The sequence below is a fragment of the Loxodonta africana genome, chromosome 1 (genome assembly GCF_030014295.1).
Source record: "Loxodonta africana isolate mLoxAfr1 chromosome 1, mLoxAfr1.hap2, whole genome shotgun sequence".
Lineage (NCBI taxonomy): Eukaryota > Metazoa > Chordata > Mammalia > Proboscidea > Elephantidae > Loxodonta > Loxodonta africana.
This window is the reverse complement of record NC_087342.1, coordinates 94,782,148-95,064,633: the sequence shown is the minus strand read 5'-3', so window position 1 is coordinate 95,064,633 and position 282,486 is coordinate 94,782,148. Positions and strand designations below refer to the sequence as shown.

Genomic DNA, 282,486 nt, shown 5'->3' with positions numbered 1-282,486 from the left:
CCCACTAATGCCAAGTTGTGTTTCTGGAAGTCTCCAAGCCCTTATTTATTAAGGCCATAATCAAGCATCTGGAGACTCGGAAGCAATCAGCCAAGCCCCTGCCCACTGCTGCCCCCACTGTGGTGACACAGAAGAGGCAGGGCAGGAGGGGGGCTGCTGCCGGGGGCTGTGAGTATGCAGCTGTGGCCCAGGCTGACCCATCACCCTGTAGCCTGTACGCACAGGTGAGACTGACTGAGAGGAATACAGTTCCCCCTCCTGGAGGCAAGACTAGCAGATGTGGACTGAGGTCCCCTGAAAGCACTCCAGCACACGCTCTTCTGTGCTCACGAATCATTTGGAGGATATTGTTAACATGCTGGATCTGAAAAGGGGCCTAAGATTCTGCATTTCTACCCAGTTCCCAGGTGATGCTGATGCTACTGGTCTACAGAGCAAGGATCTAATCTAGCCAGACCTGTGGCCTCCCAGGTGGACGCCCTTGGGGACTGCAACGCACATAATCTGGGTGGACAGACCACTGGCAACCGCCTTGTACTCCAGATTCAATACCCATAGCATATTGAGCACCTATAAAGCCAAGGTTAAAAGCCTCTGGAGCCAGATGCCCAGGCAGATGAGCTCTGTGACCTTGGGTAGGTTCCTTCATTGCTCTGGGTCTCTCTCCGTCTGCACATCTGCAAAATGAGAGCAAGGCCTGGAAAGTAGGAGAGAGAAGGAAAGATGGAGGGAGAGAAGAGATTTGGGAAGAGTTTCCTAGAGGAGGGGGGGAAGCACAGAAAAGTAGAAGAGGTGGGGGGAGGGGGAGAAGGAAAATGAGGGGAGGAAGACGAGGCAAGGTGAATGAGAGGTAGTCAAGGAACCTTGAAGACAAAGGGATTTAGGGGGAGTTGGTAACTGGGAGAGGGCACCAAGGAAGAGAGTGTGAGGAGGGGGATGGACTAGGGGGTGGGTGTGAGGAGGGGGATGGACTAGGGTGTGTGTGTGAGGAGAGGCCAGGGTGTAAGACAGAGCAGGGGTGCAGGGGAGCGTGGGCCCAGGGGTCAGCAGCATCTCTCATCTCCTCTAAGCTCTGAGGCACTTGGGAGAAATGAGATTCTAGCTGCAGCCCTTCTGGGAAACGTCCTGCCTTTTCATTTACAGGGAATAAGTAGAAAAATGGCCAAGGGAGGCGCCACTACTGTTTTTTTAAGCAATCACAGGGAAAATGTCACCACTGGGAATGTAAAGCCCATCAGGATGGTTAAGTAATGGCCTGGCCACCTTCATCAGGCAACTGCCCACCCCGCAAGCCTCCCCTTCCCGGGCCATATTTCATCCCAAGGGCCCTGTGGCCCAGACTTGTCTATAATTCCATGATGAGCTCCAGGACGGATGTAAAACCCCACCATCGGTCACCTCACTGGCAAGCCTGGCCCTTCTGATGCAGGACCCAGAACTCGCAAGGCCTTGACTGTCCCACCCCGGCTCCACAATGCAGCCCAAAATAGGGAAACCGAGGCACTGTTCCAGACCCTTTTTGGACGACCAGGCCTGTTAATTTGTACTGGCTTTCCCCACCCACTCTCAGGGGCCTGCAGGAGATCCAGGCCTGCCCCCTCGGCTCTTGATAGTTTCAGGACCTTCTTGGGGAAAAGAAAAATGGATATCTATGCTTTCCTGTAGCCCACCCCCCCAAATGGAAACTTTCTTTTTTCATTTTTGCAGGAAATAGTTCTTTGTTGGACAAGACTGGCAGTGAGGAGGGGCCGGAGCAGCCATAGAGGAAACAAAGGAATGGCATCAATGCACTGCCAAGAGTAGAGGTTGACATCATGGACCTTTAAAAGTGTCAGGGCCATAAGGGCTCTGCATTTGTTCAGGGTATAATTAATAAAGACTCAGAACAGGGCAATGCCTACCATGCTCAGGCTGGGGTCTGAGCTTTGAGCGGAAGGGGAAGGGTTGGGGCAGCCCATCCCCTCTTCCATGCAGGCTGGAGTAAGTTGAGGAACATGTTGGGGAAGGAGAGAACCCCCTGCCACATGTTGGTTCACAGTGTGCCTTGGCCTGGAGTGCCTTCTTCCTCCTCTGCAGTTATGAACTCACTAAGCCTCCAAGGCTCAGCCCAGACACTACCACTTCTAGGAAGCCTGCTCTGAACCCACCAATCTACAGTCTCCCACCTTACCTGGCCCCTGTCTGAAGTCACCACATGCATGAAATTGTGCCTGTGGGAGAAGCTCACAGTGCACTGTGGCACAATCTGTCTCTCTTTCTCTAAACACAGGAGAGGTCCCTTAAGAGTGAAGCCTGATCCTCAGTAGTCTCTGTCCTCAGCCCTGGTTGACTTACCACCCTGTACAAAATACAATTCAAGGGTCTGCGATGGGGTCACCACCTGTGGGTCTACGCAGGTGGGACTGCCTGGGGAGGAATACAGCTCACTCTCCCGGAGGCAAAAGCAGTGGATGTGAACTCTCCCTGAGGGGCCCCTGGTCTGTGCTTAGAGTCACTCCCACCTGACCCACCCGACCCTGATTTATTTCTCTCCATACTCCTTGTCCCGATTGGACACAGTATATGTTTTAGTTTTTTATTTATTATCTATTCCTCTTGACTAGACTGTAAATTCCATGGCATTGGTTGGTTTTGCCTGTTTTCTTTACTGCTATTTTCTTTACCAAAAAATCAGTTGCCATTGAGTGGATTCTAACTCGTGGAGACCCCATGTGTTTCACAGTAGAACCGTACTCCATAGGGTTTTTAATGGCTGATTTCTCAGAAGTAGATCTCCAGGCCTTTCTTCAAAGGTGCGCCTGGGTGGACTCCAATCTTTTGATTAACAACTGAGCGTGTTTACCTTTTGGACCACCCAGGGACTCTACCTGACACATAGTAGGTACTTAATATTTATTATATCCAGTTCTTTTCAAAAAATGATTTTATCTTAACTGTCATATGTAGAACGCTCCACCCAAAACTGCACAATATACATTCTACTCCAGTGTACCTGGATCATTGTCCAGGATAGACCACATGTTATGGCACAAAGCAAGTCTTGATAAAGGCTAACTTTCAAATACTTTGAAATTATACAAGGTATTTTCTCTAATCCCAGTGGAGTGAAGCTAGAAATTAGTAACAGGAAAAAAAAAAAAAACTGAAAAATTCACAAACATATGGAAATTAAACAACACACTATTAAATTACTAGTGGGTCAAGAAAGAAATCAAAAGAGAAATTACAAAATTTTTAGAGTCAAATGAAAACACGACATACCAAAACTTACAGGATGCAGTGAAGGCAGTACTTAGAGTAAAACTTATAGCAATAAATGCCTACATGAAAGAAGAAGAAAGATCTCAAATTAACAGCCTAACTCAACAACTCCAGGAACCAGAAAGAGAAGAGCGAACTAAGCCTAAACTTACCAGAAGAAAGGAAATAACAAAGATCAGAACAGAAGTAAATAAAGTTGGAAACAGAAAAACAATAAAGAGAACTTATAAAGCTAGAAGTTGGTTCTTCGAAAATATCAATAAAATTGACAAACCTTTAGCTAGACTGACAAAGAAAAAAAGAGAAAAGATGCAAATAACCAAAATAAGAAATGAAAGAGGGAATATTACAACTGACCCAATAGAAGTAAAGACAATTATGACAGACTACTATAAAAAATTCTACAGCAAAAACTGGATAACCTAGATGAAATAGAAAAATTCTTAGAAGCACACAGCCTACCCAAACTGACTCAAGAGGAAGTAGAAAGTCTCAACAGACTCGTAATAAATGAAGAGATAGAATCAGTGCTCAAAAATCTCCCAACAACAACAAAAAAGTCCTGAACTAGATGGCTTCACTGAAGAATTCTACCAAACATTTAGAGAAGAATTGACACCAATCCTGTTTAAACTCTTCCAAAAGATAGAGAAGGAAGGCATACTCCCTAATTCATTCTATAAAACAAACATAACCCTGATACCAAAATCAAAGACAGCGCAAGAAGGGAAAACTATAACCCAATATCTCTTATGAACATAGATGCAAAAATCCCCCACCAAATACTGGCCAAAAGAATCCGACAGCATATTAAAAGAGCCATACACCACGACCATGTGGAATTTGTTCCAGGAATGCAGGATGGTTCAACATTAGAAACTCAATCAATGTAATACACCACATCAATAGAACAAAGAGAAGAACCACATGATCATCTCTATCAATGCAGAAAAAGCATTTGATAAAATCCAACACCCTTTCTTGATGAAAACTCTAAAGAAGGTTGGAATAGAAGGGAAATCCCTCAATATGATTCAGGGCATATATGGAAAGCCAACAGCCAATGTTATACTTAATGGAGAAAGACTGAGAACTTTCCCCTTGAAATCGGGAACAAGAAAAGAAATCGGGAATAAGACAAGGGTGCCTGCTCTCGGCACTTCTGTTCAATATTGTATTAGAAGTCCTAGCCAGGGCAATAAGACAAGAAAAAGAAATACAAGGTATCCAGATTGGAAAAGAAGTAAAATTATCTCTATTTGCAGATGATACCATCCTATATATAGAAAATACCAAAGAGTCTACAAGAAAACTTCTAGAGCTAATAGAGGAATTTAGCAAAGTTGCAGGATACTAGGTCAACAAACAAAAATCAGTTGGGTTTCTATACACTGGCAATGAGAAATCTGAAAGGGAAAATAGGAAAATGATGCCATTTACAATAGCATCTAAGAGAATAAAATACCTAGGAATAAATCTAACCAGGGACATGAAGGACTTATACAACGAAAATTATAAAACACTGCTGAAAGAGATTAAAGACTTAAATAAATGGAAAGAAGTTCTATGTTCATGGATTGGAAGACTTAATGTTGTTAAGATCTCAATACTACCCAAAGCAATCTATAGATTCAATGTAATCCCGATCAAAATTCCAACAGTCTTCTTTACAGAAATAGAAGACCAATCCCCAGCTTTATATGGAATGGCAAAAGGCCCTGAATAGCTAAAGCAATGTTGAAAGAGAAGAACAAAGTAGGAGGGCTTACACTTCCTGGTTTTAAAACCTACTGAATGGGTTTTTTGGGTATAGCCACAGTAATCCAAACAGACTGGTACTAGTATAACAATAGACACATAGACCAACGGAATAAAATTGAGAGTCCAGAAATAAACCTACACATCTATGGTCAACTGATTTTTGACAAAGGGTGCTAAGTCCATTCGATGGGGAAAGAACAGTCTCTTCAATAAATGGTGCTGGGAAAATTGGATTTTTGCACACAGAAAAATGAAACAGTATACACAGAAACCTCACAGTATACACACACACAAAAAAAAATTCGAAATGGATTAAGGACCTAAATGTGCAAACTAAAACCATAAAATTCTTAAAAGAAAAAGCAGGGGCGATGCTATCAGGCCTAGCTTTTAACAATGGATTATCTAATGTTAGGGATTGAATTGTGTCCCCCAAAATTGTGTATCAACTTGGCTAGGCCATGATTCTCAGTATTGTGTGGCTGTCTACCATTTAGCGAGCTGATATGATTATTCTATGTGTTGTAAATCCTAACCTCTATGATGTTAATGAGGCAAGATTAGAAGCAGTTATGTTAATGAAGCAGGACTCAATCTACAAGATTAGCTTGTATCTTGAGCCAATTTCTCCTGAGATATAAAAGAGAAGGTGAAGCAGATAGGAGAGGGACCTCATGCCACCAAGAAGCACTGGGACCCAGAGATCCCTGCACTAAGAAGCTCCTAGGCCAGGGGAAGATGGATAACAAGGACTTTTCCCCAGAACCAGCAGGCAGAGAAAGCATTCCCCAGGAGCTGGCACTCTGAATTCGGACTTGTAGCTTCCTAGACTGTGAGAAAATAAATTTGTTTGTTAAAGCTCTCCACTTGTGGTATTTCTGTCACAGCAGCACTAGATAACTAGGACCTCTAATATAATAACAAAAGCACAAACAGCAAAAGACAAAATAAATAAATGGGACCTCATAAAAATTTAAAACTTTTCTTCATCAAAAGACTTTACCAAAACTCCTGAGGTTCACCCTTCAGCCAAAGATTAGACGGGCCCATAAAACAAAATGAGACTAAAGGAGCACACCAGCCTAGGGGCAAGGATGAGAAGGCAGGAGGGAACAGGAAAGCTGGTAATAGGGAATCCCAGATCAAGAGGGGGAGAGTGTTGATATGTCGTGGGTTGGCAACCAATGTTACAAAACAGTATGTGTACTTATTGCTTAATGAGAAGCTAGTTTGTTCTGTAAACCTTCGTTCATCTAAAGTACAAAGAAAAAAAAAAGGATCCTGAATGATTCTACAGTGCAGGACTAAGGTCATTTATAAAACTGTGAAAATAAATCCTGTTATTAAAATAAAATAAAAAAAGACTTTTACCAAAAAAGTGAAAAGACAAGCTACCAACTGGGAGAATATCTTCAGAAACCATGTATCCGACGATATACGTATAAAACTTCTACAACTTAACAACAAAAAGACAAATAATCCAATCATAAGTTGGGCAAAGGACTTGAATAGACATTTCACCATAGAAGACATTCAAATGGCCACCAAACATATGAAAAGACACTCAACATCATTAGCCATCAGAGAATTGCAAATCAAAATGACAGTGTGATACCATTTCACTCGTACTAGAATGGCTAAGATTAAAAAAAAAGAAAATAACAATTGGTGAGGATGTGGGGAAATTGGAACACTTATGCATTGCTGATAAGAGTGCAAAATGGTATAGCCATTGCGGAAAACAGTGTGGTGGTTCCTCAGAAAACTAAAAATAGAACTACCATATGACCCAGCAATTCTACTCATCGGTATATACCCAAAAGAATTGAAAGCACATACATACAATGGAATACTACTCAGCCAATAGGAGAAATGAAGTCTTGATACACACTGCAATGTGGATGGAGCTGGAAGACATTAGGCTGAGTGAAAATAAGTCAATTACAAAAGGACAAATGCTGTAAGACCTCACTCATATAAAAAGAAAAGAAAAGGCAAATGTATAGAGAACAAAGTTTTTTAATGGCTACCAGGGGTGGGAGGGAGGGAAAAGAGGGATTAACAGTGATGGAAATATCACATTGATTAAGGGTAGGATTGCACAGTTGATTATTCTAATTGCTGTCAATAAGTTGTACACCTGTAAAAAGTTGATTTGGTGAAAGTTGTGTGATAGATGTATTTATAACGCCAAAAAAAAAAAAAAAGCAGTTGCTAAGGCTGCTTACGTATAACAAAAAACCTCATGGGATTTGGTTCCTGGGTTTGGAGGTTTAGGGTCATGATGTCATCCCAGTAAATTGGCCTAATAACATGTTTAGTGCTTCTGTTCTATCTCTTAGTTTGTTGTGTAGAGCCTGCGGTCTTAAAAGCTTGCACGTGACCATCCAAGGCACAACAATTGGTCTCCATTTGCCTGGAGCAACAGAGGAAGAAGAGTCAGGAGTAGGAGGAGGATATGGAATGTGTGGCTGATTGCCTCCATGAACAAATGCCTCCTTTGCCATGAGACTAGAAGAACGGGATAGTGCCTTGGCCACCATTACTGAACATTTTGAGCAAAGATTCTATAGCAGAATCCTGATCAAAAGGGGGAAAATGTAGAACAGAATTTCAAATGCTCATGAACTCCAGATTTCCCAGGGACATTACGTTTGGATGAACCCCTGATGCTATTTATTGCCCTGAGATAATCTTTAAACCTTAAACCAAAAATATCCCCTGAAGTCTTCTTAAAACCAAACAATAGTTTAGCTTAACTAGTAAAAAAAATGTCTGCCTGAGCATTATGCTCTTTTAAGAACTATCTGTATGGGATCAAATTGACAACAGCAACTGGAAAGATCAGACAGGGACCTTAGGGGCAGTGAATGTATTATGTTAATGGGGGAGGAACAACTCAGAAAAAGAAACGAGAATAGTTGCACAACTCGAAGAATGTAATCAATGTCACTAACTTGTACATGTAGAAACTGCCGAATTGGTGTACATTTTGCTGTGTATATTCTCAACAACGACAACAAATAAAATTTTTTTTTCTTAAAAGTGAATTTATGCAATGGAATTTTTCCTTACCTTTGTCCAGAAACACAGGTCACATGGGCAGCTGGTAGGAAGTGGTTTGTTCTGCCTTGCAAATGTACAGGGGGGAGTTAAGTCTTTTTATACCATATCGGGGACTCATAGTTTCCCCTTGAAAATCTGGAAACTGGCTGCGTCTCCTCGTGAAATCCCCTTTATCCCCAACACAAGCCCTCAGAGAGCTCAAAGCACAAATGTTTTTGCTTCGTGTATTTTGCACCAAGGGCTTGACACATTGAAGAACATCTAGAGAACAACCCACTTTTTTGAGATGAGAGAAGTACAGAGACTTGTGTGGTGATTGGCGATTGAGCCAGAGCCCCGCCACCGATCCCAGGCAGAGGGCCCTTGTCACCCGTCCACACTGCCTTTCTTCTGCCGACCACTTAGGCCTAAAAGAGGCAAAGTCTAGGAAATGACCTGACTTGGAGTTTTGTTCCAAAATACAGTCCTAGGGTCTGTGGTGGGGTCAGTGCCTGCCTCACCTCCACTCCTGTCTGGGACATGGGTTTGGGGAGGCCCTGGGCCTGTGAGCTCTTCAGCACTAATCATGCTGATTCTGAGGCTGAGAACTTGAATGCTCCAGATGGCCCATATCAGTGGTTCTCCCCTAATCCAAAAACCAAACCAGTTGCCATCAACTCCAACTCATGGCAACCCCATGTGTGTCAGAGTAAAACTGTGCTCCATAGGGTTTTCAGTGGCTCATTTTTTGGAAGTAGATCGCCAGCCCTTTCTTCCAAGGCACCTCTGGAGGTGAATTTGCACCATCAGCCTTTCAGTGAGTAGCCAAGCAAGGACTTACCCTTTGTGACACCTAGGTGGCTCTCCTAGAGGGCTGGTTAATGCAGATTGCTGGGCCCCACCCACAGAGCTGCTGATTCAGTAGGTCTGAAGTGGGCCTCAAGAATCTGCATTTCTAACAAATGCTGAGGCTGCTCCTTCAGGGACCAGCTTTGAGATCCACTGTCCTAGAGAATATGCCCCCAACCTTCCATAGGCTCAGACTGGGGATTTAGACTGGGAAAAGGAGAAGTATGTGGGTGGGAGGGAGCTGTCACTTTTTATTTATCCACTTCGGTATTGTTATGAACCTTTTAAAAATGTAGGGATTACTTTCTTAATAATAATTATTAAGGTTTTAAAAGAAAACAAGCAATTCATGCACAATCTGAATGGCTATTATCTATTCAACCTAACAGGCATCTAGTGTGTGCCTACTGTGTAGTGTAGTGGTTAAGTGTTATAGCTGCTAACCAAAAGGTTGGCAGTTCAAATCTACCAGGTGCTTCTTGGAAACTCTATGGGGCAGTTCTATTCTGTCCTACAGGGTTGCTATGAGTTGGAATTGACTCAAAGGCAACAAGCTTTTTTTTTTTTTTTTTTTAGTACTGTGTGCAGAGCAAAATTTTAAATAAAACACAGTGCCCATTGTCTGGATACTAAAGAGTCAAGGTGGAGGTGAGACGGATAAAGCAGCATTAATAGAAAGAAGGAGGACTACCACTGGAAGTGTTTATGGGTACAAAGGGAACACAGGTGGCAATTAATTCCACCTGAGGAGTCAAGAAAAGCTGCCAGAGTGAAGGCGGCATTTTTGCTCAGCCTTGAAGGACCCTAGCCAAGGGGAACGGCATAAACAGAGCCTGCAGAAATGCCGTAGCTGCATTTTTAAGGAATTAGACTAAGAGCCTGGGGTGTTGGGTGGCCTCCAGAATGGTGAGAAGGCACTGGAGGCAGGCCAGGAAAAGCAGGTGGCAGACCAGTGGTGACAGTCCCTGTCTATAGAGTTAAGTAACTGTGACTTCTCAGACAGCCCTCAAAGTTCTGAAACAGGAAGATGACCCCTCACGTGTACACTTCAGAAGCACAACCCAGTGGCCGTGAATGTGGATTGGATGGGACAAGGCCGAGGAGGGAGACTGGAGACCTGGGAGGAGGTGGGTGCAGATGTCCCGGAGAAGGGTGTGATGGGGCCTTGGATTAGGAGGCCCTAAGGGTGGGGACACAGAGAATGAGCAGAGCTGAAGCCGTGCCTGGGGAAGGGACCGGAAAGGGCAGATATGCACTGAAGTTCCCAGCTTGACCACAGGGTAGGGTTCCACAGGATCAGTGTCATGTGACCTCACCCTATTTCCTCAGCCACAGCTGATTGTCACGCGATCCAATCAGATGGAGGTGCTTCCAAGCTGAGATTCTACCTGGAACCTGCCCTGGAGGATTCTTTGCAAAAATATGTATGATTAAGGGTTCACCCCTGATAACACTCCACCCTCCTCATCTCAGCCCAGGGCTGGACTCTTAGCCTGGTGTTCAGAGAAAAGGAGGTCAGAAAGGGCTGGTGCAATCAGGGAGGGCTTCCTGGAGGAGACAGTGGGCTTTGGATGGGCAGATTGAAGGGCAGTCGCAGATGGCAGGAGCTCAGAACCAGGCAAATCCTTGAGGGCCATCTCCCCCTCGCCAGCCCTCTTTTGGGGGAAGTCCCAGTGCAGCCCTGAACCTCTGAGAAGAGGCTCTGGTACTCCCCCGCTCCCTGGCCTGGATACCCTGAGCCTGGCAGATGAGGAAATGAGCTGACGGAGGAGCAGCGATCGACCTGAGGCCACGCAACCAGCTGCAAGACCCCAAATCCTGGCAATGTTTCCCCAGGGAGGTGGCCGTGGCTGGCCAGACCTCCACGTGGCAAGCTCTCCCAGCCTGTATGGGACACCAGGGCTGGGTGAAGTGCTGAGTCAGGGGCCTCAAGCTGAGCGCTGACTTCTGTGGAACTTGAATCTCCGAAGCTGCAGAGACCTGGTGTGAACCAGCCCAGAACCTCTTCCAGCTCCTTCGGTGGAGGAGGCTGGGCCTAGGGGCAAGGAAGGGGGGGGCTGGACAAAAGGCTTTGGGGGTCAAGAGGCTCAGTAACCTCAGACTGTTGCCTCCCTGCCCCCCGCCCCATTCTAGGCACCACCCACCGGGCATGAGGGAAGGGGTCTCTAAACCCTTCTTCCAGAGCTTCAACCACAAACTTCCAGGTCCTGGCGGAAAGTGCTGAGCGGGGAGGAAAAGAGGCCCTGCTGGTGCCAGACCAGGTGCCTGTAGACATTCTGGCGGCCGAGATCCAAGTAGAAGTGACAACATTGACAGTGCCAGGTGTCAGACCTGCAGACCAATCCACCAGGGGATCAGATGGATGTCAGTGTGTGCTGCAGCAGAAGTAGGATGTGAATACGTTTACAACTGCGGTCTCCTCCAATCAGGATTAACCCCACTCTGGTAAGTGCTCCCGGCCCAGTGACAGCAGGAAACATTGCCAGCTCCTCCGCTGCCACCTCCCTCCCTACCAAACTCTGTTCTCTCCCCCCCACCCCACTCCCTCATGCCTTCTTTCCCATCCCTCGGCCTCCCTTTTTCCTACCTCCCCTCCCTCCTCCTCCATGAATGTTATTCCTTTGGGTTAAGCATTGCCCTCTTCCTGTGTTCTCTTTTTAAATACCTCCAGGAAGGTTTCAGAGTATATGAGTGACTGACCCTTTAATGACTAAATGACTAGAAAGAAGAAAATGAGAACAAAAAGGGGTAGGTGAAGAGCACCCCCCACCCCCCACCTCCAGTCCTCAGCAGGTGGGTAGGAGACCAAGTGGCTCCTTGGAACCTGCCTTGGGAACTGCAGTGACTGGAAGAGAAGCTGGACAAAGAAAGGGAAGGCTGGGAAGCTGAGAAAGTGTGAGCTCCTGCCAACGGGAGAGTTTGGATAGGCAGGGAGAAAACTCGGCTGATCCAAAGGCTTACCCCCGGAAGTGCTCCAGGCAGGGCCAGGAAGCCAGGAGAGCTGTCTTCCTCCCCATCCCTGGCTCTCCCCTGAAGCCTGAAAGAATACTTGCCGCCTGCCTAGTGTGATGCAGCAGGTGGAATTAGGTTACAAGGTGCAAATGGGGCCATTTCCCATCACACACCATGCACAGTAACCAGATGTGGCAGGCCTGCAGCAGGGGCCGGCCCACCGCCCCTCCAGCCCAGGCTCCAGGGGAGGCCCCTAAGCCCTCTGGGTCCCTGCCCCCTCCTGGGGAGCCTCAGGTCACCAACATCCATCCCCAAAGCCTGTCCCCAACCTGCACACCCCGAGCTCCAGACAGCTTTAGAATTATGTCAAAGATGCCCCGCATCACATACCAACCAAACACAGTCTACACACTGAACATATTGTCCCACGTGCTGGCGCTGACATTTTTCAAATGTCTCAAGATACTATCGTGATTACTAAAATGCAAACTCACCAAAGTGTCCCAGAATCCATAGTAGACACTGTAAATTTCCTACACAGTGACAGACACTAAACGTGCAGCCGAAATTTTTTGTTTGTTTGTTTTCAAACAAAGTGGTGCTGTTTATTATTATTATTATTTAACATTTTCATTATGGAGAATTGCAAAACTCCACAAAAGTAGAGAGAATTGTCTAATGAACCACCAGGGGCCCATCACCCATTCAACCATGGTCAACTCATGGCCAGCCTTGTCCCTTCCACACCCCTAGCCACACCACTGTCCCATTATTCTGAAGCAATTCCCAGTTGTCACATCATTTCATCTGACAATATTTCACTATCTCTAAAAGATAAAAACTCTTTGTTTTTAAACAGAGTCAAAATACCATTACCATGCTTCAAAAAAAGCTTAAAGGTAATTTCTTAATATCCAGCCTGACAGTGTTCAAAGCTGTTGAAAGTTTTTTTTTTTTTTAAATGTCAAACATGAACCCTTATATTTGAAAAGGCAGGAACCATTGCCTTCGTGTTTTCCTCACATTTGATTGTACCAGTTTGGGCATGTGTCTTAGTCCCCACCCCAAGTCCTATCCTAACACAACAGGTAGGAAAAATCTCAGGACAGAGATGGGGCCAGCATCCTCTTTCTTCCCCAAACCTCCGCAGCTGGAGAAGCGAGTCATGACCGCTACTTGTGGGCTCCGTGGTGGATGTTTCATAAACCTTCGTTCAGTTAAATCGAGCCGCATTTTTATGCCAGGGCTGCAGGTGTAGGCTGAAGACCTCAAAGCCTGAAGGGTAGTGAAAAGTAGTGAGCAATCACGCCCAGCAAAAGCAGACCCACCAAGAAAGGGTCCGGGTCTGGACATGGAGCAGGGCAGCTGGCTCTACCCTTTAGCTGCCCAGAGAAGAGTCCCCATCCCTGGCCACACCCCTGCAGGGCCATACTTGCCTAACATCTTCCCAACTACATCAGGCTCTGTGAGAAGCACCCTACTCTTCACTCTGTGTCTAAATGCCACCTCCTCCAAGAAGCCCTCCTGGAGCTCACCCCCCATTGAAGGCTCATCTTTGCCTTCCCTGTCCTCTGAACTTTGCCTGGTCTACCCTCTACTGGGGCTGTGGATCATTTGCCTCCCTTTAATGTAGCTTTGAGGTCCTCAAGAGCAGGGACATATCCATCTTTGTATCTCCCCACTGTAAGCTCTCAGTAACTGTTTGCAGATGAACAAATAGCAGAACATTTTTCTATCCTGAGATCCCTTCTCCCTCCCACCCTCACCTTCCTTTTTAAACTTTTTGCTCACAAACCCAAAACTTATTTCACAAAAACTTATTAAGTGTCACTGTGTGCCAGGTACAGGGCTAAACATTTGGGGGATAGAGAGAGGATAGGGTGAGCGGGGTCTCAGGTCATAAGGACAGTGCCAGGCATCTGTACGTACATGTGCAGGCAGCTTCTCCAAGCCCTCCACACAAAGATTGGGCCCTACGACCTCTCAGTCCACACAGCTAACAAGGCCTGGCTCTGCCCCTTGTCTGTTGTTGTTGTTAGGTGCCGTTGAGTCAGTTCCGACTCATAGCAACCCTAGGCACAATAAAACGAAACACTGCCCGGTCCTGAGCCATCCTTACAATCGTTGTTATGCTTGAGCTCATTGTTGCGGTCACTGTGTCAATCCACCTCGTTGAGGGTCTTCCTCTTTTCTGCTGACCATGTACTCTTCCACGCATGATGTCCTTCTCCAGGGACTGATCCGTCCGGACAACATGTCCAAAGTATGTAAGATGCAGTCTCGCCATCCTTGCTTCTAAAGAACATTCTGGCTGTACTTCTTCTAAGACAGATTTGTTCGTTCTTTGGCAGTCCGTGGTATATTCAATATTCTTCACCAACACCACAATTCAAAGGCGTCAACTCTTCTTCGGTCTTCCTTATTCGTTGTCCAGCTTTCACAGGCATACGATGTGATTGAAAATACCATGGCTTGGGTCAGGTGCACCTTAGTCTTCAGGGTGACATCTTTGCTCTTCAACACTTTCAAGAGGTTCTTTGCAGCAGATTTGCCCACTGCAATGCATCTTTTTATTTCTTGACTGCTGCTTCCATGGCTGTTGACTGTGGATCCAAGTAAAATGAAATCCTTGACAACTTCAATCTTTTCTCCTTTTATCATGATGTTGCTCACTGGTCCAGTTGTGAGGATTTTTGTTTTCTTTATGTTGAGGTGCAACCCATACTGAAGGCTGTGGTCTTTGATCTTCATTAGTAAGTGCTTCAAGTCCTCTTCACTTTCAGCAAGCAAGCTTGTATCATCTGCATAACACAGGTTGTTATCATTAACACCAATCCTGATGCCTTGTTCTTCTTCATATAGTCCAGCTTCTCAGATTATTTGCTCAGCATACAGATTGAATAGGTATGGTGAAAGAATACAACTCTGACGCACAGCTTTCCTAACTTTAAACCAATCAGTATCCCCTTGTTCTGCCCGAACAACTGCCTCTTGATCTATGTAAAGGCTCCTCATGAGCACTATTAAGCGTTCTGGAATTCCCATTCTTCACAATGTTATCCATAATTTGTTATGATCCACACAGTCGAATGCCTTTGCGTACTCAATCAAACCCAGGTAAACATCCTTCTGGTATTCTCTGCTTTCGGCCAGGCTCCATCTGACATCAGCAATGATATCCCTGGTTCCACGTCCTCTTCTGAAACCGGCCTGAATTTCGGGCAGTTCCCTGTTGATATACTGCTGCAGCCGTTTTTGAATGATCTTCAGCAAAATTTTGCTTGCATGTGATATTAATGATATTGTTCTATAATTTCCACATTCGATTGGGTCACCTTTCTTGGGAATAGGCATAAATATGGATCTCTTCCAGTCAGTTGGCCAGGAAGCTGTCTTCCATATTTCTTGGCATAGATGAGTGAGCACCTCCAGCACTGCATCTGTTTGTTGAAACATCTCAATTGATATTCCATCAATTCCTGGAGCCTTGTTTTTCGCCAATGCCTTCAGAGCAGCTTGGACTTCTTCCTTCAGTACCATCGGTTCCTGATCATATGCCTCCTCTTGAAATGGTTGAATATCGACTAATTCTTTTTGGTATAATGACTCTGTGTATTCCTTCCATCTTCTTTTGATGCTTCCTGCATCATTTAATATTTTCCCCATAGAATCCTTCACTGTTGGAACTCGAGGCTTGAATTTTTTCTTCAGTTCTTTCAGCTTGAGAAACGCTGAGTGTGTTCTTCCCTTTTGGTTTTCCATCTCCAGCTCTTTGCACATGTCATTAAAATAATTTACTTTGTCTTCTCAAGAGGCCCTTTGAAATCTTCTGTTCAGTTCTTTTACTTCATGAATTCTTCCTTTTGCTTTAGCTGCTCAATGCTCAAGGGCAAGTTTCAGAGTCTCCTGTGACATCTATCTTGGTCTTTTCTTTCTTTCCTTTTCTTTTCAATGACCTCTTGCTTTCTTCATAGATGATGTCCTTGATGTCATTCCACAACTCGTCTGGTCTTTGGTCACTAGTGTTCAATGTGTCAAATTTATTCCTCAGGTGGTCTCTAAATTCAGGTGGGATATACTCAAGGTCATATTTTGTCTCTCGTGGACTTGCTCTGATTTTCTTCACTTTCAGCTTGAACTTGCATACGAGCAATTGATGGTCTGTTCCACAGTCGGCCCCTGGCCTTGTTCTGACTGACGATATTAAGCTTTTCCATCATCTCTTTCCACAGATGTAGCCGATTTGATTTCTGCATGTTCCATCTGGCGAGGTCCATGTGTATGGTCGCTGTTTATGTTGGTGAAAGAAGGTATTTGCAATGAAGAAGTCGTTGGTCTTGCAAAATTCTGTCATTCGATCTCCGGCATTGTTTCTATCACCAAGGCCATATTTTCCAACTATTGATCCTTCTTCTTTGTTTCCAACTTTCACATTCCAATCGCCAGTAATTATCAATGCATCTTGATTACGTTCGATCAATTTCAGACCCCAACAGCTGATGAAAATCTTCTATTCCTTCATCTTTGGCCCTAGTGGTTGGTGCGTATATTTGAATAATAGTCATATTAACTGGTCTTCCTTGTAGGCGTATGGATATTATCCTATCACTGACAGCGTTGCACTTCAGGATAGATCTTGAAACGTTCTTTTTGACAATGAATGCAACACCATTCGTCTTCAAGTTGTCATTCCCAGCATAGTAGACTGTATGATCGATCGTCTGATTCAAAATGGCCAATACCAGTCCATTTCAGCTCACTAATGCCTAGGATATTGATGTTTATGCATTCCATTTCATTTTTGATGATTTCCAATTTTCCTAGATTCATACTTCATACATCCCAGGTTCCGATTATTAATGGATGTTTGCAACTGTTTCTTTTCATTTTGAGTCCTGCCACATCAGCAAATGAAGGTCCCGAAAGCTTTACTCCATCCACGTCATTAAGGTCAACTCTGTTTTGAGGAGGCAGCTCCTCCTCAGTCATCTTTTGAGTGCCTTCCAATCTGGGGGGTTCCCCTTCCAGCACTATATCAGACAATGTTCTGCTGCTATTCATAAGGTTTTCACTGGCTAATGCTTTTCAGAAGAAGACTGCTGGGTCATTCTTCCTAGTCTGTCTTAGTCTGGAAGCTCAGCTGAAACCTGTCCTCCGTGGGTGACATTGCTGGTATCTAAATACCAGTGGCATAGCTCCCAGCATCACAGCAACACACAAGCCCCCACAGCACGACAAACTGACAGGTACTTGGCCCATGTCTAGGCATTGGCAACTGAAACCCAAGTCAGATACTCAGGCCCATCTTCGGTGGAGACAACATTTAAGTTGGTAAAATATTTTCAGATCCACATCTCATTAAAGTCTCCGACTAACCCAGGGCAGGAGGGCACAGGGATGGGGTTGAATGTGATTAACATGCCCAGTTGTCAGTTGGTGGAAGTGAGACACAGGGAGGTTGGGCCTTACCAATGGCACACAGCTAGGCGGGGAGGGAGAGAGTCTGGACCTGAGTCCAGCTGTGTATGGCTTTGTGGCCCACAGAGCCAACCTCCAGGGACTTGCACTGAGCAAAGACCAAGCCCCACATTCGCAATGCTTGCTCTGGACCCTTTCCAAGTACCCGTGTCATCACCCAGGAAACGTCTTCCTCCTCCTGGGTCTAGTACACAGAGCTGGGAGAAACTAAACCAAAAACAAACCAAAGCAGTTGTCATCAAGTTATTTCCAACTCATGACGATTCCACGTGTGCAGAGTAGAACTGTGCTCCATAGGGTTTTCAATGGCTGGTTTTTCAGAAGTAGGTGGCCAGGACTTTCATCCAAGGCACCTCTGGCTTGGTTCAAAACTCCAACCTTTTTGTTAGCAGCTGATTGTGTTAACTGTTTGCACCACCCAAACTCCCCGACACCTCCTAGTATAACTTTCCCCATCCTACCCTTACATTACAGTTGAAATAACTGAGCCAAAATGAGGAAAATGCCTCATCATTTGAGGACTTACTGTATACACAAGACCCTTTAAAGCCATGATCTCATTTAATGCCCATAGTGCCCAAGCAGGGGCAGGCTTTACGAGTCCCACTATTCACATGAAAAGGGGCTCCAACCCAGCTGCCCCAATACATTTGCAATCTCAATGGCTAGAAGTGGGAGCAAACTTCCACATCAAAGCTGTCAGCAATTCTGTGATTCATGGTGTGCAAAGACATCTCTTTTGTTCTAGGGAAAATAATTTAGCAGGCTTTTTGTGAAAAAGCGCAGCCAAACTCTTCTGGACTGGAGCGGATGGATCTGATGAAAAGCACATGATTTTGTAGGCAGTGAGTGAGGCGTTGCTGAGAATTGTAGGGTTCATCTCTCTCTTTCTTCCTCCTCCCTCCCCCATCTTTCTCAGCCCAGCAGAGATTGGGGGTCTAGACTCTAGGTCAGAGGGTCATGGCCAGAGGCGCTCTCATTAGAGAGAGGAACTGAGTCCCTTGGCGTCAAGTCCAAGTTCAGGTGAGAGCAGCGGGGGGGGAGGGGTGCGGGAGGGGGATAGACGCACAGGGCCTTCAGACCCCAGGAGGCTAGCACCTACTAACCAATTTTACTTTTCTGTTGGGTAACCCCTAAGTAAAGCTTGCTTAAACCCCAGAGCCTGGTCTTAGCCAGGCTTTGAGAATGAAGGGAATTAGGCCTGTGTCCAAGCTGGGAGGGAAGGGGTTTGAGGAGGATGGGATTGGCCTGAAGATGCTTGCAGTGAGGAGGTGGCCCACAGAGTGTGGGAACAGCTGCCATCTGGAGCAAGAGCACTGGCTGAGCTGCCATCATTGATTTAAGGATGGCAAGAATTCCTTGGAGATCCCCAGAACAACTTTGGAGGGGAACCTGAAAAAGACTGGACTTCCTGCACCCACAGAAAGCACTCAGAGTACTGTGTGTGGGCATGGAGGGGAGCCCAGCCCCTAGCCTGGAGAAGCTGAAGCCAACTGGGCCACTACAGATGAGAAAGCAGAGGCCCAGAGAGGCAAGGTGGGTTGCCCAAGGCTCCCCCAAGTCCCTGTTCTCCCAGCGGACACAAGAATGCAGCTCTCCTGCCTCAGCCTCCCCATGTCTCATTGCAACAAGAGTTTCTCCTTGGGGCTGATGCTGATTGATTGATTGAGTTCCCTTTGGTCCCCATCTCCTTGTCTCTCCATCCTGAAGTTCCTCCACTTGCAAAAGGACCCAGAGTTCCCAGCACGGGGGAGCCCGCACTGACACATTCATCTGCCCTCTGCCTCAGCTCTGATTGACTTTTCACTTCCCTGCCTGTCCAAGCAATGATTAGGATCCTTTTCTCCATATTAAGAAGCTGCTGTCATCACCACTTCATGGCACCCCTAACTACACTTCTCCCCTCTTTATCCTGGAGGCAGCTTTGTGAAAAGTTCGCTGTTTCCATTTCCCTGCAAAAAAGGCAGACGGATGTTGGAGACTAATGCTGGGGTGGGAGAGGGGTGGTGGTGACTTCCTTAGAATATGAATAAGATCAGTTCCAACTTCGGGGGTGGACCCCCCCAGATGGAACAGAAGGTCACATCTAGTCTCTCTGCAGGGGACTGTGTAGGAAAGACCTTCATGACCCCATGCCACCACCCCCCCCACTCACCTGTCCGTGATGCCAGACCCTTCCACATTAGAGATATATCCCTTAGGATTAGGACATTGTCCCATGTTAAAAGTGTAAGTGATCCTGGAGGAAGCTGTTACAGTGGTTCTCATCTAGTAGACCTCCAGGATGACCCCTGCCTGCTTCTCTGACCTTTCCCTACTCTGTTCTGTATCACAGTGGCTTCCCTCTGCAAACTTCATTTCCCAGGCTCCTTGCCTACTGGCTTCCTGTCAGGTTCAGCCAATGGGAGCCACTGGCTGGAGACTGGTGGGAGGGAGAAGAAGAGAAGCCAGGGTATTTCTTCCTCTCTCTCTGTCTCTGTTTTAGATAGTATCACTGGCAGAGGCTATTTATCTGGCAGTGGCCACATCTCTGCTGTGGCCTCAGCTCCCGCAGGGATTGTTCATCCTCCAGAGTTTCAGTTTTCAGGTGGGCAGTTGGCCACATAACCCCTTGGGCAGCCCCCTCTCCATATCCCAGGTCCCATTGAGCTGCCCAGCTTCTGGGCTCTGATAACACTGCCTCTTTCCTTTATAGCTCCATCCTAGCGTGAGAGGAAATTCCTGCCACTGGCAATTTCTGAATTGTTTCTCCATCTCCTGTTTTAGCTCCTCCAGGCCCTCCCTAGCTGGGTTCTATGTGTTATATTCCTTCTGTTGAACCACCTGGCAAAAGTTCTGTTTTTCTGCTCAGACCCTGTCTTAGTCATCTAGTGCTGCTATAACAGAAATACCAGAAGTGGATGGCTTTAACAAAGAGAAATTTATTTCTTCACAGTAAAGTAGGCTAAAAGTCCAAATTCAGGGTGTCAGCTCCAGGGGAAGACTTTCTCTCTCTGTTGGCCTTCTCATCAGTCTTCCCCCAGGCTAGGAGCTTCTCTGCACAGGGACCCCAGGTCCAAAGGACCTCTGCTCCTGGGACTGCTTTCTTGGTGGTATGAGCTCCCTCTGTCTCTCTGCTCACTTTTTTCTTTTATATCTCAAGAGGTTGCCTCAAAACATAATCCAATCTTGTAGACTGAGTCCTGCCTCATTAACACAACTGCTGCCTATCCTCCCTCATTAACATCATAGAGGCAGGATCACACAATACTGAGAATCATGGCCCAATCAAATTGATACACACATTTGGAGGGGGGAGATAATTCAATCCATGACAGACCCTCACTGATACAACAGTTCACATTTTAAAATGCCAAAAATTGAACTGTCGGTTCTATCTCCTTCGATATATACCAGGAGCCCTGGTGGTACGGTGGTTAAGCCCTCAGCTGCTAACCAAAAGGTTGGCGGTTCAAACTCACCAGCTGCTCCACAGGAGAAGGATGCGGCAGTCTGCTGCTGTAAAGATTTACAGCCTTGGAAACCCTACCGGGCAGTTCTACTCTGTCGTTTTGGGTCGCTATGAGTCAGAATCGACTTGACGGCAATGGGTTCAGCATATACCTGTCCCTTCCTCTGTCTTCTCCAGCTCAGTACATACCCTCACTGTCCACACACACAGTGCCCAAGCCAGAAACCCAAGCACCATCTTGATGTGTTTTTCCATACGTCCAATTTATCACCAAGCCCATTTCCAAGAGTATACCTTGGATCCTCGCTTTCCATTGCCACCATCATCTCTCATCTTGCTAATGGCCTCCCAACTGGTGTCCCTGCTTCTTTTCTTGGTTTCCCACAATCCACTGTCCACACAGCACTCTGAGCAATCTTTTAAAAACATAATTCAGCTCATGCCCTTTTCTGCCTTGAAGGCTTCAATGACATTCCTTCAGTATCCAAAAATCCTTCCCAGGGTTAATCAGAATGCACTAGTTTGTGTGTAGAGCATCTGCTTCTGGCTGTCTTGAACAAAAGAGGGCTCTGCTAGAGGATGCTGAGGCCCTCAGAATTGATGGCAGGGAACACGAGGCTTGGAAAACAGGCAAGAAGTGTCTTTCAGCAGGAACATCCTGGGCAGGAGATGCCAAGGCTGCTAGACCCCGCACCTCTCATTGCCACTGAGGTTGAGCCTGATGTTCTTTCCATCTTTGACCCCTTGAGATTCAAAATCCAGGGTGGGAGTGAGCAATCAGTCAAGCCAGGTCATGTGCCATACCCTAGCCAAGGCAGAAGGAGGGAAAGGGGATCTGGGCCCCACTTGGGAGCAAGTGTGAATGCTGGGCAGCCAAAAGCATGATAAATATCCTCACATGGCCTTCAGAGCCTTGTGTTATTCAGCTCCCTTCTCCTTTTCAACCTTACCTCCTCCACTGGCCTTCTTTACCTTCTGTGCCCACTGCTCATTCCATACCATGCTGACTTGTCAGTTTCTAGAACATGGCCAAACTCTTTCCTGCCTCTGTAGTCTCCCATTGGGTAGTGCCTCTCAAAGAGGACCAGTGCACCCTGAACCTAGCTGGCCATAATCTTTCTGCTCCATCCACTTTCCCTGAGGGAGGGGCGAGAGGAGGTGAGGGTGGCCACTCACATATGGCCACTGCCTGGATCATGCTCCTGTTAGCCAAGGTGGGTGACCCCAACCCAGGCTCTGGGCCAGGACATCCACGGAGCCCCAGATGTTATCGGAGGGGCTTGGGGTGAGGATGTTCCCACCTTAGGGAGCACCCTTCCCCAGGCTTAGCATCTGTGAAGGAGGGGTTCTCCCAGAGGCAGGACTCATCCTCACAGGCACAGGAACCCTATTCCTCTGTGTCCCATCTCCCAAACGCACCTCTGTGCTCCTCCTCTACCTCCTTCACCACCAACAGCTGCAAAATTACAGCCAAGAGCATAAAAGACAGGTGCCTGTCTTTGGCTTTATTCTTTCAAGAAGAAAAACAATGAAGAGACAAAACCTAGGAAACCATGTTGGGGGTGGGGGGGACCAATCCTGCATTGTGGGGAAATGTTAAATCAGCAAATTGAAATGCCGGAGATGAAATCAGGAGGGCCGGGTGGAGCTTGTCACACCTGCTCTGACAATGGCATTGTAGTGATGGGCCCCCCCAGCCAGACCCCACTTTCCTGGAACAGGGAGCAGGTCCCTCACAGCAATGCCGGGCTGTGAGTTTTACCATCAGCACTCCCATTCTTCTGGCTCCTAAGTTTCTATCCCCCGCATGGCTCCCTCTGAACCCTCCTCTGGCCCCTGGGCTCCCATAGTCTCTCCCCCTCCAGCTTATACGGTATGGCTCGGGAGGAAACTCTGTTGTCTCAACACCCCCCCCCACCATCAAAATTGCACTTACTTCCCCAACCCCACCCACCATTCAATAAGACCTCTAGTGGTGGTCTCAGGGAATTTGTCAACGAGATGTGGCCTTCTGGAGGGGAAGTGGCCCTCCTGCCCTACTTTCCCTAGAGAGACTTTAGCCCTCCAGGATGTGGACTATATTTTTGTGCCCCAAGGCACCATCACTCAGTCCCCTGGTCGTTGACTTATGACCGTGGATCTGCAAGACAAAGGAGGAACCCAAGGGGACTAAGTACCCAGGAGAAAGAAAGAGGTGGCTGACGTCTGGGGAGAGGGGCCCATCTGATGCACCTACTCAATGCTAGGCTGTGAGATGAGGTCTGAGCAAAGGCTCTTTAGAGAGGCTGGTAGAAACCTGGAGAGGCAGCCAGCCAGGTGGAGCTAAGTAGTGGCAGGAAAGGCGAGGCAGTGGTGCCCCTCTGGTACCTGAGCCAGACACAGGCCTGAAGGAGTCTTGCAGGACCTCGGGAAGGCAGCTTGTGCACTGGAGGACAAAGGAAGCCCTTGATAACCACCTGCCTGGCTAACACGTACCCAGGCTGTTTCATCCTTCAGTGAGTTCTCTTCCCACCACAGTGTTTGCCCTTGTAGCTTCCCGTGTGAAGCTTTTATCTGGGGGAGTCTGGCCTCACTGAGCCAGCGTTGAGATTCTTTTAGGACAAAGTGCAAACCTGGGCCTTCTCCTTGGCACAGTGCTGGGCCCACCATCATAAGCTTTGAGGTAAAATGCTGGCCAAGTGGATTGAACATCGCCTCCCCCATATAGGCCTGAGAAGGTCAGAGGCTTAGAGGAGGAGGAGAAGGGCTGGGAGTAGCTGCTAGGCCTGAATCCTTCTTTTCAGGACTCCCTCTGTTGAGGGCTAATAGAAGCCCACCCACTGCAGAGTCGGCCCCACTCTCCTTCCATCTTCCCAAATGCCTTGTCCTCCCAGATCTCAGCAGGACTGCCCAACCCCAAGAAGCTGAGTACCCTTGAATGAGGGGCAATCATTCCAGAGACGCAGCAGGGGATGCTTTGCTAACCTGAGAGGAAAGGGAGATATGTCCAAGTCTATTCGTTTAAATTATTCAGCCCTCCAAATTCCAAAGCTGCAGGAATGAGCTCCCAAGGTGGCCAGGGAGCCTGGTTAACCAGAGCGGCCGGCAGCCTTCAGCACCGCGGACAGCGCACACTGGCTCAAAGAACACCATGCGCCTGCAGGCTGGAAGCTGGAGAGCAGTGTGCCCAGCCTAAGAAAACCTCGCTCTACAGGGCCAAAGGACACGTCCCTTTTACTGCAGTTTGAAGAGGCATGGGAAAAGGAATGTCACTGCCAGGCCCAGTTGCCTGGTAATCAACCATTCTCAGTGCCCTGCATGGAAAGGCAAAAAAATTTTTTTTTTTTTTAAGCTGGCCTGAAATGTGTCCTCAGTCTCTGGGAAGGGCAGAGGAGGGGCGTGGGGAGGTGCTGAGGAAAAAGGGACGTGGCACCAAAGGAAGAGAAAGAGGAAGAAAGGGAGAAGGGGGCGCTGAGGGGTGGAGAAAGTTTCTGAGGCTTTCATGCCTTCCCACCACGTAGCCAAATTCTGCTTATCCATGCGCCTCTCGGAAGCCCTGCCTGATGACTCTGAACTGAAGGATGTTCTCTTCTCTGGAGTCCTCCAGAGCATGGTATTCAGCCTTGATTCCTGGCTGTTCATCCTTCATTCTCAACCAGAGCATGTGCTCCAGCCAGGATGGATCAGCCTTATAACATCAGTGTCTACCCTGCCTCCTGCCCACCGTCTAGCACAGAGCTGAACACTGAGTAAACAAACAAACAAAAAAAAAAAACCATTGCCATTGAGTCTATTTCAACTCAGGGCAGCCCCACATGCATGTGTTACAGACTGGAACTGCTCCATAGGGTTTTCTTGGCTGTAATCTTTATGGAAGCAGATCGCCAGGCCTTTCTTCTGCAACACTGCTGGCTGGATTTGAACCACCAACCTTTAGGTGAATAGTCAAGCACAAATTATTTGTGCCACCCAGGCACCTTGAACACTGGGTAAAAAAAAATGGGTAGGTGATCATTAATTAGTCATTGATTGGTTCATTGGATGTTGCTTCTACACACTGACCTGAACTAAACATAGTCAGTCCTACCTGCCCCCCAACCCATTACCTTCCTACAACCCAGCAAAACCATCCCCAAAATGAGAACAATAAAACTCACGTGGAAGCCAGTTGTGTTCAACACAAAGCAAATCTGGCCATTTTTGTTTCCAGTGTTTCAAAAGGGTTCGTGCACATTCCTTCATGTGAAATCCCCAGATTTGCTTCCCACTCCTAAGAGATCCAAAGAAATTCTAATCTGCTAAAATGACGTTAACCCTTTGTACATCAAATAAAGCCCTCCTGCAGGTAATCTTCCTGTCACAAGCTGACTGCTTTGATGTGACTTGGAAGTGAGTGGGGAGACTCAGTTCCCTTTCCTTTTTCATCCTCCTTAGTAAAATCCTAAACCAGGAGGATTCAAGTTTGATTGGAGCTGTTCTTGCAGTTTATGCCTCCTGTCCCTTGGGAGCTTACATGTGTCTATCTTAAACAAATTCCCCTTTTTTCTCTCCTTATTACAAAGAGCAACTGCAAATCTTCTCTGAAGAGAGCTTTTCTTTGGGGTGGGATTCCATTCTGACAGTGAAACATTCATGAGATGGGGCCCAGGTGAATAATGATTAAACGAATTATCTCTTTGATTGGGTCTTGCCTGAGAGCTGGGGATATTCTCTCAAAGTCCTGCAGTGTTTTTTGGCTGCAGTTTCCAAATAACGTGTTTGCTCTTTCAAGAAAAACCTCATTCTAAGAAGCAAAGAAGAAAAAAACAGGGATGAATGCTGCCAAGGGAGGCGAGGGTGAGCTCTAGTGCCCCCTGTCTTCAGAGCTGCTCTGGGCAGTTCTTCCTTGGGTTTTTGTTTGTTTGTTTGTTTGCTTTGGGTAGTTGTTTTTTTTTTTTTTTTAAGTTACCATGGAGTGGATTTCCATGCATGGCAACCCCATGTGTGTCAGAGTAAAACTATGCTCCACGGGGTTTTCAGTGGCCGATTTTTCTGAAGTAGATCTCCAGGCCTTTCTTCAGAGGTACATCTGGGTGGACTTGAACCTCCAAACTTTCAGTTAGCAGTCGAGCACTTTAATCATTTGCACCACCACAAGGCTCCCCCTTGTTTTGGTTCTAGGTAAGAGTAAGCCGAGGCTTGCCACTATCTAAACCACTCTCTTCAAATCCACCCTGCCCACGTCCTTGATTCTGTGGTGTGAACAAGATCATGCCTCCTGTTCACCCTACTGTCTTACCTGAGACCTGGTTATTGTTGTGAATTGCTGTTGAATTGGCTCTGACTCATGGTGGGCCTCCCCATTTGCCACATATTTCACTTAATGTGGCACATGAAGGACCACAAGGATTCAGGAAATGAGGGACATGTTCACTTATGGTAGCAGACCAGGCATCTATAAAGGAGTTGGGGTCTGAGCTTCCCAGGGAGCTGGAGCTATAGATGGCCCCCGAACACCAGACTAGTAGCAAATAATCCAGTTCAATTCATGGGTGGACTCGCCTTCCTCCCTCCACCAGCCCTCACATTTCCCCAGACCCACCCGGCACTCAGTCCTAGCCTTGGACCACTGGTGGGAGGAGGCCTGTGTAACTGCCACAGCCCCAGAGGCTGCATACAGCCAGATGACCCCATTAGCAGCTGCTGGCGGCCTCCCAAATCCAAAGCCTTCATCCCAGGAGATGTAGGGAAGTCAACGAGAGAGGCTCACTGATGCAATGGAAGAGAAAAGTTTGGACAGCTAGCGTCCTTTACCTGAATCTATTCTGGGTTGGGCTGACATTTGAAATGACTTTGGCTCCCATCCACACGGCGTAAAACTTCTACCAAGACTTCTCTCCTTCTTAAACATGAAAGGCCAAACTTTTTTCAACTGCAGACTTCCTTCATCATTTATGAAAATGCGTCAGCTGTCCCTGCCTCCTTGTTCTAGCGCCTCATGCCCTCATGTCCAGGACCTGGAGCTGCCTGCCCTGAAGGGGTAGAAGAGGAAGGAGATACTCTGGCTTGTGAGATGCCAACATTTCCTTATAATTAACTTGTCACTTCCAAAGCCACCTGCTTCCTCTTCACACACATCCATCATCACCACAAAAATATAAATATATATCTTTAAAACTTAATTAAAAGGAGACCTAGTGTCACCAACCCAGCTCACAGAAGGAACAGTGAACACAGAAGATGAACACATAAACCCTGCTCTTAGCACCGGCACCTGGTCCCTGGAAGAAAAGTTATGTGGCCTCTTCTTGAAGTTTTATAGCAGCAGCTTTTGTGATAAACCCCCATAAATAGAAAGGGAACCCAGAAACAAGTCGGTGCCTGGGACATTTCTAGGAGTATTTGAACCGCCCAGAGAAATATCGACCAGGAAGTCGGCAGGGATGCGATTATAAAACTCAGCGGAGCCCCCAAATTGCATGTGCACTGTCAATAGTCTATGAGGCTGAAATGAAAAGGAAAGCATTTTATCGGATTGTTTCAGGTCCAGGTTGCTGCACTCACTGAGTGGGCTCAACAGGAGATTGGAGATGTGGGAACGTTAATTTGAGGAGCAGATATAACACAAAAACAAGAAGCTCAACAAACTGGAAATTAATTCTGGATGGGCCCCGTCTTAGTCACCTACTGCTGCTCTAACAGAAACACCACAAGTGGATGGCTTTAACAAACAGAAGTTTATTCTCTCACAGTCCAGTAGGCTAGAAGTCTGAATTCAGGGCACCAGCTCCAGGGGAAGGCTTTCTCTCTCTGTCGGCTCTGGAGAAAGGTCCTTGTGATGCATCAGTCTTCCCTTGGTCTGGGAGCATCTCAGCACAGGAACCTCAGGTCCAAAGGACGTGCTCTGCTCCCGGCACTGCTTTCTTGGTGGTATGAGATCTCTATGTCTCTCTGCTCACTTCTCTCTTTTATAACTCAAAAGAGATTGGCTTAAGACACTACCTAATCTTGTAGGTCTCATCATGTAACTGCCATTAGTCCATCTCATTACATCATAGTAATAGGATTTGCAACACATAGGGAAATCTCATCAAATGACAAAATGGTAGACCATCACTCGATACCGGGAATCATGGTGTAACCAAGTTGACACATATTTTGGGGGGACACAATTCAACCCATGACAGACCCTGTGTCTCTCTGTGTTTTCCTCTCCACTTGTGCTATTTCTACATCTTGGGGCTCTGGGTGTATGACTTCTGCTGTGTATCACTTTTCCCTGAATCATTTGTGAGTTAAAAAAAAGACCCTGAGCCATAGAAGGAAAAGAATAAAAATACCTCGTGGGTCAACAAAGCTTGTGTCCCCAGGGCCAGGGCACAATTGTTGCCTAAAATACCTTTCTCAGTGCTCCGCTTGACCTACTTTTAAATGTCATCATCATCAACTGGTATTTTTGATCACGAGCCCAGCCACACACCTCCAGCTCAGTGACAGACGTCAGGGACCTTAAACATGAAGGCCTAGCAACAACTATCCCCGCCCCCCACACTTGAGAAGCTGGGCTCTTTGCCTCTCCTTGGCCTTTGCTTAACATGAGTGATGTACGTTTCATCCTTACCAGCGTTCTGGGCAAGTCAACCTTTTGAAACCTTTCATTTTTCATTTTTCTACCTTCGGCTTTGGCATCCCCAGCAATCCTTGGGCTATTTTGGCTCATCTGAACTCTGCCTTTCTTTAGCCCCCATCCTCCTCCTCTTTGTGGAATCATCTGGAAAACAAGGCAGTGTCTGAGCTGCCATGCCTCCCCCAGGTGCACAGTGCCCCCAGCTGCAGCTTTCCTTCTTCATGGCCCCCTCCTTCCCACCCACATCCTCCACCCTGTGTCCTCAGGGCCTCAGTGACACGTGTCCAGGAGCTTCACCTGCCCATTTCCAGCTGGTAGTTCTAACCTCCCCATGTCTTCTAAGTGTTAGGTCTCTGTCCTCTCTGATGTTGGCTACATCTCCCAATTTAGTATCATCTGCAAATTTAATTAACACGCCGTTGCCTCCCTGTTCCAGGCCATTAATGAAGACGTTATGGCAGTGCCCCAGCAAACAATATTTTCAAGGTCGCAAGGAAAAGAGAGCTAAACCGCTAATACCTCTGCCCAACACGGGGGAAAGAGGCAATCAAGTGCCTACGTGTGGTTTGAGCCATTTCCTCTGGGTTTTGTGAACTACTCCCAGACTTCGGTGAGGTGTTTATTCCTCTCTTCTGCCTCAGCCGCCGCACATCCGTGGCAATTCTCATTCGGAAAATAAAGAACATTAGGGCAGGCCTTCCTTTTATTTTTATCCAGTTTCTAGCAGGAGAAGCAGCCACTAATTGAGCATTTGTAGGGATAGACAAAGTACATGGTAAAGACAAAGCAGTTGTTATTAGGCTTGTTATCCACCTATCTCCCCATTTCTGAAGTACGGACAGTGACTATGGCAAACGCACATCGAGGACCAAAGCAGCCTGACGAAAATGGAAGAGAAGATATGTTCCTGGCAGGAGGTTTCCTAAATGGCCAACCTACAAGACCTGTAGCCAAGAGGGGACGAAGGGGATGCCTTTCCATCCTAGTGGTTTGGGCTGCTACCATCTGATGAATCGCTTTTATATGGACTTCCTTGCCATGGTCTTGTAACTCCCACCAAGTGACTTGATGAGACCATACAAATAAGGTGTATGGAACCCTAATGAAGGGATTGGTCAGTTTTACCATTCTGCTAGGCTTAAAATGAGTCATCCCAGAGGCAGAAAGGGGGGATATAACTACCACCAAGAAGAAGAAATGGGAGTTGAGCACGTCCTTTGGACCCAGGATCCCTGAGCTAAGAGCCTCCTAGACCCAGGAGATGGTGAGAAGCAGCAGTAGCAGAACCAGTAGATAGGCACAAGATGACGCAGTGGACTTCCCGGCCCACAGAGCAAGGTAGTTACAGTGGGTGTGTCAGTGGACCCACAAAAAAGAGAAAGCTGAGCACCTTCTGGCCAGGACTTACAGGCAGAGTGAGGTGCCTCTGAGCGCTTATCAGTGGAGTTAAAGAGCTTTGTAACACCTGCCCGAGCAGGGCAGAGGCCAGGCCAACCCAAGAGACCCGAGGGGCTGAGGGGCCAAGGGCCAGAGAAGGGGCTGAGAAGAGGTTGTCCTAATTGAAGAACTGTATCCTGAGTCCTTCCTGATCCTGAATTGTAAGCTGGTACTTCACTAATAAACCCCATAACTGTGAGCATGGTCTGTGAGTTCTGCGTGGCCACTGCAACAAATTTTCAAACACAGCAGAGATGTAGAGAGTGTCGTGGATGGAGTGGCTAGTGTCAGAACTGGTAAAAAGGTTGGAGAGAGGAGGCATGTCTGATTTCCACCTCATAGGAATCAGCTTTGGGCTGTTGATCTTGATTCTCCTTCCTCTCGTGAAGAGAGAGGAGGTCAGACACCCCCGCCACACCATTTTTACAGTGGCTAAGCTGTTTGTTTTCCCAACAGCAGGCCTGGCAGCCCCCACTGGTCTAAATTCCCCTCATTACAAGGAATAGCTCATTGTGAACTCTGATTTGCCTTCTTTCCACACCAAACTGCAGATATGAGACTCCAATACTGTAAATTGCTTGGATCAGAAATACAGAATCATGGGAGAGACTCAGGATAATGTTATTCACGCCCAGAAAATTGATCCCGGGTTATTTACTGTTTCCAGCACTTCCTGTCTCCTCATCCCTCACTGCAGCCTGTCTTGGGTTCAGAGACTCCTAATCATTTCTCAGACGGAATGTCTTGAAGGCGTCTCTGGACCAGAGCCCAGGCTAGCCCATCAGAGGCAGGGCACGGAGCTCAGAGCCCTGATGTGGAAGGGGCCCTGGGGACCAGGGAGCAGCTTGGCATTTCCTCTTGTGCTCAGATAGAGCTGGTCCGCCATCTGCAGTCCTCCTCTCAGTCCAGGCCTGGCTTCTCCAAACCTAAGAACACACGAGACAAACTGCAGTTACCCCAACTGGTCAGCTCAGACTGTGGCATGCTCAGACAACTCACCTAGCAATGGCTTAGGGGCAGAAAGGCTGCTCTGTAGAATCTGTACCTTTCCCAGCTGCAGACATCCATATGTTCACACATCAAATGTTGAGAGACCAAAAAAAAAAAAAAGGGTAGTAGTTAAAAGCTTGGATTCTGAAGCCAGGCTGCCTGAGTTTGATCTGGGTATTTTAATAGTTGTGTGGCCTTGAACCAGTTGTTTCACCTCTCTGGGCCTCAGTTTTACCACATGTAAAATGGGGTAATAACTATACTGAATTCGTAGGGTTGTTGTGAGATTTAAAGAAGCTGATGTGTGTGGCGTCTGACTGTCATTTATTACATATTGAGTACCTACCATGCTCTAGACACTGTCAATGTCAGGAGTCAGCAAACTTTTTCTATAAAAGTTCAGATAATATTTTTGGCTTTATAGGCTATCAAGTCTCTGTCACAACTACCACAACTACTCAGCTCTGCCATTGTAGCCTGAAAGCAGCCATAGATAATATGTAAATGAATGAGCATGGTTGTGTGCTGATACAACTTTATTTATAGACACAAAAATTCGAATTTCATATAAATCCATATCACTAAATATTCTTCTTTTGATTTTTTTTCATCCATTAAAAAATATAAAAACTTGTTCTTTACTCATGGGCCATACAAAAACAGACGGCGTTCTGAATTTGGTCTACAGGCCATGTTTTGCGTGCCCTGGTCTTGGTGTTGAAGATGCAGATGTTAACCACGCAGGCTGTACTAGTCCACGGTGTGGATGGAGCCTCACAGGAGCCTTGGAAGCCAGTGGGCTGCTTCACGACCCTCGCACTATTTTGCCCCTGCTAAGAGAGCCCTGGTGGCACAGTGGTTAAAAACTATGGTGAGGTATGGCTGCTAACCAAAAGGTCAGCAGTTCAAATCCACCAGCCACTCCTTGGAAACCCTATGGGGCAGCTCTACTCTGTCCTATGAGGTTGTTATGAGTTGGAATCGACTCGACAGCAATGAGTATATGGTAGTATAAGGTCTATGACCTCGCCTCAAAATCCCTTCTTGAAACTGGGGCAATGAGACTCCAAGATGTTGAGTGACTCAGGCCCAAGGTTATTGTTAGTCACAATCAAGTCGGCTCTGACTCATGGTGACCTTATGTGCAACAGAGCAAAACATTGCCTGTTCCTACACCATCTTCATGATCTTTGGTATGGTTGAGCCCATTGTTGCAGCTATGGTGTCAGTCCATCTGAGGGATGGATTCCCTCATTTTTGCTAACCCTCTACTTTACCTAACTTGTTGTCCTTTTCTAGGCCTGTAACTGGGGCAATGAGACTCCAAGATGTTGAGTGAATCCAGCCCAAGGTTAAGGGAAGGCAATGAGCTCCAAACCCTGGCTTTTCAAGCTCTAATTCCTCTGAGATAGATCTCGAGGACCGCAGAGACACAACATGCATATCTAAATAGCAGTCACTGACCCAGTCTCCTGGAAGTGTTCCAACCTCGGGATCGGAGAGTGGAGAGTTGAGCATAGAGACCCTGCTGGTAGGAAGTGAGGACACTGAGCAGCCGGCTGTTGCCCTTACGCCTTGCTGAGTAGGGACCTGAGAGGTTATTTGTGTTTGGTTTGAAACACTGCAAGCATTTGTTTCTTTCTGAGGGAAAAAGCCAGGGAAGACCAATCGACTGACAAGGAAGGGGTTCATGGGCAAGATACAGTCCCCATCTGGATGTTTGGGGCCACTTTTGTGGAAGGCAGTATTGGTCAACATGGTTGACCTGGGGAAATGGCCGCTACACAGCCCAGACCCTACTGACTCCACACTTGGACTGCCCCAGCTGCCTTCTCACTGATTTCCCAGCCCCCAGCCTCTCCCTGCCCCAGTGCCTGCACCCTGCCATTGAGGGACCTTTCAGGCTAGCACTTTCATCATATTATTCCCTTCAAGGTACCATGAAGACCCTCGATTTCCTCCCACATGAAATGTAATCGTCCTGCTTGATTTCTAAGGGCTCCCACACTTAGGTCACAGACTCACTCTTATGGATTGAATCATTGTTGCTGTGAGCTACTGTTGAGTCAGCCCCTGACTCATGGCAACCCCATGCACAACAGGATGAAACCTGAGCCATCCTCATGATCGGTTGTAGATTGGACCATCGTGATCCATCGGGTTTTCATTGGTTGATTTTTGGAAGTAGATGACCAGGCCTTCCTTCCTAGTCCGTCTTAGTCTGGAAGCTCTGCTGACACCTATTCAGCATCATAGCAACACCCAGCCTCCACTGACAGACAGGTGGCAGCTGTGTGTTAGGTGCATTGGCCAGGAATAGAATCCAGATCTCCCACACGGAAGGCAAGAATTCTACCACTGCCTCTTTTATAGATTGAATTGTGTCCCACAAAAAGGTATATTGAAGTCCTAATCCCTGTACCTGTGAATGTGACCCTGCTTGGAGATAGGGCCTTTGAAGACGTTATCAGTTAGGTTAACACGAAGGTTATACAAGAGTAGGGTAAGTCCTAATCCTATACGACTGGTGTTTTGGACTGAATTGTGCCCTCCAAAAATGTGTGTCAACTTAGCTAGGCCATGATTCCCAGTATTGTGTGATTGTCCACCATTTTGTCATCTGATGTGATTTTCCTATGTGTTGTAAATCCTACCTCTATGATGTTAATGAGGCAGGATTAAAGGCAGTTATGTTAATGAGGCAGGACTCAACCTACAAGATTAGACTGTATTTTAAGTCAATCTCTTTTGAGATATAAAACAGAGAAGCAAGCAGAGAGTCAAGAGGACCTCACACCACCAAGAAAGTAGCACCGGGAGCAGAGTGCATCCTTTGGACCCAGGGTTCCTGCAAGGAAAATCCCCTAGACAAGAGGAAGACTGATGACAAGGACCTTCCTCCAGATCCAACAGAGAGAGAAAGCCTTCCCCTGGAGCTGATGCCCTGAATTCGGACTTCCAGCCTACTAGACTGTGAGAAAATAAACTTATGTTTATTGAAGCCATCCACTTGTGGTATTTCTGTTACAGCAGCACTAGGTGACTAAGACAACTGGTGTCCTTATAAACGAGAAGAGACAGAGAGACAGAGGAAGGACTTCAAGCGGCACTGCAACTGCAAGTCCAGGAATTCCAGGGGCCAAAAGAAGCTGAGAGAGAGGCATGGAACAGATTCTCCCTCAAAGCCCCAGAAGCAATCAACCCAGCCAACACCTGGATCTTAGACTCCCAGCCTCTAGAACTATGGAACAATACATTCCTGTTCCTAGAATCCACCCATTCTGTGGCATTTTGTCACAGCAGCTCTAGGAGACTAGGATGCTGGCCAGCTCCCATCCCACGCAGGTGGCCTTCTGTGGCATCTCACATCCTCTGTGCCATTCTCTGCAAACCTGGCAACATCCCCACTCTCCACCACACCTGACCATGTCCAACCTTGACCCTCATATGAAGAAGCCTTCCTGTAGAGCCACACCTCAATTTCCTTAACTGAAAAATGGGGGAAGGACAGTACCATCCTCATGGTGTTGCTGAGATTGGATTAGACCATGTGCACCAAGCATCTGGGTGATATCTGAGACACGGACAAGCACCCTGAACAGCAGCCACCAGCAGTAGCAGCAAGCCATTAGACTCCAGGTCACAGCCACCTCTTCAGATCTTTTAAATGTACTGTTTAAATCACACAATTACCATGAAATGGTTCCTGGATAACTGTCCCGTCAGCTATTTAGGACCTTATACACCGCCACACCTGGTGTACTTCCTTGGCTCCCTCCCTCCAGAGTTGCACAGCTCTGGGTCTGGACTCACTCATCTTTTCATTAAACAATTGAAACACTGCCACACTCCTGAGCCTTTTTTGCGAGGGGCTTCAGGGGGAAGGCTGAAGAGAAGTTATCTTCCTAACACAGCGCTCTGACAGGCTGACAGAGAATTTGATCACTGAAGAGTTGGCCTCAGAGACACTCAACAACATCATATATTTAAGTAACAAAAAAGAAAAGTGTTTTGTTAAAAAGATCCTCTGAGAAAGCAAAAAGGGACAGGAGCTGGTTCCACGGAAAATTCAGGGTGGAAAGGAGTGTGCTGTCATAGGGAGAGCAACTAGGGTGACATGACAATGTGTATATAAATTTTTGCATGAGAAACTAACTTGAATTGTAAACTTTAACTTAAAGCACAATGAAAATAGTATTAATAATAAAGTACAATAAAAAATTTTTTTAAAAAAAGATCTTCTGAGCAGCAGCGGGGTTTTAAGTGGACAAGAAGGTGCTCTCTGAGTGGGGTCTGGCTTCCACCGAAACCTGGCTGTCGCACATGGAGGCCTTCCAGGAAAGCCCTAGAAGCCCACAGCTTGGTCCACAGCTGTTTCCATGAGCTCCAAGAATCCAAGCTCCCCCACCCAGAGCCCACAAAGGTGCGGCCAAAGGTTAATGGGCTCCAAAGTGAGGATGGGAGATATATAAGGGCCCATTAGACTAGCCAGATACCAGCAGAGAAGCAGAGAGAGAATATTCTCCAGGCCCTCTCAAACCACGCTTACACTGTAAGTAGCTGAAGAAGGGGGCGGGGGGGGGGATTGTTAGCATAACCCCGGAAGCAGAACAAGGGTGCAAGCCTGAGCACTGGGGTCCAGAGATCTCCGGGGTGAGTTGGCCTGCTCCTGTCCCCCTCTGCCACTTGCAAATACATGGCTGGGCCCAGACTGATAGCCCCAAGTTGATTCCAGAGGAGTAGGTTAAAACTGGGATCCCTGGGTGGTCCAAACCATTTGGCCTTGACTACTGCCTAAAGGTTTGTGGTTTCAAACTCAGCCAGTAGCACCACAGAAGAAAGGTCTGGCAATGTGCTTCTGTAAAGGTTACAGCCAAGAAAACCCTGTGGAGCTGTTCTACTCTGTAACACATGGGGTCACCATGAGTCTGAAGCTACTCTACAGGAACAGGTTTTTTAGGTTAAAGCTGGAGTCTGTGGGTGGTGCAAATGGCTAACACCTGGGAAGAAAGGCCTGGCAACCTGCTTCCAAAAAATCAGCCACTGGAAAGCCTATGGAACACACAAGGGGGCAACATGAGTCAGAATCAGCTATCGGTGGTGGTAGGTTAAAACCAAAGCCGTCGCTGTCAAGTCATTTCTAACTCATGGCGACCCCATATGTTACGGAGTAGAACTGCTCCATACAGTTTTCTCTGCTGTAATCTTTTACAGAAGGAGATCACCAGGCCTAATGGTCTGTGGTGCCTCTGGGTGAGTTCTTACTGCCAACCTTCAGGTTAATAGTGCAGTGGAAGCTGCCTATTCTAAAGCTGTATGTATTCAGCAAAGCAGGGCTGCCCTGAGGCATGGAGGCTGCAGAGAGGAGGAGGCGGGTGTAGTTCCTGGCAAAGGGGAGGCTATTTGGGGTGGGTCTGGTGCTGTGGACTGCAGGCCAGGAACCCAAGCCAGGGTTCAGTATCCATGCAGGACCCCCGCAGGCATGATGGCTTTGCTCCAGAAAGTTAAGAAGAAAAACCTGGTCCCTAGAGACATACATGGCGAAGAAGGACAGAGAGATGGCACCTTATCCAGAGCTGAGCACTTGAGGGCTGTAGCCCCATCCCTGATAATGAAAGAGGGAGGGTAGTGCCTCCTCGCACGATGAAAAGCCCCTCTCCCACTCCGAGCTCACCAGACACAAATGTGTGTAGGTGATACACCAACTGCCAGTCGGATCAAGAAAATGAGCTGCAATTGGATTTTGCCCTTTTTTATTTAAAGTTTTTATTGATTCTTGTGGAGTGAATTAAACGTGAACCCCAGAATGAAAAGAGATCTATAGCATCTCCGTGAAGGAAATGGGACACCGTAAATATGACATATCCGCCGCCGCTGAGAGGGAAAGTGGGGCCCCAAATACTGCTGGGGAGAGATGGGAGCAAGAGGGGAGGCACGGGGATTCGGGGCTCACCCACCCCATCCTCTGTTCAGCTCAAGATCCTCCCAGGGGCCTGTACAGGTCCTAGGCTTCCTGGGAGGTGGTCTTCGGTGGGCGGGTTATCCTTCCAGGCCTGCTGGAGCTTTGGCTGTCTAAGCTGTTGTGCTCTTGTCCATGGAGATGGAGAGAGAAAGCAGGAAGAGAGGAGGAAGAGAGAGTGGGTGAGAGAGAGAGAACAAGAGCAGCAAGAAGGCAGAGTGAGCATCCTGCCTGGCTGAGGTGGTTTCTGAGGAAGGCAGAGGTGGCCGAGGAAGCAGGCCTGGCAGAGAGGCAGAACACAAGCACACAGCCCTAGAAGATTCGTTCCAAAGCAGGGGCTGGGGCTGGGCCTGCAGAGAAACTAGGGTGCCAGGCCAGAACAGGACCCTTTCTCACCAACAACATCCAGGCCGCCTGAGGGAAGCTCTTTATCTGAAGACCCTGTAATCACCCCTAGCCCCAGGCAGCAGAGGCCACCCCTGGCCTCTCCTCCCCGCTCAGGGGTCCAGGCCCCTGTGCTCAGAAGTCCGCCCAGTGTGATGCAGGAATGTTGGTGCCCCTGCTACACCCTCCTCCATCTTGGGAGGGGAGGTGGGCAGATGCAACATAGTGTGGGGTACTGGGAAAGCACCTCAGAAGGCCAGGGTTCCAGACCCCAGTTCCTTCAATGAGTCCCTTCCCTGCCTCAGGTTTCTCCTCTCCCCAGATGTCACTTGCTCCCAGGTGGGCATGAGAATGGCATGGGAGAGGACCTAGGAATAGAATGTCCTACAGCAATGTAAGGGATTAACCAAGGCTAGCACCTAGCCAGGCTATGACCCCCCACAGAGCCATCCCGATCCTGTCCCAAAGCCCACCCAACTGACCCCCTCTTCAAGTCTCTGCCTCCCTGCAGTCACCATGCCCACCTGGTCCCTCGCAGGACCTGAGCCCCAAAAGCCCTCTGTAGCCCACCTTCCTGCTGGCCTTTTCAGAGACACCACACTTCTCAGGATGCAGGAGAGCCCCACGTACGCTGGCTCCCTGCCAGCACTTACAGTATTCCCAGGTCTCATGGGCTGGTAGGGAAGATGCACCATCCCAGTTATTTCTGAAAGGCAGCCAACAGGCAGGTAGACATGCTGGAGCTTGGGGGGGGGGGGGAGGCGGGGCTTGTTCCAGGGCCAGTGAGCCCCCTCCCCAGGGGTGGGACCCCGCTATCAGCTCTTGGATGCTGCTCCAAGCTGAGTTTTTCCACTGGATCTGCCTCCAAATGGGCAGAGTCTCAGCCTTTTCCTCTATACTCCCAGGGTCTTGGCCTGATGCTCCCAGGTAGAACTGGGGGTCACCTGGGCCTGGCCCACTCCCTTTCAATGTCCTAATTGGCTCAGGGAGCAGGGAGGGTTCCCTAGCTCTTGGGTCAAGATTCTGCTAATAATCTAGGAGTTCTTTGAGAAATGAGGTCCCTGCAGCCTCATGAGTCCATCTGACCCCAGAAAACCTCACCTATAACAAAGAGAAGGACCGACAAGTAGAACAATCCTCCTCTGGTGTGTGGCAGAGTGCTGGGTGGCCTGCCCAGGCTAGCGACCCACTGTCACAGTTCAGGGCAGAGGGTACGTGGCGTTTACCTGGGAAAGCCCAACACCAGGCTCAAGTCAGAGAGGCTCGGTGGCTTGATCAAGACCACACAGCTTCAGGTGGGGCGTGGACCAGAACTGAGGGCTCCTTCCTGCCTCTGAGTGCATCGCTGTCCATCTCGGCACCCTAAACTTGGTGACAGGGCCCCTTGTCATTGTCCAGCTCCAGGATGGTGTCCCAAAAGGCTGTGGCTGCCCTGCTGGTGGTGCACGTGGCTGCCATGCTCGCCTCCCAGATGGAAGCCTTTGTTCCTATCTTCACCTACAGCGAAATCCGGAGGATGCAGGTAAGAAACCACCCCGGCTGTCCACCTTCCCAGACATGGCAGATGTGACTCACAGCCCTGCTCAGCACTGACGTGGTGCTGGTCTCACTCAAGCAAAAGGGTTATCTCAGTAAAACCACATTTAATTAATGGTGCCAGCAACACCAAGGGCAGCATGAAAAAGCCAGGGCCCAGGGTAACCCTGAGCTCCAGCCATCTCTGTAGCCACCTCCACTCCTTCCCTAGCACCACTCAAAGATGTCAGTGGCTCCCATTAAGTGTCAGCTTTTCCCCACCCCTGCCCATCCTTTGGAGGAAATTTTCAATTAACAAGCACATAAATATTTATTACTGAGAATTTCTGCTGTAGAAGGTGCCACCCTGGGCCACAGCATACACAGAAATCTAAGACCCTCCTCTTGCGTTCAGCGAGCAGACACAAACATTGGAAGAATTAACCAACAATAGGAGACAAAAGAAAGACGTCACAAGGCAGGACATGATTAATTGCCCAATAAGTTTTTTTAAGGGATGCCGATCATAAGCTCTGGGCTCAGAGGAGGAGTAAATCATTGTGAGCTGGAGCTTGTTTAGAAGCCCTCAGGGAAAAGGTGAAACTTGAGCTGGGGGCCTCAAGGGACAAGGTGGGAGGAAGTGATGGGAGCAAACCCTGCGAAGTGGGAAAGAAAGTGGTTTTCACACAGTAGTGGCATAGCCACCCTCTTTTGAGACCGAAAGGAAATAAGATGGGCCTAAGGTGGCATAGTGGTTCAGAGCTACGGCTGCCAACCGAAAGGATGGCAGTTCTAACTCACCAAGGTGCTCCTTGGAAACCCCATAGGGCAGTTCTACTCTGTCCTATCGAGTCACCTTGAGTCGGAACTGACTTGATGGCAATAGGTTTGGTGTGGGTTTAGAAGGTCCCTAGAGGTTCTTAGGCAACACTAAGAGTTTGAACTGGACTGTTAACTGAAAGGTTGTTGGTTCGAACCCACCCAGCAGTACCTCAGAAGAAAAGGCCTGGCAATTTGCTTCTGTTAAGGTTACAGGCAAAAAAAAAAAAAAAACCCTCAGAGCAGTTCTGCTCTGTCACACATGGGATCGCCACGAGTTGAAATTGATTAGGCAGCAACTAACAACAACAACAAAGGTCCCTGGGTGGCACAAACGGTTTGCGCTCAACTACTAACCTAAAGGTTGGTGGTTGGAACTTACCCAGCTGCTCCACAGAAGAAAGCCCTGGCAATTTGCTTCATAAACATTATAGTCAAGAAAACTCTACGGAGCAGTTCTCCTCTGTAACACATGCGGTCATCATGAGTTGGAATGACTTGACGGCAACAGGTTTAATGGAACTCAGGCAGTGGGGCCTAGCTAAAACTGGACTACCAGATCTGCCTTTCTGGTGCCTTTAATGCTGGACTTCAAGGGATTCGGAGAGTCTGTGCAGACATTCAGTTCTCTCTAACACAAGGCAATGAGGAAACAGGACTTTCCTGATCTATCTGAGACCAAGGCTCCAGTAGGGACAAATACACTAAATTGGCTCTGCTGGGAGGCTCTACCGTGGCCCCTGGGTAGAGCCTCTCCCTATCTGCCCACTCTATGCACAGGGAAGGTTTCCAGATACCCAGGAACAGAACCCTTAGCAGAGGCCAGGATGAACCCAGCTTGCCTTCTTCAGGGGCAGAAATGGAAACTGATAGAGGTGATGCTGCAGCAGGCCTTCTAGATGTACCCCCACCCTACGTTCTTCCAAGGAGATGACCGATTGTTCTAGAATCACCATGTATCGGGGCCTGCCAAGAGCCCAATCCCAAGAGTGTCGTTGAGAAACCAAAGACATTGGGTGTGTGTGATCGCAGGAGACCTGCAAGCAGGATACCAGGCGAGTTTCAGGGCTGGACAGCAACAGTCAAACTCAGTAGAATGTAAACTAACAAAACAGCAACCAGAGGACACTTTGCATTAATCTGCTGTAAGCTTTTTCTCCTCATAATTGCCAGGCACCAGGATTTTTACAAAGCTGCAAACTCCTTCCTCCATAATTCATCTCCCTGTCTCACCTGTTATAAATCACCTCCTGGGGACTCCGAGTTCCTGGGCCACCCCATGGCGCCCTCACAGGCTATGCTGTCTTGCCACCTTTTTTATAGGCTCTCTGCTAAGAAAAACACATTTTCATACTTTATATGCATGAAGGGCGGCCGTTATTTTTAGCATTTTAACTTAATTAACAGTAACGATCTGAGTGTGATGTTTTAACTACAGAGGAATGGATTCCTCTTCAAGTTGACCTCTTGGTGGACAATTCCAAGGGCCACTCCTAAGCCACCAGGGCTCTGAGCCTCCTCATGGAAGAGGCAGCTGGGGAGGAGGGGCTGTTTTGGTCTGTGAGATGCTCAGATACTTAACACCCCTGGTAGAGATGGACTGGAGCCAACTGGGCAGGTCGAGGGAAGGTAGGTTTTGTGCAGTTTTATTGGTTTGCACTCAACTAAGATTGGCAGTTAGAACCCATCTAGTGGTGCCACGGAAAGCAGGTCTGGCAATCAGCTTCTGTAAGGATTATAGCCAAGAAAACACTATGGAGCTCAGTTCTGCTGTATAACACATGGGCGTAATATGAGTTGGAATGAACTTGATGGCAACAAGTTTGTTTTTTTCTTTTGTTGTGGTGTTTTGTTTGTTTTGGTTTTGGTTTTGGTTTTGGTTTTGGTTTTATGATACACCCCTAGGAAAGGGAGCGGAACAATGGGCAAAAGAAATTGCTGAGTGTGCAGCAGAGGTCTGAGAAGGCGAGGTCTCTGGACCCGGCAGAGTCCATGCAGGAAGAAGAAAGCAAAGTTATCAAGGTAAGCAGCCATCCTGGGAACAGTGCAGAAAAACTCGGTGGAAGGTTGGTTCTCCCTACCAAGCAAGGAGGCAGGGCCTGCCAACTGCAGCCATGGAATGTTCTAGAATATAGCAATGAACAAGGCATTCAGGCAACGAGCTTTATCCTAGAAGGGAGAGATGAGCACCAATGAGAAGACAAGTAGATTATTGCAGGCCCCAAGTAGGGCAGTCAATAGAGAGTGATTGTTGGGGGGGGGGGCGGGTGCCACTTTGGCTGGGGAGGGGTCAGGGAAGGCCTCTAGGAAGAGGTGATATTGGATTTGAAACCTGATGGTGAGAAGGAGCCATCCATGCAAGTGCTGGAGGAAAGAAGGAGAGCAAACCAAAGGGCCTGCCCAGGATGCACCTGGGGGTTTGAGGCCCTAGTGGCTAGGGTGTATTGAGAAAGGGTGAGGGGAGGTCAGCAGGCCCACTTCAGGCAGGGCCGGGGGGTTAGGCAAGACATCTGGAAAGTGACCTGATCTGACTTAGAACAATCTCAAGCAGCACAAAGTGGAGGCAGACCAATCAGGAGGCAGCTGCAGCCCTCCAGGAGAGAGAGCTGCCAGTTCCTCTCCTCCAAAATAGGAACCCAGGGAGACACCTACAGGTGTCAAGACTCAGGGAATGGGTCATCCACTGAGGGTTAGGAGGCATAGATTGTCAGCTCTGGAGGGAGGTTGAGGTCATCCAATCCAGCCCTTTAATTTCACAGACTCATTTATCCACACCGAATATTTATTGAGCTCCTACCATGTGCAAAGGAGTCCCTGAGTATGCAGATGATTAGCATGCTCAGCTGCTAACTCAAAGGCTGGAGGTTTGAGTCCACCCAGAGGCATCTCAGAAGAAAAGCCTGGAGATCCACTTCCGAAAAATCAGCCTTTGAAAGCCCTACGGAGCACAGTTCTACTCTGACACATGTGGGGCTGCCATGAGTCAGAATTGACTAGATGGCAACTGATTACTGCGTGCAAGGCACTGGGGATAGAGCAGTGAACAAAAAAAAACTCCTGCTCACACTCTGGTGGGAGAGACAGATCGCAAATAAGGTCAATAAGCAAACTCTGTATATATATATATATTTAAAAAAAAAAAAAAAATATATATATATATATATATGAAACCCTGGTGGTGTAGCAGTTAAGTGCTACGGCTACTAACCAAAAGGTCGGCAGTTCAAATCCATCAGGTGCTCTTTGGAAACTCTATGGCACATTTCTCCTCTGTCCTATACGGTCGCTACGAGTTGGAATCGACTTGACAGCAACAGCCACGGGGTATATATATGATAGAGGTTATGGAGGAAAATAAAGCAAGGAAAGGAGATGGGATTGATCAGAATTTTAAATAGGGTTATCGGAGAGTCATTATAAGAAAACAGTATTCACACAAAGACCTAAAGAGAGAGAAGGAGTGACCACAGGGTGTCTGGGGAAGACAGTCCCAGGGGAAAGAACTGCCAGTACGAAGGCCCTGAGGCAGAAGAGGCCTTGTATATTCAGTGAACAGTGCAGGGGCTGGAGTGGCTGGAGCAGAGGATACCACAGGGAAAGAGTGGGGGGTGGGGGGTTGAGACCAGACTATGGACTTCATAGGTCACTGCCAAGACTTTACTTCCACTCTGCTGAGGTGGGAGCCTTTGGAGGCTTTTGAAAAGGAGAAACATGATCTGATTCACATTTTAAAGGGAGTTCCCCAGCTGCTGTATCTAGAACAGATTGAAAAGGCAAAGGCAGGGTTAGGGGGACCCCTGAGGAGACTGCTGCATCATCCAAGACAGAGAGACAGTGGCTTGGCCCAGGGTTGTCATGGTGGAGGCGGGCGAAGCGGTCAGAATCTGAAACTCTTTTTAGAAATAGAGAAGCCCACAGAATTTGTGGAAAGATTGGGTGTAGAGAAAAGTGAAAAATGACTTTAGGATTTTTGGCTGGAACACCTGCCGGGATGAATTTTCTCTTCACTGAGACAGTGAAGACTGCAGTGGGAGCAGATCAGTGGGAAGACGATCGGGAGGTCAGACTGGACCCATGAACTGGGAGATGCCTATTGGGCACCCACATGAAGACATTGCACAGGCAGGCAAATACACAAATCTGGAGTTAAGAGAGGTTGGGGCCAGGGACATAAGTGTGGGAGTCACCAGTGATTAGATGGAATTTAAAGACAAGACTGGGTGAGATCCCTGGGGGGGGGTGGGTGTGGGTGTATAAGAGGAGAGGCCCCAGGACTGAGAGCAGACACTTCCACGTCAAGGGCAGGGGAGGTAAGGAGACTGACATCAGAGAGGGCCAGGGCCTTGCCCAAGGTCACACAGTAGTCACAGCAGAACCGAGCCTGGATTCCATGATTCCCACCTGCCATCTACACCCAGGCCAGAGATCTTCCCCCACCCTCTTCAGGTGGCTACTGCTGTCTATAAATATAGCAAGGTCAGAGGTCAGGTGTACAGCCCAGAGGGTAACCTTAGCAGTGTGGGGTTCTTTTTCTTCCTCACTTCCACTAAGGCCTCCTCAGGCTCACCAGGAGAGAGCTGGTAGTGAGTCATACAGTTGGCAAGAGTGGCGCTTACTCAGAACTACCCTCTAGATGTACCAGAGATACGAGTTTGCGTCACTAATGCCAAGGTCTCAATGGCACATGATACAGCATCCGTCTCCGGGAAGCTTGGACCTCCCCAGGACCATGAACCTAGAACAGGGCTGGGAGGTCCCTTAGGGGCCATCCAGTGACGCAGCCTCATTTCAAAGTGAGGAGACTGAGGCATTGCCACACCAAGGGAATGGCACAGCCAGGACTCGAACCAGCCACAACATCCAGCTGAGAACACCTCTGCAGCTGCTTGCTCTTCAGGCATCCCTAGCCCCTTCAGGTCTAGTGTACAGGCCCAGGCCCATTTCCCACGTGCAGGGAACTGGTGGGAGGTGGAGGAGTGGGAGCTGGGGCTCCTCTGACACAGTCAGCCATCCGTATTGTACAGCAAGACATTTGCCCTGGGAGGCTCTGGGGGGTGACTGCAACACCAGTCAGCCCCACCTGGCTCTGCCTCAAGGCTGCAGCAAACTCCCTTGGTGTGGAGCATCCAGACAGCTCAGCTCCTCTAGGGTCTCGACAGCGTCCCCTCAGTGCAAGAGATAGTATAGCCTGATGGTCGTCAGCACAGACCCTGGGGTCAAGCCCTCTGGGTTTAGCATCTACTCCCTCTTCTACTTACTACCAGTGTGACCTTGAGCAAGTTACTTGATCTCGTTGTGCCTCAGTTTCCTTATCTGCAAAATGGGGACACTAATTGTCCCTACCACGTAGGGTCATTGAGAGGCTTCATATATGTAAAGCACTTAGAAGGATGCCTGGCACGTAATAAGGCTCCACAACGTTAGCTGATATTGTGGTGAGCGCACCCCTTCAGACACAGCTTCCTCCACAGGAGAGGCTTGTTTATCCTCCCAGCAGGTCTCAGAGGCTCCCTCTGGATGGCCAAGGTCTGGCCTTCTGGTTAGAACTGAGGGGAGGTGCCAGGATCCCCGGAGGAGCCAGAAGAGTGGGGTAGGCAGGGTAGTGTGGCCAGCGGGCCCCTTTTGCCACCAGGGGTTAAAAGCCCTCTCTGTGCCTCTCCCTTCTTCTTTAACTCTGCCTTATTTCACAGCTGACTGCTCCTGTGGAAATTGGAATGAGGATGGACTCCAGGCAGCTGGAAAAGTACCAGGCCGCCCTGGAAGGGCTGCTGAGTGAGATGCTGCTGTCTACCCAAATGGTATGGGGGTGGGGTGTCCTCTGCCCACCCTGGTATTGATATTCGAGGAGCGCCATCTGAGCAGGGTTTAGGGACAGCGATTTGTTTTTCTGCTTTACATTTGAGAACATTAAGCCGTCTTCTCCAGTGGGGCACCCTTCCCTCCTCTGAGGGGAGCCTAGTCACAGAGCACCGCTGGCTCTAATGGCCAGCAACGGGTGTCTCATAAGTCCCTGCCTCAATGGCTCACGTCTGACCCCCAAATGCCTCTGGCAGAGGGCCACAACAAAATCAATGACTACCCTCCAGCCTCCCTCCCTCCAAGCTCCAGATATTTCCATCCCTCCCTAAGCATCACCATGACTGAGTGGTTGCCTTTACTGCAATCCAGCCACAAAAGCCTCTGTTCTTCCATCCCATCCTGCAGACCAAAGTCCTGAGCCCCAGCTGGCCTTGCCCCGTTCAAGGTCTGCCCGAATTACTGTGCAAAGCTAGATCTTGTCTGACAAACAGCCACTAATTACTTCTCACAGTCCCAGGAGGAGAGGAGAGAGACACAGAGAGAGTGTTGGAGATGGAGGAACCGGGAGGTTAAATGACTTGCCCCAGGCTACAGAGAAAGCCAGAGGTAGAGCTTCTAGAAGCCTAACAGAAACTCCTGCCTTCCCCACCCCACAGCCTGCCCTGCGTGCCCCCTCCTCCCTCGGATCCGCGGGCAGGTTTTAGGGGGAGGTTTTTTTTTTTTTTTTCATAAGCGGGCAGCTGACACCACTGATCTCCAAACCTTTGCTTTTTCTTCCCCAGCAGCTGAGTGACGAACCCTGCTCCAGGAAGAAGGTGGACTGAACTGGGAGCCCCTGCCCAGATATCTGCACAGCCCATCAGCTCAACTGGGAAGGAAAACACCCTCTCCAAAGCCAATCCCCCTGCAGTAAATAAAGCACGAAATGTACAGAAAGGATTCTTTCATTTAATATGTTAATTTCCCAAGAGTAAGCTCTGGTCACAAGAAAAAGGGAAAAAAAGCACAGAGGGAGCTGGTCATCAATGGTGCATATATTAACCAAACGAGAGCCTTTTGTAAGTTCTAAGTTCAAATATTACATTGTTGTCATTGTCGGGTGCCGTCAGGTCGATTCCAACTTGTAGCGACCCCATGTGACAGAATAGAACTGCCCCAAAGAGTTTTCTTGGCTGTAATCTTTACAGAAGCAGATTGCCAGATCTTTCTGGGTAGGTTCAAACTGCCAACCTTTAGGTTAGCAGCCGAGCACTTAACCACTGCACCACCAGGGCACCTATAAGTACTATGTTAGACCCATCGAATTGGAAGAGTTCTCACTGCAGGTGAGAAAACAGAGGACCAGAGTGATGGATTTTTTTTTCCACACTCTGAGTCAGAGGTAGAGTAAGGACTGAAATTCAGGTCTCCTGCATCCTGGTCCATTCTCTGTCTACTGAGAAGCTCTAGGTCCAACGGGCCAGAGGATTTTTAAGGCCTCTGCACTCAGCCCCTTACTGAGTAACTTCCAACCAGCCCTTTAACCTCAATGAGCCTTTGCAAAAGCAAGGTGGTAATATCCGCCTGGAGAGCTGGGGACAGTGGCACCAGCAAAGATTAAATTACAATTATCATTATCACCTTGTGACTACATGCTCCAGCATCCGCAGCAAAATTACCTAGCCAACCCACTTATTTCTGCCTTCTAAACAAAACTGGATGGGAGATTTCATTCTAATTTAATTTAACATTAATGAATGTTTATTTATTTATAAACTGCAGCCATATAGGAACCATGGCTTCCTCCATCCATAGGTTACTAACAATTAGACACCATGGCCATTTTGTCTTTCCACCCACCCCAACCACTGTGAGGACTTAGTCACAGGAAAGAGTTATCGGGACAAGACCCTAACCCTTAGTAAGAACCCCCTTTTGGGGTGCTGTGGCTGCTCCTGAGGAACACCCAGCCTGATCCGCTGCACGGTCACATGTGTTCCCCATGCACATACCGATAAGCCCAAGCACAGCTGCAGGTTCTTGGGAAACACTGCCAAGACGCCGGGTAATAAATGGAGAGGGCTGCAGCGAGGCACCTGGGGAGCCAAAGAGGCAAAAACAGAATCTATAACGTGTGCGATTGGGAGGCCCTGAATCCAAGACTTCTCCTCACCCTTGTAAGTTCTACCATGCCAGTCCATTCCACTCTCTGTAACACACACCAAGGAGCAGAAAAACAGCCCCTTTCCACGTGGCAAATACAGATTTTGTGTCCTCCTCTCACCCTTGGCCCAATGTTCCCTCATAGTGTGACTACCTTCCCCTATCAGCAGCAGGGGGTGCGTATATCTGAGGCTTGCGCCCTGGCACTGTCTGGGGAATTTGCCCTAAGATCCTGGGAGCCGAGTTGGCCCCTGACTAATGGAGACCCCATGCACAAAATGAAATGCTATTTGATCCTGTGCTATCCCCACGATCATTTGCAGATCAGACTGCTGTGATCCACGGGGTTTCTGTTGGTTGATTTTCGGAAGTAGATCGCCAGGCCTTTCTTCCTAGTCTGCTTTAGTCTGGAAGCTCCACTGAAATCTATTCAGCATCGTAACAACATGCAAGCCTCCGCTAATAGACAGGTGGTAGCTGTGCACGAGGTGTATTGGTCAGGGATGGAACCCAGCTCTCCCGCAGGGAAGGCGAGGATTCCACCACTGAACCACCACTGCCCTCTTACCAGTTGCTGTTGCGTCTACCCAACTACCCCCGTGTGTGCCAGAATAGAATTGTGCCCCACAGAGTTTTCAATAGCTAATTTTTGGGAAGTAGATCTCCAAATCTTTCTTCTGAGGTACCTCGGGGTAGACTTGAACCTCCAATCTTTCAGGTAGCAGCCAAGAGCATTAACCGTTTGCACAAGCCAGGAACTCCAGGAGTTAAATACCAGCATTGAAAGAGGTGGCATGGAGGGAACTAGGACCCCTAGGAGGTTTCATCCCAGGTGACATGCATTTCTTAAAATGGGAGTTGGTTCAGCGACTACAGTGCCTGGGAAGGGTGAGGGCGCTGTCCGTTCTGCAGAGAACACCTATTCAAAGCCCACACTGCAGCCCAGCTTCCCCTGCCCTCACCCCGCAGCCTCTGATGTGCTCCTCCGTAATGAGTTGCAACAGGGCCCCAGCTACCACCTACATCTGTATGCACAGTGTCCCCGCTGGGTGTTTAGATATGTCGGCTCCTTTCTTTGGTTTTCCTCCTTCTGCCACTGTTCGATTTCTCACAGTCAGTTCAAATAATTCTTTTTCACCAATGAGCTTCTCTAGTTTCCCGGACTGTGGCCTCAATTGCTTACAGGACATGCACAGACTTGGAAGAAATTAAAATCAGGGGGTTGGGAGGACTCTGTGAAGTGAGCCAAGAGGAAAAGTCCAAGTTTTCATAAAGCAGAAGAAAAGAGAGATACGATCCTGGTTAAAGCTCTAGAATGACCTGAGCAGAAACCAACCGGAATCAGAGACCTGGAGTAGCCAGCAGGGCGAGGACACCATGCCTCCTCACTTCTTGCTGAGGTTTATCTAGTAAAACCTGCAAGGCTCTCTCCAGATACCTGGCAATTAGGGAGACTTACAGATTACGCTGTCTTCATCTGGAATGTACTTTGCACTTAACAGGACCACAGGTAAATTATAGGGCAACCTGAACTTAGCTTCAGAAGATAGAGATGATGAGGTATTTTCTCAGTAACCACATCCGTGTGATTTTATAATTACTGAGCTACGTGGATTTGCCGTGAAATTGAATAGTTAAAAGCAAAGAGTAATTGCTTGATACCCGTACTCTATAATTTAGTATAATCTAATCATGGACAAAGCCAAAAGAAAATGTTCTGAAAGCATTCCATTTTTCTTTATATACAATTTGTTATTGACATCATATAATGTATTCCGTGCCTGTAAAGGAACGCTTGCCCACAGATATCAAAGTGTGAGAGTGGCCAGAAAAATGCGAGCTTCATTTAATTCTCAGCAGATTATGAAAAACAGGTGACACAGCTGCCTGTTAAACCCACTCTGGCATTTCTCTGTGACTCTTTATTTACCCCTCATTGATACACCGCGAAACCTAGATGAAAAGAGTAAGCTTCCTCTTCCACGGAGGATGAGATGTGGCAACAAAAAGTTGGGTGGTCCTTGAGTGGGAATGGGGGACCATTCCAGTCCAAATCTGAGCCCCAAATGACACCCATCTCCCCTCCCATTTCAACCACACGCTTTTGTGCCCCGCGCACACTCTGCCATGTGATGCCACTGGTGACATGATTCGAAGGAAGCCCAGGATAGCTAAGCGGGATGCCCAAGGCCCATGATGGGGTGGATCAAGGACAAGTCCATGGTCCCTGAGCATCTTTAAGGACCTGATAAATGTGTGCAGGGCTTTTTGCAGAAAGAGATGGAGGATGGAGCCCACTTAAAGATTTATGGCCATCGTTATTATAAGGCTCTGCTGAGACAGAGAGAGGTCAGCAGGACAGGGCCGGCATGACATCCCTGCAGGAATTCAGCACATCCTCCTGGCTGCCCCTCACCTCCGCTAACTGTGTGGATGTGGTTAGTAAGTAGATTTAGACACTGGAGCTTGTTTTCCCTCTTTGGTCTTTAATAAATCAGGAAGATCGGCTGCAGTCCGAGCTGCTCACCTAAAAAAACCCACAATAGAGTCATGAGAAGGTGGGCGTGCAGGGTAGCCATTGACTTTGCAAGATTGCTCCCATCCTCAACAGGCCCAGCTTAAGAATCACGTAGAAGACTCAGAAAGGCACCCTCTGAGAGTCCCCAGAAGGGCCTCGTGGGCAACTTCTGACAAGAGGCAGCAGTGGCAAAGATGCGCTGAAGTCAAGCCCTTCAGAAGAAAAGCTAAAAGGGTCAGTGGAAGAAGTGTGGGTTGATAGTCGTGTGGAGGGAAGTAAAAAGCAACGAGCTGACTTCACTAAAATGGGTAAAAGGGCCGTGGGGGTAGAGATTGTTGATGGAGGACCAAACAGGTATTATAGATCCAGGGAAGGGGCCGGACTGGAGCTAGGAGTTCATGAGAAAATGGAAAGGCCTGAGACCTGGGAGGAAAAATTGATTCGTGAGATTTCTTTTATGAATGGTCAACAGTCAATGCAGGGTAAGGGGACCAAAAGCCATTGCCATCGAGTCCATTCTGACTCATAGCAACCCTATAGGACAGAGTAGAACTGCCCCATAGGGCTTCCAAGGAGCAGCTGGTGGATTTGAACTGTCGACCTTTTGGTTAACAGCAAGTTCTTAACCACTGTACCACCAGGGAAGCATTAATCGGCAAATTCACCGAACTAGTTGACATTGCCTGGGTGCCTGTTAGCATGCTACACCAAAAAGCCTGTAAGGCCCAGCTACACAGGGCCATCAACTGCCAAAAGCCACAGTGGAGACTAGAAGGTGGCTCTGGGTAACTTGGGTAGCAAAAGGCTGCAAACATTATGGGTTTCAGGTTAGAGCGGAAGGAGCCCTGGTGGTACAACTGTGAAGGGCTTGGCTGCTAACCAAAAAGTTGGCAGTTCAAGCTTAGCCAGCAGCTCCGTGGGAGAAAGACCTGGCAATCTGGTCCTGTAAAGATTACAGCCTAGAAAACCATATGGGGCAGTTCTGCTCTGTCACATGGGTTCACTATGAGTTAGAATCTACTCAACGGCCACAATACATTAAAGGAAAGATAGCAGGGTTCAGAGGAGAAAAGGCTGTGGGTCATTTGGTCGCGGGTCTGTGGAGCATCGGCAGCGCCCCCAAACACAAAGAAGGCTGACAAAGCCCTCACTGTGGACCACCGCTGGGGGTGGCTCCAGTTCAGTACATATTTCTAAATTGCCCTGAGATCCATTGTGATGAAATAGACCATAACTCTGTGAAATGCTGTAGCGTTAACTTTGTTTAAGCATCAGTTTCAAGCCCTCTTAGAATACACAGGGCTAGTATTGATGCTGGAAGGCTCATTTTTTATATATTGAACTGCACAGCTGCAAGGAGTTGCACAAATGTTACCAACTCATTTGTCATGCAAACAGTGCTTCAGAAAGAAATAAAATACTATTATGTGGTATATGTGTTAGGCAATCACTATATCAAATTCATGGCATTCCGTGCAAACACAGGCAGAGAAAAGGAAAACAACACTTGGTGAGAAAAATCGCACCACATGGGAGCAGCGAAGCCAGGGAGACGGGGAGGCTGACAACGAAGCTGGACCAAGCCGAGGCTGTCATTTTCCCAGCAATTGTGGCCAGTGTTGAATACTCCCGTGGTAGAGCGAGTGGCAGGAATGCAAAACATGGGCAGAGGGTCCCTGCCCAGGCACCCAGGTGGAGGAGAAGGGACAGGTGGGGAGGGCATTTTGGGGGTAGAGCTACAGGGAGATGCCAGGAAGGAGGGAGAACTGAATGTGGTGGATAGAAACAGACTGGAACCTACAACAAATGTTTGAGAAAGGGAGTTGATGAGGGACGTGCCAGGAATACTGAGGGGATGAGGGGAAGAGGGAGGTTTTGGAAGGAAGACTATGAACTATGGTCCTATTCCCATTTGCTGTCACTCCCCATGCTTCCATTAGGGATTTCCTGGTTAAAAGCCTTCATGTAAGGAAATGGGGTGCCCTGTGGGAGGCTCCACACAGCCCTACGGCTGTAAAGACATAGGTTAAGTATAAGCAGTTATGAGCATGTGCTTGGCACCGGTCTAAGCACCTTACACAAATTACTTCTTCTAATCCTCCCAACAACCCTGTGAGGTTTACTGGAAACAAACTAGAAAAGTTCATTGGATGTGACTGCACATCCTAAAACAGGAGTGACGGCAACAGGATGTGTGACTCAGGGGTCTTCCCCTACCCATTTATCCTGACGAAAAGCCCACTGTCCAGCCACACGGCTTCCTTCGAGAGGACTTAACAGCCCACTGGAGCCCAAAGGCAGTTGGCCCTTCTGCCTCCACCTTGTGTGTATGGATGCACAGTACTCCTCCAGGCTGGGGCTCCTTGAGAGACAGTGTCTATCCTTGTGCAGGGCCAACACCCACTTGATGCTCAATGCCGGGCGGCTGCACCTCAAAGTTGGGACAGAGCCTCGGATCATGCCTGGGGTCTACTCCATGAACCAAACAAAGCACTTTCCTGGGTGCAGAAGGGATCACACATCGGTGCCCAAGCACAGAGACGGAGGAGAATGATCCCGTCACCCCACTCTTACCAGTGGCTTGTCTTTCACCATTAAGTAATTCATCCATTAAATTGACACTTTACTGAGTGCCTACCACGCGCCGGGGATCGCGCTAGTGGCCAGGGAAATCAGCAAAAAACAGCGCGTGGGGGGGGGGGTTCCAGACGCGGCAGAGGGAGGAGCAAGAGTAGGGCGGGGGGAGGCGTGGAAATCCTTTCCGACCTCCCCAACATGGCGGGTCCCGGAAACCGCCTTGGACCTTCTCATCATGGCCAGCTTCGACCTTCCCAACATGGCGGCCACCTGACCTTCCCATCATGGCGCGGGGCCCCGCCCGCTCCGCCGCGGCCGTCGGCTGGAGCAGTTCCGGGTGCGGTGAGCGCCAGGGGCGAGCGCGGGGCGGCATTCTAGTCATGGCCGGCCTGTCGGACGTGGAGCTGCGGCGGGAGCTGCAGGCCCTGGGCTTCCAGCCAGGACCCATCACCGACACCACCCGCGACGTATACCGCAACAAGCTGCGCCGCCTGCGGGGCGAGGCCCGGCAGCGCGGCGAGGAGCGGCTGAGGGGGGAGGCCCGGCCGCGGGGCGAGGAGTGCCTGCGGGAGGAGGCCTGGCTGCGCGAGGAGGCGCCGCTGCGTGCCCGGCCCTCTGCGTCTGCTCCGCGGACGGAGCCCTGGCTCTCCTCGCCCGCCTCGGGCTCGGCCTACACGATCTCTGGGGCCTACGGCGATCTCGGGGCCTCCACGTTTCCCTGGTCCGGAAGCCGCGGCCTCGCCTACCCCGCCCGCCCCGCGCCGCTAAGGCGCCGCGCCTCGGCCCGGGGCAGTTCCGAGGAGGACGAGGATGCCAGGCTGCCCAACAGGGCTGCGCCGGGCCCAGGCCTCGGGGTCCGCCGCTGGTGGCCCGCGCCCCCGGTCTCGGCGCGGCTGCCCGCCGCCCCCTTCGGACCCGACCCGCGCCCGGGCCTGCGGGCGACGCGAGCGGTTCCTGCGGGCTCGGCGCGGGCCCGGCCCGAGATGGGGCGACGACTGGAGCGCTGCCTGTCCAGGCTTCTGCTTTGGGCCAGCCTGGGGCTGCTGCTCGTCTTCCTGGGCATCCTCTGGGTGAAGATGGGCAAGCCCTCGGCACCGCAGGAGGCGGAGGACAACAGTACGTCCCGGGCCGGCACACGGGAGGGCCCTGGGGACACGTGTTTGTCTGAACGACCACCGTTCCTCCCGGCGCCAGGCCGCCTACTCTCCGGCCCTGCCAGCTGCCACCGGCCATCCTGGCACCTCCTCACCTCCTGACCCTCACTTTTCTTACTCCAGCTGTGGGAGGAGAGGGCCGAGGTTCCCGCATCTGCAGTAATTTCTGCCTGCACTTCCCTCTACTCTAGATTTCTGCCCTAACCTCCCTTCTAATCAATCTTCCTTTCAACTACGTGCTGGGAGCATTCTTCATTAGTAGGCACTTTACCCTAACGGCTAGTTTTCCATCTTGGAGAGAAAGCCACACCCCCCTAACAGTTCCATCTCCATCCTTTTTTAAGTCTCTTTCCTTTTGGTCTCTTGCTCACTCACACATTAGTGCCTACTTGAAGGGACCCCAAATTTCACCCCTCACAGATGGGATCTGGTTCCCAGTTTTGTAGCACAAAAAAGGCCACTCACTCAACTTCTTTAAACCACCAGGCCTCATTTGTCAATAGCCCTTCGTAGGAGACAGGTGTGGAATAATCTTTTAAAGAGTTTAAACTGATATAAATTGGAAGTATTATTGTCTGCAGCACTCTTACAGCATGTGTTAAAAGCGTCCTGTGATTCAAGGATATCCCCCAGCCATGCTTCTGTCCCCACTCAGTGCCATGATTAGACATGCAAATGAGAAGTGTGCCTCTTGTTTGGCTGAGGATTTGTGTGTTTCCTCTCTAAAAGAGAAATTTGCCTCTGGGTTAATTCCGGCCTTTAGCAGAAAATAACATTGAGAGCGTTTCCTTGTAAATTTAGGTATAAAGTGATACTGTACTTCACCAACTTTTAATATTCTCTGCAGAGCATGTGAGCAATTCAGTGATTAACACTGACTGTTCCCAGTCTCCAGCCAAGGCCACATCCTTCCAGCCTAACAGCTGAAATACAGCAAAAAGTTAAATTGTTTCAGCTGTTGTGGCAGATGGATGTTGGGGTGTATGAACAAGTCTGGGGGTAACAGGTTCACAGACTTGTGCAGACACCTAAGTAATTCTTTACTCAAAGCAGTTTATCAACCACATGACTAGTTTATCAACCTGCTGGAGAAGTTCAGGGGAACTCAGGCCGTTTGCTGTCAATAGTATTGTACTAGCAATGTAACTACACTGATGATAGCAAACGATATCACCGTTGTACTCACTGTTGAGAGTCTTTAAGCCAACAGCTCTTGGATATTTACTGGGATTCCTCTGCAGTTCCCTTCCCGTGATGGTGTTAATCCCTGTTTAACATGTAATTTTTTGCAGCCTAGAGAACTGTCATGTATATTGTCTGGCTTGAGCCTCGCTCCTTGAGTTAAGCAAGGAAAGCTTTATTGGCCCCTTTTACGGATGAAGAAACAAGTTCAGAGTGGTTGAGTGAGTCGCCCAAGGTCCCATAACTAGTAATTTTCAATTGGGATTAGGACCCAGATATTCAAATTCCTAATCCAGAACTGAAAAACCCTTAAATTTTGCTGCCTGCATTTTTAAAGTGTACACTTTAGATGCCATCTTTCCAGTCCCTACCCTTGTGTCATTAATGTTTGACTTCCCCTAAGTTTTGAGAGGGGTCTATTTTTTATTCCTTGACTCAACCCACATTTTTAATTTCCTGTGTTTCTTTTCTTGGTCTCAGTGAAGTTATTGCCAGTGGACTGTGAGAGCAAAACAGATGAGGTGAGTTTGACTTTCTCTACCTTTTTTTATTTCTCTCAAGGATGTTAATCTCCAACAGGAGGTAAACTTCCCCAGAAAAGATCATAATAGGCTCATTCTCAGGAAGTGCTTCCTGTAATGTACCCAAATCACATCGTGTTCTGTGATGTTTGTGTCAGACTCAATCGCGGCAGTGAAGGAGTACTTGAAATACAGAGGATTGAGCTCCCAAGATCCAACCCTGGGCTTGTTAGAAGAGCTGCCCCATCAGTCGCAGCAGCAGAGACTGATCTTCTGCCTAAGTCGATCCAGAGGGATATGATAGGTGGTTGTTGAAGGACCTCTCAAACTGGCTTCAGGAGGAAGGGCTGACAGTTTTTAAGCATCACTACCAGGTTCTCAATTCCACATTCTCCTCTCTGGAGCCAGGTAGTACATCTTTGGCTCTGAAAATGCTGTTCTGATTTGAAACATCACAGGGGGGTTGTTTTAAACACACCTTAAGTGGAATTAGTCCTCTTTGCCTATGTTTAGGTTTGTTTAACGAAGTGCTAACGTTCCCTACAAATAATATTTGGGGAAGGCCAGCAGCCCCATCCATTTATGAGTCATGAAAGATGAATTAGCAGGGAGATGGGATGCTGGGTACACAGTGATCGTCTGGGAAAGATACGAGGCAATAAATTTTCAGGTCATAAATTCTACCAGGAGGCGTTTTGTGCTGCCAGAGGGCATGACTTAGTAGTCTAATTATTAAGTGCACAATGCCAGGCCTCCCCAAGCCCTCAGTTCACATCCATGGCAGCCTGGAGGCTGGGAAAGAACCAGCCTGAGGTCACTGTGGGCCCCTTGCGATGGCTCGCATCCCCAAATTAATGCAGGGGCATCTTGGTGCAGCCAGCTGGCTTTATTTCTCCTTGGCTTCTGGTGTGTCATATTTGGGGGTGTTTTATATCTCGTTCATTGGTTGCATTCATCCTCCAGATATCTTTGCTTCCCAATTGTTTTGTAGAAACAGATTCATGATAAATTTAATCTGCCCTTCGTCATAAAAACCTCAGTTGGTGATTAGAGGAAGTGGCAGCTGAAGACGAAACTAGAATTTTGACAGCTGAAAAGAAAAACAAAGGGAAAAAATCATTTTTATCCAAGACTTCTCTGGCGGTGTTAATTTTGCTTGTCTTTTAATTAGAAAAGGAGCCCTGGTTCTTTTTTCTGGTCTTTCGTGTCTCTCAGTGTATCCGACTCCTACCAAATGACAGATGTTCTCCCTGGCCTTCCTCTGAGCTGGACATCCGGAGTCACAGCCCTAAGGACAGAGCCCTGGCAGGCACAGTCCAGGGACTTGCCAAAGATGTGCTTGAGGATCCAGGCTTAACCGATGGGCTTTAGGTGCCCGATAGTCGAGGAACTTCATGGACGAGTGAACCCTCAAACCCATGTCAGAGCATCGAAAGGCAGGATCTGGGCCATATTACTATAGCCTTTGTTGAGCTGTGATTGATTCCATAGGGTGACCCCAGCCATTGTGGAGGTGAACATGAGTGGGCAGGTCTAGAGGCGTTTCTTTACTTTAGTGAGGTCCTTCCTGAAAGTCTCATCTTTCTCTGGCTCCAGGCACACCCAGAACCCAGATGGTCATGGAGTTTCCAGATGTGTGTTCTTTTTTGGGTCAGTGCTAAAGACTCTGTGATACTTGGTGTTTTTGTTTCTGCCTTTGTGCTGCCAAAGAATGGGGACAGGCTGGGGGTGGGTGCGTTGTCTCCATCAGGCTGGCTCAGTTGTATGGGACCTTCTGCCCTCCTGTTGCCTGTAGCTGGTGTCAGCCCTGCTTTGCCTAAATGTTGACAGGTTTGCAGCAGTATTAGTTGTTACTCCTTTTTTCTGGTTGTGACAGTAGTAGATATTTATTGTAGAAAATTTGAAAAATGTGACAAAGGAAAGAAAAATCACAACATGTTGAGGGCATTTCCTTCCCATCTTATTTTTCTGCTTATGGATGTTTATAGAACTGGGATCTCAATGCATTTTCAGTTACACCTAACATTTGGTATCAACATTTCACATATCATTAACACTTCTCTAAAAAGTAGCTTGGGTATCTAACTATACTATTAGACATGGGAGTTGTTTCTGAATGTTTATTTTATAGTTATGTATGTAAATCTTGATGACGTTACAGTGTACCCTATAAAGGCCCTTGGGTCTTTTGGCAACACGAGGGGACAAAGCTTGGCCTCAGACTGTTAGGAGCCAAGTCCCTCCCTTTTGAGATGAGGGTGACAAGTGAGACCCAGAAGGAAAGGGTCTTTGCATCCTTACCTGTCTGCGGACCCAGCTTAGCACACCCAGGCCCTCAACTTCCAGTCCAGGCTTTCTCCCAGTGACTCCAGTGGAGTCCCAGCTGTGTGTGGGGTGGGCTTGCAGTCTCTGGTTGGACTGTTGACTCTGGCTGCACTACTAATGGGTGGCTTACCTAAGGCCTCTAAGCCTCAGGGTGCTCATCTGAGAGATTGGGGTGCAGTAAGGATTGCGGTGAGGGTTCCATGCAAATTCATTTGTAAACCACTCAGTACAGCACCTGCAGCACTGTCCACTTTCAACAAAGAGCAAACTTTCTTTTTCTAATTTTACTTATTTTGTTGTTGTAGAGAATATACATAGCAAAACATACACACCAATTCAGTAGTTCCCACGTATACCACTAAGTGACACTGATTACATTCTTCAAGTTGTGCAGCCATTCTCACTCTCTTTTTCTGAGTTGTTCCTCCCCCATTAACGTAAACTCACAGTGCCCTAAGGTTCCTGTCTAATCTTTCGAGTTGCTGTTGTCAGTTTGATCCCATGTAGGTAGTTCTTAAAAGAGCGTAATGCTCTAAGGCAGACATTTTTTAGTACTTAAAACTTGTTTGGTTCTAAGAAGAGTTCAGGGGATATTTTTGGTTTAAAGTATTATCTCAAGGCAGTAGTTTCAGGGGTTCATCCAACCTTCATGGCTCCAGGAAATCTGGAATCCATGAGAATTTGAAATTCTGTTCTGCATTTTTCCCCCTTTTGACCAGTATTCTTCTGTAGATTCTTCATGACACTCTGCCCTGTACCCTCCAAGTTTGGCAAGCTCCAACAGCGTTTGCTTCCCGTCCCAGGAAGCTGGGTCCCCACACAACCACATGGCATCTGCTCCTCGACCCCACTTGATGGCCTTTTATTCTAAGAGGTGCTGTGGGGCAGAGGCCAGGGAGCCTTCCAGCTGGCAGACCCTTAGTTTTGTGTCTGCTTTCAGGTCTGCCTGAGCCCAGCACTTTGAAAACTTTGTTTCTATTTTTTAAAAGTATGAGGTGTTCTTGCTTCCTAGTACTTGACAGTGTGGCTGGAGATACAAAACTGACTCACAAAACAGACAGACACCCCACCACGCCCTTGCTGACTGGTTGTCCTGTGCCTTTTCAGTTCTGTCAGGCCAAGCAGAAGGCAGCCTTGTTGGATCTGCTGCATGAGCTGTACAACTTCCTGGCCATCCAAGCTGGTGAGTAGATTGCCTGAGGCCCAGGACTCTGAGTGGGCTAAGAGCTGCTGCCCTACGTCAGTGAGGCTGAGGCTGGCTGGCAGGTGGCTGAGACTCTCCGTGGTTGTCTCCCCAAAGACATGCCCAGAAACCGAATCTCACCTTCTCTGCTTTCCCCTTCAGATACGTCTTTTTTTTTTTTTTTTAAAGCCTTGCATTTGGCTAAACACATCTGGCTTTTGCGTCCTCATTAAGAGCCCTGGGGGATTGGCATGTGCACAGGCCTTTCAGCAGATGCGCCCACTTCTTTGGGATGCCTACCAGCTAATGCTTTGGGGCTCCCATGCAGGCATTAGAAAAGGCCATGCCTTCTCAAGTCTGTGTCCTCAGACCTGGAGTGCCTCCTTGAACCAGACAATTGGCCAAGTCAGGTGGAAAGCCCTGGGGAGGTGGCAGGCAGCCTGCATGGTGGGGAGGGCACACTCAGGCCTGTCTAGCCTGCCAGGGCCCTGGTATCACGTAGGGACTGGGTTATTGGCCTGAGCACAGGGCAGAGGGGACACTGCCCAGGCCAGTGTCCACATGGGAGGGTTATATTGGTGTTAACCCACAGGGCCATATTGCCCTGGGCTTCCCTGGCTTCTCGTCCTAATCTCATTCATCTGGTTGTGGGATCGCAGACAAGTCCCTGATCCTCTCAAGGCCTTGTATTCCCCGTCTGGCAAGTAGAACCAGTGATCTTAGGTTCTTTTGTCTTTATAAAATCAAATCAAATGCTGTGCTCTAGAGGAGCACATTCTCAGACCCTTTCCATAAAATACACCCTGAGAATGTGCCCATCCTGAAGGGTCCCCTGCGATTTCATTTTGTCACCGCATTGTTGTGTCTCTTCCACACCTGCATCTAGGAGGCTCTCAGAAGCACTTGCCGGTGGCACAGGTGAATATGCAGGGCCTGGGCCCCATGTTGGATATACTTGGCATGAGAACCAGACAGTTGTTAAGTATTATTGGATGTTTCCTGCGGGGCTGTAGGTCCGGCCTTGGGTTTCCAGGGCCAGCCTCTGTTTAAGGTTGTTATTGGTAAGGCAAGGTCAGGTAAACCTTGAGTCCCCAGCATTGGTTTTTGTGGGGACTTCTTCTGCCATCGCCTCCCTCCTGACTTTTGGGAGACTGTAGATGGTCAGGGAGCATCCATGAGTGCTGCGGAGGAGAGGCATCACAGCATCACAGTCATTGTGGGTATTTCTCTGTCTGCTTGAGATTTAAGTTCTGGCCTGAGAGGGTGTTCCAAACCTTTCTTACTGAGAGTGTGGTCCAAGGACCAGCAGCATCAGCATCACTTGGGAGCTTACTGGAAATGCAGACTCTTGGGTCTCACCCCAAGCCTATGGAATGGGAAGCTACATTTTAATAAGATCCCCGGGGAATTCTTGGGCACCCTAAAGTTTGAGAAGCTCTGCTCTAAACTGTGGGTCCCAGTAGACATTTCTCCTCATCCCACCTGGCTTATGCCATCAAGGACCCTGGGACCTGCTGCCCTCTGACCAGCCTGGCAGGGGCAGCCTGAGGTACCGGGCCACACTGAGACAGGCCCAGGGTGGGCATGAGCCCTCCTCTAAGCCACACTCCTCCCTAGGCCAGGAATCAGCTGTGGGCAGGGCACTGTGCCTACCTGTGGAGGATACGAGATGGCTCAGCAAATGTCCTTCCCACAGGCTGCTTGTGGTCTAGTAGAAGAGGCAGACTCCCACCTCCCTGATCACAGGTGGGTCATGCAGATGCGACTGGATGAGAACTGAGAGGCCAGAAGTGTCAGGACTGACCACCATGCCTTTCATTATTTTCTTTCTTTTTTTTCATAGTAACTAGCATAAAAAACCAAACCTGTTGAGTCGATTCTGACTCATAGCAACCCTGTATCTAAATTCCCTGTATTTAAATTGAAACAGTAATGTATGCACATAGTGAAACATTTGAAGCATACAAGAGTATCATAGAAAGTCAGCAGCCACTGCAGCTCAAACCCTGGGCCCTTTTTCGAAAAGAACCCTTGTCTGTCATTTCAGAAATGCTCTGTGTCTTGCAGACATTTTTTTTAATACATAGAGCAATTTTATTTAACAAAATATTCCACAGTTTATTTATCTGTAAGTAAGATAGCACATTTAATGAATGACTTGCAGTATCTAAAGAGTGTCAATCAGAAGTGTCCAAGTAAAAGTCTCTACATGTAGTGAACAAGGTAAACCCACATTTATATCAGGTTTTTCAACGTAATAAACAACTTTCAGAGAAAATAAATTTATTAAATTTCACATGAGCTAAATCGTGGAATATATAGCTAATAATAATAACAATAACAATATTCATATATTTAGCCCTGACTGTGTTCTAAGCAAGGAGCCCTGGTGGTGCAGTGGTTAAAAGCACTCAGCTGCAGAAGAAAGATGTGGCAGCCTGCTTCTGTAAAGATTTATAGCTGTGGAAACCCTATGGGGCAGTTCTGCTTTGTCCTACAGGGTGGCTGTGAGTCTGAACTGACTCGACGGCAGTGCGTATGTTCTAAGCATATTAATGCAAGTAAAGTTCTAAGAACATAAAAACCTATTGCTGTCAAGTCAGTTCTGACTCATAGCAACCCTATAAGACACAGTAGAACTGCCCCGTAGGGTTTCCAAGGAGCATCTGGTAGATTTGAATTGCCGACCTTTCCGTTAGCAGCCGAACGCTTAACCACTGTGCCACCAGGGCTCCTCCAAGCACATAATTAGTGCTAAATACATGAAAGAATTGTTCTTATTAGCTTATTATTAGCTATATCTATGTTCTTACAACCCTGTGCTCATCCTGCCTCATTAACATAACAAAGACAACCCATTCCCAAATGGTATTACAACCACAGGCATAGAAATTAGGATTTACAATTTGTATTTTTGGGAAACACGATTCAGTCCATAACATGCCACCTTTTGGTCCCCCAAAATTCATGACCTTGGCACATACAAAATACATTTACCGCGTTACGTCATCCCAAAAGTCTTAAATCCACTCCAAGTCCAAAATCTCTTCTGAATCATGTAAATAAAATATGGGTGAAACTTTAGGCATATTCCCTCTTGGAACAAAATTCCTCTAAATCTGTGAACCTGTGAAATCTAGAATACAAATTATCTGCTTCCAAAGTACAATGGTGGAACAGGCACAGGGTAGACATTTCCATTACAAATGGGAGAAAAGGGAGGGAAAGAAGGGATAATGAGCACCAAGCAAGTCCAAAACCCAGCAGAACAATTTACATTAGCTCTTAAGCCTTGAAAATAACTCTCTGTTCTTTTGGGACCATCTGGGCAATGGCCTGCCCTCCAGACTCTGGGTGTTGGCCACACCCTCTGGATTCTGGGTGGCAGCCCCTGGGCCCTGGGCTTCAGTGCTGCCTTCTAAGCCCACTGGGATTGGCAGCTCTGCTCCCTCAGCTTTGGGTGGCCCCATTCTCCTAGTCCATCTGAGTGGCCTCATCCCCCTGGCACTAGTAAACAGCAGCCCCACACTCCAGAACTGAGTTGGTGAAGATCTGTCTTTTTGAAACCTAGGGGGCGGTGACCCCACCTTTTTAAACCTAGCAGGCCACGGTTCCATCCTTTGAAATCAAGTCAGTGCTGCTTTCTGTACACCTTCAGCTGTTCTGCTGATCTCTGAATTGCTCCAGGGATGGACCTTTTCTTTTTCTTGGAAGACAATGAATGTAGCTCCCTTTGGCTTGTTTCCTGCCTGTAGAATTCCAAGAGTCAGACAGCGTTCTTTCCTTTTGTTCTTTCTCTGTCCCCTTCAGTCCAAGCTGGTGGGTTTTCTGCTGTGGTATCTGGTTAGATCTGTCAGTCACAGGCGTAATCTCTTTAACAAAAGATTCTGTAGCCACATCCTTGGTGAACAATCTAGGACATGTGTCCTTAGTTTATACAACAGAATTTTCCAGATCTTTTAAGTTTTGTGTTCATTTTGTACAGTCCATTTTTAAGGCCATCTCTTTCCTCTCGCATTTTACTATAAGCGGCAAGGAGAAACCACGGGACCCTGTTAAGATCTTGCTTAGAAATCCCCTCAACCAGATAGCCAAGTTCCTCACTTACAAGTTCTACCTTCCACCAAACATTTGCACATATTTCAGACAAGTTCTTCGCCACAGCATAAAAACCATCGTCCTTCCTCCATTGTCCAGTCATATATTCATCATTTTCTTCTAAAGCCTCACCAGAAGCAAGTTTAACATCCACGTTTCTAGCTACATTCTGTTGCTGGCGCCATGTGTATTCACTGAGACAACAGACTTTTTCTATAGCTCTCCTCACTCTCTTCTGAGCCCTCACCAGAATTGCCTCTGATGTTCATAATTCTACCAGGTATGTCTTCAGGACAATGTAGGCTTTTACTGTTAGGCACTTTAAATGTCTTCCAGCCTCTTCCCATTACCCGATTCCAAAACCACTTCCCCATTGTAGGTATCTGTTAGAGAAGAACCCCACTCTTCCAGTACCAAATTCTGTTTTAGTCATCTAGCACTGCTATAACAGAAATACCACAAAGGGATGGCTTTACCAAACAAATCTATTTTCTCACAGTTTACCCATTGCCGTTGAGTCAATTCCGACTCATAGCAACCCTATAGGACAGAGTAGAACTGCCCATAGGGTTTCCAAGGAGCGGTTGGTAGATTCAAACTGCCAACCTTTTGGTTAGCAGCCGAGCTCGAAATCCGAGTTCAGGGTGCTGGCTCTAGGGTAAGGCTCTGTCATCTCTGGAGGAAGAACCTTGTCTCTTTGAGCTTCTGCTCCTGGGCAGTCTCCATGTAGCTTGGCATCTCTCTGCCCCCATCTCTGCTTCCTAGCTTGCTTGTTTAATCTCTTTTATATCTCAAAGGCAGTTGACTCAAGATAACACCCTACACTAATCCTGTTCATTAACTTAACAAAGACAACCCATTCCCAAATGGGATTATAACCACAGGCATAGAGGTTAGGATTTACAACACATATTTTGGGGGACACAATTCAATCCATAGCAGGGACAAATGTGAAGTCTCACTCTAAAAAAAGGCTCCCAAAAATCAAATGTTACAAAGATAGCCTGGATTTTGGCACCTCATGTATTGACTTCTGTAGGATTAAAGAGTCGTAATCAGTGCATGACAACATCAGTTTCTTCCGTTCCTAGCCTTGCTCAGCTGGTGCCCGGGTATGAGCCAGTGCTGAAGAGGTTAGTGCTTATGTTAGCAGCCCCATGCACACCAACAGAGCAGGGTTTGGAATCATCTCTTTTGTATGAATGTGTGTGGTAAAGTAGGTGTAATATATATTTAACCATTTTTTAAGCATACGATTCAGTAACACTGATTGTATTCACAGTGTTACACAGCCATCACCACTATCCAGAACCTTTTCATCACCTCAAGCAGTAACTCCCCATTCTCCCTTCTCCTTAGCCTCTGGAAACCTCTCATCTACCTTCTCTCTCTTTGCAATTGCTGTTATTATTTGCAGTTGCAGATACCTCAATGTAAGCGGGATCATACAATATTTGTCTTTTTGTGTTTGACTTATTTCACTCAGCATGTTTTTGGGGTTCATCCCTGTCGTAACATGTATCAGAACTTCATTTCTCTTATGGCTAAATAATATTCCATTGTATATATGTACCACATTTTGTTTATTCATTCTTCTGTTGATGGTCATTTAGATTGCTTCCACTCTTTGGCTGTTGTGAACAGTGCTGCAGTGAACACGGGTGTATAGGTTTTTGTTTACGTTCCTGCTTTCTGTTCTTTTGGGTGTATACCTAGAAATGAAACTGCTGGGTTGTGTGGTGGTTTTACGTTTGACTTTTTGAGGAGCCACCTGACTGTTCTCCATAGCAGCTGCACCATTTGACTTCCCCACCGGCAGTGGATGAGGGTTCCAGTTTCTCCACGACGTCACCAACACTTGTTATTTTCCATTTTGTTTTGTCTTTTTATAACAACCATTCAAGTGGGTGAAGTGGTATCACTGTAGTTGGCACAATGTCTTTTAGCTGGAGCAGTCAGAAAGCATATGGGGGAGGTGGCCTCTAAGCCAGGCCCTGATGACCAGGTAGGATTGGTCATGTGTGTGACGGGGGTATGGCAGGGGCCAAAAGAAATCCTAGGGTCAAGGCTGGGAAGCAGCTGGCTTCATCAGGGAAGGAAGGGAAGAGGAAAGTAAGTTTGGAAAGATCAGTTGGACGTCCCAGGGAAGGTCACGGGTGCAGGGCATCCCAGGGCTGATCCTGCAGGTAGTGATGTGATGGGAGCCATGTGGCAGGAAGGTGAATGTGGCAGCACCCTGAGTGGCAGAGTGTCATTTAAGTAGTTATTTTAAAGGTTTGTTGACAACATGTAGATTGGAAAGGGGAGAGGAAACCAATTAGGGGGCTTCTTGGTGGTCTGGGCCAGCCTAACGAGGGCAGGGCAGGAGCTGGAGGTCGGGGAAGACCAGCTGGGTCTCAGGAACCCAGAGGGTCAAGGCCAACTTTGAAGTAGGAAGATTTGAGCATGGGCGGAGGGGGAGTCAGTTCATTCTCAAGATTTTTTAGTATTACTTCAGCTACTCCCTCCCCAGCACACACACACACAGACTGACCATCCAAAACCTTTCAGCTTGCGCCAGGTCAAGGCCAGTCAGGCCACGTGTTAGCGTTAGGATGCCGTGTGTGCCGTCCATGCTCTCCAAGGGTCTAGTTGACTCCCGGGAAACAGTACCCGGCTGGTGAACCACAGTGTGTGATCGAGAGCCGAGGGCTGTGGCTGGTCACTAAGGCTGGAGCATTTTGGCTGAAGGAGAGGCCCGCATGGGCTGGGGTCTTCTCAGAGGAGGTGGCCTGTGGGCTGGGCCTGGAAGGCTGGGCAGGACTAAGAGGGAAGCTCCCAGATACAGACACCCCCTTCCTTCCTTCCTTCCTTCCTTCATGGGAGCCATTTTAGACAGCCTCCCCCAGGACCCTCCAAAACGATGGGCCGGGATTCCAGATCACCTGCCTGTGTCACAGTCATAATCCCTGCATCACCACAGCCACCCTGCCATTCTTTTTTCCAGGCTGTGTTTATTTATAGTGCCATTCCCGTACCTTCCAAAGCTGGCTGTCTGATTCTTTTAGGGATCAATTGCAAACAGACCTGGGTATTGGGCAGGTTTTTAGTCATCGAATGCAAATGGCAGCACTGCTTTGCAGGTCAGGTTTTAATGATCTGGAATTGATCCAAGCTAAGTGGCTTTTGATCTTGCTGCAGAGGGAAGATGCCCCACAGAAGCTAGGGAGCCGCCGGACCACATGCTCCTTAGTAGAGCTGATGGCTTGATTCTTGCTGCATTTTGAGTCCATTTCAGAGTAAATTTTTTTTTCACCTCTTTGTGTTTGAATGTGTGTGTGGGTTTTTTTTCCCCCTCTCCTAGGTAATTTTGAGTGTGGAAATCCAGAGAAGCTAAAAAGCAAATGCATCCCTGTTCTGGAAGCCCGGGAATACATAGCAGTAAGTAGGCTGCAGTGTTTGTCTGCTCCTAGGAGGTCCCAGTGCTTTTATATTGATCTTTCTAGCCCTGTGTTGTTTTTTATTTTTTGTTTTCCCTCCTCTTCCTTTTTGTGTTTGCTTTTTGGCTTTCTTTTTTTTTTTTTTTTTTAATGTAGTTGAGTGGTCAGCTACCTTAAGCTAAGGCGGCCACGGGAGTGACTGAGACGAAGGCACACTGTGACCCAGAGCCAGGCCTGATGTGTGCAGGCGGTGAGCTCACTGCCGATCCTTAACCAGCTGATGGTGTCCCTGCCGGCTGCCTGTTCCTTGAAGTTGCCCCACTTGTCTCTTGCTCCTGCTTCGCTTCATTTTTCTCACCTTCTTGCAGCTTTAAGAATACACACTTAACCTGGTCCTCTGTCTGCCCTTACGGTGTCTGCACACTGCTCAGGGTCCTTTTGATTTTTTCTCATGGCCTCAGGATGGTAGACTTACAGAAGTTTGGAGCTGGCAGAGACCTTAGGGGTCATCTGGTTCAGTGTTCATTTCACAGATGAGGAAACTGAAGCCGAGAGAGAGGAAGGGACTTGCCCAAGGGCATGCAGCTGATAATGGCTGAGCCCCCTTGCCCCCGCCCCAGTGCTCTTTTTCATTTTGTCCCAAGACGACCTGCCAGCTCTCTGTCTAACGCTTTAATCCTCGAGAAAATTATATTCTTCTGGCCACCTCCGACCTGCTCTGTTTTCCTGTGCACATCACCTCCCCCAGTTACAGCCTCTTCCTTGGCTTTCGTCAGCCCCCGACTTCCTTCCTGCCAGTTTGCTGTACATTTAGCGGAATGGGGCTTCGGGCCTGCTGAGGACACGGAAGAGGGACACCTTAATCACACCTTAATCCAGCAGCCAAGTAACGTTGTTCCAGCCGCTCCACCCAGATGCAGGACTGATCTTCTCCTGACCCCTCCCACAGAATGTGACCGGCAGCACTGTGACCAAGTTTGAAGCCGCGCTGACCTGGATCCTGAGCAGTAACAAGGATGTGGGCATCTGGTGAGTGCAGACGGGCATCATGAGGTGGCGGACAGTGGCGAGCACGTGCGTGCAGCCTGCTTTTCAGCTGTCTGCTGATTTTCATGCTCCACGGACAGTATCTCAGGTCTGAAGCTAGAGGGCGGGTCTCCCGGCCCAGTCGCTGTGGCTAGATTTGAAGCCACCTGGCCAAGGAAGGAAGCAGCGTTCAAATGCAGCCTGTGGAGTAGTTTGAAGATGAGACACACAAAATCCAGGTGTTAGGATGTACGCCTGGTGTCTTACCTAAATCCTGTGTCAAGTAACTCTATCGGGGCCTTATAATTCACCAGCCCTGCATGGTTTGCCGGAGGAGGCATTTTTCTGCACGTCCTCACCTCCAGTGCTAGTTTTCATTTGTAGATGAAGTGACTGTCTGTGTTGGTTTTGCTCAGTGTGAAAATTGCAGAAGGAAATACCGGATTTCGTTCTGACCAGGCAGTTCTGCCTCATTTTTGTCACTGGCGAGCACTGTTAGCCGAGATAGCGAGCCCTTCACCTTCCTGAAAGGCCTCATCTGGCTGCTCAGCACAGGGGTGGGGGGCCCCAGCTCGCAGGCAGGACACCCAGTAGCCCTCCTACTGGGAAAGGAGTCATCATGGATCCCCTTCCATTTCCCAAGGTGTGTCAGGACCCCTGTTCAGGCCGCAGCATCTGACATGAAAACACGCCCTGGGGGTTTGTTCTCTTCCTCTCCAATCTACCCAAATTACTAATTCCATGAGCGGTGCAGCCAGTAGAAGCCCTTCGGGCAGCTCAACCTAAAGCTTGATAACTGGATGCATGGCACAGTTAAAATTCATTGGCTTAAAAAAAAGAAAGCTGCTCTGAACGGCTGAGCGATTTTCCTGGGTGTTCGAAAAGGCGCTGGGTGGGGGGATACGGATTTTCCCTTGCGCCGTGCTCACTGAAGCTGCTGACGTGGTCGGAAGAACGATGACACCTGCCTTTTCATATTCATGAAGGCAGTCTGGGTGGAGGCTGAGCCCAGCTCAGATGACCACTGCTAAAGTGGGTTGTTAGAAACTGGGACACTTCAGACACCAGCCATACCAGGGTGCAGCTTCCAGAGGTGGGTAATTGCCGCCCCAGGTCACCTCGCTGGAAGAAGGTGCCTGCGTTCTCATCCCCGTGTGTCCTGGCACCTCCTCATGGGGGGCCAGGGTGGCGGCACTGTGGCGGGGGGCTGGCCATGGAGAGTCTGGCAGTTTCCACTCCTCGCCAGCTCCACGGGTGCCCCCAGTCTTTTCACTTAAACAGCTTGTATACCTCCTTGTCACGGAGGGAAGGCGCAGCCTCCCTAGTTCTGTCTTTCAGCTCTGCCATGCAATTGCAGAGCCAGTGATTCCGTAAACATTTCCATTTCTCTGTGCCGGGAGGTGGGAATCCAATTTACGGTTTAATCTTCTGCACGCTGAGAGGGGCTGTCAAAGACCCGACAGAGGGGGACGTCACTTTAGCGGCAGGGGTTCAAGGCTGCTGCCGTCTTTAAAGCTTTATTCTTTCTAAGTAGCCAACGTGGGAAATTTCTGGAAAGAGTGCAGCCGAGATACTAAGCCTATTTTATAAGCACAGAGGCCTCGAAGCCCCTCCTTCCTTCGCCGCCTCCTGTTTAAAGCAGGGCTTATGCTGCAGCTTCTCAGAGATTTTGAACATGTTTAGAACCCTGTGTTCTGGTTTCAGGTTGAAAGGGGAAGACCCGTCGGAATTGGTGACAACCGTGGACAAAGTGGTCTGCCTGGAGTCTGCCCGCCCCCGCATGGGTGTTGGCTGTCGCCTGAGCCGCGCCTTGCTCACTGCTGTCACCCACGTGCTTATCTTCTTCTGGGGTAAATCTCCGCCTCCCTCTGCAGCCCTCCTCTGCTGCACACGGCACCCCCCCTCTGCCAGGAGCCCTGCTCAGCGACACCCGGAGGCATGAGTGATGAGTTATAGAAATCCCAGGCCCAGAGAGTTGATTTCTTTCTAGTGAACCTGAGGTCTGTCTAATAAAACAGAGGAGATGAACAAGTCAGCCTCTGCCCTGGATTGTCTTTACCTTTGGCGATTGGTGGCAGGCTTGAGGATAACTAGAAAATGTCCTTGATTCAGGGCAGGGGACCTTCAGCTTCCCCAAGAGGGGGCTGGACTGGGGCTGGGCCAGGCATCATCCCTTCCAGCAGCTCACTCTGCTGGGATCTGGCGGTATGTAAGGCCCAGGCCCAGGACGAGGCACAGTGCGGGGGCTTGGCCTAATTTTACTCCCCATACAACATAAACATCTCCTGGGGAGCTACAGCTAGCCTGATGAAAGCAGGAAGGACCCAGAGTGCCGAGCTGAAAAGGAGAGCACCGTCTTGTCTCCTGACATCAGGCCAGCCTTTGAGCAGAGACCTCAGGGTGTCTCTGAAGGCGAAAGGCCAAGTTGCAGAAACCACCAGCTCTCCAGAGAGGGCAGGAATTAGAAATTACAGGCCACCTCGACGTGTATACGGCCCCTCACCCTCCCATCGAGCACAGAGATCATTATCAGCAGCAGCATCTCCAAATACAGAGGGCCTCACATCTGTATATGTATGAAACACAGAGTTCTGGCGCACGAGGGAGATGAAAGCCCCAGAATGCGGCAGGGCGGAGCCAAGATCCGGATGGCTGGAGACGCCTCTGTGGTGACAGCCGGTGGAGGAAAATAATCACTTAATACCGCGTCCTCCCTGTGTGTGTCTGCATCTTTTTTCCTGCACGCCAACCCTGTGCCTCACACATACTCAGAACACACTTGGTGGGGGGGGGGTGGTCACTCACAGCCTCCCGCACACTGACATGCCCAGAGTGAAGGCCCCTGAGTGTCTGAACGACCGAAGAAGAGACGATAGATTGATGGTGTTCTCTTCCCTCTCAGGCTTGGCTTTCTTATGGGGACTCCTGATTCTCCTGAAATATCGGTGGCGGAAGTTGGAAGAGGAGGAACAGGCCATGTATGAGATGGTGAAGAAGATTATCGGTGCGTGCCCCCTGGTGAAAGGGCTGCTGACGCCTGGCAGCGTGGGTCCTTGTCTAAACAGCGTCCTCCTTCCTGCAGATGTGGTCCAGGACCATTATGTGGACTGGGAGCAGGACATGGAGCGCTACCCCTACGTGGGCATCCTGCACGTGCGAGACACCCTGATTCCTCCTCAGAGCCGGTGAGTCCTCCCATCACTGGGGCTGCTGGGGACGGGCGAGGGGAGACTGACCCTGCTGAGCTCCACGGAAGGATTCCCAAAGCCTTGCATCGGGCATCAGCCCCCAGAGTCACAAGTGGGGGCACTGTTCACAGCCTGCTGCTCCTTCAGAGCACACTTGGCTCTTCATGGCAGAGTGAGCCAGACAAGATGGATGAAATCATAGTTCCAGTGGGCAGAGTGGTCAGTCTGTTAGTTTGTATCCGCTGGGATGCTTTGGGCTACAAGTAACAGAGCCTCCTTGCCCCAGCTGGCTCAAGCAGAAAAGGATCTCATGGAGTCACACAAGCAGAAGTCCAGAATAGTTAGGCCCCAGGCACAGATCAGTCAGGTCTCTGGCTTTATCCTCTGTGATTCTCGTGGTCCTGTCCCCCCTCCCCAGATGCTGGAAGGCTAGAGTCCCTGGTAGTCACAAAGTAGTAGCCAACAGCAGCTACAGCAGTGTCTGTCTTGCCATAGCCAGCAGGGGAGAAGTGGACTTCTGTTCTTTCTTCTGAGCAAGAGAAAACATTCCCAGAAGCCTCTGGTGACACTCTCTTTGAGGCTGCGTTGACCATAATCGGATACTTGTCTATTTGTGAATCAATCAATGGCAGTAGAGAGGGGATTATCCTTCAGACTTTTTTAACCCTAATCCATAATCAGAAACTCATCTTTCTGGTGCAGCACGCACGGGTGCGCACGCACACACCCCCACACATCCACCCACACACACACAACCACACACACACATAAATAGAAAGCAGAGTTTCACAGTGGTGAATGGGTCCGGTTCCAGGGCACATGGCTGTGTAGAGGTGGGTGGCAGGCCGTGGCCATGCACAGCTCCAGGGACGCCTTGCACATGGGTTAGGAATGGTGGAGTTGGCACTGGGGTGGACTCCTAACCAAACTGGGGTTGGAGGTGGGGTGGGGAACAAAGTCCCAGTCGGCAGCAGGCAGGGCCCACAGTATTGTCGGCTCAGACTGGTTCCTTCACGGTAGACTTTGCTGGGGGCCATGGTAGATGACGCTGAGCACTCACTGTGAGCTGAGCACTGCTCTGAGCGCTCCACAGGTCCAAACTCACTGGATCCTCACCCTGGCCCTGTGAGGTGAGAACTGGGAGTGGCCCCATTTCACGGATGAGGAGAGTGAGGCCTGGGGAGGTTAAGGAACTTGCTCAGAGTCCCATGCTGGCATCATTTCCCTGCTCCCACCACCAGGCTCTACTGTCACCTCCACCCATTTCTGTGCAACCCAAGAGGATTTGGAAGAGTAAGACGTTTAAGGGCCCATTTTAAGTATGAAGATACCCAGTAGCTTTCGTACCCACCCCAGGCCCAGAGAGGTGGCCGGCAGGAAGCTTAGAGAGTGCAGGCTGACAGTGGTGTGGGGTTGGGCTTGCTCTGAGAAGTGTTTGCTGTTGATCCCCAGCATGAGATGTTCACACAGCCCTCCAGCCCCAGTGTACACAAACGCCTAGCCACCTCCTGGCCCTGCCTCTCGGTTGCTGTGTGACCACAGGCAACTCGCTCAGCCTCTCTGAGCTGCAGTCCCCTCATCCATGTAACAGCAGTAATACCACTCCTTTTAGACAGCTGTGAAGGGAGACTGTAATGCTTTCATTCATCCATTTGTTTACTCAGTAAATGTTTGTTGAGTACCTACTGTATACCAGACACTGTACTGGGCCATGGGGAGACAGTGGGAAAGGGAACAAGCAAAAATCCCTGCCCTGCTGGAACATTTGTTCTAAGAGAGACAGATGACAAAATGCATAGAGAAAATGTGTAATATTAGGTAGTGACAAGTCCTGAGAGAAGGGGGGACAGGGAGTGTTGGGGAGGTGGCCTCAGTGCCTAGCACTTTAGCACACATCAGAAGGTAGCCATTATTATTTGGGCTTAAATTATATCCGACATATACACTCACTTAAAAAAGAATGTGAAATGGCGTTGCAGCTTATCTGCGGGCCTGAGTCACCTTGCCCTCCCTCCCGGCTCCTGCGTGTTAGCACAGGCAGCGAGGGCTGTATGGCTCCGCAGGCAGGGGTGGCTGTGCAAGGGTCTGGCCCCTCCCTGTCGGTGAACCCCAGGAGGCTCGTGTGCTGTTCCTGGTGCCAACCTGCTCAGCCCTCAGCCTCTTGATTCATCTCCCAAGCCACCCAGCCTGGCTATGCCAAGCTCTCGACACAACACTTAAAGATACATCAACTACGTTGCTGGCCCTGCCTGGGTACGCTCGGATCTGCAGATGAAGCCCTGTTTGTGAGAGATTTGAAAGAGATTCAAAGAGCTTGTTTCCTGGGAAAAGCAGGGGAGCTGATGAGAGCAGCTGGCTTGGGGCGGCTTGTTCATTACCTGTTAATGGGCAGCCTGGGAAGAAGGGGCTGGGGTGAGGAGCCTGGTGGCCCCCACACCACACTGGCTGCCTCCTCGGGGACCTCCCTGCAGGTGGTTGTCCTTGGAGCTCAGTCCCCAGGGAGTGTGTGGCCTTGGTCACACCAGCCAAGTGGGGGCTGCTAGGTAGGCCATGGGGTTTGGTTGGTGACAGGCCTGAGCCAGGGGAAGAAAGCCCCTCCACCCCGCTCTGCTCCTGGCTCAGGGGCACGGCCGCCATTTTGCCTTCCCTGTTGAACCCTCCTGCTCCCACGTGTACTCAGGTCCACACTCTTCCCACCCATGGGGTTGTGGGGATGTGGTCTGCAAGGCTGAGGAAAGGCTGGGGCCTACATGACACAGAGGCTCATAAAGGGGAGACATCAAGGCGACCCTCCCTGACTGCTGTGCAGTCATCCTGTCTAGTCTTAAAGGGGGGACATGTCCAAGGGGATGCAAGGCTCTGGGGACCCAGCAGAGCAGGAACTCTGGCTTGTGACCTGAGACCCAGCACTGACCAACAGGGAGGGCCCTACCTGGTGGCTTTGATTCTGCAGAGCAGCTCCCACTTCTTGGCCTCTGCGGTCAAGATGGTTAGCTCATCCCCACCCTGAAGCGCTGTGGAGTTTGGACTCTACAGCCCAGTGGTCACTCTTTAATTAGCCCACTTGAGGCATTAAAATGCAGCCAGCACCATTAGCAGGTGAGGGCAAGAGCCTGCAAACCCCAGCAAGGCCCCTCACGCTTAGGGACCTGGAGGTGCTCCAGACAACCTAGCCTGTTTCTGGTCCCCTTAATTGAAGGCTTTTGAAACAAGAAGGTTGAGGAATCATTTCTCCCTGGCCCAAGAAACTTCTCTCCTCTGCAGGAGCCCTTTTAGTTCCTGACAAGCTTTCCGTCCCCTAAATAAATTCTGTGCTGGATCTTGGAGCTTTATTCTCCCCTTGTACAAAGGGCGTCCACAGCCCTGCTTGCCTCTGTCTGCGGTGCCAGCAGGGCTGTTAAGGGTGTGACACCCTGCTGAGCCGGCCTCTGAGCCTGCCTCTATTGTTGCAGGCGGCGCATGAAGCGAGTCTGGGACCGAGCCGTGGAGTTCCTGGCCTCCAACGAGTCCCGGATCCAGACGGAGTCCCATCGTGTGGCGGGAGAGGATATGCTGGTGTGGAGATGGACTAAGCCCTCTTCCTTCTCTGACTCAGAGCGATAAACCCAGGCAGGGACCTGTTCCCAGTCAGCCTGTCCCCGGGACAGCCCGCTCCAGGGCACAAGAGGGCCACCAGACCTGCCGGTGCTGAATTCACAGTCGCCTTGACTTTTCACCCTCCTCCGGACACGGATTCCAAAGGTCTCTCTGAAAGACCAGCAGAGACTAGCTCATTAGGAAAATGTGGGCTTTCCCTAAGGGCGGAGGGGAGAAGCCAGTGCTAGGCAGGCAGCTTCTCCACATTGGGCCGATCCTCTCTGCCCTGCTTTGCTGGCAGAAAAGGGGAGAAGGGTTGGTTTGTCACAAACAGAAAAGATAAAGGAGCAGCAGCTGTAAAACTGCAGAGGAAGTGTGAGGCTGGGTGAGCCGGAGCTCGCCCACTGCCAGCATGCCCACACAGCCTGTGAGGCGGGCAGTGCCTGTGGGAGGTGGGTCGGGGATAGTGGGTCAGGGCAAGCGAGGGTAGGGGAGCAGCTTGGTTTATGTGCCTTCATGGGGTGTTACCTGGGGGTTCTAGGGTGAGGGGAGAAACCCTGTCCTCTGGCTGGGTCAGGCCCCTTTCGTCCTGAAGGGAGAAGATGCTAGAACTGAGTGTAGGAGAACTGTATAGAAACACTGGGCCCTGACACCCAGCGCCCTCAGGTTGGGAGTGAGCTGCTGGTGTGGCCTCCTGGGAGGAGCCAGGGGTGGGGACCGGCCTGAAACCAAACAGGGCCCAGGCTGCCACACAGCCACCACCTCCACGCCCCCTTTATGGTGCTTCTCATAAACATCGTCAGCATAATTTTAGGCCAGACCTGCCGGCACTGGCATTGCATCAGGTCGAGAATGCTGAATCTCAGACCTCGGACGCCTCATGCCAGGGCTGAGAACCTCGCACTTCCTGTGCACGAAGACCAGCTTGTTTTACAGCGGCCACAACTTCCCCAGCACAAGAGATACTACAGGGCCCACCTCCCGCTGCTGGCGGCTCCCAGGGCCCGGACGAGGCGCTAAAGGCTGCAGCGGTGCTCCCTGCTGGTCGCACGGGAGCGGTGCGGGTGCGCAGCCCTTCATTAGGGCCCTCCCACCGGCACATCAACCAGCATCCGCGCAGACGGCCCTCTCCAGAAACAAAGCGGCGGGGGACCTTATTAAGTGCGAGAGAACCTCTCCAGCAGAGCCTCGTCTCCGTATGTTCTCATCTGCGGCAGGAGCGGGGGAGCAAACCGAGGAGACGCAACAGCTGCCTCCAGAAGACATTAACCTCTCCTTTCTGGTCTTACTGGTATTTTTTGGTTTCCTTAATAAAGCTCCGGTCTTCCTCATTTTAGCAATACTCTCTCGTTTCCTCTGATGTCTGGATGATCGGCAAGGCTGGACTCAACGTCGGCCCTGTGGCGATGAAATGTTCTCATAATCAGGCTCCAGCCAGAAGAATAAGAAACACCAAAACAGGTTTCAGTATCGGTGTGGAAACTGCTGGATGAATAAACTATTTATTAAAAATGGATGTGTTTCTTGTCCGTGGTTCTTCCCCTTTTCCCCTAAAGCAACGTATAAGGAATGGCAGTGTGTGGAGTCCTTAAGCACTGGCTCCGGAGAGGTCAGCTGGGAGAGCAGGCTGGAGAGGGCTCTGGCGTCCTACCTTTGGGGCTCAACCTCTTCATTGCAGAGTCTTCCAGCAAACTACTTGACCACTGGAGCCTCGGTTTCCACATCTACAACATGGTGTGATGAGCCTACACCGTGGCGCCACTGTGCTAGGATGGGCGGCCAACAGCGCCTCTTCCCTGTGGCCTCATTTCTGCCTCCTGGTGAGGCCCCAGAAGCTCCCCATGGTGCCCAGGACCCAGCCTTCAAAGGGGTGACAGATTGGGTGGGGCTTTTGGGCAGCTACTAGTCCTGTTGTGTCCCTTAAGGTGCAGGAGGGTGATGTTGCCGCCAACTTCTCGTTTCATCTAGCCCTGCAACCACAGAATATAATACACAGAAAGGACTGAAACCACCAGGTTCCCCAGGGTCCAGTCCCCAGCACATGGAGGTCCCTTGCCTGCAAGGACAGGCACTTTAGAGTGGGCAAGGTTGGATGAGTGCTGCAGGCATCTTATTGACCACCAGCACCACCTCTGCCCTGCAGGTGTGTCAGGAAGCTGCTGGCATGTGGGATTGGCACCAAGGTCCAGCCTGGGCCTTCCTCTTACAGGAGCCCCAAGGTCTCAGCCACTCCAGGGAGAAGGCAGCCTCGGCTGTGCCCTATGGGTTTTGCGGCCTGTACACAAAGGGCCCCACCTGTGGGTGGTGACAGGTGCTGAGCTGAAAACTTGGTGGGTAAACTGACAAAGGACCCAGGAACACAACCCAGAAAAGAATGAACCCAGCTTCCCTTTTTCTGGTTTTTAATGAAAGCTTTTCCCTCCGCCATGTTTGCCAAGAAGGGAGTAAGTGCAAGGCTCTATTTCTGAGATGCTGTTTGGAGAGCGGGCACAAGATCAAAACACTGTAAACTCAGTGACAAAAGGCCCCAGGCGGCGGCTCCTGCCTCGGTACAGAGGCCCCAGGCGCTTCCTCAGCCCCATTGGATTGGCTCACTGCGTGCTGCAGAAGGTTCAGATCTGCGTTCTGCAGTTCCCTCAGCTTTGAAGCGCCGAGTCTCACTTTTAAGCAGCTTTTATTTCACAAGGGACCTTGCGGGGTGGTGGGATCTGCCCAGGGATGGGGTCTGAGAGTGTTTTTGGACGGAAGCCATTGTTGGGGAGTTTCGGATGCTCTGCCCGAATCCCTTTCAAGTGCTCCCTGGTGCCGCAGATCTGTCTCTCTTCGATGACAAACAGCCCTCTCGGTCTCGGACCTCAGTGGGCGCCCATAAAGCAGCTCTGGTGGGCAAGGGAGGGAGAGGCTCTACCCCACAAGTCTCAGCCACGGACATCCATCCAGGAGCTCCAGGCCACCTTCCGGAGTCTCTGCTCAGGAAAAAGGTAAACACGGCCATTTGTCACTGACTTATCATAAGAACTGTGGTGGCAGCTGTTCCCCCTTAATTAATACACCATTGACTTTGAGCCTCCAAAAAAAAATCCCTTCATTGAGGCAGGAGCCTGGACTCAAATCCATTATCCTGTCGGCCTCCCGCAAAGGAAAGGGGCAGGGGAGCAGTTATGCGGTAAGTCGACCCAACTGTTCCCGAACAGCCAGCGCCTCCGTCCCCATCTCCGGAGAAAGTTCTAAAGACAAGGATTTTAGAGAATCTGGACAGAGGGCCCTGGGAGAGGAGAGATGGAAAGGGAATCAGTGAGGGGCAACTGGACCCCTCAAGGGGCCCATGCTCCTGGGGTTGCTGCTACCCCTGGGCAGAGTGGAGGTTCTGAGCTCTGCATCCTCAGGCCTGGTTCTGCCCTTTATTGGCTGGGGACCTTGGCAAATCACAGCATCTCCAGAGCAGCGGGGTTATTAAGAAAGAAGTGAAAAAAATTAGCCAACACGTGATAGCATTGTGACATGCTGGACTCTCTCCTAAGTGCTGTAGCTTATTAAGTCCTTGCAGCAACCCTATGAGGTAGATGCTAATGTTATTCCCTTTACACAGGTGAGGAAACTGAGGCACAGGAGGTCAGGTAGGTAGTAGAGCCATGGTTTGAACCCAGATAGAACTGCACCATAAGGGAACCCTGGTGGTGCAGTGGTTAAGAGCTACAGCTGCTAACCAAAAGGCTGGCAGTTCAAATCCACCAGCCACTCCATGGAAACCCTATGGGGCAATTCTGCTCTGTACTATAAGGTCACTATGAGTCAGAATCGAATTGATGGCAATGGGTTTATGTAAATAAGGTGTCTGTGGCCCACCAAGGGGACAGGGCAGCTTGCTAATAATACAAATAAGGTGCATGGAACTCCTGTGGGGGTAGGACCATGCAAATAAGGTATATGGGACCCTAACAAGGGGATTGATGAGTTTTGCCATTCTGCTAAGCTTAAAAGAAAGCCAATCCCAGAGCAGAAGGGGTCCTCACTACCACAAAGAAAAAAGAGCCAGGAGCGGAGTGCATCCTTTGGACCCAGGGTCCCTGCACTGAGAACCTCCTAGGCTCAGGAGACAGGCAGAGAGCTGAAACAATGAAGATGGCAAGAATCAGCGGCAAACATAGCAGAAGCCAGTGGCAGAGAAGCAGCAGCAACAGAACCAGGAGACTGGCAGGAAACAGCTTGGTGAGCTTCCCAACCCACAGAGCAAGAGAGCTGAGTGCCTTCGGGCAGGAGGCTTCCTGGGGGAGTGGGGTGCCTCTGAGCATTTATTGGTGGAGCTAAAGAGCTTTGTTTCACTTGCTTGAGCAGGGCAGAGGTTGGGCTGGCCCAAGAGGCCAAGAGAAGCCTGCCTACATGCACAGCCAAGAAGCTGTTCTGACTGAAGAAATGTATCCTGGCATTCCTGATCCTGAATTATAGCCTGTTACTTCACTAATAAACCCCGTAACTGTGAGTATGGTCTGTGAGGTCTGTGTGGCCATTGCAATGAATTGCCAAACCCTGAAGAGAAATAGAGAATGCCGTGGGAGGGACAGGTAGTGTCAGGTTGATAAAAAGTTTACAGGGTAGAGGTGTGCTTGACCTCTACTTCACAGGGACCTGCTTTGGGCTGATGCTGACCTTGCTTCTCCTCCTTCTGCCTTGTGAATTAGAGGAGGTCAGACACCCCCACCACACAATTTTTACAGTTGGTGCTGTTTTTACACTCTATCACCCTGGCACATCCTCTGTGGCCCAGCCCTGTATTTCTACATATTTTACCTGTTGGTGTGGTCTTGCTCATGGGGATGTGAATCTTTGCTTTGTTCACTGCTGTCTTCCAGCACTTAGAACAGTGCCTGGCATGTCGTAGGTTCTCAATAAAATTTGGCAAATAGATGAATGGAAATGCCCAACCCAGAAGGAGGAGAGCCCGGCATTTGAGTTGCTGAAGTCTGAACACCTCCAGACCCCTCTTCAGACTAGTTTTGTTTGGTCAGCATGTTTTATTTTTTTTCCTCTTTTTAATTTGAGTGCCTTGAAGTGCAGCACCCACTCTGATTGGCCATGGCCTAACACTCCCCACTGCCTTGCCATGTGCAGCTTCCCCCATGGGTACTGACCTGTTACCTGTCTCCCCTCAAGGGGCCCTATCCCCCACCCCCAGGCCAACAACTTCCACACTGGCCACAGAGAGAATGTCTGGACTGTCTGAGGTAGGTGGGGCTCTCAGGCCTGGCAGAGAAGGGGGCAGGGAGCCAGCTTCTCCAGATAGGAGCCAATGTGTTTGCTGGGTTTTCTCACATGGGATACCCAACCACCTTGAGGTCCTGCCCAGCCCACAGCATCAGGCACCAGAAGGAGCCATGGTTAGGATGGTTCAGGGACCAGGCCTTTTCCCCTTCTACCAGCACAAACCAGATAAGCCTAGGATTTGTGCAGGACGCTGGTCAGGGAGGCCATCTGCCTCTCAGTGACCCAAATGTGATTTCTCACCAGCCTTGACGAGTGAGGGCTGGCAGCCAACTAGCCTGATTTCTAAAGAATGTGATAGGATGTTTCTTCCTCCCAAAAGAAGGGCCAGCTCATCACTGTGGCCCCTCTATGCCGTTGAAGGTGACCATCTCAACATGGTGGTGGTAAGGGGATACAATCCATGAAAGGGCTGCCCACCAACTGAAAGGGCCATGACTGGGCTGCTGGGGCCAACAGGGGACAGAGTCCAGAGGAGGGTCTTGGGAGTAGAAAAGAACTCAACGAGAAGCACTGAGAAGAAGAAAGGGTAGAGGAGGTATCATTGGTGATTATAGCCCAATTTCTAAGCTGCTTCTGTTTAGTAAGGAGACAGGAGAAAGTACAGTAATTTTCTTCAACGAAAACAGGCAACAGAATTCCCTTTGCCTCGTTCCCCTTGCAATTAAACCCTTCTCTGCAAATGAAATGATTTGGTTTTCATGGGACTAATTTAAGCACACTGGAAGGACTGCTGAACTTTTTGATTGCAAACACCAGCATGTGCAAAGCAGAACAGAAAGGCACAGTGCTGCACTAACCAGGCGGCCCTGTGGCAGAGCCAGGGCCTCCAATGGGTGAGGCTGGATGAGCCCTGGGCTGGGAGTCCAGCTCTGGCCCTAAATCCATACCTCTCCGTGTGGCCAGCCCTCTTTCCCTCTCCAGCCTCCCTCTCTTCATCCCAAGTAAGGAGGTGAGGCTAGATCCAGGGTGGCACACTCCAGAGCCTCTGACACATTTAGGTGTGGTCATGGACTCAAGACGCTATCCCTTGCATCAAGAGGTGGGGTCTATTTCTTCTTCCTGGAATTTGGGCTGGCTTTGCAACTGCTGTGACCAATGGAGTGTGGTGAAAGCAATGCTGTCCAGTTCCAGTCCTAGGCCTTAAGAGGCCTTGTCACTTCTATCTTCACGGTCTTGGACCCCAAGCTGCTGTGTAAAGAGGTCCAGCTGCCCTGCTGGAGAGACCATGTGGAGAAAGAGATGCCGAGCCAGCCCCCCCACTGTCACACCAGACATGTAAGGGGAGCCACTCTGTATGTTCCAGCCTCAGCAGAGCTCCCAGAGAACAGAGAGGAGCTGTCCCCACCAAGCCCTGCCAAAATGATAGAATCAGGAGTAAACACTCTAAGCCACTAAGTTTTTGTTACTATTATTGTCATGGATCAAACTATGTCCCCCCAAAAAATGTATCAACTGGGCTGGGCCATGATTCCTGGCATTGTGTTATTTTCATGTATGTTGTAAATCCTGCCTCTATGATGTTAATAAGGGAGGATGGGTGGCAGCTGTGTTAGTGAGTCGGGACTCAACCTACAGGATTGGACTGTGTCTTGAGGTAATCTCTTGAGATATAAAAGATAGAAGCAAGCAGAGAGACAGGAGGACCTCAAAGCACCAAGAAAGCAGCACCAAGAGCAGAGCACATCCTTTGGCCCTGGGGTCCCTGCGCCTGAGAAGCTCCTCGGCCAAGGGAAGCCTTCCTCCAGAGCTAAGACAGTTATTATTATAACCTTTTGTTTTGAAATAGTTTAAAACTCATAAGAAGTTCCAAAAATAGTACAGAGTTCCTGTGTACCCTTCATCCAGCTTCCCCCAACAATAATATCACACATAACTGCAGCTTGTTGTCAGAACCAGGAAACTGACATCGATACAATACTATTAACTCAGGTACAGACCTTATTTAGATTTCAGCAATTTTATATGCAGTGTGCGCGTGTTGTGTGTGTGTAGTTCTATGAAAGTTTATCACATGAAGCCACAGTTTTGGGTGGTTTGTTACACACAGTAGATAACTGATACTGGCATGAAGATGCCCTAGGAGCGTGTATCAGTCCACATTCTTCTATTCAAAATGGCAGAAACAGAACTCAAACTAAAGCTCGAGATGAACTGATTGGCTCACATACACCAATCCACTGACAGGCAGGGGCAGATGGGCCTCCAGGCAGCTGAATCCAGGGCAGGGGCAGCTCAAGGCCTGGGTGAGAGCCACATTCTCTCAGAGGACTACTCCACATGACTGCCACCCCTCTGAGGACACATTCGAAAGGAAGGTGAGAAGGAAAGGACTCAGCTGGCCTGGCTTGAGTCCAGGGCCCACCTCAAGAGTCCAGGCCTCTCAGTGGGGAGGGAGCACTTTGGCAGGTGAGAAGTGAACCCATGCCTTTCCCGGGTCAGGCACATGACATACTGTGATTGGCGGCCCGATCGCGGTTGGAACAGTAAGGAGCAATTCTCAAAGGCAGGTGCACAATGCTGTGACCAGAAGAGGAAAGCTGTCTACCACAGAGTGAAGAAGGGGAGCGCTGAGGACACAACCCTGCAGCACACAAACCCTGAGGGTGGGACGTGGAAGAACATTCCCCATTGCACTCCGAGAATGAGCATCGAGGTGGTATAATGGAAACTCACTGGCTCTGAGAGATAGGAACAGCTAGCAGATGGAGAAGAATATGGCAGTCACTGAGGCCATTTGCCAAAATTCCTGATCTCCTCCTTCTAGGCACAAGGAAAGATTAGACTTACCTACAAACCCAGTGCTGTTACCTACTCCCCTTGAAATTAGGCACCGCCATATGACTTTCTTTGCAAGAAAAGTGGTAGTTCAATGGTAGAATTCTCACCTTCCATGCAGGAGTCCTGGGTTCGCTTTCTGGCCCACGCACTTCACTTGCAGCCATGTGAGGCTTGAATGCTGCTATATGCCAAACAGGGTCCAGCAAAGCTTCCAGACAGGATGGACTAACAAGAAAGGCCTGACAATCTACTCTCAAAGATCAGCTAATGAAAACCCCGTGGGTCCCAACGGTTTGACCCGCAGTCCCTCATGGGGACGGTGCAGGGCGGGGCAGCACTTCACTCCATTGTGCACAGGGTACCACGAGTCGGGGGGTGACTCAGTTTGACTATGACTTTCTTTAGCCATTTCATGTGAATGGAAGTGACAAATGGCACTTTGAAGCAGAAAGTTTAAGAGTTAATGAGCAATTTTCCTCTTCTTTCCCTCTGCCATGGTAACCAGGGTACCGGAGTGAGGAAGATGTGGAGCAGAGCCCCCAGCTAACCCATGATACATATGCATTTGTGTGGGCAAGAAACCAACCTATGTTGTTATAAGCCACTGAGAATCCAGGTCTCCTTATTACTGCAGCATTAGCTAGCCCATGCTGACTGATACAGCTAACTGGCTATTGCCATCTTCCCTGAGGAGAGAACAAACCACTGATATTGCAGTAGGAGAGGCAATAAGAACAAGCCTGAGCCTTCTACACACCACTATCCAACGCTTGGAGGCTGGAGAATAGACTAGAAGGCTCTGGAAGGTCCATCCAGGCCCTGGGTCTTTTTGTTCTGCTAAGTCTTACTGCGGAGGCCAGGGCAGTGTCTGGTTCCCTAGTGAGAGGCCACAGCTGGATCTTTCTGAGCCGATTGCCCCTGCTGTGCAATTACAGAAAGACAAGGTGCAGGGTCAGAGAAATGGCGTGTAACAGGTGTGTAGACAAGGAGTCCTCACCCTACACAGTCGAGCTGGCTCCAGCACCAGCAGCCACAGCAAAGAGGAGGCTGAGGATGTGGATTAGGGCATGTCTGCGGTAGAGGGAGGGGCACACAGCAGGCCCAGGAGACCAGGAGCCCCTGCTGGCTGGTCAGCCTTCCCCAAGCTTGATGGAAGAGGCAGGAGGGCACAGCCAGGTCACACAGTCTGTTTAAATGGCAGCCAATGGAGGCGAGGCGGGTGTAGACATTCCCAGAGCGTCCTAGCCCCCACAGGGACACATCTGCATGCCCCGTGTGGCTGCTGAGCGCCACCAGGCCCTCTGTGAGGGCAGGTATCCAGGATCCCCACCAGATCAGGAAGGTGGCTGGAGAGGGTGATGCGCCCAGGGTGGAGAGGGGGAAGTGTGGGTGTGTGCTCGCACATGCTCGAGCCAGTGGCGGGAGGGGCTTCCTCTGAGACAACACGCTCCACGTACTTTATCACATTTGCAGATGCTACACAGCTGGGGGGGACGATGGCACATAAGCCAGATGACAGAGCTGGGATCTAAAGAGAAGTTGACAGGCCGGAGCGATGGGGCGGATCTAACGAGATGAAACTTAACAGGGACAAACGTGTTTGTTTTGTTTTATTTATTTATTTGTGCCCTGCTTCCACTTGAGGGATGGCGGCCAAATGGTGGCTCACAGGAGGAAGGAATAACGTGGGCCACAGTCCTGGCTGCAAAGACCTTGGGGGTGGGGAGGGGCCGGGGCTGAGCTCCAGCACGGGCATGAGGTTATCGAGGTCAGTGGGGATTGGGCTGTGGCTGGGTCAGTAAAGACATAGTATCCAGGCTGAGGAGGGTAGCAGGGACTCTAGAGTCAGGCTGGCTAGAGTCAAGCCGACCAACTGGGCAGGGACCCTTCAGATAGCTCAAGCCTGGCTCCCATCCATACTGCCCACCTGGCCGTGGGATATAGGCCCCCATGCCCCATCTCACCTTCTCTGCTGCTGGGGCACCCCCATCCAGCCACTCCCTGTAAACATGTCCCACAAGAGTCGAGTCTGGGCCTCTGAGACCCGTCCCTCAAAAGTGCAGGAGACACAGGTTTGAGTTGTGCCAAGAACTCTCTCCACTCTCCACCCCAGAAGCTGACAGGGCTGGGTTCAGATGGGAGTGGGAGTTAGATGCCTCTGTCTCACCTAGGGGCACCTCCCAGTTTCTCTGAGGGGGTCTTACTGGCCTCCACTCTTGACTTTGGCTTGGGAGGAGATTCAGTAGGAAAATAGTCAAATTTTGTCCAAACATCATAAGGGGGAGAGTTCAGCTGGTTCTGAGGACTCCCAAGGGGGCGGGGCTGAGCCCTGTGAGTGGAAGCCTCCAGGAGACAAACCTCAGCTCTGTAGGAGAAAGAAGGCCCTCATCATTTTAAGCCTTGGGCTGCCTCAGTAGGTAGTGAGCCTGCCGTCACTGGAGGTATGTAAGCAAAGGCTGCATGGCCACTCAGCAGGGATGATAGCTCTGAATGGATACACAGAACTAGGTGAGTTTTAAGGTCTTGCCCTACACTGAGATGGTACAATTCTAGGCAAGCTTTTGGCTGAGTTTCTTGCCCATGAAATCCTCCTGAATGTGAAGCATCTCAGTGGGGGAGCTGTTTGCCTAACCTCAATAGTTGGATCAAGAAATATAAGGAGTTTGAGATGGCAGCCAGGAGTGAGGGTGCCAGAGCATGACTGGGGGCATGTAGCCATGGAGTGTAGCTAGGGGTCATCAAAGGAAGGGGGGAGGCTCCCACCCCAGCAGCCAGACCTGCCCAGTGCCCTTCTCCTCGTCCACCCCACTTCTCGCCTACATGTGGCCTTGTGCACCAGGAGGAGGCTGAGAGGAGCCAGGAACCCTTCCCTGCTCCTTGTCCTTTGAGGGACGGTGAAGTCTGCAGCCCTAGCCCTGCCCTCTTGGGGCATCTGAGACCCCAAAAGAACCTGAGGTAAGCCGGGCAGACCTACAGGAAGAGGTCACCCACACTGCTGCAGGCCCTGACCCCCCGCCCAGAGTGACTGTGAGATCAGAGAGAGCAGTCTCCCAAATCCTTACCACTTATGCCTGCCAGGCACCAAAACTCTCAGGTCTGGAGGGGAAGGGAGCAGTGTGAACAGACCCTCCTCACTGTGTCCTCATAGACCCACACACACCCCCTCCTTTCCTCTCTCCGTTGGTTGTGAATTCCTGTTTGTTTCAAGCGGACAAGTCCCATGGCAAAGGACAAATGTTAGAAGAATCCCGGGGAAGAAGGCTCCCTCGCCTCCCCTTGGCTGTCCCTGAGGGTTTCCAGGAGGAGGAGTATAGGGGTTGTTCTGACTGCAGGGTTTAGGGGAGAAGATGTGAGTTTGTGTGAGGCCTCAGGATCTGGTGGAAAGGTGGGAATAAGCCAGAGAACGGAGCTGAACTGATGGTGGGGGGGCCTGGGGTGAGGGATGGGCAGTGAAAGTCACAAGGGCATGCACTCTGGGTTTGAATCTGTGGCTCAGTGGATCACTTTTGTGTGGCCTTTCTTGCCTTGGTCTTGTAAATCCCACTAAATGACTAAGTAGGACCATACTAATAAGGTCTAAACCCACTAACCCACTGCCCTTGAGTCGATTCCGACTCATAGCAACCCTGTAGGATGGAGTAGAACTGCCCCGTAGAGTCTATGGAACGCTAATGAGGGGATTGGTCAGTTTCACCATCTCGCTAGGCATAAAATGAGCCATCTGGAGGGTGGGAAGGGGAGGATCCTTTGGACCCAGGATCCCTGCACTGAGAAGCTCCTGGAACCAGGAGGCCGGGAGAGAGAGCGCTGTAACACTGAAGACGGCAAGAAGCAGTGGCAGAGAAAGGGTGGCTGGAGAGACTGGCAGGAGACAGCGCATTGTGCTTCCTGGCCCACAGAGTGAGAAAGCTGAGTACCTTTGGGCTGAGACTTACTGGCAGAGTGGGGTGCCTTGGGGCACTTGCTGGCAGAACTAAAAGTGCTTTGTAACACTTGTAGGAGCAGGGCAGGGGCCAAGGGGCTAGAAAGAGTCCTGCCTGCGAGCACTGCTGGGAAGAGGCTGTCCTGATGGAAGAACTGTATCCTGAGTGTTCCTCAACTTGAATTGTAACTTGTTACCAAAAACTAAACCAAACCCACTGCCATCGAGTCAATTCCAGTTCATAGCAATCCTATAGGACAGAGTAGAACTGCCCCATAGGGTTTCCAAGGAGTGCCTGGTGGATTCGAACTGCCCACCTTTTGGTTAGCAGCCATAGCACTTAACCACTACACCACCAGGATTTCCTATAACTTGGTACTTCCCTAATAAACCCCATAGTCTTGAATATTGTCTGTGAGTTTTGTGTTACCATTGCAGCAAATTATCGAACCTAGCAGAGAAGTAGAGAGTGCCATGGAAGGGATGGTTGGTGTCAGAATTGGTAAATATGGAGGAGGGAAGAGGCATGGCTGACCTCCACCTCATAGGAATCAGCCTTGGGCTGTTGATCATGATCCTCCTTCCCCCTCCTGAAGTTAGAGGAGGTCAGACACTGCCCCCACACCATTTTTACAGAATTCCAGGCTCTGCAACTTCCTGGCTATGTGACCTTGGGCAACACACTTTCTCTGGGCCTCAGATTTCCCATCTGTATCATGGGATTGACATGGGTATCAATTCTTTGTTGAAAGGATTAAATGATACGTGAACTGTGCCTGGTACATAGTAAGTATTATTATTATGGAAATGTGTGAGTCCTGAGGGTATGACTAAGAACAAATGGGTGTAAGTAACCAGTATTCAGACTTCAACTAATTACAAAGAACTTCTCTAAGAGGCAAAAGCATCTCTGCATGGAGCAGGTTGCTACCTAGGTGGTAAGCCTCCTGTCCCCAGAAATATCAAAGCACCGAGGCACAGTGGAGGGATTCCTGTTGTGGGGGAGGATAGGGAGAAGGCCCCCAAAGGTGTGAGGATGGCCAGCAGAGGTCAGCAGCACAGCAACCTCCCTCCAGCCCTGGGACAGGATTGACACAGGTCAGGCTGTTGCTGGCCTCGCAGAATCCCCGGTCACAGGCTCTGGGCCCAGTTCAGGAGATTTTGACAAGGGGTGTCTCACTGGGCCAGTCCACAGAGTACTGCCATCCAGCTAGAAAGCTGGGATGACAGACACACAGAGTTGGTCTGACAGGGTCTCTGGGAAGACAGGGAGGCCAGAGCAAGGGTGGCATCCCAGAAGACAAAGTTCTAGGTACAGGCCCCCAAAAGGGTCACTCAGGCAGCTAGAGATGAGTCCTGCTGACCCGATGTCTGTGCCTGAGTCTCCCAGCCCTCTGCCCAAGTGTGAGGCCTTCTTGCCCTTCTGATCTCCACAAATGGGACTTGCAGGGTCCTCCCCACCACTCCCCCAGCACTGAGCCCTCTCTCAGCCCCAATGGGAGCCTCCTGGGACCAGGAGGCTCAGGATGAAGAGACTGGGTACAGGGAGGGCCAGGCCTCAACCATGTCCAAGGGCCCCTGTCCCAGCTGTCACAGCCAAAGAGAGCCCCAGAAGAAGATGCTTCTCCTTCTTCACCCTCCAGGGCTAGAGGGCAGAGGCCCAATGCGGGGTGTAGGGCTGCTTCAGGAAAGAAGTGCAGTGGGGCCGGGGGCTGGGGGGAGCTGAGGATGAAGCTGTCCCCCAGCTCTGGCTAAGAGGGGAGAGCCCGACTGTCCCCTGCAGCCACCCTGCTGTGCAAAGCCCCAGAGCTGGCTGTTGGGGGCACCACACTGGGGCTGAGAGTGCATGAGGGGCTTCTTCCTTATTTGGCCCTCGGAGGCCTCCTTCTCAGAGAGGGCAGAGGGAGACGTGGAGACTGAGATTGTTGCTGTCGCTAGCTGCTGTCAAATTGGCCCCACTCACGGCCACCCCATGCACAATGGGATCCGATCATTGGGATCCACGGGGTTTTCACTGGCTGATTTTGGGAAGTAGATCACCAGATTCCTAGTCTCTTTTAGTCTGGAAGCTTCACTGAAAACCGTTCTTCATCATAGTAACACACAAGGCTTCAATGGCAGACGAGTGGTGGTTGTACGTGAGGAGCATTGGAGGGTCTCCCACATGGAAGGCAAGAGTTCTGCCACTGAATCACCTCTGCCCTCCGGAGTCTGAGATTAGGGGGTAGTGTAGTGCAGTGGTTAAGAGCTTGGCTGCTAACCAAAAGGTCAGCAATTTGAATCCACCAGCCAATCCCTGGAGACTCCATGGGACAGTCCTACTCTGTCCTATACCGTCGCTGAGTCGGAATCGACTCAACAGTGCCGGGTTTTTAATTCCGGGTAGGAGCTGACATTTTATCATAGCTGTCAAACCAGACTTGGATATAGCTAGGGTACCCTCCGCACACCAAGGGCCTGGACCAGCCCCCAGCCTCCTAGGATGGACAGTGGGTCACTCCTGGTCCCTGGAGTGCCCCCACCTCTCTCTGGGGAAGGGTATACCAGAGCAGGAGGGAAGCGGGCAGGCTGAAGGCTGAGCAGAGGGATAACCCCTCCCTGACCCATTCTGGAGCCAGAGAAGCTTATGTTCCCCACCCCCAGCCCAGGAAATGCTTCTGGCAACTTCTGGGGAGCATGACCTGGCCAGCAGCATCCAAGAGGGAGCTTGGGGCTGCAGGGTGGCTGCAGGGACACTGGGAAGATTCCCTGCCAAAACCAAACCAAGGCCAAAGCAAATAAATAACACCTCTCCTTAGAGAAAAAAAATTAGAGAAAGAGGCCCGAAATTCCACCACTGAAGATTTATTTCTTTAGCTTAACACTTTGTCCTTTTTAAAAATGCAGACCTATCATTTTTTTAGAAAACCTATCAATTCATTCTGGTGAAGAAAAATGTGACGAAGCCTGGGGGGAGCAAGCAGGATCGCCAGGACTGACTTTGCTGACCTCACAGTTTTGGCTAACAGCCAGTTCTAAAGACACCTTCAGGGAAAGAAAGATCCCAGTCTTTCAGTTCCTACGTGCAGAGGGTGGGACTGGACAGGACAGACCCACACCTCTCTACCCGTAGACACCTGTTCACATACACACATGCCCCCACCTACATGTAAACACAGACGTGCCCATGCATATGCATGTATATGAGAAACTTCACATGACATGCATCTGGGCCCAGATGGCCCATGGAGGAAGGGAGAGAAGGAGAGGTCCCCACTGTTCCCTCCTAACATCTCTGGGGGTGGGGGTAGGGGGTTGTTAGGAGCTACATCCCACTCAGGAGTTGCTTTCTGATTTAAAGCCAATCCTCCCAGCCCGTGAGTCTTTACAGAGTGGCAGGAAGCCACTGAAGTACCCTTCTGATACCGGAAAGGCAGAGCAATTAACCCACTAGCCAGGATTCCATTCACATTAACGTCTGCCTCTGACCTCCCCCAGTGCTTGGGCCCTCTGAGTACTGAGTTCTGTCCACCTGCACGGTCCACCCCCGCTGTTTCACCTGCACTGAGACTGGTTCTCTGTGAGTTTCAGCAGATGGAACAGGGGTTTACTTCTGTGCATTGGCCCATATGTTGTGGGCCTCTTTTCCTTTCCTTCCCTTTTTTTTAAGTTTCATTTTAATCAAAGAGCGTGGACATTATTTGAAAACTCAAAATAGTACTTTGCAGCTTACGAAGAAAAAGCAGCAGCCTCCTGCCCCACCCCCAGGTCTACTCTCACTTCTGCTGGCCAGTTTCTTCCACTCGATGTCTCATTTCCACATAAACATGCATATACTACAAATTCCCAGTGTTTCCATTTTAGGCTTTATCTCTTGACTTCTTCTTATGGAAATTTAGCATTTAACTTCTACCCTACCACTTCACTTCTCTTGCCCCATCCTGCCCCTACTGTATTTATATTATAATTTTTTATTAAATCAGTATCCCATCTTTAAAAACCCGTTAACCCATTGCCATCAAGTCGATTCCAACTCATAGCAACCCCATAGGACAGAGTAGAACTGCCCCATAGGATTTCCAAGGCTGTAGTTTTTTTTTCAGTCTTTACAAAAGCAGACCGCCACATCTGTTTCCCAAGGAGCAGCTGATGCTTCCAAACTGCTGACCTTTTGGTTAGCAGCCAAGCACTTAACCACTGGCATCACCAGGGCTCCTGTCCTTGTTATTACTGTAAACATGGGATACTGATGCTGAGTCATACAGTGCACTAAGATTACATTGCCTTTCCTGTAAAACTCTTCCCTGAAGTGAATTTATTTGCCTTTTGGTCACTGTTGTTTGTTATCTGGGATTCCTATGTACCTGTCATCTACATATCTCCAAACCCAGACCAGGCTTTAAACTACAACCTCTGGTGATCTGACCAGTCAGTTATCATCTTGGCAACGTCCTCCCTGCAGGGCTCTCCAGGCCTGCTGACCCCTGAGGTCCTGGAGCTCCCCGCCCAACTACCACCAACCCCATCCTCCAGGGAACTCCCTTCATCTCTCTCCAGCATTGGATTTCTTGCTTCCTTGGAGCCCTGGTGGTGCAGTAGTTAAGAGCTCTGCTGCTAACCAAAAGGTCAGCAGTTTGAATCCACCAGCTGCTCTTCGGAAACCCTATGGGGCAGTTCTACTTGGTTCTATAGGGTCGCTATGAGTCTGAATCGACTTGATGGCAATGGTTTTTTTTTTTTTTTTTTTTTTTTTTTAGGGCCCATGTCATCCTCTTGTTTCTTGTTGGATTCTCTGACTGCAGGCCCTCCCCAGTGTGGAGAAAGCTGGAGGTTTAATTTATTACCACTCATCCATCTCTTTCCACCTCCCAAAGTTAGGGTGGGGTCTCTTGTCCACAGTTCTTGCTCATTCATTCTCTTGTCCATGTGGACATCTGCCCTTTTCCTTTGCTGTCACTTGGCTATTTCAGACACAGGGTTCAATCCACCGTGTTTAACTAGAAGTGCATTTCTAATTTATTTTAATAAAACCCATGAAACCCAGCACAAAGCCTGGTGCATAGCAGGTACTGCATGGATGGATGGATGGACAGATAAATGAAAGGCAAAGAGACACTGTCTTAGGCTGGATTCTCTAGAGAAGCAAAACCAGTAAAGAGTATAAATATATATATAGACAGATTTATATCAAGGAAATGGCTCACGCAGTTGTACAGACTGGAATGTCCTAAGTCCATGGGTCAGGCTGGAGGCTTCTCCTGATTCACGTAGCCACAGGGCTTGGCAAACCCAAGATCAGCAGGTCATAGAGCAGGGCTCTTGCTCACAGGCTGCGAAGATCAATGCATCCCAAGATTGGCAGGCAAGGCCACAGGTAAACTGCTAGCTCAAGTCCCAAGAACCAGAGGTCAGATGAACAGGAGCCAGCTGAAGGATCCAGAGTGACCAAAAGCCCATGAGCCTTACAAGAATGTCCACTTATATTTGATGCAGGCCACACACCCAAGAAAACTCCCTTCCAACTGATTGGCTACTCACAGCAGATCCTATGATGGGAGTGATCACATTATATCAAATCTCAACACGGAAGTGATCGCAACATCATATGACTGCCAAACCACTGAAAATCATGGCCCAGCCAAGTTGACACACAACCTTAACCATCACAGACACAATCCTCTACCCTCAAAAAGCTCACAGTCCAGTTGGGTGAAGAGTGCAGGTTGGAGGAAAGAGAAGGCAAATATACAAGTTACTCATCAGAACTCAGTATGGGATGGATACTAAAGGCAGCTGTGCCACCAACATGCTATGAAAATTCAGCAGCAAGGGTGAGCACACCTAAGACTTAGTGTCTTCTGCTATAAAGTAGAGGATAATCTGGCCGTTAATCACCCTGTCACCTCTAGCTCGTCAACCGCAACAGCCTCCTTGTGGTCCTTCTGCTTCTGCCCTCAACCCCAGGGCTAGCTTCAGAGGTACCTAACCTGTGCATTCGCCCACAGCCCCACACTGAGAAGAGTCCTGGGCTTTTTCTCATCTTCTGCTGTCGCTATCTTGAAATTCTTTTTAATTTTTTAATAAAGAGCCCACATTTTCATTTTGCACTGGCCTCTGCAAATTATGTAGTTGGTCCTGCCCCAATAGCTAGTTCTCCACCCAGTGACCAGAGCAATCTTGTTAAAACCTACATCAAATCATAGCTCTTCTCTGCTCAGAGACCTGGAATTGGTTCCCATCCCACTCAAAAAAGAAGCCAAAGACAGACAGACATACACACACCTCTGACCTCCTTTCCCACCACTCTTCCCTTACTCCCTCTACTCCAGACATACTGACCTCCTCACTCCTGCCTCAGGGCCTGTGCATGCTCTATGCCTCTTCCTGGCATCCCTTTCCCGATATCTACACACTACGCAATTTCACTACCTTGAAGTCTCTGCTCAAATGCCATCTTTTCATTGAGGCCTCCCCTGACTCTCCTGCTTAAAATTGAGCCCCCCAATACACCCCACTTCTTCTCTGCTTTATTTTTCTCCCTAGCACTTAGTAAGGAGCCCTGGTGGCACAACAGATAATCACTCAGCTGCTAACTGAGTTGGCCATTCAAACCCACCCAGCAGCTCCATGGGAGAAAAGACCTGATGATCTGCTCTCGTAAAGACTACTGCCTAGGAAACCCTATGGGGCAGTTCTACTCTGTCCCGTGGGGTAGCTCTGAGTCAGAATTTACTCGATGGCTATCTGAAAACAACAAGAACAGCACTTACTACCATCTGACTTGTTTTACTTATTTATTTTGTTTACTGTCTCTCCCACTAGAGTGTCAGCTCCTCGGGGCAGGGATCTTGATCAGTTTACAAGACACCCAGCTCTGTGCCTGGCACAGAGAGGGAGCTCAGTGAATTTGTGTGGAATGGAGGACTGATCCTACAATACCAATCCCATTGGTTTCTTGCGAGGCTTATATGAGATGCCAGATGCCAAGCACCTAGCTCAGTAGGTGCTCGGGAAAGAGGAGCCCCTCTGTATGTCTCTTCAGATTCTCATGTTGGCGCCCAGTATAGCAGGGAAGCATGAACATAGTGCTGGACAGCTGAGAAAACCAAGGCTCAGAGCGGCAGGTAGGGTTACAACAACATACAAGACACCCACTTAAATTTGAGTTTTGGGTGTCACATGGGACATGTTGTTATTGTTAGCTGCTACCAAGTCACCCCCAACTCATGGTGACCCCATGCACAATGGAATGAAACACTGCTTGGGCCTTCATCATCCCCAGGATCGGTTACAGATTGGATCATTGAGATCCATAGGGCTTTCATCGACTGATTTGCAGAAGCAGATAACCAGGCCTTTCTTCCTAGTCTGTCTTAGTCTGGAAGCGCTGCTGAAACCTGTTCAGCATCACAGCAATACACGAGCCCCCAGTGACAGAGAGGTGGTGGCTGCGTATAAGGTGCGTTGGCCAGGAATCAAACCCAGGTCTTCTGGATGAAAGGCGAAAATTCTACCACTGCACCACCACGGCCCTCACATGGGGCATACAAAAAAATCATTCCTTGTTGTTCTGGAATTCAAATGTAGCTGGGCATGCTGTATTTTACAGGTTAGGTCCTGCCTGAGGTCACTCACAGTTTGGTCTGGACCCAGTCTCCCTCTCCTGCCCTGGCCCCTCCCCACCAGCCCAGGGCTGCCCTTCCCAGCATTGCCCTGGGGCCACTACAGCTGCCCCAGCAGGAAATGGGACTGGATTCTCACATTCCAGGCCTAATTTTATCCCCTTCTTCAGAGGGTTGGATAAGGACCCAGAGGAGCCAAGACCACAGAAGCAGAGCTTTGGGGACTAAGCTGGCCCAGCCTGCAGGGGGCATCATCTCCCTCAGAACTGGGGGTCAGGCCTTCTGCCTCGGCCTTGCCCTGGAAGTGCAGGCAGTGGCTGGGCAACTAGGCTAAAATAAGACAGGAGGAGAGAGAAAGCAAGCTCCCAAGAGCCCCCCATCCAACAGTTACCCAGCCTTGTGGAGTCCCAGCGCTGTAGGGACCTGTGTCCTTGTGGGACCCTTGAGCCAGGTCCTCACTAAGTCTCATCTGGATTGCTGCTGCAGCCCCTACCAGCCCTCCAGAATCTCAGAGCCTCCCAGGGGCCTCTCAATCCAGTGCAGGGAGGCAGGAGCTGGGCGCCCTCTGGCTCTGCCCTGACCCATCTCTAACCCAAGGGCTGGAGTCCCAGATCCCATAAACTGGGGGTGGAAGCCAAAGACCTGGGTTCAAATTCCACTTACAGGACTTGTTAGCAGTGGGACACTGTGCCAGCCATTTCATTCCCCTGTGCCTCAGTTTCCCCACCTGTAAATTCTGGGGATAATAATAGTACCTCTCTCACCAGCTTATTGGAGGATTAAATGAGTTGCTACATAGTAGTGGTTAGAATAATGCCTGGTGCATTATAAGGGCTTTATATGAGTCTGCTGATGGTGCTGTTACAAACGTCAGGATTTGAACTCCTGCTACCAGGCCCCAAGCATCACCCACCTTCCTGTATCCTCGCAGGGCCTCCACTGGGGCTGGGCAGACAAGGGGACATGGGGAGTGGGCTGCCCCGAGAACGAACTCCCTGGCCACCAACCTCACAGGCTCTGCCGGCATGAGCATGGCACCACGGCAGGGGTGACGGTGAGGATGGATGGCCACTGCAGCCCCACATGCCCAGCTCAGCAGAAACCCGGGCTGGCAGTAGCGGTCTGGTGGCCCCAGCCGCAACCAACTTCATTTTCTGCCACAATTATCACCCGTGTTTGCTCACGCTCACTTATTCAATTACCTTAGTGGCCCTGAAGGGCCCCCAGAGAAACGGCCATAAATAACACACATCAGCCACCCCCCAGGCTGTCATCCCTGCCCATCACTCTCACAGCCCAGCCCTGCACCCGCCTGTAGGCAGGGACCGCACCCTCGCGCACCACAGCCCCCCAGCTCCCACCACCCACGTCTGGAAGTGTCCAACCCCTCAGCCTGAGAGTCAGCAGATCCAGGTCCACACCTGGCTCTACCCCCGACCAGATGTGGGTTTCTGGGGCCCACCCCCTCTTCAGGTCTCCATTTCCTCTTCTGTGAAATGGTAGCAAACGTCCATGTGAGCTGTAAAGTGTTTTCCTCACAAGGAGCTGTGGTCCTGGCTTCACTGTGATAACAATACCCAGGGCTTCACAGCTGAAATGCTGGCCCCCCTGGGATGGAGGACACCTCATCTTCTTCCACCTGCCCCCACCCTCAACACACTCTATCCATCCTCAAGGCTTCTCCGCCTCTGTGCTTTGTGGATGCTGTTCCCCTTGCTGTTCCCTTCCTTCACTTTTCTGCCTGGGGACTCCTATGCATCCTTCAAGGCCCAGCGTGTATGCTGCCTCCCCTGAGAGTCCTCACCCTCCTCCCAACCCCATGGTAAGCAGATTAACCTCTCCCTCCTCCTGCTCTCATTGCACCTTATACATGCCTACAGCACCCACAGGTCCTGAATTTGGGAGAGGGTCCCAAGTTCAAATTCTGAGCCACTGTCCCCACAACTATATTAGACCATGAATCTTAACTCAAGGTTGGAAGGTGTGGCTGCTGTGGCTCCCCTTCCCAACTGAGACATATCCACATGAAACCTTGCTCATTATTTATAGCTATAATAATAACAAGAGTCAATGTTTTGGGGACCTTGTGTCAGACACAAAAAAAGGCTCTTTGTTTGCATTGTTACTGAAACATCACAGTAACACTAAGAAAATTATCCTCGCTTTACAGATGAGAAAACTGAGGCTCAGCGAGGTTAAGATGCTTGTCCAAGGTACCATCACGAGGAAATGGCAGAGCCAGGACTTGGGCCCAGGTATATCCACATTCGAAGTCTTTGCCAGCCCTTGAGTCTGCACAGAAAGAAGAACTGGTGGTCAGAGAACTTGGATCCCAGTCCTGGCTCCTCCACTAGTTGCAGTGCACCCTGGGCAGGCCCTCTCACCTCTTTGTGGCTCTACTTTGTCACTCCTCGCATGTGAGATGAAAGGATGGTAAAAGGTGGCCTCTGTGGCCCCTCTAGGTCCAATATCCTGGGGCTTCATTTCTTTCTGTAAAGCACTGCTCCAGTAAGCAGGACCCACAATGCTGTTAAAACTGGAGGCAAGAACGGTGGCCGGTCAGGCACCCCCGAGGAGGTGCTCTGGGGCAGGGCTGTCCCAGGGCCCCTTCCATCTGTCCAGAAGGCGTGTGGCAGCCTGTTGTTACGACCCTAGTCCTCCCAAAAAAAAACAAACCCATTGCCATTGAGTCGATTCCAACTCATAGCAACCCTAGAGGACAGAGTGGAACTGCCCCATGGGGTTTCCAAGGAGTAGCTGGTAGATTCAAACTGCCCACATTTGGGTTAGCAGCCACTGCGCCACCAGCATTCCACAACCCTAGAAGTGGTGGTAAAATTCCCAGGGAATGGTGAGTGGGGCAGCAGGGTCCCTCCAGGTCGCCTGTCTCAGTGGCCTTTGATGTCACCACCACAGGGGCCTCATAACTCTTACACCAAGATTGTTTAAGGGGCAAAGGAAACACATGCTGCAATATTGATTGTGGGTAATTGGGTTCTTGGTGCCACATACTGGCTCTTCTATGGATTAAAAACCCACAAGATTCTTATCCTGAGAGCGGTCTTGGAAGCTCTGCCACTTGTTTTGGTATGGGCAGTAAAGGGCGCCAACTGGGAAGCCTCAGGCTCTGGCCCTCAGCATCCTAGCTTATATGTGGCCCACCACAGGGCATTCTTTCTCAGGGCCTCAGCCAGATGTGAGCACAGCTGGAAGAAGCAGCCCAGTGCCCCAGTCCTCAGCCTGTATCCAAATGCGGAATGAGAATGGGGAGCCAACACCTCCCCTCCAGCCAGGCTTCCCAAGGGTGTGGTGATGGATGAACAGCTGGGGCAGGCAGCAGTGAAGGGGGAGGTCCAGAAAGGTCAGCCCAAAGGCAGGGCAGTGGGCCAAGAAGGGGCCAGCTCACCCCTTTGGCTTGAGAGGCCGCCTATGAGCCATGGCATTTTCTGCCCTCTACTTTTTTTTTTTTAATGGTAGCATCTGAGAGCTAGCCTGGGACGCCCTGGCCCACACTCCATCATCAAATGGAAGTGCTATATAGGAGATGGGGCTGGAGCAGGCCCTGAAGGTACAAGTTACACAGGGCAGTAGCTGAAATGCTCATGGTCCCCACTCCTGCTCTGCTTCTCTCTCCTGGCCTGCACCTACACCCTATGATCGGTTGACTGAGGAAGACAAAACTCGCCTGGTTTACAGCCAGTTTTGCACGATATGCAGGCACCACTCAAAAGTGGACAGTGGCAACACTGCAGCCTCTTTCTGGGACCTCCCTGAAGGACAGTGGGGAAGGGAAATCCCCCCAGGGGGGCAGAACTTCGAGCAGTGCACCTGGTTGTTCACTTTGCATGGAAGGAGAAATGGCCAGATTGTGATTGTATAGGATTCAAGGGCTGTGGCCACTGGTTTGGCTGGAGTTGTTGTCCAGGCAGAGCGGCTCCAGACATGGCTCTGGGAAGAGGATTAACAGCAGGCATCTCGGAGAGGAAGCTGAGTTTTGGAAAAAATGACCGTTACGAGAACTTGGCAGCAGTCGGAAAACAGAAATAAAGCACCATATTTGATTGTGAAACAGAGTACGCCAAGTTGCCCACTCCACGCAACAGGGCCTGGCGGTTTTGTTTACTGTCTCGTGCCACATATTAGGGGCTCAAACATTTTTTTGAATAGATGGGAGAATGAGAAGTCAGTATAGAACTTTGTTTGGTAAAATAACAACAAAACAAGGGGTGGGTCCCAGTCCAGGCTCAGCTACTCACTGGCCATCTTGCTCAGGGCGGAAAGTCCTTCCCCTTTGGATCTCTAAGGGCCTTTCCAGGTCAGTCATGAGGTGGTTCTAGAGTTCCCAGAAAAGGGGCGGGGGGCAGAGAAAGGAGGTCCCACCCTCTTTCCCAGACCCAGGTAATAGGAGCCGCCACAGGACTGGTCAGAGAGAGGGTGAGCGGGTTTAGCAGCACAGCCTGGCCATTTGCCCTCCCTAGTGAAATGTGATCAGCAGCCTGGGCTGGGATACACCCCACCCTCACTTTAAACCAGGGCTCAGGTGGCTGTGGAATGTCCCGTCATGCCTGCAGGGCTCTGCTCCAACCAAAGCAGAAGACTCACTGCTGCAGACATGGAAAGAGAGGTCAGCGACAGGGTGGGCAGAGGGCAAGCAGGAGGCCCCCAAGCTTTCGGGGGCCTCCCCTTCACAGCTGTTCCTGCCTGCATTCACCCTCACACATCTGTTGAGCAGCTCAAGCTATGCCAGAGCCCTGGGTGGGTATGGAGGGCCCTGTGTGGACAATGCCAGTTCTGCGCCACTGCCCACCACCGTCCTTGCTTCAGTGCACCCCCTAGTGCTCCCTGATAGACCCCCTTCTATAGGCTGACTATGAGGGCTTCAGGCGCCCACCCTCTCCAGTCAAAACTCACCAGCCTGTGTGCCCCCCTGACTCTTACCTTTTGGGGCCCAAAGAGCCCAATCTGGTGGCTGCTCTCACGCATGTACCTTTTCAGGTACCTCCTGGGGACAAAGTCAAGCCCTAAGCTGTGGATCTAATGGAGGAATCTTAGGCATTATGGTGGACTGGTGGGAGGGGCACTAGGAGCAGGAAAGAAGTGTTTTGCAGACATCCCTAAAACACACCCAAGAGAGGGAAGCTCTTCTACCTCATGGAGGGCTGGCCCTGGTCACTTGCAAGACACACAGCATCTCCTGCTTCTGCTCTGGCCCTCAGCCCTGCCCCTCCTGCCCCCTCCCAGCCAGCATGGGGTTCAAGGACTTCCCAGGGATGGCACAGGAAGTGGAGGAGAGCTCACAGGAGAGCCACAGAGAGGACAGAATGACAGGGAAATGAGGAACTTAGGAATTCGGAACGTTTGATGTGCCCAGTCGGCGTGGTAAGTCTGAAACGCTGCCCCAGACCTATATGGCTGCTTCCTCCAAGAAGCCCAGGCAGGGATGAGGGCCTGGAAACCCAGGTTCTAGTCCTGCCTCATCTCCCATTTCGTCTCTGTCAAAATTCAGGGCTCTTTCTGCTCCATGAGTGAGCGGTGAGGAAGAAGAGGCTGTCTGGTATAGGATGTTCTCCACAGACACATGTGGAAATGGGGAAAGGGAGAGAGGGAAAAGCTGGCAGACCTCAGTGCTGAGCTACCAAGTCTCAGGGGACCCTGTTAGGGCTAGGCATGGTCTTCCTTAGGAAATATATGTGAAAGGACCATGGAGGCAGGAAGGACATGGGGGTGAGGCCCAGAGTCAGGGAGAAGCTGGGCCAGAGCAGGGGCAAGTTAGGCCTGAGAGGGACGGGCAGAGGAGGCTGGGCAGTGGGCTATTGCTGAGCCTCTGGAGGTGATTCCCACACTGCAGAGAAGCCAGGAAGGGACAGGCTAGGGCCAGGGGCAGGTGGGGCACCCAGAGCCCCAGGAAACTTTGGCCAGAGTCCAGGATAGCTTAAGCCACCTGAAGGACAGACTCTGGACCTTTCTAATACCTGGTCTAGGGTCCCTCAGACCTGGAGCCTGTCCCTTGACCCCTGTCCATTGCCCACCCTCACCCCTGGCTCACTCAGTCATGGACCTCATCAAGCTGTCTCCTTAATATCCCTGAACTGATCCACTCTTTCCACCCCACTGCCCCCTCCCCCCGCCCCCAGGCTTGGACTCACCTGGAGGCCAGCACCTGGAGGCCTCGGAACCGTCTGCTGAACTCACTTCTCTCCAGTCCATCTCCTCAAAGCAGAGTGCTGAGTTGCTCCCAGAAGCTAAGGATAACAGGCAAGCCCTCCACCTAGCCATGAGGCCTATGGACACTCCCCTCAGCCTTGTCTCTCATCACTCCCCACTGCCCGGCACTCCAGCCACTCTGAGTGCTTCCCTATCCCCAGTACAGTCACTCACCCACCTCTTGGTCTTTGTGTGTGCTCTTTCCTTCTCACCACCCTCCCCCAACACAACCTGACAACCCCTATTTCCCCTGAGGCCTCATTTGGTCACCTCCTCCACAACACCTTCCCTGCCCCCCTCAGGCTGGGTTGGGGGCCCCTTCTGTGCCCCAGGTTCTTCCCCAACCAGGCACTTACACTGGAATTGCCCCCTGACTTGCTGAACCTCCCCTCCCTCCCCCAGACTAATCCCCTGATCACAGGGACTTGTCTAGTGGAGTTTTTGGTCAGCCCTAGCAGAGTGCCCAGCACACACCAGACTTCAAAAAATACTTGTCGGTGGAATGAATGTCTTCAGTCTGACTGATTGTTGATTGTAGGAGCTGGGAGACCAGGGGAAGGAAAAACACAACCCATCACGATAGTCTTACCTCCATGAACAATTGGCCCTTGGTGACAGGGCCTGCCACCCACTTGGACAGCTGAGCTGAGCTCTCCTCCTCTTTAGATGACTCCTCTTCTTCCTCCTGCCCCCCTTCTCTCTCCTCCTCCTCCTTATCCTCCCTGCCCCCCAGAGCAGCTGCACACCCTACAGACAGCCGGACATGCCAGCCCTGTTAGCCCATACCCAGAGGGTCAGATGACCCTCCCTGCCCAGGCCACTGGCAGCCAGGCCTTTCCGGGCAGACCTCTCCACCCCAGTGCTATTCCAGACAGTGAGTGCTTCACATTGGGAAGGGCCTCTGCCCGATACCTAGCTGGCCTCGGGCACTGAGAAAGAAGATTATTTTCCGCTGGACCCATCCGTTCCACACACGCCCCACACACGACCCCACTGGGAAGAAGGCCCTGGTGAGTGCTCCCCAGGGGCCATGTGCCCCATGGGGCAGGGATAGGCAGGGAGGGTCTTGCTGAGCCCATGATGCTGCTGAGTGAGGGGAGAGAGGGTCTCATGGCCATAAGGCCCATTCATACCACAGGGTCTACAGGGATAGGCATGGGTCAGCCTCATCTCCATCTAGGGCTGACTAGGCGTCTGCCCTGTGGAGGTGCCAGTGTGTATGTGTTTGTATGACTGTGAGTGTGTGTGTGTGCGGGGAGGGGGGAGGTTGGCACAGTTCAGGGGTACAGAAATTCAGTCGTTGCTCCTCTTTCACTCTCTCCCCCTCCCCCTATTGCAATGACAACCCTCCCCTTCCTAGTGTGTCCTGGAGTCCTCGTGAAGGCAGAGAAGGTTGGGGTGAGCTAGGACTGCAGAGGAAGTGGTGGGGTCACGTGCAGGGGTTAGAGCTAACAATTTCCACTCCAGGTCAGGTTTAATCCTTAACAGAGGAGCTGTCCCCAGGAAAAGTGGGCAGCACTTGGGGCCGCTGAACGGCATGTCCTGTCCCAACAGCCCCACCCTTCCCTTCCGGGGTGCTATCAGTGCCTGTGGGCAGTAGCCTGGGTCCTGGATGCAGGGCAGTCCCCATGGAGTGGGTAGTATGGACCATGAGGGGGTTTCATGGGCACTGAAGGTATGTCACCACCAGGCCCAGTGGGGCCCAGACAGTGGCAGAGTCTTTGGAGCCCCACCTCCCCATGGCCTCTTCTAAACCCCACAGTGAACTTGAAATCCTAAATCCAATGATTGGAGAGGCCTCTGCCCAGGGGTCTCAGAGCCCCAGAGTTTTTTTTAAAAATCCATGCCAGATTCCTTCCCAGACCTTTCTCCAGAGATTCAGATCCCACTGGGCGGGGGGGCCCGGGGGCTCAGGCCTCTCTATTTTTAAAGAGCTATCCGATTATTAGGGTCGCTATGAGTCGGAATAGACTTGATGGCAGTGGGTTTGGTTTTTTTGGTTTTAGTATCTGATTTTTTTTTAACCTTTTTGTTTGGAAAAGCTTCAAGCCTACAGGACAAATAGAGGGAGCGATATAATGAACACTTGCATATCCTGCACCTTGACTTAAACAATTATTTAAGTTTTGCCATATTTGCTTCATCTACTTGCTGAAGTATTTTGAAGTAATTTATGGACATCACAGCATTCCCCCTGAAGTATTTCAGCCTATTCTTACATAACTCCAATACTTTTTTCCCTGGACAAAATTAACAATTCCTAAACAGCATCTACATTCAGTCTATGTTGAAACGACTCCAATAGTCCCCTAAATGTCTTTTAATGCTTTGTTTACACCAGAATCCAGGCAAGCTACATTTGGTCAGTATGTCTCTTAAAAAAAAAAAAAAAAAAAGCCTCTTTTAATCTAGAAGAGTCTTTGCCAATTTTTTTCCCCCATAGCATTGACTTACTATATTGAAGGGCCAGTCATCCCATAAGTGGGTAAGAACATGGCTGGGTCAGACAGCTCTCTGTACAGATGCAGAAACTGAGGCCTGGACAGGGACAGGGAGTCTGAAGCAGAACCAGGTCTCCTGGGTCGCCTCTGGGCCCTTTCTCTGTGTCCCTGCCCCAGGTGCTCCCACAGAGCCAGCCCCTTACCAGGGACCTGACAAGAACTCCCCTCTGCAAAGGGCCATGGCCCTGGGACCCGCCCTGTCCTCTGCCCCAGTGCATCGAGGAGCTGCAGGCCAGGCTTCATACCCACCCCAGGCCAGCGGCAGCCCCCGCTTCCCCCTGCTCTGAGCAGGGCACTTGAACAAATCCTTCCCATGCAGAAGTCTGTATGGTTGCTAACCGTTCACCAGCAGCTGCAGGGAACGGTGATAAACTTTATGAGCATTGGTTGTTCCAGGAAGGAAACCCAAGTGCTGAATGGGGGAGGCGGGGAGTGGGAGCAAGAGGAGAGTGTGGGGCAGGAGGCGTTCCCAGGGTGGATGGGGGATGGCACCCACACCAAGCTGCTTGTGCCTTTCTTGCCTCATACTACACTCACTTCCTCCTCCACCGGCTGGGGAGGCCAGGAAAGCCAGATTTGAAGCTTATAGGGAAAGAACATGGGTCCACCTGCACCTGGGCAGAGGGGTTGTGGGCAGAGTAGGGGACAGGGCCTGGAGGGGGTGGGACTGGGCCCCCTCTGCCCCAAACACGGGGATGGGGTGCTTGAGTGAGAACCACTTAAGACCCCAGCCTGCTCTGCTCAAATGCCTCTCAAGTGCCTGGCCCCCCCTTCCCCCTGGCAGGCCCCATCCCTCTTTTTGGGGTCCTTCCCTCTGCGAACTGACCCAGGCCAGACCTAAAGCCTCCCCTAAGGCCTCCCACCTCAGGAGGTAGTTCACCCAAGGCAGCTGAGTGGCTCTGGCCCACCAGGAAAGCCCTCTATCCTGCCATCCCACCCCCACCCCCTAACTCCCTCATTCCTCCAACCCCTCCCCACCTGTGCCACCCAGCCACCCCTCTCTGCCAGCCAGACAACCTTTAAAAGTGTTTGTGTGACTGTGGAGTCGGGGGAGGGGGGTGGTTTGTGAGAAATCTAACCTTGATGATGAATTCTAAGCTTTTTAAAAAGTCTGCCTGGTAAAGGCAGGAAAACTTCAGCTGCCGTTCTAGGCTCTCTGAGGATAGGCCTGGGAAAACCCACAGTGATTATAAGAATGTCCCCTGGTCGCTAGGGCAAGGAGGTGGTTGCTGGCCTGGAGTTTTCAAACTGAGTTAATCCCTCCCTGTGCATTTCTGGCAATGACAATGTCTGCTGCTGCCCTCTGCTGGGAAAAGGCCTCGCTTGCGGTCTCCCTGAAGAGCTGGCCAATTCAGCGGTAGGGTCTGAAGGCCAGTAACACACACACACTTATACACACAAAAACAAGTTTGATCACCATTATTGTGCTTTGACCCTAACAAGCTGTTGCTTCTTGCAGCCATAGACTACCATGCTAACCACTGGCAAACCCTCACAGCTCTGGCCTCACAGGCCCCTTGCATAAGACGGGTGGCTGATCGTATTACTTAGAGGCAGAAAGGCGTAGGGAGGTGTGCTGGAGTTGGGAAATGTGTAGGTCTGGGTGTTTAGTAATATCTGAGATCCTGGGTGCACCTTCAAAGGCGTAAGGTCTGAAGAAGCCAAGAATGTCTGGCAGGGGGCTGTTAAAGGTGTTACTAAGGAGCCCAAGAACCCGCCCATGCTGTATATGAAGTCAGGAAATATTAGGGATCTTGTGGGGTGGGGGGAAGTCTCACTCTACAGGGTCACTATGAGTCGGTATCGACTCAACAGCAATTGGTTGGTTTGGTGGGGGGAAGAAGCCCTCCCAGCCTCTGTCCCCCACCCCAAGGTGCAGCCCTTCTAGAAGGTTCAGCTTTTTGAGTCATCTTCCCCCCATGTTTCTCTCGCCCTGACAGCAAGATCAGAACATTGCTGGTGCTGCTAAGTACATCTGTAAGTGGCTGAAGGCTTCTAAACTAATAATCGCTGTATTAATATCGTATCTGATCCACAAGCTGGAGAAATTTTGGGAGATTTTAAATGTTAAGAAAAAAGGAGAAAAAAAAAATCTCCCCTCAAAGGATAAAATCGGCCCCGAAATAAGTTTCCGCGATGGAAGAATATGAAGTACTGTGTTGGAATTCTGGAAATCAAGCCTTCCCCGGGAAACGGATGCTCTCCAAAGCCACATATTTCAGCCTCGCCTGGGCAGTTGATGTGTGAAGTTCCCAAGTGTGTGTATTAATCCCACTGAGCCGGGAGCCCCGGGCTGGGGGAGCCAACAGGCAGAGGCTGCACCCTCCTACGGCCCTGGAGTCATTTTCAGAATGGATTCTGAAACTTGACTTTTTTTTTCCTGGAAAATAATTTTGTGTCTTTGCAGCCTGGATGGCCCCAGATTATACACAGCCCTCCACCCCGTGAGAACCTCCACAACTCTCCTGCCCATTACCACCTAAGCGTTTTTAAATGGTTTTCTGATCCTCTCATCTCTAATAGATTAAAAAATGCTCCCTTGGGCGTTGCAAAGACATTGACTGGTACTTGTAGGGAACCTCTGGCTCCGAGAGGCCTGTGACATGTACATCAGAGCTTCGGAGGCAAGAGGGCAGGCCATAAACCACGCTGCTTTGGCCGCTGCGGCCTGACACATTCCGTGTTGCAGGCTGCTTCCGCTACCAGCGCCTTATCTGCTCCCAGAACTTCCATCCCACCACCTCAGATTTACTGGGATGTTGGGATGTGGTCCCGGAGGCTTCAGCACCTCAGTGATCTCAGGGGACTACCTCACCCCTAGGAGTAAGCTCAGGACCAGACACACAGCCCCACCCCCGCCACTTTGTGGTGGGGGCGGAGCGCAGAGGCGGCAGCTGCAGTGCAGGGGAGGGGCGTTAAACTGGGCAAAACCAACCCCAGCACCTCCACTCCACTGTCCTCACACAACCCTCCCGCCACCAAGTCACTATGTCTTGGCCTGTCCTTGCTTGTCCACATTGCTCCCTGTAAACAAACTCTCCGAAGCAGGCGGTCCCCTCAAGCGCCCCAAGGCCGAGCCAACATCTCCCCTCCCTCCGGACCTCTCAAACCACTGCCACCCCAATCTCAGCCGAAAGCAATATATCTCATTTTTCAGCTTAATTTTTTCCTAGCAGTCCCCATGCGACACTCATTATACTTTTAGTATCTGTTGATGGAGAAAATGATGACAAAAATGACCAGGAATTCAATAATGCCTTTAAATCAATTTGTATTTTGGTAATCACCAAGCGCTTACATCCATTTGAGAAATAATCATGCTCCTTGGGTATCGCTTTTCTAGCCTGCAAATACTGTTTGTAGGGGTGTGGATTTGGGTAAGGTCTTGACCCACGCACAGCTGGGGAATGCCTCCCCGGCGGCACTGTGAATCCACACTGCACAGTGCTTTGTCAAACAGTGTCCCTGGAAGACCCTGGAAGGCTCCCATTTCTGATGTAAGTCCTGGGCAGGACCCTGGCCCTGTGAGCCTGACTCAGGTCTTGGGACTCCCAGAGGAAGCCACTCCTCCTCCAGGGAGGCTGCACACCGAGTAGGGCAGCGTGGACATCGACTTTAGAAGGAGGCGCACTTGCTGCTTCTGAGTCCCAGCTCTGGTGCTCACTATCTCTGACTCCCGAGAAAAGCCTCCAGCTTTTCTGACCCTCAGTTTCTCCATCTGAAAATTATGTTGAGAAACAGAGGATGACTGTAATGCCAGTGGTCCACAGTAGATACTTCGTCGTTATTGTTAGCTGCCGTTGAGTTGGATAGGACTCATGGAGACCCCATGTGCAATGTTGCCCAGTCCTGTGCTATATTCACAACCATTGCTATGCTTGTCTATTTTTGCAGCCACTGTGTATTCTGAGTGCCTTCCAATCTAGGAAGCTTGTCTTCCAGCACTATATCAGACAATATTCTGTGTGATCCATAGGGCTTTTATTGGCTAATTTTTAGAAGTAGAACTCCAGGCCTTTCTTCCTAGTCTTAGTCTGAAAGCTCCATTGAAACCCATCCAACATTGGGTGACCCTGCTGGTATTTGAAATTCTGGTGACATACTTTCCATCATAATAGCAACACACAAGCCACCACAATATGACAAACTGACAGGTGGTGGGACGCTTCATAAGAGTGGCTATTATTATACAGGATATATTTGTGCAATGAAATATTTGAGTGCCTGACTCAAGTGAAGTCTCTTTCAACTTAAGGGCCCCACATTGGGTATTTAGCTGTGAGTTGATAAATTAGTCAGGATGGGCTAGGTTGTGCTGCATAACACACAATTCCCAAATCTCAGAGGCCCAATATAGTAAAGACTTATTTCTACCTCATGCTGTGTATCGAACAAGTATAGTCACTCAGGGACCCAGGCTGACAGAGGCTCCATCTCAACACTTGCTTCCAAGATCACCATGGCGGGGGGAAGGAGATGTGGGGAACTGCTCTTAAAGCTTCCACCCCAAGTGACACATGTCACACTCATCCACATTATATTGGCCAAAGCAACTCATATGGCCACACTTACCTTCAAAGGGGAAGGGAAGTGCAATTGTACCACACACCCGTAGGGAAAATCACAGTCTTTGTGAATAGCCTTGACAACAACCACAGTGGGCCAGTTTGTTTCCAGTCATGAGGAGCTAACAGGCTTTGGTAAGATAGAGTCCCTGACTAATTTATTTCAAGTTTGAATCTTTACAAGTTTGATTTATGGTTTCATCTGTCATTTATTCCTAAGATGGGAGTGGCAAGTTCTAAAAGAGGTGTATCATCTATAATTTTTAATGGACTCAGATTTAGCATGCGGATAGAGGTTACATATACAACGGCTCTCAGGAAATAAAATGTGCCGACTCGGAAGGACAGACAAGTTACTTTGCCCTCATCCACCTCCACTTGATGGTTGGCATCTGTCACTCTGTTTGGCATAGCGAGGTCTAGGGTTCTTAGAATCACTGGTATTGTCATCTGTCCCCACTCTGGAAGCCAAATACAACTGCAGGCCCTGTTATCTGTGTCACCTCTTCCAGACCAGGGATTGTCTTGCAACCCTGAGGCAGACTGGCTGTCATTCAGGCCCCCGGGGCTGCAGAGAGGATGTGTTCTGACACAGACAACCTATGGCCTCGCTTAACAGCCAGGCTCCATGGCCAGGCCCCATCAGCAGCAATTAGCCCTTGAGTCTCCTGGAGCGGGGCCTGGAGTGGTTTCATTCAGGACACGACCCAGTGATAGGGCAGGAGGATGCAGGGCCTGGGGCCAGTTGTCCACTCTTGCTGGGACTCTAAGCAGAGCTTTCCTGGCTGGGTATCTTGCCCCCTTCCCTCCTCCTTGCCTCCTCCTTACCCCCTCCTGTGCCTCCCCAAGGAGTGCTAGAAAAGGATGCTGGGCAGGGGCCTGGGCCATGGGGCTGTGGGAGGCGTAGGCTGCAGAAAGGGACATCTGCTTCCCTTGAAAGCACTAAGGGGAGCCCAGGGTATTAGGCAAGTACATCAGGATGGAGGCATGAGCCCTGTCTCAGGCAAGCACCTCACCTGCCTTCCCAGCCCCCAGGCTGACTCATGGGAGTCAGTCCTTCAGTCCTGAGAATAACCTACGCAGTGACAAAAGCCTCACATGGTGGAGATGCTTGGTGGCGGACTCTACAAAGGATCCTGGGCATGTTTTCACTTGAGCATGGTGACAAGGCTGCAGCGGTGGGCGGCAAACCAAGGCTCAGAGCGGTGGTGACCCAGTTCATCCCAGGTGCCTCAGTGAGCAGGTGGGGATGTCTGGGACAGACCCTGGGCTCCTGACTCCTTGCCCAGTGCTCTTAGGAAACAGAACACGGCACAAGAGACTGGTTGAAGGCCAAGGCTATGCTGATGACAGAAGGTCTGGGCTCAGAAATGTCCTGTCAACTTGAATTATTTATGGAAGGAACGGGAAAAATGGAGGCCTTCCCCACCCCGCCCCCACAGAGCTGGAGACCACATGTAAAGACAGTGACAGAAACCTCCGGCTTCCTTAGGGGTCCAAGGTCAGCATCAATGCCAAGGGGAGGCCGCATGCAAAGCCCACGCTGCCCAGCTCAGGCCCACGTTCAGCTGCTGAGGCCACCCTCCCTACCAGCCTTTGTCAGAATCGCAGACCACACACCTCAGGAGCTGGAAGGCCCTCAGACACCACCTAATCTACCCCTTCAGATGACCCTTGAGAGAAAGGGCCTCAGTTTGCCCAGTTGCCAAGCCCAGATTTTTAAATACTACAGGCTGGCTGCCCAGCCGACACCCAATTACTGCCAATCCACCCCAAGTCTAGGGGCAGGAGAGTTTGCATTGCTGTGGGCTGTCTTGGAGGCCCAGGGGTCTTCCTAACTTGCTTTGTGCTGAGAAGATACAGCTGGGGCTTCTGAGAATGTCCAATGGTGGAGGTGGGGAGAACATCACAAGGTTGCAGAGGAACCAAGTTGGTGCTGGGAATGACAGCATCCCTCAGGTCTGGCTGACGTCCCTGCCAGAAAGCCTAGGGCAGGTCAATACCAAGCCCCAGCTCTAGGTAGGCCTCCCTCGAGACCCCTGGAGATGGCTTCCACAGAGGTGTGGGAGTGATGCTCTCCCCACTCTAGCCCGACCGCCACCAGGATGCACACTTACTGTCATCGGATGGGGAGGGGAGGCCAGGCGGTTGTTAGGGTAGGAGTGGACAGGCCTAGAAAACTTGAGTCCCTGTCCCAATGCTGCAAGTGACTTGCAGGTGGCTTTGACCAAGTCCCAGCCTCCTTGGGGTCAATTCTCCTGACCTTCATAGTAGATAACAGCCCTCAGCAACCCTGCAGTACGGCAGGTGAACACACAGACTCTGGAGCTCACGTGCCTGAGTTCAAGTCCCTGCTCTCCTCAAACTAGCTGGGTGAACATAGGCAAGTTATTTAACCTCTCTGTGCCTCAGTTTCCTCATTTGTAAATGGGGTTGATATCCCATCTCACAGGGTAATTGCAAGGCTTAAATGGGTTAATCTGTATATTTAGAATATTGCCAGGCATGCCGCAAGCACTGTGTGTTTGCTACTACTTATTATTTCTTCCCCATGCTGCCACTGTGAGGCGATACCCACATCCTTAGAGCTCCCTGGGGGGACAGGAGCGTGCAGGAAGAAGAGGCAGCATGAGGACCTGCCTGGGACACCACGTGGACCAGTCTGCACAGCTGAGCTTGCATCTGGGAGGCCAGGTCTGGTTAGTGCTGGACCAGCCCTGGGGAGACATGTGAGGGATGAGGGCCTGGGTTCCTTCCAGGAGTGGCTGTAAATGAATTTTACAGACTGGTTAACAGATGTGCCTCTGCCTCCCTCCCCCCAGGGACAGGTCACTGGCAAAGGGCGGCATGCAAGTGAAGCCAGAGACAGAAGTGTCAGGCTGCTGTCTTGGTTTTTCTCTTCTCTCTTCCTTTATATTGTCTCCAAATTTGCAATTAGGATTGGGTTTGCCAAGCAACTATATCTTGCCCATAACCGAAGGAGACTTAAGATATCGACTCATCTCTAGATAGCGACTCATCTCTAGGTTTCTCTCCACCTCTAGATACCTCCCACCAACTTCTTTCCTCAGCTCCGGGAGCAGGCTCCCAGGGGGGCTCACTCTGCTGCGCTGGAGAAGAGCTGGGGGAAGGCCAAGGTTCTCCTCTCAGGCACAGCCACTCATCATTAGACCTCAGTCCTCCCCACCCAGGGCCTCACCCCAGCAACCTCAATCTCCGCCATCACATTCCAGCCATGCAGGCCCCTTCTAGAAGACTTCACCCTACATCCTGCCCTTCGCCTTCCTATAAGGGGCACTGTGGGCCTGCAGGACAGGAGCTGACGCAGGAGAGGCCCCACGTGCTGGGGAATGACAGGGCCGGGCTGCGGCTTTCAACGCTACAGCAGGCTGAGGCCCAGGCAGGTGAGCCTGAGCACACTGATGGACACCGCTGCAGGTGGAGCCAGCCGGCTGTGCCCGGGGCCCGGAGGCCCGGACTAAAGGTCAGAGGGTTAATCAAGCCTAGTGATCCCCCAGCCTGGTGGAATACTTGGCTGAGAGTCCAACAGAGAGAGAGAGAATTAATAACTTGGTGGTGATGGGCACTGCTGTGGGGGCATCCTTTTGGGCAGGATCATCTGAGCAAGAAAAGTCTCCTGGGTACTCTCCCGACAAAAGTCAGGACGTCCATAGGGGCTGCATTTCCAGCCCAGGGTCCCTCTATAAGCCTGAGATCTGGTAAAGCCACCATGAGGAGGGTAACGGGAGCAGCAGGTAGAAGAAGAGGACCCAGCCTGGAGGGCGAAGCGACCCCCGCTTCACTTTTGGATCTCCTCTGGAATAGCCAAGGACCCTGAGCAAGTCATCTCAGGCCTCAGCTTCCTCACATGCAAAGTAGTGGTGCTGAAGCCTGCCTTTTCTGTGGCCCAGAGCTGTTGTGAGAACCTGGCCACAATGACAATAATGCTAGCCCAACCCACCACCATTGAGTCGATTCTGAATCACAGCAACTCTATAGGACAGAGCAGAACTGCCCCATAGAGTTTCCAAGGAGCACCCGGCAGATTTGAACTGCTGACCTCTTGGTTAGCAGCCGTGGCACTTAACCACTACATCACCAGGGTTTCCAATAATGCTAGAAATAATGATCGAGTCCTTTGTTCTGGACACTGGGCTGACTGCTTTACAGGCCTCATCTCAATTTTGTCTGCAATAATTCCATTAGGTAGGTATCATTATTATCCTGTTTCACAGATGGGGAAACTGAGGCACAGAGAGGTTTAGTCATTTGCCCAAGGTCACACAGCAACTATGCAGAGGAGCTATGAAGCAAACAGATGCTGCCCAGCTGTGCTGCATGACAATAAAGCATTCCTATCCCCCAGTCTCCCTCAAGACAGTCAGTGCCCCAAAGGCAGGGACTGCTTTCTTCTTGTTGGGCCTGGGCTGGATGTTCCCAAATGGAAGAAGCAAAAAGGACAAGAGCAATTAACACACAGCCTCTGCACTCCAGGAACTTAAAGCCGTGTGTATGCTTTGATTTTTTAAAATGTTTTAATATTTAAATTCAAAAGGTACAAGATGCTATTTCGTGAAAACCCTCTCTCACACCCCTGCTCCCCAGAGGCAACCACTGTTACCAGTTTCTTGTAACAGATTATTCCAGAAGTAATCCATGTGTATGTACAGTCGTGTTTAACTACCGCTCCGGGCAGTGGCTGCAGTTGTGTGGGCCCTTCCACATCTGCCTCCCCAGCACACCACCTGCCTCATATGATTTCCACCCTCCTCCTCTGCTTTCCAGAGGCCACCAGTGAGAGCCTGCAGATGGGAAACCACTGTGCTTTGACAGGGATAAAGGCCAAGAAGGAGAAAGTTGAGGACCGCTGACAGCCCCGAGTTGTGTCCAAGAGCTTCTACTTCCCTTCGTGCCTTCCTCACGCAGACTGTGCCAGGTGCCCCACTCCCTGTGCCTCACCATGGTCATACAGGACAGCACTGATGCAGGGGATGGAAGAGTAGGCGTGCGACTGGAGCCCTTCCTGCACCAGGTCGGAGGCCACCTGAGTGTGATGCAGTATGACGAACACACCGTGTGCAAGCCCCTCATCTCCCAGGAGCAGAAGTTCTATGAGTCCCTGCCACTAGCCATGAAGCGGTTCACTCCCCAGTACAAAGGTGAGTGTCCTGGAGCCAGGCCGAGGGGGTGCGCCACACGGGGCAGGGCTTGTCGGCACACACCCACTGCTTTCTCACTGCTCTGTGCGTGTGTAGGGTTGCCATGGAGACGTGCCCCTCTCCTGCAGCAGCGATGGATGGCCTTAATTGCCCTCGCTGCTCTTAACTCCTCAACCCTCCAGGTCTGGAGTTGAATGCCATTTGGCTTCCTTGCAATTAGCTCAAGCTGCCAGGTTTTGAGGAATTCAGAGTGGAATAGAATGATACCCCAGCCTGAGCCCATCCCATGAGTTTTCTGGTCTGTGCCCTGGGGGTGTCATGGCCAGGTCACCTGACCACGGCTGGTAAACACAGGACAGGTGGAGGGCCCCTTAATCTCCCTCAGGAGGCCCAGGCCTGGGACAGGATATGAAGGAGATGAGAGCAGCTGGTTCAGGGAAACAGAATCCCCACTCTCAAGCAGGAAGGGCAAAGCTGGTGGAATGGGCTGCCCTCCAGGTATAGCTGGGGCAACTTCTGTTTGCACTGTGTGTGGTCCACATCTGGGCACAAGATGAGCTCTGGGGACAGGGGGCTTCATTAAAGCCTCCTACTTGAGCATCACCCCAGCCATGAGCTCTGCCTCACCCTCACCACAGGTAGTGTAGATGATCAGCTATGCAGGCTCATCTGAGGGTGCCATGAGGGGCCCTGACCCAGTTTTCTCCCTCCTGGCATAGAAACACCACCTCCTGTGTGAAGCCCCGAAGGTAGGTGGTGGAGCACCCCGCTAAGTGGTGGTACTTTAATTATGACGCCTTGGCTCAAATTTATCAAGTTAGCAGAGCCCCCAGGGTTGGTCAGTTAGACGGTTAATCAAGGGTTCATCAAGCATGGCATTGCCCCAGCCTGGTCACACCTTTGGCTGCTTCACCCACACCCAGCCTCAGTACGTGAGGCTCACCAGGTTCAGGGTGTGGCTGCCAGGAGGCCAGCCCCAGAGATGGGATGAGGGCTCAGGGGAAAGGCCTTCTTTAAAGGATTTTAGACTTCATGGCTGCGAGCTTCTGCCCTCATGGTCCAAGTATCTGTGGCGCAGTTAATGATAATATCAAAATAAGTCTGTCAGAAACTTACTCAGTGCTAACTGGGAAGCACGGGACTTATCTATACCAGTGTTTCTCAAAGTGTGATCTGGAGGTCATTGACTCTGCCAGAACCACTGATCACTGGCAGGTGTAGGGGCCATGCAGGCTCCCAGCCTGTACTCCAGACCTTCTGAATCAAAACCCCTGGGGGCAGGGCTCAGGAACCTGTATTTGGTATGCCCCAGATTGGGAACCACTGGTAGAGGTGGCCAAGGCCTTGAGTCCCAGGCCTTGCTTCCAAGCACTGTTCCACACATGCCTGAACCTCAGTCCTGCCTGCAAGGACCTCTGGAGCGTCTGAGACAAGATCTATCAGCACCATACACAGGTCTAAGGCTCTCCTCCTTTCTCAAGAGATGGGGGGACAGTCAGTGTGCTGCCTGTGCAGGCCTCCTCCATCCCCCAGCTCTGATCTCCCCTGTGGCCCTTGGGGTCCACAGGCTGAGTATTGCCCAGCTGGTTGTGGGTCACTGCCCATCTTGTCAGAGCACCCACTGGAATTAATGCCTGTCCTTTCGTGGCTGAACTCAACCCAGCAAAGGGGTGGCAGGACCTCATGTGGGGCGGCATTTCACACTTGTTAGACACAGCTCTGTAGCTGAGATGGCCAGGGCAGCCTCAGGCAAAGCAGGCAAGTCAGGGAGGCTTGGCCAGTCTTCTAGGGACCCCAGCCCTGTTCCCTGTCTCCTTAGAGCCCATGTCCCTCTGGGGGTGAGGGGTGCCACTCTCAGGTACTGGTCTACTGTCCAGACCTCTGCTTCTCTGCCCTCTTCTTCCCTGTCCGAGGTGCTACCCCCTCAGGGCTCCGCTAACTCGATAAATGAATTTGAGCCAAGGTGTCATAACTAAAGCATCACTTCCTACAGCAACGCTCCACCACCTGCCTTCACATGCAGAGGCTTCATACAGGAGGTGGCGTTTCTACACCAGGAGGGAAGGAACTGGGTCAGGGCCCCTCATGGCACCCTTATATGAGCCTACATAGCTGACCACATACCCCACCTGTGGTGAGGATGAGGCAGAGCCCACGGGCTGGGATGATGCCCAAGTGGGAGGTTTCAATGAAGCAGAGATGCGGATTCACTGACCAGAACACAATTCATGTGGTACCATTGTCCAGGGACCAACTAACGAAATATGCACGTTAAGGGGACTAGAGAAAGAAGCCCTGGTGGCACAATGGTTAAGCCCTTGGCTGCTAACCAAAAGGTCATCGGTTTGAACCCACCAGCCACCCCACAGGAGAAAGATGCAGCAGTCTGCTTTTGAAAAGATTTACAGCCTTGGAAAACCTATGGGACAGTTCTACCCTGTCCTATAGGATTGCTAAGAGTCTGAACTGACTTGACAAAAATGGGTTTTTTTTTAAATGGGTTAGAGAAAGGCCTAGAACCAGTATCCTCACACTCCCAGACACTTGTGGAGAGGCAGGAGAGAGGTACTGGGGTCAGGTTTCAGACAGGAAAGAGAAAGCGTCCCCAAAGGGCTCTCAGGCTCTTCAGGCTTCTTGTTTCGCCTAGTGAGAATATCCTCAGCTAACCCCTAGTCCTTACTGTGTCAGATACTACTGTTAATAGTTAAAAAAAAAAGAAAGGTTCTTTACCATGTACTAATTCACGTAATCCTCACAACAACCCTCTGAGGTAGGTACAATTATTAGCCTCTTCTCATTGATGAGGGAAGTGAGACACAGAGAGGTTACCTGACTTACCTGAGGCCACAACCAGTGAGAGGTGGAGCCAGGTTTCTGAGTAGGGGCTTTCGGACACACGGGCTCCCAGCTACACAGTTACTGAAGAGACATACTCCTGGGACGTCAGTGCTCAGGGGGTCATTTAGCCCAACGAGGAAGGAGATGTGACTTTCCCAGGGTCACCTGGTTAATAACCTTAGGTCAGGGAGATGAGAATGCTCAGGAGGCTGCCCTTTCCTTCCTAATAGGGATAGTCCCCCAGAGAGAAGAGCAGTTTCTGAAGGGACCACGGCATGCAACAGGGCACACCCTCTCCCACCTCACCGCCCTGCACACAACGGCGGAGAACACTGGGCAGGGACGCCATTCCATTATCAGAATCTCACCCTGGGCCTTTCGCCAGGCTCCTCAGAAAGGACAGCATCTGGGGGCTGTGTCCCTCTGCTTCCCAGTTGACCTGGGAGCATGAGGACATACTCCTAGGTCCAGTTGGTTAACGGCTGAGCCAGATTCATATTACAGATGGTGGCAAGTAAAGGCTCTCTCAAGTTTAAAAATAAATACATGACAGAATATTAACGGAGGCTGGGGAAGTTGCTCAGCCAAACCGAAATTGCTGAGATGTTCTGGGCATGCCAACCATGGCAGTAAGCACTCTTGTCTGGATTGAGGTGTTGAGGGGGAGGGCTGGTGAGTAGGCAAATGGGGGCCCCGGCTGGGCCTCTACTCTACTGATCAGTTAGCAGCAAGTGCCAGGAGCACATGGGCCTTGAGGCCCCTTCCTCACGGACCCTGGGACACACATGGTAGGCTGGAGGCCAGGCTGGAGACAACATCACTCTTGGTTAAAAGAATAATCCAAGCACCAAGGCTGTCTGGATCCCACTGACATGTGGCTCTTATCAAGGGTGGGTAACTTGAGACTATTTGTAGGGGGTGGTCTGCCCTGGGTCCCATACAGCGAGTCCCAGGCTTTGGGGCAAAGGACTGAGCTGAGCCATAGAGGGGGTGTATATGTGAGAGAGAGAGACAGACACAGGAACAGTCAGAGGTACAGAGAGAGACAGAGACAAGGCAGACACAGAGTCTGGCTGGGCAGCTCTGACTATATGAGAAATAGAAATGACTTTTGGATTTTATTGGTTTTGGGTTATTTGCACCTCTGCTCTCCTCTGTTCATTCAGACACAGAACTGATAAGATTAGACAAGAGCTGGAGCTGGGAGATGCTGAAGAAGGTCACATCTCTTGTCCCTCCAGGGAGGCCTCCTGTGTCTGGGGCGCCCTGACACCATGGTTTCGGGTGGGCCTGTCGCCATAACCTCACAGTAATTGTACAAGTGGAAAAGCCACGGGGCTTGAACTCTAAAGATCTGAAGAGGCCCTGCCCTTGGCCAACACACCTTCCGGGCTCCCCAGGCAGCCGGGAGGCCTCGGAGCTCCCCAAAGACAAGCATGGGGGCCAGCGAGCCCTCCCCTTCTTGCCTCTGGAGGGATTGGCTCTGGGACCTGGTTTAAGTTTCCAGAAGGTCAGTCCTCCTCCCTGGAACAAGCACAGCAACTCTCCTGTCTGAGGAAACGGCTGGAAACGTAAACACCTTGTCCTCTAGTTCCTGATGCTCCCAGCACTCTGTGCTGATGACTCCCTTGTGAGAGGGGGAATTATGGCTCCTCTGTTTCCCTCCCCTGGAACAGAATGACCTAGAACAAATGTGACGGGGGATGCAGCAGGAGCGTTCCTCAACCACTCACAGCGTAAACACGAGTGTGACACTAGGCTCTCCCAAAAAGCCCTTGGTCAAGGGTTCCCTGTAACAGCTTGTTCCTTCTCATGTCCACGCTACCAACTGAGTGGCCTTGGGCAAGTTATTCAATCTCTTTGGTTCTCAGTGTTTACATTCAATTAGCTTACAGGTTTGTTCAAATTTAGAAATAACAAATGAAGAGCCCCTAGAATAGTGCTGGTGCACAGTAGGCGTAAGGGACACAGTAGTTACCATTACTGTTGTTTCCCAAACTTGCTGTCAGCCCCTTGGTCTCATGAGCAGAACAGCTATGGTGGGCCTGGCGGAGGTATGAAAGCCGGTGTTCAGGTAAACTGTAAAATGCCAGGCTGGTGTACAGCACTGGTGTAATTACCATTATTACTTCACAGGACACAGAAACCTGGGGTGGGGTGAGGAAAAGTGAAGTTATTTAGGAGCTGGGGAGAACTAAATGTCACTCTCAGGCTGCAAAACTAGGCCACTGGGAATCTGAGACGACAGGACTGGCCCAGGGAGACTGCTGTGCGAGGCACGGCTGGCTCTGAAAAGCAGCTTGCTGAATTATAGAGCAGCCCCGAAAATGAGTGTCTGCACTGACCAACCCAGGAGGCCTGGGCAGGGACGTGAGCAGGGAAATCAGCTACCTTGACTGGTTGCTCAGCAGAAATGACCACTTACTCTGAGAAGGTGACCAAGTGGCCATCCCAGAGACTTCCAGGGTAGTTTTAAGAAGCTGCTAGGGGCCTGGGCACCCTGAGCCCTGGGTGGGAAGGGGAGAAAAATACCCTGGAGAACATGGTCACACGCAGAACCCCCTCTCCCCAGGATCCCAGCGGGAAATGAATGGTGCATTCCAAGGGGTTTAAGTGAAGAGAGTTTCAAGGGAGTGTCTGCAGAAATGCATGCAGGATTAAGGGAACAAGGGATGGTATGACACCCAGGGACTAGCGACACTTGGAAGCTGTTATCACCCCTAGGCCTGAGCCCAGTAAGAGTTGAGGTTGTAGGGGAACACAGCCATGACCAGAACCACAGCAAACAGAGAAGAACCAGTGGAATAAATACCCCAATGTTTCTCCCCACAGCCTCCCATCTCCTGCCAGTGCCTCCCATTGTGAAACTAGAGAGCAAGGAAGCCCACTGGTACACGGAGTCAGCCTCTCAGACGTGGAGCAAGGGGGAGAGTGGATTATGGGTTGGGTGAGGAAGGAAGAAAACAGAATACACGCAGCAACAGTTGCAGGACAAAAAGGGAACCAAGTGCTCTAGAGACATGGGTTCTCACAAAATCATTTGTGTAGCTGTGTCCCGTGTCACTACCAAGAGTATGGTTCCCTCTCCAGCAAAACTCTGCAGAGGCCGCCACCCACTGAGTACCACATCCCATGGAGGAAGGTCTGGGCTCTGCCACTGGAGCACAAAGTCTAAGGAGAGTGACCACAGAAGCAGTGATGTAGATGCCAGAGCTAATTGCCAATCTGGCCAATGCTCCAGAGGAGACCAATTAGCATGTTTGTTACATGGGTTTCCGTGTACTCTCCACTTTCACAACCAGTGATTGGAGTAGGATATTGTGCCTTGATTTCAAACATTGATGGTTAGGAGGTAACATCTGTTGGAAATTTCATAAGTCTTTGCTTCATTTCGAAGAACCACCTTCACGTGCTGAGGTGTCTAACCAAAGGAAATGGCGAGTATTAGTGTTAAGGCCAGACACAGCACGGAGGTAAACGAAGGGGCAACTGAAAGGCCTGATCCCCAAAAGGCTGTATGAGGAAGGCTCCCTGGAAGAAGCTGGTCAGTAAAGATAAATCGAGGGGGCAGAAAGAATGATGGAGGAGGTAAATGGGAAGGGGATGGGCCTCAACTTCCTTGACTGCCACTCTGCAGCACACCCCTCACCCTTCCTGCCCTGACGCTCACCAGTGCACCAGATGGTGCCTCTCCTCACAGAGGACCAGCAGCCCTGACGCTCCAAGGTTGGGCATGGTTTGGTGGGCTGTGGCATGCCTAGGAAGGTGTGACTGTGCAGCAGGAACAAAATGTACAGGACTGGCTTTGTTTAAAGTACAAACGGGCAGGGAAGTGGGATAAAGCCAAGGCAGTGCAAAGACTAGCCCAAGGCTGTTTTCTGTAGATTTCTTGAGTTGGCTCTGGGCTCATTCTGGAACAGGATGGAGTTCAGGTCAAACCAGGTTAGTCTCCATAGCTCTTCCTGGAGAGAGAAGCTGGGGGAGGAAGGGAGGTTGGCAGTACCATTAAACTACAACTCACAGTGATGTCACCCACTGCTTAGTGTCACTTGGAAGTAAATCCCCCCGTCTCTCCCCTTCCCCTCTCTTTGTGTTTTGCAGGCACCATCACAGTGCACCTCCGGAGAGACAGCATGGGTCACCTCAGCCTGGTTGCCAACCCACTGAAGGAGAACCAGGGGCCCTTCAAGGTCTCCACTGAGTCGGCAGCAGTAGCAATATGGCAGACGCTCCAGCAGACCACCAGTGGCATCGGCAGTGGCACCCACCCCCTCACCCAGTGGCAGCACGCCCAGCTGGCACACTCGCTCAAGGAGAGGTAAGGGTCCCTCAGCAGGCTGACAGGTACCTGCACAGCTCCCACCTGTGCCCAGGGCCGGCGGCTCCCCATTAGGGCTGGAGCCGAGAAAATGAGAAATTCAGATGAAGGTTCTGTTTAGAATAACCAATGTGACCCAAGAAAGGAATGAGTTTTCTTTTATGCCACTTCTAGAGGGAGGGATTACAACGTATTTTATCTCCGAAGTTGATGTGAAGGCAGGTATTGGGCGTACATTTGTTTAATTAAATACCTGTTTCACTGAGACCGTGAAGTGCCTCCGGAGGAAAAATGCACAGAGCAGGAAGCTTAGGATAGTTTACATAAAGGAAGAAGCGGGCTTATTTCTCTCAGAAGCCGCCTTTCTCCTTCGCCCTTGGGACAGGCCCAGGAGAGTGGTTAATAAGGCGCTTGGTGGGCTCTGGAAGAGCAGGAGGCTCAGGGCACCGGAGGTCCTTGGAGAGGTCGCCAAAAACTCTGAAAATGCGAGCTGACCTTTCTTATACGAAAAGCCTCCCTGGGGATTTTTAAAGCATTTATGGGAAACAAAAGGGAGATAATACAACGAAAATTCCTTTCCCTAAGGAGCACTGCGGATCTAACTAAGCCTCTTGGCTCCAAGTCAGGAAGCAGGTGTGCATTATCTCCATTTCACAGATAGGGAAGCCAAGATGCCGAGAGGGCAGATAGGGCAGGAGAGGAAGGGTGGATGAAGGCTCCATGACTCCCACAGTCCCCATGCACCACCTCCCCCCCGCCCTGTGCCATTTGGAGGTCTCAAAGAGGTGTTACAACCATTGATTTACATGGTCCTCACAGTAATCCTTTGGGGGAGGGGGAAGGGGAAGGTAGATCAGGCCTTGCTACTCCATTTCACAGATGAGGGTACTGAGGTACAGAGAAGATAACCACATGACAGAGTAACAGATCCTAAAACCCCAGGCTACTGATTCCTAGGGGTGGCGGGTGGAGTGGTGGCCAGCCCCATACTGTGTCGCCTCAAGAGTAAGATAATTAATCCAGATCACTTAAAAGTGAATTTAAACTACCTCAGCCCTCTGAGGGGGTGACATCTAACAAATTATTCTGAGGTTTAGAGAACCACCACCCCCCACACCCCCCCCACCCCCCACCCCCGCCCCAGAGAGCTGCAGTGTGGTGTGTCTGGCTCGGGGGTCTTGAGTTGGGTAGAGAGGGCCCTCCAAGGTCCTGCAGGCATCTCCGGCAGCCTGGTAAAAGCCCTCAGGAGAGCAACCCTCAGGTCAGCCTGAGTCAGAAGCCATCCCAGGAGAGCCCGGTCAGTCACCTCTGACCTACGGCTTCCCTGATTGATGGCACTGTGCTTCCCTCACCAGCCCAGCCAAGGCACTTCTGAGGTCCGAGTTCCACTTCAATGCTGAAGTCTCCTCACCAGTGGAAGACACCAGTGGGGACCAGGCCGCGAGAAGGAGCTTCAATCCGTGGGGCCTGCACTGCCACCAGGCCCACCTGACCCGGCTGTGCTCCGAGCACCCAGAGAACAAGCGGCACCGTATCCTTGCCCGTCCTCCCCACTGCATGTGGCCTGAGGGACAAAAGGCCCACCCAGTGGGGGGCAGGAAGGGTGAAGGGCGAGACAGAGAAATTGAAAGAGACAGACAAATGTGGGGGAGACAGACAGACAGACAGACACACACATACAGGGCTGCAGGAAGAGGGGACAGGGCGAGAGAGATTTGAAGGGAAGTCTGAACAAGCCCTCAAACCTGAGACCTATAATAAATCAATCCCTCCAAAAGAAAAATCAGAGTATGGGTGTCACAATGGGAGTTGAGCTGAACACAGGGCCCCTGGTAGGGCCACTGGCTGTGTCTCTGCTACGTGGGCAGTAAGGCTGGGCTGGGGATCTCTGCAGGCACACAGGAATGATTGTTGCCACCCTGGATGGGGGCAGCAGGGGCCCAGAGGGCTCGCTGGGTCCCCCACCCCCACGTTGGCCTCCCTTCTATCCTTCTGAACTCGCCCTGCAGACATCTTCCCGAGAGGATGGTTCCTCCTTCGGGGTGCACTATGCAGGGAGGTAGACCCCTCATCTTCCGGCTGCCATGTTCTCAATGTAGGCTTGAAATGCCCCTTTATTACCGCCGGGCTCTTTCCTGCAAATCGGTGGCTGGTTTCACAGTATTTACTAAGATACATCTGCAACCCTAATCCCTAAGAAGCTTTTACAGGATAACTACTCTGCTGAAATTAATATTCCTGCAACTTATCTTCAAAGCTAACATCAACCTACTTCTCCCAAAAGGTACTGGCCCATTCAGTGACTTTAGGTGTTAGCCTTATGATTTTCTGCCATAAAATATAAATTGGACACGGCCTGCCAGGGATTTCATGCCTGCATTTGATTCCAACCTAAGAGCAAAAAGGAAAAGGGAAAAAACCTTGTGTACTCATAACTCCCCATAAATAAATGAACTTATTAAAGCAGCCTGCAAAGTTAATACTGTACCTTGAATTCTCAATAGCAGCAACGGGCTTGTCTGTAATAGAAGAAATGGGAGTGAAGGGAAGATGCTCTGAGCAGGGAATTTCCAGAGCATCTTCCCAGGCATGATGGCTGCCTCCTGGGAGGCAGCGGCCTCTATGTCCTTGGAACTTTCCTTAACTTAGCGTGACGAGGGTTCTTGTTGCTGGAAAACGTGGTGTCACAGTATAAGCATCCCTGCATCTTGGACCTGAAGATGGGGACACGACAGCATGGGGACGACGCGTCAGAGGAGAAAAAGGCCCGCCACATGAGGAAGTGCGCACAGAGCACTTCCGCCTGCCTGGGCGTACGCATCTGTGGCATGCAGGTGGGTGGCAGAGGGCTGGCTGCAGGAGTAGCATCCTGGCATGTCCACTGGGGGGCAAGTGTGTCTCCCACTCAGACACCACAGCCCCCGACAAATCCTTCACTTTGGGGAGTAACAGAGGAGGGGCCCAGGCGCTGCTCTATCAACAAGAAAATGCATATTCTGGAATATGTTACATTGTGGTTTTTTAAGAGCAGGATAAGCCAGTACCATTTGCCATCGAGTGTCAGAGTAGAATCGTGCTCCATAGGGTTTTCAATGGCTGACTTTTTCGGAAGTAAATGGCCAGGACTTTCTTCCAAGGCACCTCTGGGTAGGTTCAAACTGCCAACCTCTCCGGTAGCAGCTGAAGGCATTAACCATTTTCATCACCCAGGGACTCTTCTGTCAGGACAAACAAAACAAAAAAAACCAAACCCACTGCCATTGAGTCAATTCTGACTCATGGAGACACCATGCGTTGCAGAGTAGAACCAAGCTCCACAGGATTTTCTTGGCTGCAATCTTTATGGGAGCAGATCACCCGGTCTTTCTTCTGTGGTGCCACTGGGTGTGTCTGAACCAACAACCCTTCAGTTAGCAGCTGAGCAGTGTAGAAAACACACCATTTTTTAATTCTGTCTCAGTCTTTGGCAGGTGAAACTTTCCACAGTGGCTGTGTGGGTCTTGCCCATGTTGAGAGCTGCCCTTTGATGCCAGTGTGTGAGCAGAGGCTGGGAAGAGAACTAAGAGAAACAGACTCTCTGTGCACGCCGTGGCTTCCTGCTTTCCCATTCTCTTGAATGATAAAGCTGAATCCTCTTCTCAGAGGCTGTAAGGCAGTGTGCTCTCTGAATTCTTATTAGCCATTCCCCCTTCTTAATCCACCTTTTCTGCTGCTTTTTGCTATCTGTTCTGGTTAACAAAGTGGGAAGGTTGTAACTTGCTAAAGCCACGCAAACAAACAAAAAAAAAAACCAAACCCACTGCTGTTGAGTTGACTCCGACTCATAGTGACCCCACAGAACAGTGCAGAACTGCCCCATAGTGTTTCCAAGGAGCGGCTGGTGGGTTCAAACTACCGACCTTCTGGTTAGTAGCCAAGCTCTTAACCACTGCGCCACCAGGGCTCCAAATCCAGGCAAAAAAAAGGGCAAAGGAGCAGTTAATTTTTTTATTCGCCAGGCTCCATGCTTCATTTTTGCTGCTCTTATGTGGCTTATGGCAGGGGCTGCAGGAGAACAGAAGGAAATCAATGGCCTCCACTCGCTCACCCTCATAGGCTGTCTGCTCAGAGCAAAACCAGACACCCGTCTGATGGTGAACGTTATGGCTTTCTGTAATCGAAACTGCCACCTCTTGAAGCTGGAAGTGGAGTCTATAAAGTTGCTGCACAGATGTCCCTTGCGAGACTTGGCATGCAGTCCTCAAGAGGATGGGGTGTGATGATTTGTGGGGTAGATGGAATCTCTCTCTGGACTTCAACCTCCGGAAATGGATCTGATCTATTTAGAAAGTGAGGCCTGTCATGTATTTATGACAGCTAATTCAGCAGCTGATCTCCAGCCCTCCAAAAGATAACACCAAGTTTATCATATCTTGCTGATTTTCTTCAACTTTGGCTTTCCGTAAACATATCATGTAATCTGAAGGTAGGAGGGTCCTACAGAACTGTCTTGGCCAGGTATGGGCAGCCCTTGCCAGGTGTGCCAGGTGGAGGTGTGCCAAGTCACCCTCTGGCCATGCCCGCCACTGGCCTTGGTTCAGCCTCATTGGAATGAAATGGGGGCGGTTGCTGCTGTCCCTCCATCAGCATCTCTCTTCCATCTGCTCCCTTCTGGTGGCCAAGACGTGGCAGGGGAGGGGAGAGGGGATGGTGCCAAGGAGGGAGCCACCAGCACCACAGAGTTGTGAGCTTCCTTCTTCCACCCAGGCCCCCTCAGCTATATGAGGTTGCCTAGAAACTCCATCCACATCTGATCTAGCCTGTCTTTTTATCTTCCTGCAATTCACCCCACTCTACCCCCAAGAGCCATTAGTTTCCTTCAAATCTGCAGAGAAAGGACTTCATAAACTTTGTTGGGGAAAAGGTAATCTAGTTGGCTTTCTAAGGCCATTGACTGTGATTTCAGATTCCTAGTAAAGCTTTCTAGCTTGGGTTTGCTAATATTTGAATTGAACAGGGCCAGATGCCGGGTCTTAAATCATGATTTGGAGGTTGACATTGGAAATTCACAAGAGAGGAGATCCAAGCCTTTTCATCAAGGGTGGAGGGTCACCTCTTTAGGGTGAGGGATCTCGAGACCTTGGATTACTATTAAAGGCTTGAACAGGAAGCACTTTAAAATGGAAAAGCTATCTACATTGCTGCTTGATGGAAGATCATCTTGCCATTCATTTCAGCCACCCTCGGAGCCATGGTGGCACAGCGGTTAAGAGCTCAGCTGCTCACCAAAAGGTCGGCAGTTCAAATCCACCAGCTGCTCCTTGGAAACCCTACAGGGCAGTTCTATTCTGTCCTATAGGCTTGCTATGAGTCAGAATCAACTCAACAGCAATGGGTTTGGTTTTTGGTTTTGCCTTACTTCTCCTGGAAATCTGTTTTATACATCACGTTAGCTTGTGATGCTGCAGCTGTAGCTGATATAAGGTTTTTCCAAGTTTGCAACTGTTCACATTTTCTCTTTCTTTTTTTTAATGTAAGGTTTATCAAACTGATAAGAAGTACTTTCTCTGCAAAGACAAATACTATGGAAGAAAACTCTCAGTCGAGGGGTTCAGACAAGCCCTCCATCAGTTCCTGCATGATGGGACCCGCCTCCGCACAGAGCTCCTGGATCCCATTCTGCACCAGCTCCGGGCCCTCCTCTTGGTCATTAGGAGCCAAAGCTCATACCGGTTCTACTCCAGCTCTCTCCTTATCATCTATGATGGGCAGGAGCCCCCAGAAAGAACCCTAGGCGGCCTGCATCCTCAAGAGGCTCCACAGACGGCCCTCACCAAAGTTGACATCCGGATGATCGACTTTGCTCATACGACATACAAAGGCTCCAGGAATGAGCTCACCACCTATGATGGACCAGACCCTGGCTATATTTTTGGCCTGGAAAACCTTATCCAGATCCTGCAGGATATCGAAGCAGGAGAATGAGACTCACTGGGCCCATGTGGATTTTTCTAGGGTACAGATCTCAAAAGGGACTTACTGGTAGCTAGGGCAGCCTAGACAGCCCTCAGCTTTGTGATAATCACATCTACCTTCGAAAGCCACCTCTATACATGTTTATATATATAAACAGCAGCTAAAGAAACCAGCTCTGGTGGTAATTCCCCATACCCTGGCATCTTGTAGAATGGACGATCAGTACCAAGTAGAGCCATTTTGAAGAACGTTGGACAGGCGCAGCATGAGTTAGAGGCCAGTATTACAACGAGGTTCTGGAGTATTTGCATCTAAAAACGCTGTCTTGTCATGCTGCAATCCTCGCAAGCTGTGAAGCAAAAAACCTTACCTGAAGAAGCCTTGATGCTCATGAGTTTTCTGCTCATATGGGCTACCTGCTCCGAGAGCAGGTAGAGCTAATGAATGCTTCTTACCTCCCTGAGAGGCATTTTAGGTGGAACAGGATGAAGTGGGACAAATCTGCGCACTGCCTCACCTTGCTTTGTCCCCAGGTTCTGAATGGATAAGAACAATCCCAGACCAGAGCCCTGGCAAACCAAGACCCCAGGTACTCCATTTCTGCCTGTGGAGAAGGGGTCTCCTTACAGACTTCTGAGTGCCTATTGGAGGTAATGATCCTGCCAGATTCTGACCATGGAGAGGCTCCCACCATAAAAACGCAGCTTCCAGTGAGGGTGGAATGCACGTGAGGAGGAGACACAAGCATTAAACTACATTCTTTGCTATTTATTTATCTTGGGGGGTGGGCTGGGAGAGTCAGAGAGAGGAGCCCTGGAAGACCAAAGAATCCAGGGCAATGTTTACAAGACTGGTGGACAAGTGTAAATATGCAATGAACAGCAAACAGTTCTAATTAATTCCTTCTTCTGCAGTGTGGAAACCTATTACAATGGCCTTGAGTCAAGCACTGAAATATGTTACCCAATTAGGGAAATAAATTTGTTAATAAAATTGCTGAGGTCACCAGTAATTATTTGGTGCACCTTATCGCCTTTTCTGTTTGTTTATTCTAATCATCACACTGTATGGTGGTTGGAATTTATGGGAGACTAAAAAAAAAAAAAAAAATTATTATTTTTTTTTTTTAGAGTATACAGCAAGAATAGTTCACCAATTTCCTGCAATCCTTCGGGGAACCCGAGTGGCAAATGGTAGCTAATAAAATATTTGCATGTATCCGCAAGGTAGGCAGGCACCAGGCTTGAGAAGTAAGTGGTCCTTTTGTGTGAACCTTATAAAATGTAAGATTAAATCACAATTTTTGGATTCTCAGAGGTAATTACCATCAACTTTCCAAAATCCACACTACTAGAAGCAAAGAGTGGCCTGGATAATTAAAAAAAAAAAATTTTTTTTTTTTTTAAATTTTAGAATACATTAAATGGAATTGAAAACAGGTTAACTTGCCTAATTGTGTTTGGCCTGGGTAATGATACAATTAATTTGCATGCTCTGTGCTCATGGTGGGAGAAATGAGTCAAAGCATGTTGGGTAGTGTTATGGATTGAATTGTGTTCCCCCAAGTGCGTGTCAACTTGCCTATGCCATGATTCCCGATATTGTGTGATTGTCCATCATTTTGTCATCTGATGTGATTTTCCTATGTGCTGTAAATCCTACCTATATGATGTTAATGAGGCAGGATTAGAGGCAGTTATGTTAATGAGCCAGGACTTAATCTACGAGATTAGGTTGTGTCCTGAGTCAATCTCTTTTGAGATATAAAAGAAAGAAACAAGCAGAGAGATGGGGGACCTTCCACCACCAAGAATGAAGAACCAGGAGGGGAGCATGTCCTTTGGTCCCAGGGTCCCTGTGCTGAGGAGCTCCTAGAGTAGGGGAAGACTGATGACAAGGACCTTCACCTAGAGCTGACAGAGACAGAAAGCCTTCCCCTGGAACTGGCCCCCTGAATTCAGACTTCTAGCTTCCTAGACTGTGAGAGAATAAATTTCTTTGTTAAAGCCATCCACTTGTGGTATTTCTGTTATAGCAGCACTACATAACAAAGACAGGTGGCAAAAGGAAGTTAGACTAAAACTAAATATTTGCTAATGACAAAAAAGAGCCCTAAATACTGCTTGTCATGGGCCACTTCCTTGCCTGAGAAGCTTGCACCTCACGACCAAGTCCAAAGTTGCCTGGCTTAGCTTCTGATTCCTCTACCACTTCTCAGCCCTGGATATGTGGGCCTTAGCCGAGGGTGGGGGTGGTGAGGGAATGATCAGCTGAGATCTAAGTCTTTGAGGGCTGGTCCATCCCATGTCACTAAATGTGCCACAACTGCTCTCCATGGGCTGTGCCTTTATCCTGTCCCTGCCCACATGATGCTCCCTGCCTGCACCATTCCTTTACCCCATGATGCCCTCCGCGTATGAGGCCCTCTTCCTCCTCTCCACATCATTTGAGGCCTGGCCCAAGTTCCCACCTCTCCCTGAAGAGGTGCCAGCCAAAATACAGTTTGTTGCAAAGAAAGAGACAAAGCTGGTTACTGGTGTTACATCCTTTTTACAGGGCTGCTGGACTCAGTAAGTCTGGAATCTCGTGTACAGTTTTGTGGATTGAGAAATTCAGCTGAATAAAGACCACCTAGTTGATCACAATCTGGAAGAGGGAGAAGAACAGAAAGGTATGGAAAGAAGAGAAGATGATGGGGTATGAATGTCTCCAATCCTCACTTGAAAATGGCAGGAGTGAGGGAGCTCTAGATAATCCAGCAATCAGCAAGTGTACACTGCACAGCTATCCCAGTGAATCTCTTTGCTAAGTGTTGTAGAAGGCTCAGCTCTTGGGGAGCTTAGATTCCAGTTAAGGAGGCAAGAATAACACACATGAACTGACAATAAACTACACAAGCTAGTACCTAATCATACAGGAGATTAAACTGTGTGGTGCAGATGATCAAGCCTATAATTTAAAGTTGAAGATGCAACTGAGGGCAGACTCATCACGGAAACTGTTGGAGGACGTGGGACCTCATCTGGGTCCTGAAGGACGACAGGAGTGGGGAAGGGGGCTGGGTGATCAGTTGTGGGGGAGGGGGAGAGAGATAAAGTCCAGCATGCTCATGGGTCTGTGAACAGACCAAGCCATTCGGAATGGGGGTTCTGTGGTTGCGAGGAGTGGAAATGAAGAAAGGGTAGAGGTAGAGTGAGGCCAGATGGTGGAGACACTTGAAAACCTGGCTGAGTAGCTCATTCATTTGTTTGTGATTTCATTAATCTGTCCTTCCTTTCTTCCTTTTTTCTTTCCTTCCACCCATCTATCTAGCCATCCAACAAATATTTACCAAGTATCTGGTACATATGGCACAGTGCTAGGGCCTATACAGTAAACAAGGGAAATGTCAAGATAGTGACTTTATCTTTAAGAACCTTATAATTGAACAACAGACTTAAGACCCCCATATGAAAATACAATGGGTGCTTTACTAGGAGATGAGGGCCATGTGCTCACCTGTGCACAGTGCGACCCGGGGTGCAGAAGCAGTGAGGTCCCACTGCCACACAGGGTGGTAACAGAGGTAGTGTTTGAGCTATACTTTGAAAGTGAGTCGAGTCTGACAGGTGATATAGAAGGGGCAGATGTTTTAAGAAAGGACAGACAAGCATGGAAATGGGAAATCAATCATTCTTTTCAGGGAACAGCAAGTGGTCTTTGTTGGCTGCAAGGGGTCGATGTACAGAGGAGCACAGAGAGAGAAGACAGAAATGGAGAAACTCTAGAACCTGAGAACTAGAAAGAACTTCTGACCTTTCATCTCTGCTGTTCCCTATTGCCTGGAACACTGTAAGAGGCTCTTGGTTGGCCTCCCTTCCCCACACTAGGTAGCTTTCTTCTTTGTATGAATTAACAAACACACAGGTATTAGTCAGGATAGGCTAACTGCTCTAATAATGCCCAACTCTCAGAAGCTTAACACATTACCATCCAATGTGGGCAACAGAGAGCTTCTGTTCCACACAGTCATCCAGGGACCTAGGCTCCTTCTATCATGACACTACCATCTTCAACACATAGCCACAAGGTCCTGCTGATAGGTAAGAGTTAGACAGCATGGAGAAGGGAGACCACAGTCCATGGACTAGAATTAATCATGTGGCCCTACCCAGATGCCAGGGGACTGAAATATAGTTTAACTGTGTGCCTAGGAAGAGGAAATGAGTTTAATGAGAACTCAGCCAACCTCTGCCAACTCCCCTTCTCCATAAGCCTATGTCAAGATGGTACCTCACTTAAGGAGGGAGAAATAGAGAGATAAAGAATAAGTGGAGAGTGGGAGGGGAGATCCAGGCCTGGCAGTGCCAGGGCTACGGGTTCTGATCCAGATCCTTCCCTAGCTGTGTCCTCACATACCACTAGTGTGCTAGGACCCTGGGTTAGCATCTCCCTCTCCCTCAGTTTCCTCCTCCTCATAGGGACTGTGGCTTGGTTCTCGAGAAAGGTGATATGGAAGAACAGTCGTGGACAGGGAAGAGCAGATGCGGGTCATTACCACGTCAGTAGAGCAGCCTCCCCGTGACCTCCCCGCCAGGAGCAAGGACAACTAGGAGACAGACATCCACCGTCCCCCTGGTGCCCCCTGTGTGATTAAAGAGGTGCCTAAAGAGCAGAATGTTATTACAGCTTCTCCATAATGGAGTGTCATCAGGAAGCCCTGGGCTCTGGGCAGTACCCTGGCAGCTGCATCACTCTTCCCAGCTGCACGGAGCCTCTTAGACCACGCCAGGAAGGGTAGGAAGCAGTCTCAGAAAACAAATGGCAAGGCAAGACCGCTCATCAGCAGCTTTTCAAAATGATCTAAACTTTGGACTTTTGATTTAAATCCACATCCTCAGTGGCCAAAAACATAAAGCAGAAGATGAGGGAAGGAAATCAAATGAAAGCATGGATGCCAAGAACTAGAGGGTAGGGAGAGAGGAGGAGTAGCTGCCTCGGGACAAAATAGCACCGGGCGAGAGCCAGGTTTGGGTCTTTTTTATTACGCATCTCTCAGTCACCCTCTCTTCTTTATGAAGCTGTCCCGAAATGGGACAGAAAGTTTGAGAGCTAATCCAAGATCAAAATCTGGAAAGACACCTGCCTGATTTATTCTTAGCCTTTCTCCCTCAGTCCTCCAAAGAGGAATATCTTAATGGGGCAGCCAAGGTGGGGTGGGGACAGATAGGCAAGGAAACCCAGACCTATATTCTAACGTTATTCTCTTCAGAGTCATTTATTCGACAAATATTTATTGGAAGACTCCTGTGTGTCAGGCCCTGTTGTTAAATAGTGACCAGTACTCTGAGGCAAAAGAGAACAGAGGGTGATACGAGGAGAGGGGGCTGGGAAGGCCTCCCTAAGGTGACATTTGAGCTGAGAGCAGAGTGAAGGGAGGGAGGCAGATACCTGGACAGATGACAAGATGTCTCAACAGCTGAGGAGCTCTGAGTGTATCAGGACGGCTTTAGGGCCCAGCTGAGGCCCATCCCAGCACACCTCAAACAGCAGCTGTCTTGAAAGAAAGGGAAAAAATGCTCACCTCCAGAATAAGCCAGCAATCTACTGCCGGCCTGACCCTTTCCACGGGGCTACCTTCATGTGGGGAGATACAAGGCTAGGTGCTCTCACGCAAGTCCAGACCCACTTTCTGCTGTAACCTATCTGGGTATTCAAAAATATTGCAACCAATCATTTTCTCCCGCTGAACAAGCTGAAAGAGGAAAAATCAGGCAATTGGGCCCTGCCATGCAGCTAAGTATTTAATTCCTTTTTAATGTTTACATTATTAACACCAGCTTTACAAAACGATATTTTTACTTTCAAGCGATTTAAATAGGCAATTCGGTGTCTAGATCACTGGAATCATTATAGTGTGAAAAACTAAAGCGGTGCTCCCTCCCTCCCTGCTCTTTCCCCTGATGGTGCCTTGTTTCTATAGAGAGCAAATGGGGCCTCATAAAGCCCAAATACCCACTCCAAACTACTCAGAGGTGCGGGGTGGGCGGGGGGGGGGCGGTGTTCAATGAGCCAGGGGTGGCAGCATTAGGGTTTGGGGTTTGGAATGAGTGACAGCCAGCAGGTGGGTGTTAAAATGGTCATCGACTCCCTGAGGGGCTGGCACCATGAAGCCACATTCCAAGCAGTGCCTATTAATGTGCCCAGAATGGCGCCGGGTGATTGACAAGCCAGTGAGCCCAGACTCTGGCTCAAACCACCCACAGGTACAGGGGGAGGGGAAAGAGGCTGAAATAAAACAAGGCGGGAGGAGGCCCTGGAGCCCCCTGGAAAATACTAAAAGCTACTACGGTCTGCTGGTCTACTCTGTGCCAGCACTGGCCAAGCGCTATAAAACTCAAAACCAAACTCATTGCCCTCAAGTTGATTCCAACTCATAGCGACCCTATAAAGCACACATAAATACACCATGTGGTTTCCAAGGACAATGCCGCACACTGGCCTGAAGAGGCTTCCTGATGGAGCGGTGAAGAGAGGGGCTCTGGAGCCATTCAGCCCAGGGTTCAAGTCCCAGCTCTGCCACTTACTAGCTGGTGTTCTTGGGCAAATCCTTACCCTCTCTGAGCCTCAGTTTCCACCTCTGTAAAATGGGGATGATATTGACACTTATCTCTGAGGGCCACTGTGACTAAATGAGTCAATATGTGTAAGGCACTTAGTGCCTGGCACATGCCCTGGTGGCGGAACAGTTATGCACTCAACTGCTAACAGAAAGGTTGGCAGTTCAAAACCACCTAATGGCTCTGTAGGAAAAAGACCTGGCAATCTGCTCTAGTAAATATTACAGCCTAGAAAACCCTATGGGTCAGTTCTACTCTGTCACATGGGGTCGCTATGAATCAAAAATCGATTAGACAGCACCAAACAACAACATAGCATATACTCCGGGTCATTGAAATGCCCGTTTTAAGATGAAGAAACCAAAGCTTAGGGCAGTTAACCCACCCAAGGTTGGCTGCTCCAAAGGCCTTTGCCTTTGTTGCCCCTCTGTCTGGAAACCGCTCTTGCTACCTTCATGTGGCTGCCCCCGGGATGACTCAGACCTCTGCCAAACATCAGCTCCTCTGAGATGGTCACTGAGACCACTCAGACCCCACCCCAGCCCCAATCACTGTGGGCCTGGCACCCTATCTTGATATCTCCCTGGCACTTAATCACATCGGAAATAATCTTGTTCACTTATTAAATAAAACAAATAAAGCACTTAGAACAGTGCCTGGCACAGAGTAAGCATTCAGTAAATAGTGTCAATGACCGTCATCATTATTATTGTATGTTTGCATGATTGTTGACTGCCTCCTCCCACTTAAATGTAAAATCCAGGGGAGCAGGGCCCTCATCCCTCTCATCCCCCATTCCATCCCCAGTTGCTAGAGAAAGCGTCACCACATGAAGGAGCTCAGGGCTGGCTTCGAGCATGAGTGGCTGGGGCAGTCACACAGGGCCCTGCAAGCACAAGGGCCCTACCAAAACAAAACCAAACCCAGTGCCATCAAGTCGATTCCGACTCATAGCAACCCTGTAGGTCAGAGTAGAACTGCCCCCATAGAGTTTCCAAGGAGTGCCTGGTGGATTTGAACTGCTGACCCTTTGCTTAGCAGCTGTAGCATTTAACCACTACGCCACCGGGGTTTCCTACAAGGGCCCTACACTTGGTTTAATGCTCTGCTGTTGCTGTCCTGAAATCCTTAACGCTTTTTAAACAAGGCCTCACATTTCCATTTCGCACTAGGCCCCTGCAAGTTACATGGATGGTCCTGGATGAATGAATGAATGAGCAAGCCCAGATTCCAACCCAGGTCTGCCTAACTCCAAGATCTCGATACTTAACCATCAAGCCAAACAAGCCTCCAGATGGGGGAAAGGAGGGTGGGAGCCTTAGAAGGAGGCATTTGTCTGAGTTTCCCCTGGCGTCCAGCTGTTCTTCTCAACTTTCCATAGCACTTGTGCCTCATGTGGAGTGAAAACCATCTGCTGTCACTTAGTGTCACTCTTCCTCTTGGTGAGGACAGGGGAACCTCAGTTCTGGCCTCCCAGGATGCTGCCTGTTGTGGGGGGGGGGGTGGTTCTCTTAAACCCCCAGCCACAGTGGGGCCTCAGGGCACCCAGCACAGCCCTAGGCGCCTGGAGTTTGCTAGTAAAGGGATACAACCCTTGCCCTTTGGGCTTCAGGGCAGCCATAAAAACCATGTGGCCATGAATACAGCTGTTGCAGAGAATGGAGCAGGGGGGTATTACTGGGCTGGGAAGGGGGCGGGGTTCACCAGAGACACTTTCTGGAGGTGTCCTGCCCTTGAGTGGATTTTCTACTCCCCTTGCACTTTCCCTACACCTCAGGGTGGGCACCAAACTCCCTGGGTCCCCAGAGGATCTCATTCACTAAGACTTTACTTTTAAGCCTTCAGAACAGTTTCTTGTGGCACCCTGCTGAAACCACTGTTGATCTTTGCTCCAGTTAAACTCCTCCCTCTTCCTCTAGCTCCCATTCCTGCCCCAGGCCTGGCTCTTGCTGCTCTGTGTCCTTCTATTCCCACACATCCAAATTCTAACCATCCCTCCAGCCCAAATGCCATTCTCCAGGAAGCCCTCCCCGATTGTTCTCCTCCTACTCCTTCCTTTCTCCAAAGGACCTCGCATTCTCTAATACTTCAATTAAAGCCCTTGTCACTTTGAACTTTGTGTTTTTGTTAGGCAGCCACGCCCCAATCCCACAGTTAACTCCTTGAAGGCAGGAGTCTCCTGGGATTCCCCTTTACCAAGTATGTGCATCGAGAAGGAAGAGGTAGGTGGAAGCTAAAGCAACGGATGGCACTGGCTGAATGCAGGGCCCGGAAGACATCGAAGTGGGGTGGAGGCTTTCTTGCGGAAAATCTGGAAGGTGGGGCAAGATTCTGAAAAGAAAAATCAGGATACTCCTCATCATGGTGCAGCTGGGGATGTATAAGAGGAGGTTCGGTAAAAACGGGTTTTTCCAAACTGAGTCAATCCAGCTGACATTGCTCACACTAGGAAACGGGAAAAGTGCCCGGTTGCGGGGGGTGGTGGTGGGTGGCAGGCACTAGAGGCCAAGGAGAGATAAAAAATAGAGGCTGGGGAGAGAGGGACAAAAGCTGAGGAGCTCTAAAGAACGAATTGTGGCGGAGTGCCAAGTGATAGTGACAGTGACAGGAACAGTGGCCATGAGGAGAAAGAATGAGAAAGGGGGCTCGAACAATGTGTGCAGGCTACGTGATTAAGTTCAAACACATCTCCATCGAATAACAACCTGTATTTACATGCAAATGTGTTCACTTATGCAAATTGGCAGAGATCTCGGAGGAAGGTTTTTTAGTCTCGAGTTTATGCAGTCATTGAAAAAGAGAAGCAAAGCTGTCCCTGGGGTGCTCCACGTCTGACTCGCCCCTGGGAAATGGGCCTGTTCCAGGAGAACGCAGACTCAATAGCTCAGCTTGCAGAGACAGGTGAGCAGCGCCCCTAACCGGAGAGCGGCTGGCGCCCGCGAAGACGCGCATACTCACTCCTCCCTCCCGCCCCACCCCGGGAAGGGTGGTGAACCTTAGTGCGCACGCGCTGTGCCCGCGCCAGCTCCACCTCTGGGGCGGTGACAAGCGGGGCGCAAAATGGCGGCTAGCCGGTACCGGCGTTTTCTTAAGCTCTGTGAGGAATGGCCCGTGGACGAGACCAAACGGGGCCGGGACTTGGGTGCTTACCTGCGGCAGCGGGTAGCACAGGCCTTTCGGGAGGGAGAGAACACGCAGGTGACCGACCGGACTGTGGCGGTTGGGGAGAGGGGAGGTGCGGAAAGGACGAGGCAGGGCGGGGCTGACGCACGGCCCGATGGCGGCGCGTGCGCATGCGCGCCTTCCCTTGCAGCCCACGTGTGCGCGCAGATCCTTCCCTCCCAGTGCTAGAGAGCGGCAGGGCCCTTCAGTGGTCTCACCTGGCTGCACCTTGGCATCACCGAAGAAGGTTTTTTAAAATCTAGGTGCTCCAGACCCACCACACCATATTGAATCAGAATCGCTGGAAGTAGGTATTTTTAAAAGCTCCCAAGCGATTCAAGGTGCAGCCAGGGTTGAGACCCACAATACCAATCGCAAGGTGGTGACCGTCGCAGATTTGATCTTCCCATGACACGGTGCCATTTACCTGGACTGTTGTGCATTGATGGAGGTGAACCCCAAGAGCCCCAGCAGGGCCCCCGCTAAGCCTTTGTGTTTTTCCTGGGCCCGTAATGTAAGTCCGTGCAGCAGGTTTAGGTTCTAGATTGATGCCCCCGCGTGTGACTGGTAATGCTCTGAGATTTCTTCATTTAGCACAGCACCCACCATATGCCAGGAACTGTGCTAGATGCTGGGAACATAGCTATAAATTAGATCAGGTCCTCTGTCATGAAGTTTACATTCTAGTTCAGGACACATGAAACAAATATAAAACAGTCCAGATAAGTACTACCATGAATATAAAAGAGTACCATGATAAAGGAGTAGCAGTTATGGCAGTCATGAGGCCGTTCTGAGGAGGAAATGCATAGGTGAGATTAAAGAAAGTGGATGAGCTAGCAATGTACACTTGACTGGAAGGGCATTCCAGGCAGAGGGAACAGGTAATACAAAGGTCCTGAGGCAGGAAGCAGATTGGCATGTTAGAGAAAGCCAGAGTGGTAGAGGGTAGTGACTGAGGTGGAGTTTGGTGATAAGAGTTGAGGCAGACAGAGAACGGCAGGAGCCAGGCACAGTAGAGCGTTATAGGCCATGTTTAGGAGTTGGATTTTATCATAAGCGCTGTGGGAAGCCATTGGGGAGGTTTAGTCAAGATACCAATATGACCTGATTTAATTTTTTTTAAAGATCCCTTTGGTTGTATGGAGCCCTGGTGGTGAAGTTGTTAAGAGCTATGGCTGCTAGCAAAAAGGTCGGCGGTTCAAATCTACCACCTGCTTCTTAAAAACCCTATGGGGCAGTTCAGCTCTATCTTAGAGGGTTGCTATGAGTTGGAATCAACTCGATGGCAACAGGTTTTGGTGGTATGGAAGTCCCTGAGTGGTGCAAACAGGTAATGCATTTGGCTGTTAACTGAAAGGTTGGCGGTTTGAGTCCACCCAGAGATGCCTTGGAAGAAAGGCCTGGCGATTTACTTCCAAAAAATCAGCAGTCGAAACCCTGTGGAGCACAATTCTACTCTGACACAAGTGGGGTCATCAGTTGGAATCTACTTGAAGGCAACTTGTTTTTGGTTGTATGTGGTGTATGGATTATAGGGGACAGGAATAGAGGATGGAGAGAAGGCTACTATGGTAACCCAGGCAAGAGGTGGCAGTGGCTTGGATGAAAATGGCAGCACAGAAGGTGGAAGTAGCTGGAATCAGGTTGTAATTTGAAGTTCAAGTCAGCAGGACTTGCCAGTGTATTGGATGTGGTGCAAAGGGTAAGAGAGGAACCAAACGTAACACCTAGATTTTCTTTTTTGTCCTGGTGAAAGACGGTGCCATTTACTGAGATAGGAAAGACTAGATCAGGTGGGGTTCTGGGAAGACCGTCTTGAGCCTGGTGTTAGACATATTAAACTTTAGACGTCAAGTGGACTTACTTCCAAGTGGAAATATCGAGTAAGCAGTGGGATATTTGAGCCTGGGGCTGAGGCAAGAGGTCTGAGATGTGACATAAGATACGTACACACACTCTAAGGAAATGACTTTTAGGAAACTTGGCCAGGACCTGTCAAAGTGAGAACATGTTCGTTTGCAACTTAGCCCAACACAGAGCCCAGACCAGCCCTGATGAAGCAAGAACATGCCTGATGGCATCATTGTAACCGTATTACTGACTGGGTGGCAGGAGTGGAAGGTGTCTGGCCCAGGGCCTCTGTATGTGTGCGGTCGCATTACACTCGGGGCCCTCATGTCTGTTACGGTGGCCTTCACTGGGCCAAACTATAAAGATCTTGAAGGCAGAAATCATATCTAGTTCCAGCTCTGCAAACTGTAGACTTTAGAGCTGAGCTCCCTACGAATCTTTAGTGTGAGCTTCTTGAGAATAGAGATGATGCCATTTTCATCTTTCTCTCTCCAGTGTCTACAGTAGCTCATAAGACACTCAGTAAATGTCTGAACAGAAGTTAAATGAATGATTGGTTATGGCTGATGAGGTAGGAATCATTTGAATATAGTTGCAGATGTAGCAGAACTAGATGGAAGTATTTCTGTGTCTTGAGTGGTGAGAATGAATTTGAGGGCTTACTGTGTTTGGGGAGTGCAGGAACCACAGAAGGGGCACATAACCTGGTCCTTACCACCAAGGAGCTTATACAGGCCTATGAACAATATTCAAGTAGCTAACCCAGCTGGCAGAAGACACGGAGGCTAGATCCTTGTCTGCAGGCTGCTTCCTTGGTGAGGTGAGAAAGCACAACATTCACCTACTTGATCATTAGAGGAGAGCTTTCTCTTTGGGAGTTGTCATCCTTTGTCATCACCTGGGGAGATGGTTCAGGATCAGCCAAAGGCTCACACAGGTTTGAGTCATAGCTGCAGCTGATGAACACATTCCGGGTAGGGGGAGCCAGTGCATCATGGTGCAGCAGGCACATTACTCAGGACCATTGTCATGCTGCTTCATCCTGGTGTCACCTGAGAACGCACCTGGGCTTAGGAAATCACACCTGGGCTTAGGAAATCGGTGCTATGATATTCGGAGGGAGCAGTTCTTTGCTGGAAAGGAAAACACCTGGTGAATCACTCCCTCTCATACCCCTGGAACATTTACAGAGACCTTGAGAAAGAAAGGTGGTCTCGGAGGCTCCTTACTAAACTGCAGCAGGCGGCAGTGGCTAGACCCGTTGGCTGACCGGTATGGAGCTCCCTCCTTGGCTATGCCAGTTTCCAGAAAGGTGGAACTGGGGGTGGGGGAGTTCGGTGCAGTTCTGCTCCTGTAGATTTTTTTGTTTCTTTGTGGGGGAGAGATAGGCAGTTTTCCCCTCAGCCTCTTGGCTTCCTACATCTTAACAGTAACATCAAATGGGCATACTTTGGCATGCATGATCTCATTAATTTACTCCTTAGAGCAGCCAAGTGAGGTAGCTATTCCCATTTTACAGACAAGGAAACAAAATCAGAAAAATAAAACTACTACTTCCGGGTCCCATGGGAGTAAGAGACAAGATTGGGTCAAGCTCAGCCACCCTGGCCCTGGTCTGGCATTGTCTCCATGGTGCCTGACCTGCCCTCAGCTGCCATTTCTCCCGAGTTATTTCTCCTTGTTACAACTGCCTCCTGTTCCACAAACATCAAGCCACTGTCTTGCCCTCTTTTCTTGCTCAAACCTTTTTGGACCATGGACAGTTTGAGCAAAGAATAAAACACCTCCCCATGGTGACCTTAGCTGCTTACCTTGCCCCAGCCATGACCTCCCGGTATGGATGGGAAGAAAGATGGTTCTCAGGTGGGTTACCAATGCAGAAAGACCAGATTCACTAGAAAGCAATTTAATAATTCAGACTGTAATACAGAGTACGAAAACCACTGCCTCGATTTATTCCACCTCACATTGCCCTTTGAGGAGTCGTCATGTTCCACCCTGAACCCACCAAGAGGGGAGGAGATGGTGGGAAGCAGGAACACGCATACCACCTCTCACACCCTACATCCTATTGTAAGGTTTTTTCAAGTTAGTGTTTATGGGTCTGTCCCCTTTGAATACAGCTTCCTTAAGAGAACACGTGTTCCCTACAGCACTGAGAGCTTAATCAAAGAGAATCACAACATGGGGGAAGGTGGCACAAACAACTGTAATTGTTGACTTAACTACAGGGAAAGGAGCACATCCCCGTAATGAGTTTATTAGGTGCCCAAACAGCCTTCCAAAAGATCTCGACTGCACACCAGCACCCACTCACCTAGCGGGGGCGCAGCTCTGAGGAAGGGATCTGGAGGGGCTGCCACCCGGCAGGGGCTTGCCCACCGGTGAAGTCTTATGATGGCAGTGTATCCAGGTTTAAATAAAATTGGCCCAGTTTGAAAGGATTTAAACTTTGTCTTGGGTTTATAGTAATGTAAATGATATTTCTAACTTCTCAGAGGAGAATGCAAAGGTTTTATCTAATCGTGTTTTCTTAGTCATCCATTGGAGGACTGGCCGTTGGCATTCCTTGACGTAACAGGGAGCTCCCCAGCTGTCTGGCACATGCTGGCAGCGGTAAAGACATCTCAATATGACCCCTCCCCTGACACATCTTTGTACTTATAACATTGAACCCACTCCAAAACGAGTTGGGAGGAGAATCATCTCTAAGAAGGAATGCAAACATCTCCATCTTTCTGTTGTTTTTTGTTTTTGTTTTTGTTTTTGTCCCTGCTTTTGAGAATGGGTTAAGGTGATGTTTAGACAAGGGCTGGCGTTTACTTGTACATATTTAAAGATCTAGGTGCCCCTCCATGAAAGGTAAATGAGTGAACATTTTCAGTGGGTCACCAGCTATTCACAGGTCTTTGGAGGCTGCCCATTCCCTCTTAGACAAGTCGCAGGCAGCTTTGTGAGGCCATCATTGCCCTCTGATCTTTGTCCCAGCCTGTTTCCAAGTTCGCTTTTCAACACCCCAACATGAGCCCCAGCTTCAGTGAGGATGTCTTTTCATTGCCTCCCAAATTGCCTGTAGTGTACCCAGAAAAAACCCCAGTGCGCCTGTAGTATAAGTAGTGCTTAACCTTTGAGAGTTGAGAGCAAGTTCTGAACTTCCACACCACTGCCATCACCACCAAAAAAAGAAAAGCCCAATCACACAGAGCTTGCCAAAAATTTGGTGGCTTCCCAGGCCCTTGAGGCCCTACCTGGGCTCAGCTTAAGCCTGAAACATCCTTGTCCCCATGCCTTTGTCATACCTTCTAACTCCCAGTCACTCCTTGGATCCTCACCGCAGCCATCCTGAGGTCCAGCTCAGAAGTCTGCACAGGACTCTGGCTTCCCCTCACTCTCAGGAGGCCCTCCATGGACTGTCTCTGCAGTAACACTCAGGTCGTCCTTCCCCGCCATGCCTGCCCTGTTAGCACAGCCTGGTGACAATCTCCTGCCTTTGATCCCTGCAGCATCCCAGCGTTCCATGACTGGCAGTTCATTACAGGCTGCCTGTGGCATGTTTAGTTGTTAACATGAGCATGTCTTGTCTCCTCAGCTTGATTGCCAGCTTCTCCAGTGCCAGGACTGGGTCTTCCTCTTTATGTCCCCCACAGCCCCCTGGCAGAGCACTCTGTATAGTAGGTGCTCAAGAAATACATTTTCAATCAAATTGAAGGGAATAGGCTCCCATAACAGAATGAACTCATTTCAGAAGTTCATCACCAAGTCATGAAAACCTTTTTTCATAGATCCCCCTGGACCGAATCCAGCTCTACCTTAATTAGCAAAGCAATTTGCAACACCCTTTCCCAAAAGTGCTTATACGTCCCTTTGTGTAACTAGAATAGGGGCCGCTGTACCAACTGCTGTCACCACCCAAAATTCAATTTTGAAAATCGAAATCAGTGCCTGCGGCACTGATGGAGATTTGTATGTATAAAAGTTTAATATGGCAAAGAGAAATTTACTGATGACTGAGCAGGGGAAATGCAAAAAGAGCACAAACAGAGCTGTAGAGGACACTTTGTCAGCCGAACATCTATTTTATCTACATTTAGGGAGCAGCGCTGAATTTTTTATAATGTCCCTACTGCTGCCATTTTCAAACCCAGCACTGCTATTAGTCCTAAAATGTCCGTAATCTCATTAGGTGTGAATGCAAAATCAGGTAATTTAAAGCTCATATGTAGGAATCTTTCTAAAAATACACAGTACATTTCATCAGGAAAACTGTATATTTCAAAATACAGGAATGTTTGTGCTGGAGTCTGTGAATAAAGTGTAGGGCCTAGGTGTGTGGCAAGGCTTCTGGAATTAGACGAGTGTCTCAGCTCATGTCCTTTAAAGTACTAAACCAGACTGTTTTCATTGCTGAGCCTGGGTTGAGTGTGACTGTTGTTAGCTGCCATCAAGTTGGCCCCCAACTCATGGTGACCTCATGTACAATGGGACAGAATGGCTGAATGGATCTGACCATTGCGATCCGTGGGGTTTTTCATTAATTTTCGAAAGTAGATCGCCAGGTCTCTTCCTAATACATCTTACTCTGGAAGCTCCGCTAAAACCTGTTTAGCATGATAGCAGCATGCGAGCCTCCACTGACAGATGGGTGGTGGCTGCGCAGGAGGTGCCTTGCCTGGGAATTGAACTTGGGTCTCCTGCATGGAAGGTGAGAATTCTGCCACTGACCACCACTGCCCTCTTGAACCCAGAATTGGCCATGGTGCCATCTCTCCTTAGACAGTAAGAACTTGGCTAGAAAGTTGGCAGACTTCAAACTCCCGTCACCTCTACTACGCTACTTCTACAGCCTCATGTAGACACATTCCTGACTTCAAACGGGAAATTAGATGACGAGTCCATTTTTAGGACTTACAGGTGTTTGGTTCCTTCTTACGTTATTAATTAAGCTCTAGGCATTATGTAAAATATCCAAGAGACTGTCTCTTTGACACTGGAAATTTTAAGAGGTTAAAGGAGCCCAGAGAGTCACAGTTTTTATACTTGGACCCTGCGACCACTCATATAGAAACGTTCTGCAAGGGTGACCCCATCCTCCCTCTCTGCCCCTCCTCTCTGCCCAGCTGCCCTGTCAGAGACAGGAAAAGACGGAAAGAAAGAATGACACCCTTGTCATCCACTTGAGGTTGTGGTAAGAGGTAACTGAGCAGACCTCTAGCAAATTCTCACTGTTAGAGAAGTTGGAGGAGACGCAAGAGGGAAACTTTGGCAAGATTTCTGAAGGCGAAGATCTGGCTGAGATGTGGGTTTGGTAGGAGGCAGTCTTAGAAGACTTTCCCAAGCTCTGTCTTGGTGGTCTGACAGCAATGTGGGGAGCCAGGAGAGAGGCGCCTAGAGGAAGGCAAATTGGTGGCATGAACTTTCCTCAGAGGTTGGCTGGGAAAAGGAAGAGATGGTGGAAATAGTGGTGAAAGGGGAAGGTCCAGGTGACAGGTGAGTGGTCATTAGGTAAAAAGCGGCGTGGCAGACATCTCCTCACCCGCTGCCAGGCAATGTTGTTCCACCAAGGGCAGACCATGGAGCGCTCAGTGATCACAGAGAGCCACGAGAGACAGGTATGGAAGCCTAGTCAGGTACACTGATCCACTGATAATGTCCTTACCACCATTCCTTGGACACGGGCTTAAGGAGCTCCCCCCACTTCCTTCTTGGTGGCTGTCCGTCCAGCAGTTCTTCCCTGGCTCCCCAAGCAGGGTCAGGTGTCCACCTCCACCAGCCCACAGCACTCTGGACACACCTCCTTCACTGCGCTTATCCCCAGAATGACCGTGACCTGCTTCTTTCCCTTTTTAGTGTATGAGGTGGAGAGTTGGATCTGTGTTTACTACCATGACTACCATCATTACCACTAATAATAATATTTTTGTTGGGTAGGTGCCGTCAAATCAGTTCCGACTCACAGTAACCGTATGTACAACAGAACGAAACACTGCCCAGTCCTGCGCCATCCTCACAGTCGTTGCTATGCTCGAGCCCATTGTCGCAGCCACTGTCAGTCCATCTCGTTGAAGGTCTTCCTCTTTTTCGCTGGCTCTCTACTTTACCAAGCATGATGTCCTTCTCCAGGGACTGATCCCCCCTGATAACATGTCCAAAGTATACGATACGTAATCTTGCCATCCTTGCTTTTAAGGAACATTCTAGTTGTACTGCTTCCAAGACAGATATGTTCGTTCCTTTGGCAGTCCATGGTATACTCAATATTCTTTGCCATCACCACAAATCAAAGGCATCAATTCTTAGATCTTTCTTATTCATCATCCAGCTTTCACATGCATATGAGGCGATTGAAAACACCATGGCTTGGGTCAGGCACACCTTAGTCTTCATGGTGACATCTTTGCTTTTCAACACTTTAAAGAAGTCTTTCACAGCAGATTTGCCCAATGCAGTGGGTCTTTTGATTTCTTGACTGCTGCTTCCATGAATGTTGGTGATGGATCCAAGTAAAATGAAGTCTTTGACAGCTTCACTCCTTTCTCCATTTATCATAATGTTGCTTATTGGTCCAGTTGTGAGGGTTTTTGTTTTCTTTATGTTGAAGTGTAAGGGTTTTTGTTTTCTTTATGTTGAAGGCTGTGGTCTTTGGTCTTCATCAGTAAGCACTTCAGATCCTCCTCACTTTCAGCAAGCAAGGTTGTGTCATCTGCATAACGCAGGTTGTTAATGCATCTTCCTCCAATCCTGATGCCCTGTTCTTCTTCATAGAGTCCAGCTTCTTGGATTATTTGCCCAACATACAGATTGAATAGATATGGTGAAAGCATACAACCCTGAGGCACACCTCTCCCGACTTTAAACCACACAGTATCCCCTTGTTCTGTTTGAACAACTGCCTCTTGATCTATGTACGGATTCTTCATGAGCACAATTAAATGTTCTGGAATTCCCATTCTTTGAAACATTATCCATAATTTGTTATGATCTGCACAGTCGAATACTTTTACATAATCAATAAAAACACAGGTAAACATCTTTCTGGTATTTTCTTTCAGCCAGGACCTATCTGACATCAGCAGTGATATCTCTGGTTCCACGTCCGCTTCTAAATCCGGCCTGAATTTCTGGCAGTTCCCTGTCCATATACTGCTGCAGCTGCTTTTGAGTGATCGTCAGCAAAATTTTACTTGCGTGTGATATTAATGATATTGTTCATTAATTTCCCAATTCACTTGAATCACCTTTCTTGGGAATAGGCATAAATATGGATCTTGTCCAATCAGTTTGCCAGGTAGCTGTCTTCCAGATTCCCAAATGGTGTAGACAAGTAACTGCTTCCAGTGCTGCATCCATTTGTTGAAACATCTCAATTGGCATTCCATCAATTGCTGGAGCCTTGCTTTTCGCCAGTGCCTTCAGTGCAGCTTGGGCTTCTTCCTTCAGCACCATCGGTTCCTGATCATATGCTACCTCCTGAAGTAGTTGAACATCAGCCAGTTCTTTTTGGTACAATGACTCCGTGTATTCCTTCCATCTTCTTTTAATGATTCCCGTGTCATTTAATATTTTGCCCGTAGAATCCTTCAGTATTACAACTTGAAGCTTGTTTTTTTCTTCACTTCTTTCAGCTTGAGAAATGTTGAGTGTGTTCTTCCCTTTTGGTTTTCTATCTCCAGGTCTTTGTACATATCATTATAATACTTTTCTTTGTCCTCTCGAGCCGCCCTTTGAAATCTTCTGTTCAGGTCTTTTACTTCATCATTTCTTCCTTTTGCTTTAGCTACTCAGCGTTAAAGAGGACATTTCAGAGTCTCTCCTGACATCCGTTTTGGTTGTGTCTTTCTTCCCTATCTTTTTAATGACCTCTTGCTTTCTTCATGTATGATGTCCTTGATATCATTCTACAACTCATCTGGTCTTTGGTCATTAGTGTCCAGTGTGTCAAATCTATTCTTGAGATGGTCATTAAATTCAGGTGGGATATGCTCAAGGTTGTACTTTGGCTCTAGTGGATTTGTTCTGATTTTCTTCAGTTTCAACTTGAACTTGCATATGAGCAATTGATGGTCTGTTCCACTGTCGGCCGCTGGCCTTGTTCTGACTGACGATATTGAGCTTTTCCATTGTCTCTTTCTACAGATGTAGTCAATTTGATTCCTGTGTATTCTACCTGGCAAGGTCCACTTGTGTAGTCGCCATTTATGTTGGTGAGAAGAGGTATTTGCAATGAAGAAGTCGTTGGTCTTGCAAAATTCTATCATGCAATCTCTGGCATAGTTTCTATCACCAAGACTACCAATTCTTCTTTGTTTCCAATTTTTGCATTCCAATCACCAGTAATAATCAGTGTACCCTGATTCCATGTTTGATCAATTTCAGACCGCAGAAGTTGGTAAAAAATATTCAGTTTCTTCATCCTTGGCCTTAGTGGTTGGTGCATAAATTGGAATAAGCATCATATTAACTGGTCTTCCTTGTAGGCATATGCATATTACCCTATCGCTGACAGCACTGTATTTCAGGATAGATCTTGAGATGTTCTTTTTCATGATGAATGCAGCACCATTCTGCTTCACTTTGTCATTCCCAGCGTATGGACCATATGATTGTCCCATTCAGAATGGCCAGTACCAGTCCATTTCAGCTCACTAATGCCTAGGCTATCAATGTTTATGCGTTCCATTTCATTTTTGACGATTTCCAATTTTCCTCGATTCATACTTTGTACATTCCAGGTTCTGATTATTAATGGATGTTTGCAGCTGTTTTTTCTCATTTTGAGTCGTGCCACATCAGCCAATGAAGGTCCCGAAAGCTTTACTCCATCCATGTCATTAAGGCTGACTCTACTTTGAGGAGGCAGCTCTTCCCCACTTGTTTTTTGAGTGCCTTCTAACCAGAGGGGCTCATCTTCAAACACTGTATCAGACAATGTTCGCTGCTATTCATAAGGTTTTCACGGGCTAATTCTTTTCAGAAGTAGACTGCCAGGCCCTTCTTCCTAGTCTGTCTTAGTCTGGAAGCTCAGCTAAACCTATCTGCCATGGGTAACCCTGCTGGTATTTGAATACCAGTGGCATAGCTTCCAGCATCACAGCAACTCGCAAGTCCCCACAGTACGACAAACTGACAGACTCTTGGGGGCTAATAATTATAATCCTAACAAAAACTTATCAGTCACACCTAACAGTGCCGTTCCAGACACGAAATTCAGAGCAGTCATTACCTCTATCCTCACACCGCCCTCGGAATTAGGGACTATAATTATCCTCTCTTTTAAAAGAAAGGTTAAGTTGGTCAGTACTCTTCAAAAATGTCGATGCATGAGAGACAAAGTAAGGCCGAAGAACCAACCCAGATTAAAGGAGACGAAAGACACACGACAACTAAGCGCAGCAGGTGATGTTGAATGGAGTTGTTTTCTGTAAAGATTATTACTGAGACAAGTGACAAAACTGGAGTAGGAACAGTGGATTAGCTAATAGCATCGTATCAATGTTAAAGGCCCTGAATTTGATCGTGGAACTCTGGTTATGTAAGAGAAAGTTCTCATCCTTAGGAAATACACACTGAAATATTATGGGATGGGAGGGGCATTCTGCCCTATTTTAACTCTCAAATGGATCAGAAGAAAAACGTGTCTGGATAGAGCTAGAGAATGATATCCACTCAACGGCAACTAAGAACAACAGAATGATAAAGCAAATGTGGTAAAATGTTTTTTAAAGGAGGAGGGTGGTTAGAAAGCATTGAGTGTCTGTTGATGGTGATGGAACACTTGGCACCAGATGCTGGTGATGGTTGCACAACATAATTAATGTAATTGGTGTCACCGAATTGTACGGGTAAAACATGTTGACTTGGCGAATGTTGTGTTAGATATGTTTTTTATAACAATAGGAAAAAAGACGGGGGTTTGAGTGATTTGCCCAACATCCCATAGCTAATACATGACGATGTTAAGATCTGAGCCCAGCAGTTTGACTCCATGCTCTCTCCAGCCATGGAGATGCTTTTTCCTTAGCATCCTCAGCTCACGGAGGGCCAAGCACAAGCAGGTCTCAAGGAATGTCTTGTTGTTGTTGTTGATAAAATATACATAACATAAAATTTATCGTTTTAACTATTTTAAAATGTAAAATTCAGTGGTATTAAGTGCATTCACAATGTTGTGTAACCATCACCACTACTATTTCTAGAACTTTTTCATCACCCCAAACAAATTCTACCTATTAAGGAATAACTCATTTCCCACTCCTCCAGCCCCTGGTAACTTCTGTTCTACTTTCTATGAATTTGCGTGTTATAGACACCTCATAGAAGTGGTATCATACAATATTTGTCCTTTTGTGTCTGACTTCTTTCACTCAGCATAATGTTTTCAAGGCTTATCCATGTCATAGCATGTATCAGAATTGTACTTCTCTTTATGACTGAATGGCACTGGCAGTCCCCAGGTTATGAACATCCAACTTACATACAACCCATAGTTACAAACCCACCCTGTAAAGCCTATTAAAAATTCAAGGCACATACAATGGTTTGTAATAACAAATGGGCACCAACATATTATTACTACTGTATTATTATGTTAAAGATGTTTTTGTGTATCTGGAAGTGTTTAATGTTTTTTATGCATACAAAGGTATACTGTATACTTAGATAAACTTTTGACTAACTGATGTTAGATACTAACTATTCCAACTTACGTACAAATTCAACTTAAAGACAGATTTAGAAACTGAGCTAGTTCATAACCCGGGGACTGCCTGTATTCTGTTGTATGGATAGAACACGTTTTATTCATCCATTCATCTGTTGGACACTTGAGCTGTTTCCACCTCGTGGCACTTGTGCACAATGCTGCAGTGAACATCAGGGCACAAGTGTCTGCTTGAGTCCCTGCCTTCAAGCCTTTGGGTATATACCTAGGAGTGGGATTGCTGGATCATATGGTAATTCCTGAGGAACCACCAAATTGTTTCCCATAGTGGCTGCACCATTTTACACTCCCACCAGCAATGTACAAGGATGAGGTTCTTCAATGAACGTCTTTTCAATTTAAAAGTAAACAGATCTGCACAAGTATGAAGAGAGCAAAGAAAAGATGAAATGCACAACTATCTTCTGATAATCTAAATAATATTCTTTCAAACTCCGTGCCAGCATTATTCTTCTTTCCCCTTGGTGTCATGCATGTTCTGTTCTCTTGTTAGTTCTTGGTTATGCATGGCCTGCTGAAGAGAGAACGTTCAAATGCTTTGCTCCGCAGTGTGTGCTGCAGAACCAGGTTCCAGCTGGACTTTCCCTGGAAGACCCGACCGTCCAGGAATTAGAACTCAACTGCCAGCCTCGTATTTTCCCATTTGCTCTTTCTAGTCAGCCTTAGCCCCAATCCACTCAGATAACGCCTTTGATTATTATTCAGTGGACAACGGCTACCTCCTCAGCCCATGATCCATTCTCCTCTGATGTGGCTACTTGGGCATTCTCAGGATGAGTGGCCTGAACCTGGGGAGGGGTCAAGTGGAGCTAAATGACGGATCGTCTTTTTTGTTTGCTGTGAAATGGGGACCTCATTTGACACACACAGGCAGAAGCGGAGCTGCCTTATTAAAACGCTTAACTACTGGTTTATTTATGCTCTGCCTTCTTCGAGAAAGGATTTAAGTTGGAAAGATCCATCATTTGAATTCAGGGGAAAACGTAAAAGACAAGGTTTTGTTCCAGGCAGCCTTCAGAATTCTTGGCAGAATAAGGAACTATAGATAAATAATAACAAGGGCAGAAGGAGGGGGAATTAAAAAGAAAGAGGTGTGAGAGAAAAAAACACTTCTCTGTGTGCCCCCTGTCTTCCCTGGAGTTTCCAGCAGGGGTACCCAGACTCTTTCTCCCCCCACCACCCCCCCATTCTGTTCACAAGGTCTCCACCTTGGTGTCCGGGCCTTGCCCTTTTTAGCAGAACCTGACTGGAGTCTGTCTTGGTTCTCCTTAGTTCACCTATTTCGTCTTAAAATACCACTTTCTTTTTTCTTTCCTTCTCGTAAAATTTCAACAGCTCCCCACTTCCCACAGATGAAAGCTCAGATGATTTTTTTTTTTTAATTTCACAAAAGACTCTTTCTTTAATACATTTCATTTTGAAGGTCTAACTGAAAAAGCTTTTTCTTTTCCTCCAGCCCAGTTTCTTCTACCTGTATTCAGGCCCTCAGCTAGACTGGGTCTGATCTGAAGCAGAGCAGAGCATCCTGCCTCTTCTGCCTGGCCCCCCACCTGCTCCACCTGGAAGCCCTGGCTCCATTTAGAGCCCGGTCTAGTCTCCCTTCACGCACTGACCACTTGAGCACATGGGGACCCCCCGCCCGAATTCTCGTAGCCTACTCTGCCTCCAGCACACCCCAGGGCCCACCTGTATGAGGCAGGACCTTCAATACTGAATTTTTATTATAGGGTCTCCAAATAGCAGCTGGCATGGTGGTTCATAAGTTACAGGTGCTCAGCAGATGTTTGTTTGGCGGTTGATGGATGGAGTTTTTCCAGCAGGTTGGAGAGCTGATGGGGCGGAGCCATTACTCCAAAGAGGGGCTTTTTCACAGCGGGAGCCTCAGGCAGGCTTGCTTCCCACGGAGCTGAGTGGAGCCAGGGAGTGCTGGCTGCAGACCTGCCAGCGGTGAATGCCTCACTGGATTTCTGGTCAGCGGGGGCCGGGCTCCTTTGCTCATGTCTTTGGGGTTCTTTGTTTTTCAGATTGCAGAGCCTGAGGCCTGTGATCAGATGTACAAGAGCTTAGCACGACTCCATTCAAACTATTACAAACACAAGGTGAGTGGGCAGACAACCAATAAGAGTAAGTGAAAATCTGATTATTCAGTGTTTTGTAAAGAATTATGGTTTCGTTACTTTCAAACACAACCAGTAATTTCAACCAAGCCAACAAAGGTACCTGGTAGCAGCTTTTAAGGCACCTGAATAAAAGCTATAAGTATGAATAAAAGCCATGTATTTTATATGCTAGAGTATGTTTCTGGAAGTAACTGACAACTCTTGGGCTGTATACAGATTTTAAAGGAGCCCTGGTGCCACAGTAGTTAAGCACTCAGCTGTGAATCAGAAGGTCTGTGTTGTGTTATTCCATCCAATCTGATGGGACTGTTAGTCTCCCACACTCAGGTGATAAAGGTGGAGTGATTGGGGAAGGCCCAGCCCGGCTTTTCCTCAGATCCTGACGTAGTTACTGTCAAATTCCTATTTAGTGAGGTCTCTCTCCCAGGCTTGAAAAGTGTGTTCAGTAACCCCACAAGTAGGCCAAGCATTTAACCTGCACGGGAAAGGGATTCCTTTTAAATCCTTGCTACTCAAAGTGTGGTTCGTGGCCCAGCCATGTGGGCATCACCTGGGTGCTGGTTAAAAATGCAGATTCACAGGCCCTGCCCAGAATTCCTGAATCAGAGCCTGAGTTTACCAAGATGATGGAGTACTCATTAAAGTTGAGTCAGGGGCTCTCAGTGATAAGAAGAGAGTGCCGGTTCTTGGGAGGCCAAGCCCTTGACCTCAAGGTGGTGCTGCTCTTCTTGCCACACTTCCTGGCCTCTGACCACCCAGCCTAGGTGGACAGCAGTGGGAGAAGTCGTCATGTCTTTGGGTCGAGCTGCAGAACTAATCTCTCCCTTCTCTCTTCCCCTCCGCTCCGGGTGACCAGTACCCACGCCCCAGAGACACAAACTTCAGTGGCCTGCCCTTGGAACAGTACAAACTCATCCTAGCCTCAGGTATTGAAAGCCCAGCTGCACTTTTCCGATTGGTTTGCAGAAGATTCTTTGCGTTTGAGCGGCAAAGGGGAATTGTCTAATAAAACAGCTTTGCTTTGATGGAAGGTCTTGTGGAAGAGCCCATAGGAAATTCTGAAGCTGCAGGGCTCATGCTTTTTGGCCGTAGAATGTGGGGAAGGTCAAAGAGATTATTTAAAAAAGAAAATCCATCTTTAGTGCTTTTAAACTTGAGGCTGGGCAGCAAGGAACAGGGGAATACATATTTGCCAAATGGAAGTAGTTGAAATCAGGATGGAAGGAAAATAATTTCATTTTTATGGTCCTAAGGGGGCTTTATAAACAATAAGGGTTTTAATTAAAACGAAAAGGCTTTCAATAATTGTGTATGGGGATATCCGCCTACCAGTTATCTGGCCCAGGGGACATGGTCTGTGGGTTACATGTGGATTTAGCTAGGTATGTTTGGAGTTGTTGGCAGAACCTGATTAACAAGAAAGGAAACTCTGCCAAACCCATCCCTTCCTTACTTCCTCATCTCCATTGTCACTGAAGGGGGTAGGGGAGCCAGGGTTGAAATAGGAAGGTTCTGGAATGCTACTATTTTTATTGCCAAGGATACTGTATACAAAAATAGGCTAACCTTTTCTGGGAGGGCATGGAGCCTTCTGGTGCTCTAGAAGTTCCTCTGTCCTGTTCCTCTGGCAGCCTTCAGCAACTAAGTTTTGCGGATTTGGCCTTCTAGAAAACTCTTACCTTCTGAGCAGATCAAAGCCGGGCGGTGTCCCCTGCTATTGTGTGTCGACTCTGACCCTATTTTTATAACAGTACTCTCTGGGAAACTGGGGTGAGGTTATTTTGGTCAGGCAGAATTGCTTTATTGTCAATTCTTTTTTTAAATGTATAAATTTTCTCCCATGCCCCTGGGCCCATGTAATTACCATCATGGATGCATGGTGCCACTGTGAGGACCCTGGGGAGTGTGGGTGAAGTTTGAACTTGAAATTAGAAGGAAGGTAAGTTCCAGAGGCCCAGCCTCCTGGCCTCTGTTACCCCTCAGGGCAGCCTTCGTAAGTGGTGGGAAACAGCAGTGAGAAGGAGTGGGAGCTGCGTGGCTCCCCACCATTGGCCCGTGCTGCAGCTTGTTCTGGCTGGGAGTTCAGCTCCAGGAAATTTGCCGATAATTGGTTTTCACAGCAAGCCTCATATTTTTGCTGCCACTGTGTGGAATAAACTTAATGTTTCCTCTGACAGGGCAAGAAAAGGCCTGCCACACCTTGTAGTGGGAGGATTTAAGGGCCTGGCAAGTCTGAGATATGGCCGGGGCCTGGGTCGTGAGTGCGCCTGCCCCAGGCTGAGGTCCTGGGAGGCTCTAAACCAGGCCTTGTGGCTTGTAGTTGGACAGGGATCATGTTTTGTGCATCACACGGGAGCCTGGGACTTGTAGAACAGACGCAGGATACGATGCTTGTATTCTAATCCAGTCAGGAGTCCATAGCATTGTTAATAAACAATGGAAGTTACCTTTTCTTTTCAAAAAAGGTACTCTTTTTCTCCATAAGTTTAACAGACTGAAATCCAGGCTGTGAAAGCTAAGCAATACATGTGAAAATCTAAATTTGAAATACAGAGAAAATTAGGTATCATGGAACTTTAGCCCTGGAGAAGTCTTCAAACCAGTGATTATTAACCAGGGGGGATTTTGCCCCCCAGGGGACATGGGACAATGTCCGGAGACATTTTTGGTTGTCATAACTCCTCAGTTAACTAGTGGGTAGAGGCCAGGGTGCTGCTACGCATCCTACAATGCACAGACAGCCCCCTACAACAAACGATGTTGATAGTGCCAAGGCTGAGAAGCCCTGCTTTAGTTCCTGTGTGCGTGTGTGTCTGTTTCGAAACAAAAGGCCTCAGTGGCCCTAGCCAGCTCCCTCCTGCCTTCATAGCAGTGAAGATGGCTATGGTTTCTCAACTGCAGGCCAGGTGCCAGACACATTTGCCTCCATTATGTCCTTTAATCCTCACAACTTTCAAGGTGTTTTTATCCCCATTTTACAGATGAGGAACCTGAGGTTCAGAGGCTTAAGTCACTTGCTGGAGGTGACTCATTGGGAAAATGACCAGGCAGGGATTCAAGCCTAGGTCTGTAGTCATCCTCACTGACACCTGCTCCATTCCACAGCATATGGTGGACCCATGCAGCCTAGGTTCAAATCCCAGCTCCACTACCTTCTAGCTTTTTGACGCTGAGCAAGTTACTTAACCTCCCTCTGCCTCAGTTTCCACATCTGAAAAATGGGGATAGTAAGGTCTGTATGGGCCAGGCCAAGCTTTGAGATAAAGCCTGTGGGCTGCATATGACGCCGTCAGGGCTATTCTTTTGCCCTTTCTTTCTTCGCCCTCATGTAGAGCAAAGCAAGGAGAAACACACCCTGCTTAGATGCCGAGCGAGAGGAGAGTAGTGAGACGGCTGTGGGCATGTGGTGTCCTCAGCACGGGGCCCAGTACACAGTGCTCAGTAAACATTAGCAGTGTTTTTTATTTCTGTTACCCTATTTGATTTGCTCTTCAAAGGTTCAGTTTACACTTCTCTTTTTCAAGAACACACTGTGTATAAAATGAGGCACGCTTTTATCAGGGAGGCCTGCGAGGCCAATCAAGTTTTAGACTTCACTTTCTTTTTTTTGGTCTTTCCGCTTTTGCAGACACCTTGGAAGAGTTTAACGTAATGAATAAAGGCATGTGGAAGAAGCTGCAGGAGAAGTTTGCCCCCAAGAGTCCTGAGGAGAAGCATAAGGCCTGGGCTCAGGCCTTATCTCGTCCACGTACATAAGTGTGGGGTCTTGTATGTTTCCATCATAAATAAAACTGCCCCAGTTTCTCCCCGACCTCAGGGTTTGCGAATGTCATCTGGCCTTCACAAAAGGAAGCCTGTTTTCTAAAGTTCCATTCTGAGAAGGGATGCCTTTTGAGCTGTCCTGTCTGCAGGGCCCTCGGTTGGGGTAGGGAAGTCTCCTGGGGAGAGGAAATGTCTCTCTGGGCCCCAGAGTCTGGACAGGGTGTTTCCTGCACGGCCACAGGAGCCCTGCCTCACCAGCAGGGGTCTGGCTGGTATCTCCTGGCAAGATCCTCAGGCTACCTTTTGTTGTAGGAGCTCCTGGGAGGAAGCCAAAAATAGCGGTCAGTATTGAAAAAAGGCATCCCGTTGCAAACAGAAAGCAGTGGGGAGGTGGTAGGGCAGAGAGGTGGAAAAGCCTGCTTGGCCCTTGGTCCCACTGAGTTGGAGGAGCAGGTAGCTCAGTCCCTTGCCCCTGACTTTGCAGAAACGCATATTCCAAGTTGGCCTAAGGGACCACGTGAAGCCATAAACAGGCCTGGCCAGGCAGGTCCTCAGATAGCAGTTGGATTCAGCACTGTGGGCAGGTTCTGGGAGAGACCCCAGGACAGAGGCACCCTAGCTGGGGACATGCACATGTGTCACCTTATTATTCCACAGAGTCTGAGCTCCTACTGGTGAATGTTCACAGCCCCTACTTGAGCTTTTTTCTGTTTAGAATAGAGCTGAGAGCAGGGGCAGTGTGAACAGCACCCCTCAGTGGTGAAAAGTGGGAGGGAGGAAGTAGTTTTTAACCTTGTTTGTGTGCTAGCCTCAGAATGTTTTTAAATGCATAAAATAAAATACATGGGATTAGAGGAAAAACCAGTTTCACTGGAATGTAGTTCCATCCAGGGTCCCTGTACAATAAGATATCACTCAGCATCTCTGGAGAGCCTGAGGAGAGGCCTGGGCCAGTGGGGAATGGTTTGTATTTCCATCCTCTGTCCACATGCCTCGTTAATCCCACACCTGGGGGAGGGGGGCAGAGGATGCAGGAAACAATAGCCCTGTTTAATGAACTAGATTTTTATTAATTTATTTAAGGCAATTAACATATTAGTCCTCAGGCCAAAGGATTTGTAAAACATTACACCCAAAGAAGAAGAAACAAGCAAAAAAAAAAAAAAAGCTGCTCTAACACACCCAGCTTTCTCACCTGGGCATGCAACTTCCTGGGAAGAGCGAGGTCCAGGAGCAAGGCCTCTATCCTTGGGTCGTCGGTCCACCTGTGGCCAGACAGGGTGACCTGGGCACAGACAGGTCCACAGCAAACGAGGCACCAAGGGAGATAGGCGGGTGGGCGGGCAGGGCTGAGAACGGCACCCTTAGAATAAGTTAAATAACAAAGCCCTAAAATCACTTAGTAACAGCATTACTGCCACCTCCCCCAGAGGCAGGTAGCAAGCAAAATGTAGTGCTTGGAGATGAAGAGGTGACCCCGTTCCTGATCACCCACAAGGAGGACTGCAAAGCAATGTCAGTTACTGCTTTAAAAGACAACGGTCTCCAGGACTTATCTTCATCTAAGGCATTAAGGTAAACTGAGTCCCAGTGAAATTCTCTTTAAGAGCTCTAGGCAGGACTGTTAGTGCTGAGGCTCCCCAACCCCAATGCTGGTCAGAGCCTTGGTTTGGTTTGGGGTGTCTGCCAGAGTGGGAGCTGGAAGCTGGCAGACACCTAGCCAGCTGGGCCCACAGCCTGAGGGAAGGGCAGTGTTGTTCCCAGTCAGCTCTCCAGTGACGAGCAACCCTTGCGGCCTTTGGTGGCTCTCCTCAGCGGCTGATGCAGTTCTGCACATCCACGAAGCCCAGGCGTTGCCTGCGTTTCCTCTGTTCCGTCATCTAGGGTTAAACATGCCAACAGGTCTTCAGACCACCTGGTGCCCTTCTTTGTGGGCACTGCCCCCCCAGTGGACCCAGCTGCCGCTCAGTCCTGGCAGCAGGCCAAGGCCCCTCAGGGTGACCAGAGGATGCCAGCCCCCACACCCCTGTCCTCAATTAGTCTGTCACAAACCCCCAATTTGGTGCAGCTGGGAGCCACCCCGCCTAAGAGAGGGGCTGCCTAACTTTCATTTAGTAACTGCCAGGTGGAAAGGAGCTGGCTCTGGGCAACAGGTGGGGCTTGAGAAGTGGAAGGAAGCCTTTAAACCTCCCCCATCACCAGTGACCCCCTTGAGGGACCACCACATAACTGTACCAGGGTGTCTCAGACACAGGCAGGGGTTGCTGGCCCCAGTCTAACCTCCCATACACGAGGCAGGCAGGGCTGTGACCTCAGTGATGGCCTAAGGCTGCCCAGCGCTGTGCGTACCTGCTCCTTGAGCTCATTGAGCTGGGCAGTGAGGTGTGACACCAGCTTCATGGTGGAGTTGAGCTTGTCCTGAAGGAGCCGGATCTCGTTCTGTTCCCCCTCACCCTCGTTGCTCACCAGGGACATGGCCCTCATCCTGGGGAACCAGTCCAGATTCTTGTTCTGAAAAACAGCACTGGTGGGTAAGTGGGCTTGGGCCCAGCAAGGACGGCCTCATTAGGAGCATGGTAGTGTGGGGGAGGCTGCTGCCACACCCAGACAGGACTCCTTGCCAGGATGCGTCATTGGGAAAGTCTGAGCTGACCTGGGTCCTCCTGGGCAAGGGTGAGCTGGCAGGGAAGCCTCATGCTTGTGAAGGGCTGCAGCTCTGTGACAGGCCGGCTCCCATTAGACCACCTTACACTAGTTATCAGCACCATCTGTTTACTCTCCTGACACCTCATGAGAGGAGGAAGACAAGGCCTCTGAACTCAGGCCCTGAATTTCCTTCCTTCCTTCCTCCCTCCCTCACCCTACGCCCCGCCCTGACGTACATCCCACACCCAGGAAGATTAGAGTCAGACAGATGGCAGATTGAGGACAAGGGAGGCTCTGCTGAGGAGACTGGCAGCGACGTGCATCTCAGAGGCAAAGGCACCATTTCCCAGGACAGAAGAGCAGGAAGAAAGGAGTCACCTAGAAGTTTCTCAGACCAGCAGATATACCTGTACCCAGAAATCAGTTCAAAATACAGGTCTAGAAGAGAGAAACTGAACTTTCCTTTTTTAATTATTCACTGCCTTCCCTCCCTTCATTACTGTGGAAATTGACTAGATGACATTTGATTCCCTCTAAGTCTGAAACTAAGTTCTTCCAGGCTCCTCCTTGGTCTTGGACCGCCCAGACTTTGGGGAAAGTTGCTCTTCCTCCACCAAGCTAGGAAAAGCTCCCCAAGTAACCCATAGGGCAGTGGTCTCATGCAGGGTCTCCCCTGCTCCCACAGGCCTGGGGGCACCACACACACATGCCCTTCTGGGCTGATGGGTTTGCCATGGGCTTTTCCCAACACTATACCTGGCTCAGAAGAGCAGTGGGCAGCTGGCAGCGCTCCAGGGCTGACTCCAGCTGCTCCCCTGCTGGCCTCAACAAGTGTCTGCAACTGTTTGAACCCCTCCCCTAAGCCTCTGAGATTAGTTACGCAGACAGATGTGGCCACTCCTCTTCGGGGCCCTGAGGACTAGAAACCTTGGCCACCAGGGCTTCTGGTGCAGTGGCAACCCTAAGGCCAGAAGCACCTGGTTTGGGCCCCTGGGGAGAGCTGCTCACAGACCCCCTGCAGCCCCTGCTCACACCTTGATCATCTGGGCCACGTAGCTCTCGGGGCCTGTGTAGTCCGTCTTGTTCTTCACCCGGACTAGCACGATGAAGTACAGGTAGTTCCACATGTTATGCTCCAGCTTGATGTGCTCCTCAAATGACACAGTCTTGTTATCAAACTTGTCCCTCTCCAGACCTGAGAAAGCAGAGGGTGAGGGTGAAGCCACCGGGTTTCCAAGAGCCTTAGGGGAAGCACCTAGTGTGGGGGCGGGGTCTTGCTGCACGGTAGGGGGAAGTGTTCCTCTCATGTGAAGAGGGCTAATGAGTGGTTCCGACAGCCCACTCGGGGCTATTTAGCCCACTGGTTCTATTTAAAGCACCAGCCACTTAGCCTCAGAGATTCTGCCCTTTCACGGCTGCAGCCCGCCCACAATGGCTGTCAAGGACTGGGAGCAGACGGCAGAACTCCCACCTCAGAAGCAGGAGAAGCTGGGTGAGGGATTTCTCCTACAGGTGACACCTGCTCCTTAGCCAGGGTGGCTGGGGAGGGGACTAATGCTTCACACCAGGGGTGGGAACAGCACTGCATTGAGATCAGGAGGTTGAAGCCACTTATTGGGCTTCAGGACCTCTTCTGTAGACCAAGGGCTTGAAGGAATGGTTTCTGAGGCCCCTCCCTACTCCCCTTTATTCTTCCAAAGTCAGGCAGCTCATGTTCTCCCCAGTTCTGGGATAAGCCAAAGAGGCATCCAGGGAAGGTTCCCCAGTGGCTGCAGGGACTGGGAAGGGCCACACTGAGGCTGCCACTGCCCTCAGATAACGTCCCATCCACAGGTCGCCCCGGCCCAGCACGGCCTCCAACAAGCAGGAACCTGGCCTCACCACAGATGAAGCATGTTGTCTTGAGAATCTCCTCCTTCTTCTGCTTCTCACTGCGCAGATCGGCAAAGGTGTCAATGATCACCCCAAAGATGAGGTTCAGCACAATGATGATGACGATGAAGAAGAATAGGAGGTCATAGACCACGCGGGCTGGGAAGAGAGACTCCTGCAGGGGCGAGACAGGGAGGCTGGGCCTGCAGTCCCCAGTTCACCACCTGGACCGATGACTCCAGCAGGGGTCAGGGTCAGGGCTGTGATAACGGGGCCCAGCCCCCGCAGAAGGAAACAAGGGCCTCAGGCGTGGTCCGTGAAGATGGCAGAGTGAACCCTGCCTGACTCCAAGGAGCAAGAATGGCACCAGACACTCTTAAGTTTGGACGCTCTAAGTTGTCTCCAGTCAGAGACAAAACCCTGTAGGAGTTAGTATGGGGAGCTAGGACTACAGGTCTAGGCCTGTCTCTGCCCCTAACTTTTAGTTAGGTCTGAACTCTGCCATACCCACAGGACGCCTGGCCTCACACATCTAGAAACTATCTGGCTAGAGAGAAGACTTCTCATTCCCACAAGACTGGGGCAGGCTGACATTCTGGGAATGCTGAGCAGCCCAAGCCCAATCATGAGGTATCCTTATGAAGCCGACTCAGTCCCCCCACTGCCCTCCTGCTGTGGGCTGGGCTGTCGCCTGCCCCTTGGACCAGCCAGTGTGCCCCAGCACAGCTCTAGCCTGCGTCTGACTTCCTAGCAAGGAGCAAAGTGCGATTGCCAAGGTCCTTATGGCGTCTGCAGCGAGCTGGTGGGGGTGCCAGAGCAGACTGGGGACTATGCTATCTTAGCACCAGGGTCACTGTCAATCCACTGGGAGTGGGGAGCGGGAGGAGGGAAGATAAAGGGAGGGGGCTTTCTGCAGTGAAGATCGACAGGAGAAGCTGCCCTGACTGGCTGTGACCTGAGGGCCGACTCTTCACAGTGCTGATGGGGACAGGGACTTGAGCCACTTGGATTGGGGGGCAGGGGCAGGGCCGCTCACATCTTTGGAGGGCTTGCGGAGAATGTCGCCCACGCCACCCCCGTTGCGCAGCCCATGGTTCATGACGGTGACAATGCACATCAGCAGCGTGTCACACGCCCGCTCCGTGCTGTCTGGCTCCTCGTCCTCTGTGAACAGAGCGGGTGCTCGTACCTCTGCCAGGCAGGCCTGCCCCCACCCTACCTGGACGCCCGCAGACACACTGCCCTCACCTTCCAGGACCTCAGGCACTGAGACCCCCGAGACACAGTCCGTCTTGTCCCTGCTGCATGTGCCCACAAATGCGGCAGCACTATGTGGCATCCCCAGGGGGTTGGCTGGAGGGGACACACACGAATCACAAGGTGCTCCAAATGCCCAGCTGAATCACCCCTCAGGACCTGGCCCCAACATCACAGCATCCAGGAAGCCTTCCCCGATCCTGCCTGCTTTCCACTCTGGCTACAAGTGATGGGTCTTTAAGCCCTGACTCACATGGGCTGCACACTGAGGGCAGGAGGGGCCTCTGATCCTGAGCCCCGCACATGGGCAGCCTTTGCAAATACTGAGCTTAACATGAATGGTGGCCTGCAGGAGGCTCCAGCTGTCTAGCAAGTAGCTCCTAAAGAAGCTAGAGACCCAGGGCTCTCCCGCCCTTCGGTCTGTTCCAGGAATGAGGGAAGTAGGTGGGTATGAGCTAGGCCTCCCCACCAACCAAGAGGAGAACCTGAGGCAAGGATCCTGGTGGGACAAGGGCTGTCAGGTCCTGGTCCTGATGCCGGTCATTTGTGCCAGCCAGACCTCATGGCCCTCACACCCACCCCAGAGGGAGGCCTCCTAGACCTTTGGAGTCGTTGCTGGGCAGCCGGTCAACCTCAAGGATGAAGTCATCCTTCAGGAAGAGGAAGCCCACGATGGAGAAGAGGTAGACCAGGATGAGGGCCAGCAGGGCGGTCAGCAGGATGGAGCGGCCATTGCGGGTCACACTCTTGATGACGTTGAATAGGGTCTCCTCACGGTAGATGAGGTCAAAGAGCTGCAGGGACAGGAATGGGACCCTGAGGGGCTGGGCGGGCCCACCTCACTGGGTACCCACTGGACCCCTTCGCCCAGCTCCAATGGTTCACCACAGCTTCCTCCACTGTGTTTGTGAAAGAGTAACCAAGGCTTTTCAGAGGAACCTGGAGTTCGCAGGCCACCAAAAGGGGAAGGTGAGGGGTGCAATGGGCAGGCGAATACCAGCCACAGTGGGAGAAGGATGGCCAGTTCTCATAGCGCACTACATACCACAAAACACTCTGGGTGCTTCTCATGCATTACCTCATGTAACCCTGACACTTGTTCCAGAAGGTAGGTGCTGTTGTTATCCCCATTTTACAGATGGGGAAACCAAGGCACAGAGCAGTTTAAAAACTTGCCCGAAGTTTTATAGCTAATTTTTTAGTGACCAAGCCAGGATCCAAACTCAGGGGGTCTGGCTCCAGAGTGCAGGTTTACACCACCACTGAACTGGGGAGATGAATCAGACAGGGGCCAGCAGTGGCTGCCAGGGCCCTGAGGGCCAGGCCTAGTCAGGTGCAGGAAGACTCGGAAAACTCACTCCTTGAAGCCCAGCAGCAAGAGGACTAAACAGAGAGGCTGGTGCTGGGGAACTGCTGGTAACTCATGTGAACCCCAGCCAGCCACGCGCCCCTACCGGGCCCCACCCAACTCAGCAGCCTCACCAGGATGCTGTAGAAGAGTTCGTGTGCGAAGAGGCCCAGGACACTAGTGAGGATGTAGCCCACGTGGTAGAGGAATTCCATGTCCATGACCATGGCCTTATAACCACGGATGAAGGTGCCACGGTTGCCCACGAAGCTCACAACGAACACGATCTTGTTGGTCAGCTGGGGGCGAATGCAGGGCACGGGATCAATGCCCACTGCCCACCCTGAGTCTCCCTGGCCCCTGCTACCATGCCCACCCAATGCTCAGCCTGGCTGGGTGGCATTAGTGAAAAGTGCTTTCAGAAATACATCTGGACCCCTGGAACTCAGAGTAGAGGAGAAGCCCTTTGGGTCCCCCAGCTTCAGGAGAAAACTGAGGTGCAGATAAAGCAGAGTGGGGACAGAGGCCACACCTGGCCTGTACAGTGCTTTGGGAAAAGGCACTCTTTGCCCAAAGCACTTTATTTCCACCTGTCAGGAAATCATAATAGCAAATTTCTGATGTCTACAACGGGAACACTGACGTTGGCAGTGCACAAGCAGCCCAAGTGTATACAGCAGCCATGAAGCAGGTCCCTCAAAGTGACTCCTGCCTGCCTGAGCACCAGCTGCCCCCAGCTGTTGAGAGAGGGAGGAGGCGTGGAATGGTCCCGACTGCTGGTCTAGAATGAGCCTGGGATCCCAGCACAGGGAGGAGGGAGACGGGGCACAGCGGTGGCTGCCGGGAAGCTGCCGTTCTGACTGCATGAGAACAAGGGAGTGACCTGGGGGTGGGGCTCCCCGCTGGCACTCACATTGAGGGCGCCCAGGATGTTGAGCGTGGGCCCGATGCCCAGGTAGTAGATGGAACGCAGGATGAGCGCCACGATGAGGGGGCGGATGCTGTAGCGCTTGGTGAACAGGGCCACAATGGAGAAGCAGATGAGGATCCAAAACAGCAGAGACATGAGCGGGGAGCCCAGCACGCCTAGGGGCCAGGGCAGGGGATGAGCGGGCCTGCTCAAGCCACCACAGCCCCCACACAGGCCTGGAGGCCCCGAGATGCCATTCCTTCCCGGAAGCCTTCCCTATTAAGTTCCTGGTCACCTGGTTTTAGCCACCTCCTCACACCTGCATCTCTAGGCCTAGGTGGGAGGCACTATCCGCTGCTGCTATGGAAACATTTGCTTACATCATCTACATTTTGTTTCTGGCTCCCTTATCTGTGAGTGTGTGTGTTAACGCATGTATGTGACTGTTTATGTGTGTACAAATGTGTGCTTCTCCAACTAGGCCAAGTCCAGCCCAATCTGGCCCAGAGGTCAAAGACCTTGTCCCTGTCTCGCGGGTAAGTGCAGAGCCCAGAGGGCAGTGCAGGGGACCCCCTTCTCCCCATTCCATATCTGGGTCCCTCAGAGCCTGGCCAGCCCCAAGGCTCTGCCCTCCTCTGGGAGGGGAATGTGGTAAACTCTAGGCCCAGGCCCTGCCTGCCAGCCTTGCATTCTCACCTGTGGATGCGCCCTCCACATACGGGTAGAAGAAGGCAATGATGATGTTGATGAAAACGGCCAGGTTGAAGGAGATGCTCCCCCACAGGGTCATGCGGCGGGAGAACCAGTAGATCAATGGCATGCCTGGGAGGGGACGCCCAAGAGCTATTAACGCCCTCTGCCCACCCCACCCGGGGCCGAAGCGTCCCTCCCTGGGGGTGGAGGCGGGATAGGCTTCAAAGGTGGGCTTTCAAGCACCCACCAGAGAGGGCATCAGTGAGTAACTCCGGGGCCCCGCCCACCTGCCCGCCCCGCGGTCCTTACTGCGGAGCTTCCGCTGCCACTCCATCTCGTTGTGCAGGAAGGAGGACTGGTCGAAAAAGTCGCTCACTTTGCTGCCCTGCTCGTCCTGCTCAGTGGTGGTGAAGAGCCGGTGCTTGGTCTCCTCCGTCAGGAACTGGCAGATGCCAGGCACCGGGAACACGATCTGCTCCATGCTGCGGTCCTGCCGCACGATCTGGACACACACCGGGGCGTCACACCGGTGCCCACAGCCCTTCACTCACTCCCACCCCTGCCATCCTCGTGCCCCACCTCAATCTGGGACGTGTGGTTCTCGTAGTAGGCCAGGGGGTCCTCCTCCTCCTCCTGTGCCGGAGCCGATGACTTGAGCATCTGAGACAGCTGCTTGTTGTTGAGGCTGAGCTGATGGGCAGGACAGCCAAGGTCAGGCTGGCAGCCTCCGCAATCCAGCCTAGTATCTGGTCCCGACCCAGGTCCATCTCTGCCACGCCTGAGCCCAACCTGAGCCTAGCCCTGAACTACACCCCAGTGTCTGCCCTGCCGGCCCTAGGCCAAGTCCAGCCCAACTAGGGCCCCAACCCCTAGAGTCTGTTGGGGGGCAGAAACCGTACCCAGAAGATCCTAGAGGACAACCAGCGGCCTCCTCAGTGCTGCCCAGATGTAGCCTTGGCCCTGCTTGAGGCTTCCAGACCCATCCCAAACCCACTCCAGCCTGGCTCCCACCTCCAAGTCCAGGTTGTACCCTTGGCCCCCTGTCTCACTCTAGCCTCCCTGGGCCCCGCCCCCAACTCTAGCTCCATGCTCAGTTACAGGCCTTGCTCCCCCCAGAACGCAGCTCCACCCTGAGTTCCTGGCTTAGACCCCTGGTCCGAATTCTAGCTAGCCCCTCAGTTCTCAGTTCTGCCCTCATCCTGGCTCTTGGGTCAGAGCCCTGCCCTCAGTTCCCAGTTCCCTCCCCAGATACTAGCCCTCCCAATCTCCCACCAGCCCCGCCCCTAGATTGAAGTCCCGCTCCCAGTACCAGCCCTGCTCTTGGGCACCCACCATGGAAGAGATGCCCTCGGCCTCCTCCTCTTGGATGCGCTTCACAGGCTTCAGCAGGTGCTGCAGCTGTTTGTTGTGCCTGGAGAGCTGAGCGATAGAGCAGAGCAGTCATGGGGTGGGCACGGCTGCTGGGAGCTCAGTCACTGGGGTGGGGCACCAGGTGGGGCTGGTACCTGCAGTGCCAGGATGTAGATGTTATGGCCCACTTCCCGTGGGCTCACCTCCGAGTTTTCCCTCTCTTCCTCCTGCAGGTAGGCCTTCTTGATGACGTCCACCTGGCAGGACAACATCTGCTCAAATGGCCTCTCCTTAGGTGGAAAGGCAGGCCGAGCCCTAATCCCATCCCAGCCCACCTGCTCAGTGCCACCTGCCCACCTGCCCAGCAGCCCAGCCTCACCAGCTCCTGGGGCCGCAGGCTAATGAGAATGCGCTCAGCATTTTCACTGTCATGCCGGCTTTCCATCAGAGCCAGGAGCAGCTTAGAGGCATTGTCCTGAGAATAAGGGGGTGGCCACAGTCTGAGGGTCCCACTACACCTACCACTACCCCATAACAGCCCCTTCTGACCCCTAAGCTGTTCTATGCCCCCACCCCAGGCTTGCTGAGAGGTGTACTGCATACCCAGCCCTGTGCCTGTCTCCCCACCCACACGCCTGGCTTCACTTCCACCCTGTGGCGGGCACACTCAGCTCCCCAGACAGCACACACATACAAAGGAGGCCCTCAGGTAAAACAGAACTCGCTTCTAGTGTATGTCCAGCAGGTTTGCTCACACGTTCACTCTTGTGGACGCACAAACATGTGCATATTACACATATGTATCACCACATGCGTCACTGCACATACAACACGTGATACCCATATCACACACACACACATCACTTCCCTACAACCTGCACCCATCATACACAATGCTGACAGCACACACATCACACACACGCCCTGCACACAACGTGGACCTGCCCCAGCCCCACCTTGAGCTGCAGCACTAAATCCACGCGGTACTTGCACAGGGGGCTGATGTCATTGAGAATCAGTGCAGTGATGATGTCTATGCCATTGGACTCATGTGTCACGATGCAGGTCTGGAAGAGGGCAGTGGGGGACACAGGGCCCAGGCCCCTCAGACTTGTGGCAGCTCCAGAGGCCCCTAGCCCAAGCCCCATTCCTCACCCACCCAGGCCCGCCATCCCAGCTGCCGCTACCCTGGCAGCTCACCTGGTTCTCATGGCAGGGGCCCTGGCAGTACTCAGTGAGGGTCTCCAGAGTCTGGATGACGAGGCCCACATTGTCCTCATTGATGTAGAGCCCTAGCAGCCCTAGGCCACCCGTCGTGCTGCCACACATGATGTCCAGGAACTGCAGCGTTTCACACACCAGGTTGTAGTTGGTCTTGTTGTTCTGACAGCGAAGGAAGTTCTGCAGGACACAGGAAAGGTAGGCATAGGGTGGCTCTGCCCGGGACCCGTCTGCAGGGGGTGGGGGATCACCAGCCACAGGGCATTGGTGCCGGGGCTGGGTGGCAGGGGTGGAGTCAGACGCTGGCTGGGTGGCAGGGAAGTGTCATGGCACTCACCTGCAGGTCCCGGTTGTGGTTCTCGCACAGCAGCTGCAGGAAGCGCAGGATCGGCTGCATGATGAGCACGGACGTGCCCATCTCATTGCTCTGCACGCGCTCCTCCACCTCACGCCCCCGGCGCAGGCTGGGGCCCAGCGAATAGCGGGATGGGGAGCCAGGCATGGAGAAGGAGGCCACGCGGCCTGCGGGGTATGGCCTGGTGAGGCCAGACCTTCACCCTGTTCCCACCCTACCCCCCACCTTCCACATTTTGCCTTGTGCCCTCACCTTATCCCTCCCCTGCATGGAGAAGGAGGCCACGCGGCCTGCGGGGTATGGCCTGGTGAGGCCAGACCTTCACCCTGTTCCCACCCTACCCCCCACCTTCCACATTTTGCCTTGTGCCCTCACCTTATCCCTCCCCTGCACACTCTGACCCTTGCCCATCACCCCCATACTGTACTCTGTGCCCCCCATGCCTCTGACCTTTGGCAACAGGGTCTGGCTCACGATCCTCACGAGGCTGGTTGCCCAGGTCACTCATGTTGACAGTCACTGTGGACTTGGTCTCCTGCTGGGCCCGCTTCATGCGGTCGTGCAGCACCTTGAAGAAGCGCTCGGACTTCTTGTCGCTCGTCATCAGGTTGTAGAAGGATTTCTGGGGGTGGTTAGTGGGGTGGAGGCAGCCTTAGTACTGAGCCTGGCCCCTAAGCTCTGCCCTGTGCTGCAGGGACAAGGACAGGGGCAGATGGGGTCCCAGACACACCCAAACCAGAAGAGGCTGGTGGCAGAGACATGGCCCTATGCACTGTAACTAAGGGGGAGGAGACAGGGGAAGACAAAGGGCCTGGAGGACCAAACTGCTGAGGCAATGCTGGTGGTCGGCTGCACCAGCCTCCTGACCAGCCCCTCTTTCTGCCCTCGCCCCTGCATCTCCCACACAGCAGCCAGAGGGATCCCCCTCAAGCAGGGGCAAATTACCCAATAAGCAAGGTAAGCACAGGCTTGCTTACTAGTGCTTACTTACTAATCTGTAGTGAACAATTTCACATTTTTTTCACACACCAAAGGTTTTGCTTCTAGGTATGGCTGGCATCTGTCTCCCTCCCAACCCCACAGCACCTTCCTACGAATCAAAGCCTCTCTTCAAATTAACAATCCCTGACAGGGACAGAGTACCGAATAAGCAAGGTAGGCACGTGCTTACTAGTGCTTACTTACTAATCTGTAGTGAACAGTTTCACGTGATTTTCACCACCTCTTTGAAAGTCATGTGAAATCATTCACTACTGATAGTGAGTAATCACAAGTAAGCCCTTGCGTACCTCGCTTACTAGGTAATCCGTCCCTGCCCTCAAGTCTAAGTCACGTCCCTCCTCTGCTCAAGACCCTACAGTGGCTCCCATCTCACCTAGAGAGAAAGCCATGACCTCCCCGTGCCCGCGAGGCCCACGTGATGGCTGCTCCCTCTCATGCCCCATGTCCCACCACCTGCCCTGTCTCCCCACTCTCACTACTCCAGCCACCTCCCCCTTCATGGCCTTTGCACTGGCCATTGCCCCCCTCGGGGACTCTGCCCCAGTGTGTCCACAGCCTTACTTCTTCCTTTAGGCCTTTACTCAAATGTTCCCTGCTCAGGACCTTCCTGATGCCACTGTTTAAGACGACCCTTTCCCAGCCCACAGCCCCTTGCCTGATTTATCACCATTTGGGATGTGCTCTCCATACTACATATGGAATTAGGTTTACTCATTAACACACACCCCCACTGTGATGCAGGTGCAAGGAGAACACAGGTCTTTGTCTCTTTTGTTCACTGCTGAACCCTCAGTGCCTAGAACACTGTCAGGCACACAGAAGGTGCCAGTGCAGATGTACGGAATGAATGAATGAATGAGGATAAAGAAATCAGAGATGGCTTCCTGGAGAAGGTAGGCCTTGCGTTGGGCACAAAAGGGTGAAGAGGATGTAGAAAAGGTAGGAAAGTGGCCTGAGCAGAGGCTGAGAAGCAAGCATGAGAGACAGGATGGTGAAGGGACAAGAGGCTCAGGCTGACTGGAGCAGAGTGGGGTGTGCAGGGATGGAGAAGGGCTTGCAAGACAGACCAGACCCAGCGAGCAGATGTGAGAGATGATGCCTGCCAATGGGTAGCCAAGACTTGCGCTGGCCGCTAGCACCCCAGCCCTGCAGCCAAGACCCCATGGCCTCAGTGTCTTGCCACACCTGTCCCATCTCCTGAGTGGGAGGTGCCCACCCAAGGGAGGTGAGCACCAGCACCCCCACCACCCACCCTGCCCCACCTGGATCTCAGTGTTGCCACCATCCAGCAGGCGGATGGCCAGGCCAATGCTCTCCTGGAAGATCTTCTCATTCTTGGTGCTGGTGATGAGGTCACACACCAGCTTGGTGGCCCCTTCCTTGTCCAGCCGGCACTGGGTGGCCGAGATTGCTGACCAGTCCTGGTCCAGGCCTGGAATGGGCAAGGGGCTCACTTGAGTGGTCCTGGTGGGATGAGAAAGCAGAAGGGAGCGCGAGGGCAAACGGCCATCCAGAGGCACAGCAGAGGCAGACAGTACTAACCAGCACCCATGGGGTCCGACAGGTCTCCCCGTGAACTAGACTTCCGGTTCTGGAGATAGTTCTGTAGCAGCATCTTGCGCAGCTGGTTGCCCTGGGAAAAGATGGGAGTGAGGCCCTGAGTGGACCCAGGGCAGCAGCTGTTGGTCAGCCACAAGGACACATTTCAGCTTTTAACGACCGGCCCATCAGCTCTGGTCCTGAGGCTCCAGGCCCACCTGGTCAGGCCTGCCTGGTGTCTGGCCCGCCAGGGCACTCACCCGGTCCCCGTACTTGGTCTTCTTGAGCAGCATTTGTTGCAGGGTCCGCAGCACCTTGATGCACAGCTTCTCCTCGGACTCCATGAGGTCCTTGGTGTGCTGGATCAGCCTGGGCCGGCAGGGAGCGGCATGCTCAGGGCTGCCCCCTGCTGCCCCTTCCCTGCCCCAGGCAGGCACACCCCAGGCCCTCTGAACCCGCGGCCCCCACCCCTGCCCGACCGGGTGGGACGCACTTGGACAGGAAGCCCCCGCTCTCGCAGCGCTGGTAGGCCTCACTGCCCTCCAGGAAGAGCAGCTCGGGCCAGTGCAGCACATCCACCAGCACAGACAGCTCGGCCTGCACCAGCGGCTTCAGCCGCTCCTCCAGGGCCGTGATGATGTCCTGTGGGGGCAGCGCAGGGTCACCTTGGGCAAGGGGCTGGCCGCTCAGGCCTGAGAGGTGCCCAGGGCTTGGCTGCCACACTTCCCCTACCCAACCACCAAACAGCCCCATGAGTCCTGAGTGTGTAAACCCTGAGTCTGGCTGGGGACAGGGCAGGGCTGAGGCCTAGAGCAACAGAGCTGCCCTGGACAAAGCATAGTGCCTGTCTGCTCAGAGCCCCTGGCTGGAGGCCGTGAGCTGTGGCTTTTCTCCTAGCCCCTCCTCCAGCTGTCTGTGTGACCTTGGGCAGACCCCTTGCCCTCTCTGGGCCTCAGTCTCCTGACTTGTGGGGATAGTGACCCTACCACATCCCCTCCACAGGGGACAAAACAGCAGGCAGGAGTGTGCGACAAACTGGAAGATGCTGTCAGGAGTGAGAGGTGGTCCCAACCCCCTTCATGAGCTCTGGCCCCACTAGCAGGGCCCCCCTGCATTGATTCCAGGTCCCCTTGAATGATGCCCCTCAATCCCCTGTCCCAGGGCCTGCCCCTAGAAGCCCCCAAAGAGGCGACGAGTAACCAGCCCCTTCCTGGGAAGGTGTAGGCAATACAGGAAGGGACACCCCCAGAGAACCTGCCCTTCTGAAGGGGAGAACTGCCCAGGCAACCACATAGCTCCCACAGGGGGTGCCAGGCAGCAAGGCAGGCAGCGGAGTATGGGGGGAGGGAGGGGCGGCAGGCCCACCTGTAGCTTCTCAATGATGTTCTTGTAGTCCCACTGGTTAGCAGTGGGGGTGACACGGGGGAAGGACCGGGTGGCCGCCTTGTAGTTGGAAACGTTCCGCTGGGCAGCTGCGGCAAGGCTGATTCCACTGCTGAGCAGCGAGCTGATGTGGGCATCCAGGTCCATGGGCAGCAAGATGGCCCGACCCTTGGCTGGGTGGGGAGAGGGGTGGGGTGCTAGAGGGCTGGATATGAGAGGTCGGCCAGCCAGAGGGCCGGGCTCGGAGCTGCCAGACTTAGGGCAGGGGAACTACACTGAAGGCCTGGGGGGCAGGGACTCTACCCTGGGTCCCACCTAAGAGACCATGGGGCCTTCTTCCCCTTTTTGGGCTAAGAAGAGGAAGTTTCTGCGTCTTGGAGTCTCTGGATGCTACAAACAGGTAATGTGCTTGGCTGCTAACCAAAAGGTTGGAGTTTCTAGTCCACCCAGAGGTGCCTCAGAAGAAAGGCCTGGCAATCTACTTCCGAAAAATCAGCACTGAAAACCCTATGGAGCATAGTTCTACTCTGACACACATGGGGTTGCCATGAGTCGGAACTGACTTGATAGCAACTAGTTAACTGGTTTCTGCATCTTGCTTGCATCCTGGCTCCACCCTGACTCCTGCCCTCCTCCCTCCCACATTCCTCCTCCCCTTCCCTAATAATCTACAGTCCTCCCTCCTGTCTGACTACCATTTACAAGTGAAAAAAAAAAAAAAAAAAACTCTGGGGAATACCCACCCACCACCACCCAGCATGTCCCTTTCTCTCAATCACAGAGGTGCCAGTTAGACACTAAGAAGGACTTACTGAGAACCCCTGGGGGCAGGTGATGGTCGAACTTAAGGATAAGGTCTGGACTTTGAGGGCAGATGTCCCTATGTGAAGGGGTGGGGGTTGGGAGCTGGCCACGCCCCGGCACACTCACCCACCATGGCGAGGGTTCGGATGCAGGCCTCCACGGAGCCCTTGTGCTGCTGTTGCAGCCATGGGCACTCCAGCAGCCGCGTGGTGGACTGCAGCAGCTGCACCACAATTGTCTGGTGTGTCTGGAAGAGGCCACACAATTGCTGCTGCAGCCCAGCCCATCCCCACCCTGGGCAGCCCTGGTCCAGTGACCTGGGCTCGCCAAGGCCGGGCGTAGGGTGGAGGGACAAGGCCTCGCTAGCCACCACATGCCTTTGCACCAGTGGGAGAAAAGTACCCCCTTTTCCCAGAACTCAGCAGTACACAACCTGCCCAACTATACCTGGCAGCCCTGTTAGTGAACCTCCCCCTCCAAGGTCATAGCCCTGTTGCTGACCCTTTTCTTCCTTTAAAAAAATTTTAACTAATTTAATTAATGTTGTGAACAGCTAATGTATTTACATGGTTCAAAAATCAAGAAGCTTTATAAAAAGGTGTACTTCAGAAAGTCTCACTCCACCCTTGTCCCACTGCCTCCACTCCCCGCACCCTGCCCTGGGGCTGATGAGAGGTGAGCAAAGGGGGTACAATTTACCAGGGTCCTGTGGCCCCAAAGAGGTCCCAGGGTCCAAACACATGTATCAAAACAAACCCACCCCTTGATGGTTGTCACTGAAATGTATGTGTACAAATGATTTAACTGGCAAATGTTTTGTTATACATATTTTACCACAATAAACATTAAAAATAAATAAATAAACCCACCCTTGTCAGGAGGGCAGGACCCAACGTTCTTGTCTCCCCCCACCTTATCTATCTATCTATCATCTATCTATCTAATCTATCTATCTATCTATCATCTATCTATCTATCTATCTAATCTATCTGGAAGCCCTATGGGGCAGTTCTACTCTGTTCCGTAAGATCGCTATGAGTCGGAATCAACTCAACGGCAACAGGTTTGATTTTTTTGTTTGGTTGTTTATTATTTGTATGTGTGTGTACATGTATATGGTGAAAATATACACAATAAAACATCTACCAATTCAACAATTTCTACACGTGTAACTCAGTGACTTTAATTATAATTCTTCATGTAGAACCCAATATTCTACCACTCTTAGAAGCACTCTACCCAGACCACCCCTAGCTCCTTGGCCCATACCAAAAAACCAAACCCCTTGCCATCAAGTCAATTCCGACTCATAGCAATCCTAAAGGACAGAGGAGAACTGCCACATAGAGTTTCCAAGGAGCACCTGGTGGATTCGAACTGTGACCTTTTGGTTAGCAGCCGTAGCTCTTAACCACCATGCCACCAGGGTTTCCCATAGTAGCCCGTTTTGTTGGTTCCCTGTGTGTCCTTTGTTGTTTCTTTATGATTTCAGTAGTATATACAGCAGGGTCCTTCCTTAGGGAGACTCTGCCTCCCTTTCATTTCAAGGGGTTCTGGATGTGTGAACTGGCTCAAATTTGGAATCTGGAAATTGATCAAGGGATGGCGACTCTTTCTGTCAAACTTCTGTTCACTAGACTTAGTAGACCTTTTCCGCGTACACAGACCAAGTAAGACTTTAGGAGGCCATCTACCTATTTCAGTTCTAGGGGTACCATGATCAACTACACCAGTTATAAGTAAGTAGATTCTAACACATGGTGACTGTGCTCCATAGCGTTTTCCATGGCTGATTTTTCAGAAGTAGATCCCCAGGTCTTTCTTCCAAGGCACCTTTGGATGGACTCAAACTGCCAACCTTTGGGTTAGCAGCTAAGCATGTTAACCACTTATACTACCCTCCTCCTTCCTACATTCCTCTTCCCCTTTCCTTGATAATCTGCAGGCCTCCCTCCTGTCTGGCACCATGATCACTTAGCCAGAGCCAGAGATCTCTGGAGTCAGACTGTTTAGAATACCGCTTTGGCTCCGCTGCCCACTGCAGTCAACATGACCACCTTTTCTTTGGCAATTAAGTGCTGCCGCTTGGCCCCTGCTGCCCCAGGATCCACCATGCCCACTGAATTTGGAAATTCCTATTCAGTGGTACAGTTCCCACTATAATCCTGACCCACAGAAACTGTAAGATAATATACATATGTTGTTTTAAGCTGCAAAACTTTGGGAAAATTTGTTACACAGCACAGATAACGAATACACTTGTGTCTCCTCCTGCTATTTCTCAAGGCAGCACAAGCAAATTTGAATACATGTATGTTCTGTTTTCTCCCTTCCCTACACAAAAGCGGGACAGGAGTTCACCTGCAGGGAGGTGCTGTTCTCAGAGAATGGAGAGCTGAAGAAGGCGTTGATGGTGTCCAGCACGACGGTCAGCACATACTTCTCCAGGGTGGGGTCAGACATGCGCTTCTCCCGCTTACTGCAGACCTGATGTAGGAGTGGGAGAAGCCTGGGTGAACCAACACACAGGTCCCCTCTGCTCCCACCTTCCTGGGAGTTTGTCCAAGCCCACACAGCCCACCTCTAGGCCCACGCCCCACAGGGACTGACCCGAGCCATGTCCAAGGTGAAGCTCTCAAAGAGGGTCCAGATGTGGTTGCTGGTGTAAATCTCCTTCATCTCCACCTCTGTGTCCACATAGCAGTGGTTCACAAAGTTCACGTAGGCCATTTTCACCTGGGCAGCCAGGGCAGGAGGCCAGGGTCACGAGCACTGTCACACACTCTGGCACCCCCTCACCTCACCACACCCTCCCCTGGCCTCCCCCTTGCTCCACTGTCCCACGTCCCCACCACGCTCTCCCTGCACCTCCCTCTTCCTGTCCCAACACAGCAGGACAGAATGGCTGTCCTGCTTGGTTCTCCTGCTTCGTCCTCCCGCTGCAGCCTTCTGCTGCCCTCCAGCAACCTCTCCCAGTGGGTCTGCATGAGGACACACACACACAGGCCCCACCTCAGTGATGCAGTCCTCATGTGTCACCACAGACACCACGTCCTCCAGGGGCAGCAGGGAGGTGCACTTGATTTCAGTGTAGACGTTCTTGCCCTCGGCACAGGCGGCCAGCAGGTCTACCAGGGAGATGTGGTACATGAGAGGGCTGTGGTCCTCCACGCCATCACGGGCTGCCTTCATCATGTCCAGCAGGTGGGTCAGTGAGGCCTTGTCATTGTAGAACACGACCACATCGTCACCTGCATTGGTCAGCTGTGGGAAAGGGGGACATGTCAGGCACTCTCAGCCCACCACGCTGTGGGCCCCCACCCCTCTCCTACATTTAACAGGGAAGCAGCCCTTGTCCAACACCCAGGGAAATGCTCCCCCATCTAGAATTTTTGGGTTCCCTAGCCCTTAGGGGCCTAGGCTGATATCTCAGACCCTCTGCCATCAGGGACACTGGTCCCTCAACCCAGAAAGTGCCCCCTTCTCACCTCTGGAAAGAAGTCCCATTGGGGCTCATCTCAGAGGTGCCCTTCTCCAGGAAGCCCTTTCTAATCCCACTCCACCCGGCTCACCCCCTTCCTCCCCTGTGGATTTAAACCCAGCTGTGATTTAAACCCTCATGGAGCATATGGCATCCTTCTCATGCTAGCAATCAGATTATTCACAGTAATACAATAATAACAAGTAATAATTAACACTGTACAGCATTCCCAGTACATGGTGTCTCGTCTATTATGTCCCTGGTCTGACTTCAGTGCCTGCACCCTTCCTCCCCCGACACTGTAAGATGCTCAAGGACAGAGATGTCTGCTCGAGATTTAGACTCAGCCCTTCATCTTTCACACCTTAGTTAGCAAATGTTTACTGAATACCTACTATGTGCTGGACACTAGGGCTCAAGTGATGAACACAAAGGACGTGGCCCCCACCTGCTTAAGCCTGAGCCAGTTGCTTACACTCAAATGACTTCCTCCAAGCATACATACTTCTTGGCACATAGTAGGTGCTTCAGGAATTTTAAATAAATGATACAGAATGAGTACTTGAGTTCTTTAAGGCCTGTTGTTTGAATTCTTCTAGGCATCCTGCCTAAGTTCTACTGGGTCCCTGCTTGTGTTGGGCCTGTAGCCTGAGTTCTACTAGGCCTGGGAGCCTTAGTTCTCCCTCTGTGGCCTGTACGTTGAGATTCCCCCCCACAGTCCGCTGCCTGAGTTCTCCTTTTGTGACCCACTGTCTGACTTCTCTGTGACACACTGAGTTCTTCCTCTGTGGCCCGCCCCCTGAATTCCCCAGGCACCCAGTTCCCCATGCAGCCAGTGCCCCCTTTGGCCGCACCCTCACCTCAGTCATGATCATGTCCTGGCACTTCTTGACGTACTTGCCCTCGGCCTTGATGATGGTGTGCAAGAAGTCCAGGTACTGCACATGGCGGCCATGCGTGGCCAGCAGGTGCACGAAGTGCTGCAACACAGGCTCGCCGATCTCAGAGCACAGCTGGTAGTTGTTCAAGAAGATGTGCTGCATGGTCTCTGCCTCCAGGAGCTGTGGGCAGGCAGGCGGGGCATCAGAAAGGGCTCCTGACCCTTCCCCGCAAGGTGCCCTCACCCTGCATCCTCACCCCCGGTGTGAGGAAGAGGTGCAGGTGCTTGTGCAGCAGGGCCTGGTTGCCGGGGTTCCCCGCGCAGAACTTCTGCAGGAACTGGTGTGTGTAGCGCAGGATCTCCATCATCTTGGCATCGCCCTGGGCACAGAGAGGATGGACGGGAGAAGGTGCTGGGCTGGACACAGGGAGGAAGGCCAGGCCGAGTCTGGGTCCGAGCTCAGACTAGGTGTGGGGCTGGGTCAGGGATTGGGATTTGGACCACAAAGAAGCCAGGTTTAAGGTGAAGGCTGGGCCTCCAGGTTAGGAGTTGAGGGTCAGAGGTGGAGATGAGGCTGGCTGAGACCTGATGAAGCGGGAGTGGAGGGGCAAAGGTAAGAAGTCAGGGTGAGGTAGAAGTTGGGACAGGTCAGGGTCCAGAGTCAGGGTGAGGTTTAGGACATGTCAAGATCAAGGTCATTCAAGGTGCGGGGTTCAGAGTCAAAGGTTGAGATGAGGCTAAGATTAGAGTCAGGGTCCAAGGTGGGTCTGGGGACAGGTCAGGGGAAGAGGTCAGGGTGAGGCTGGGGTAAGAAATACAAGTCAGGGGTCAGGACAGAATGAGGCCAGAGTTGATGTCATGGGTCAAGGAGAGGCTGGGGTCAGATTAGGGTCAATGTGGGTCAAAATGGTAAGGGGATTGAGGGTCAAAGTTTGAGATGAGCTGGGATTTTCAGGGTTAGGTTGGAGTGTGTGGGGCAAAAATTGGGGTCAGGGTAAAGAATCAGGGTGAGGCTAGGGTCAAATCAAGGTCAAAGCCGATCAGGATGCAGGGTAGAGGGTCAAAGGTTGAGATGATGCTAAGACTGAGTTCAAAGGTAAGGTATATCTAGGGACGGTTCTAAGCACTTCACCTGATCGCTCATTTAAGCCTCACAACTGAATTAAGTAGGTAGGTGACGCAGTGGTTAAGAGCTATGGCTGCTACTTGAAAAGCTCAGCCGTTCGAATCCACCAGCCACTCCCTGGAAACCCCATGGGGCAATTCTACTCTGTCCTATAGGGTTTCTGTGAATCAGAATAGGCTCAACAGCAATGGGTTTTTTTTATTATCGGTACCCTTGGAGCCCTGGTGGTGCAGTGGTTAAGAGCTCAGCTGCTAACTAAAAGGTCAGCAGTTCAAACCTACCAGCTGCTCCTTGGAAACCCTATGGGGCAGTTCTACTCTGTCCTATAGGGTCACTATGAGTCGGAATCAACTAGACAGCAATAGGTTTAATTTTTGGATTTGGGGCGGGTACTGTCAGGGTAAATGGTCAAGGTGAGGCTGTGTTAGGTTGTACTAGAGGTTTAGTGTGCAATTTGGGTCAGGTCAAAGTTTAGGGACTGGCCTGGGAGGTCAGAGGTCAGAAGACAGAGGTCAGGATAACGATGGCCCTTGGCAGTACCTTGTCATAGGGGATCTGCAGCAGGTCCAGCATGACCTTGTGGGCATCCATGTTCTTGAGCAACCGCTGCTGCTTCTTCCTCATCTGCTCCCCAACGCCACACATCTTATTCAGCCGCTCCAGGATCTGGAGGGGAGAGGGGTGAACCCGGAGCCCCTTCCCTCCTCCTCAAGCTTCCTGTAAGCCGGGCCCACCCCCCAGGGCTGCTCAGAGTGTCCTGCCCACCACAGCCAAGTCCCAGCTCACACTGGAGACAGGAAGCCGAAAAGGAGACCAGGGCCACTGAATCACAGCATCGCAACCAGCCAGAGAAGCGCTTAAAAACCCAAACCCACCCATGGGAATAAATACAGCAATATGACTATGAAATGGAATTTCATTAAATCCCTGCAGTTTGAAAATAATCCCATCTGGCCATCGGCAGCCTTGTTTCTAGCACACAGGAAAAGCTGGACGATGCTATTTTGAGGGCCAGTGGCCCACAGAGGGGGAGGGGGAGGGGGAGGCGGAGGCGGAGGAGGAGGAGACGGGCCAGCTGCAGCCTTGGGGCTCGTGGGCTGCAGACCCCACCCTTGAGTGCCCTCGCCACTTACGCCCTTGACGATCTGGTAGTTCTCACTGCTCTTCTCCCCATGTGGGTGTAGAAAGCCCTCCTCATCCGTGGGCCGCTAGGGGCAAAGTGACGGCCCAGGGTTAGCCAGGCCCAGCCCTCACAGGGCGTCCCGCCCCACCTCCCTACAACCCTGCTCACCTCCTTCTTGTCTTTGGCGGCGCCTGCCTCTACCTCCTCGCCCTTTCCGCTGCCCTTTTTGTCCACCCATAGCTCCGACTTCTCAACCATAGTCCGCAGCCGGTCCAGCTCTGACTTGATTACCTTGTAGTTCTCCACATCCTGGGCCGAGATCAGCAGCTGTACCTGAAGGTCAAGGATAGGGCTGACTAGTAAGACCTAGGTCCAGTGCCACTTAGACGACTTCCCTCTTCCAGGTCTCGCTCCTGGTATCTCCCCACCACCACCTGCACCTCTCCACCAAGCCAAAAATCCTACTCAGTGTTTACAATCCTGCCACAAGCCCACCTCCTCCAGAAACCCTCCGTGACAGGCCTACGCACTCCCTGCCCTGAGCTGACACACCACCTGGCTTCAGTTCCTCGCTGACTCATGTCACACACTACTGCTATAGCCTGTCACTTGCTCACTCGGACCCCAAATGGAGCAGGGCGAAGCATATTGGCATCACTGAATGCTGGCTAAAGAGGGACCTGAACCCTGAAGACCCGGGCCGGAGTCTGGATCTTACTTTACTGGCTCTGGGTCAGTGGGCAAGGAAAAAAGGCTCCCTGTGCCTCAGTTTCACCCATCTGCAAATAGGGAATGAGAGTAGTAACCATGTAGTCAGGGCAGTTGCAATAACTCCATGATATAAGCACAGCGTTCAGTGCCTGGTACACAGTAAGCACTCATTAAATGCCAGTCTAGTCCCGGTTAATGTAGATCTTACACAGGGAGCTGTCCAGGCTACATGACTTCACAATAACAACAACCAGTCACCCTCAGTGAGGGCTACGTGCCAGGCATGATTCAAAGCCCTTCACAGACATGTATTTAACATAGTTGGCAAACTGTAAAGTGCTATTCACATCATAAGAAGTTGTAGACTATGCCAGGAGATACTGAGCCAGGATGGCAGGAGACAAAGGTGGCCAAGACTTGGTCCTCACCTTTAATGAGCTTAAAATAAAAAGAAGTTGCATGTCAGCTGCACCTCATGGCAAACCCATGTGTGTCAGAGTAGAACTGTATTCCATAGGGTTTATATAGCTGGTTTTTTGGAAGCAGGACCACGTTTTTCTTCCAAGGTGCCCCTGGGTGGACTTGAACCTCCAACCTTTTGGTTAGCATTTGAGCGTGTTACATGTGCACCATGCAGAGACTTCTTAAGGAGCTTTTCTGACTCATGGCAGCCCCAGGTGTTACAGAGTAAAACTGCTTCGTAGGGATTTCTTGGCTGTACTCTTAATGAGAGCAGACTGCTAGACCTTTTCCTCTATGGTCCCACAGCCGATCACGAATTGCTTGTGCCACCCTAGAGTGCATCTCAAGTCCCCCCCGAGCTTACTCCCAGTGTCTAGCAAAAACCTAATGGAGATCCAAGCAGGGAGTCAGGGTGCTCAGGTGGGAGGGCAGGGCAGTGGTACCTGCTTGAAGGTGTGCATGGCCTCCTGGCGCTGGCTGAAGTGTTTGAAGAGCAGCTGCAGGGCGCCCGAGACCAGCGGTGCGTAGTCGTGCATGGTGAGGTGGATAAGCACACGCAGGAACATGCGGCCGCCCTCGTCATCCACCTCCAGCATGCTGCTTGTCTTTCTGTGGGTGGGCACGGGGCAGGGGTGTGGAGCGTGGGTGGCATGCTCCCTGCTGCCCGAGGGGGGCACGGGCCCCTGGCCCTGCCACCCATTCAGCAGATGCATCGCCCAGTATAATCTTTATTCAAAACATTGACTTTTTCCCTAGTATTACATCTTTTTAAAAAATTATATAAGACTAAATGGACAACAACTATCCTAAAGCCTAGATGAGAAGGTCGGGGCAGAGAGTGTTAGTCAATGAGAGTGAAACCACTAGAAAAGAAATAACAAAAATGTCAACACAATGTGAAGACTGTAACCAGTGTCTCTGATTTTTGTGTCTAGAAACTGCTGAATGGCAGTGGATTTTGCTATGTATATTTTCACCCAAAATAAAATAGAATATTCACATCAAAAGAGAAAACATTAACGTTTTCTCCCCAGCTTGTGAAAAAACCACTGCCCTGAGCCCCCACCCCAGTAATCCGCATGTCCCCTGGGATCCCACAAGGCAACCCTTGATTAAATAGCCGAAGCAGGGGCTCTTAACACGGGCCCACAGGCCTCAAGGGGATTCAAGGATAGAAGTCAGGTCCACGAACAGAGATGGGAAAATGACATCTTTATGTTTACCAGCCTCCACCAACCATGAGGAAGGCAAGAAGCAAGCTGCAGTGCAGGGTATGAGTGGTACCTGTGACTCTGTCGCCAACGGAAAGCAACCACAGATGTTTGCCCATCACCTTAGAGTTGTTACAGAAATCGTGAAATCGCACTTACTCTCATCACAACTTCAAGTCAGTACTAATCAGACCCACCGCTGCAGCTTGTTATCAAACGCCTTAATAAAGAGGCGCGAGTGTAACTGTCACTTCAAATTTGTTTTATTCAGTATTTTGGTAACTATATTTCAACGTCATTGGTTTACTTTGTAACTGTATGTACTTTATTTTATGAATTTAAAAACCTGATTTTGAAAGGGGGTCCATAGGCTCCACTAGACGCCAAGGGTGCGACACAGAAATGGTTAAGAGGCCCACCTCCAGAGAAGCCCCTCCTTGCCACAGCCCCAGCCATCCCAGATGTTCATTACTCTGGCCAGCACCCCTGGGGAGGGTCATCCTCTGTAGAGAGGAGCCTGCATAGCTCCCACATCTCCTTCCTGCTGTGAGCTTGGGGGAAGTACTTCCAGCTACCTGACCCAAGTCCTGCTGCATAAACATAGGCACAACTGCCCTGGAGGGAGGCACGGGACTGACTAGGAGGACACCGGGACCCAAGTGACCCCTACATCACCAGGGTTGGGCAGAAACGGGGAGCAGAACGCAGGGAGAATCCCAGCCACAGAGCTCGGTGAGGTCTTTGAGGGCAATGACGGAGGAGGGAGGGGCTATCTCCCAACCTGAGGAAACCCAAATCATCCCAAGCAGGGGTCTCTAGCCTGTGTCAGCAACACCCACACAAACCCACATATCCCCCACCTCAACCCTGGCCTCACCCCACTCCAAACATGGCTTCCGCCTGCTCCCCAATGCGATCCAGGTTCATGTTGGCGGCTGTGGGGAGCAAGAGGGGACAGATGGAAGCAAGTGGTAGCTCCAAGCCCAGGAAAAATCGGGGGCACAGGGGTAAGAGAACAGGGAGAAGCCTAACCCACCTCTTGCCCTGCACTGGTCGCGGTACAGCCCTTTTGCCTGTCCCTCCAAACCTCTCCCCACACTACCTCTGCCTCCCTCTTCCCAGGGGTGGAAGTGCAGAGCTTCCCAGACGGAAGCAAACACGGCAGGGACCAGACAGTCCCAGCTGCCCTGCAGGGCAGTGCCAGGACGAGCAGGGCTCCAGCTGGGGGTCAGAAGACTAGGATCTTTCCGGTCTGGCTCAGCCTGACTGGTTGTGTTACCTTGGGCAAATCCCTGCCCTCTGTGGACCTCGGTTTCCTCATTTAGGAAATGGAGGAAATGATCCCTTCTCTCCCCTACCCCTTACTGGGGCAATTAAATAAGACAGTGGAGAGAAAGATCTGTGCAGACTGGAAAAAAGAGGCAAGGCTGGGAGCCTGCCCAAGGTGCCCCCAGGCTCCAACCTACTGCTGAGTATCCCTGGGCAAGTCTCAAAGCCTCTCTGGGTCCCTCTGGAGCACGAAGGGGGCTGTGGAGGGGTGAGGGAGGGATGGAGGCTCACTGGTGGAGTCGAAGGCAGGGGCCGTGCCGTCAGCTCCACTGTCCTGCATGGGGAACACCTCTACAAACTCCTTCTTGAAGACAGACAGCAGGTAGGAGATGCGGTAATCCAGGCGGACGTTGAGGATGAACTGGAGGGTGGGAAGAGGACAGACAAGGACATTCTGAGGTCAGGACACCATTCCTGCTTATGGAGGACAAGCAAGCACCCCAGATGACCTCTGGCCACTCTTGAGGCAGGGACTCAGCACAGATGTTCAGGATGCTCAGGGACATCACAACCAACTGAGACCTCTCTCCCCAGGAAGGTTCAGGGCATCCTCTCCCCAGCTCCTGCCCCAGTGGCGGGGTTAGTACCTCCCCTCAGAATAAGGTAGGCAACCCCTGCAGCCCACTCAGAACCTCATTCCCAGGCTGGACGTTGATAGCAAAAGGAACTAAGCTCCCCAGGTCAAAGGCCACCCTTGCCCTCCTACCCGCTCTGCCAAACAGACCCCAGAGTTCCCAGGGAGTGGGGGAAACCGAGGACTGTGAGTGGAGCCAGAGAGCAGCCACTGTGGGGTGGCAGGTAAGGCACAGGGTTTGCAGACACCCTTGAATGGCGTCATCCTCACAGGCACAGAGACTCTGGCCATACCCAGGACTGAGACCCTCCAGAATGAGTCAGAAGCCCCCTCTTCCAGCTCCCTCAACTAGGCCCTGCCAGAGGGGGTCCCCCATGGAGGTCACTCACATCATCTGGTGGCCCCAGGGCAAAAGCAATGGTCCTTAACCCTCCCCTACAAGCCCCTTCCCCAAGTGTTGCAGAAGGGTCTCAGACAACACCCAGAACAGGAATGACTATGTCCACCTTGCCGGGAAATGGGCCCTGAAATGTCTAGCTCTGCTTTGAAATCTCTGTGTAGCCTGGCAAAGTCCCCAACCCAACCCTCTTTACTTTGCTCATTTGTAAAATGAGAGGATTAAGCGCAACTTCAGTGCGCATTGGAATCACTACACAGATTGAGAGCCCCGCCCACGGGGTTTCTGATTCAGCCGGTCCAGGGTGGAGCTCGAGAACACGTTCCCAGGTGATGTTGCTAGTCCGGGGACCACACTTTCAGAACCACTGAGCTAGACATTTATCATAGTGGAACAATACTGCAATGTGACAGGGGTTCACCTGCCCCCCGCATCCCTTACCCCATTACCTACCCCCATTCCCAAAACCTCCCACCCCAGTCCCAGCCCAGCCACCTGCAGGATTTCCAGGGTCTTCAGCTTGGTCTCCATCACCACAATGTCCTCATTCTCCTCAAACTTGCTTCGATCCAGGGGCTCAGCAGCACCGGCGCCAGGGGGCAAGTTGGGGGCGCCAAAGACAGACTGCTTGCGGCTCAGCACCATGGTGGACATCATGTGCCCCACGCCCTGGATGGACCGCCGCACATTCTTGCCTGTGGAGCAGGGAGCAGAAGGGGGTTACAGAGGCGGCACAGGAGGGGTCCGCTCTGACAGGGTGGCAGAGTGCTCACACTGTCTCTCACTGTCAGCTGCAGGGCAAAACCATGCTAGGGAAGGGGCAGGGTGGGGTGTGATGGTTCACTTTTGTGTGGCCTTTCTAGCCATGGTCTTGTAACTCCCACCCAAGTGATTGGGCGGGACCCTGTAATAAGGTAAATGCGGCCCACAAAAGGGGTTGGTCAGTTTTGCCACCCCCCTTGGCTTGAAAAGAGCAACCCCAGAGGCAGGAAAAGGAAAAGAGCCCACCACCACCAAGGAAGGAGACACTGGCAAGAGAGACTCGCAGGAGAGACCTGTAGGAGACGGTGCAGTGGGCTTCCCAGCCCACAGAGCAAGAAAGCTGAGCACCTTTAGACAGAGACTGAGGGCCAGGGAGAGGCATGCCTGTGAGAACGGTTGGGAAGAGTCTGTCCTGGTGGAAGAACTATATCCTTGAGTGCTTCTGAGCCTGAGTTATAACCTGTTCCTTCCCTAATAAACACCATAATCATGAGTATGGTCTGTGAGTTCTGTGTGGCCACTGCAATGAATTATCAAACCCAGCAGAGAAGTAGAGAGAGCCATGGGAGGGAAGGTTGATATCAGAATTGGTAAAGATGGCGAAGAGAGAAGGCATGTCTGATTGCCACCTCATAGGAAATAGCCTTGGGCTGTTGATCTTGATTTTTCTTCCTCCTTGTGAAGTTAGAGAAGGTCAGACACTGCCCCCATGCCATTTCTACACATGGCAAATCCAGGAAGGCTTCCTGGGGGAGGTGAGCTTTGAGCCAAATCCAGGAAAAGAATGGAGGGCTCAGGCAAAGATGAGTTGTGTGGGAAGATGAGTGAGAATTCCCATATGGGAAGCCATGAGAGCAGCTACAGAGCATGGGGGGCTGAAAGCACACTGTAGGGGAGGCTAAAATCCAGGCGCCATTCTTTATGTGCTTTTGTTTAGATGAGTTTATGCAGCCCCATGAGTGTCCCTGAGGCAGGACTGTGGCTCAACCCTCAGACAAGCTGTGCCTCCCTTCCTCCTCCATGATGACGATGACAGGGCTGACTCTCCTCTCACACTGTGGCTCCATGAAGGCAGGATCTGTGTCTCCCCTCCTCCCTCCTTATCTCCCCCGAGTCAGCCTGTGCTAGAAGGCAACTCTCACAGACCCTGGGTCTCCACCGCTTCTGGGCAGGGGCCCCTTCTAGTGCAGTCCGGGCTGGAGGGGGTAGGACCCAAGACGTCCCCTTGCAGCAGAGCCAGGAGGCCAGCTGCACAAGGTATTGATCAGAAAGGATTTCTGGCGCTAGGAGGTGACCGAGTAAGGCTGGGGGTGGGTGGCCGCGCCCGGCCTCACCGCCCGAGTCGTCGTAGGCCTGCAGCATGGATGGTGGACCCTGCACGCAGTCAATGATGCCCAGCAGTGTGCGTGTCAGCCGCAGCAGCTCGCTGAAACTGTAGAAGCCGAAGTAGATGAGATTGTGCGCCAGGCTGACCACCTGCGGGAAGGGGGCGGGGCTCGGTGAGGGTGGGGCGGGGCCTCGGGAGGGACGGGCCAGGGCAGGATAGACCAGGGCCAGGGGCCAGGGCAGGGGAAGGCAGGGCTGGGGAGGGGCATAATGAGGGTGGGGCTTCCGGGAGGGTGGCTCCTTGGGAAAGGCAGGGTCTCTGGGAGGGCAGGGCTGCTCGGACACAAGAGTCCAGGGTCCCAGAAAAGGGCAGCCTAGCTGAGGAAAGGAGGCCTGTGCCCAGCCCTTCGAGGTAAGTTGCCCTGAGGGAACAGGGCAGAAATGCAGGAAAGAGTGGGGGCCAGATGGGTACTTGAAAGGTCTGACTCCTGCCAGGAGTCTGAGATCTGACCCTGGGCTAATGGCCTGAGGGGATGACGGGGAGGGGGCCCTCTGTCAGACACCTCAGCCATCTATGTGGACCCTGTGCTGGCTGGGGCTATGAGGGAAGTGGGGTCATGGGTGCAGATCGAGGCTCAGTGAAGGGCCGAGGCAAAATCCCACTGACCCCCAAGCCCCGGGGCGCTCCCCCAGCCCACCTCAAAGGTGAGCTTGTTCTTCTCCTCATTGGCAAAGGGCACAGCCTCGCTGACCACGTTGTTGAGGTAGTCCTCCACAAACTCCATGGTGTTGGCAAACTTGTTCTTCTTGTCATCTCGGGAGGCGTTGAGGTTGGAATCATAGCTGGGGGCGAAGGCAGTGATGCATGAAGGTCCTTGTGATCCTCCCACCCCAGCCTCTGCCCTGGCCATACCCCCACCTGCCCAACTCCCACCCATCTCACTCCTTGATGGTGATGGCCGTTGGGATCTCAGTCCAGAGGCGGGCGAACTTGACGGGTGTGACCAGCTCCTGGGGGTCACGGTCCACATGCACATGCAGCATCAGGTGGCAGAAGGAGGCACGCAGGTCAAAGGGCAGCATCTCGTCTGCCATGCACAAGAAGATCAGGTCAACACCCAGCTGCTGGGAGATCTCATCAATGGCCAGGTACTGCCGGTCCAGGCACATGCGGGCAAAGAGCTTCAGCTGGTACCTGTGGGACAGGAAGACAGTGAGAACACTAGCAGAGGGGCTGCTACAGCTTGTCTGGGTTTGCTGAGGGCTGGGTGGAGTGCCCACTATAACAAGAGGGACTCAACTCTGAGGAAGAGAAGGAAGAGGAAAAGCAGTCTGCTGAGAAGGAAGAAGTCTGGGTGGTACAAGTAGTTTGCGATTGGCTGCTAACCTAAAAGTTGGCAGTTCAAACCCACCCACCAGCTCTGCAGAAGAAAAGCCTGGTGATCTAATTCTATAAAGAAAAACCCTATGGAGCAGTTCTACTCTGTAACACACGGGGTCACCATGAGTTGGAATAGACTTGATGGCAATGGGTTTGGGTTTTGATATTTTGCTCAGGAGGAAAGACGCTTTGCTGGCTCAGCCAGGGCAGGTCTATATGGAGCTGACTGGAAAGAGGGATGGCTGAGAGATGAGAGATACCTGAGAGAAAGGCTAAAGGAAGGGGAGAAGAGTGAGGAGGGGGGAAGAGCCAGCCTGGTGCAGGGAGGGTGAGGGCAAGACAGGGAGAGCAGGGGAAGCCAGGCAGCTGGTGCAGGTGTGAGATTCTAGTGAAAGAGATGTAAACATGAGGAATGCAAGAAGTTTTGCTCTGAACCATGTGGTGTAATGCCCTTAGTTTAGCCACTGCGTCAGAGACCTGAATTACCTACCACAGACTGTAAAGCCAGATGCCCTGGGTTTAAATCATGGCTCCAACACTTAAGGCTGTCCTACGTTGGTCAAGTTCCTTTGCTTCTCTGTGCCTCTGTTTCCCCACCTTTACACTGAGGGTACTGATAACGAAGCCCATGGCCATAAAGTCTATTCCAACTCATAGTGACCCTACAGGACAGAATAGAACTGTCCCATAGGGTTCTAGGGAGCAGCTATAGAGTTTTCAAGGAGTGCCTGGTGGATTTGAACTGCTGACCTCTTGGTTAGCAGCCATAGCACTTAATCACTACGCCACCAGGGTTTCCGAGGGTGCTGATGGAAGGAAGGAAGGTGCTGATAGTACCCACTTAATACAGTTGTTATGAGGCTTAAATGAGTGATCAGGTGAACTGCTTAGAACAGTGGCTGGTATATAATAAGAATTTAGTAAGTGTTATCTAATATTATTATTTAAAAAAAAAAAAAAAACACATATGTCGGGAGACAGATTTGGGTTTCCTCTAAACCTGGTTACTGTGCTGAGCCTGGCCCCAAGGCCACCCAGTGATATTCGGGTTACATAGTCACCCTTCACTTATCTTCCCCAGGATAAAGGAGTGAAGGCAGGAGCCCCATGTAAAACTGGTACACCTCATACCTGGCAAGAATTGGATGAAGGCCTGCCGAGATGGCTCACAGGGCACAGAAAGCAACAGAAGGGGGAGAAGGAGCAAGTAAGCACCTGTAGTAGCTGAGAACATTCTCGTCATGGGCATTGCCTGCCCGCGCCTCCTGGGCCAGCTGCCTCACACTCTTCTCATGGTGCTCATTATTCTTGTCAGTCCAAGTGAGCCACACTTCCTCCTCTGAGTACTCGATGCTCAGGTACTCATGGGACTGTGCCATCTCCTTCACTGGCCGAAGCCTGTGGACCAACATCCCATCACATGGAGCCAGGAGCAGGGCCAGGACACCACTCTCAGGCGCCTTCCCGGAGCAGGCTCAGCCCCATGGCCTAGTCCTCCCTGAGCTTATGAGAGCCAGCTCAGGCCTCTGCACTGCCCTCCATGGGTACCTTAACCATCTTGGGATCCCACCCAGACCACAAACTTCTTGAGGCCAGGCTCCTAAGCCCTGGGCAGAGAGCCAAGCGCACAGCAGGCACTGGGAGTGTATGTGCAGAGAACAAGGGTACCACCTCTAGCCTGAACCCCTACATAAGGCCCAAGCTCTAAGGCCACTGAGGAGCTGGGTGGGTGGAGCCCTGGGTGTGAGGTGCTGGGCTGTGGCTCACTCGGTCTGGATGAGAATGTCACTGTTCTTGGGGTCCAGCACACACTTGCAGATGAGCTCCTGTGTGACGGGAATGGCAATGTGGTTGGACACACACAGGTCGGAGAGGTAGTCCAGGAACCTGGGGTGGTAAAAGCAAGGATGGGAGGGGTCAGAGTCTGGCCATAGTGGGGATGAAAACTCCCTTCACCCAGCTGGTGGCACGTCCTCCCTGGAACCAACTGGCTGCTCCCGCCCCTTCCCCCAGGTGGGACGGACTCATTTCCAGCTGCCCAGGGAGGGACATCATTCTGGGGCAGGGGGAAGGAGAGATGGGGGCCCAAGGGGCCAGGGTAAAGGAGGCACAAGGGCAGGGGTGATATTCAGAATATTCAACAACTGATTCAGTACAGGCCCTGACTTTGGCGCCAGGGAAGCATCTTGGGGGGTCTCCTGCTGTATCAGGAGTCAGTCCTCTTGTTGCTGGGTTGGGCCAAGTTTGGAGGGGTCCCAGGGAAGGGCTGAGAAGGCCAGGGGCTCAGGGAGACAGCAGTTTACCAGCAGGTACAGAAGTACTTCAGTATTTTAACAGCCAGCACCAGGACGTGAGGGAGGAGGGAGGAGGGAAAGGTGAGTCGGCCACCTGGGCTCCCGGTTCTTGCGCACGAGGCTGACGAAGGTCTCCACCTCGGTCTTGGTGATGTGCTTCTCCAGAAGTTTGCGGTTGTTGTGCAGAAGGGCAGTGATGGTGTCCTCGGCCAGGATGTCATAGCCGATCTGGGACTGCATCATCCCAAACTGTTTGGCAATGTGTTCCTGGGGGAGACTAGCTGGCGTCACAGGGAGCCATAGCTGGGGCACAGAGGGCCCAGCACTGCTCCAGGATATCACCCCCGAGCCCCGAGACAGGGCCCTGACACAAGCAGCGGGCCCAGACCCTGAAAAGGTGGAGGTCCAGGACAGAAGGCCAGTGCCGAGCAGAAGAGCGGATTATAAAATAAAAAAAAAAAAAAAGTTTTTATATTACAGAGTTATTTAGCTCGTGAAAACTCCACAGGGTAGGAACTTGATCTGTCTGGCAGGACTGGCTACCTAATTTGTGGGGCCCAGTGCAAAATGAAATAACAGGACCCTAATTTGAAAATTATTAAGAACTTCAAGATGGCAATAGCAGAATTAAACCAAGCGTGGGGCCCTTCTAAGCACCAGGCCAGGGAGCACCCCATGGAACTGACCCTGCTCTCTGGTTCCCCACTATATCCCCTAAAACTGCACCTGATACACAGTATGTGTGCCTGGGTAAATATTTGCTGGATGAATGGAACAGTGAGTGAGTGAGTAGGTGCGTGCATGATGGGGGCACACGGGCCAGGGAGGGCTCAGGCCCAGGCCAGCAGCAGGCGGCCCACCTGGTTCTTCCGGTAATCCTCCTGGGAATGCCGCAGCACCCGGTAGCAGAGCCGGAACATATGCTGATAAGGGGCATTCTTCTGGTCTGACAGCTCTTCCAGCCGCACGAGGGGGCCATCACCCCCCTTGTCGCGGAACGGGGCCTTCAGAATGCCAAAGATCTGGGGGAGCATGAAGGATGAGAAGGGATCCCACACACCTGCCAGCACCCTTAATAATCCCAGGAACCTGGGCCTCAAACTGGCCCTGGCCCAAAGCCATCCCTGACATTAACCCAGAGTTGATGCCTAAGCTGGGCTACCACCCCATCTCACCCACAATTAGGGCCCTCATTCTGGCCCTAATTCTCCCCAGTCCTGGCCAGAGCCTGCCCCCTGGTCTGCCCCCAGCCCATTCCTCCCCCCGACATGAATTCTAATCCCCTCTCAGATGTAGGCCTTGCTCAGTGTCTGGGGGAAGGGCAGGGGGTCACACAGCTCAGGAGTCTGAAGCTAAAGAAAAGGTAGGCCAAGCTGGTGTGGCCAGAGCTGAGAAACAAGACACAGGCCTGGCCTCGCCATAGAAAAATTTAATACAGTTACAAATTTTTTTAAAGGCAGGGGGTGAGTGGGTGTGGAAAAACTATCCTAGAACAGAGACCAAAGAGACTGAGCAACTGAATGGAATGAGACAACGTTGGTTAGATTCTGGCTCAAAACAAAACAAGCTTTAAAAAGACATGTGGGGGAAGTTCCAAACCAAAAAACCAAACCCACTGCCGTTGAGTCAATTCCGACTTATACCAACCCTACAGGACAGAGTAGAACTGTCCCATAGGACAGTAGAACCGCCGGGAGCGCCTGGCGGATTCGAACTGCCAACCTCTTGGTTAGCAGCCATAGTGCTTAACCACTATGCCACCAGGGTTTCCGTGGGGGAAGTTATGGAGACTTAATATGGACTGGGTATTACTGCTAATTTTCTGAGGTGTGATAATGATATGCCGGTTATACAGGACAGTGTCTTTATTCTTAGGAGATTCAGAGTGAAAAATTTAGGGGTGAAGTTTCATGGTACCCACAACCTATTTTGAAGTGCATGGATGGAAAAAAGATAGGAAAAAAGTTACATAAAGCCAAACTGACAAAATGGTAATAAATGTTGAATTCGGGTGGTAGACATACAGTGTTCACTGTACTCTTCTTTCAGTATTTTCTCACTGTTTAAAATGTTTCATAATAAAAATTTGGAAAAAAATAGCTTCAAATTTTTTTAAAGATACAAGTTCTGGACCAGGACATCCTGAGTTCAAATCCTGGCCCTGCTGCTTCCTAGCTGTATGACTGCAGTCAAGTTTCCTCACTGGTAAAATGGGGGTAATAATAGCTTCCCCAGGGTTGTGACAATTAACCCATTGCTTTCGAGTCAATTCCAACTCATAGCAACCCTATAGGACAGAGTAGAACTGCCCCATAGGGTTTCTAAGGCCGTAAATCTTCATGGAAGCAGACTGCCACATCTTTCTCCCTCTGAGTGGCTGGTGGGTTCGAACTGCCGACCTTTCGGTTAACAGACGAGCACTTAAACCCCCGTATACCAGGGAACCTTTTGTGAGGAGTAAATGAGTCCATACAGGTAAGGCACTTAGGGCAGTGCCTGGCACGTGGTAAGGGCTCGATAAATACTAATTTTTAATAAAGAGGGTGATGAGACAACCACAGAGAGACTGCAGCTCAGCTGGAGACAGGAAAAGGCAAATTCAGATCTTAAAAAAGCACCTTGTTCCTCGGCCACCCAGCCCCTTGCCCAGATCCTGCCACTGCAGGTCCCCGCCCTCTCCATGCCCCATGCACGCATGTGGACACGGGCACCTGTTTGAGGATGTTCTGTTCCCTCATCAGCTTCTGCCGTTCCCGGTTGGGCTTGGTGACCATGATGTCCAGGACATTCTGCCCATTGTTGGGGACATCACTGACAAAGAACACCAGGTCCTCCAGCAGCTGGATGACAAACCTGGGCAAGGAGACACCAAGGATAATGAGTCCAGGAACCCTCCCCAGGACCCACTGAGCACATGCCCCCGGGGGGCAACCAGCCCTTCCCAAAACACAGCTTTCAGTAAGTTACTCACTGGCCCTGTTGCCCCAAGCACAAAGTCATTAGGCTTCAACTGCCCAGCTTTACTCTGGCCTCCTCTCAAAACACACCCCACGTCCCACCCACCCTGGATTCCAAAATGCCCTCACGACAAAGGATCTCAGAATAATCTGGAAAGGAGCAACACAGTACAAGGCAGGATACTTGGTGTGAGGGGGGTCTGCATTCCATCCTGCCTCTGCCACTTACTAGCTGTGCAACTCTGGGCAAGTCTCTTAACCTCTCTGAGGCTCTGTCCCATCATCAGTGAAACAAGGGTAATGATGGATCCCTCACAGGGTTACTTCTGGGAACAGGGAAGCAGGTACCAGCTTTAGGGGCCCACAGTCAGCCAGCATCAGCCAGCGCCCCATAGAGACCAGCCCCCACCTCAACCTAGCCCAGCCCAGCCTCCCCCACCTTCTGTTTTGTGACCCCTTCATTCATGAACTGCAGACCCAGGAGGGTAAGGCCACTCAGACAAGCTCGAGACCCTGCCCCGCAACCCACCTGCGGTCGTTCTGGCTGATGAAGCCCTCATTGAGTTTCTCCACCGCACTGGCCAGCATGGAGCTGGCATCGTTGGCAAAGTCCAGGTCGCGGATCTCGGACACAGGCACTGACACGATGGCAAAGGCCTCCTTGTCCTCCTTGGTGGGGCAGGTGCCCAGCTGCAGGGACAGGGGTCAGCAGGGCAGCCAGGACAGGCTCGGCCCGCCCCACCCACGCCCTGCCCAGCAGCCGCACCATGAGCCTGATGGGCCGTTCCTCCTCGATGTCGATGGGCACATTTGTGCTCTGGATCCACGTGTTGGTGCAGAGGTGCCGCAGACGGACGTACGAGTTCCTGCAGGCAGAGCGGAGGGCAGGGGCTCGGGAGTGCACCCCCCAGCTTCACGCCTTCCACCTCACCTGAGGCCCTCACTGGCCGTGGGGAGCCAGAAGCCAGAGAGAGCCACCAAAACAAACATAACACCCAGGCCCTGTTCTAACCACTGTACTTACACAGGCCCACATGCCTAGCTACACCTCCAACCCTCGAAATGCTCCAAAACCCAAAGCCCATTTGTAAACTTGGGACCAAAATTCATTTGGACAAATGAGGCTCTTTTTAGACTCTTCTTCCCTTTTAGCGTCAAGATGCGTACATTGCAAAACAGAAAGAGCCCCATCTTTGATGGTGAAATATACAGCGTGCATTCCCTTTCTGCAGTGAAAAACAATCTGAACTCCCAAACGGACCTGGCCCCAAGAGTTTCAGGTAAGGGACTGTGGCCTGTATTGACTCAATTAATTCTCTCAACAGCCCTGTTGATGGGTCCCATAAAACCCACGGCCGTTAAGTCAATTCCGACTCATAGCGACCCTATAGGACAGAGTAGAACTGCCCCGTAGAGTTTCCAAGGAGCACCTGGTGGATTCGAACTGCTGACCTTTTTGTTAGCAGCTGTAGCTCTTAACCACTACACTACCAGGGTTTCCTGTTGATGGATAGACTTGATAATTCCACTTTGTGATGAGGAAGCAGAGGCAGAGTGATCGAGCAATCTGCCTGAGTTCGTTCACACAGGTAGTAAATGCTAAGGCCTAGATTCACCCCCAGGAAGTTTGTAGATGACGGATTCTAGAATCTCAGGGTTGGCTGGCAGGGACCCTAAAGGTCAGGGAGGTCAATCAATGGATCCTGCTGCTGCTGTACTCTGTCATGCAGCTGTGCCTGAACACCCAGACCAAGTAGGATCAATGACCCTTAAGAGAAGGCATTTGATAAAGCAGCAAGCCCAAGGCCCAGCCATGTGCAGAGCCCACTGCCGGGGACACAAGATGTGCTCAGAGATAGCCAGCTGCCCTTAGGTTGCAGAGCTGGACCCCCAAGGAGCTAGACATGCAAGGACCCCAAGGCCAAAGGATCTCAGGAAGACAGAGGAGTGGGGGATGTGGGACAGGATGGTCCAGCCTGGGCATGCTGGTGAGCTCCCAGTCACATGGTGCATACCCACCGGGGCACAAATGAGTCAGTTTTCTGCAAAGTGGTGGGGTCCAGCTCAAAGAGAGAGGCAATGTCGTTTCCATGGGGCACAGCCACCAGGCGGTACTTGATCTTCTCCCCAGCGTTCCTGCGACCTGCACGGCCCTGGGCACCCTGAGGTGAGGACCTCAACTCAGCCAGAAGCACCCCTCCCCTAGACCCTCCACAACCACCTGGGATCCCACCTGAGGAGCATTCTCCTTCCAGCCCACCTCCCAGGTTTCATGGTCCCCCTGCCCCTGCCCACCCCTGCGGCAGGCTCATGGTCACTCGTGCCCTGGCCCTGGGCTCTTGCTTTGGTCCTCACCGTTCCTGCTGCCTTGGGATCCGAGGCATCGCCCTTGTAGCTGGGGTTCTCCTGGATATGACACGATGGGGAGGAGCTGCTGGACACAAGCTACACCCACATGACCCCATCCCAAAACAAAGCCCGCATAGCCCTGGGCCAGGACAGATAGTCCCCATTCTCCCTCAAAGCCCATGTCACTCCTGGGGGAGCTCCCAGGCCTTTCCCTTCATAACCAGTCTCTGTAGGCCCACAAACGAACATATACCCCAACACACACATATACACACCAACACACACAGAAGTGCCCCCAGTACACACAAGCCTGTGCACATATAGACAGACATGAACGTACAATGTAAGTTCCACAAGGGCTGGGAATTTTGTTCACTGCTGTATCCCAGCACCTAGAATAGTACCTGGCACATAATAGGTGCTCAGTAATATTTATTAGGCTTATTTACAGTCATGCATTATTTAATAACATCTGCTAAATAAATGCATGAGGGCAAATAAACAAGGGTCTGTGTGTAGCACATGGGCCTGTGTGTGCAGATACATGCACACCTATGTGTACAGCCAGGCCCTGGGCACACTGGTACGGGGCATGCCCACCTGTGCACACACACAGCCTGTGCTCCCAGAATCCCCATTGCCTCCCTGCTCACCTCAGCAGCCAGGTAGTTGCCTGTGGCCAGGTGCTTGAAGCGGTACAGGCCATTCCAGTGGCCAGCTCCTCCACGGCAGGGGTCATGGTGGACCACCTGGGGGGAGTGGTCAGAGGTGAGGCAGGAAGGAGAGGCTGGCCCGGCAAGGGGAGCTCAAGCCCCTGGAGATCTAGGGGTAGGTGGGGACCTGGACCATCCCTGGCCCCTTGGTCCACAGAGGCTCAGAGGAGAGATGGGGGTAGACCTCCACCGTCCAGGGTGTGAGGAAGAGTCCGAGTGTGGATAGGGTCCGAGGCTGGAGAGAAGGCCAAAGGTTGGGTAAGGGCTGGGCGCTGACCTCCACCTCCCAGAGGGCGTTGGAGCTGGTGGCCGAGGTGGCGGACTGGCGAAGCGTGGTGCGCAGAAACACCTGCAGCTTGCCCCTGTACTCGTCACATGTCAGGAACTTCTCCTGCTCTGCGTGGAACAGCCGCACCACATCTCCCTGCAGGCAGAGGGGTGTGGGCATGCGGCCAACATGGCCCCTCAGGCTCAAGGATCCTCGCAGAGGCCACCCCCACCTGACTTAGATGCAGGCCACTGCCAGCAAGCAGAGGGTGAGAATGGAGCTGGGCCCCCCCAGAGGGCAGCCAGAGCAGAGGCCAGCACCTCAGCTGGGCGCTGTGCCCAGTCCCCAAATCCCAAACCTCCAGATAGTTTGGGCAGGACTCTTGCCCAGAGCCCTCCCTAAGTTCCCATGTTCATACCCGCCTTCAATCTCCTCCCCTATTTGCCCTCTGGAAGCCCTGCCTGACCTTTAAAAGCCGATTCAAGTCACCCTCGCCACAAAGGAAGACGGGATCTCCCACTCCTTGGGTCTCCCAGGCCCACGGCTGCCCTCCTCCTGGGGCCCTTTCTGCCTGAATATCAGTAGTCTGTGCATGTTCCTTTTGCTTCCCTGCTGGACTGGGGCAGCTGGAGGGTGGGGGCCATGGCCGGTTCGTCTTCACGGCTCCAGATAGAGACCAAGTTTGGATCGTGGCTCTGCACTTAGGAGCCGTGTAACTCTTGCAAGTCTCTTAACATCTCTAAGCCTCAGTACTTCTATAATATGGGAATACTATGACCTACCTTGCAAAAAATGTGAGGACTGTGATAATATGTATAAAAAAAAGTAATATTGCGCACTTAACCACGGGCTCGCCACGGTGCAGAGCACTTTACATGAATTTTCCTCACACTAGCCCTCCGGAATTTACATCATTATTCCCATTTAAGGGGGGAAAAGCTCAGCACAGAGAAGGTAAGTGCCTGGCCCAGGGTCACGTAACTAGTGGCAGAGGAAGATGCTAATCTTTCCACCATGCTTCCTCCCACAGCGAGCCTGTACCCAGCCAGGTCGCAATACAGGGCTGCCGCAGCCATTCTTACTGCCAACAGCATTACCTGTCTTCCCCAACAACTGAACACAGTGTTGGACATAGAGTAAGTAATCTGTGGAATGGATGCATGAGTGAGTGAATAAAGGAAAGGGAGGGAGGGAAGGATGGAAGGATGGAAGGCAGTCGGGAAGGAAGGCAGGAAGGCAAGAAGATACACAGTTTGGGTCAGTTACTACGGCAGAGCCTAGTGACTTACATGCCCAGGTAGTGTGGGGTGAGAGCAAGAAAGCCATGGGCCCTGTACACGAAAATCCTGCTCCTGAATTGTGTGGAATCTAACTGCAGAGTCGTGACAGATTCACCAGAAACCACTCTAGACAGTACCATGGGATTTGGCCCAAGTGATGTTGCATTTTCTAAGTGCCGCCCAGATTCAGGGCAGGAATGTGCAATCAGGGAAGGTTTCTGGGAGGAGGTGGCCTGTGGGCTGAGCCTTGACTGATGTGGGGACTATGCACAGGCTTAAACGGAGGGAGGGAGGCAGGGAGAAGGCATTTGGGCAGAGCATGGGAGGACAGGAAACAGCCTGGGAGATTGGGGTGGGGGCGGGGGGGACAAGGAGGGCAAAGGGAGTTGTGTCTGGGCAGGTGATGGGGGGCAGGAAAGTCTGGCAGCAGCCTGGCTGGGGCAGGAGGGCTGAGGGAGCCACTGCAGGCTTCTGAGAAGGGGAGGGTGCAGTGAACATGGGCGCCTCCTCAGGGCTGCTCTTGGCATGTGGCCTGTCCCTCTAACAGGTGTCACAGACAGGTGTACCTGCCTGTGCCCCTAGCTGATGAGCCCCACCCTCCCTGCCATCCCCCGGATCTGCCCTCCCACCTGCCCCTCCACAAAACCACCCACACTGCACCCCAACAGGCGGGTTTCATCCTCTGCAGCCCCACTCAGGAAACCTCTAAATGTTCCTCTCTGCCCCCAAGTCTGGTTTTCAGGGTTTCTCAGATGGTCTCTCCAGTGCCCCCACAGCCCTCTGCCCTCTGATCTGGTCCCCCACCCAAGTCCTTCTGGTGGTCTTTCCCAGCCCACCCTGCTCCCCACAGGCTCATCCCTTCCCCTTCTCCCCAGTACTCATGCTAGCATGTCTGGAACCCTGGGCAGATGGGACAGCCTCAAAGAGGGCACAAGGCAAAGATCTACGGAGCAGGAGTGGGGGAAAGGACCCCAGCCCATCGACACCCCCTTAACGAGAGAGAAAACTGAGGTCAGCCAGATCTGGGAGAGAGTGGAGAGGGTTATGAGGCCAGGGACAAGAGAAGGGGCCCTGCAGGGGGTGAGGCGGGATGAAGATATGCAGAGCCAGGGGTGGGGGTAGGGTATGGCTGGGAGGGCTAGACAGGGACCAGAGCTGAGAAGAGAGAGAGAGGGATTTGTGGGGGAGGGGCTGGGCAGCCAGCAGGTGGTAGGGGGTGCTCTCAGTCCTTACCCCTTTCAACACCTCCTCCAGGTGGTCCCGGAACTGCATGAACAGGTTGATCTTCCAGCTGGTGTTGCAGTTTACAGAGTTGACCTAGGGGAGGTGGAGAGACCCATAAGACAAGGCCAACCCCAGGCATTGGGAGGTGAGCAGTGCTGACGGCCCAGCTGTGGGTTGGAGAAGGAACCAGCCCAGGCCCCATGCTCCCAGCCCAGCTCCACCTCAGGGCTGCCAGCCTAAGGGCTGGAGAACGGGGAACAAACATTGGGGGGACAGGTCAGGGAGCAATGAGGTCCATCTCATCCACTGGGGCCAGATGGGGTTGAGGGCAGACAGCCTGGTGGGGTAGGGAGGGGCGTCTATGCCCTCAGGTGTGTGGACCTCCCTCCCCTGAAGGGCGTCCACTCACCTCCTTGCAGCCAGCATTGTCACTGAGCTCGTAATTGCTGGCGTGCAGAGGCTGCCCGGCGTTGACAGGGTTCAGGATCACCTTGTCCCCCACGACCACCTATGGGAGACAGGTGGCGCATGGTCTCTCACCATGCGCCACCTTCCCATTGCCTGACCTCCACGCCTCTCTCTGGGCCTCGGTCTGCCCCCTAAAAAATGGGCATGACCTCATCCTGTCCCCACACGGAAGAAGCCCCCTCTGGAAGTTATTGCCCCTTCCATTCCAGGCCCCTCCCCCGACCCTGCCCTCACATTGTCCCCATTGCTCCGCAGCTTCCAGAAGGGCTGGATGAAGAGCCAGGAGCCCTCGTTGCCCGTGGCGTCCAGCGTCACCCGCATGGCATTCTTCTCCAGCAGGGCCGGCAGCCGCTTGTTCACAGTCAGGTACTTGTTGCTCTTCATGTGCAGGAGCTGGGGATCAGGTGGGACGAGCTGAGGGCCAGGGCCCCCGGAGGCCAGCCCATGAGGGAAGGACACTAGGGGACACCCCACTGGGCCCTGGGTCACAGCCTTGACACACCTCGTGTCAGACCCACAGCCACAGACTAAGACCCACACAGCCACACATATAATCACACACCAATGTGACTGCCCAGCTGGCCCCCAGATGACCACTAAAGAGAAGGTAGCACTGTTCGAAGTACATCGCATGTTTTAGCTCATGTAACCTCACAACAACCCCAAGAGGGAAGTACTGTTATTGGCCTGATTTTACAGATGGGGAAACAGAGGCACCGGAAAGTTAAGTAACTTGCCCAAGGCCACATAATTAAGGAGGAGCAGAGTCGAGATCTGAACCCAGATGGCGTGGCTCCTGAATATGTGCTCATGACCACCGTGCAAAACACACACCCAAGGACACAGCTATGCAGGCCACACACAGCCAGGGACACAGAGTCAGATACACAGTCACAAAGGCTGTGCAGGAGCCCCCCATTTGGACGAACACACACACACACACACACACACACACACACACACACACCGTATGTCTGCTGGCTCCCTTGCCCTCATCCACCTCCAGCCCAGGGCCCCTGGGCAGGGAGAGGGGAGGAGAGAGGAGAGATACGGCATGCTGTCTCACCTGGATCACACTGCCGTACTTCACGACATCCCCATGCACCTTCTTGTTCTCCGTGTCGTTCTGCTTCTGCTCCATCTGGGCTGCATGCTGTGCAGACACACGCAAGGGTGAGGGGCAGGCTCAGGAGCCGGCAGGGAGACATCCCCACCATGCACACACACATGCCAAACTCCAGAACACCTTGAAGCCCCACCCCAGCCCCCGGCACTGTACCCAGAGTGGCCCTCGGAGACCATCTAGCCCACTCTCTCTAGCTATTGACAAGAAACAGTCCCTGCGTGGCACAAACGGTTAAGCAGTAGGTTACTAGCTGAAACGCTAGTGGTTGGAACCCACCCAGAGGCCCCTTGGAAGACAGGCCTGGCAATCTGCTTCTGAAAGGCCACAGCCTTGAAAACTGAGGCCCAGAGCAGGGAGGGGCCAGCCAGGAAGCCAAATCCCTCTCCCAAGCCCCATGCCATCCCCCTGGAAGGGGCATGCCAGCAGGACCTTAAGCCCCCTTACACCTCCTAATACCCTAGCACACAACCTAAAGCTGTGCTTCACTACCCCCATCTCACCAGACTCCTGATGCCCCAAAACAGGACCCCTGCCCCCGCCCAGCCCTGGCAGGGATGTGCTTCGTGCCGTTTCCTGGCTCCCTGCTGGCTCTGACGAGCAGTGGCCCTGTGTGTGCCCCCAGGTCCCCCATTCGTACAGACAAGTGCACACCTGCACACATGCACACACCTGCAACTTCTGCAGCAGCACCACGTCAGCAATCTTCTCCTTGTCCTGCTTGGTCTGCTTGGCCTTCCAGTACTGCTTCTGGGCTGAGTAGCGGTTCATGGGGCACACCTTGAAGAGGCAGTCTGCAGGTAGGGAGGGCCGAGGGACAGAGAATAGGTCATCCCAAGCTCAGGGCCCTCCGTGGAAAAATCCCGCCTGCAGCTCTGCCCCCAAATCCCAGCCCTCGATGGATTCCACCTCTGCTCCCCAATCGCTCCTCACCCCTCTGCACTACTACAGGGTGGAGAGGAAGTGGTGTGAGAAACGCATTGAATGTGGAGCAGCCTGGGTGACGCTGAGTAAAATGGGAAGTCCCAGAGCAGGTTGAAGAACACTGGATCTCAGCTGGGAGGTGGACATGTGTCCCTCCCTTCCCCGCAGGGGGTTTATCACAGGCTGTTGAGACCCCTCAGAGTCCCTAGGTGGTGCAAACAGTTAATGCGCTCAGCTGCGAATCCAAAGGTTGGTGGTTCAAATCCACCAGAGGTACCTCAGAAGAAAGGCCCGGTGATCTACTTCTGAAAAATCAGCCACTGAAAACCCTAGTGAGCACAGTTCTACTCTGACACACAGGGGGTCACCATGAGTCAGGAACGACCCAGCGGCAACTGGTAGTTGTCACCCCACTCCTACGCCCTGTCTGTGCCCAGCTACTGTGGGCATTGGCTACTGACAGCTCACACCTGCATCCCTCTTTGGACCACTGCCTTCACCAGTGGAAGCCATCTTCCCCAGAGATGCCTGGGAAGTTACGCACCCCCTCTCAAGAGGGCAGCCCAGATCCAATGACTAATGCAGGCATATCACAGCTCAGCCTCTGGAGGGAACCATCTGTGGTGCGATTCACACTCCAGAGCTCCCTGTGGGATCAGGCAAAGGCTTATCTTCACTTGAAACCACATCCTCACTTGGTTTTTTCTCCTCCTTCCATGGTTTCTGCACTCTCTTCCCCTGGGACCCCTCCTCAATAATTCACTCCCATAAGAATCCCCCACTTAGGCTCTGCTTCTAGAGAACTCAACCTCAGACAGAGCATATCAAAATTCAAGGGAGTAGAAACGTGTCCACTATTACAATTTCATGCCAAAAAGCAGATAAAACACCTACCATTTTCATAATCCCAAATTCCAGAAAGGGTGTCAGATTTTTCTACATATCAAAAGGAGGCAGGTATTGGAAAATCCTATTACAAAGTGTGATGGAAGGGGATCAAGGATTCTGGGTCACGGTGAAATGCTGGAATGGGCGACTGCAGCTGTGTTGTGAGGTAATGAGTTCCCTGTCACAGGAGGGAGTCACACCCTAGGCAAGGAGTTGGACTCAGTGGTCTCTGAGATCCCTCTTCCGTTGCCGTTCTGTGATTCCATGATTGCACTGTGCTCTAGTACCATGCTGCACAGGAGAAAGACAGTCATGCTGGGAGGTCTGGGGGTGGGGTGGGCAACTGGGGGAGAATATCACGTAGACAGGGAGCCCCTTCCTTCATGGCCTTCATCTACCCTCTAGAAGGAAGACTGTGCCTCCCACCCCCTATCCCTGTCAAAGCTGGTCACCAAGCCCCTGGCAACTAAAAGCAAAACTGAATTTTCCATCTAGCCCAAGGGTAGGCAGAGGCCTCTTGGTGCCAACGGGAAGAGAAACAGGTGAGTCAAACACCAGGGAAGACAGAACTTCCTTGAATAAGAGACAGGGGAAAAGTGGCAATTGCAAAAGCAGATGGGACGGGTGGGTATCATGTGAGTGGGCAACACACTTTTGCAGCTGGAGAGAGTATGCGTTTGCAGGGTTCTGCCCAGCTCTCTAGATGCAGCTGATGCGTCACCACCTCCAGGAAGTCCTCCTGCTTCTTCAGTCTGGGTCAGCGTTTCCAGGGCTCTCCTGCACCGATCACCACATTTATCTCATGCCTTTTTTTTGTTTTGTTTTGTTTTGTTTGAGTTCAGAGGTTCCCAACAGGAGTGGAAGGGGGGAAGTGGAGTCACACCAGGGGGTACTTTGGAAAGGGGGTTCTTTAATTGTCCCAGTGATTGAGATCACAGCTGGCATTTAGAATTGTCCAACATCCTGCTAACCACAAAGGTCCTGTCACACACACTGGCAGGTGGAAAACCTGCTGGCAAAGCTCTGGGCCCAGAGTTTCACACATAAACACAAAGTATTTTTTAACCGGTTTTAGTAAACATTGGCTTTTCCAGGAATGCAACTCCAATATAAACTGAGAGAACACCAAAAGAAAGACAAACAACCCAATCAAAAAATGGGCAAAGAACTTGAATAGACATTTCTCCAAAGAACATACACAAATGTCAATAAGCACATGAAAAGATGCTCGATGTTATTAATTATTACGGAAATGCAAATCAAAACCACAATGAGAGAACACTTCACTCCCACTCAAAAAAATCCAACCTAACCCACTGCAGTTCCAACTCACAGTGACCTTATAGGACAGAGCTGAAGTGCCCCATAGGGTTTCCAAGGCTGTAATCTTTACAGAAGGGGCCCTGATGGTACAGTGATCTAAAGCAATCGGTTGTTAACCAAAAGGTTGGCAGGTTGAACCCACCAGCTACTCGGAAGAAAGATGTGGCGGTCTGCTTCCGTAAAGATATATAGCCTTGCAAGCCCTACGGGGCAGTTCTTCTGCGTTCTACAGGGTCTCTATGAGTCGGATTGACTTCGCAGCCGTGGGTTTGGGTTTAATCTTTACAGAAACAGATTGCTACATCTTTCTCCTTCGGAGCAGCTGGTGGATTCAAACCACCAACCTCTTGGTTAGCAGCCAAGAGCTTAACCACTATGCCATCAGGTTTTCTAGGATGGCTATTATCAGAAAAACAGAAAATAACAAGTGTTGGTGAGGAGGTGGAGAAATTAGAACCCTCATGCCTTACTGGTGGGAATGTAAAATGGTGCAGCCACTGTGGAAAAGTCTGGTGATTCCTAAAAAGTTCAACACTGAACTGCCATATGGCCCAAGCCATTACACTCCTAGGTATATACCCAAGAGACCTGGAGACAGGGACTCAAACCCAATACAGGTACACCAATGTTTACTGCTACATTATTCATAATAGCCAAAAGGTGGAAACAACCCAAGTGTCCCTCAACAGACGAATGAATAAACAAAACCTGGCATATACATACAATGGAGTATTATTCAGTCATAAAGAAAATGAAGTCCTGAAACATGCTACAACACAGATGAACCCGGAAAACATCAAGCTGAGTGAAATAAGTCAGACACAAAAGGGCAACTATCGTACGATCCCATTTATGAGGGGTCTAGAATAGGCAAATGCATAGACACCAAATCTCATTTGTGAATGCCAGGAGTATGTGGGAGGGGGCGTGGGGAGGTAGTGCTTAAGGGATACTGAGTTTTTGTTTAGGGCGATGAAAAAATGTGGCAACAGCGGCTGACGGTAGCACAACACGGTATACATAATTAACGTCACTGAATTGTACATATAATAATGGTTGAAATGGTAAATGTTTTGTGATATATATTTCACCACAATAAAATTAGAAAACAGAAAAACTAAAAGAAGACTATCCTTTGTTTTGTTCAAACTTGACCAAAAGTTTTTCGCCAGAAAATACGTTACTCGCAGCCACTCATGGCTGCAGCCGCACTTAGGGCCGTCATATTCACCACGACTCTGCCATAACAGAGGCAGGCATCTGCCTGCTTCCTGGGGTCTTCTGGTTCTGCCCAACATATACTTCTAAAATAGATGTTGCTTTATTATATATTTTGTTTCTCCTTTTGTAGCATAGGCTCCAGGTTCACTCAGACTGAGCCCTGGATCTTCCCATTTCATATTAGAGAAATACGTATGTGGGAAGGCTTATTATTTATGAACTTCTTTTCATAATATTAAGGGGCTCTGGGTCTGATAGGCTGACCCATTTGGTTTTGGCCTCCCTCGCCAGACTCTGAGAAGCAGGCAACAAGGTCATGTTGGACTAATCACTGTGTCCCCAGTAAATGCCTGCTGGGTGAATACATGAATCTAGAAATGACTCCCTCTTCTAAAACCAGGTGAGGCTTGGATTTAGCTTTGAAGGAAGAGGGATGAGGCACTGCAAGTGGAGGGAACAGCAAGAAGTGGAAAAGGACATGAGGGGTCTGGGAACTGGATGGAGACCCTCCTGACAGGCAGCAAGCGTGGGGGCCGGGGAGATGGTGTCAGGCAGGAGAGGTGGGGAGCTGGCCAGTCACCCGTCAGGCCTGGCGAGCTGAGACCAGGGGTGGGAGAGGTCTAGGGTCTGAGTCTGAGTGGGCCGGGAGTCAGGGGAGGGAAGCGAGGCCAGGAGCCTGAAGGCCTTGGAGATAGTCAGCTAGTGGATCTACGCACAGCCCATGATCCCCACTCCACTCCTAACCCAGAGAGGGGAAAAGAGAGAAAGAGACAGGGACTGCCCCAGGTCACCCTCGAACAAGGGTTCTCAAGCTTTTCTGACGTTGACCCACCTAACAAAAAACCAAACCAAACCCAGTGCCCGTGGAGTCAATTCAAATTCATAGCGGTCCTACAGGACAGAGTAGAACTGCCCCATAGAGTTTCCAAGGAGTGCCTGGAGGATTCGAACTGCCGACCCTTTGGTTAGCAGCCGTAGCACTTAATCACTACGCCAGCAGGGTTTCCTAGAACCACCTAAGACAAACATTTTAGGTCACCACTGCTTCCTGTACCTGGTAATGGTGGCCAGGCCCTGGGTAGGCCAGGGCTGAGAACCACGGTTGTAATCTGCTCAGACCAACCACCTGCACAAAACAACTAAAACAGCCAGATGTAAAAAAAAAAAAATGACATTATTTTAAAACTTCTTAAAGAATTGGCAAAACAATGAGGAACTATCCAGCCAAAACATAAATCAAACAGGAAACAAAGGAGATAAAACACACCCAAACTACTTTTGCCCTGAAGGCATTTGTTGATTCCAGAAACCTGAACTTTTATTTTAACAGCTTCACCAGGAGATAGGGGCAGGAATCTCAGCCCAGGTCCACAGAAGGTGGAGAGTCTAATCCATTCAATAAGCTGAGTCCCCAAAAGTGCTACACTGTCATGGGAACACTGAATCCAGGGTAGAACAGCCCCTACAGGGAACTAGAACACTGTAGGAATTGTCCCAGGTGGTTCAGGAAACCTCAAAGCTGAGTGTGGTTTTAAGTGGTCTCTTACTGGTAATACCCCAGGAGTCTGTATTAGGATACGCAGATCCTCTCTGGAGGAAGGTACCGTCACCCTAGTACACAATTACATGTATAAAAATTTTCAAGTGCAATAACCAGTATACAATCAGTGATAACCAGGAACACTTGGGAACTAGACAGCATGAGGGAGAACAGCTCCCATAACAAACACTAGAAACAGACTTGCAGAGACTTCAGATATGGACATCAATTGTAACAGATACACACACTAAGGCAAGATGTTAATAACGGGAGACTGTGTGAAGGTACAAATTTTCTGTAAATCTAAAACTTCTCTAAAAAATAAAGTATAATAGAAAAGTTAAACCTGTGCACCAACATTCACTGCAGCACTTTTCACAATACGCAAAATGTAGAAACAACCAAAACGTCCATCAACAGGTGAATGGATAAACAAAATGTGGTATATACATAGAATGGAATACTATTCAGCCATAAAGACAAATTAAGTACTGATGCATGCCGTAACGTGAATCTTAAACACATCGTGCTGAGAGAAATAAGCCAGTCATGAAAGGTCAAATATTGTATGATCCCACTTATATGAAATAAGCAAACATCGAAATCAAAGATTATCAGTAGTTTCCAAGGAGGGAGGGAGAATTTTTGCTTAGGGGGCTTATGTTAATGTGATGAAATGATTTGGAAAAGGATAGAGTGAATGGTTTGCACAACTGGAAGAATATAATCAATGTTACTGAATTGGACATGTAGAAATTAAATTGTTGAGACAGCATATGTTTTCTTAGGTATATTTTCACCACAATAAAAAAAAATTTTTTTTCATTGACGTGTTGTCAGGTGCTGTCGAGTTGGTTCTGACTCATGGAGACCCTATGTACAATAGAACGAAACACTGCAAGGTGCTGCACCCTCCTCACAATCGCTGCTGTTTGTGCCCATTGTTGCAGCCACTATGTCAATTCATCTTTTTGAGGGTCTTCCTCTTTTTCACTGACCCTCTACTAAGCATGATGTCCTTTTCCAGGGACCGCTCCCTCCTGATAAGAAGTCCATCATCTTCCTTTCTAAGGAGCATTCTGGCTGTACTTCTTCCAAGACATATTTTGTTCATTCTCCTGAAGTCCATGGTAAATTCAATATTCTTTGCCAATACCATAAATCAAAGGCATCAATTCTTTAGTCTTCCTTATTCATTGTCCAGCTTTTGCATGCTATAATGTGACTGAAAATATCATAGCTTAGGGCAGGCCCACCTTAGTTCTTAAGGTGATATCTTTGCTTTTTAACACTTTAAAGAGGTCTTTTGCAACAGATTTGCCCAACTCAATAATTTTGTGACTACTGCTTCCACGGGAGTTGATTGTGGATCCAAGTAAAACAAAAGTCTTGACAACTTAAGTCTTTTCTCCATTTACCATGATGTTGCTAATTGGTCTAGTTGTGAGGATTTTTGTTTTCTTCATGTTGAGGTGTAATCCATACCGAAGGTTGTACTCTTTGATCTTAATCAGTAAGTGCTTCAAGTTCTCATCACTTTCAGCAAGCAAGGTTGTGTCATCTGCATATCGCAGGTTGTTAATGAGTTTTCCTCCGATCCCGATGCCACGTTCTTCTTCATATAGGCTTATCAGATTTGAATAAGTCTGGTGAAAGGATGCAACCCTGACACCTACCTTACCTGTTCTGTTTGAACAACTGCCTCTTGGTCTACGGACAGGTTCTGCATGAGCACAAGTGTTCTGGAATTCCCATTCTTTGTAACATTATCCATAATTTGTTATGATACACACAGCTGAATGCCTTTGCATAGTCAATAAAACACAGGTAACATCTTTCTGGTGTTCTGTGCTTTCAGCAATGACATCCCTCATTCCACATCCTCTTCTAAATCCAGCTTGAATTTCTGGCAGTTCTCTGTTGATGTACTGCTGCAGCCATTTTTGAATTATTTTCAGTATAATTTTACTTGCATTCGATATTGTTTGATGATTTCCACATTCTGTTGGATCACTTCTATTTGAAATGGGCACAAATATGGATCTCTTTCAATTTGTTAGCCAACTAGCAGTCTTCCAAATTTCTTAGTATAGACAAATGAACGCTTCCAGTGTTACATCCATTTGTTGAAATGTCTCAATTGGTATTCCATCAATTCTTGGAGCCTTATTTTTTGCCAATGCCTTCAGTGCAGCTTGGACTTATTCCTTCAGTACCATCAGTTCTTGATCATATGCTACCTCCGGAAATGGTTGAACATCGACCAATTCTTTTTGGACAGTGACTCTGTGTATCGCTTCCATCTTCTTTTTTTTTTTAATTTTTATTGTGCTTTAAGTTTACAAATCAAGTCAGTCTCTCACTTCCATCTTCTTTTGATGCTTTCTACATCGTTCAATTTTTTGCCCAAAGAATCCTTCAAGATTTCAACTCCAGGCTTGAATTTTTTCTTCATATCTTTCAGCTTGACAGATGCCCAAGAGTGTTCTTCCCTTTTGGTTTTCTAAGTCCAGGTCTTTGCACATGTCATTATAATACTTTGCCTTCCCGATCCACGCTTTGAAATCTTCTATTCAGCTCTTTTACTTCATCATTTCTTCCTTTCACTTTAGCTACTCTACATTCACGAGGAAGTTTCAGAGTCTCTTCTGACATCCGCGTTGGTCTTTTTTTTTTTTTAATGACCTGTTGCTTTCTCCATGTATGATGCCCTTGATGTCATCCCACAACTCACCTGGTCTTCTGTCATTAGTGTTCAGTGTGTCAAATCTATTCTTGAGATGGTCTCTAAATTCAGGTAGGATATACTCAAGATCATATTTTGGCTCTCATGGACTTGTTTTAATTTTCTTCAGCTTCAACTTGAACTTGCATATGAGCAATTGATGATCTGTTCCACAGTCAGCCCCTGGCCTTGTTCTGACTGATGATATTGAGGTTCTCCATCGACTTTTTCCACAGATGTAGTGGGTTTGATTCCTGTGTATTTCCTCTGGCAAGGTCCGCGTGTATAGTCGTCGTTTATGTTGTTGAAAAACGATATTTCCAATGAAGAAGTCATTGGTTTTGCAAAATTCTATCAAGCAATCTCCTGAGTCGTTTCTGTCACTAAGGCCATATTTTCCAGCTACTAATCCTTCTCCTTTGTTTCCAACGTTCACATTCCAATCACCAGTAACTATCTATGCCTCTTGATTGCATGTTTGATCTATTTCAGGCTTCAGAAGTTGGTAAAAATCTTCTATTTCTTCATCTTTAGCATTAGTGGTTGGTGCATAAATTTGAATAACAGTCGTATTAACTCGTCTTCCTTGAAGGCGTATGGATATTATCCTATTACTGACATAAAAAAAAAAAAACCCGCTGCCATCGAGTCAATTCCGACTCACAGAGACTCTATAGGACAGAGTAGAACTGCCCCATAGAGTTTCCGAGGAGCGCCTGGTGGATTTGAACTGCTGACTTTCGGTTAGCAGCCACAGCACCTAACCACTATACCACCAGGGTTTCCTATCGCTGATGTAGTAGACTGAAAAAGAAAAAAATAGAATTTCTAGAAATAAAAAAACTTTAATAACCAAAATGTAAAACTCATTGGACATATTTAACAGGAGAAAAGATACGGATAAAGAATCAAACAATAACAACCCTTACTACATTTGATGCATTCTAATTATTTCCTATCTATGGTGTAATGAATTACCTAATATGCATACAATGGAATACTACGCATCAATAAAGAACAGTGACGAATCTGTGAAACATTTCATAACATGGAGGAACCTGGAAGGCATTATGCTGAGCGAAATTAGTCAGAGGCAAAAGGACAAATATTGTATAAGACCACTATTACAAGATCTTGAGAAATAGTATAAACTGAGAAGAACACATACTTTTGTGGTTACGAGGGGGGGAGAGAGGGAGGGTGGGAGAGGGTTTTTTACTGATTAATTAGCAGATAAGAACTGCTTTAGGTGAAGAGAAGGACAACACTCAAATACATGGAAGGTCAGCTCAATTGGACTGGACCAAAAGCAAAGAAGTCTCTGGGATAAAATGAATGCTTCAAAGGTCAGCAGAGCAAGGGTGGGGGTTTGGGGACCATGGTTTAAAGGGACTTCTAAGTCAATTGGCAAAATAATTCTATTATGAAAACACTCTGCATCCCACTTTGAAATGTGGCGTCTGGGGTCTTAAATGCTAACAAGCGGCCATCTAAGATGCATCAATTGGTCTCAACCCACCTGGAGCAAAGGAAAATGAAGAACACCAAGGTCACACGACAACTAAGAGCCCAAGAGACAGAAAGGGCCACATGAACCAGAGACCTACATCATCCTGAGACCAGAAGAACTAGTTGGTGCCCAGCCACAATCGATGACTGCCCTATCAGGGAGCACAATAGAGAACCCCTGAGGGAGCAGGAGATCAGTGGGATGCAGACCCCAAATTCTCAAAAAAAGACCATACTTAATGGTCTGACTGAGACTAGAGGAATCCCGGCAGTCATGGTCCCCAAACCTTCTGTTGGCACAGGACAGGAACCATCCCTGAAGACAACTCATCAGACATGAAAGGGACTGGACAGTGGGTGGGAGAGAGATACTGATGAAGAGTGAGCTAATTATATCAGGTGGACACTTGAGACTGTGTTGGCATCTCCTGTCTGGAGGGGGGATGGGAGGATAGAGAGAGTTGGAAGCTGGCAAAATTGTCACGAAAGGAGAGACTGGAAGGGCTTACTCATTAGAGGGAGAGCAAGTGGGAGTACGGAGTAAGATGTATATAAACTTATATGTGACAGTCTGACTTGATTTGTAAACGTTCACTTGAAGCTCAATAAAAGTTAATAAAAAAAAAAAATTACCTAATATGCCCCTTCTAGCCATGGTGATTCTGACTCACACACAATGATTGAGTGGGACTATGCAAATAAGCTATATGGAACCTGTGATGGTTGGAGTTATCTGTGAACTTGGCTAGTCCATGATTCACGGTATTGTATGGTTGTCCTCCATTTTATGTGCTCTAAATCCTAACCTCTACTTGTTAATGAAGCAGGATTGGTGCGGGATGTATCTTGAGTCACAGCCTTGCAGGAAGGTGTGGCTCAAGTCCCACTCTTACTCAAGTTATGCCCTTCCCTGGGGTGTGGCCTGCATCCAAGGTATATATGTGGGTGCCCTGGCAGGGCTGTCTCTCTGCATCTGGATCCTGCATCCAGTTTGTCACTGTATGACCTCCAGTTCCTAGGACTTGAGCCAGCGGCCTGCTGTCTGACCAGCCAATTCAGGGATCCTACAGCTTCCACAGCCCCATGGGCCAGTGGCCCATCATCTGACCTGATTCTCTAACTTCCGCAGCCTTGTTAGCCAGCATCCTGTGGTCTGATCTGCCAGCTTGGGTTTATCAGCCCCTGCAGCCACTTGACCTGACCCATGGATTTGGGACTTGCCAACCTTCAAAACGGGGTGAGCCATTTCCTTGATAAGGTTTGTGAGTTCTGTGAGACATTGGAGCAAATTATGGAAACCAAGGACAAGAGGGAGAGTACTGAGGAGAAGAGGAGTAGCTGATGTTAGAGAGGAGGGAGTGGTGCAGCAGTTTGGAAAAGCTGGACATTTGGGACATCTTTAACTTCTGCCTCACAGGAACCAGCTTTGTGCTGATCCTTATATGAGAAATTATTCATTTACTATCTAATTCTTTAAATGACGCTTGAGATCCATTAAAGTGATTTTACAACCCACTGATTTGTCAGAACCTGCACTTGAAAACCACTGCCCTGGAGCATCCCCAGTAGAAGGATGAAGTCAGAAGTGATTCCTCCCTGCTCCCATTCCTTCTGTGTCTTTCTTGGAAACTCACTACGTGGAACTTTCCAGATTCGTCTTTTTCTCTTACACGGGGCCTCCCTTACAGCCTTGCCCACATTACACATCAGAAAATGCTTATGGAACAAATGAATGAACAAATAATTCGGGCCCTTTAAATGTTTGTAGTTCCCCCCACCCCATTCACATCTCCATGTTTTTTCTGTGCTGTGCTCTTTGTCCAAAGGCAGCCCTGTCAGAACCCAAGACAGAGCCTAGCCCCCTCTTTCTCATCAAACCTTCCACGGGGCACAAGGACAGAGAGGAGGAGGGAGGAGCAAGGGCAGCCAGGAGACTGAGCTTCGAGAGACTGGAGCAGCAACATCAAAGGCCTAGAGAAAAGTCTGAGGGTCCAGGGCAGTTTCCTACAGGAAGGATTATGTGTGCTGGGGGCATGTCCCTATGGGTGAGGGGGCACAGGGCTTGTGAGACGGCAGACAAGAGGACATTCGCTTATTATATAACATCAGTCTACAGTCACCAGAAACTAAGGCATGCAAAACACTCCCCGCAAAAGCCCGCTGCCACTGCAGAGAATCCTCTGGGCGTGAGGGTGGGGAGCATTAAAAAACACAAACTCTCAGCTGCCCCATAAATCTTGCCAGATCTGGGGTGAGGCCTAAACCAAAACACCAAGCCTACTGCTGTCAAGTCAATTTCCACTCATGGCAACCCCTGTGTGTCAGAGTATAACTGCACTCCATGGGGGTTTCAATGGCTATAATCTTAGGGGAAGGTCCTGGGTGGTACAAATGGCTACAAACCCAACTACTAACCTAAAGGCTAGTGGTTTGAAACCACCCAGTGACTCAAGCAGACACATGAGACTATGTGGGCAGCTCCTGTCTGGAGGCGAGATGAGAAGGCAGAGGGGGACAGAAGCTGGTCGAATGGATACAAGGAATACAGGGTGGAAAGGAGGAGTGTGCTGTCTCATTAGGGGAAGCGCAGCTAGGAGTACATAGCAAGGTCTATATAAGTTTTTGTATGAGAGACTAACAGATTTATAAACTTTCACTTAAAGCACAGTAAAAAAAAAAAAAAAAAAACCCCAGCAGCTCCATGGAAGAAAGGCCTGACGATCTGCTTCCATAAAGATTACAGCCAAGAAAACCCTACGGAGCAGTTCTGCTCTGTAACCCACAGTGTGGCCACGAATCGGAACTGACTCGATGACAACGGGTCTGGATTTTGGTTTAATCTTACAAAAGCAGATCGCCCGGACTTTCTTCTGCAGTGCCACTGGGTGGATTCAAACTGCCAACTTCTTGGTTAATAGCCAAGAACAAACCATTCGTGCCACCCAGAAATATGTGTTTTTAAAACACCCACCCCCACCCCCAGATGGTTCTGCTGCACAACCAAGGTTGAAAAGCACTAGTGTAGAGGCCTCATGACAGGGCAGAGCACAGGTAATACAGTTATACAGTCACTATCATGTGTAAAATCATGTAAAAATCCCTTTTTAATTTTTTCAACATTAGACTCAACCTACAGAACAAAAAACAGAAGACTTCGCTATGGTTATGGCACAGAACATAAAGGTTATTTAGTCTTTATTTTATTGTGGTAAATATATATATAACAAAACATTTGCCATTTTAACCATTTGGTTATTCAGTTTGCTGATGTAAAAATAATGTACACACAGCAGTAGTTGGTAGGGAGACGTGGGGTGAGTGCTGGAGGAGGTGATGGGATAAGGAATCCAGGTGTAACTATGATACTTGGGTTTAAAGGTGAGAAAGGAGAATCTAAGACAGCAACAGGATGGCATTGGGGGCATGAGGGAATGGGCAAGTGAACTAAGTTCTCATCCGCTTTAGTGGGACATGAATGTTGCTGTTAATTGCTGTTGCGTCGGCTCCGTCTCATGGAGACTTCATGAATAACAGTGAAACGTTGCCCAGTCCTGCACTGTCTCCATCATCTGTGATATATTTAAGCCCATTGTTGAGGCTATTGTGTCAATCCATCCCATTGAGGGTTTTCCTCATGAATAGATACTATTTAAAATTGGTAAATCAAGAAATTGTGGATAAAATGGCAAATGTTTTGTTATGTATTTTTTTCTCACAATAAAATGGTTTTAAAACGGCAGAATAAGCATTAACATTTGGAGACGTGGGGGTGACTAGCAAAAGAAACAATAAAAAGTGAATGCTCCCTCTTGTGCATTGCCAGCACAAGCACACCGGGGAGCAGCTGGCGCGATGGGTGAGAACCACAGACGTCTCCGCCCTTTGACTCAGCAATCCCACTGCTGGGGATGCGCAGAGGGCGCGCCTGAGCTTGTGCGAGAGGATGATGGACAAAGGTCTTCGCTGTAGCCCTGTCAGGAATAACACAAGAATGGAAGCAACCGAAGTGTCCATCCAGAGGGGACTGGTTAAATAAGTTAGGATAAAGCCGCACAATGAAACACGGCGTAGCCATGAGAAAAAGAGAGCGAGCAAGAGCAGTGAGCTTTCTGCACGCTAATTCTAGAAAGATCTCCAGTAGGATCTGCCACTGTAAGGTTTACAAAGTAAAAAAGCAAAGAACAAAGTGTGTATAGAATGCTACCTCTGTGTAAGAAAAGGGGGGAAATCTGAATATATGTTCTCACACTTGCATAAAGAAACACTGGAGGATACATAAGAAATGAAAGAAAGTGGTGACCTGAAGGGACAGCAGAGAAGGAGGGAACTGGTTGGACAGGGACAGGGGTGGAAGCAAGACTCTCAGTGCATATTGTATATATGCCTTGACTTTTTCACCATATGAATAAATGACCTGGTCTGATTTTCTAAAGTGGTTGCCTCTGAAAAAGGAGACAAGATTGGTGAGGGTGGGGTGAGGGGATAGTTAGTTGCTTTCATCCTAATCCTAGAACATGTATTTGCATTACTGTTATAAAAAGGGGAAAAAAGGAATAAGAACAAAAAGTGGCCAATAAATATATGAAAAGACTCTCAACCTCCCTAGTACTCAGAGAGATGCAAATTTAAACCACAGTAAGATGCCATTTCACACCCAGCGGGTTGGAAGTGATTTAAGTGGGACAAAACCAAGTGTGACAAGAATGTGGGTGGAGCACGGGGATGTGTGGTGCAGTGAATTAATTAATATGGCCCCTCTAGTAACTCCACCAAATGATTCAGTGAGCTATGCAAATGAGGTGCTTGTGGCCCACTGAGGGGATTGGATAGATTGCTAATAATATAAATGAGGTGCATGGCATCCTTGTCAGGGTAGGACCATGCAAATAAGGCGCATGGAACACTAACAAGGGGATTAGTTGGTTTTGCCATCCCACTAGGCTTAAAAGAGCAGTCACTCCTAGAGCAGAGGGGGGCCTACTACCACCAATAAAGAAAAGCCAGGAGTGGAGCACATCCACTGGACCTGGGAGCCCTGGGCTGAGACCTCCCAGACCTAGAAGACAGAGAGAGAGAGCTATAACACCAAAGACAGTGAGAGATAGTGAGAAACAGCAGCAGAGAAATGGCTACAGCAGGGGCAGCTGAACCAGGAGACCAGCAGGAGACAGCACAGTGGGCTTCCTGGCCCACAGAGCAAGGCGGTTACAGTGGGCATACCAATCTATGGAGCGGGAGAGCTGAGCACCTTCGGGCCAAGGCTTACTGGCACAGTGGGGTGCCTCCCAAGCACTTAATCAGCAGAGCCAAAAGAGTTTTGTAACATTTGGGCAGAGTCTGAGCTGAGGGGCCAGAGAGAGGCCTGCCTGTGGGCATGGCTGACAGGAGACTGTCCTGATTGAAGAACTATATCCTGAGTCATATCTGATCCTGAACTGTAGCCTGTTACTTCCCTAAGAAGCCCCATAAGTGTGAGTATTGTCTGTGAGGTCTGTGTGGCCACTGTAATGAATTATGGAACCCAGCAGAGAAGTAGAGAGTGCCACGCGGGGGACGGCTTGGTGTCAGAATTGGTAAAAAGGTTGGAGGGTGGAGGCATGTCTGACCTCTGCCTCAGGAATCCATCTTGAGCTGTTGATCTTGATTATTTTTTCCCCTCATGAAGTTAGAGGAGGTCAGACACCGCCACCACACCATTTTTACAAGGTGTAAACAAGCACAATCCTATGGAAGGCAACAAGGTCATTTCTCATAAGATAGATGAGCATTCCTCCTCGCTAGCAATTCCCCTCCTCGGAAAAACCCCAGCAACCCTTGACCACAAGCCCAAGGAGATGGGTACAGGAATGCTCACTGCAGCATCTCCGGCAATCGCCAAAATCTGGAAATGAGCTAAGTGCCCATCGATAGAAGAACTGACTAACGGACTGAAGTGGATTCACCCAGTGGAATATTACACAGCAATTAAACTGATGAACTACAGCCACATGTATCAACATGGAGAAATCTCAAAATAGTGCAGAATTTAAATGTACAGAAAGATTTATAGGACTCGGTTTCGACTTGAGGGTAACAGGTTTTCTTTTTTTAATTCTTTTAATACATAGGGTTTAAAAATGGAAAACAATGCCTTATATCATTCATGGAAGCACCCCTATGCATTAATGGTAAAAGCACAAAAACAGGCCCCAGAATGACACACACCAATTTCTGAAAAGTGTTTTACCTCTGGAGAGGGAGAGGGGAGGAGGTCAGGGATCCGCAAGATACAGGGGACTTCAGCTACAGCTACAAGATTTCATTTCTTTAAAAACAAAAATACCTGAAATAAACATGGTGTGCTGGGTTGAATAGTGTCCCCTCAAAATTCGTGTCCGCCCAGAACCTCAGAATATGACCTTGTTAGGAAACAGTGTCTTTGCAGATGTAATTAGGTAAATTAAAACGAGGTCATACTGGATTAGGGTGGGCCCTAAATCCAATGACTAATGTGAAAAGATGGCCATGTGAAGATATATATATATGTATGTTTGTGGTGTGCCATCAAGTAAATTCCTACTTAAAAGACAGGGTAGAACTGCCCCATAGGGTTTCCTAAGCTGTAATCTTTATAAGAGCAGATCACCAGGTCTTTTTTCCCCGCGGAACTGCTGGTGGATTCAAACCGCTGACCTTTTGGTTAGCAGCTGAGCGCTTACTCATTGTGCCACCAGGTTTCCTTTTATACATATATATTCATGGAAGAAGGCCATGAGAAGATAGAGGCAGAGACTGGAATGACCATGAATGGCCAAGGATTGCCAGGAGCTGTCCGAAGCTAGGAAGAGGCAAGAAAGGACTCTTCCCTAGAACCTTAGGAAGGAGTATGGCCCTGACATCTTGATTTTAGACTTCTAGCCTCCAGAACTCTGAGAGATGAATTTCTGTTGTTTTAAATGATTCACTTTCTGGTAAATTTGTTTTGGCAGCTCTAGGAAGCTAGTACTCATGGCAAAAAGGATTTGACAGAGCTCAGTGGTGGATACATGGGTGTCTGTCATTTTTCTCTTTACTTCTGTGTACAGTTGAAATATGTCCTGGTAATGATAAAAATGACAATAAAGTGGGATCGGAGCATAGACAGGCGAAAGCGGAGGTGTAGAGTGGTGAGAGGAACATGGGCAAGTGGAATGAGGAAGCCATTGCATCACCCTCCTCCCTGACCCCTGCCCCAGCAGTCTGAGCAGATAAGTGACCCCCACACACTCCTCACCTCACCTGTGCCGTGGGGGTCTCTGCAGGAGGGGATATGAGCACTGAGCTTCCCCCAAATATGCCTGGAGGTGAGGGCCACCCAAGTACTGCTGCACTGGGTGTCCTCTTACCCCAACTTGGAGGAGGAAAAAGAGAATTAGCTTGTGGGAGGGACAGTATGCTCCCCTGGGCCTTCTCTGGGGAAGCCATCCTCTCACCTCAGGCCCAGCCAGCAGTGCAGGACTTGAAGCAACCATAACCCCCAAACCCCTACGGAAAAGCAGGGGTCAGGGAGGCTTGGGGAGGAGAGGCTGGGTTGGTGTGGGGTGCTCCATACATTCAGGCACCAGCAGCCTGGGCCTGAACATTTTGGAGCTTTGGGTAGCCTAGAAAGGTGGCTAGAGCTGAAGTCACAAACAAGGAGCCAAGCAGGGGCTTCACGGGACTTCAGTAGCCCAGCCCGGGGACCTGGGGGCATACAGGACCGACAGGTGAAGGTGGGAGGGCAGGGAGCTGGGCAGGAGGCAGTGGAGAGAGGGAAGGAGAGACTGTCATTCCCAGGAATCACAAGGCCTACCCCAGGGCTATGGAACAGCACTTCTGGGGACCTTGGGGCAAGGCCAAGACCTATAGCCAACTTCTAAAATGCCTGTCATGGCCCCATGCCCTTGCTGGGACCTCCCCGTCACGGCCAGGGTGTTTGTAGAAGAAACACCAAAGAGCCAGGACCCCCAGATTTGAGACCAAGCTCCACCTTTCCCCTCTCTTGGGCTTCAGCCTCAAAATTGCAGAGTTTGGAGTCCATGTTTCTCGTCCCAGGTGCTAATGCTCCAAAATGTACCCACCAGCAACAGGGCTACACAGAGACCTGGTCTATCCCAGAAGCCAGCCCCACCCCGCCTTCAGCCCTGGTCACAAGCAGAAGCTCAATCCTGGCCAGGACTGAGGAGGAGGAGGGTTAGGTAGCCCCCTGAAGATGTAGAGAGTGGCACCCAGGTTGGGTTTTCCACCATCCATGGCCTGCTGCAGAGGCCTGGGAACCTAGGCTTGGGACCTGGAGAGAAGGCCCCAAGCTGGAGCCAGATACCACAAAGGCTGGTAAGCACAAGGCAGCCCAGGTTCTCAGCCCCGTCCTGGGGTGAAATGACTCCTCTCAGGTTCGGATAGTGCCCTAGGGAGTCCAGAGAGGCCTCTGCCCACCTCAACAAGATACCACTGCCCCATGGCAGCAAAGACCCAGAGCAGAGGATGAAGTGGGGGCTGAAGTCTAATCTCCGCTCTCCCATCTCACAAAGCTGGCTGCACCCAGTGAGGCTACGGGGACCACTGAGCAGCCCAGGGATCCTGGGGCGGCCCTGTTCACAGGCTTTGGGAAAACAGAGAGGAAGAGAAAGAGGGGAGTAGGAAGGAGATGGGGGAGGAGAACAAGAAGTCAAAGGAGCATTTGTTCTGCTAAGTGGCTTTTTTGTTGTCAAAAATTGGCCCCAAACTCTGACCACTGGAACCCTGGGGCAAGTCTTCATCTGCCACACCCACCTCCCTGTCACACCACAAGGCTGACGACACACACCTGACACATGCCCACACGCCCCTTTCAGTCCTGGCTCCTTCCTCTGTCCTGGCAGAGCCCACCCTCTGGGCCCCCGCTACTTCCTCTCTCTCCAAGTTCTTCTCAAGAACATACCTCAACCCCTCAGCTAGAGGCCTCTATCCACAGCTTCAAAGGCCTCCTAATTCTGGTGCCAGGAGAGAGGCCTGGGCCTCCTGTCCACACATACCTTCAGGGACCCAGGAGCAGGTGAGGCCAGAACTGCACCCCCAAGCACTGGGGCCCACACGAGCACCATGAAACCTTCAAGACCTGGGCCCAGTGCCTTCGAGGCTAGGCTCAGCAGGGGAATTATGGATGGGTCACATCAGACCTGGAGCAGCCACGCCTCAAAGAGGGGTCAGGGGCAGGAGGAAGCTGAGGAGGGGCTCAATGGGTGCCTTTATCCCTCCTATGTGTACCAGGCGCACCCATGGTGGGCAGACACTGCAAGCACAGCAGTGAACACAGTCAGAAATTCCTGCCCTGGTGGGGCTGACCTGCTAGTGGGGGAGACAGATGAGAACACCTAAAACAAACTGATGGAGTATGTCTGGTGGTGATCCATGCTACGGAGAAAAATAAAGCAGGGGAGGGAGATGGGGAGAATGGGTACAATTTTACATTGTGTGGTCAGGGAGGCCTCTGAGGATACAGGCCCTGAAGCTGGTGAGGGAGGCGGCCATGTGGATATTTGAGGTAAGAACATTCCAGGCAGAGGGAACAGCAAGTGCAAAGGTGCAGAGGTGACAGGTGGCTGAACACAAGGGACAGCAGGTGTGGCTGGAGGGGCGAGAGGTGAGGAGTCAAGTAGGAGAGGGGTGAGGGGTAGGTGGTGAGATGAGAGGGGGTGATGGGTGGGTGGTAAGGTGAGGGGTAAGGGATGAAGTAGGGGAGGGGTGAGGGGTGGAGGGTTAAGGCGAGAGAGGGACAAAGGGTAGGCGTTGAGGTGAGAGAGGGGTGAGGGGTGGGTTGAAAAAGGAGTGAGGGGTAAAGGATGAGGTGAGAGGGGGCTAGGGGAGAGGGGTGAGGGATGAGGTAGAAGAGGGGCAAGGGGTTGGAGAGTGAGCTGAGAAAGGAGTAAGGGCTAAAGGGTGAGGTGAGAGAGGTGGGGGGGACCAGATGTGTAGGGCATGTAGGACCTCCTGGTGGGGAGGGGGTGCCTGGTGCCAGAGGCAGTTCCCACATACCCAGGCACGTCCCAACCTAAGATCCCAAACAAAGCCCCCACTCAGAGGCCTGTGATGGAGGCAGGAACAGAACAGTAGACATGGGGCCCCTCTGCAGGCTGAGAGGAGCCCCTCTATCTCTTCCCACCTCAGGGTCACCTCCTACACTCTGATTGATGGACAAAGACCAAGCCGACAGACAGCCAAGATGCCACAGGACTATTATATCCCACTCACCTCCCAGCATGCCTGGGGAGGACAACCCGAGCTAATCTCCCAGAGAGGTAGAGCCTCGTGGGCAGATGTGGTAGCGGCGAGCCCGACATGTTCCTGCTTGCACCCACCCTGCCCAACACGCCCAGAATCCATCTGTGTGGGCCTTCACTGGTAATCACAACAATAACACCTTATCCTGGCTTGGCACGTTCATAGGCAGGAATATCATTTAATCCTTATACAGGCCCACGGGCCAGCTGGAAGGGGCTGGGGGGCCCACTAACCATGGAGGACGTAGACACTGAGAAAGAAGGCACCTGACCAAGGTCAGTCAGCAGAGCCGGGACTAGGTTCTACACCCCCCTAGGGCAGGAAGCACCACATAGCATGGGGTTGGGGAATCAGCAGGGTTCAGGGAAAGGGTTCAATCCCATCATCATACAAATGAGAATGAGGCCCAGAGAAAGGCTCTCACCCTGGGCCTCCCAAAGCCTGAGGCAATTCTCTCTTCTATCAGTTCCCTCAGAAAACGTCCAGTCAGGCAAACAAAGAAAGCCCTGTGGCTGGTGGGGAGTTGGGAGGAGAGTGCCCCCCCAGAAGTGGGTGTGTGCCCGGAAGAAGTAGGACATGGCCACAGAAACAAAGGGAGAGTCCTGCTGTGCAAAGATTGTGGCACTGCAAGCAGACTGGGATGCCATATCCAGCAGTGTGAGGGCTTCAGGGCAGGCCCTTATTAATTCAGCCTGCTGGGGTTGAGTTGAGGTTGAATGAGTGCAGTCCCAGGCCCAGAACTCAGCAGCTGGGAGGGGAGTTAACAGTGGGAGTGGGAAGTCTTACCTCGGAACTTCTTAGGGGGGTTGTCCAGGTCCCCAGCCGCGGGCTCCACCACACAGCGGTCATCCACCAGCCTGGGGGCAAGGGAGCTCGGTCAGTGTGAGAGAGAACACCCATCTCCCCACAGCATCCCTCCCTCAGGGTGGAGGACTCCAGGGCATCAGAGAGGCCCCCAAAGCAACTTCCTCCTTCACCATGGAGTCATTCTTGGGTTACACATAGCCCTCTCTTGGCCCCACTGTTAAAACGCAAGGTCTCTTGGGGTGAGGTTGGGGAAGTCCATGCACCTTACATCCCCAGGAAGAGCACAGAGACACACCCAGCCCACCCCCGACACACCCTCCACCCTCAAGGAGCTGGAACTGTCCTATGGGGGGGCGGTCTGCTGCATCTAGGCTGTCCTGCACTGCTGACATAACTCCTTCATAGCCCTGGGAGCCTGCTGCCCAGCCCTGAGAGGACAAGAGGTGGGGGAGGAAGGGACAGAGAAATGAAGTGAGACAAAACCAGAGACAGACACAGAGAAAGAGGAAACAAGAGGTAAGTACAACAAGGGAGGGAAAGAGAGACAGAGAAAAGCAGAAAGACAGAAATTAAGTCAGAAAGACAGAGAATGGGAAACAGAGGCAGAGAGAGCCTGGAGACAAAGAGATGAGAAACACTCATTAGTGAGACACCAAACTAAGGGGATGAGCCTTGGGTCTCAAAGGCAGGACAATGAACCTCATTCCTCCCAACCTTCAGTCAGGGACCATTTCCTACTCTCCTCTTTGGCCCACCCTTCCAGTTGCCATTGAATCCATTCTGACTCATTGAAACCCAAGTACGTCAGGGAAGAAATGTGCTCCACTGGATTCTTAAGGCTAATTTTTCTGAAGTAAATCTCTAGTCTTCCTTTCAAGGTGACTTTGGTTGGAACTAAACACCAATCTTTCAGTTAGCAGTCAAACCCATTAACCATATGCCCCACCCAGACTTTTTTGGCCCACCCTAGGGCCTGGAATGCCCTCCTTACAGCCATTTAAAAAAAAAAAAAACCCAATGCCGTCAAGTCAATTCCGACTCATAGCGGCCCTATAGGACAGAGTAGAACTGCCTCATAGTTTCCAACGAGTGCCTAGTGGATTTGAACTGCTGACCTTTTGGTTAGCAGACGTAGTTCGTAACCACTATACCACCAGGGTTTCCATAGCTGGGGTTAATCCCGCACCTCTGGAGGCCATCCACCCATCTATCCATCCATCCACCCACCCAACCACCCACCCTTCCATCCATCCACCCATCCACCCATCCATCCACTCCTGTGCTTAAAACCCTTCGGTGCCTCCCCATGCCTCTGGGATAAAGTGGTGATAATCACCCACCATTTCAGAGGCTAACTCATCTCCATCACTGCACATCTGTTGTCTTGGAGTTCTCACCAACCTCCCCGAAAGGGGCTAGTCATTAGTGTCATTTTACGGAGGTAGAAACTGAGTCTGAACATTAAATAACTTGCCTGAAGTCACAGAGCTAATTCTAAATCCCATGCTCCTGTACCTCCTCTCCCTGAGTTGGCTAACAAGACCTTTTGTGATCTGACCTCCCCAGCCTCACAGTTCTCCTGTCCCAGTTGTGCTGAACCTCAGGCTGATCCCAAGTTCCCTGGACCTATTAGGCTCTAAAAAGACAATGCAGCAGTCTGCAACGCCCTTCACACCCACCTCACAGCAGCCCCCGCAGCCCTAGGCCTAACAAACCTCCATTCATTCTTCTACCCTCAGTTCTCTTCTCACCCCTTTTTGTGAAGCCTTCTGTTGCCCCTGATTGCTGAGGCAAACAGTAGAGCTAAGGTCTAGGGTCTCTCAACTGCAGCACAAGCAGGGTGTATGCAGCCACCAACCCTGCAGGGCATGACTCGTTGGCCATAAGGGGCCAATACTCACTATTGAAGCTGACCTTGCTGTGTGTCTATAAGCGATGTTCCAACTAGTGTGTAACCTGTAGTTTTGGGGGTTCTTTCGAATTTTTTATATTAACTCATTTATTGTCCTTTAAGTGAAAGTTTACAAATCAGGTCAGTCTCTCATACAAAAAGTTATACACACCTTGCTATGTACTCCTAGCTGCTCTCCCCCTAATGAGACAGCGCATTACTCCTCTCCACCCTGTACTCTCCGTGTCCATTCAACCAGCTCCTGTCCCCCATCTTCCTTCTCACCTTACCTCCAGACAGCAGTTGCCCACATAGTCTCATGTGTTTACTTGAGCCTAGAAGCTCACTCCTCACCAGTATCATTATCTATCTTATAGTCCAGTCCAATCCGTGTCTGGAGAGTTGGCTTCAGGAATGGTTCTAATCTTGGGCTAACAAAGAGTCCAAGGACCATGACCTCCAGGGTCCCTCTAGTCTCAGTAAGACCATTAAGTCTGGTCTTTTTACGAGAATTTGAGATCTGCATCCCACTGTTCTCCTGCTCCATCAGGGGTTCTCTGTTGTGTTCCCAGTCAGGGCAGTGATCGGTGGTAGCCAGGCACCATCTAGTTCCTCCAGTCTCAGGCTGATGGAGTCTTGGGTTTATGTGGCCCTTTCTGTCTCTTTGGCTTATCTTTACCATGTATCTTTGGTGTTCTTCACTCTTCTTTGCTCCAGGTGGGTTGAGACCAATTGATGCAATTTAGACAGCCGCTTGCTAGCATTTAAGACCCCAGACGCCTCTTACCAAAGTGGGATGCAGAACGTTTTAATACATTTTGTTATGCCACTTGGCCTAGATGTCCCCTGAAGCCATGGTCCCCAAACTCCCATCCCTGTTACTCTGGACTTCAAAGCATTCAGTCGTATTCAGGAAATTTCTTTGCTTTTGGTTTAGTCCAGTTGTGCTGACCTCTCTTATATTGTGTGTTGTCTTTTCCTTCACCTAAAATAGTTCTAGTCTACTATCTAATTAGTGACCCCTCTCCCTCTCTCCCTCCCTCCCCCCTCTCATAACCATCAAAGAATATTTTCTTCTCTGTTTAAACTATTTCTTGAGTTCTTATAATAGTGGTCTCATACAATATTTATCCTTTTGCAACTAATTTCACTCAGCATAATGCCTTCCAGATTCCTCCATGTTATGAAATGTTTCACAGATTCATCATTGTTCTTAATTGTTGCATAGTATTCCATTATGTGAATATGCTATAATTTATTTATCCATTCATTGGTTGATAGGCACCTTGGTTGCTTCCATCTTTTTGCTATTGTAAACAGTGCTGCAATAAACATGGGTGTGCATAAACCTGTTCGTATGAAGGCTCTTATTTCTCTAGGATATATTTCAAGGAGTGGAACTGCTGGATTGTATGGTAGTTCTATTTCTAGTTTTTAAGGAAGCACCAAATCGATTTCCAAAGTGGTTGTACCATTTTACGTTCCCACCAGCAGTGTATAAGTGTTCCAGTCTCTCCACAACCTCTTCAACATTTATTATTTTGTGTTTTTTGGATTAACGCCAGCCTTGTCGGGGTGAGATGGTATCTCTTTGTAGTTTTGATCTGCATTTCTCTAACGACTAATGATTGTGAGCATTTCCTCACGTATCTGTTAGCCGCCTGAATGTCTTCTTTGGTAACCTGTGCTTTTGTTGGTGACCCCAGACCTCGGCTCAACACCTTCTTTGTTCAATCCCCAGTCATCCTTTGGGTCTCCCTCCCTTGTTTCTGAAGAACCTGGTCCTGGCCTCTTATGCAGCCATGTCTCTTTCTACTGCAATTACTTGCTGTATCCACACAGTGAGTTTCTTGAGGACAGGACCCTTGTGTTTTTCCCTTTGGAATTACAAGCACTTTGCACAATGCCTGTGGTCCATAAAAAGAATAATAATAATACTGTCATGGATTGAATTATGTCCCCCAAAAGAATATGTGTATCAATTTGGTTAGGCCATGATTCTCAGTATTGTAGAATTGTCCTCCATTTTGTGATTGTAATTTTATGTTGAAAGGATTAGGGTGGGATTATAACACCACCCTCACTCAGGTCACCTCCACAATCCAAAGTAAAGGGAGTTTCCCTGGGGTGTGGCCTGCACCACCTTTTATCGCTCAAGAGATAAAAGGAAAGGCAACCAAGCAGAGAGTTGGGGACCTCATACCATCAAGAAAGATGCACCAGGAGCAGAGCACATCCTTTAGACCCAGGGTCCCTGAATGAAGAAGCTCCTTGTCCAGGGGAACACTGATGAGAAGGCCAACAGAGAGAGAAAGCCTTTCCCTGGAGCCAACGCCCTGAATTTGGACTTGTAACCTACTAGACTGTGAGAAAATAAATTTCTCTTTGTTAAAGCCATCCACTTGTGGTATTTCTGTTATGGCAGCATTAGATGACTAAGACAAACAGCAATTTCGTTTCTAATACTTGACATATGAAGTTGTTTAATTTTCTAAATTCATTTAACTCTTATTATTTCCATTTTGCAGGCAGGGAAACAGACTACAAAGAGGTTAAGAAAGCTGACCAAGGATACACCACACCGCCAGGAAGCAGCAGAGCTGGGCTTTGAACCCAGGCCATTTAGCATCAGAGCAGGTGCTCCGGACCTTTGGAGGAGGCAGCGGGCAGCTTGCCCCGTGAGGGGACTCTCAGTCTCCTTTCCTCTCCCCAACCTCCAGCACTGGCTCAGTCCTTGGCCCTCCTCCCTTCTCCACTTGCACTCATGCCCTTGGTCATCTCAGCCATACTCATGAGTTCAAAAGCACCATTTGCACACTCACTGATACTCCCAAATTCACCTCCTCTGGTCCTCTGCTGAACTCTAGACACGTAGACCTAACTGCCTACTTGATCTCCACACTTGGATGTCCACAGGCATCTCAACTCTGCAGGTTCAAAAACTAAGCTTCTGGACTCCCACCTACACGCACCTCCCTTGAAGTCCTCCCCGTCTCAGTTGATGGCAACTCTATCCTTCCAACTTGGGCCATGTTAGGGACTGAATTGTGTCCCCAAAAAATAGTGTTGTAAATCCTAACCCCTATATTTGTGGAGGAGCCCTGGTGCCACAGTGGTTAAGAGCTCAAGCTGATAACCAAAAAGGTCGGCAGTTCGAATTCACCAGCTGCTCCGTGGAAACCCATGGAGTAGCTCTGCTCTGTCCTATAGGGTGGCTACGGGTCGGAATCTACTCAGTGGCAAGGGGATTGGTTTTTCTCTTTATACTTGTGGATGTAATTCCACTTGGGAACAGGGTTTTCTTTGTTGTGTTAATGAGTCTATATCAGTGTTTAATGTGTCTTAAGGCAATCACTTTTGAGATATAAAAAGAGTAGATCAGGCACAGAAGCAAGCCAGCCCAGATGGAGGAAGCCAGATGCCACACCACATGAAGATCACAAAGGAACCAAGGGAACAGAAGCTGGAAAGAGACAAGGCCCTTCACCCAGAGCTAACAGAGGTATCGAGTCTTCCCCTAGAGCTGGAGCCCTGAATCTGGACTCTAGCCTCCTAAATAAACCGTAAGAAAATAAATTTCTGTTCATTAAAGCCACCCATTTGTGGTATTTCTGTTATAGCAGCACTAAGTAACTAAGACAGGCTCCAGGCCTTGGACTGATGCTTGGCTCCTCTCCTCCACTCACCACTCACACGCCATGTCTCATGGGTCAGGAAACCCTGAGGGCTCCATTTCCAAACAGATTCAAATCTGACCTCCTCTCATCACTCCCACCAGCACCCTGGTTCAGGCCCCCAACAGCTCATTGGTCTCCTCCTTGGTCTCCCAACTCCCCCATAAACCCTTGCAGCCTGTCCCCACGGCAGCAGAGGGATCCCTTTAAAAGGCAAGTCAAATCAGGGCAGCCCTCTGCTCAGAAGCCTCCAGAGGATCCTATCTCACTCCGAGTGAAAACAAAGAACTCAAAATGGCTTAACAGACTCCCCATGATCTGCAGCCCCTCATCTCTCTGACCTCATCTCCTCCAGCCCCACAGCCTCCTTCATGTTCTTCAAACCTTCCAGGCAACTTGGCACTGGCTCTTTCCTCTGCCTAGAATGCCCCGTCCCCAGACACCCTCGTGGCTCCCTCCCTGACCTCCTTCGGATCTCAAATGACCCATTCGAGGCCCTCAAATGGAGGGTAACTTAATTATCAAATTACTCTATTTTTATAATTATTTCTTTATATTTAATTGTATTTTATATTATAAGCTTAATAAGGAAACCCTGGTGGCGTAGTGGTTAAGCGTTACAGCTGCTAACCAAAAGGTCGGCAGTTCGAGTCCACCAGGCGCTCCTTGGAAACTCTATGGGGCAGTTCTACTCTGTCCTATAGGGTCGCTATGAGTCGGAATCGACTCGACGGCACTGGGTTTGGTTTTGTAAGCTTAATAAATATATTAAAATATTTTAATAATTTATACATTAATAATTATTTTTAATTATTAAAGTATGATCATTTTAAATAGGATAGAGACCCTCCTTCCCCAACCTACTTACAATTATAAACCAACTGCTTCCTCCCCCACTTCTTATCATTTCCCTGCTTAACTGTTCTCCATAACACTTATCCCACCTCACCTGCTATAAAAACCCTATAGCCACCCTATAGAACAGGGCAGAACTGCCCCATAGGGTTTCCAAGGAGCAGTGGGTTGATTTGAACTGCCAACCTTTTGGATAGCAGCCGAGCTCTTAATCACTATGCCACCAGGGCTTCTGACCTGCTATAGGTGTTACTTCTTTGTTCACCAGCCCCCACCCCCAGCCCAGGGGATGTAAGTTTCATGAGGACAGGGCTGTGTCTGCTCTGTTCCCTGCAGTTTCTCCAGCACTTAGACTGCCACCTGGTGCAGAGCGGGCACACCAGGAATACATGTTGAATGAATTAAATCATGTTCCCAGCTGCTGAATACACGAGAAGTAAAAGATAAGGTCCCTGCCTCGTGGAGTGTAAAATCTCATTGAGAAGACAAGTCACATACTCAGAAGAGTGAACAACACGAGAAGTATGTATTGGTGCCAACCAGTGGTACCAGATGTGGGTTTTGTCAGAGTTCAGAGCTTGACCAATCACAGAAGGTGTGAAGGACGACGCAGGAGCAATGCAGAGCATTGAAAAATTCATAGAATTTCCTGTAAGACATTAGTGAATCAGATGAGCTGGTTGTCTCTTAGCACAGCCCTGAGGGGAGGGGACACAGGATGAATAAATTTTGATTGAGTGGGGAGAAAAAAGCATTGATGAGGTCCTGGCACTGCAAGGGGTGCTGGATGTCTAAAGGTCAACATAACTTGGTGAAACTGAGGAGAGGCTGGGAGAGCCCCCGAAGTAGCCCACCATCTTTGCCAATCCACAGGGCCTTGTGGAGGGTGGGGGGCAGATAAAGAAGGCCAGAGTCCCCCTCCTCAGAGACCCTGCCTGAGGCGGGGAAAAAAAAACCCTTTCTATCCCAACCCCCCCACACTTCCCCTGGGAACTCTTTGTCTGGGTCATATGTGCAGGAAACAGACATGCAAAATCGGACGCCTTACACACTTTCCCTAATCCCTCTGGCACAAATCCACTTGGTCATTATGTGGATGTCCACCTGTGTCTGCCCACGCTCTCACAGCTTCAGAGTCCTGAAGTCTCCGACTCAGTCCCTCCCAACCCCAGTGCCCAGCGGGGCTGGAAACCCAGCAATGCCCTCAAACGCAAGTCACGTGGAACAGCTGCAGCACATCTACAAAGCCGGGCACATTTGGGAAGTGCACACTGAAGCCAGCTAGAGAAGAGGATCAGTCAGGAGGGGCGCCTGTCCTCCAGAAGGGTTTCAAACAAGGTTGGAAGGAAAACATCCCAGGCCTGCTACTGAGAAGGGACAGGAAGTCTGTATGATGGATCAGAACAGAAAAGGAAGCCAGGTGCTAGGGAAAAACAGCGGGAAGGGGCACTCCTGGCAGACACCAGGAAAACAAAAACAGCAGTGAGGACTTGAGAAGCTTCCTCCAGGGCCAGCAGCATCAGCACCACCTGGGAACTTCTTAGAGATGCAGAACCTCAGGCCCCACCCAAATCTGCTGAATCTGCATTTTAACAAGATTCCCAGGGTGATGTCTATGGAAGTAAGACTAAGCCCGACTACATTCTGTACCTCGCCCCAGTAAACTTGTCAGGATATTTGCAAGGCCTCAAAGGCCCCTGAAAGTCCCTGAGTGGTGTAAATGGTTTGCACCTGTTTTTTTTCTTTTACTAACCTAGGTTCCAATCCACACACAGACGCCGGGAAATAAAGGCCTGGCAACCCGCTTCTGTAAATGTTCCAGCCAAGAAAACCCTATATGGAGCAGTTAGTTTATTATTTTTTAATTTAATTGGTTAAAATGCCCCCAAATCAAAAAAACCAAACCCGGTGCCGTCGACTCATAGCGACCCTAAAGGACAGAGCAAAACTGCCCCATAGAGTTTCCAAGGAGCGCCTGGTGGATTCGAACTGCTGACCCTTTGGTTAGCAGCCGTAGCACTTAACCACTACGCCACCAGGGTTTCCAAAAACGCCCCCAACACCACTCAAAAGCCTCACGGGCACATACTCATTAGGACTAAGGCATCCTAAAAAGGTGCTACCAGGTGGGAGGGGCGTAAAGCCATTAAGAGATTAGCAAGAAAGCGCTTATCAGATGGACTACTGGAGACCTGGGGCCAGGAGGAGGTCCTAGGGCCGGGGCACCAAACAGGTAAGTTTTCATGGAGGAGACGTCCAGAAGGCGAGGCCGCGAGTTCCGACAGCGTCTGTTTGGTGGCTGTCCAGTGCCCGGGTTCCACCCTCAGGACGCCCAGACGCCGCAGACAAGCGGAGGCAGCTGCGCGCTTTCCGGGAGGCCCGGCCCTGGCCCCGCCCCCGCCCCCGCCCCCACGGCGGAGCGAAACTCGCCGTCCCACGTGCAGCCGTCGCCCCGGCCTGCCTCCGACTGCGAGCGGCTGGGGGGACGCTGGGCTTCCGCCAGGCGCGCCCTGGGGCGCTGGTGCCGCCGCAGGCGGGGCGGGTGACGTGCCACCTGCGCCTGCGCCTCCCTCCCCTCCCGGGCTCGCTGCCGCGGGGACTGGCTCCGGGGACCCCTTCCCACTGGGTCGCACCATTGTCCCGGGCCGTAACCCACCCCCTCTTGGCCTCCCTCTGTTTATTAAGCCAGGCCAGCCACAGGTGCCCGGCGTCGGGTGCGCACCTGGCTCTGTAACCAGAGCCGAGCTCTCCAGGGGAAACGAGCCGCATCGGCTCACTTCCCCTCCTGAGCGCTTCGGCTCCGCCCAAGGTCCCGGGAAGGGCACCGCCTACCTCCAACCCTCCGCCCACCCACTGATCTCTACACGGTCCCGCCTCCAAACCTTTGGCCGTCCAAGTCCTGCCATCTTCAGCGCTTAGGCCGGTACGGAGTTTCCTGCTCGTCCCCAACTACAGCCATTGCCTGTTATCTAAAAGCCCGTGACATCCCAGCCAAGATCACGTTGGTAAAAACAGTCCCTCAGATGTGCAGAACACCTTATAATTTGTAAATGGCTTTACATCCGAAGCCTCGTTCCCTCCTTTCCACAGCCCTGAGTGGAATTATAGAAGCTCACAGAGTGGATGGGGCCACCCCGACCACAAAGCTGGTCATTTGGTGGCACATATACGATCCAGATCTCCATTCAAGGAAACCTTACTGCGTGCTTGTTATACGCTGAGTGTGGTCCCCACCCTCAGGGAGCTCATTCCACCATGAGGAGGGTCCTGAGGACAAGAGCTCCGTCCTACACCCATGCCCCCGTAGCCAGCCCAGCTGACACTCAGAGCCCTAAGAACAGTCCCTGCTATGAGCCTTCTGTCCACTGGAAGATGCAAGACCAGCTGGAGCCTGCACTGGGCAGGGCTCAATGGGGGCATCAGCAGAAAAGGCAGGGGGATGGAGGTGAGAGGAGGAGGATCTGTCTGGAGGCCTGGGCAGGGCCACCCTGGACTCTCAGGGGGAGGAGCTGATTGGCAACTCTGCTCTAGAAGGGTGTGAAGGAGGGTGCTGTCTCTGGGATGCCTGTGGAGTCTGCACCCCAAGACCTTGGTCTGAGGGAGGAGGGAAAGCCAAACCATCCCAGGACCTGGGTGGCCCTATTCTGCCTAGGGTGGACTTTGAGATCCTGGTGGGTGCCCTGGAAAAGGCAGTGGGAGGGTCAGTGCTATCTGGAAAGATTAGATAAGGAGGAGGAAGAAGGGAGCTAGAAGTGGGGCAGGTGCTAAGTCAGAGGCGCCTCAATCAAAACCTGTACCTACCAGCTTGACCACCATCACAGCAGCCAGGGGAGGGGGAATCACAGACTGAGCAAATGCCCAAGGGACCATGGACACCCCTCTCTCATCTAGTCCAACCTCCTTTGTCTATGGCTGTGAAAACTGAGGCTTGGAGAGGAAGGAAACCAACCAGTCCAGGTCACTCAGCAAGTTAAAGGAACAGCCAGTTCCAGACCCCAGGTCTCCTGACTCCCAGCCCAGGTCACTGGCCACCACCCTATAATCTAGGTCAGACCCAAGGAAGACCACTTCCAACAGTAGGCACTGTCAGAACACTGGGATGGGCTAGCTGTGGATGGGAGGCACTGGGGACCCTTTCTCCAGGTACCCAAAGTCACACAAGCTAGAAGGCGTGAGAGGAGGAATGCTGGAAGGAACCGATTCCTGGCTGGCATCCTGAGTCATCAGCAAAAAGAAATTCATGCCTGCATCCCTGCAAAAACGTCCAACTACCGACCTTTTGGTTAGGAGCTGAACTCAACCACTGCGCCACCAGGGTTCCACAACATGTGTAATTTACCATAAAATATTTCCACAAAACCAGATGCAGCAAATGTAGCAAAATGTGGACAATTATTAGGTCTGAGCAATGGGCAAGGTCCCTAGGTAGCATAAATGGTCTGTACTTGACTACTAACCTAAAGGTTGGCAGTTCAAACCCACTCAGCAGTGCCATGAAAGAAAGGCCTGGCAATCTGCTTCTATAAAGATTGTGTTGTTGTTGTGTGCCATTCAGTCAATTTCGACTCATAGCAACCCTATAGTACAGAGTAGAACTGCCCCATAGGATTTCCAAGACTGTAATCTTTACAGGGAGCACTCGTGGCGCAGTGGTTAAGAGCTCAGCTGCCAACCAAAAGATTGGCAGTTCAAATCCACCAGCTGCTCTTTGGAAACCCTAGGGGGCAGTTCTACTTTGTCTTATAGGGTCAGTATGAGTCAGAATCAACTTGACAGCAATGGGTAATCTTTACAGAAACAGACAGACACGTCCTTCTCCCACGGAGTGGCTGGTGGGTTCAAACTGCCAACCATTTGGTTAGCAGTTGAACTCTTAACCACTGCACCACCAGGGCTCCTTCCATAAAGATGACAGCCAAGAAAACCTTATGGAGCAGTTCTACTATAACACATGGGGGCGTGATGAGTTGGCATCAACTTGATGGCAACTAACAGCAGGTGGTGGGCATGTCTGTGTCTGAAATGATTCTATCTTTCCTGATTCTCTCTACCTTACACCGCGGACAGGTGGTGAGGGGTCAAGGCAATGGCACAGATAAAGGCGGAGCCACCCACTGTCAATGCTCTGTGTAGTGTCTTTACACTGCCATCATCATCGTGTCTGGGACACAGACTTCATTCTCCCTCCTTGACCTATATCACCCCTGTCACCTGTTTCTACATTCAGTCAGACCCTGGAAAGCCTGGCTTTCCTACAGGCTGGAGGAGGGGGTGACAGCTGGCTGAGTGATGGGGAGAAGGATTTGCTAACCAAATATATACAGGTGTCTGTCTATAGGACACCTGCAGCTGGTCCTGGGCTCAGATTTGTGTTTGCTGCCCCTTCTGACTCTGCCCACCTGCCAGTCAGAAAAAAAAAGAAAAAAAAAAAAAGTACCTTTACACACCCCTGTGATCATTTTACTCCCCTACTCAAGCCCCTGCAATGATTCCCTCCTGCCTGTCTCCCCAAGTCAAGACCCCTCTGTCTGGCTCTCAAAGTCTTCTGAGAATCGGCCCCACCCAACCCCAATTCCCAGCCCACCCCCTGTAAATGCCCAGCCTCATTTCTGCCCCCACACTTTCTGTTGCACAGCCCCCAGGCTTGAAAGGCCCTGCAGGCTTCTCTCCAAGAACCCAGGCGACATGACCCCAGGCAAGTCATTTTACCTGAGCCTGGGGTCCTCCTCACAGCAGGGAACTGGGTACCACTACCACTCCTGACATGACATGCGAAGGGGGCCTCAGAGATGACATTCAGAGGCTGTAGATGAACTTACTGGAGCTCTGGGTTCTGCTCTCCTCCCCGCCCCCCAGGCCTTCTGCTGTCCCCTCCCACAGCATCCACTCCCAAGGAGGGACCCCCCCAGCTCCACATGGGCTGATGTCTTGTGAGCAGCGTTGGAAGGAGACACGCAGAGACTCCAGACGTGGGTGCAGGGGTAATCGAAACCCAGAATCCTTCCCCCAAGCCGAGCGCTCTCTCGGTAAAGGCTGGCGTGGCCCCACCCTAAAATCCAGCACTTCAACCCACCCCCAGCCCAAGCCACTGCCCCACCCCACAGCCCCACTGGGCCAAGCCAGGGAGGGAACTGCGGGGTCAGGAATGTAGGGCAGGGCAGAGTGAGTGAGTGGCTGAAACAGGATTCTTTGGGACAGAGCTAGATGCAGCCTGAGGCCCAAGGTGGGATCTTGGGACTGGTTCAGTCCTCAGGCAATACCCACATGGCCCCTCTCAGCTTCACCCCCTCTCCCCAACACATCACATCAAGGGAAGGTGAGGCTGGTCTTACTCCCCACACCCCCTGTACACCACTGCCAAACACATGCCATGAAGTGGTTCCCATTTCCACCCCCTCCCTACCCCACCACCACCACCAGGGACAACACACAGAGTTAGAGAGATTGCCTTCCTTTTGATCTTAGAATTCCACTTCTGGGAGTTTATCCTGAGAGGATAACTGGACAAGTGTTTGGGCATGTACAGACAAGGATGTTCAGTGCGAATTGTTTACAACAGCGAAAACGGAGACACAGCCTAAGTGCTGAATATGAGGGATGGTTCAATAAATTAAGGTGCATCAGACCATGGGATACAATGACATGTTGGCCTGGGAAAATACAGCTCACCGAACCCGAAAAAAGACAGGAGACAAAACCAAATGCAAACGTGCAGTGTGATATTGTTTTGTAAACATTTAGTTATGTATACAAAAGACTAGGAAGAAAAAAAAAGGCCAGAGGTCTTACACAGAATGCTAATATGTTGGCTGTAGTGTTACAGATAAATTTTATTTGCATTTTTCAAGTTTTCTCCATGGAATATTATAATTTTTTAATCAGAAAGAAACGATTTGATATAATGAGTCTGTGGCTAGGGCTAGATGAGGCCAAGGCCCTGCCTTGGGGTACCGGCAGGGGTAAGTCCAACATCTCATTCCACTGAAATCACAATGAAATGAAAGCCAAGGGCAGATCTGAAACCCGCCTGGGGAATGTGGTTAGCACAGGAGGGGCAGTCCTACCTCCAGCAATTACTCTGTCCCAGAGACTTAAGGCTCAAAAGGCCCTTATAGGTCACGTCTCCCAGGTCCCCACTGTAGAGGATGGACACAGAGAAACCAATGGTGTTCAGAAACCAGGCCCCCTTTCAGCCCACCAGGTACCACCCCACTACTCATTCATTGCCCAGCCTCCGATCCTATTCTTGGTACCCCCAAGACACCCTCTGCCCACCATGCCCATCTCTAGATTATCCCAAGGTCCTAGGGGCCCTGCAGAAAAGTTAGGCTCGGGAGGAGGAGGACAGTGGCAGAGGGAGAATGGGGGCTGAGTCTCAAAAAAATAATGCAAGAAAAGGGGCTGGGGGCTGCAAAATAAACCTCACAATCTCCCGGCCCCTGTTGAGCCAGCATGTATGAATCGTACTATGGGGCTGCATGCCAGGCGACAAGGACTCCACGGAACCCCAAAGGCAGCAGCCAGGAGCAGTGAGGAGAGGCCCCATTTCTGAAAGTGGCTAAAGAAAAAGGGACCCTTTAAGGTCATCCTGAAATCCCACTTGTCTCCTAAACCAAGCTGTACCCTGGAGGGTAGGGGCCAGCCTGATCACTTCATATCCAAGAGCCTATCCCGGGGCCTGGCATACAGCACAGGCTCCATGAATGCCGGAACTCTCTTCAGGAAGCCTTGCTGATCTGACATCTGCACCTATGGAGGCAGGGGTAGAATTCCTGCCTTCCATGCCAAAGACCTGGGTTCCTTTCCTGACCAATACACCTTATGTGCAGCTGCCGTCTGTCAGTGGAGGCTTGCGCATTGCTATGATGCTGAACAGATTTCAGTGGCGCTGCAAGACTAAGAAGGACTAGGAAGAAAGGCCTGGTGACCTACTTCTGAAAATCAGTCAATTTAAATCCTATAGATCACAACAGTCCAGTCTTCAACCCATTATACACACGACGGAGACCAGGCAGCACTTCATTCCGTTGTGTGCAAGGTCACCATGAATCAGGGCCATTTCGATGGCAGCTAACAACAATACAGACCTCACTGGCAGGCTCTGACGGAAACCCTGGTGGCGTAGTGTTTAAGTGCTACGGCTGCTAACCAAGAGGTCGGCAGTTCGAATCCACCAGGCGCTCCTTGGAAACTCTATGGGGCAGTTCTACTCTGTCCTATAGGGTCTCTATGAGTTGGAATCAACTTGACGGCAATGGGTTCCTTGGTTGGGGGCGTGCTCTGAGTATGAATGCTTTGTTCCTAGTTAAAGTCTCATGTGACTAAATTTTACCTAGACTACAAACTCCATGAGGGCAGGAATGTGTCCTATACCTTCCTGAGCCCTGGCTCCCACCTTTCATTCAGGCCCTGCCAAAATGTCACCTACAGAGATCTTTCCTGACCATCCTGGCCAAAGATTCACTGCCTACCACCCCCTATCTCTTTCCCTGCCTTACCATTCTTCAAAGTTCTTATCACTACGATATAATATTTGTTTTAGTCTTCTCCTTCTAAAATGTAAGCTCTTCAAGAGCAGGAACTCTGTCTTGGTTACTACTGAGTCCCCAGTGCCTAGAACAGTGCATGGTACATAGAGGGTACTCAACAAACATTAGTTGAATGACTTAATGAAATCTGACAAGGGCTAAGAGCTGGGCTCCAGAGCTGAGGAGCAGGCAGACCCGACTGGCAGGCTTCCTCACAACCTGACAACTGGGAAAGGACTTCAGAGCAGGGATCCCAGCCCTGGAAAGACATTAAAACCATCTGGGGAGCTTCTAAAACATCCAACACCCAGACCCCACCCCTAAGATATTGATACAGTTGGTTTGGGGGTGAGACTTGGGAGCTGGAATCTTTTTAAGTTTCTAAAGTTCCCCAGGGGATTCTCGGGTGCTGCCAGAGCACCTTAGGGGACATCCAGGCTGACAGAAGCAGGGTCTTGCAAGAGGAACAGAGAGGCACCCTTCCTGAGAGCCATGCCCCTGGGGACCAGGGTTTGCTCCACATTTACCCTCACATCTTCTGGGTCCTGACTTCCAGTGCTTACCCTCCTGGCAAGCAGGTCAAGCTGGAAGGTGGACAGGGAACTCCATGGTGGGGAGGTCCCTTCTGACCCTACTCCCTTAATCACCCAGCCCTGGGCTGTGAGCTCCAGAGGCCCTGAGAGCCCCCCACCCCTTGGTCCTCCAAAGCCCAGCCGTGGGGTGGGCAGCGGCAGTGTGATCAACAACAGGAAGTCAACTTCAAGACCCAGCACACCTGCATTTCCCCGATTTACTCCCTGTGGGTCTGGGGGCTGCAGTTCTGGCCATTCAAGAGAGACCTTCAAGGGACTGGTGGTGAAACGGCAAAGGGTCTGCCTGCCAGTTCCCCACAGCTGCTGGCCCGGAGCCACCGTAGGTCTTCCACCTTGTGCTTGCCCATGAGCCACTCCAGCCCTGGCCTCTGCTGCCTCCCACCTGGGTGAGGGGTGAGGCAGGGGCGCAGGGCACAGGGCACGCTCTCCTGCCGGGAACAGGCATGGGCCTGCGTTCCCCTGCCAGCTGGAGGTCTCAGCCCACTCAGGGATTCACTCCTCAAATCCCTCCCACCTCCCAGCCCAGAGTTAATGTACAATCTTCACCAGGAGCTCTAATTATCCAGGCGGCTCTGACCGGCCTCCTCCATTGTGTCTGCTCACAGGCCTGATCAAAACCAAAGGCTGCCCAGCCCCCTCTGTCACCAAGGCTCTCCTTCCCAAAATCCCTGCTAAGTCGGCCCCTCTGCCCACCACAGCCACCCTGTCTTCAACAAATTCATTTCATCATTACTGGATACCTTCTGGGTTTCAGGCACTGGGCTAGCCTGAGAAATCACTCAAATCACCCTCCGGGCTCCTGGATACGGGCACCAACAGCCCCACTGAAGGTAGAGAGGGCCAGAATTGGTAAGAGGCAGAAAGATTCTGGAGGAGGACGGAGTAGAGAGAGAATCACTTAGAGCAATGCTTCTCACACTGGAACGCACTCAAATCCCCTGGGGACCCTGTTAAAATCAGATTCTGATGCAGTTGGACTGGGATGGGGTCCAAGCCTCTGTATTTCTAACAAGCTTCTAGGTGAGGCTAAGGCTACACTTGGAGTAGTGATGACTTCCAGTGCTTAAAAATCATCCATTCATTGACTCTCAAAGTTCCCAGAAGGCGGGAAGTACAGCTCCCCTACTTGCCCCGAATCCCCAGCGCCCAGTAGTGCCTGTGGAGGTGCTGAGTGGATGAACGGTGTAATTAATTAGTTAATCCTGGCAAAGTGCCCTGCGTCAGAGAGGCCTACAGGGAGACCTCTGGCTAACTGCAAAACAACGTTATTAGCACCGGAGAGGGGTTTGTACAAAGCAGTGCTAAAGCACAAAGGAAAAAGGGTTAACTCTGTCCCAGGTGAGATCTTCCAAAAGAAGCCACACTGCACTAGGTCTCAGGGAGCAGGACAGATTTACCCAGTGGAGAATGATGAACGGCAGGGGCAACAGAGGAGCAAAGGTAAAGAGAGGCAGCATGGAATGGGTTCCAGGAATCAGGAGTAGTGTGGTGCAGCTGGAGCTCTGGAGTATGAAGAGGGAGGTGAGAAAAATCCAGAAAACTCGGCTGGGGCCTGAGCATGCCCATGCTAGAATGCCAGGCTGGGAAGGTGGGAAATCAGGAATGTTGGAGGTGTTTGCACAGGAAAGGGGCGCCCTGGGAAAGAAGGGCTCTCAGATGTCACCAGGTCCTGCCCCAGGATCAAAGCGGACTGGAGGACCCAGCTTCCTGGGCAGGAAGGGCTAAGGGAAGAGGGAGTGACATTATGAGGCACCAGAGGGAATCCCCTCTGTGGGGATGAGGCCTGCACAAGGGCACTCAAGGGGGAATAAGATGATGTTCTCTGAGTCTGTTAAATTCCACAGGTGCTTAAAAAGCACCCACTGTGTGCTCAGCTCTGAGCCAGGCTCTAAGTAACAGAGGAAATGGTCATTCCCTGAAAGCCTCCAGTGCTGCTCAGGTTCTGTCTACATAGGGAGGGGGCTTTCTACACCATCCAAGCTCCCTATACCTCCATGATCCCAACACTCTCCACACCCTCCCTTTGTCCCCTCAGCATTATCAGAGGTATTTGCTGTGCACTACTATGTGCAAGCCCTGGCCTCAGGCAAAAGCCCTGGATGGGGGAGGCCAGCACAGATGCTGGCCCTGATGTGGGTCCACTCTTATCCTTTGTCACACTCACAGCACAGGAGATGTCAGATCGTGTGTGTGTGTTGTGTGTCTGTTGTGTGTGTGTGTGTGTATTGTGTGTGGTAGGGGGGTTGGTGAGTGGCCAGGGGATTCCACATCTGAATGAGGAGGTAAAGGCGAGGCCTGGGGTGTGCAGAGATAAGGAGAGCAGGGTATGCTACAATTCCCAGATCAGAAGCCCCTGCAGGCACAGACAGTTCTCCAACCCCCCCACCCCCCCCACCATCGATTCCCTTTCCAGCAGAACTGAAGCTAAACTTTCAACAACCCTGAGAGAGACCAAGTGAGCCAGACTGTCTCTGACCTCCCAAACTCAGTGATCCAGAGCCAGCCCTGAGCTGAGGGTGCCAGCGCTGTCCTCCAAAGCCCCCAGAGATGAGGCACCTCATGACAAACAGCAAAGCACGGTCAGCAGAGGAGGGTGGGTTCACCCCAAAGGGCAGCTGTGTGTGGTGAAGAACATGAGATTCAACTAACAAGGGCTCCAAGACTGAGAACGGGACAAAGGTGTCAGGCCCTGCCCTCAGTGGGAGCTGGCTGGAGAGATGGAGGAAGCACTCAGCCCACCTCCACCCCCACCCAACTGCTCCTCTGAAAATAAACCCCTTCTCTCTGCCTAAATCCTCTCCTGCCCTATCCATGCTTCAGGCCTGACCCTCTCCAGGGATGTGAATTGATTCCCTGTTTATCCAGCCCAGACCCTGGGGGGTGGCAGCCAGAATTAATTATGTTTGTAAAGTACTTGAGAGACCCTGGGACCAGGGACCAAGGGCGCCAGAGGAGCAGCGCAGGAAATTGACGGAGGGAGGGGAAGAGAAGGGTAACTGCTGCCTGGGACCTGGGACGCCTGAAAGGAAGAGTTGAGAAGACACTGCTACTGAAGGGGGATGGAACAGAAAGAGCTGTGGGGAGAAGATGTGACTCCGCTAAGGGGCCACAGGATGCAGAATGAGGATTCCGGGCTCAAGGCTGAGCCTCACCCGCTACAGCTCTGCCCATGCCAGTTCCCAGCGCATCCAGGCCCGGATGCCCTTCCCCAACTCTGGCCCCAGCCACCCACCTGCCGGACCCCGGGACCACCTGCAGAGGAAGTCTCTGGCCCTCCGCCTCTCTGAAGAGAGCTGAGGGTGGAGGCTTCGCGGAGGGAGCCTCCCACCAGCTCCGGCAGGGCGCCTATCTCCTACCTGAGCAAACATTTCACTTCCTTTCTCTAAAAGAAGGAGGCGAGCCATTCTCTCCGCTCTTCGAGGCTGGGGACGCCCAGCACCTCCGCCGGGGGGTGGCGGCGGCGGGACGCACGCATCTGGCACCCGGACCCACCGCGCCCCCCTCCCCGCCCAGGCCCCCCTCGATCTCGGTTCACTCACCCTAAAGTGCTGATGAAGCCATTGACCGAGCCCTCGGCGTACAGAGAGACAATGTCCCCGATATGGAGAAAGCTGGACATCTCGCTCATGGCTGCTGCCCTCCGGGGACCGGGGCGGCGGGGACTCCGGGGGGCGCGCTGCTAGGCTCGGTGCTGAGGACAGAGACGTCGGGGGCGGGCAGGGGGAGGGCGCCCCCTCCTTAGAGCAGGGCGCTTGGTGCGGCCGCAGCGGGTTGGTGGCCGGGGGAGCGGGAGGCGGCGCGGCGCGGCCCGGGAGCCGGTAGCGGCGTCCGGGTGAGGAGGTGCCCGCGTCTCGGCGCACCGGCCGCCCGCCCGCCCGGCCCGGCCCGCGCGTACCTGCAGAGTAGAGAGAGCAGGAAGTCTGGGGCCGCCACACACAAATGCAAATCCCGCCCGGGAGGCGGGGAGGCCACTCCCCACCCCACCGCCCCCCCGCGCACCCAGCCCGGCCCGCCCGCCGGCACACGTGTGCGCCAGCCCGCCCCTCGGCGCCTCGCGCCCCTTGCGCGTCCGCACCCCAGGCTCCCGATCGTCCAGTGCGCCGCCTGCCCTCCCGACCCCCAAAGACGCCCTGCCCGACTCCGGGGTGCCCCAGGACTCTAGGGACCCCCCGCCTGCGGGCTCCCCGGGGCGGAGTTCCAGCTCCAGCAAGTCCCCAAACGGACTCAGAGAACCGCCATCCTCCCGGCTCCTACTCCGCCGCCCATCTCTGGGAGGTTCAGCCGTAACTCGGGACACTCCGCCCTAGAGGTCCTAGAACTGCTATCTACTCCCCAGCCCTTGTATTGTAGAGCTCCAGTTGGGGCGCCTGCGGAAGGGGGAATCCAGCGCCCTCGCAGGCGCTACCACCAGCCGCGCACCAGGGACGCGGCTGTCTGCCGGCCAGCGCGCGGTCTCCATGCCCATTTGAGAGCAGTCTCGCGCCGAGCCGCGCGCTCATTCCTTCGCGGCTCAAATCGAGATTCATTTTTCTCTACGTGAAAAGCCTTTCCATTGCACAACAGAAAGTGCTCGGGCTTGGAGGGGAAATGAAGCAATGGGGTGGGTTTTGTTTTTTTCTCTCTGCATTCCTGTGTACAAAGAGATCCAACTTCCGAATCAGTTCAGCCGCTCCCTCTCCAGGAGTTGGCTCCAAAACTCCTGGCTCCTTCTGTCTTTCCTTTAAAAAAAAAAAAAAAGGTGCGGTGGCGGGGATGAAAGCTACCTTCTAGTTACTAGTTAATAGTGCATCCGAGCGCCAACAAGGACAGGGCCGGTGCGGACCCTCGGGGAGCTACCGGCTGGGACACCGCCGCCATCTCTTGCTGACAAAGTCCTGCCCTCAGACTCAGGTCCCCAGCTTGCCAACTTTTTGTTCTGTTCCCCGGTGCTAGGGTGTTTGCTCCCTAGTTCTTTTATTTGATCTGGAGTGCCCACTGCCATCTCCATAAGATCACATTTACTCCCTTCTGAACTCCTCCCCCCACCCCAGGAAGCTTCCTGGGGCGTGGGGGGGGGGGGAGGCTACTTATCCCAGGGAGAAAGGGAGGAGGGGACTCCCAGGCTGAAGCAGGAAGAAGAAAGACCCGAGAGAAGTGGAGACAATTAAGATCATAGAAACAGCTGCTGACCCAGGGGGAGGGGGAGAAGAGTTTCTCCGGTGTGTGGCTTTTTCACAAAGACCCCCATGATGTGGGAGGAGAGGACACCTCCAGGATGGCTATTCAGTGTTTTATAGTTTTTTCAGCAGGACTCACAGTAAAAATACAAGTTTTACATCCCACCAGTCCACACCTTCATCTATATATAAGCAAACAATAGTTTCACAAAACAATACTTAGCCTTATGACCTCTGATACATTCTGAGATCTTCTATTCTATTTCAGCGTGTGTTTGTTTTGTTTTGTTTTGTTTTTTTTTAATGCTGGTTGTGGCCCACTAAATTGCTTTTTAAAAAATGTACCAAATGAGTTGCAAACTGTAGTTTTAAAAACCTTGTTCAGGCCACTCTGCCAAAAAGAGAAAACCAAAGCCCAGAGAGGGAGCATCAAGCCCTAAGGTCACACAGCAGTTCATGGACACTGGAGGCCTAAGCCAAGCCCCTGATTCCCAACCCAGTGCTCTCTGGGGTACCCACCCCTCAGTGCACTGAAGCTGCAGCTGCCCAACTTGGAGCAACTAGGAAGGGGCCAGCCCCTGGGGCAACTTCATTTGCTTCTAGGAGTCAGGTCTCCCCTGTTGTAAAAATGGCCTGGTGGAGATATGTGACCTCCTCTAACTTCACATGTTATCAGCATTAACAGCCCAAGGCAGATTCCTACAAGGAGGAGGTCAGACGTACCTCAACCAAGCTGTCCCTCCCATGACACACCCTCTACTTCTCTGCTGGGTTTGATAATTTGTTGCAATGGCCACACAGAGCTCACAGACAACACTGTCGATTATGGGGTTTATTAGGGAAGTAACAGGTTACAATTCAGGATCAGGGACAACTCAGGATACAGTTCTTTAATCAGGACAGCCTCTTCTCAGCCATGCCCACAGGCAGGCCTCTCTCTGCTCCTCCACCTCTGGGCTCCTCAAGTCTCTTGGGCTGGCCTGGCCTCTGCCTTGCTCGGGCAGGTGTTACAAAGTTCTTTAGCTCCACAGGTAAGTGCTCAGAGGCACCAGACTCTGCCAGGAAGCCTCCTGCCTGAAGGCGCTCAGCTTGCTCTGTGGGTCAGCACACCAACTGTAGCTGCCTCTCTCCGTGGGCCAGGAAGCCCACAGCACTGCCTCCTACCGGTTCTTGGTTCTGCTGCCTCTGCTGCCACCATTTCATTGCTGCTACTTTTCTATGTCTCTCACTGTCTCCGGGTGTTACAGCCCTCCTTCTCTGTCTCCTGGGTCTAGGATGTTCTCAGCACAGGGATCCCGAGTGCAAAGGACGTGTTCACCCTTAGCTCTTCTTTCTTGGTGGTAGCGAGGTCTTCCACTCCTAGGTCTTCTTGGTGTTGTGAGGTCTTCCTCTCCACTGCTAGGATGACTCATTTTAAGGCTAGAGGGATGGCAAAACTGACCAATCCTCTCGTTAGGATTCTATACACCTTATTTACATGGCCCCACCCCCCACAAGAGTGCCATGTACCTTATTTGTATTATTAGCAAGCTGTCCAATCCCCTTGGTAGGCCACAAGCACCTGAATTGCATAGTCCCATCCAATCTTTTAGTGGGAGTTACAAGACCATGGCTAGAAAGGCTGTGTAAAATCAAACAAATCACACCATGCCTATCTTTCCAGGTTTAGAAGAGAAAGACACATCATTCATTCCATAAGCATTTATCCAGGGTCTACTACATGCCAGGCCTTGGCTGTGTACCAGGCTCTGACCAATTGCCTTTTCCTCTTCCCCAGAGAGCAAGAATGACTAGGAAAACACCAGAAACACTCACTCCAGTGGCCTAACTCAGGACTTGGGTCTTCCTTGCCCTAGCCACATTCAGGGGCCCATGTCCTTCCTCTCCTGAAATTCAGATATATGGCTCACAACTCGCCCAGGGTTTCACAGCAAGCAAGTGGAGGTCAGGCCTATGCACATGCCACTGGTGTCCCCTACCCCCAGGCTGGGAGTGCTCTGAGCCTCCAAGTGCCTCTTCACCAACCAGAAGGACTCAGAGGCAGGGACCATGCCTCCCCATTAGGCTGGGAAGTCCTGCGTAAGGATGCCATTAGCAGCCTCCTGCCACTCACACTGCTTCTAGGTATTTTTCTGGAACATGATGTCCATGCTGTATTCCCAGGAGGCCACCCCAGGCTCTAGGCCCCAGTCACCTGCTTCTGCCAAATCAACTCCACTGTAAATTCTTTTGTATTTTGGGGTTCTAAGAATTTGTTTAAAGAACAGTTCAGCTGGTTAAAAAAGAAATAATTGAAGAAACATGATATACTTCCTTACCACCAACAGAATAGGGTGTACATGCCTTTGCCCAGCACACCAGGCCCTGCATTCATGCCTCTCTGTCCCGCGCCCTCCCTGCCCTTGCACCCTCTGCAGACAGCAGAGGAACCATGCTGTGGACTGGTCAAGAGCACCAACTCTGGCTCTAGTATGCCTGAGTTCAAGTCCAACCTGCCACTTTCCAGTGCCTAGAAAAAAATTTTTTCCATGGAGTTGATTCTGACTCACAGCAAACCCATGCGTGCCGGAATAGAACTGTGTTCCATAGGGTTGTCGGTGGCTGATTTTTCAGAAGCAGATCCCCAGACTTTCCTTCTGAGATGCCTCTGGGTGGACTCGAACCTCCAAACTTTCAGTTAGTAGTAGAGCACATTAACCATTTGCTTCATCCAGGGACTCTAGTTCTTAACCTTGGACAAATCACCTAAGTTCTCTCTACCTCTATTTCCTCATCTGATAAATGGGGAGAGTAATTATACCAATGTGTGAGGATAAAGTAGGATAAAGCCCTCACCACAGTACCACCCAGTTAGGGAGGGCTCGGTGTGTTCATTCTCATGTCCCAGGACCTCATTCACTTTCATCCCTCTGTACCTGGGCTTATGTGGCTCCCACCACCACTTCCTCTTTTCCATTTCCACCATAAAAATAAATTCTCCTTTCCTGAGGCAATTTTTTTTAAGTATTATGATGAAATATTTTAAGAAATAATAGAGAAAAATGTAGTGAGACCCCCCTGTATATACCCTCAGCTCTGTCAAATTTTAATATTTTGCCAATTTGTTTCCTGTTTTTTTTAAAGAACTAAACCTTAAAAGTTCAGTTGAACAGCTTGACCAAGGCGAAGTCATAGACATTTCCTAGACACATCCAAAATCCTTGAGGGACCAAGTTGCTGGGGCTGAGGGCTGGGGACCGTAGTCTCAGGGGATATCTGGGTCAATTGGCATAATATAGTTCACAAAGAAATATTCTACGTCTCATGTTGGTGAGTAGTGTCCGGGTTCTTAAAAGCTTGCAAGCGGCCATCCGAGATACAACTATTGGTCTTTTTCCATCTGGAGCAAAGGAGAGTAAAGGAAGCCAAAGACACAAGGAAAATATTAGCCCAAAGGACTAAAGAACCACGTGAAACACAACCTCCACCAGCCTGGGTCCAGGAGAACTAGATGGTGCCTGGCTACCACCACCTACCGCTCTGACAGGGATCACAATAGAGTCCCAGTCAGAGCAGGAGAAAATTCAGAACAAAATTCAAATTCACAAAAAATATCAGACTTACTGGTCTGGCAGAGACTGGAGGAACCCCTGAGACTATGGCCCTGGGACACATTAATAACTCAGAACTGAAACCACTCCCAAAGCCCACTTCTAAGACAAAAATTAGACAGGCCTATAAAACAAACAAAAACACACGTGAGGAACGTGCTTCTTAGTTTAATCAAGTGTAGAAGACCAAACGAGCAACTCCTGGCCAAAAGCAAGGCAAGAAGGTAGGAAGGGGCAGGAAAACTGGAGGAATGGACACGTGGAACCCAGGGTTGAAAGGGGGAGGGTGCTGTCACATTGCGGAGATTGCAACCAATGTTCCAAAACAATATGTGTATAAATGTTTGAATGAGAAACTAACTTGAGTTGTAAACTTTCATCAAAAGTACAATTAAAAAAAAAAGGTTCAGTTGAAGTTCCTTATGCACCCCTCCCTGACTACCTCCCTCCCCACCCCACTAAAAAACTAGAGGTTACCAATTTCCTGATTTGGGTGGGAGCATTCCAGGCAGGTTTTTATGCTTGTACCACATACAGATGTATCCATAAACCGAAGTGCCATATGATTTTGTAGGGTTTTACACTGTATATAAATCCTATCACCCTGTATGTACTTTCTGATAGATGGAGCTGGGATATTACAGTCCATTTGCTGACCACATCATAACTGTTTATCCATTTTGATGGTCCGCATTAGATATCTATCTCAGTTTTTGCTCTTACAATGATGTCGCAGTAAGCCTTCCTATCTCCTTATTCATGTACCTGAGTGTCTTTAAAGCATTGCTGTTCAAACTATGGGACTTCCTGGGTGGTGCAAATGGTTAACCCATTCAGCTGCTAACCAAAAGGTTGCCAGTGGAAATTCACCCAGAGGTGCCTTGGAAGAAAGACCTGGTGATCGGCTTCTGAAAAATCAGCCACTGAAAACCCTGGGGAGCACAGTTCCACTCTAACACACATGAAGTTGCCATGAGTCAGAGTCAACTCAATGGCAACTGGCTTTCATGGGTCACGAAATCAATTTAGTGGATGAAGATCAGAATTTTAAAACTAAAAATTGATTGGAAAATATCAAGGTACATCCTACATCAACAGAGTAGGTATGAGGGTGAAAGTTGTTTCTGCCGTGGGTGTGTGGTACATGTATTCTAGGTCACATTGTATTTCTTATTGAAGATTCTTGTCAAAACGTTTAAAGAACCTTGCTCTAGAGTGAAAACTTAGAAAGCAGAATTGCTGTTTCATAAGCAAGGGCATCATCAACTTCCTAAAAAAAAAAAAAAAAACTCACTGAAGTGTTCTAACTTAGCTCTCAGCCATGTGAGAGTTCACTCTAAAACACTTCCTCTCCAACACTAGGTATTGTCTGGCTTTTTAACATGCAATTTCTTTATTCCCCCACCGTCAGAGAATATATCAAGGCACTCTTGGCTTGTAATTCTTTTTTTTTTTTTTTTTTTGGTTCCACCATAAGATAGCAAGCTCCTGGATGGGGGATACTACGTCCAACTCACACTGTGTCCCCAGGCCAGGCCGGGCACATAGTAAGTGCTTAATAAATCTTTGTAGAATTAAACTGTCAAGGAGAAAGAGGGTGGAAGGAAGTATATCAATTATATCAGGAGATAAAGGGAGATTGTGGGAGCCCCAGCTCGGGGTGTCGGGCACCTGGGCCCCCTAGGGGGAAGTGGGGAGCTTCCAGAGATGCTCTAAAGAGTTGGGAAGATGGACTGATGGGCCTCACCCCTTCTGAGTGGCTTCAGCGGGAAGCTGTTAAGCTGGGGCCAAGTTCAGGCCCAGGAAGGAGGCCACCACCATCCCCATGACAACCGGTGGCCTGGCCAAGGCCCCAACCTCAGTGGCTGGGTGTCTCCCAGCACCCACCAGCCCCAACTCCCAAGTGAGCCTGTCCCAGAGGGAAAGCAGAGGGGAAGGGAAGTTCTAGTCAGAAATCCCAAAGCTCAAGATTCACAAGAAGCCAGTGACTACAGGGGCCTCTAGGTGGGGCACCTGAGGGGCATGGCTGGGGGAGGGAGAATTACTTTTCACTGTATCTTTTTGAAATTTTTGCATTTTGAACTGTGTGAAAATAACTAAAAATAAAGATGTTGGAAAGTATTACCCTTGTTATGGATTGAACTGTGTCCACCAAAAATATGCTTTGGAACCCTGACACCTGTAACTGTGGGTGTAATACCAGTTGGAAACAGCATTTTCTTTATGAGGTTAATAAGCCCATAGCGGTGTAGGGTGTGTCTTAAACCTAATCAATTTTGAAGTATAAAAACAGCAGATTAGGCACGGAAGCAAGCAAACACAAACACGGGAAAGACAGATGCCACGTGGAGATCTCCAAGGAACCAAGGAGCAGAGACTGAAATAGACAAAGCTCTTCCCCCAGAGTCAAAAGACAGCCTTCCCCTAGCGCCCTGAGCTTGGACTTCTAGACTCCTGAACTGTGAGAAAATTCATTTCTATCCTTTAAAACCACCCACTTGTGGCGTTTCTGTGGCAGCCACACTAGGAAACTAAGACAATCCCCAAGCTCCAAATACCAGCAGGAAGACCCCCAGGAAACCCACCTCCTTCACTCTTCATCCGACTTGGCCTGAGAAGGTAAGAGAAAGGAGAGGCATGACCTCAGACTCTCTTCCCGGACTCAGAAGGGAGCACTGGGGAGGGGGTGAATAAAAAGGAGTTGGAGTTTGGGAAGGGGCTACCAGCTCTGAGCCCAAGGCTTTCTCCACGAGCGCTGCCACTACCCCACCCACACCCTACCCCTCACCCACCCCCTGCCAACCACCTTCTGGAGACTAACTCCTAGCTCTGCTATGTAATTTTGCTGGGCCTTGTAAACAAGGTTCACACCACCTTCCCAGACTTCGCCCTTGGCTCTGAGTGTTGTTTAACCTCTTTCAGGTCCTCTCTGACTGTGGTAGAGGGATAGGCACCCCCCATGCTAGCCACACAGTCTGACAGTCTCATGGTTTGGGGCAGATAACAGGGAACTCTCATGGGCTTCCTCTTACCCCCACTCCTGATATGGCAGCAGGGCCCTGAAGGGGAGGGGTGGGGCAGAGTCGGGCCAGAAGGGCTGACTCAGTGCGGCAGCCACCCAGCCTGGTCACCCGCTGTGGGTGGGGTGCCCGCCCAGGCCCGCTGGGGTTCCCAGAGAATTCCTTCCCCATGCCATAACCGCCCTGGGCAAGTACCCCAGCCCATGGCAAGGACTAAGCCACAGCCAGGAGCGTGTGCCAGACTGCCTGCCCCAGGAACCTCACACACACTCACATACAACCACTCTCACTCGTACACTCCTCACCCTCACACACTCACCCTCTTGGAAAAGCCCAGAAAGGAGACAGAACTTGTTCTCTTCCCTACCCCTGCCCATCCCTCCCCACCAGTCATCAGGGCCATATCAGTTTATTTCAGACATTTGCTGACCACCTACTATATGCAAGGGACCGGAGGCGAAATTAACTCCAGGAATGCTGCCAGTGAGCCCTAACACTTGGTGGCTGAAGAAAGAGATAAAAGCAACCTGCTGCTGGGATTTCCACTGATCAACGAAGAATGTGTGATCCCCTTCCACTCTAATTTTGCCCTTCTTGGCTGATTTTTCAGAGGTAGGTTGCCAGGCCTTTCTTCGAGGCACCTCTGAGTAGACTGGAACCTCCAACCTTTCCATTAACCAGAAACGTTAACCATTTGCATCACTCAGGGCCCCTGGTTCTGGAGTCCTGAAACCAAGGGCTCTACCCCATGTCTTCCCTGGGGCTGACGGGCTGACACCACATCACCAGGCCTTCTCCTGTCCCCTGAGGAGAGGACATTTGCAGACACAGCCAAAAGCATAAGTACTGGAGCAAGATCTCTGGAGTCCTAGCTCCAACCACTTACTAGCTGTATAGAGAAGCTGCCCACCTCTCTAGGTCTCAATCTCCACATGCGTAAAATAAGAATGTAGAGCTGTAGCAGCCAGTTCCTAACAGGAAACTGGCAACATCCCCCAAAGGGTGATTAAGAAAAAAAAACAGTTGCAGTCAAGTCAATTCCAACTCATGGTGACCCCACGTGTTTTAGAGTAGAACCATGCTCCATACGGTTTTCAGTGGATAATTTTTCAGGAATAGATCTCCAGGCCTTTCTTCCAAGGTACCTCTGGGTGGGTTTCAACCACCAGATTTTTGGTAAGCAGCCAAGCTCATTTAATATTTGTGCCACTCAGAGACTCCAAAGGGTGATTAAAGAGAGTTCAATGACTGGATCAACTTACAGAGCCCTGAGCAGAGTTAAGGAACCCAGCAAGGAATGGTGCAGCACCCTGGAGCTAGCAACTGCAGGGAGCTGTTTCCACACCAGGCCCGAAAAGGCCAAGGAAGGAGATATGGCCCTCAGGAGAACAAAGCCCAGTCACTGTCGGTCTTGACTTGGCAAGGAAAAACTGGTGGAATAAATATCTCGGCTTCTCCCTTCTCCTGTCCTGCAATCTGTTATCAGTGCCTCCCATTGGCCCAACCTAATGGGAAACCAAAGGACAAGGGAGCCTGGTCATAATCCAGGCTGGAACAGTCAGCCTTCTGGGCACAAAGCCACTGCAGAAGGACAGGCAGCAGATCAGGAGGGGTAAATGGAGGACATCCAGACTAAATAACTACCTTAGCTCAGTCAGTGAATCTTTTCTGCAACTCTCATTATTTCCATAGTCCTGACGGTTCTCATAAAAGGAAAGTGCTTGTCAATCTAAAGAAATTAAGGTCTAATGGTGGAATTTTGTTTTATGTGAATGACCAAGGAGGGTAATTTATGAGGCAGAAGATTTTTATCAAGATCTCCACAAATCAGGCCTCCAAGCCCCCTCCCTAATTTGGTAACCAGTTATCGAGTGCCCATTACCCTCACTGGCCAGGAGAAGGAAGGCCTAGGGGCTGAGCTGAGCTGTGAACCCCCTTGAGTTCTACGTCTGAGCTAGGAGATGGTGGACGTTACAGTGGAGGTTGTCTGATTATTGTTCTCAGTCACCCTCTGAGGTCACACCACCCTGATGCCCAGGCAAGCGCCCTTAGCAGAAGCCCTTGAGGAGAGGGGACCCCTGGCCATCCTGTCTCGTCTCAGACTGCACCATGAGAAGCAGCAGCCCAGGTCTCTGTGAGGGTGCCCAGGCATGAGGTGGGTAAGATAGAGGGGGACATCAGCCCTGTGATCCTGTGGGAAAGGGGAACAGGGAAGGCCTCCCCAAGGGCAGGGCCAGGCAGGAGCAGCCCTTGTCTGGCAAGAGATGAAGGGGATGATGTTGAGTCCACCTGGGCTGGGCCCTGGCCTCCAGCCATGCCCCACACCCACCTGGGCAGGAGGAGGCCTTTGAGCGAGGCTAAAATTTGGGGGTTCGCCCACCAAATAAGACCTTCTCTTGCACAGGTTTGCCAGTTTCTCTTTCAGGATGATTCAGAAGGAAGAGGACATGCAGCAAGGGGTGTGCCATGCCCTTCCAAGGGGGCAGGGAGGGGTCACGGCTGAGGCGCTCCAGAGGGGAGAGGGAGAGAAAGGCCTGCTGTTTGCCCAGGAGCTGAGCAGACACTGAGGCCCTTGTCCCTGGGCAGCGGGGGAGGCTGCTGGCCAGATGGAGAGCAGCCGGGGAGAGGAGGGATTCCTGAGCTGAGCAAGCCACCTCTTCCTCCCACACCCCCATCCAGCTCCTCCAGCCTGAGAGGAACAGAGCAGGCCTTACCAAGCCCTGGTGGGCTACAGCCCCCACCTCTAACCAGACACCAGAACTTCCAGGGGCAGCCCTGGGACTCTCAGAAGTGTCCCAAAGTACTGAGCAAGGTGCTGCCTTGTGGCACGTCCTTAGGGTTTGTGTGTTCAAAGCCAGAGGGCTTTTCTCTAAAAGGAGCTTCCCTGGTCTGCAGTGAACAAATCCAGTCTCAGACCTCTGGGGCACTTGGTCCGGGAGAAGGGCTGCATTCATCCACTTGACAATAGTGACTGCCTCATGGAGTTCAAGTCCAGCTGCAGATCTGCGTCACGTCTATAAATTATATTGGAATTATACTGTACGCTGTGGATGATTGGGGTGTGGTGATAAAGGAGTTCCCCTAAGCAGGTTGGGGGCGTGAGGGAACAGGTGGGCTTCACTGAGGAAGTGACCCTTGAGCTGACACCTGAAGGAAGGGAAGGTGTTCGATGGGTGAAGAGGGATGGGGAGAGCACTCCGGGCACAGGGAATCACATGTGCAAAGGTCCTGGAGAAGGAAGGAACACAGTGAGTACATCACCATAAAGAAGCCAGCGGTGGGGCTGGAGAAGAGCAAGAGGGCCTGTGCTGAGAGATGAGGCCAAGGCCAGGCCGGCCCTTGTGGCCACAGAAAGGGATTTAGTGTTTTTCTTAGGCAATAGGAAGCCATCACAGGCTTTTAGCTGGGAGGACTGGCTGGGATCTGGGTTTTGAAACCTATCCCCCAGCATCTGAGTGAAGCACTTCTTGAAAGGGATGCCACAAAGGCCCAGGTAGGAAGTGCTGGAGCTGGAACTGGTGTGTGTGGGTGTGTGTGTGAGTGTGGGTGGGTGTGTTTGCGTGTGTGTTGGGGGCCTGAAATAGACGCAGACAGAGTTGAGAGATATTGAGGAAGTAACAGCCATCCTTTGAGAGGATGGAACATGAGGGATGAAGGTGACTTTTCTGCCCTCAGGTACCTCCAGCCTGACCTGAGGTGGGTGATGGGACATGTCACACATGAGAGCAGACAGGACCAGACAGGCTGTCATGAGTTGGGGAGGTGGTTTCCTCCTCTCCGCACACCCTCTTTCCTTCCCTGGAGCTTCCAGAACGTGTAGCAGGTCTACCTGGTTGACAGGAAAGGTTCTACCTTCCTGGGTTCCCACCCTGGCTGGGCTGGTCCCCTCTGGAATCCTGGACCAGGGAAGAGGGCTCCAGTGGTTTAATCATTGTCCTGCTAATTAGCTGATGGGTCTGGCAGGCATGAAGGCTATCATCCTGGGTTCTGACCCTTGTCCAAGGGTGGGTGGGTCTCCTGGGAGAGCAATTCCAAGGAAACCTTCAGCCCTGCATCTATCAGTCCATAGACTGCTTTACTCTTCCTTTCTTGTTAATTAATAGATTTTATTTTTTAAAACAGTTCTAGGTTTACAGCAAAATTGAGCAGATAGTACAGAGAATTTCCACATACCCTCTCCCCCTGCACAGTTTCCCCTATTACTAATACCTTGCATTGGTGTGGTACTGTTGTTACAATTGATGAAGCAATATTGACACATTCTTATTAACCAAAGTCCATAGTTTACAAGAGGGTTCTTTCTTTGTGTGGTACAGTCCTCTGGGCTTTGTCCTGTCTCAGGAAGTATCCTGTATTCTGTGTCATTACAGTACCAAGAGTTTCATGTCCTGAGGGAGGAATTGCAAAGAAAGCTCCAGCCTGGTGCTTTCCAGCCCCTGACTGCTTCTCACCCTCCCCAGGTCATGTGACCGCACCACAGCTGAGAGCAGGCACCATGGTGACACTTGACTGGTGAGGAAAGCAAGACTCAGAGGTTAACCATTTAACTTGCTCAAGGTCACACAGCGAGTCATGGCAAAGCTTGGGCCCGGGGCTTCAGCTGGGTCCCCTTCAAAGCAGACCCTGAGACCAGGACTAGGGGGCAGTAGTTCATTTGGGAGATGATCCCAGGAAGCACAAGTGAGGGAGTGGAGAGAGAGAGCCAGGGAAGAGGGGAAGCCGATAAAGAATGGGTTAAAGAGCAGATTCCTGCTGTGGGTCCCTGGGGCTCAGCCCTGTGGGGACACTCTGAGAGACTGCACAGAGCACTTCTCAAAATCGACCCACTGACGGGGGCGGGAACCAGGGTTATTTACCCACTAACTCACTGGTGGAGGATTGTCCCTGGGGACTTTAAATCCCAGCATTTCCATCTCCCTGTGGGCAGTTCTACTCTGTCCTATAGGGTTGCTATGAGTCGGAATCGACTCGAGGGCACTGGGTTTTTTGGTTCTGGGTGGAGTGAAGAGGTCCCTAGGTAGTACAAACTGGGCTCAACTACTAACTGAAAGGCTGGCGATTTGAATCCACCCAGCGGCACCACAAAAGAAAGCTCTGGCAATCTGTTTCCATAAAGATGACAGCCAAGAAAACCCTATGGAGCAGTTCTGCTCTGTAACACTGGGGTCACCATGAGTCAGACTTGACAGCAACAGGTGGAGACCGGAGGCCCTACAGCAGGGGAGCAGCATAGAAGGGCCCGTGGGGGGAATGAGGTGTGGGCTAAGGGTCAGCCCAGGCCCCCTGAGTGCCCACTCTTTCCTCTAGGCGTCTTCATTCAAACACTTAGTGGGTGCCTGTGCTAGGCCCACTGCACGTGTGACACCTGCATCCCTGACATTTTCTGCAGCAAGCACTAGAACATAGACTTTCGGAGTCCCTGAAAGGGGGCTCCATGGGACAAGAGGGCCCTGAGATCAGCCTCCTCAAGACCTGAAGGGTATGTTCCCAAGGGGCTGAGGTGAATTCCCACCAAGCATTGCTCCCACTCAGCCAGAAGTCTAAAAAATAAAAAAGTCTAGGACAAGTTAATCCCAAAAGACACTTGGGATCAACTCAATGACCACCCCCACCCAGCCAAAGCAGCATCATGAGAGTGAGAACTTCTCAAGGGTGGGGCCTAAGAGATCCTGGTTGCCATGGTCCCAAGCCCCCACCGAGACCCTGGCCCTGTAGCAGGACTTTGACAAACATGGGCTGGGTGGGGCTGAGCCTCAGCGGCTCCTTCCTTGGTTGGCATTGCTGTCATCCTACACCCTCTTTCTAAACGTAGTTGGGAGTGGCCCCAGCACATCAGGCACCTCTGTGTTTATTTGCCCAGGGCTGGCTGGGGAAAGCAGAAAAGAGGACTACCTAGAAAAGGACATTTGGGGCTGGAGCCAGAAAAGGACAACTAATAATAACCAACCATAACCAACTCCTGTTGCCTGCCTGCTAGATGGTGCTAAGACTGCCCTTAGTGTTACCTAATCTCCGTCCCCATTTTATAGATGAGGAAACCAAGGTTCACAGAGCTAATGGAATTCACCTTCATTCAAGCAGCTAATGGATTATCCCCAAGTTCTACAAATGCGGAGTGGAAACTGGGCAATTTACGTAGTGGTGAAGGTCACACAGCTAAAAGGAAAGCTCAGGAAGGTGCTCAGTATCACACAGCTAAAAAGTGATAGAGCTGGGGCTCGGAATCCAATTGGCCAGATCCCAGAACCTGTCGGCTTCGCCTCTATGCTGCAGAATGGAGAATCTGGGAGGGGAATCACGGCTCATTCAGGAGTTAGGCCCATAGAGAGAGAGCCCAGCAGAAGGCTGTTTTTCTTTTCCTCATGGGACTCTGCCCTAAGCACCTCCTCAGTTCCTGGGAGGAACCTTGAAGTTGGGTCAGGGAGCCCTCCAAGGCCCAAGCCTCCACCCACAGCTGCCACCTAGATCTTTCCTCTGACTCCACCTACCAGTGGGGAACCCTGGCCCAGCTTCCTCCCTCCCGAGCAAGGTGACCCTTGGTGCCCAGGATGGGTTCTCTCTGGGTACCACAGTCTGTGGACCACAAACAGGCTCTACCTGCCCTGATTCCAGCAGACTCCAGCACCAATCACCTCAATTCACTAGTTTTCCCTACTTCCTGGGGGATAATATGTACAGCAAGAAGACAAGAGGTTAGACAGCAGGAAGGACTTCCAGGTTGTTAGGGATGGGAGGTGTGGGGATTCGGTGACGGAGGCCGGGAAGTTCTTTAAAAAGGAGTACTCTAAGCAGACTGAGTAAAAACCCAAGTTCAGGGACTCAGGACTAATTAACTTCCTTCAGCTTCTCCAGCTCCCTCCCTCAGGGCCTGAGTGCTGGGAGTAAGATCTGGAAGGTTGCCTCCAGAGCCCTGTACAAAGGACAAGCAGGACCACACCCGACAGCTGTTCCCATTCATAGCCAATAAGAATCAGCATTTATTGAACACTTACCTCGGGCCTTTTATGTCTATAAGAAAACCAGTTACTGAGGAGTTGATTCCAACGCATGGCGACCCCATGTGTGCCAGAGTAGAACTGTGCTCCACAGGGTTTTCGATGGCTGATTTTTCAGAAGTAGATCACCTTTTAGATCACCAGGACTTTTTTTCCGAGGTGCCTCTAGAGGGGCTCGAACCTTCAACCGTTCAGTTAGCCGAGCATATTAACTGTTTGCACCACCCAGGGACTCCGTTATGTCCATAACAGTTCATTTTATCTTCAAAGTCCCTTTAAGAGGGGTACTAATATTATGCCCACTTAACAAATGAGGAAATCAAGGCCCAAAGCCCTCACCAGCAGCTCCATCTTCCCAATGTCTGTTCATCCTTCAAGGCTCAGCTGAAAAGGTCCCCTACTCAAGACATTTTGCCAAGGACCACTGGGTACAACAGGCCTCCCTCTTTCCTGCTTTCCACTGGGCAGTAGGTGCACAGGGACCGCCCATGTTTGGAGTGTAGACTCTCCAGACAGACCTGACACTTCCTAGCTCTTGACCTTGAACAAATGACTTCCCTAAGCTCAGTTTCCTTACCTGTCAAACAGGGATAACAATAGTGCCAAGCACAGAGGACTGTGGTGAGCATTCAATGAGATGACCAACATGAGCCCTTTCTGCCTGGTCCCTGTCACAGAGAAGGTGCTTAAACAGAGGTGGGTCGCTATGACTACATCTATTTCCCATGTGCTCTCGTGTTGGTACTCACTAACTTTGCTCATTTCATTCCCCAGCCCGATTGCAAGTTCACTGAGAACTCACCTCAGTATCTCTCGGCTTGGGTTCTCCAGGATGCCAACCCTGAGACAAGGATTCCAGGGCACGTGCTTTCATGGAAGGAATTCCTGTTGTTCCATCAACAAACGGTTGATGAGCTTAGCTGCTTACAGAACACTTGGTGGTCTGAGTTCACCCAGAGGTGCCTCGGAAGAAAGGCCGGATGATCTGCTTCCAAAAAATCAGCAAATGACAGCTCCTGTCTGGAGGCGAGATGAGAAGCCAGGGCGGGCCAGGAGCTGGTTGAACGGACATGGGGAATACAGGGTAGAGAGGAGTGCGCTGTCTCATCATGGGGAGAGTAGCGAGGAGAACATAGCAAGGTGTGTGTAAGTTTTTGTATGAGAGATGACTTGATCTGTAAACTTCCACTTAAAGCACAATAAAAACAAAAACACAAACCTAGTGGGGCGGGGCAGGGGGAAATCAGCCATTGAAAACCCTGTGGAGCACAGTTCCACCTGACACACGTGGGTTCACCACAGTTGGAATCGGCTTGAAAGCAACTGGTTTTGTTTTTTTGTTGTTGTAGCTGTTTATTAAATTTAATGGAGACGACCACAGAAAACACCAGAAGAGGAGCAAGGAAGTAAGGCAGGGAAGGAAAAGTCACCAGTAATGGATTTACTGTCTAGCCAGTTACCACTGGGAACAACCGGAGCCCAGTCCTTCTGGGAGCTCAGGGAGCCAGCTGGGCCAGAACATGCCTCAAGCCATTAATCCAGTGAGAGGTGAAGAAGTCAGGTGTTTATTCACCGAATCCTGGACCATCATTGGTTGAGGGCTGCTTCTGGGCTTTCACTTCCTGGCACTTCTGCCTGCTCTGTGGTGATGGCCAGCCCCCCTCCCACAGCAGAAAGAGGCCCTCAGGCAGAGAGATGCCCAAAACCTCTGGAAACAGCCTTCAAACATGAAGATGAGAGTGGGGAGGGGGATGGGGGTGTAGGCAGGGTACCCACAGTGAGATCTAGGATTTCCTCCAATCCCCCTCACTCATTCCCAGTAACAGGCCCACTGCTAGGATGCAGTAGTTCCCTGAATCAGAGGTTATGATTGTTAATTTTACTTATCCATATGTTAATGGAAATATGTGTGTAAGGATCTTGGAACAGGTTTCACAGTGACAAGTGTAATATTCAAAAGAATAGTCAGGGAACCACCTCCCTCTATCTCCCCATCTCCCCATCCTGTTCCCTCCCCTTGAGGCAGCCCAGTTACCAGTCTCTGCTGTGTCCTTCCCATACCAGTCAGCATTCCTAGTGCTGCCTCAAACCCCAGCCACCTCCAAGGACCAGCTTCCCGCACCTCTGAGCTCTGGCAACTTGCTAACCTGTCCTCATCCAGCGCCAGCCCTGCCCAGCCAACAAAGGGCTGTGGGGTGCCAGGTGCTCAGGGAAGGGCCTGGGTGAGGGCCAGTGTGGCTTTGGCCAAACAGGAGGCCCTGGCTAGGGATGCATCCATTGGTTCCTCTGTCAGGTGCTTGGCTAGTCACTGTCATCGGGGTAGGCCAAGTACTTCCTGTTTATCCCTGGGGGCCGGGGAAAGGATCTCAGAGCCCAGGGGCCCATCTTGAGGGTTTGGGCCCATTCCAGGAGGGGTATGTCTGGGAGACAAGATGAGCAGTGGCAGGACCAAGAGAAGGACCAGGAAGGACTCTGAGGCAATGTTCTTATTATATTGCTGCACAACAAGTGATCCAAAACAGTGGTGTTCACAATTATGTTAGGTCTGGGATTTGGAAGGGCATGGCTAGGCAGTTCTTGCTTGCGGATTCTCATGGGATTACAGTCAGGTGTCGGCTGGGACTGGAGTCATCTGGAGGCTCAGCAGGGTAGACATGCCCACTCACACACTGCTAGGGTGCAGTAGTTCCCTCAGTCACACGCTGGCAGTGGTGTGGCTGTCGGCTAGGGGTCAGCTGGGGCTGTCGGTCACAACTACACGTGGCCTCTCCAGTTTGGCAATCTCAGGGTAGTCAGACTTCTTACACAGTGGCTGGCTTATCCCAGAGCAGTGTCCCAAGAGGAGCAGACAGAGATCACACGGTCCTTTATGACTTAGCTTCCGTGGTCACATACTGTCACTTCCCCTGTACTTTATTGGTGGAGGAAACCCTGGTGGCGTAGTGCTATGGCTGCTAACCAAAGGGTTGGCGGTTCAAATCTGCCAGGCACTCCTTGGAAACTCTCTGGGGCAGTTCTACTCTGTCCTATAGGGTCGCTATGAGTCAGAACTGACTCGACCGCAATGGGTTTTAATGGGTTTATTGGTGGAAGTAGTCATGAGCCCAAAAGCAAAACCAAACCTGTTGCAGTCAAGTCAGCCCCTGACTCATGGCAACCCCATGTATTACAGAGTAGAACTGCTCCATGGGGTTTTCTTGGCTGTAATCTTTACGGAAGCAGATCACCAGGCCTTTCCTCCACGGTACCACCAGGTGGGCTTGAATCCTTAGTAGTTGAGCGCAAACCATTTGTGTCATCCCAGGACCTCCCACCTCTTAATGGGAAGTGTGCCAAAGAATGTTGGGGCCATGTTTTAAAACTGCCACAGGTGACATGTCAGAACAGGTCTCTCTCCCTGTGCTAGCTGGGACTTCATAGGTTACAGGCCCTGGAGAACACCAAGGGACCACAGGCCGGCATCCGTCTGCAGATTTGAGGACTGAGGGCCTGGCAAGGCAGAGCCTGGCCCCGAGCGCCTTCCTCTGCCCATCCTGCCTGTCTGTAAAGGCCAAAGGGTCCGCAGGCACTGAGGTGCAGGCAGGTTAGCAACCATGGATGAGCGTGTGAGGGGGCATATTTGCGCAAGAGGTGTGTGTGTGTGTGCACGCGTGTGTACCATTACACAGGCTTGGGTATGAACATGGAGGGTTACTCTACCATTTAGAAGATCTTGTGTTTACTTTCCAAATACCCCTACCCTAGGTCCCCCCTCAAAAAAAAAAAACAAATCCATTGCTGTCTAGTCAATTCTAACTCATAATGACCTTATAGGGCAGAGTAGAATTGCCCCATAGGGTTTCCAAGGAGCGGCTGGTGGATTCAAACTGCCTAACCTTTGGATTAAGGGCCTAAGCCCTTAACCACTATACCACCAGGGCTCTGACTAGGGCCCAGGTGTTGCTAAACCTTGGGCCCCCTCAATGGGAAAACTGAAGCAGGGCCACTGGCAGGAAAGGGCTGTGGAGGGAGGGGCCAAGTCAAGAGTATGTGCTGAGTAAGGAGGCCTGTGGAGGTCAGGAGGGGCTGGAACTCTCATCCTGAGCCTCAGGGTCACAGGGTGGGCCAGCTAAGTGAGAAGGGGGAAGAAGGGGAGCCACTCATCAGAAATGACCTCAGCTTCCTAGCTGCACACTATCAACCATGGAAACACCTGTGGGAGGGGAGGAGAGGGGAGGTTTGGGAGGCCAGAGAAGCCCAGGAGGCCCAAGGTCCTCAGTTCCCTCTCTGAGTCCAAGAGGCATCCCTTCAGAACCAGGCTGCCCCACTGTTTCTGGGGCCATTCCAAGCCTTCAGCACACCTCATACCATAGTAGCCCAGGGTGAAGTTGCCCGAGGCAGGCCATCACCCCAGTGTGTAACAGCTGGTCCCCCCATTCTTCCTCATCTCCCCTCAGGAATGTGAGTCCCAGGAGGGCAGAAGCTTGTCTGACTTGTTCACAGTAGTACTCTGACAGGTCCCCTATAGAGATGTGTCGAATGAATAAATTAGTGAGGAGTGGGTGGACATAAGCTCCCTGAGTGTTGCAGTTTGTGCTTGACTACTAACCTAAAGGTTGGCAGTTTGAACCCACCCAGCGGCTCCATGGAAGAAAGGCCTGGCAGTCTGCTCCTGTAAAGATTACAGCCAAGAAAGCCCTATGGTGTGGTTCTCTTCTGTAACACACAGGGTGGCCATGAGACTGAATCAACTTGACAGCAATAGGTTTAATTTTTTTGGTAGGGATTTTGTGGGCAGGGGTCTGCCCCGGCCCCTGCCCCTTGCTCCTCTGTGCCCAGTCTCTGGGTAGGATGGCTGCCAAGGTGGCAGACGCCCAGCCCTGTGCCTACTCCAGAGGCCCGCCCAGGTACTTCCTGAGTAGCAGGACACGTCCTTCGCTGCAGGCCCCCGAAAGGAGGCAGCTTATCAGAGGGGAAAGGATGTATTGTTCAGGCCTGGCTGCCCGCCTGGGCTGGAAGTGCCACGTCCAGGGCCTGGCAGGCAGAGCAAGGCACAGCCGCAGGAGGACCCCAGCAAGGAGGTGGGGATGGGAGGGTTTGGGGTGGGCGGACAAGCAAGGCTCTGAGCCCTAGGCAACACCAGGACCTTGGCCCCTCTAAGACGTCCACTTAGACCCTCTGCCCTGCTGCACAATTCCAGCTTCTCTCCATTCCCCTCCTACCTCTCTGATCCCTGGTGGAATGTTTCGTTTGCTCTACTAAATTCACTCTTTTAGGCAATATTAAGGAACACCTCATAAGTGCCAGTTAAGGCTCTAGGCGCTGGGGATACAGCAGTAAACAAAACAGACAAAGATGCCTCCCCTCATGAAACTCCATTCCAATTAAGAGAGACAATACACACACATGTAAATAAAATATACCATATGTCAGATAAATGAAGTGTTCTGGAGAGAAATAAACCAGGGCAGGGGCACAGGGACAGCCACTGGGGGATATGGGGACAGATGCTTTTTTTTGACATAAAGTGGCTACATAAAGAAAGACCTTTCTGAGAAGGTGACAGCTGAGCAGAGACCTCAAGGAGGTGAAGGAGTGGGTCACATAGATTCCTAGGGGCAGAGCCTCCAACGCAAAGGGAACAAGTGCAAAGGCTCTGACGTAGGAGTGTGTTGTGTTCGAGGAACAGCAAAGAGACCAGTGGAGGCCATGAGAACCAGGAAGAGAGTATCAGGAGATGGAGTGGAAAGGTAAAGGTGGGTGGGGGAACAGATGGCAAAGGGCCTCATTGGTCCCTGGGAGGACTTTGGGTCTGACTCAGGGCAATGGGGAGCCAGAGCAGGGTTTTCAGCAGAGGAGGGACCTACCAGATTTATGCTTTAAAACAACAGCTCATGTTACCTAGTGCTTAGTATACATCGGGCACTTTTCTAGGTACTGAACATGTATTAACCTATTTAATCTTCCCAATAACCTGTATTCGAGATGTGGAAAGTGATGCCCAGAGAGGTTAAGGGGCCTGTCCAATGTCGTCACATAGCTAACGTTCAGGATTTCTCAACCTCGGCACCACTGGCGTTTGGGGCCGAATAATCTTCGTTATGGGGCTGTCCTGTGCATCGTAGGATACTTAGCAGCATCTGTGGCCTTTACTCACCAGATGCTAGTAGTAGCCCTCGCCCCTCCCAAGTTGTGACAACCAAAAATGTCTCCAGATGTTGCCAAATGTCCCCTGGAGGACAAGACTGCCCCCAGCTAACAACCATTGCTGGAGTATCCAGGAGTCCTTGAGGTGCTCTTGTTAAGCACTTGGTGGTTCAAGGACTCCAAACTCACCAGCTGGTCCAAAGAGAAAGGTCAGCAGTTCAAACTCACCAGGTGATACCCTGAAGAAAGATGTAGCAGTCTGCTTCTGTATAGATTTTAGCCTTGGAAACCCTATGGAGTCATTCTACTCTGTCATATAGGGTTGCTATGTATCAGAGAAGACTCGATGGCAATGGGATGGGGGCTGGAGTGTCCTACTGTCCAGCCCATCTGCTACTGTCCCAGCTCAGGCTGACACCACCTCCCCTAATTGGCCTCATCCCCTCCACTCCATCCTCCCTCTGTACATCTGTCCATGCCACTTCCCCAGCTTTACCGTCCTCCATGGCTCCCCTGCCTGGCCTAGGTTGGCATACAAGGCCCCTTGCAATATGATCCCTGCCTATCTCTTCAGTTCCAACACGCCCCTGTCCTCGAACCCCTTCCACCTCCCCATCTGCCATACCTCCCACCCCTTCATTCAGTCCCGAACCGTGAATTGAGCCTGCTCTGTGCCAGCCACCATGCCTGACACTGCAGACATGGATTCAGTGCCCAACAGGGCCCGCCTTCCCGACACCTGCAGGCAGGGGCACTGAGAGGCTTCTGCATCTGCATTGTGGCAGTGATTCAGCAGGGCCTGAGCAAAGGCACTGAGAGTGCGGAGGGGGAGGGTCAGCATCATGGCAGGGAGTGCAAGAAGCCGTGTAACCAGGTGGAATAAACAAGGACGACAGAGGAGTCCATGATGGTCCCCGATCTCCGGTTTGGTCAGGGAGGTGGTCACGGGGTCCTGTTGCAGACGGGACACTTTCCCATCTCTGTGACTTTGCTCCTGCAGTTCTCCCTCCCCCTTACTTCCCCTGTCAAATTCCTCCTCCTGCACAAATCACAGATGATGTCTCTCCTCCTTGAAGCCTTCCGGATTCCTCCCTGCTCTCCCAAACTATTACAGCATCATAATTTTATTTTCATGGCATGAGCCTGTTGCTCCCCTCCCCCACCAGGCTGTGAACTTCATGAAGGTAGGGATGTGTCTTATCCGTGTCTGCTGACGACTTACATCAAACTGCCTTCACTACAGGAAGCCCTGAGCTCCACTGACATCCATCCCAGTGAGGGCCCAGAGGGTGCAGAAACGTCCCGACACGCGCTGGCTCAGGTGCGCACTCTCGGCGAGCCGAAGCCCAGGACAGTCCAGGCTGCGTAGTCAGGACGCATTTACCGTGCTTTGGTGCGCACGCGCCCTGCCGCTGCCAACCGCCTCCTCCCGCCCTCCCTTTGCGTTTGCCCACGCGTGACCCGGCCGCCCACGTGCCTTCGACAACCCCTTCCTGGACTCCACGCCCCAGGTGGCCCCCGCTCCACCCTGTGGGGCGGGCGTCGGAGGTACCCAAGCCGGAAGAGACTAGTTAGCTGACCTCTGCACGGACGAATGGGCCAAGGCGCGCCCCCTAGTGGTCAAGCACCCCCTCACAGCCGCATCCTAAAAAATGCCTGGCCGCCAAAGTACGCTATCTTCTTAACTTCCTTTCTGATTTCACCTCCTGTTAGTCCCCTCTCACTCACTCCCGGCCAGCAGCACAGGCCTCCTTCCCCTTCCTCAAACACCCCAGGCCTTCTCCTGCCTCAGGGCATTTGCACTGGCTGTTCCCTCTGCCTGTAATGCCCTTTCCCTCATGGCTCCCTCCCTCACTTCCTGCAGGTCCCTGCCTACATATGACCTCCTCAGAGGGGCCTTTCCCATTCCATGCCCTTGTCTAAAACAGCATCCTTGGGGTCTCTCTATCCCATTACGCACCTTCGTTTTTCTTCATATACTTGTCACCCCTGAAATATTACTGTTTACTGCCTGTCCCCATAGTAATGATATAAACTCCAAAAAAGTGCAGGTTTTGTATGTCTTGTTCACTTCTCTATTCCCCAGTCCCCAGAACAGAACTGAGATGTACTAGGAGCTTAATAAGTATTTGTTCCATGTATTCTTTGAGAAACCTCTATGAGTCATACAGCACTTCATTCAGCCCACACAAGAAGCCTGGGATCCGCCCATTTCACAGATGTGGAAACTGAGATTCAGAGAGGCATGGGATCTGTCTGCAGTCACATGCATTTCTCAGAGTCAGAGCAGAGGTTCCAACCCAGTCCAGTCTCTTCCCTCTACCTTCCTGATCTCCATCTCATTTCCCAGCTGGAAAATAATAACAGTTTTACCTTCCCTCTCACCCCAGCTGGCTACCAGTGACCCCAGTTGGGGACCCAAGCAGCATCCCCCTGGGGTTCCTGGCCAGGGGCCTCCAGGGAGGGGCATCCCACGGCCTCCAGCTTTGATGTGCCCAGATTTCCCTGGGTCCACCTATCCTACTCCCAGCTCCCAGATGGCCCCACCTACTGCCTTCCTTTCAGCCACCAGTGAGTCCCCAAAATACCCTCAGGATGGACCTAAGGACTGCTTTTCTCACCTCTGTCCTACCAGGGATACAGTGAGAAAAAGACAGACAGACAGACAGACACACACACACACACACACACACAGAGAAGCACAGGGAGAGAGAGAGAGACAGAAACACACAGGTACCAATAGAGAGAGACAATAGATAAAGGAGAAGAGAGAATCCCAGACAGTGACAGAGACTTGGCAAGTCCTCACATAAAGACCCAACTTAACTTCCATGGGCCTGACCAGGGCCACTGCCAGCCCAATAGACCCTTTTGGACAAGTTAGAAAAAGGCTCCCCCTCAAGGTGGACACAACACTGGCAAGGGAGCATGGCTGGTGAGCCGAGCCCAGCGGACTGGGTTTCAGATCTTTCTTGCCCTTCAGCCTGCACAGCTGTTCTTGGCAGCCCTACCCTGGCTGTCTGTACATCCAGGAGAGGACGGCACCTTTAAAACACAACCAGTTCCCAGGTCTGACCCACAGATGTGTCTGCAGTGTTCCCTTGAGGCCCATCGGACATGCCTGGCCTGTCTCCATGTTGGCCTTGAGCCCAAGACCCACCCTCTACACTCACTCTCGGGGCCTCCCACCATCAGCTTCAGTCACTGGTAAATGGTACATGATCCCCACCACTCCCCCCCAACCCCCCTGGCCTGCCGATCCACAAACCAGTTGTCTCTCCAGGATGAAGGCCTCACCCTAAGACCTGATTGATTGTTTGGGGGCATTTTAGACCCCACAGCAGGTCCTTGGGCCACCTCGCCCCTGCCTATCCCACCCATGAGTGACTGGCCAGGCCCATCCACAGAAACCAGCCCAGGAGCCCTGTGAGGCCAGGAACAAGCCCTCATGGCTGTGGTGCACGCAGATCCCCCTCCTGCTACAGCGACAGGACCAGCTGCCACACTTCCTGGTCTCAGAGGCACTCTCCTCTGTAGTCACAGGAATCTTGGGAGTGGACTGGAGATAGCCTGTTCCTCACTGACAGAAAGGAAAAATGAGGAGCAGAGGAGGGAGGGACCAGCCTGGGTCCCAGGTAGTAAAACCAAAGTTTCTGCTCTGCTCACTACCCAGCAGCCCCCACCCTGTGGGCTCTGAGATTGAGATGCTCCTGTCCCTGAAATGGGGTGGCCACAGCCCAGAAGCTGAGGTGGCTTGAGTGACCACTTTATTCTCAAAAGAAGTCAAGGATCCTGAGCTGCCAGCAGGGGCCCAGCCTACCTCAATCCTGTGTTATGCCTTCCTGTGCCCAGATAGGCCCAGGAGGCAAGCCTGACCCAGGGGGCAATGGTACAGGATAGGCAGAAGCTCTGTACTGGGGGGCTCGGGGCCTGGGATTCCCTCTCCAGCCTAGGCCTGATCAGAAGGAGAGGTGTTCTCTCCATGGGGCCCATAAACAGGGGGCGGGGCCAGAGTGAGTGCTATGTCCATGTGGGCTGGGGCAGGGGCCAGGTGTACCCATGGAGCCCACAGGCCACCCTTCAACCCCCCCCATTAATGGTCTGACTGAGACTGGAAGGACCCCGGAGGTCGTGGTCCCCAGGCCTTCTGTTAGCCCAAGACAGGAACCATTCCCAAAGCCAACTCTTTGGGGTTGGACTAGACTGTGGGATAGAAGATGATACTGGTGAGGAATGAACTTCTTGGATCAAGTAGACACATCAGACTATGTGGGCATCTCCTGGCTGGAGGGGAGATGAGAGGGCAGAGGGGGCCAAAGCTGCCCGAATAGACACAAGGAGAGAGAGCGGAGGGAAGGAGTGTGCTGTCTCATTAGGGGGAGAGCAATTAGGAATATATTAAAAAAAGCAAGGTGTATATAAATTTTTGTATGAGAGACTGACTTGATTTATAAACTTTCACTTAAAACACAATAAAAATTAACACCCCCCGCCCACACACACAACAGCCTGCACTCTTGGAGGAAATGGTTAGTAGGACAATTAGGGCACAGGTGAGTCATCTGGTCACAAGGCCACCTCCCAGCTGACTCAGGGGGACAGTCCAGATGGGTCTTTCCACCAGCCCCTAGCTCAGAAACTGAGTCAAGGACTCCATTGACTCTGGCCAAGAAGCCCAGGAGAAAGCCCTCAGCCCCATTTAAGAGATGATAGCCTCTCTGAGCCCTCCCCCTTCTGATTGCCACCCTCCACCCGGATTGAGGGGTGGAGGGGACTTCCAGCTTCACTGGGCTGGGCTGGGCTGGGGCCAGGTGTGTACAGCTCCCCACCTCAACCCAAGCATGTGGCTATGGGCTCATCTCTCCAGCAAACATTTGTTGCTATCAATCCTAGTAATTATTAAGAATGGCAGCCATGTTCTGACATTGAACTTCAGCTCTGCAGCAGTCCTCAGATTGGACACAGTAATGAAGGACGTGGTAGGGGTCAGTGGGGAACGTCAGACAAGCTACCATAAACAGGAGTGCTGCTCTCTTTCATATATATGCTTAGAAGCTTGGCCTGCACCCAGGCAGAGGGGAGGAATTGGGCATCCTCCAAAGCAACAGGTTTACAGGGAGGTCAGCAGAGCCTCCTGACAAACAGTGCCCCCTGGTGTCTAAACCAGGACTACCCCCCCCAACCATGGGGTTGCAAAGGATGGTTGCTCCAGCCTGGGACCCGCCCCTCCTGCATCAACCCCAGGGACCTGTCGTCTGTTCTCCCAGCCCAGGCCTCCTGAGTCAGGGGCCCTAAATAGCTGAGGCGGTCCCCAGGGTCCCAGGGCCGCTGCTTTCCTGGCTTTGTCCCTTAGCTAGCTGGGCAGGAACTTCCTGCCAGAGAATTCCCGGATCCTCCTGGTGAGGCCACAAACATGGCCTGGGAACTTGGGGAACTCGAGGAGGGAGGGATGTCAGGGAAGCTCCTCCCAGCAAGCGCAGGACTGTGGGCAGCAGGGCCTCCCTGGCAATCTGGAGGTGGGCTGTCTCCCACTCCCATGTTGGGCCCACCCTACCTCCCGTCCTCCTGGCTCCAGGGCCCTGCTGCAGAGATCCCACCGGAGACCAGGGCTCTGCAGCCACACCCTGGCAGCCCCCAGGGTACAGACTGGGGATTAGACTGAGATCCTGGACAGACTGGGCTTGGATGAAGCTGAGGATGAAGTGGTGGGGTCCAAAGACAGACAGAAGAGCCGCCAAAAGCAAACTGGGTTTTTATTACCAACACTGCAGGCCTGGATCCAATGGTGGGGCAGTGCTGGGCTGGCCCACCCTGCAGACACAAGGACACTGGTCATTCCAGGACCACTTGGCCCTAGGGGCTCCTTGGACATGCCCTAAGAAGAGGGGGACACATCCCAGGCAGGGCAGACTCAGGGCCAGTGCCCGCTTCACTCTGGAGGCCAGTTCCCCATCTCGTCCATCTCCTCGAGCAGCAGGTGCTGGGGGCAGAAGGGGTGAAGGAAGATGCCTCAGCTTCTTCGGGCTCCCTCCCGGCCCTGCTCTGCACCCCATAACCTTCCCATCTACTCCCAAGTGACAAGTTCCCAGAACCACCTTTTCTAGACCTTCCCCACATCCCCACAGCTGACCCAGCTCCCTCCAACTTACGGGAACTCCTTGGAAGTTCCAGGAGTCAGGTACCACAGCCAACCCCTCCCTTCCTTCACCGCTGTCCTGGACACCATGCCAAGGAGGCTTGGTGCCCTCCCCGCCAGTTTAGGGTGGTGCTTCAGCTGCCTCAGTGCCCCTCCCCCAGGTCCCCAGCATTCCCCAAAGGTGGGGAGGGACTTCCTTCCCCCTCAGCTTGATGTCCCTGAGGGCAGATACAGAGAGAGTGGGGGGAGGGGATGATGAGGCCAGGACCCTTGAAACACCCAAGGGAGAGAGGTATTCCTGAGGCAGCTCTGTCTCCAAAGTGAGGACTGGGCTGGGCCCTCACTTGCCACTACCCAGGGACTCCCTGAAAAAAAAAAAAAAAAAGCCAAACCCATTGCTGTCAAATCGATTCCAGCTCATGGTGACCCCATGTGTTACAGAATAGAACTGCTCCATAGGGTTTCTTTGGCTGTAATCTTTTCGGAAGCTGGTCACCAGGCCTTTCTTCCGCAGTGCCACTGAGTGGGTCTGAACCACAAATCTTGAGGTTAGCAGCTGATTGCAAATCACTTGGTACCACCCAAGGACCTTAGGAACTCCCTAGGCCCCCCAATACTGCACACGCTACCCCAGAGCTGTGACCACTGGGACTGGGTTAGGTTCCCACCGCCAGCAGGCAGGCTGGCTTAGAAAGTGGTTCTGGAGGAGCAGGGAGGGATGAGAGCAGACTGAAAGAATCAGAACCCTGAAAAGGGAACAGTGAGAAGGCCCTGTCAGAGCTATTGCTCTGTGCGGTTGTGGGTGAGGTGACGCAGCTTGTTCAGCACGGTAGAGGGGGCTCCTGTGAGACAGGCGTGAGGGCAGGGTTAGGACAACGAGTAGGATGCCTTTCTGTATCCATTACCCCCAAGGAGTGAGAGTAAGAAGATCGTAATCCCTGGCACCAGGAGTGTCCTTACAGCTATGGCTACATACTCTTCATCTCCCAGATCCTTGCAGGTGGAGTAACCAAGGCCTATATTCAAAGTCACAGAGCAAGTCAGGCGGAACAGGCACTCTGACCAAAGAACTTGGTCTCTGAACCCTATGCTCTTGCCTTTTCTCAGCTACATGGACCAAGAGGGGCAAATCCTGAATGAAAGACTGAACTGATGAATGAAATGGAACTGAGCTCAAAAAAGGCACAGACAGGTTTTCTAACAACAGAGCCATCAATGTGCACTCAGAGAAGCTTAATCTTTAAGCCCCAAGGCTGATGTCGGGGAGGGTGAGCAGGACGGCGGTCCTCAAACCCACCCAGTGCATCTATGTGTGTTTGTGGAACTGCGCGGGAGTGGGACAGAGAATGGAAAAACAGCAACATTATATGAATTACAGATGCACAGAAAAGCCCTACAGCCTGTCTGGAAAAATCCCCTCACTGTACAGATGAGGAAACTGAGGCCCAGAGAGGTGAAGGGACTTGTCCAAGCCCACACAGCAAGCGAGGCAAAGCTAAGACTTAAAAATGGACATCTGGGTCAGTGAGAGACAAAAAGATAGATGGAAAAGTGTGTGAGTGGGTGTGCCACACACACACACTCAAGTGCAGGGGACCAGGGTCCTAATCTCAGAAACACCATCACCAAGCAGAGGTTATATCTCCCCAAAGTGTAGACTGATGCCAGGGGCAAGGCCCTGTGAAGATGAGAGGCCTCCAACCCCACTATCTCTGGTGCCCGCAAGCAGAGAGCTGGAGGTCAGGATGGGCTAGACATACCTGGCCATCCACAACGCCCGCCTCCTCCAGGGTGATCTCTGGCTGGGCCAGCAGCTCCCGGCCCTCTTTGCTGCCCATCTTCCAGAGGCGGGACTCCCGTTGCACAGCCAGAAGCTTCTTCAACTCTGACTCCACGAAACCTGCGAGTCAAGTCGGAGAGGTGGGCGGGGAGGGGTGGAGGCAGGAGAAGAGGGGAGCAACCTGCTGGGGACCCAAGGAAGAGAAGGGGGTTCCTGTTCTCCAAATCTCATCCCACCCCTGTTCGATCTCTGGTCTGTAGCTCTTTCTTCTTCCATTACCTGGAACCAGCCAGATACCATCTCCCCACCACCCTGCCTTCCCCAGGAAGCTCACTTTCCACAGATTCCCTCCTGCAAAGCCTGAAGACATGTAGGAGGGCAGACATCTGCCCCCCTCCCTCCAGCCACAAACTCAAAAGCATAGATCTAGAGCCCAAACTGCCTGGTTCAAGTCCCAGCTCTGCCACATACTAGCTGTGTGACTTTGGAGAAGTTATTTAAGCTCTCTGCTCCTTAGTTTCCTCACTGTGAAGTGGAGATAATGATAGGACCTACCTCATGAAGTTGCAATGTGGCATCATGTGAAAAGTACTTAGAATAGGGTCTGGCTCATAGTAACAGTTACGTAAGTGCCAACAATAATTTTATCGTATTATGTTATTACCACTAAACCAACTGCTCCCCATGTCTAGGCTGCTGCGGGGGCGGGGGGGGGGGACACAGCAACGCATGATGGGAAAACCAGGGATGGAGGTGGCTTTCCAAAGTAGCTACAAGGCAATGGGCTACCCGATCTAGGCTGAGGAAAGGGTGGCGCTTCAAGAGCCTCAGCCTCAATCACAACCCCCATCACTGCCTCTCAGCCAGGAGGGAGGAGGCCCTTTCTCCTTCCGGCGAGACCCAGCCCAGCCACACCGAGGTAACACACGGATCGCCGGTCTGGGGCGATCATCTTAGGTCCTCTGATACCACCTGGTGGTCAGAACTGGTATTGCACTTCTGAGCCTCTGGCCAACGGGGGGCTCCCTGGGCCAAGGGGCAGGTTGGGAGGGGAGGAGGGGGCACCACACTTACCCACTGTATCCGTTGACCTAAAAGTCTTATGCAGTGGTGATTGGAGGGTGACAATGCCTGGGACACAGAGGTTAAATAAGCTGTCCTCTTCCTCCACTTCCTCTTCCTCCCCTTTATCCTTCTCTGGGGGCAAGCCGACCTTGAGAGGAAACTGGAAGGATGCCAGGTCTCTGAGTAAGTGAGGAGGGCCAGGGCCCACACTTGCAGCCTCCCTCCCCAGATTCAACAGGAAGTGGGAGGAAACAGCTCTCAAAGGGTTAAGAAAAGGGACTGCTGTCCCTGGGCCCAAGCCAGATTTGGGCATGGGGGAGGGGACCCATTGGGGCCTCACTCCCACCCCTACCACCCCAGGCTGGTCCCACAGACCTTGGCCATGGCTGATTTCTGGAGCTGCTTGTACAAGCTGAGGAGGTGGTTCCAGGGAGTCATCCCTGCCTTTGAGGAGGCCAGCTTGAGGTCTCCTGTGAAGGAACAGCAGTCACTGCCAGGCTGATGGCTGTAGGGGGTGGCCCAGGAGGGTAGGGATGTGGGAGGCCTGAGCTGGGAGTGGGGTTTCTTTGCTTTCTTTAGCAAACACCAATTATGTGTCAGGCACAATTCTAGGCACTTTACAAATAACATCTCATTTAATCTTTGCAATTACCCTGAGATAAAACCAAAACCAATTCGATTCCAACTCATAGCCACCCTATAGAACAGAGTAGAATTGCCCTATAGAGTTTCCAAGGAACACCTGGTAGATTCAAACTGCCAACCTTTCGGCACTACGCCACCAGGGTTTCTGCCCTCCGAGATAGGTACTATTATATGACCATTTTGTAAATGAGGAGGCTGAGACAGAGAGGTTGAGAAACTTGCCATTATCACACAGTTTGGCAAGGTAGTTGGGATTCAAACCCAGGCAGTCTGGCTCCAGTGTCTCCTCAGACTGTGTCCTGTGTCCTGCCGGGCCCTACACCCCTGAGAAGTCCTAGAGGAAGAGGGCCACACTCACCGTCAAGCAGATACTCTTTCTCTTCCTCCCTGGTAAAGGTCTTGGCCCTCTGCAGGCATTCTTGCTCCACCTCCAGAGCCTGGGCAATCCTGATTCCAAACCACAGTCAGGTGGGGGAGGTGAGTAGGGCCCAGAAATATGGCAGGGGGTGCCCCAACCTCCCCCAAGGCTCTCTGACACACCCTACTCAGCCCCTTCCGTTCTCCCTCTCCCAGCAGCCCCCTGTTCTGCCCTCTGGGGTCTTTGTCATAGGGGGGGCTATCCCTTCCCAAAAGTCATGTAAGGAGAGTGTGGGGAGGTATGTCTCCGCTTCTTCACATGGGGTTGGGAAATAGGAGAGAGGGTGGGGAGGGAGGGCAGAGTTGAGTGGGCCTTGGAAAAGGAGGGTGGAGCAGGAGTGGGAGCCCCAACCACCCTGGCACATCAGCTCCTCGGAGCTGAGGGGACCTGGCCCCTCCCTCTTTCATTCATGGTGCCCCCATCCCCCTCACTTGTGGGGGAACCCTTGTCTTTGCCTCCTCCCCCACCCAAACCCCCCAATTCCAGGCTCTTCCCCTCACTTGATGCTTCCATACCTTGGCCCTACCTTTAATCCCTGGCTCCTTCCCCCACCCCCTAACCGCCCAGCCCCCATACCCAGCCCCTGTTCAGCCCTTTACTCATCTAAGGACTACCGTTCCTGGACTCTGCTCAACTTAGGTCCCCTATCTCAGGCCCATATCCTTCCACCATCTTACATCCCAGGCCCTTTCCCCACCAGGGTTCCCCCATCGCCACCACCCACAGCCCCAGCCCCTTACCTGCCCGAGGCCCCTGTATCCCCAGAGGCCTGCCTTGCTGCCTCGTTCTTCTCTTCCTCCTCCTCCTTCTCAGACAGGCTGCCCAGCACCTCCTGACTTCCTCTGGGCAGGACCGACTTCACCTCTTTGCCCTGGGCCAGCACCTGCAGGATCTCCATGGGGGTGAGGGTCTGGGGCCACATATCCCCCACCCCCAGGCATGAGGGATCATGCAGTAGCAGGTGCAGGGAGCCCTTGGGAGTGGCTACCATGAGGGCATCAGGCAGCATGGAGGGTGGCTCGATCTTGCTCTCTTCTTGGCCCTGGCGATCCATCACGTGGACGGCATCCTGCTCTTGAGAGGGACACGTCCCACCTCTTGCTAGACCCTTGTTAGAGCGCTTTGGGCTGCTCTTGCTCCTCATCAGGTTACGGAAAAAGCGGAACATGGAGGAGTGGCCCAAAATTCGGGGTCGGTGGGTTGGAGCTGGGGCCTCCATCCTGAAGGGGACCCTGACTCAGAGGGAGGAGCCCTAGTGGTCACCCCAGGACCAACTGCTTAAGAACAGGAGGAGTTTTCAAATGAAAACTTCCAGTTAGAAACTTCCAGGAGTTCTAGAAGGCAAAGGTCAGGTGGGGGGTGGGGTGGGGAGGGTGACTTTGGTAGGGCATGGGGTGGGTGGGAGAGTAGTTAGGGGCAGAGGGGACAGGCGGGTGATGAGACAGGGGGTCTGAGGAGGCTGGGGGGGGGATGAAGACTTGGGGGAGGGGATCTTGGTGAGAGCCCCAGGAGGCCTGGTGGGAGTGAACAGGAGAGGCTGGGAGGGACTAGGATCCCCAGAATGGGGCAGGGCGCTGTCGAGGACTCTACCCATACCTCCACCCAGCCAGCTTTCTGGGCTTGCCCTGTCCCTGAGAACCATTTCCTGATGCCAGACAGTATGCGTCCTTCCTCTTCTCTGCCCCCTTAGCACCCAGCTCACGCATGCCCAGAGGGCAGCACAGACCTCACCATGTTTTCATCTCTGTTTACCTGCCTGTGATCGTCAGGGTTTTGTATCTAAGGTGCTGGCGCATCGGTTGAATCTCATTTATTATTATTATTCCCCGCGGCACCTACAGACCTGATTATAAACCCAGCTCAGTGACCTTGGGGGAGTACCATATACCAGCTGAGCCTCAGTTTGTTCATCTTTAAAATGGGCAGAGTTCACTGACCGTACCCGAAAGGGATGTTGAGAAGATGTGATGAGACAATGAGGTTGCTAAAGTGCATGGCACACGGGTGGGTGCTTAAGAAACTTCGCCATCCTGGCTTTTTTATTGGTGTTGATTGATGGAAGGGGTAAAAGACCAAGACAAAGCCAGGGAGTCAGGGGTAGACAAAGCAGTGGGAGAGGGGAGCCGCTCCATCCTGGCTGGATCTGGGGCGGGGCGGGAGCTGCCCTTGGCCTGGGAGCCAGGCTGAGAACGGGTGTCGCATCCGGCGGCCACAGAGGAACTTCCTCTAGAGGGAGCTGATTGGAGCAAGCGCGGCCCCGCACCTCTATGATCTGCAGCTCTGCGCGGGTCCTTCGGCCACGGGACAAGCTGAGGCGGCATCCAGACGCCGGGAATGCACTGACTTCCATTCCTGGAAGCCGGGCCTGGGCAGGCATCCTGCCCCAGAGAGCAGCCGCTGGCCCCTTGGGATCCCAGGCCTCGTCCCTGCTGAGCCATCCCCAGTCTAGGCCAGGCTCCGCGCAGGTAAGCTGGGGAGGTACTGCCCCTCCAACGCCCTCATTGCAGCCCCAGCCCCAGCCCCAGCCCCAGCCCCAGCCCCAGCCCCAGCCCCAGGGTGAGGCAGGGAGCTTTTGAGGAGGTGGATGGGGAAGGGGAGGCCTTCAGGGCTTGCCTCCACGGCTCCACCAAACTCCGCTGAGAGTTTGGCTGTGCTGGGGCTCCGTGCTGCTGACCCTTAGATGGCTTCCCGTCTTGCTGTGGCCCTGGGGTGCTGGAAAACCGGATGCCAGAGAACTGGGACCCTTAGCAGTCTGGAGGGTGGGGGTGGAGGTCAGAGCCAAGGTCAAGAGCCGGAGAGAACTTTCAGGGCGGTTCCTGCCATCCAGGAGCCCTAGACTGGGTCTGAGGCCTGATCAGGCATCTCCACTGGGGAACACTCGGCCAGAGTCAGTAGCAGCAAGCCCAGGAGGTGGGGGTAGAGTGGACTCCCCTTACCAGGAAGTTGGGCCACTTGGAATGGGGGACGGGGGTAGGCCCAGGTTGATGCAGACTGCTGACCCTGAGGACTCGCCTGCTCCTGGTAGTGAACCCCTGGGGTGGTGATAGAGGGGGTTGGAGGTGCAGTCAGCATCCTCCTGTCCTGCGGTCTTGGGATGCCAGGTTTCAGGGACCAGAGGGGAGGGAAGCCATCTTATCCAGTAAGAAGCTGCCCGGATGGGGTTGTGCCAGGCAAAGGCCTGCTTTAAGGAGGCCTGGTGCCCCCGGGCATAGGAGAGGGGGGTCTGCCTTAGGTGTGTCCCTGAGAAAGTGGAGGGGTGGAGAACTGAGTGCACAGGTGATCAACCTTTGCCCATTCCCTTCTTGGAGGGCTCCTGGGAAAAGATGGCCCCAGGCCTGAGAGGGAGGAAGGTGAAGGTACGGAGGCCCTCCCTGAGGAGGGGGCTGCTGTGCTTGGCTCTGGGTGGAGCAGCCCTCCTCAGGGCCAGGAGGATGGGTCATTCTCACCAGGGTGATGGAGGCATCTTCAGGGAAAATGGGGTCCTGGAAGGGGGTACAAACTGAAAGTGAAAGCTCGGTCCAGGAAATGCTCTTTCTTCACAAACAGGCTTCACAGAGCAGATCGCTAGAGCAGCCCTGTGACCAGGACTGGGCAAAGGGGAAATTGGGGCAGGAGGGCAGCTGTGTGGTGTGGGTGCGTGGTGTGAGGCAGGGTGGGGGCTGTGAGGAACGCCCTGCTTCTTCAGCTCACTCCAAGGCAGGAGTTGGGAGGGTATAGGCAGGAGGTAAAGGGAAAATGGACACCCTCTCAGGTCCACAGACTGGAAAATAAATCTCCAATGAGTGTTGAGTTTATGAACTCACAGAGATTCAGAGAACCAACCTGAGTTTCCTTGACTAGCTATGTGGCGCTAACCACCCCATGCTTCACTTCTCCCACCTGTGAAATGGGTACAATGATACTTACCTCACTGGGTTAATGTGAGTTTTCAACGCCCAATACCAGGCAAGTGCTCATAAGTGGTAGGAGTATATAGTAGGCACTCAGGAAATGTTTGGGGCTAGATAGCCTGAGTTGGAAAACAGGTGTGTTCTGACTGGCCAGGGGGAAGTAGGGCCTCCGAGAAGAACTTCATGGGTCATTGGCTAGAGGTGGCAAGCTTGTGGTAAGCGTTGCTGGGTAGGGTACAGGAGGTCCCAGGAGCAGCTGGAAGAACTAGTCTCACTTGAGGTGAAATGGGACTGAGCTCCACGAGGCCGCTGCAGCAGCCACACCCTCCCCAGAGGCCCTGGGTGCCCGTTGAGGACACCAGGGTGCAGAGAGCTGGGCGTGAATCTTGACCACACACTCGGCATGTCTTTGGCTGCCTCACTTCTCTCACCGCACCATCTATTCAGGGTTACCAGTTAAAATGCTTGATAAATTCTGCTTCTGCCCAGCAGACTCCACAGGGACCCTCGGTGGTGGGATAAGAAGTGGCTAGAGCAAGGGCTGGGGGGTTGTTCCAGGAGTGGGGGAGCCCTCCCTGCTGTGTGGCCTGGGAACCTCTCTGGAATCCGCAGTTAGTACCCCTGCTCATCCCTATCTCTGCTTTTTCTCACCCGTCCCCACAGGCTGACGCTGTCCTCCACTAGAACCTGAAAAATGGCATCTGGGCAAGGCCCGGGTCCTCCCGGGCAGGACTGTGGAGACTCTACTCCACCCTCCACTTCTGGTAATGATCTTCCTGCCCCCTCCATCACTCATCACATAACCACAGGGCTGTCTGTGTGCATGGAGAGAGTGGAAGTGGACAGGGCCAGGACTTGTGGGCAGGCTCTCCAGCCTCAGTTTCCCCACCTTGGAGAAAGGCCAAAAGTATCTCCCTGCCCAATGCAGGTGGCCTGTTGAGCTCAGAAGCTGGAGCTGCAGTCAAGTTTAAGCCCTGGGAAGGGGAGGAGTCTTGGCGGGGGAGGCTCCAGAGGCTGAGAGTGGCCAGGGAGTGAATGGGAAGATGGGCACAGCGCCATCCTGGGGCAGAGGGGTGGAATCAGGGGCTGAGGAAGGAGGAAAGAATGGGGCGTGGATGTTGTATCCTTGCAGGAGGAGAAAGAAGGAAGTAAATTGGCTTATCATCGAGTCAGGTCAGCTAAACAGGGAGAGCAATTGTGGTGACTTTGGGGGAAGAAGTAAGATGGGTGCCCTCCCTCCCTCTTCCAAGGGGGTGGTCAGGGAAGCCTGGAGCTCAGGGTCTACCACACAAGTCTAGGTCCCAGCTCTGTCCCTATTTCCCTATTTGACTTTTCTAGGCCCAAAGCCACAGTTTCAAATGTGTTTCTCATGTTTCTGGAGCCACAGGTATGGGTACCTTATATACACCAAAATACTCGGGAGCCCAAGTGCCTGTGATTATAGCCTGGCTCCCCTGCTTGTTCTAGCTGTGTAATCTTGTACAAGTTACTTACACGCCCTGTGTCTCAGTTTCCCCATCTGTAAAGTGGGGATCACCTACTTCAAAGGGCTGTTGTGAGGGTTAAATGAAAAGTGTCTGTCTGGACAGTACCCAGCAGAGTAAGCATTAGAGGGTTTTTTTTTGTATGTTTAAAAACACATTGTCATTGAGTTGATTCTGACTCATAGTGACCCTATAGGACAGAGTAGAAACTGCGCCATAGGGTTTCCAAGGAGCGGCGGGTGTATTTGAACTGCCGGCCTTTTGGTTAGCAGCCAAGCTCTTAACCACCACACTTCCCACTAAATGTTTACTAGATGTTAACTAAGGGGTGAGAGCCCTGGTGGAGCCAGTGGCTAAGAGCTCCTCTGCTAACCAAAAAGTCAGCAGTTCAAATCTACCATCTGCTCCTTGGAAATCCTATGGGGCAGTTCTACTCTGACCTATAGGGTCACTATGAGTCAGAATAGGCTTGACGGTAATGGTTTTTTTTATTAACTAAGGGGTGGGAGTAGGGACATTTCTGTTCCCAGGAGAGGACCACTAGCCTTGAAGAACCCACAAAGGGTGGGGTACTGGGATTGGCTCTCCCTCCCTGACTGTCAGCTTTGATCCTCAGAGGTGCAGGTAGCCAGGGACGCGGAGGATGTTTTCCGCAGTTACGTCTTTTACCGCCATCAGCAGGAGCAGGAGGCCGAAGGGGCGGCCACACCCGCTGACCCGGAGATGGTCTCCTTGCCCCTGGAGCCTAACAGGTGAGCAGTGACCCCGGGGCCCACAGGGACATCAGGGAGGAGGGGCCCACCCGGGGTCAATGGGTAAGTTCTGGACTTGGGGAGGCCTAGGGAGACTTGTCCTTCTCCCATTGTTGCTCTTTTTTCATTTCGGGTTCCCACACCCATCTGGGACCTTGCGCCATTTTATTTTAGCCCACACCTGCTCATTGCCCCTGAGCCCAGTTTTCATGTACTGAGAACTCTGTCAGGGACCTCCAAGGAGGGGTGCACAGGGCCAGGGTGTCTTGAGCAGAAACGCTTTGCTGTGAGGCCAGCCCTACTGTGTGCTGTGTGCCCATTTGTCTGTTCACCCACCTGCCTCCCGTCCCTCCAGTGTCATGGGGCAGGTGGGTCGGCAGCTTGCCATCATCGGGGATGATATCAACCGGCGCTACGATGTGGAGTTCCAGACCATGTTGCAGCACCTGCAGCCAACACCACAGAACGCTTCCCAGTACTTCATCAAGATTGCCTCGAGGTAGCGCGGCCCCCTCTCCATGCATTCCAGCCACTGCCTCCCTGCTCTCCTGTCACTACACGCTGTGTCCCTACCCATGTGATGGGTTCCTCTAACAGTGTCAGCAGACCCGTCTCCGGTCCTGGATCTGCTGTTAACTCACTACTGGCCTTGGCTACCTGTCTTGCTCTCTCTGGGCCTCAGACTCCTCATCTTTTGAGCTCTGACACTGAGGACTTGACTGGTTAGACCAAGAACTTTAGAGAGGCCATGAGTGGGGATGTTCCCACAGCTCCCCAGCCTAGCTGTAAAACAGCCCTCCTTCCAGTCTGGAACCATGTTCCACACAGAAGATGGTAAGGTTGCTAACCTCTACCAGGCCCTAAGAATGGCTTCCATTTAGTATAATATGACATCTATGAGGCAATCTGGTGTAGTGGTTAGAGAGCCCAAAGCTAGGTTCAGATTCCAGCTTTGCCGCTTACTGGTTTTGTGAAACTTCCTAGCCCTCAGTCTTCTCATCTGTAAAATGAGGAAATTATGCTTATAGCACCGTCCACAGTTAGGAATCGCTAGCTATTGTTACCATCTGAGTGAGGGAGGTTCATGTCAATGCAGGTTTGAAGCTGAGGGTGAAGCTAGGAGTAAGTGATAGATTTAGAGTTGGTGCTAATGTCCTGCCCCTGTCCTTGGAGGCCCACTCCCACCCCCACCACTGTGTTTCTGGGACCTGTCCTAACCTCCTCTTCTGTCTCTCTCTCGGCTGTCCCTCGGGCTGCCAGGCCAGCAGCAACACCCACAGGTAATCTCCCTGCTGCCTCCATCTGCTCATTCTGCCCTCTGCCATCTCCATGCCACTTTGCACCTGTAGACTTCAGGGCCACACCCTGGTGGCAGCATCCAGCTCAGCTGCCCTCTGAGCTTTCTCCTTTCACAGAGAACCAAGCTTTTTCCAAATCAAGGCCAGGCTGGGGCAGCCTCTGTGGCCTGGATTCACAGCTAAGCCATTTTGCTTTCCAGTTGGGAGAGGGGTGGGAGGTACAGGGGGTTGAAGAGGGACAACAGCCTGCTGCCTCCTGGGAGTCCTCAACAGACAATATGGGATGCTTTTTTACCTACAGCCTGTTTGAGAGCGGCATCAACTGGGGCCGCGTGGTGGCTCTCCTAGGCTTTGGCTATCGCCTGGCCTTGCACGTCTACCAGCATGGCCTGACTGGCTTCCTGGGCCACGTGACCAGCTTCGTGGCAGATTTCATGCTGAAGCACTGCATCGCCCGGTGGATTGCACAGAGGGGCGGCTGGGTGAGTGCCTGAGGGCTGGCCACATGTGCTGCAGGAGCTGCCCCTCCCAGACCTGCTCTGTCCCCAGGACGGGGGCGGGGGGTTGTATGCTCTGCCAACCCCTCTAACCCCTCTGTCACCACCCTGTCTCTCCTGGCAGGTTGCAGCCCTGGACTTAGGCAATGGTCCCATCCGGAATGTGCTGATAGCTCTGGCTGTGGTTCTGTTGGGCCAGTATGTGGTACGAAGATTCTGGGATCCCAGATGAGACTCTTGCATGAATGTCAAGCCTTCCTCCCCTCCCCTCCCCTCCCCTCCCCTCCCCTCCCCTCCCCTCCCCTCCCCTCCCCTCCCCTCCCCTCCCCTCCCCTCCCCTTCACTTCCCTCCCCTGCAGGGGTCACCTTTGTTATTGTCAGGAAAAAGGGGCAGGGATACAGAAGCTTTAGCAAGTGGGTACTCCAGCTCTGGGGGACCCCTGCCCAGGGGTCAGTTAGACTGCAGGGATGCCCCAACATTGCATGGTGCTAATGGGCCCCCCTCTCTGGGCCCCATCCTATCAGAGAGGGGCTGCAGCCTCCCCCTTCCGCCCTGTCTGCTGGGCCCCGGGGAGATTGATCACCTGGAGAGACAAGATGCTGAAAGCAGTTCTCCCCAGGGCATTTTTTAATGGTTTTAGCTTTTTATAATACCCTTGGGAGATCCCAACCCGAGTCCTACCACTCTGTCCTAGGCATTTGGGAGGTGGGAATCAGTAGGCCTCCCTTGTGGTCCCCAGGATTCAGCTTATTCTAGAAGGTCAGAGCTTGAGAGCTGGGATAGAGCCCAGCCCTGGCCCTCCCTGCTTCACAGACCTAAGCCTGTGGTCCTGCTCAGCTTTCCCACCCTCCACCCCATATTCCCTTTTTGACTGGACTCTCAGGGATTCTGGGCCTGGGGTAGAGTGAGGTAGGGGAATGGCGCAGAGAAGAGCTGCCTGACTTATCCATCAGGACCCTCCAGCCCTACCTCCTGAGGGTTCTCTTTTCCACCTTATAAACACTGGCTCCCAGCCCATTCACTACAGATGAAGGACTATGCCCCTCCCATCCTTCCATGTGAGGAAGACAGGGGCCTTGGGCAAGTGAAGTATGGGCCTCCTTGCCCAGACTACAGGGTTCAGGACTGTGGTTTGTTATTGTCAGGAAAAAGGGGCAGGGAGCTCATTTTGAGATTTCTAAGTGGGAGAAGGGCTAGTAACACCACTAGGAATCCCAGAGTTGACCCCTTTCCCCTCTGTCATGGCATGGGCACAGTGTAATCTGAGGGTGGGCATGGGGAAACTGTGAATACTTGAACTCTACCCTCTCCCTCACCCCTCTCACCCCCCACCTCCCAGCTCCTCACCTGCCTCAGACCCACCGGGGGGGATGAGTGCCTTGTCTATCCTGACGGCCTAGGGGTTGGAGGTAGCGGAGGAGAAATTCTTGGTTAAGCCAAATACATGGGGGGCAGATGGACCCCCCCCACCGCCCCACATCCTCAGAGTGTGTTTGAAAATAAACTGTGCAATCCCCTGGTTGGTCATTGTTGTATCCTCTGGAGTGGGGGAACCTAGGCACGCCTGGGATTTACCAGGGGTATTACTGAATCAGATCTCCAATCAGGCCTTCAGAATCCCCAACAGGGCTGGGTATGGTGCTCCAGTGCCCCCAGCCCCCTGGAAGGCTTTGGTCCTTCCCTACCTCCTCTCTAACCCATTTTCCGCCCCCCACCACCCCCAACACACCTATCTCCTTGGGTTTCAGTTTCCTACCCCCTTAGGAAGTCAGGGGTTCCAGGCTCTGGGCCCTGGCTTCAGATCTGTTGAAGCAGCTGCACGTGCCTGGGGATCCCACATACCACCTTAGACCAGGCCCGAATTCTTCTCCCTCCCTGGGGCCACCACCCACATTGGCCCTGAACACCCTTGTCCCCCACGCCTGGCTCTTCCTGGGACACAGTGTTTCAGCTCCCCCTTCATAATGTCCCCCACAGCCAGCACACACACGGGGCTTTTCATTCTAGGGGTTTTATGCTGCATGGGAGTCCCTGTGGGGACGCAGCCAGGGGTGATAAAAAATAACAAGCATGGGGGCGTTTAAATGTTCCAAAATCTGCAGTCTTTCCAGTCTTGGGCACCCTGGTCTGCTCTTCTGACTGCCTTCCAAAATGGTCCCATGCAAGTTCAAGAGGACTCATGAGCTTCACTTTCATGCCCCAGGGTACTGGCCTCTCAAACCCCTTGCAACTCCAACAAGGTTGTCAAAAAGTACAGGCAGGGATGCAATCATGGGGGAAGACAGCCCTTGGAAAAGACAGAGCTGCAGGCAGTGGTGGCTAGAAAGGTGGTTGCTCTAAGACACTCTGCAAGCTCCTGCAGGAAACTCTTCTGGACATTTACTGAACACACTATCTGCCAGGCTTCATGGTAAGAATTTATCATTGGTGCCTAATCAGTAAGTATAATAGCTGATGACCTTGGGTGACCTTTGAGGCCTTAAACTTCCACTTTACAGACAAGGAAACTGAGGCACCTTCCCAGAGTAACCCGGGGAGCTGTAGCTAGAGGTTTTAGGTGGAGGTCAGAGTGGCGGGAATGAGGACAGATGGTCTTTGGTGCACAGGCCCGCAAAAGGGTTAGGAGATGGGGTGGGGGTGCAGGGTCGCCTCTCCACCCGCGCATGCAGCGGCCTCGTCACAGCACCAACCGGTTGAAGAGAGCTGAAGCTGCGTGGGTGCCCGAGTCTAAGATGCCCGGAGCAGCATCGGCTACGCACGCGTGCCCTTTCGTGGGCGGAGCCGCGGGGCGCTCCTCCTCCCTCACGCTCCACCTGGGTTTTGAAGGTGAGAACAGGGTGAGGCTTCGAGGGAATGGCAGATTATAACTGAAAGAAAGGCGGGTGGGCTGTGGCGGGAGCTAAGAAAGGCTTGAGGAGCCCCAAGGGTTTTGGCTTGTATCTAGCCTGTGCCCACCCCCACCACCACCCCGCCATTTCACTCACTATTCTGCCAGAATGAAGTTTTCTGAAACCTCAGTCTGAGGAGGATTCAGGAGTTGCGGAAACCCGAGAGTGAGAAGTTTGGAGGGACAGAATAAGGCAGGGGCTGTGGGGATAAAAAGTAGCAGACAGGTTCTGGAGGTATTAAGGAAGTTAAAAGGACATGTTCGTACTCCTCAAAATTTGTGGTCTTTCTGAAATTGTTGGCTTCATTTCCACGGAATAAATCTGAATTCCTCACAGTGTGTGATGCCACTGAGCTCGGGCAGTCCGGTTATGGGGTCAAGGGAAATGAGCAGCATTCAACTGTCATCCGTCATTTATTTCTGTAGTTTCAGTATGAATCCCCGCCCTTCCTTGTACAAATCGGCCTCGCGTTCTCCCCACCCCTACCTCGCGGTATCACAGCCATTTATTTGCTGTTTTGCCTCATCTGAAAAAAAATATATTTTAGGTCATTGGGCATCCATCCAAACTCTTTAATTGGAAAAAAAAAAAAATCCTTCATTTGCCCAACCACCCAAAAGTCTCAACAAATTTTTCTGACAGCCATCTGAATAGCATTAAAGTAAACTAAAATTAGTTCATTAGTTAATTAAGTGAAACCACTATATTCTGCTCCAGTTGGACACACCTCAGATATATAGGCCACCGATCCAAGACTTGTAAAATATGGATTTAGTTCAATGTAAGCAGAACAGATATTCCTAATCCCCTATCTGTGTGTGAATGGAGTTACCAATAATTGCTGGAGGTGTTCAAAGGTCAGGGACCAGAAAAATCAGCAAAACCCAGCTTCTCCTAGGGTGTGTTCACCAATTATCAGACATGTTAAAGGTGAACCCCAGCCTACTGGGAAATAAAAGTAAGACCAGGTGGGGGAAGGGAGAGGTTATTCAGCCCACCAGATGTTAAAAAAAAAATAAAATGCATGGAGTCAATTTCAACTCATGGCACCCGTGTGTGTTACAGAGTAGAACAGCTCCATAGGGTTTTCTTGGCTGTAATCTTTCTTCTGATGAGCAGCTGGATGGGTTCAGACTGCCAACCTTTAAATTGGCGGCTGATGGTAAACTGCTTGGGCCACCCAGGCTTCCCAGAACATGATGTTGTGTGCCCTGGAGTAGAATCCAACTCATAGCGACAGCATAAGTAGTAGTTAATTGTATCATTCACTCTAATATAATTTTGTTTCTTTGCATAGATAAGTAACATAAATTAATAAATATATTACTTTTATTCAAATCTAAGTTTACATTTATGCCTGTTGCCTGCGAGTCGATTCTGACTCCTAGCGGCAAACCTATAAGACAGAGTAGAGCTGCCCCATAGGATTTCCAAGGAGCAGCTGGTGGATTTGAACTGGTGACATTTAGAAGGGTAAATATCAGTTGTAGGGGCATATCAATAAGATGATTGTAGAACTGAGGCAACATGAACAAAAATTATTTCATTTTACCACCTTGTGAAAGAATATAGAAATGATTAAACAAAAACAAATCCATAATGCAATTCTTTTTTGTACAGACCTGGGAAAAGTTTTTGTAAGGCTGAGATATTCTGTTTTTTTTTTTTTTTTTTTTAGTGTGTCTATAATATTTAAACCCTGGTAGCATAGTGGTTAAGTGCTACAGCTGCTAACCAAAGGGTCAGCAGTTTGAATCCGCCAGACGCTCCTTGGAAACTCTATGGGGCAGTTCTACTCTGTCCTATAGGGTCGCTATGAGTCGGAATCGACTTGACGGCACTGGGTTTGGTTTGGGTTATAATATCTAAGGGAATTTGGAATATTAGAGAATCTGCAGATCAGTCTTGTGATTTCAAGTTGAATTATGTAATTTATTTTAGACTTGTGATTTGAAGCTTAAAGGTGTAGATAATTTGATTGTTTGTAAACAGTTTTGGAATCTTTAAAACAACTTGATTTGCCATATTTAAAGGTTTGAATTATTAGGTTTATGAGAGTTATTTACATGCTTAACAAGATTTTCTTCTTGTTTGACTTGTAAATCTACTCTATGAGGAATTTGAAGTGCTTGGAAAAAATCAAGTATATTAAATTTGTAAATGTAGTTTAAATATTTAAACGAATTTAATTAACTAAGTTTGTAAATGCATGAGTAATGTTCAAGCAAATTTAACATGTCAAGCCCATGGGCTAATTGAATATTAATCAAAGAACAAGTTATTGTTCTTACTTTTATACAAAAATTACTAGATTTCAAAATAGAATATCAAGATACGTAAATTAATAAAAAAAACTTGAGAAAGTCTGTTTTTAAATTTACAACTTTAATAAATTGAAAATTAATTTAAACATGAAAAAAAAACCCAACCAAACCCAGTGCGGTCGAGTTGATTCCGACTCATAGCGACCCTATAGGACAGAGTAGAACTGCCCCATAGAGTTTCCAAGGAGTGCCTGGTAGATTCGAACTGCTGACCCTTTGGTTAGCAGCTGTAGCACTTAACCACTACGCCACCAGGGTTTCCAAAATAAACATAAAAAAAAAAAAAAGCAACTGCAAATAGTCCTTTTGCTCTCAAATGCTTTGCTAAGAATTTCACCCTTCTTGAAACCTGATAC

At 50.9% G+C, this 282,486-nt stretch overlaps 7 protein-coding genes across 9 annotated transcripts; 5 read left to right on the top strand and 2 right to left on the bottom strand.

Annotated features, from left to right (window-relative positions):
• The first annotated feature begins 38,557 nt into the window (after nt 1-38,557).
• MLN (motilin) lies at nt 38,558-45,377 on the top strand. The gene is made up of 3 exons (XM_003421058.2): nt 38,558-38,674; nt 41,392-41,508; nt 45,177-45,377. The coding sequence occupies exons 1-3, from the start codon at nt 38,558-38,560 to the stop codon at nt 45,321-45,323; spliced, it is 381 nt and encodes a 126-aa protein (XP_003421106.2). The 3' UTR covers nt 45,324-45,377.
• Nucleotides 45,378-52,843: 7,466 nt separating this feature from the next.
• On the top strand, nt 52,844-75,706 carry LEMD2 (LEM domain nuclear envelope protein 2). Its single transcript, XM_064284710.1, has 9 exons — nt 52,844-53,638; nt 55,339-55,379; nt 58,812-58,887; nt 66,329-66,405; nt 67,354-67,433; nt 69,135-69,280; nt 70,333-70,434; nt 70,513-70,615; nt 74,071-75,706. Exons 1-9 carry the CDS (start codon nt 52,903-52,905, stop codon nt 74,219-74,221), a joined length of 1,512 nt encoding a protein of 503 aa, XP_064140780.1. The 5' UTR covers nt 52,844-52,902; the 3' UTR covers nt 74,222-75,706.
• Nucleotides 75,707-111,987: 36,281 nt separating this feature from the next.
• IP6K3 (inositol hexakisphosphate kinase 3) lies at nt 111,988-126,302 on the top strand. Its single transcript, XM_003421034.3, has 5 exons — nt 111,988-112,186; nt 119,126-119,342; nt 120,698-120,873; nt 122,001-122,176; nt 124,860-126,302. Exons 1-5 carry the CDS (start codon nt 111,988-111,990, stop codon nt 125,304-125,306), a joined length of 1,215 nt encoding a protein of 404 aa, XP_003421082.2. The 3' UTR covers nt 125,307-126,302.
• Nucleotides 126,303-134,923: 8,621 nt separating this feature from the next.
• LOC100669516 (ubiquinol-cytochrome c reductase complex assembly factor 2) lies at nt 134,924-153,560 on the top strand. The gene is made up of 4 exons (XM_003421060.4): nt 134,924-135,094; nt 149,654-149,728; nt 150,606-150,675; nt 153,378-153,560. The coding sequence occupies exons 1-4, from the start codon at nt 134,957-134,959 to the stop codon at nt 153,503-153,505; spliced, it is 411 nt and encodes a 136-aa protein (XP_003421108.1). The 5' UTR covers nt 134,924-134,956; the 3' UTR covers nt 153,506-153,560.
• A 46-nt stretch (nt 153,561-153,606) lies between these two features.
• Nucleotides 153,607-237,825, bottom strand: ITPR3 (inositol 1,4,5-trisphosphate receptor type 3). 3 transcript variants are annotated; one of them, XR_010321927.1, is made up of 59 exons: nt 237,605-237,825; nt 218,504-218,574; nt 198,003-198,124; nt 197,274-197,360; nt 196,442-196,600; nt 196,149-196,247; nt 195,749-195,832; nt 193,245-193,391; nt 192,908-193,003; nt 192,261-192,311; nt 191,925-192,067; nt 190,672-190,771; nt 190,435-190,595; nt 189,660-189,801; nt 187,809-187,970; nt 187,043-187,215; nt 186,422-186,541; nt 185,870-186,052; nt 184,217-184,468; nt 183,972-184,116; nt 183,282-183,423; nt 181,681-181,880; nt 180,446-180,575; nt 179,763-179,820; nt 178,118-178,283; nt 176,670-176,834; nt 176,512-176,586; nt 175,919-176,044; nt 174,510-174,632; nt 174,233-174,433; nt 172,904-173,155; nt 172,502-172,627; nt 172,253-172,378; nt 170,018-170,138; nt 169,070-169,260; nt 168,198-168,346; nt 167,965-168,073; nt 167,708-167,798; nt 167,428-167,597; nt 165,614-165,785; nt 165,146-165,330; nt 164,788-164,988; nt 164,544-164,654; nt 163,967-164,062; nt 163,743-163,844; nt 163,570-163,656; nt 162,817-162,927; nt 162,547-162,739; nt 162,241-162,366; nt 161,548-161,720; nt 160,769-160,933; nt 159,888-160,080; nt 159,278-159,382; nt 159,066-159,193; nt 158,039-158,204; nt 157,192-157,352; nt 155,861-156,022; nt 154,707-155,391; nt 153,607-153,829 (listed from the first exon to the last, which is right to left on the bottom strand). XR_010321927.1 is itself a non-coding variant. In XM_064284688.1 (58 exons), exons 1-58 carry the CDS (start codon nt 237,691-237,693, stop codon nt 155,323-155,325), a joined length of 8,013 nt encoding a protein of 2,670 aa, XP_064140758.1. In that variant the 5' UTR covers nt 237,694-237,825; the 3' UTR covers nt 154,561-155,322. The 3 variants fall into 3 exon arrangements, 2 of the variants coding, with proteins under 2 accessions (XP_064140758.1, XP_064140764.1); XM_064284688.1 differs by lacking the exon at nt 153,607-153,829 and having other exon boundaries at nt 154,561-155,391; XM_064284694.1 differs by lacking the exons at nt 153,607-153,829; nt 163,967-164,062 and having other exon boundaries at nt 154,561-155,391.
• A 22,628-nt stretch (nt 237,826-260,453) lies between these two features.
• Nucleotides 260,454-268,610, bottom strand: LOC135231248 (putative gametogenetin-binding protein 1). The gene is made up of 3 exons (XM_064284683.1): nt 267,943-268,610; nt 266,849-266,988; nt 260,454-264,932 (listed from the first exon to the last, which is right to left on the bottom strand). Exons 1-3 carry the CDS (start codon nt 268,244-268,246, stop codon nt 264,882-264,884), a joined length of 495 nt encoding a protein of 164 aa, XP_064140753.1. The 5' UTR covers nt 268,247-268,610; the 3' UTR covers nt 260,454-264,881.
• A 2,606-nt stretch (nt 268,611-271,216) lies between these two features.
• On the top strand, nt 271,217-277,201 carry BAK1 (BCL2 antagonist/killer 1). The gene is made up of 6 exons (XM_003421061.4): nt 271,217-271,461; nt 273,550-273,650; nt 274,987-275,122; nt 275,478-275,621; nt 276,722-276,902; nt 277,042-277,201. Exons 2-6 carry the CDS (start codon nt 273,581-273,583, stop codon nt 277,147-277,149), a joined length of 639 nt encoding a protein of 212 aa, XP_003421109.1. The 5' UTR covers nt 271,217-271,461; nt 273,550-273,580; the 3' UTR covers nt 277,150-277,201.
• The last annotated feature ends 5,285 nt before the right edge of the window (nt 277,202-282,486 follow it).

Excerpts from the sequence above, each read along its gene's own strand:
- MLN (XM_003421058.2), top strand. The coding sequence starts at position 38,558 with ATGGTGTCCCAAAAGGCTGTGGCTGCCCTGCTGGTGGTGCACGTGGCT. Across the intron at positions 38,675-41,391 it reads GCGAAATCCGGAGGATGCAG|GAAAGGGAGCGGAACAATGG; the intron begins GTAAGAAACCAC and ends ATACACCCCTAG. Across the intron at positions 41,509-45,176 it reads AAGAAAGCAAAGTTATCAAG|CTGACTGCTCCTGTGGAAAT; the intron begins GTAAGCAGCCAT and ends CTTATTTCACAG.
- LEMD2 (XM_064284710.1), top strand. The coding sequence starts at position 52,903 with ATGGCCGGCCTGTCGGACGTGGAGCTGCGGCGGGAGCTGCAGGCCCTG. Across the intron at positions 53,639-55,338 it reads GCAGGAGGCGGAGGACAACA|TGAAGTTATTGCCAGTGGAC; the intron begins GTACGTCCCGGG and ends TCTTGGTCTCAG. Across the intron at positions 70,435-70,512 it reads GATGGTGAAGAAGATTATCG|ATGTGGTCCAGGACCATTAT; the intron begins GTGCGTGCCCCC and ends TCCTTCCTGCAG.
- IP6K3 (XM_003421034.3), top strand. The coding sequence starts at position 111,988 with ATGGTCATACAGGACAGCACTGATGCAGGGGATGGAAGAGTAGGCGTG. Across the intron at positions 112,187-119,125 it reads GTTCACTCCCCAGTACAAAG|GCACCATCACAGTGCACCTC; the intron begins GTGAGTGTCCTG and ends TGTGTTTTGCAG. Across the intron at positions 120,874-122,000 it reads CCCAGAGAACAAGCGGCACC|GGTTCTTGTTGCTGGAAAAC; the intron begins GTATCCTTGCCC and ends TAGCGTGACGAG.
- LOC100669516 (XM_003421060.4), top strand. The coding sequence starts at position 134,957 with ATGGCGGCTAGCCGGTACCGGCGTTTTCTTAAGCTCTGTGAGGAATGG. Across the intron at positions 149,729-150,605 it reads CAAACTATTACAAACACAAG|TACCCACGCCCCAGAGACAC; the intron begins GTGAGTGGGCAG and ends CCGGGTGACCAG. Across the intron at positions 150,676-153,377 it reads CAAACTCATCCTAGCCTCAG|ACACCTTGGAAGAGTTTAAC; the intron begins GTATTGAAAGCC and ends CCGCTTTTGCAG.
- ITPR3 (XM_064284688.1), bottom strand. The coding sequence starts at position 237,693 with ATGAGCGAGATGTCCAGCTTTCTCCATATCGGGGACATTGTCTCTCTG. Across the intron at positions 192,312-192,907 it reads GCAACTACCTGGCTGCTGAG|GAGAACCCCAGCTACAAGGG; the intron begins GTGAGCAGGGAG and ends TGTCATATCCAG. Across the intron at positions 186,053-186,421 it reads GACATTCTCATCCAGACCGA|GCTTCGGCCAGTGAAGGAGA; the intron begins GTGAGCCACAGC and ends GTTGGTCCACAG.
- LOC135231248 (XM_064284683.1), bottom strand. The coding sequence starts at position 268,246 with ATGCCCAAATCTGGCTTGGGCCCAGGGACAGCAGTCCCTTTTCTTAAC. Across the intron at positions 266,989-267,942 it reads TAGGTCAACGGATACAGTGG|GTTTCGTGGAGTCAGAGTTG; the intron begins GTAAGTGTGGTG and ends CTTGACTCGCAG. Across the intron at positions 264,933-266,848 it reads CGGGCGTTGTGGATGGCCAG|CACCTGCTGCTCGAGGAGAT; the intron begins GTATGTCTAGCC and ends TTCTGCCCCCAG.
- BAK1 (XM_003421061.4), top strand. The coding sequence starts at position 273,581 with ATGGCATCTGGGCAAGGCCCGGGTCCTCCCGGGCAGGACTGTGGAGAC. Across the intron at positions 275,123-275,477 it reads TTGCCCCTGGAGCCTAACAG|TGTCATGGGGCAGGTGGGTC; the intron begins GTGAGCAGTGAC and ends CCGTCCCTCCAG. Across the intron at positions 275,622-276,721 it reads TTCATCAAGATTGCCTCGAG|CCTGTTTGAGAGCGGCATCA; the intron begins GTAGCGCGGCCC and ends TTTTACCTACAG.